Here is a 241090-nt window from a genome sequence, read left to right as displayed (position 1 = left end):
GGTAAAACCGAACATTTCATGAGCTCCTTAAGCCTTAGCAACAGATCCATTGCCTTCACACGAACACAACTGTTACTAACATGAACATTCAAGCTCTTTTAGCGATATCTATTGATATACAATAGCATATTATATACAGAACATAACATATATAGATACTTACCCAGGAAAGGGAGCTGCATCTCCAAAGGCGCCATTGTTCAGTCGTTCGTAGTTTGTAAATCTGCAAACACACACGCACAACCACAGACACAAAGTGTTAGAAAGTGTTTTGAATGTGTATTTGATCAATTGACATGGACTTAATAAGAAACGAAGATACAAACCTCACGTGTCAAGGGTCGAAGTGAAAAGAAAGATTCTAGTCAAGTCGCTCTTTATATAGCGCTCGTTGCCATGGCACCCACGCAACGCACGCAAAGTTCGTGTCTGTAGCGTCTATCTGGATTTTTAAGAAAAATGTGTAAAACATGATGAAGAGCCTCATAGCAATGTAGCTTGTTTTTATTGTATTTATTTTCATTTTATGTTTGAACCAATTCAAACAGTTAGACCTACCAGAACTGGCGAGGGAGCGATCAAAGAGGTCCCAGCATTGGCGTCAGATGCAGAGATCGTTTGTTTCCAGGCCCAGAATTTGGAGCGACGCCCCTGGTCCTGTCCATCATCCTGCTCCTAAAAGCTGTGTTGATGTTTCTTAGCCTGAATGTGGTGCAGATAGTAGTAACATCTCATGAATGGAAGGTCGGGGGTTTGCAGGTGCAGTGTCGTTGTGTCTTTTGGCAAGACACTTCACCCACACAGTGATGTATTAATGACAGTGTAGACTACCATGTCAAAGCTATCAAAACAATTTCTCATTAGTCCAGTGGTTACCAACCGTTTTGACTCACGTCTTGAGTTGTTCATTTATACTCTGTAAAAATGGGGGCACCCAAAGTGATCAACAAAACAAATGATATATTAGTGATTTGTGGAGTGTTTTGTTCAAAACAAAGCTAAAATACTCTCAGTTTGTGCAGATGCGCATATATAGCCACTCAAGTAAGAGGGGGCATTCTGCTTTGAAATATTTTGTCTTCATTAATAATAATGATATCAAAACATGTACAATAGGTAGATCCTCCAGCCAGGTGATGCTGACCATCAGCCTGGCTCCACATCTGGAGAGGAGTCCCCGGGCGCTGCCCTGCGGCTGCTACTGCTCCTTACAGGTTGTTCCAGCGGCGTTGGTAGGGTGGGTCAAATGTATAGGACAAATTTCATTGTGCAGTTTTTTATCATGACAAATAAAGCACCTTCACCTAAAACTAACCTTTACAAGCCAGTGGAGACAGCCTCCTCAAAGAGCTTCAGTCGGATCGTTTCCCTAAGCCTCCCCAAAATATGTGGATAGTTCTAAATTCTGTTTCTTTGTGTTGAGTTCTCTCCAAATAGAGTAAATACAGTTTCAAAGGTTGTGATTGGAGAGACATAAACCTCCTTAACAAATTTGAAAAGCCTCAGAGCTGAATGTGTGGTGTGTTCGCAGGCGTTCTTCTCCGGGACCCGCGGCCCTTCGCCCGTGTTCGGTCCGTTGGGTTCCATCTAGACTCCACATAGCCAGCCCAAAATTGTAGATGACTTTGTACTGTCTGAAAAAGCCCTAGTGTTAAGGAATCACTGAATTTGCCAAAAAAATTAAAAAAAGGATCTCGTCTAAATGACTCACAACTATTTGACCTGTTAGGGCCATCACACAAACTATTTTAAACTAGTCAATGAGAGAAATTTAACAGTGGTGCAGCTGAAGAAAAAAGAAAACTCCCCTGTCCCTCATTTGGGCAGCCTCTCTGCACTCACAACAAAGGTAAATTATTCAAACTTCCCAATACTTTCTAAATAAGCTGTGAATAAGAAAAGACAATACAAATCAACCATATTTACATCAGTTTATTTATCACTGCTCTAAGTGCTCCATGGCGCTGCACAGTCAGAAGGACACCGCTGCAGCACCGTCTCACCTCAGCTGGAGCTCCTCTATGTGGACTCTGTGCGCTCCAGTGACCTGCCACTTCCAACAAGCGAGGAACACAGCGGGTCGTCCCATGCTCAGAAGGTCAGGGGTTGGAATCCCGGCTCCTGCAGGTGCACACTGTCGTTGGGTCCTTGCCTCGGTACCTGCACACATTGGAGCATGAATGAGAGTGTAAAGGAGTGAGTGGTTCCTTGATGCAAAGCGCTATGTGCTGTAAGTTGAGACCATTTACCTTTTATAAAGAGCAGCGTCGTCCTGAGAAATCACAGGTCCCACGTCCCTCTGGAGCTGTGTGTGTGTGTGGTGTTGGGTCAGGACGCCCTCTGCTGGTGCGATGTTCACTCCCGGATGTGGACGGCTCCATGTTTCCTGCAAACAAACAAAACAAAAACACACACACCCTACCAAGGAAAACACACTTCTTTTTTCCCTTTAATTTTGTAGCTTTAGATGAAACAAACACTTTATTACTCTATTTTTATTAACAATAATAAGCCCTTTCTTGACACGTTTCACACCTTTTAAAACAGTTTATGTATTTTTGACAAACCAAAATCAAGTGCAAAGAGGCCAGTCACATCTTTTTATGACACAGTACATTAAAAAACAAGATAAACGGGGAAGGAGGGAGTGTCCCACAAACTGATGAGTTCATGGACAAACCCAAATCTCCGCATTACAGTTTATCACAGTCAGTGTCTCCAAAGACACACTTACCTTACAGTACAGCAGTCAGCCATTCACACATTCACTCTGTCCACCCACACATCCACACTGGAGGCAAGGCGGGCCAAGTGTCTTGCCCAAGGACACAATGACAGTGTGCACTGCCAGTATAAGAGATCGAACCACCAACCTTTGAGTTGGAGGTCAAACTCTACCAGCCGAGCCACTGCTACCCCATAACAACAACAGGAGAACCGGGATTGTCCGACCAGCGACTCGCTCGTCAACAAACCCAGACCTCCCGATCCAAACGTTCAGTTTAAAGTAAACACAGCCAATATAGACATCAAATGGAATATTTACACAAAACGCACAGTCAAGGAGTCGCACCGGCAACCTTCAGGCTATGGGGCGACTCTGTCTAACCCTCCTATGCCCAGAGTAGAACTAGTTAAGGCGCACGTCTATAACTATAGGAAAAGTACTAACACACTGAGTTAAAACCTTTGTCTTTTTCTCTTTAAGCACAAACAGCTACGACTAAGACAGAAAATTATAATGGACGAAATATTGGAAATATATAGTTTTTTAAACACACACACCTACCTTTACATTTAGAAAACTGGAAACACAGCTACAACAACAAGAAATATTTTTGTTGTCTTTTTGTTTTTAACACACACACGAATACCACTATTACTACTAAAAGAAAGATTTTTTTGTATTTTTTGTTTTTTAAACACACACACCTACCTTTACATTTAGAAAACTGGAAACACAGCTACAACAAGAAATATTTTTTTTTGTCTTTTTGCATTTAACACACACAGAAATACTACTATTACTACTAAAAGAAAGATTTTTTTTGTATTTTTGGTTTTTGAAGCACACACACCTACAGCTAAGTAAAGACTATATACAGGGTATAAGGCGGCGACGAGGAAGGTGGTAAAAGTCGCCGAAATGAAGTTTCCAGGTCCAGAGCTCGGAGGCTAAAACTTAGTCCATGTCCGGCTGTGGGTCCTGGAGCACGTGGGGGTAAATGGCAGGTGAAGTGATGTTTTCTCAGGCGGAAAGACGCGGGCGCTTGAAGTCGTTGTCCTCGTCTTCGTCATCTTCATCCCTGCTGCGCTTGGATCTGCCGAGGGGCAGGAAGTCCAGAGCAGGGCCTGAAGACACATCCAGGAGGGGACGGGAGGGTCCAGGGGGAGAGAGCTGACCGAGGTCCTGACTGGCTGGAGACGGGCTCTCTGCTCGCTGCTGTGGGGCAGGGACCTGGGGAAGACCCACCGGCTCCACAGCTTGAGCAGGAGGGGCCCGCCAGCCAGCCCAAAACTCTTCTGGAGGAAAGCGCTGGTCGTCCTCTTCACCTTCCTCTTCCTCCGAGAGACTGCTGTCGCCAGAGTCCGTGTCCTCCTCCTCTTCGCCAGAGTCCGCAGAGTCTTCCTCGTCTTCGCCAGAGTCTTCCTCGTCTTCCACCTCCTCCTCTTCATCAGAAGACAGTGAAAAAGACAAAGGAAAACCATTTACCTCAAACGGATTGATGTCCTGGTCGTCCTCCCACGGGTCGTCCAACGGAGCGTCCCACAGAAGGTCTGAAACACACAAACATGAGCATTACATTACAGGAACATGTCATAACTATTAACCAGTTCATATATATTCAATCCAATACAACAGATAGTATATAGGAATAAATAATAGATAACATAAAATCAAGTGAAAAGTGTAAAATAATAAATAATAAATATGAACATATTATTCCTGAATAAAGAAACGTTAAAACAATTACAATAAGTAAGTTAAATATTACCTCTATCTCTTTTGCGTAAGTTCCCAGGGCACCTGACGGTGCCATCTAAACCTAAAAATGCACAAGTGTCAATTGATGTAATATTGATCAGCTTTTTAAAAATTGCCAATGCATTTCTGTAACAAATCTGCCACTTTAGAATGTTGGGCTGGAAAGCTTACATAAAACATCCATGAATTTTGACGCCCAGAAACTAAACTTTCTTTGTTTTTCAACCAATTCCTTGATAATGTTTTACTGAGGACTCCTACTGATAAATGTAAGCCGTTTTTTTAGGTATTAACCAGGCATGAAAAGAAATCGGATGAAAGTTGCAAACTACCTGTCACATAAACTACTGCATCTACTTGGCCACTTTTGAGCAAAACAAGACGCCCCGAAACTAAACTTCCTTTGTTTTCCAACAAATTCCTTGATAATGTTTTACGTAGGACTCCTACTTATGAATTTAAGCCATTTTGATCAGGTTTTAACCATGCCCGAAAAAAAGTCATCGAGTTAAAGTTACCAACTAAGTAGTAGCTGTAAACTTGACTAGTTCATCATCTTGATCACTTTTGACCAAAACAAGACGTCCAAAAACTAAACTACCTTAGTTTTCCGACAAATTCCTCCATAGTGTTTAACTTAGGACCCTTACTAATAGATTTAAGCCATTTTGATCAGGTATTAACCAGGCAAAAAAAAGAAATCGTCGAGTGAAAGCTACTAACTACCTGTAAAACTCACCATTTCGCCTACTTGACTACTTTAGACCAGAACAAGACGCCCAGAAACTAAACTACCTTAGTTTTCCAAAAAATTCTTCGATAACATTTAGCTTAGGACTCCTACTGATACATTTAAGCCGTTTTTATCAGGTAAAAACCATGCCCGAAAAAGAAATCGTCGAGTGAAAGTTGCTAACTTGGTAAAACCGAACATTTCATGAGCTCCTTAAGCCTTAGCAACAGATCCATTGCCTTCACACGAACACAACTGTTACTAACATGAACATTCAAGCTCTTTTAGCGATATCTATTGATATACAATAGCATATTATATACAGAACATAACATATATAGATACTTACCCAGGAAAGGGAGCTGCATCTCCAAAGGCGCCATTGTTCAGTCGTTCGTAGTTTGTAAATCTGCAAACACACACACACAACCACAGACACAAAGTGTTAGAAAGTGTTTTCAATGTGTATTTGATCAATTGACATGGACTTAATAAGAAACGAAGATACAAACCTCACGTGTCAAGGGTCGAAGTGAAAAGAAAGATTCTAGTCAAGTCGCTCTTTATATAGCGCTCGTTGCCATGGCACCCACGCAACGCACGCAGAGTTCGTGTCTGTAGCGTCTATCTGGATTTTTAAGAAAAATGTGTAAAACATGATGAAGAGCCTCATAGCAATGTAGCTTGTTTTCATTGTATTTATTTTCATTTTATGTTTGAACCAATTCAAACAGTTAGACCTACCAGAACTGGCGAGGGAGCGATCAAAGAGGTCCCAGCATTGGCGTCAGATGCTGAGATCGTTTGTTTCCAGGCCCAGAATTTGGAGCGACGCCCCTGGTCCTGTCCATCATCCTGCTCCTAAAAGCTGTGTTGATGTTTCTTAGCCTGAATGTGGTGCAGATGGTAATAACATCTCATGAATGGAAGGTCGGGGGTTTGCAGGTGCAGTGTCGTTGTGTCTTTTGGCAAGACACTTCACCCACACAGTGATGTATTAATGACAGTGTAGACTACCATGTCAAAGCTATCAAAACAATTTCTCATTAGTCCAGTGGTTGCCAACCGTTTTGACTCACGTCTTGAGTTGTTCATTTATACTCTGTAAAAATGGGGGCACCCAAAGTGATCAACAAAACAAATGATATATTGGTGATTTGTGGAGTGTTGTGTTCAAAACAAAGCTAAAATACTCTCAGTTTGTGCAGATGCGCATATATAGCCACTCAAATAAGAGGGGGCATTCTGCTTTGAAATATTTTGTCTTCATTAATAATAATGATATCAAAACATGTACAATAGGTAGATCCTCCAGCCAGGTGATGCTGACCATCAGTCTGGCTCCACATCTGGAGAGGAGTCCCCGGGCGCTGCCCTGCGGCTGCTACTGCTCCTTACAGGTTGTTCCAGCGGCGTTGGTAGGGTGGGTCAAATGTATAGGACAAATTTCATTGTGCAGTTTTGTATCATGACAAATAAAGCACCTTAACCTAAAACTAACCTTTACAAGCCAGTGGAGACAGCCTCCTCAAAGAGCTTCAGTCGGATCGTTTCCTTAAGCCTCCCCAAAATATGTGGATAGTTCTAAATTCTATTTCTTTGTGTTGAGTTCTCTCCAAATAGAGTAAATACAGTTTCAAAGGTTGTGATTGGAGAGACATAAACCTCCTTAACAAATTTGAAAAGCCTCAGAGCTGAATGTGTGGTGTGTTCGCAGGCGTTCTTCTCCGGGACCCGCGGCCCTTCGCCCGTGTCCAGTCCGTTGGGTTCCATCTAGACTCCACATAGCCAGCCCAAAATTGTAGATGACTTTGTACTGTCTGAAAAAGCCCTAGTGTTAAGGAATCACTGAATTTGCCAAAAAAATTAAAAAAAGGATCTCGTCTAAATGACTCACAACTATTTGACCTGTTAGGGCCATCACACAAACTATTTTAAACTAGTCAATGAGAGAAATTTAACAGTGGTGCAGCTGAAGAAAAAAGAAAACTCCCCTGTCCCTCATTTGGGCAGCCTCTCTGCACTCACAACAAAGGTAAATTATTCAAACTTCCCAATACTTTCTAAATAAGCTGTGAATAAGAAAAGACAATACAAATCAACCATATTTACATCAGTTTATTTATCACTGCTCTAAGTGCTCCATGGCGCTGCACAGTCAGAAGGACACCGCTGCAGCACCGTCTCACCTCAGCTGGAGCTCCTCTATGTGGACTCTGTGCGCTCCAGTGACCTGCCACTTCCAACAAGCGAGGAACACAGCGGGTCGTCCCATGCTCAGAAGGTCAGGGGTTGGAATCCCGGCTCCTGCAGGTGCACACTGTCGTTGGGTCCTTGCCTCGGTACCTGCACACATTGGAGCATGAATGAGAGTGTAAAGGAGTGAGTGGTTCCTTGATGCAAAGCGCTATGTGCTGTAAGTTGAGACCATTTACCTTTTATAAAGAGCAGCGTCGTCCTGAGAAATCACAGGTCCCACGTCCCTCTGGAGCTGTGTGTGTGTGTGGTGTTGGGTCAGGACGCCCTCTGCTGGTGCGATGTTCACTCCCGGATGTGGACGGCTCCATGTTTCCTGCAAACAAACAAAACAAAAACACACACACCCTACCAAGGAAAACACACTTCTTTTTTCCCTTTAATTTTGTAGCTTTAGATGAAACAAACACTTTATTACTCTATTTTTATTAACAATAATAAGCCCTTTCTTGACACGTTTCACACCTTTTAAAACAGTTTATGTATTTTTGACAAACCAAAATCAAGTGCAAAGAGGCCAGTCACATCTTTTTATGACACAGTACATTAAAAAACAAGATAAACGGGGAAGGAGGGAGTGTCCCACAAACTGATGAGTTCATGGACAAACCCAAATCTCCGCATTACAGTTTATCACAGTCAGTGTCTCCAAAGACACACTTACCTTACAGTACAGCAGTCAGCCATTCACACATTCACTCTGTCCACCCACACATCCACACTGGAGGCAAGGCGGGCCAAGTGTCTTGCCCAAGGACACAATGACAGTGTGCACTGCCAGTATAAGAGATCGAACCACCAACCTTTGAGTTGGAGGTCAAACTCTACCAGCCGAGCCACTGCTACCCCATAATAACAACAGGAGAACCGGGATTGTCCGACCAGCGACTCGCTCGTCAACAAACCCAGACCTCCCGATCCAAACGTTCAGTTTAAAGTAAACACAGCCAATATAGACATCAAATGGAATATTTACACAAAACGCACAGTCAAGGAGTCGCACCGGCAACCTTCAGGCTATGGGGCGACTCTGTCTAACCCTCCTATGCCCAGAGTAGAACTAGTTAAGGCGCACCTCTATAACTGTAGGAAAAGTGCTAACACACTGAGTTAAAACCTTTGTCTTTTTCTCTTTAAGCACAAACAGCTACGACTAAGACGGAAAAGTGTAATGGACGAAATATTGGAAATATATAGTTTTTTAAACACACACACCTACCTTTACATTTAGAAAACTGGAAACACAGCTACAACAACAAGAAATATTTTTGTTGTCTTTTTGTTTTTAACACACACACGAATACCACTATTACTACTAAAAGAAAGATTTTTTTTGTATTTTTTGTTTTTTAAACACACACACCTACCTTTACATTTAGAAAACTGGAAACACAGCTACAACAAGAAATATTTTTTTTTGTCTTTTTGCATTTAACACACACAGAAATACTACTATTACTACTAAAAGAAAGATTTTTTTTGTATTTTTGGTTTTTGAAGCACACACACCTACAGCTAAGTAAAGACTATATACAGGGTATAAGGCGGCGACGAGGAAGGTGGTAAAAGTCGCCGAAATGAAGTTTCCAGGTCCAGAGCTCGGAGGCTAAAACTTAGTCCATGTCCGGCTGTGGGTCCTGGAGCACGTGGGGGTAAATGGCAGGTGAAGTGATGTTTTCTCAGGCGGAAAGACGCGGGCGCTTGAAGTCGTTGTCCTCGTCTTCGTCATCTTCATCCCTGCTGCGCTTGGATCTGCCGAGGGGCAGGAAGTCCAGAGCAGGGTCTGAAGACACATCCAGGAGGGGACGGGAGGGTCCAGGGGGAGAGAGCTGACCGAGGTCCTGACTGGCTGGAGACGGGCTCTCTGCTCGCTGCTGTGGGGCAGGGATCTGGGGAAGACCCACCGGCTCCACAGCTTGAGCAGGAGGGGCCCGCCAGCCAGCCCAAAACTCTTCTGGAGGAAAGCGCTGGTCGTCCTCTTCACCTTCCTCTTCCTCCGAGAGACTGCTGTCGCCAGAGTCCGTGTCCTCCTCCTCTTCGCCAGAGTCCGCAGAGTCTTCCTCCTCTTCGCCAGAGTCTTCCTCGTCTTCCACCTCCTCCTCTTCATCAGAAGACAGTGAAAAAGACAAAGGAAAACCATTTACCTCAAACGGATTGATGTCCTGGTCGTCCTCCCACGGGTCGTCCAACGGAGCGTCCCACAGAAGGTCTGAAACACACAAACATGAGCATTACATTACAGGAACATGTCATAACTATTAACCAGTTCATATATATTCAATCCAATACAACAGATAGTATATAGGAATAAATAATAGATAACATAAAATCAAGTGAAAAGTGTAAAATAATAAATAATAAATATGAACATATTATTCCTGAATAAAGAAACGTTAAAACAATTACAATAAGTAAGTTAAATATTACCTCTATCTCTTTTGCGTAAGTTCCCAGGGCACCTGACGGTGCCATCTAAACCTAAAAATGCACAAGTGTCAATTGATGTAATATTGATCAGCTTTTTAAAAATTGCCAATGCATTTCTGTAACAAATCTGCCACTTTAGAATGTTGGGCTGGAAAGCTTACATAAAACATCCATGAATTTTGACGCCCAGAAACTAAACTTTCTTTGTTTTTCAACCAATTCCTTGATAATGTTTTACTGAGGACTCCTACTGATAAATGTAAGCCGTTTTTTTAGGTATTAACCAGGCATGAAAAGAAATCGGATGAAAGTTGCAAACTACCTGTCACATAAACTACTGCATCTACTTGGCCACTTTTGAGCAAAACAAGACGCCCCGAAACTAAACTTCCTTTGTTTTCCAACAAATTCCTTGATAATGTTTTACGTAGGACTCCTACTTATGAATTTAAGCCATTTTGATCAGGTTTTAACCATGCCCGAAAAAAAGTCATCGAGTTAAAGTTACCAACTAAGTAGTAGCTGTAAACTTGACTAGTTCATCATCTTGATCACTTTTGACCAAAACAAGACGTCCAAAAACTAAACTACCTTAGTTTTCCGACAAATTCCTCCATAGTGTTTAACTTAGGACCCTTACTAATAGATTTAAGCCATTTTGATCAGGTATTAACCAGGCAAAAAAAAGAAATCGTCGAGTGAAAGCTACTAACTACCTGTAAAACTCACCATTTCGCCTACTTGACTACTTTAGACCAGAACAAGACGCCCAGAAACTAAACTACCTTAGTTTTCCAAAAAATTCTTCGATAACATTTAGCTTAGGACTCCTACTGATACATTTAAGCCGTTTTTATCAGGTAAAAACCATGCCCGAAAAAGAAATCGTCGAGTGAAAGTCGCTAACTTGGTAAAACCGAACATTTCATGAGCTCCTTAAGCCTTAGCAACAGATCCATTGCCTTCACACGAACACAACTGTTACTAACATGAACATTCAAGCTCTTTTAGCGATATCTATTGATATACAATAGCATATTATATACAGAACATAACATATATAGATACTTACCCAGGAAAGGGAGCTGCATCTCCAAAGGCGCCATTGTTCAGTCGTTCGTAGTTTGTAAATCTGCAAACACACACGCACAACCACAGACACAAAGTGTTAGAAAGTGTTTTGAATGTGTATTTGATCAATTGACATGGACTTAATAAGAAACGAAGATACAAACCTCACGTGTCAAGGGTCGAAGTGAAAAGAAAGATTCTAGTCAAGTCGCTCTTTATATAGCGCTCGTTGCCATGGCACCCACGCAACGCACGCAAAGTTCGTGTCTGTAGCGTCTATCTGGATTTTTAAGAAAAATGTGTAAAACATGATGAAGAGCCTCATAGCAATGTAGCTTGTTTTTATTGTATTTATTTTCATTTTATGTTTGAACCAATTCAAACAGTTAGACCTACCAGAACTGGCGAGGGAGCGATCAAAGAGGTCCCAGCATTGGCGTCAGATGCAGAGATCGTTTGTTTCCAGGCCCAGAATTTGGAGCGACGCCCCTGGTCCTGTCCATCATCCTGCTCCTAAAAGCTGTGTTGATGTTTCTTAGCCTGAATGTGGTGCAGATAGTAGTAACATCTCATGAATGGAAGGTCGGGGGTTTGCAGGTGCAGTGTCGTTGTGTCTTTTGGCAAGACACTTCACCCACACAGTGATGTATTAATGACAGTGTAGACTACCATGTCAAAGCTATCAAAACAATTTCTCATTAGTCCAGTGGTTACCAACCGTTTTGACTCACGTCTTGAGTTGTTCATTTATACTCTGTAAAAATGGGGGCACCCAAAGTGATCAACAAAACAAATGATATATTAGTGATTTGTGGAGTGTTTTGTTCAAAACAAAGCTAAAATACTCTCAGTTTGTGCAGATGCGCATATATAGCCACTCAAGTAAGAGGGGGCATTCTGCTTTGAAATATTTTGTCTTCATTAATAATAATGATATCAAAACATGTACAATAGGTAGATCCTCCAGCCAGGTGATGCTGACCATCAGCCTGGCTCCACATCTGGAGAGGAGTCCCCGGGCGCTGCCCTGCGGCTGCTACTGCTCCTTACAGGTTGTTCCAGCGGCGTTGGTAGGGTGGGTCAAATGTATAGGACAAATTTCATTGTGCAGTTTTTTATCATGACAAATAAAGCACCTTCACCTAAAACTAACCTTTACAAGCCAGTGGAGACAGCCTCCTCAAAGAGCTTCAGTCGGATCGTTTCCCTAAGCCTCCCCAAAATATGTGGATAGTTCTAAATTCTGTTTCTTTGTGTTGAGTTCTCTCCAAATAGAGTAAATACAGTTTCAAAGGTTGTGATTGGAGAGACATAAACCTCCTTAACAAATTTGAAAAGCCTCAGAGCTGAATGTGTGGTGTGTTCGCAGGCGTTCTTCTCCGGGACCCGCGGCCCTTCGCCCGTGTTCGGTCCGTTGGGTTCCATCTAGACTCCACATAGCCAGCCCAAAATTGTAGATGACTTTGTACTGTCTGAAAAAGCCCTAGTGTTAAGGAATCACTGAATTTGCCAAAAAAATTAAAAAAAGGATCTCGTCTAAATGACTCACAACTATTTGACCTGTTAGGGCCATCACACAAACTATTTTAAACTAGTCAATGAGAGAAATTTAACAGTGGTGCAGCTGAAGAAAAAAGAAAACTCCCCTGTCCCTCATTTGGGCAGCCTCTCTGCACTCACAACAAAGGTAAATTATTCAAACTTCCCAATACTTTCTAAATAAGCTGTGAATAAGAAAAGACAATACAAATCAACCATATTTACATCAGTTTATTTATCACTGCTCTAAGTGCTCCATGGCGCTGCACAGTCAGAAGGACACCGCTGCAGCATCGTCTCACCTCAGCTGGAGCTCCTCTATGTGGACTCTGTGCACTCCAGTGACCTGCCACTTCCAACAAGCGAGGAACACAGCGGGTCGTCCCATGCTCAGAAGGTCAGGGGTTGGAATCCCGGCTCCTGCAGGTGCACACTGTCGTTGGGTCCTTGCCTCGGTACCTGCACACATTGGAGCATGAATGAGAGTGTAAAGGAGTGAGTGGTTCCTTGATGCAAAGCGCTATGTGCTGTAAGTTGAGACCATTTACCTTTTATAAAGAGCAGCGTCGTCCTGAGAAATCACAGGTCCCACGTCCCTCTGGAGCTGTGTTGGTGTGGTGTTGGGTCAGGACGCCCTCTGCTGGTGCGATGTTCACTCCCGGATGTGGACGGCTCCATGTTTCCTGCAAACAAACAAAACAAAAACACACACACCCTACCAAGGAAAACACACTTCTTTTTTCCCTTTAATTTTGTAGCTTTAGATGAAACAAACACTTTATTACTCTATTTTTATTAACAATAATAAGCCCTTTCTTGACACGTTTCACACCTTTTAAAACAGTTTATGTATTTTTGACAAACCAAAATCAAGTGCAAAGAGGCCAGTCACATCTTTTTATGACACAGTACATTAAAAAACAAGATAAACGGGGAAGGAGGGAGTGTCCCACAAACTGATGAGTTCATGGACAAACCCAAATCTCCGCATTACAGTTTATCACAGTCAGTGTCTCCAAAGACACACTTACCTTACAGTACAGCAGTCAGCCATTCACACATTCACTCTGTCCACCCACACATCCACACTGGAGGCAAGGCGGGCCAAGTGTCTTGCCCAAGGACACAATGACAGTGTGCACTGCCAGTATAAGAGATCGAACCACCAACCTTTGAGTTGGAGGTCAAACTCTACCAGCCGAGCCACTGCTACCCCATAACAACAACAGGAGAACCGGGATTGTCCGACCAGCGACTCGCTCGTCAACAAACCCAGACCTCCCGATCCAAACGTTCAGTTTAAAGTAAACACAGCCAATATAGACATCAAATGGAATATTTACACAAAACGCACAGTCAAGGAGTCGCACCGGCAACCTTCAGGCTATGGGGCGACTCTGTCTAACCCTCCTATGCCCAGAGTAGAACTAGTTAAGGCGCACCTCTATAACTGTAGGAAAAGTGCTAACACACTGAGTTAAAACCTTTGTCTTTTTCTCTTTAAGCACAAACAGCTACGACTAAGACGGAAAAGTGTAATGGACGAAATATTGGAAATATATAGTTTTTTAAACACACACACCTACCTTTACATTTAGAAAACTGGAAACACAGCTACAACAACAAGAAATATTTTTGTTGTCTTTTTGTTTTTAACACACACACGAATACCACTATTACTACTAAAAGAAAGATTTTTTTGTATTTTTTGTTTTTTAAACACACACACCTACCTTTACATTTAGAAAACTGGAAACACAGCTACAACAAGAAATATTTTTTTTTGTCTTTTTGCATTTAACACACACAGAAATACTACTATTACTACTAAAAGAAAGATTTTTTTTGTATTTTTGGTTTTTGAAGCACACACACCTACAGCTAAGTAAAGACTATATACAGGGTATAAGGCGGCGACGAGGAAGGTGGTAAAAGTCGCCGAAATGAAGTTTCCAGGTCCAGAGCTCGGAGGCTAAAACTTAGTCCATGTCCGGCTGTGGGTCCTGGAGCACGTGGGGGTAAATGGCAGGTGAAGTGATGTTTTCTCAGGCGGAAAGACGCGGGCGCTTGAAGTCGTTGTCCTCGTCTTCGTCATCTTCATCCCTGCTGCGCTTGGATCTGCCGAGGGGCAGGAAGTCCAGAGCAGGGCCTGAAGACACATCCAGGAGGGGACGGGAGGGTCCAGGGGGAGAGAGCTGACCGAGGTCCTGACTGGCTGGAGACGGGCTCTCTGCTCGCTGCTGTGGGGCAGGGATCTGGGGAAGACCCACCGGCTCCACAGCTTGAGCAGGAGGGGCCCGCCAGCCAGCCCAAAACTCTTCTGGAGGAAAGCGCTGGTCGTCCTCTTCACCTTCCTCTTCCTCCGAGAGACTGCTGTCGCCAGAGTCCGTGTCCTCCTCCTCTTCGCCAGAGTCCGCAGAGTCTTCCTCCTCTTCGCCAGAGTCTTCCTCGTCTTCCACCTCCTCCTCTTCATCAGAAGACAGTGAAAAAGACAAAGGAAAACCATTTACCTCAAACGGATTGATGTCCTGGTCGTCCTCCCACGGGTCGTCCAACGGAGCGTCCCACAGAAGGTCTGAAACACACAAACATGAGCATTACATTACAGGAACATGTCATAACTATTAACCAGTTCATATATATTCAATCCAATACAACAGATAGTATATAGGAATAAATAATAGATAACATAAAATCAAGTGAAAAGTGTAAAATAATAAATAATAAATATGAACATATTATTCCTGAATAAAGAAACGTTAAAACAATTACAATAAGTAAGTTAAATATTACCTCTATCTCTTTTGCGTAAGTTCCCAGGGCACCTGACGGTGCCATCTAAACCTAAAAATGCACAAGTGTCAATTGATGTAATATTGATCAGCTTTTTAAAAATTGCCAATGCATTTCTGTAACAAATCTGCCACTTTAGAATGTTGGGCTGGAAAGCTTACATAAAACATCCATGAATTTTGACGCCCAGAAACTAAACTTTCTTTGTTTTTCAACCAATTCCTTGATTATGTTTTACTGAGGACTCCTACTGATAAATGTAAGCCGTTTTTTTAGGTATTAACCAGGCATGAAAAGAAATCGGATGAAAGTTGCAAACTACCTGTCACATAAACTACTGCATCTACTTGGCCACTTTTGAGCAAAACAAGACGCCCCGAAACTAAACTTCCTTTGTTTTCCAACAAATTCCTTGATAATGTTTTACGTAGGACTCCTACTTATGAATTTAAGCCATTTTGATCAGGTTTTAACCATGCCCGAAAAAAAGTCATCGAGTTAAAGTTACCAACTAAGTAGTAGCTGTAAACTTGACTAGTTCATCATCTTGATCACTTTTGACCAAAACAAGACGTCCAAAAACTAAACTACCTTAGTTTTCCGACAAATTCCTCCATAGTGTTTAACTTAGGACCCTTACTAATAGATTTAAGCCATTTTGATCAGGTATTAACCAGGCAAAAAAAAGAAATCGTCGAGTGAAAGCTACTAACTACCTGTAAAACTCACCATTTCGCCTACTTGACTACTTTAGACCAGAACAAGACGCCCAGAAACTAAACTACCTTAGTTTTCCAAAAAATTCTTCGATAACATTTAGCTTAGGACTCCTACTGATACATTTAAGCCGTTTTTATCAGGTAAAAACCATGCCCGAAAAAGAAATCGTCGAGTGAAAGTTGCTAACTTGGTAAAACCGAACATTTCATGAGCTCCTTAAGCCTTAGCAACAGATCCATTGCCTTCACACGAACACAACTGTTACTAACATGAACATTCAAGCTCTTTTAGCGATATCTATTGATATACAATAGCATATTATATACAGAACATAACATATATAGATACTTACCCAGGAAAGGGAGCTGCATCTCCAAAGGCGCCATTGTTCAGTCGTTCGTAGTTTGTAAATCTGCAAACACACACGCACAACCACAGACACAAAGTGTTAGAAAGTGTTTTGAATGTGTATTTGATCAATTGACATGGACTTAATAAGAAACGAAGATACAAACCTCACGTGTCAAGGGTCGAAGTGAAAAGAAAGATTCTAGTCAAGTCGCTCTTTATATAGCGCTCGTTGCCATGGCACCCACGCAACGCACGCAAAGTTCGTGTCTGTAGCGTCTATCTGGATTTTTAAGAAAAATGTGTAAAACATGATGAAGAGCCTCATAGCAATGTAGCTTGTTTTTATTGTATTTATTTTCATTTTATGTTTGAACCAATTCAAACAGTTAGACCTACCAGAACTGGCGAGGGAGCGATCAAAGAGGTCCCAGCATTGGCGTCAGATGCAGAGATCGTTTGTTTCCAGGCCCAGAATTTGGAGCGACGCCCCTGGTCCTGTCCATCATCCTGCTCCTAAAAGCTGTGTTGATGTTTCTTAGCCTGAATGTGGTGCAGATAGTAGTAACATCTCATGAATGGAAGGTCGGGGGTTTGCAGGTGCAGTGTCGTTGTGTCTTTTGGCAAGACACTTCACCCACACAGTGATGTATTAATGACAGTGTAGACTACCATGTCAAAGCTATCAAAACAATTTCTCATTAGTCCAGTGGTTACCAACCGTTTTGACTCACGTCTTGAGTTGTTCATTTATACTCTGTAAAAATGGGGGCACCCAAAGTGATCAACAAAACAAATGATATATTAGTGATTTGTGGAGTGTTTTGTTCAAAACAAAGCTAAAATACTCTCAGTTTGTGCAGATGCGCATATATAGCCACTCAAGTAAGAGGGGGCATTCTGCTTTGAAATATTTTGTCTTCATTAATAATAATGATATCAAAACATGTACAATAGGTAGATCCTCCAGCCAGGTGATGCTGACCATCAGCCTGGCTCCACATCTGGAGAGGAGTCCCCGGGCGCTGCCCTGCGGCTGCTACTGCTCCTTACAGGTTGTTCCAGCGGCGTTGGTAGGGTGGGTCAAATGTATAGGACAAATTTCATTGTGCAGTTTTTTATCATGACAAATAAAGCACCTTCACCTAAAACTAACCTTTACAAGCCAGTGGAGACAGCCTCCTCAAAGAGCTTCAGTCGGATCGTTTCCCTAAGCCTCCCCAAAATATGTGGATAGTTCTAAATTCTGTTTCTTTGTGTTGAGTTCTCTCCAAATAGAGTAAATACAGTTTCAAAGGTTGTGATTGGAGAGACATAAACCTCCTTAACAAATTTGAAAAGCCTCAGAGCTGAATGTGTGGTGTGTTCGCAGGCGTTCTTCTCCGGGACCCGCGGCCCTTCGCCCGTGTTCGGTCCGTTGGGTTCCATCTAGACTCCACATAGCCAGCCCAAAATTGTAGATGACTTTGTACTGTCTGAAAAAGCCCTAGTGTTAAGGAATCACTGAATTTGCCAAAAAAATTAAAAAAAGGATCTCGTCTAAATGACTCACAACTATTTGACCTGTTAGGGCCATCACACAAACTATTTTAAACTAGTCAATGAGAGAAATTTAACAGTGGTGCAGCTGAAGAAAAAAGAAAACTCCCCTGTCCCTCATTTGGGCAGCCTCTCTGCACTCACAACAAAGGTAAATTATTCAAACTTCCCAATACTTTCTAAATAAGCTGTGAATAAGAAAAGACAATACAAATCAACCATATTTACATCAGTTTATTTATCACTGCTCTAAGTGCTCCATGGCGCTGCACAGTCAGAAGGACACCGCTGCAGCACCGTCTCACCTCAGCTGGAGCTCCTCTATGTGGACTCTGTGCGCTCCAGTGACCTGCCACTTCCAACAAGCGAGGAACACAGCGGGTCGTCCCATGCTCAGAAGGTCAGGGGTTGGAATCCCGGCTCCTGCAGGTGCACACTGTCGTTGGGTCCTTGCCTCGGTACCTGCACACATTGGAGCATGAATGAGAGTGTAAAGGAGTGAGTGGTTCCTTGATGCAAAGCGCTATGTGCTGTAAGTTGAGACCATTTACCTTTTATAAAGAGCAGCGTCGTCCTGAGAAATCACAGGTCCCACGTCCCTCTGGAGCTGTGTTGGTGTGGTGTTGGGTCAGGACGCCCTCTGCTGGTGCGATGTTCACTCCCGGATGTGGACGGCTCCATGTTTCCTGCAAACAAACAAAACAAAAACACACACACCCTACCAAGGAAAACACACTTCTTTTTTCCCTTTAATTTTGTAGCTTTAGATGAAACAAACACTTTATTACTCTATTTTTATTAACAATAATAAGCCCTTTCTTGACACGTTTCACACCTTTTAAAACAGTTTATGTATTTTTGACAAACCAAAATCAAGTGCAAAGAGGCCAGTCACATCTTTTTATGACACAGTACATTAAAAAACAAGATAAACGGGGAAGGAGGGAGTGTCCCACAAACTGATGAGTTCATGGACAAACCCAAATCTCCGCATTACAGTTTATCACAGTCAGTGTCTCCAAAGACACACTTACCTTACAGTACAGCAGTCAGCCATTCACACATTCACTCTGTCCACCCACACATCCACACTGGAGGCAAGGCGGGCCAAGTGTCTTGCCCAAGGACACAATGACAGTGTGCACTGCCAGTATAAGAGATCGAACCACCAACCTTTGAGTTGGAGGTCAAACTCTACCAGCCGAGCCACTGCTACCCCATAACAACAACAGGAGAACCGGGATTGTCCGACCAGCGACTCGCTCGTCAACAAACCCAGACCTCCCGATCCAAACGTTCAGTTTAAAGTAAACACAGCCAATATAGACATCAAATGGAATATTTACACAAAACGCACAGTCAAGGAGTCGCACCGGCAACCTTCAGGCTATGGGGCGACTCTGTCTAACCCTCCTATGCCCAGAGTAGAACTAGTTAAGGCGCACGTCTATAACTATAGGAAAAGTACTAACACACTGAGTTAAAACCTTTGTCTTTTTCTCTTTAAGCACAAACAGCTACGACTAAGACAGAAAATTATAATGGACGAAATATTGGAAATATATAGTTTTTTAAACACACACACCTACCTTTACATTTAGAAAACTGGAAACACAGCTACAACAACAAGAAATATTTTTGTTGTCTTTTTGTTTTTAACACACACACGAATACCACTATTACTACTAAAAGAAAGATTTTTTTGTATTTTTTGTTTTTTAAACACACACACCTACCTTTACATTTAGAAAACTGGAAACACAGCTACAACAAGAAATATTTTTTTTTGTCTTTTTGCATTTAACACACACAGAAATACTACTATTACTACTAAAAGAAAGATTTTTTTTGTATTTTTGGTTTTTGAAGCACACACACCTACAGCTAAGTAAAGACTATATACAGGGTATAAGGCGGCGACGAGGAAGGTGGTAAAAGTCGCCGAAATGAAGTTTCCAGGTCCAGAGCTCGGAGGCTAAAACTTAGTCCATGTCCGGCTGTGGGTCCTGGAGCACGTGGGGGTAAATGGCAGGTGAAGTGATGTTTTCTCAGGCGGAAAGACGCGGGCGCTTGAAGTCGTTGTCCTCGTCTTCGTCATCTTCATCCCTGCTGCGCTTGGATCTGCCGAGGGGCAGGAAGTCCAGAGCAGGGCCTGAAGACACATCCAGGAGGGGACGGGAGGGTCCAGGGGGAGAGAGCTGACCGAGGTCCTGACTGGCTGGAGACGGGCTCTCTGCTCGCTGCTGTGGGGCAGGGACCTGGGGAAGACCCACCGGCTCCACAGCTTGAGCAGGAGGGGCCCGCCAGCCAGCCCAAAACTCTTCTGGAGGAAAGCGCTGGTCGTCCTCTTCACCTTCCTCTTCCTCCGAGAGACTGCTGTCGCCAGAGTCCGTGTCCTCCTCCTCTTCGCCAGAGTCCGCAGAGTCTTCCTCGTCTTCGCCAGAGTCTTCCTCGTCTTCCACCTCCTCCTCTTCATCAGAAGACAGTGAAAAAGACAAAGGAAAACCATTTACCTCAAACGGATTGATGTCCTGGTCGTCCTCCCACGGGTCGTCCAACGGAGCGTCCCACAGAAGGTCTGAAACACACAAACATGAGCATTACATTACAGGAACATGTCATAACTATTAACCAGTTCATATATATTCAATCCAATACAACAGATAGTATATAGGAATAAATAATAGATAACATAAAATCAAGTGAAAAGTGTAAAATAATAAATAATAAATATGAACATATTATTCCTGAATAAAGAAACGTTAAAACAATTACAATAAGTAAGTTAAATATTACCTCTATCTCTTTTGCGTAAGTTCCCAGGGCACCTGACGGTGCCATCTAAACCTAAAAATGCACAAGTGTCAATTGATGTAATATTGATCAGCTTTTTAAAAATTGCCAATGCATTTCTGTAACAAATCTGCCACTTTAGAATGTTGGGCTGGAAAGCTTACATAAAACATCCATGAATTTTGACGCCCAGAAACTAAACTTTCTTTGTTTTTCAACCAATTCCTTGATAATGTTTTACTGAGGACTCCTACTGATAAATGTAAGCCGTTTTTTTAGGTATTAACCAGGCATGAAAAGAAATCGGATGAAAGTTGCAAACTACCTGTCACATAAACTACTGCATCTACTTGGCCACTTTTGAGCAAAACAAGACGCCCCGAAACTAAACTTCCTTTGTTTTCCAACAAATTCCTTGATAATGTTTTACGTAGGACTCCTACTTATGAATTTAAGCCATTTTGATCAGGTTTTAACCATGCCCGAAAAAAAGTCATCGAGTTAAAGTTACCAACTAAGTAGTAGCTGTAAACTTGACTAGTTCATCATCTTGATCACTTTTGACCAAAACAAGACGTCCAAAAACTAAACTACCTTAGTTTTCCGACAAATTCCTCCATAGTGTTTAACTTAGGACCCTTACTAATAGATTTAAGCCATTTTGATCAGGTATTAACCAGGCAAAAAAAAGAAATCGTCGAGTGAAAGCTACTAACTACCTGTAAAACTCACCATTTCGCCTACTTGACTACTTTAGACCAGAACAAGACGCCCAGAAACTAAACTACCTTAGTTTTCCAAAAAATTCTTCGATAACATTTAGCTTAGGACTCCTACTGATACATTTAAGCCGTTTTTATCAGGTAAAAACCATGCCCGAAAAAGAAATCGTCGAGTGAAAGTTGCTAACTTGGTAAAACCGAACATTTCATGAGCTCCTTAAGCCTTAGCAACAGATCCATTGCCTTCACACGAACACAACTGTTACTAACATGAACATTCAAGCTCTTTTAGCGATATCTATTGATATACAATAGCATATTATATACAGAACATAACATATATAGATACTTACCCAGGAAAGGGAGCTGCATCTCCAAAGGCGCCATTGTTCAGTCGTTCGTAGTTTGTAAATCTGCAAACACACACACACAACCACAGACACAAAGTGTTAGAAAGTGTTTTCAATGTGTATTTGATCAATTGACATGGACTTAATAAGAAACGAAGATACAAACCTCACGTGTCAAGGGTCGAAGTGAAAAGAAAGATTCTAGTCAAGTCGCTCTTTATATAGCGCTCGTTGCCATGGCACCCACGCAACGCACGCAGAGTTCGTGTCTGTAGCGTCTATCTGGATTTTTAAGAAAAATGTGTAAAACATGATGAAGAGCCTCATAGCAATGTAGCTTGTTTTCATTGTATTTATTTTCATTTTATGTTTGAACCAATTCAAACAGTTAGACCTACCAGAACTGGCGAGGGAGCGATCAAAGAGGTCCCAGCATTGGCGTCAGATGCTGAGATCGTTTGTTTCCAGGCCCAGAATTTGGAGCGACGCCCCTGGTCCTGTCCATCATCCTGCTCCTAAAAGCTGTGTTGATGTTTCTTAGCCTGAATGTGGTGCAGATGGTAATAACATCTCATGAATGGAAGGTCGGGGGTTTGCAGGTGCAGTGTCGTTGTGTCTTTTGGCAAGACACTTCACCCACACAGTGATGTATTAATGACAGTGTAGACTACCATGTCAAAGCTATCAAAACAATTTCTCATTAGTCCAGTGGTTGCCAACCGTTTTGACTCACGTCTTGAGTTGTTCATTTATACTCTGTAAAAATGGGGGCACCCAAAGTGATCAACAAAACAAATGATATATTAGTGATTTGTGGAGTGTTGTGTTCAAAACAAAGCTAAAATACTCTCAGTTTGTGCAGATGCGCATATATAGCCACTCAAATAAGAGGGGGCATTCTGCTTTGAAATATTTTGTCTTCATTAATAATAATGATATCAAAACATGTACAATAGGTAGATCCTCCAGCCAGGTGATGCTGACCATCAGTCTGGCTCCACATCTGGAGAGGAGTCCCCGGGCGCTGCCCTGCGGCTGCTACTGCTCCTTACAGGTTGTTCCAGCGGCGTTGGTAGGGTGGGTCAAATGTATAGGACAAATTTCATTGTGCAGTTTTGTATCATGACAAATAAAGCACCTTAACCTAAAACTAACCTTTACAAGCCAGTGGAGACAGCCTCCTCAAAGAGCTTCAGTCGGATCGTTTCCTTAAGCCTCCCCAAAATATGTGGATAGTTCTAAATTCTATTTCTTTGTGTTGAGTTCTCTCCAAATAGAGTAAATACAGTTTCAAAGGTTGTGATTGGAGAGACATAAACCTCCTTAACAAATTTGAAAAGCCTCAGAGCTGAATGTGTGGTGTGTTCGCAGGCGTTCTTCTCCGGGACCCGCGGCCCTTCGCCCGTGTCCAGTCCGTTGGGTTCCATCTAGACTCCACATAGCCAGCCCAAAATTGTAGATGACTTTGTACTGTCTGAAAAAGCCCTAGTGTTAAGGAATCACTGAATTTGCCAAAAAAATTAAAAAAAGGATCTCGTCTAAATGACTCACAACTATTTGACCTGTTAGGGCCATCACACAAACTATTTTAAACTAGTCAATGAGAGAAATTTAACAGTGGTGCAGCTGAAGAAAAAAGAAAACTCCCCTGTCCCTCATTTGGGCAGCCTCTCTGCACTCACAACAAAGGTAAATTATTCAAACTTCCCAATACTTTCTAAATAAGCTGTGAATAAGAAAAGACAATACAAATCAACCATATTTACATCAGTTTATTTATCACTGCTCTAAGTGCTCCATGGCGCTGCACAGTCAGAAGGACACCGCTGCAGCACCGTCTCACCTCAGCTGGAGCTCCTCTATGTGGACTCTGTGCGCTCCAGTGACCTGCCACTTCCAACAAGCGAGGAACACAGCGGGTCGTCCCATGCTCAGAAGGTCAGGGGTTGGAATCCCGGCTCCTGCAGGTGCACACTGTCGTTGGGTCCTTGCCTCGGTACCTGCACACATTGGAGCATGAATGAGAGTGTAAAGGAGTGAGTGGTTCCTTGATGCAAAGCGCTATGTGCTGTAAGTTGAGACCATTTACCTTTTATAAAGAGCAGCGTCGTCCTGAGAAATCACAGGTCCCACGTCCCTCTGGAGCTGTGTGTGTGTGTGGTGTTGGGTCAGGACGCCCTCTGCTGGTGCGATGTTCACTCCCGGATGTGGACGGCTCCATGTTTCCTGCAAACAAACAAAACAAAAACACACACACCCTACCAAGGAAAACACACTTCTTTTTTCCCTTTAATTTTGTAGCTTTAGATGAAACAAACACTTTATTACTCTATTTTTATTAACAATAATAAGCCCTTTCTTGACACGTTTCACACCTTTTAAAACAGTTTATGTATTTTTGACAAACCAAAATCAAGTGCAAAGAGGCCAGTCACATCTTTTTATGACACAGTACATTAAAAAACAAGATAAACGGGGAAGGAGGGAGTGTCCCACAAACTGATGAGTTCATGGACAAACCCAAATCTCCGCATTACAGTTTATCACAGTCAGTGTCTCCAAAGACACACTTACCTTACAGTACAGCAGTCAGCCATTCACACATTCACTCTGTCCACCCACACATCCACACTGGAGGCAAGGCGGGCCAAGTGTCTTGCCCAAGGACACAATGACAGTGTGCACTGCCAGTATAAGAGATCGAACCACCAACCTTTGAGTTGGAGGTCAAACTCTACCAGCCGAGCCACTGCTACCCCATAACAACAACAGGAGAACCGGGATTGTCCGACCAGCGACTCGCTCGTCAACAAACCCAGACCTCCCGATCCAAACGTTCAGTTTAAAGTAAACACAGCCAATATAGACATCAAATGGAATATTTACACAAAACGCACAGTCAAGGAGTCGCACCGGCAACCTTCAGGCTATGGGGCGACTCTGTCTAACCCTCCTATGCCCAGAGTAGAACTAGTTAAGGCGCACCTCTATAACTGTAGGAAAAGTGCTAACACACTGAGTTAAAACCTTTGTCTTTTTCTCTTTAAGCACAAACAGCTACGACTAAGACGGAAAAGTGTAATGGACGAAATATTGGAAATATATAGTTTTTTAAACACACACACCTACCTTTACATTTAGAAAACTGGAAACACAGCTACAACAACAAGAAATATTTTTGTTGTCTTTTTGTTTTTAACACACACACGAATACCACTATTACTACTAAAAGAAAGATTTTTTTGTATTTTTTGTTTTTTAAACACACACACCTACCTTTACATTTAGAAAACTGGAAACACAGCTACAACAAGAAATATTTTTTTTTGTCTTTTTGCATTTAACACACACAGAAATACTACTATTACTACTAAAAGAAAGATTTTTTTTGTATTTTTGGTTTTTGAAGCACACACACCTACAGCTAAGTAAAGACTATATACAGGGTATAAGGCGGCGACGAGGAAGGTGGTAAAAGTCGCCGAAATGAAGTTTCCAGGTCCAGAGCTCGGAGGCTAAAACTTAGTCCATGTCCGGCTGTGGGTCCTGGAGCACGTGGGGGTAAATGGCAGGTGAAGTGATGTTTTCTCAGGCGGAAAGACGCGGGCGCTTGAAGTCGTTGTCCTCGTCTTCGTCATCTTTATCCCTGCTGCGCTTGGATCTGCCGAGGGGCAGGAAGTCCAGAGCAGGGCCTGAAGACACATCCAGGAGGGGACGGGAGGGTCCAGGGGGAGAGAGCTGACCGAGGTCCTGACTGGCTGGAGACGGGCTCTCTGCTCGCTGCTGTGGGGCAGGGATCTGGGGAAGACCCACCGGCTCCACAGCTTGAGCAGGAGGGGCCCGCCAGCCAGCCCAAAACTCTTCTGGAGGAAAGCGCTGGTCGTCCTCTTCACCTTCCTCTTCCTCCGAGAGACTGCTGTCGCCAGAGTCCGTGTCCTCCTCCTCTTCGCCAGAGTCCGCAGAGTCTTCCTCCTCTTCGCCAGAGTCTTCCTCGTCTTCCACCTCCTCCTCTTCATCAGAAGACAGTGAAAAAGACAAAGGAAAACCATTTACCTCAAACGGATTGATGTCCTGGTCGTCCTCCCACGGGTCGTCCAACGGAGCGTCCCACAGAAGGTCTGAAACACACAAACATGAGCATTACATTACAGGAACATGTCATAACTATTAACCAGTTCATATATATTCAATCCAATACAACAGATAGTATATAGGAATAAATAATAGATAACATAAAATCAAGTGAAAAGTGTAAAATAATAAATAATAAATATGAACATATTATTCCTGAATAAAGAAACGTTAAAACAATTACAATAAGTAAGTTAAATATTACCTCTATCTCTTTTGCGTAAGTTCCCAGGGCACCTGACGGTGCCATCTAAACCTAAAAATGCACAAGTGTCAATTGATGTAATATTGATCAGCTTTTTAAAAATTGCCAATGCATTTCTGTAACAAATCTGCCACTTTAGAATGTTGGGCTGGAAAGCTTACATAAAACATCCATGAATTTTGACGCCCAGAAACTAAACTTTCTTTGTTTTTCAACCAATTCCTTGATAATGTTTTACTGAGGACTCCTACTGATAAATGTAAGCCGTTTTTTTAGGTATTAACCAGGCATGAAAAGAAATCGGATGAAAGTTGCAAACTACCTGTCACATAAACTACTGCATCTACTTGGCCACTTTTGAGCAAAACAAGACGCCCCGAAACTAAACTTCCTTTGTTTTCCAACAAATTCCTTGATAATGTTTTACGTAGGACTCCTACTTATGAATTTAAGCCATTTTGATCAGGTTTTAACCATGCCCGAAAAAAAGTCATCGAGTTAAAGTTACCAACTAAGTAGTAGCTGTAAACTTGACTAGTTCATCATCTTGATCACTTTTGACCAAAACAAGACGTCCAAAAACTAAACTACCTTAGTTTTCCGACAAATTCCTCCATAGTGTTTAACTTAGGACCCTTACTAATAGATTTAAGCCATTTTGATCAGGTATTAACCAGGCAAAAAAAAGAAATCGTCGAGTGAAAGTTACTAACTACCTGTAAAACTCACCATTTCGCCTACTTGACTACTTTAGACCAGAACAAGACGCCCAGAAACTAAACTACCTTAGTTTTCCAAAAAATTCTTCGATAACATTTAGCTTAGGACTCCTACTGATACATTTAAGCCGTTTTTATCAGGTAAAAACCATGCCCGAAAAAGAAATCGTCGAGTGAAAGTTGCTAACTTGGTAAAACCGAACATTTCATGAGCTCCTTAAGCCTTAGCAACAGATCCATTGCCTTCACACGAACACAACTGTTACTAACATGAACATTCAAGCTCTTTTAGCGATATCTATTGATATACAATAGCATATTATATACAGAACATAACATATATAGATACTTACCCAGGAAAGGGAGCTGCATCTCCAAAGGCGCCATTGTTCAGTCGTTCGTAGTTTGTAAATCTGCAAACACACACACACAACCACAGACACAAAGTGTTAGAAAGTGTTTTCAATGTGTATTTGATCAATTGACATGGACTTAATAAGAAACGAAGATACAAACCTCACGTGTCAAGGGTCGAAGTGAAAAGAAAGATTCTAGTCAAGTCGCTCTTTATATAGCGCTCGTTGCCATGGCACCCACGCAACGCACGCAGAGTTCGTGTCTGTAGCGTCTATCTGGATTTTTAAGAAAAATGTGTAAAACATGATGAAGAGCCTCATAGCAATGTAGCTTGTTTTCATTGTATTTATTTTCATTTTATGTTTGAACCAATTCAAACAGTTAGACCTACCAGAACTGGCGAGGGAGCGATCAAAGAGGTCCCAGCATTGGCGTCAGATGCAGAGATCGTTTGTTTCCAGGCCCAGAATTTGGAGCGACGCCCCTGGTCCTGTCCATCATCCTGCTCCTAAAAGCTGTGTTGATGTTTCTTAGCCTGAATGTGGTGCAGATAGTAGTAACATCTCATGAATGGAAGGTCGGGGGTTTGCAGGTGCAGTGTCGTTGTGTCTTTTGGCAAGACACTTCACCCACACAGTGATGTATTAATGACAGTGTAGACTACCATGTCAAAGCTATCAAAACAATTTCTCATTAGTCCAGTGGTTACCAACCGTTTTGACTCACGTCTTGAGTTGTTCATTTATACTCTGTAAAAATGGGGGCACCCAAAGTGATCAACAAAACAAATGATATATTAGTGATTTGTGGAGTGTTTTGTTCAAAACAAAGCTAAAATACTCTCAGTTTGTGCAGATGCGCATATATAGCCACTCAAGTAAGAGGGGGCATTCTGCTTTGAAATATTTTGTCTTCATTAATAATAATGATATCAAAACATGTACAATAGGTAGATCCTCCAGCCAGGTGATGCTGACCATCAGCCTGGCTCCACATCTGGAGAGGAGTCCCCGGGCGCTGCCCTGCGGCTGCTACTGCTCCTTACAGGTTGTTCCAGCGGCGTTGGTAGGGTGGGTCAAATGTATAGGACAAATTTCATTGTGCAGTTTTTTATCATGACAAATAAAGCACCTTCACCTAAAACTAACCTTTACAAGCCAGTGGAGACAGCCTCCTCAAAGAGCTTCAGTCGGATCGTTTCCCTAAGCCTCCCCAAAATATGTGGATAGTTCTAAATTCTGTTTCTTTGTGTTGAGTTCTCTCCAAATAGAGTAAATACAGTTTCAAAGGTTGTGATTGGAGAGACATAAACCTCCTTAACAAATTTGAAAAGCCTCAGAGCTGAATGTGTGGTGTGTTCGCAGGCGTTCTTCTCCGGGACCCGCGGCCCTTCGCCCGTGTTCGGTCCGTTGGGTTCCATCTAGACTCCACATAGCCAGCCCAAAATTGTAGATGACTTTGTACTGTCTGAAAAAGCCCTAGTGTTAAGGAATCACTGAATTTGCCAAAAAAATTAAAAAAAGGATCTCGTCTAAATGACTCACAACTATTTGACCTGTTAGGGCCATCACACAAACTATTTTAAACTAGTCAATGAGAGAAATTTAACAGTGGTGCAGCTGAAGGAAAAAGAAAACTCCCCTGTCCCTCATTTGGGCAGCCTCTCTGCACTCACAACAAAGGTAAATTATTCAAACTTCCCAATACTTTCTAAATAAGCTGTGAATAAGAAAAGACAATACAAATCAACCATATTTACATCAGTTTATTTATCACTGCTCTAAGTGCTCCATGGCGCTGCACAGTCAGAAGGACACCGCTGCAGCACCGTCTCACCTCAGCTGGAGCTCCTCTATGTGGACTCTGTGCACTCCAGTGACCTGCCACTTCCAACAAGCGAGGAACACAGCGGGTCGTCCCACGATCAGAAGGTCAGGGGTTGGAATCCCGGCTCCTGCAGGTGCACACTGTCGTTGGGTCCTTGCCTCGGTACCTGCACACATTGGAGCATGAATGAGAGTGTAAAGGAGTGAGTGGTTCCTTGATGCAAAGCGCTATGTGCTGTAAGTTGAGACCATTTACCTTTTATAAAGAGCAGCGTCGTCCTGAGAAATCACAGGTCCCACGTCCCTCTGGAGCTGTGTTGGTGTGGTGTTGGGTCAGGACGCCCTCTGCTGGTGCGATGTTCACTCCCGGATGTGGACGGCTCCATGTTTCCTGCAAACAAACAAAACAAAAACACACACACCCTACCAAGGAAAACACACTTCTTTTTTCCCTTTAATTTTGTAGCTTTAGATGAAACAAACACTTTATTACTCTATTTTTATTAACAATAATAAGCCCTTTCTTGACACGTTTCACACCTTTTAAAACAGTTTATGTATTTTTGACAAACCAAAATCAAGTGCAAAGAGGCCAGTCACATCTTTTTATGACACAGTACATTAAAAAACAAGATAAACGGGGAAGGAGGGAGTGTCCCACAAACTGATGAGTTCATGGACAAACCCAAATCTCCGCATTACAGTTTATCACAGTCAGTGTCTCCAAAGACACACTTACCTTACAGTACAGCAGTCAGCCATTCACACATTCACTCTGTCCACCCACACATCCACACTGGAGGCAAGGCGGGCCAAGTGTCTTGCCCAAGGACACAATGACAGTGTGCACTGCCAGTATAAGAGATCGAACCACCAACCTTTGAGTTGGAGGTCAAACTCTACCAGCCGAGCCACTGCTACCCCATAACAACAACAGGAGAACCGGGATTGTCCGACCAGCGACTCGCTCGTCAACAAACCCAGACCTCCCGATCCAAACGTTCAGTTTAAAGTAAACACAGCCAATATAGACATCAAATGGAATATTTACACAAAACGCACAGTCAAGGAGTCGCACCGGCAACCTTCAGGCTATGGGGCGACTCTGTCTAACCCTCCTATGCCCAGAGTAGAACTAGTTAAGGCGCACCTCTATAACTGTAGGAAAAGTGCTAACACACTGAGTTAAAACCTTTGTCTTTTTCTCTTTAAGCACAAACAGCTACGACTAAGACGGAAAAGTGTAATGGACGAAATATTGGAAATATATAGTTTTTTAAACACACACACCTACCTTTACATTTAGAAAACTGGAAACACAGCTACAACAACAAGAAATATTTTTGTTGTCTTTTTGTTTTTAACACACACACGAATACCACTATTACTACTAAAAGAAAGATTTTTTTGTATTTTTTGTTTTTTAAACACACACACCTACCTTTACATTTAGAAAACTGGAAACACAGCTACAACAAGAAATATTTTTTTTTGTCTTTTTGCATTTAACACACACAGAAATACTACTATTACTACTAAAAGAAAGATTTTTTTTGTATTTTTGGTTTTTGAAGCACACACACCTACAGCTAAGTAAAGACTATATACAGGGTATAAGGCGGCGACGAGGAAGGTGGTAAAAGTCGCCGAAATGAAGTTTCCAGGTCCAGAGCTCGGAGGCTAAAACTTAGTCCATGTCCGGCTGTGGGTCCTGGAGCACGTGGGGGTAAATGGCAGGTGAAGTGATGTTTTCTCAGGCGGAAAGACGCGGGCGCTTGAAGTCGTTGTCCTCGTCTTCGTCATCTTTATCCCTGCTGCGCTTGGATCTGCCGAGGGGCAGGAAGTCCAGAGCAGGGCCTGAAGACACATCCAGGAGGGGACGGGAGGGTCCAGGGGGAGAGAGCTGACCGAGGTCCTGACTGGCTGGAGACGGGCTCTCTGCTCGCTGCTGTGGGGCAGGGATCTGGGGAAGACCCACCGGCTCCACAGCTTGAGCAGGAGGGGCCCGCCAGCCAGCCCAAAACTCTTCTGGAGGAAAGCGCTGGTCGTCCTCTTCACCTTCCTCTTCCTCCGAGAGACTGCTGTCGCCAGAGTCCGTGTCCTCCTCCTCTTCGCCAGAGTCCGCAGAGTCTTCCTCCTCTTCGCCAGAGTCTTCCTCGTCTTCCACCTCCTCCTCTTCATCAGAAGACAGTGAAAAAGACAAAGGAAAACCATTTACCTCAAACGGATTGATGTCCTGGTCGTCCTCCCACGGGTCGTCCAACGGAGCGTCCCACAGAAGGTCTGAAACACACAAACATGAGCATTACATTACAGGAACATGTCATAACTATTAACCAGTTCATATATATTCAATCCAATACAACAGATAGTATATAGGAATAAATAATAGATAACATAAAATCAAGTGAAAAGTGTAAAATAATAAATAATAAATATGAACATATTATTCCTGAATAAAGAAACGTTAAAACAATTACAATAAGTAAGTTAAATATTACCTCTATCTCTTTTGCGTAAGTTCCCAGGGCACCTGACGGTGCCATCTAAACCTAAAAATGCACAAGTGTCAATTGATGTAATATTGATCAGCTTTTTAAAAATTGCCAATGCATTTCTGTAACAAATCTGCCACTTTAGAATGTTGGGCTGGAAAGCTTACATAAAACATCCATGAATTTTGACGCCCAGAAACTAAACTTTCTTTGTTTTTCAACCAATTCCTTGATAATGTTTTACTGAGGACTCCTACTGATAAATGTAAGCCGTTTTTTTAGGTATTAACCAGGCATGAAAAGAAATCGGATGAAAGTTGCAAACTACCTGTCACATAAACTACTGCATCTACTTGGCCACTTTTGAGCAAAACAAGACGCCCCGAAACTAAACTTCCTTTGTTTTCCAACAAATTCCTTGATAATGTTTTACGTAGGACTCCTACTTATGAATTTAAGCCATTTTGATCAGGTTTTAACCATGCCCGAAAAAAAGTCATCGAGTTAAAGTTACCAACTAAGTAGTAGCTGTAAACTTGACTAGTTCATCATCTTGATCACTTTTGACCAAAACAAGACGTCCAAAAACTAAACTACCTTAGTTTTCCGACAAATTCCTCCATAGTGTTTAACTTAGGACCCTTACTAATAGATTTAAGCCATTTTGATCAGGTATTAACCAGGCAAAAAAAAGAAATCGTCGAGTGAAAGCTACTAACTACCTGTAAAACTCACCATTTCGCCTACTTGACTACTTTAGACCAGAACAAGACGCCCAGAAACTAAACTACCTTAGTTTTCCAAAAAATTCTTCGATAACATTTAGCTTAGGACTCCTACTGATACATTTAAGCCGTTTTTATCAGGTAAAAACCATGCCCGAAAAAGAAATCGTCGAGTGAAAGTTGCTAACTTGGTAAAACCGAACATTTCATGAGCTCCTTAAGCCTTAGCAACAGATCCATTGCCTTCACACGAACACAACTGTTACTAACATGAACATTCAAGCTCTTTTAGCGATATCTATTGATATACAATAGCATATTATATACAGAACATAACATATATAGATACTTACCCAGGAAAGGGAGCTGCATCTCCAAAGGCGCCATTGTTCAGTCGTTCGTAGTTTGTAAATCTGCAAACACACACGCACAACCACAGACACAAAGTGTTAGAAAGTGTTTTGAATGTGTATTTGATCAATTGACATGGACTTAATAAGAAACGAAGATACAAACCTCACGTGTCAAGGGTCGAAGTGAAAAGAAAGATTCTAGTCAAGTCGCTCTTTATATAGCGCTCGTTGCCATGGCACCCACGCAACGCACGCAAAGTTCGTGTCTGTAGCGTCTATCTGGATTTTTAAGAAAAATGTGTAAAACATGATGAAGAGCCTCATAGCAATGTAGCTTGTTTTTATTGTATTTATTTTCATTTTATGTTTGAACCAATTCAAACAGTTAGACCTACCAGAACTGGCGAGGGAGCGATCAAAGAGGTCCCAGCATTGGCGTCAGATGCAGAGATCGTTTGTTTCCAGGCCCAGAATTTGGAGCGACGCCCCTGGTCCTGTCCATCATCCTGCTCCTAAAAGCTGTGTTGATGTTTCTTAGCCTGAATGTGGTGCAGATAGTAGTAACATCTCATGAATGGAAGGTCGGGGGTTTGCAGGTGCAGTGTCGTTGTGTCTTTTGGCAAGACACTTCACCCACACAGTGATGTATTAATGACAGTGTAGACTACCATGTCAAAGCTATCAAAACAATTTCTCATTAGTCCAGTGGTTACCAACCGTTTTGACTCACGTCTTGAGTTGTTCATTTATACTCTGTAAAAATGGGGGCACCCAAAGTGATCAACAAAACAAATGATATATTAGTGATTTGTGGAGTGTTTTGTTCAAAACAAAGCTAAAATACTCTCAGTTTGTGCAGATGCGCATATATAGCCACTCAAGTAAGAGGGGGCATTCTGCTTTGAAATATTTTGTCTTCATTAATAATAATGATATCAAAACATGTACAATAGGTAGATCCTCCAGCCAGGTGATGCTGACCATCAGCCTGGCTCCACATCTGGAGAGGAGTCCCCGGGCGCTGCCCTGCGGCTGCTACTGCTCCTTACAGGTTGTTCCAGCGGCGTTGGTAGGGTGGGTCAAATGTATAGGACAAATTTCATTGTGCAGTTTTTTATCATGACAAATAAAGCACCTTCACCTAAAACTAACCTTTACAAGCCAGTGGAGACAGCCTCCTCAAAGAGCTTCAGTCGGATCGTTTCCCTAAGCCTCCCCAAAATATGTGGATAGTTCTAAATTCTGTTTCTTTGTGTTGAGTTCTCTCCAAATAGAGTAAATACAGTTTCAAAGGTTGTGATTGGAGAGACATAAACCTCCTTAACAAATTTGAAAAGCCTCAGAGCTGAATGTGTGGTGTGTTCGCAGGCGTTCTTCTCCGGGACCCGCGGCCCTTCGCCCGTGTTCGGTCCGTTGGGTTCCATCTAGACTCCACATAGCCAGCCCAAAATTGTAGATGACTTTGTACTGTCTGAAAAAGCCCTAGTGTTAAGGAATCACTGAATTTGCCAAAAAAATTAAAAAAAGGATCTCGTCTAAATGACTCACAACTATTTGACCTGTTAGGGCCATCACACAAACTATTTTAAACTAGTCAATGAGAGAAATTTAACAGTGGTGCAGCTGAAGGAAAAAGAAAACTCCCCTGTCCCTCATTTGGGCAGCCTCTCTGCACTCACAACAAAGGTAAATTATTCAAACTTCCCAATACTTTCTAAATAAGCTGTGAATAAGAAAAGACAATACAAATCAACCATATTTACATCAGTTTATTTATCACTGCTCTAAGTGCTCCATGGCGCTGCACAGTCAGAAGGACACCGCTGCAGCACCGTCTCACCTCAGCTGGAGCTCCTCTATGTGGACTCTGTGCGCTCCAGTGACCTGCCACTTCCAACAAGCGAGGAACACAGCGGGTCGTCCCATGCTCAGAAGGTCAGGGGTTGGAATCCCGGCTCCTGCAGGTGCACACTGTCGTTGGGTCCTTGCCTCGGTACCTGCACACATTGGAGCATGAATGAGAGTGTAAAGGAGTGAGTGGTTCCTTGATGCAAAGCGCTATGTGCTGTAAGTTGAGACCATTTACCTTTTATAAAGAGCAGCGTCGTCCTGAGAAATCACAGGTCCCACGTCCCTCTGGAGCTGTGTTGGTGTGGTGTTGGGTCAGGACGCCCTCTGCTGGTGCGATGTTCACTCCCGGATGTGGACGGCTCCATGTTTCCTGCAAACAAACAAAACAAAAACACACACACCCTACCAAGGAAAACACACTTCTTTTTTCCCTTTAATTTTGTAGCTTTAGATGAAACAAACACTTTATTACTCTATTTTTATTAACAATAATAAGCCCTTTCTTGACACGTTTCACACCTTTTAAAACAGTTTATGTATTTTTGACAAACCAAAATCAAGTGCAAAGAGGCCAGTCACATCTTTTTATGACACAGTACATTAAAAAACAAGATAAACGGGGAAGGAGGGAGTGTCCCACAAACTGATGAGTTCATGGACAAACCCAAATCTCCGCATTACAGTTTATCACAGTCAGTGTCTCCAAAGACACACTTACCTTACAGTACAGCAGTCAGCCATTCACACATTCACTCTGTCCACCCACACATCCACACTGGAGGCAAGGCGGGCCAAGTGTCTTGCCCAAGGACACAATGACAGTGTGCACTGCCAGTATAAGAGATCGAACCACCAACCTTTGAGTTGGAGGTCAAACTCTACCAGCCGAGCCACTGCTACCCCATAACAACAACAGGAGAACCGGGATTGTCCGACCAGCGACTCGCTCGTCAACAAACCCAGACCTCCCGATCCAAACGTTCAGTTTAAAGTAAACACAGCCAATATAGACATCAAATGGAATATTTACACAAAACGCACAGTCAAGGAGTCGCACCGGCAACCTTCAGGCTATGGGGCGACTCTGTCTAACCCTCCTATGCCCAGAGTAGAACTAGTTAAGGCGCACGTCTATAACTATAGGAAAAGTACTAACACACTGAGTTAAAACCTTTGTCTTTTTCTCTTTAAGCACAAACAGCTACGACTAAGACAGAAAATTATAATGGACGAAATATTGGAAATATATAGTTTTTTAAACACACACACCTACCTTTACATTTAGAAAACTGGAAACACAGCTACAACAACAAGAAATATTTTTGTTGTCTTTTTGTTTTTAACACACACACGAATACCACTATTACTACTAAAAGAAAGATTTTTTTGTATTTTTTGTTTTTTAAACACACACACCTACCTTTACATTTAGAAAACTGGAAACACAGCTACAACAAGAAATATTTTTTTTTGTCTTTTTGCATTTAACACACACAGAAATACTACTATTACTACTAAAAGAAAGATTTTTTTTGTATTTTTGGTTTTTGAAGCACACACACCTACAGCTAAGTAAAGACTATATACAGGGTATAAGGCGGCGACGAGGAAGGTGGTAAAAGTCGCCGAAATGAAGTTTCCAGGTCCAGAGCTCGGAGGCTAAAACTTAGTCCATGTCCGGCTGTGGGTCCTGGAGCACGTGGGGGTAAATGGCAGGTGAAGTGATGTTTTCTCAGGCGGAAAGACGCGGGCGCTTGAAGTCGTTGTCCTCGTCTTCGTCATCTTCATCCCTGCTGCGCTTGGATCTGCCGAGGGGCAGGAAGTCCAGAGCAGGGCCTGAAGACACATCCAGGAGGGGACGGGAGGGTCCAGGGGGAGAGAGCTGACCGAGGTCCTGACTGGCTGGAGACGGGCTCTCTGCTCGCTGCTGTGGGGCAGGGACCTGGGGAAGACCCACCGGCTCCACAGCTTGAGCAGGAGGGGCCCGCCAGCCAGCCCAAAACTCTTCTGGAGGAAAGCGCTGGTCGTCCTCTTCACCTTCCTCTTCCTCCGAGAGACTGCTGTCGCCAGAGTCCGTGTCCTCCTCCTCTTCGCCAGAGTCCGCAGAGTCTTCCTCGTCTTCGCCAGAGTCTTCCTCGTCTTCCACCTCCTCCTCTTCATCAGAAGACAGTGAAAAAGACAAAGGAAAACCATTTACCTCAAACGGATTGATGTCCTGGTCGTCCTCCCACGGGTCGTCCAACGGAGCGTCCCACAGAAGGTCTGAAACACACAAACATGAGCATTACATTACAGGAACATGTCATAACTATTAACCAGTTCATATATATTCAATCCAATACAACAGATAGTATATAGGAATAAATAATAGATAACATAAAATCAAGTGAAAAGTGTAAAATAATAAATAATAAATATGAACATATTATTCCTGAATAAAGAAACGTTAAAACAATTACAATAAGTAAGTTAAATATTACCTCTATCTCTTTTGCGTAAGTTCCCAGGGCACCTGACGGTGCCATCTAAACCTAAAAATGCACAAGTGTCAATTGATGTAATATTGATCAGCTTTTTAAAAATTGCCAATGCATTTCTGTAACAAATCTGCCACTTTAGAATGTTGGGCTGGAAAGCTTACATAAAACATCCATGAATTTTGACGCCCAGAAACTAAACTTTCTTTGTTTTTCAACCAATTCCTTGATAATGTTTTACTGAGGACTCCTACTGATAAATGTAAGCCGTTTTTTTAGGTATTAACCAGGCATGAAAAGAAATCGGATGAAAGTTGCAAACTACCTGTCACATAAACTACTGCATCTACTTGGCCACTTTTGAGCAAAACAAGACGCCCCGAAACTAAACTTCCTTTGTTTTCCAACAAATTCCTTGATAATGTTTTACGTAGGACTCCTACTTATGAATTTAAGCCATTTTGATCAGGTTTTAACCATGCCCGAAAAAAAGTCATCGAGTTAAAGTTACCAACTAAGTAGTAGCTGTAAACTTGACTAGTTCATCATCTTGATCACTTTTGACCAAAACAAGACGTCCAAAAACTAAACTACCTTAGTTTTCCGACAAATTCCTCCATAGTGTTTAACTTAGGACCCTTACTAATAGATTTAAGCCATTTTGATCAGGTATTAACCAGGCAAAAAAAAGAAATCGTCGAGTGAAAGCTACTAACTACCTGTAAAACTCACCATTTCGCCTACTTGACTACTTTAGACCAGAACAAGACGCCCAGAAACTAAACTACCTTAGTTTTCCAAAAAATTCTTCGATAACATTTAGCTTAGGACTCCTACTGATACATTTAAGCCGTTTTTATCAGGTAAAAACCATGCCCGAAAAAGAAATCGTCGAGTGAAAGTTGCTAACTTGGTAAAACCGAACATTTCATGAGCTCCTTAAGCCTTAGCAACAGATCCATTGCCTTCACACGAACACAACTGTTACTAACATGAACATTCAAGCTCTTTTAGCGATATCTATTGATATACAATAGCATATTATATACAGAACATAACATATATAGATACTTACCCAGGAAAGGGAGCTGCATCTCCAAAGGCGCCATTGTTCAGTCGTTCGTAGTTTGTAAATCTGCAAACACACACACACAACCACAGACACAAAGTGTTAGAAAGTGTTTTCAATGTGTATTTGATCAATTGACATGGACTTAATAAGAAACGAAGATACAAACCTCACGTGTCAAGGGTCGAAGTGAAAAGAAAGATTCTAGTCAAGTCGCTCTTTATATAGCGCTCGTTGCCATGGCACCCACGCAACGCACGCAGAGTTCGTGTCTGTAGCGTCTATCTGGATTTTTAAGAAAAATGTGTAAAACATGATGAAGAGCCTCATAGCAATGTAGCTTGTTTTCATTGTATTTATTTTCATTTTATGTTTGAACCAATTCAAACAGTTAGACCTACCAGAACTGGCGAGGGAGCGATCAAAGAGGTCCCAGCATTGGCGTCAGATGCTGAGATCGTTTGTTTCCAGGCCCAGAATTTGGAGCGACGCCCCTGGTCCTGTCCATCATCCTGCTCCTAAAAGCTGTGTTGATGTTTCTTAGCCTGAATGTGGTGCAGATGGTAATAACATCTCATGAATGGAAGGTCGGGGGTTTGCAGGTGCAGTGTCGTTGTGTCTTTTGGCAAGACACTTCACCCACACAGTGATGTATTAATGACAGTGTAGACTACCATGTCAAAGCTATCAAAACAATTTCTCATTAGTCCAGTGGTTGCCAACCGTTTTGACTCACGTCTTGAGTTGTTCATTTATACTCTGTAAAAATGGGGGCACCCAAAGTGATCAACAAAACAAATGATATATTGGTGATTTGTGGAGTGTTGTGTTCAAAACAAAGCTAAAATACTCTCAGTTTGTGCAGATGCGCATATATAGCCACTCAAATAAGAGGGGGCATTCTGCTTTGAAATATTTTGTCTTCATTAATAATAATGATATCAAAACATGTACAATAGGTAGATCCTCCAGCCAGGTGATGCTGACCATCAGTCTGGCTCCACATCTGGAGAGGAGTCCCCGGGCGCTGCCCTGCGGCTGCTACTGCTCCTTACAGGTTGTTCCAGCGGCGTTGGTAGGGTGGGTCAAATGTATAGGACAAATTTCATTGTGCAGTTTTGTATCATGACAAATAAAGCACCTTAACCTAAAACTAACCTTTACAAGCCAGTGGAGACAACCTCCTCAAAGAGCTTCAGTCGGATCGTTTCCTTAAGCCTCCCCAAAATATGTGGATAGTTCTAAATTCTATTTCTTTGTGTTGAGTTCTCTCCAAATAGAGTAAATACAGTTTCAAAGGTTGTGATTGGAGAGACATAAACCTCCTTAACAAATTTGAAAAGCCTCAGAGCTGAATGTGTGGTGTGTTCGCAGGCGTTCTTCTCCGGGACCCGCGGCCCTTCGCCCGTGTCCAGTCCGTTGGGTTCCATCTAGACTCCACATAGCCAGCCCAAAATTGTAGATGACTTTGTACTGTCTGAAAAAGCCCTAGTGTTAAGGAATCACTGAATTTGCCAAAAAAATTAAAAAAAGGATCTCGTCTAAATGACTCACAACTATTTGACCTGTTAGGGCCATCACACAAACTATTTTAAACTAGTCAATGAGAGAAATTTAACAGTGGTGCAGCTGAAGAAAAAAGAAAACTCCCCTGTCCCTCATTTGGGCAGCCTCTCTGCACTCACAACAAAGGTAAATTATTCAAACTTCCCAATACTTTCTAAATAAGCTGTGAATAAGAAAAGACAATACAAATCAACCATATTTACATCAGTTTATTTATCACTGCTCTAAGTGCTCCATGGCGCTGCACAGTCAGAAGGACACCGCTGCAGCACTGTCTCACCTCAGCTGGAGCTCCTCTATGTGGACTCTGTGCGCTCCAGTGACCTGCCACTTCCAACAAGCGAGGAACACAGCGGGTCGTCCCATGCTCAGAAGGTCAGGGGTTGGAATCCCGGCTCCTGCAGGTGCACACTGTCGTTGGGTCCTTGCCTCGGTACCTGCACACATTGGAGCATGAATGAGAGTGTAAAGGAGTGAGTGGTTCCTTGATGCAAAGCGCTATGTGCTGTAAGTTGAGACCATTTACCTTTTATAAAGAGCAGCGTCGTCCTGAGAAATCACAGGTCCCACGTCCCTCTGGAGCTGTGTTGGTGTGGTGTTGGGTCAGGACGCCCTCTGCTGGTGCGATGTTCACTCCCGGATGTGGACGGCTCCATGTTTCCTGCAAACAAACAAAACAAAAACACACACACCCTACCAAGGAAAACACACTTCTTTTTTCCCTTTAATTTTGTAGCTTTAGATGAAACAAACACTTTATTACTCTATTTTTATTAACAATAATAAGCCCTTTCTTGACACGTTTCACACCTTTTAAAACAGTTTATGTATTTTTGACAAACCAAAATCAAGTGCAAAGAGGCCAGTCACATCTTTTTATGACACAGTACATTAAAAAACAAGATAAACGGGGAAGGAGGGAGTGTCCCACAAACTGATGAGTTCATGGACAAACCCAAATCTCCGCATTACAGTTTATCACAGTCAGTGTCTCCAAAGACACACTTACCTTACAGTACAGCAGTCAGCCATTCACACATTCACTCTGTCCACCCACACATCCACACTGGAGGCAAGGCGGGCCAAGTGTCTTGCCCAAGGACACAATGACAGTGTGCACTGCCAGTATAAGAGATCGAACCACCAACCTTTGAGTTGGAGGTCAAACTCTACCAGCCGAGCCACTGCTACCCCATAACAACAACAGGAGAACCGGGATTGTCCGACCAGCGACTCGCTCGTCAACAAACCCAGACCTCCCGATCCAAACGTTCAGTTTAAAGTAAACACAGCCAATATAGACATCAAATGGAATATTTACACAAAACGCACAGTCAAGGAGTCGCACCGGCAACCTTCAGGCTATGGGGCGACTCTGTCTAACCCTCCTATGCCCAGAGTAGAACTAGTTAAGGCGCACGTCTATAACTATAGGAAAAGTACTAACACACTGAGTTAAAACCTTTGTCTTTTTCTCTTTAAGCACAAACAGCTACGACTAAGACAGAAAATTATAATGGACGAAATATTGGAAATATATAGTTTTTTAAACACACACACCTACCTTTACATTTAGAAAACTGGAAACACAGCTACAACAACAAGAAATATTTTTGTTGTCTTTTTGTTTTTAACACACACACGAATACCACTATTACTACTAAAAGAAAGATTTTTTTGTATTTTTTGTTTTTTAAACACACACACCTACCTTTACATTTAGAAAACTGGAAACACAGCTACAACAAGAAATATTTTTTTTTGTCTTTTTGCATTTAACACACACAGAAATACTACTATTACTACTAAAAGAAAGATTTTTTTTGTATTTTTGGTTTTTGAAGCACACACACCTACAGCTAAGTAAAGACTATATACAGGGTATAAGGCGGCGACGAGGAAGGTGGTAAAAGTCGCCGAAATGAAGTTTCCAGGTCCAGAGCTCGGAGGCTAAAACTTAGTCCATGTCCGGCTGTGGGTCCTGGAGCACGTGGGGGTAAATGGCAGGTGAAGTGATGTTTTCTCAGGCGGAAAGACGCGGGCGCTTGAAGTCGTTGTCCTCGTCTTCGTCATCTTCATCCCTGCTGCGCTTGGATCTGCCGAGGGGCAGGAAGTCCAGAGCAGGGCCTGAAGACACATCCAGGAGGGGACGGGAGGGTCCAGGGGGAGAGAGCTGACCGAGGTCCTGACTGGCTGGAGACGGGCTCTCTGCTCGCTGCTGTGGGGCAGGGACCTGGGGAAGACCCACCGGCTCCACAGCTTGAGCAGGAGGGGCCCGCCAGCCAGCCCAAAACTCTTCTGGAGGAAAGCGCTGGTCGTCCTCTTCACCTTCCTCTTCCTCCGAGAGACTGCTGTCGCCAGAGTCCGTGTCCTCCTCCTCTTCGCCAGAGTCCGCAGAGTCTTCCTCGTCTTCGCCAGAGTCTTCCTCGTCTTCCACCTCCTCCTCTTCATCAGAAGACAGTGAAAAAGACAAAGGAAAACCATTTACCTCAAACGGATTGATGTCCTGGTCGTCCTCCCACGGGTCGTCCAACGGAGCGTCCCACAGAAGGTCTGAAACACACAAACATGAGCATTACATTACAGGAACATGTCATAACTATTAACCAGTTCATATATATTCAATCCAATACAACAGATAGTATATAGGAATAAATAATAGATAACATAAAATCAAGTGAAAAGTGTAAAATAATAAATAATAAATATGAACATATTATTCCTGAATAAAGAAACGTTAAAACAATTACAATAAGTAAGTTAAATATTACCTCTATCTCTTTTGCGTAAGTTCCCAGGGCACCTGACGGTGCCATCTAAACCTAAAAATGCACAAGTGTCAATTGATGTAATATTGATCAGCTTTTTAAAAATTGCCAATGCATTTCTGTAACAAATCTGCCACTTTAGAATGTTGGGCTGGAAAGCTTACATAAAACATCCATGAATTTTGACGCCCAGAAACTAAACTTTCTTTGTTTTTCAACCAATTCCTTGATAATGTTTTACTGAGGACTCCTACTGATAAATGTAAGCCGTTTTTTTAGGTATTAACCAGGCATGAAAAGAAATCGGATGAAAGTTGCAAACTACCTGTCACATAAACTACTGCATCTACTTGGCCACTTTTGAGCAAAACAAGACGCCCCGAAACTAAACTTCCTTTGTTTTCCAACAAATTCCTTGATAATGTTTTACGTAGGACTCCTACTTATGAATTTAAGCCATTTTGATCAGGTTTTAACCATGCCCGAAAAAAAGTCATCGAGTTAAAGTTACCAACTAAGTAGTAGCTGTAAACTTGACTAGTTCATCATCTTGATCACTTTTGACCAAAACAAGACGTCCAAAAACTAAACTACCTTAGTTTTCCGACAAATTCCTCCATAGTGTTTAACTTAGGACCCTTACTAATAGATTTAAGCCATTTTGATCAGGTATTAACCAGGCAAAAAAAAGAAATCGTCGAGTGAAAGCTACTAACTACCTGTAAAACTCACCATTTCGCCTACTTGACTACTTTAGACCAGAACAAGACGCCCAGAAACTAAACTACCTTAGTTTTCCAAAAAATTCTTCGATAACATTTAGCTTAGGACTCCTACTGATACATTTAAGCCGTTTTTATCAGGTAAAAACCATGCCCGAAAAAGAAATCGTCGAGTGAAAGTTGCTAACTTGGTAAAACCGAACATTTCATGAGCTCCTTAAGCCTTAGCAACAGATCCATTGCCTTCACACGAACACAACTGTTACTAACATGAACATTCAAGCTCTTTTAGCGATATCTATTGATATACAATAGCATATTATATACAGAACATAACATATATAGATACTTACCCAGGAAAGGGAGCTGCATCTCCAAAGGCGCCATTGTTCAGTCGTTCGTAGTTTGTAAATCTGCAAACACACACACACAACCACAGACACAAAGTGTTAGAAAGTGTTTTCAATGTGTATTTGATCAATTGACATGGACTTAATAAGAAACGAAGATACAAACCTCACGTGTCAAGGGTCGAAGTGAAAAGAAAGATTCTAGTCAAGTCGCTCTTTATATAGCGCTCGTTGCCATGGCACCCACGCAACGCACGCAGAGTTCGTGTCTGTAGCGTCTATCTGGATTTTTAAGAAAAATGTGTAAAACATGATGAAGAGCCTCATAGCAATGTAGCTTGTTTTCATTGTATTTATTTTCATTTTATGTTTGAACCAATTCAAACAGTTAGACCTACCAGAACTGGCGAGGGAGCGATCAAAGAGGTCCCAGCATTGGCGTCAGATGCTGAGATCGTTTGTTTCCAGGCCCAGAATTTGGAGCGACGCCCCTGGTCCTGTCCATCATCCTGCTCCTAAAAGCTGTGTTGATGTTTCTTAGCCTGAATGTGGTGCAGATGGTAATAACATCTCATGAATGGAAGGTCGGGGGTTTGCAGGTGCAGTGTCGTTGTGTCTTTTGGCAAGACACTTCACCCACACAGTGATGTATTAATGACAGTGTAGACTACCATGTCAAAGCTATCAAAACAATTTCTCATTAGTCCAGTGGTTGCCAACCGTTTTGACTCACGTCTTGAGTTGTTCATTTATACTCTGTAAAAATGGGGGCACCCAAAGTGATCAACAAAACAAATGATATATTGGTGATTTGTGGAGTGTTGTGTTCAAAACAAAGCTAAAATACTCTCAGTTTGTGCAGATGCGCATATATAGCCACTCAAATAAGAGGGGGCATTCTGCTTTGAAATATTTTGTCTTCATTAATAATAATGATATCAAAACATGTACAATAGGTAGATCCTCCAGCCAGGTGATGCTGACCATCAGTCTGGCTCCACATCTGGAGAGGAGTCCCCGGGCGCTGCCCTGCGGCTGCTACTGCTCCTTACAGGTTGTTCCAGCGGCGTTGGTAGGGTGGGTCAAATGTATAGGACAAATTTCATTGTGCAGTTTTGTATCATGACAAATAAAGCACCTTAACCTAAAACTAACCTTTACAAGCCAGTGGAGACAACCTCCTCAAAGAGCTTCAGTCGGATCGTTTCCTTAAGCCTCCCCAAAATATGTGGATAGTTCTAAATTCTATTTCTTTGTGTTGAGTTCTCTCCAAATAGAGTAAATACAGTTTCAAAGGTTGTGATTGGAGAGACATAAACCTCCTTAACAAATTTGAAAAGCCTCAGAGCTGAATGTGTGGTGTGTTCGCAGGCGTTCTTCTCCGGGACCCGCGGCCCTTCGCCCGTGTCCAGTCCGTTGGGTTCCATCTAGACTCCACATAGCCAGCCCAAAATTGTAGATGACTTTGTACTGTCTGAAAAAGCCCTAGTGTTAAGGAATCACTGAATTTGCCAAAAAAATTAAAAAAAGGATCTCGTCTAAATGACTCACAACTATTTGACCTGTTAGGGCCATCACACAAACTATTTTAAACTAGTCAATGAGAGAAATTTAACAGTGGTGCAGCTGAAGAAAAAAGAAAACTCCCCTGTCCCTCATTTGGGCAGCCTCTCTGCACTCACAACAAAGGTAAATTATTCAAACTTCCCAATACTTTCTAAATAAGCTGTGAATAAGAAAAGACAATACAAATCAACCATATTTACATCAGTTTATTAATCACTGCTCTAAGTGCTCCATGGCGCTGCACAGTCAGAAGGACACCGCTGCAGCACCGTCTCACCTCAGCTGGAGCTCCTCTATGTGGACTCTGTGCGCTCCAGTGACCTGCCACTTCCAACAAGCGAGGAACACAGCGGGTCGTCCCATGCTCAGAAGGTCAGGGGTTGGAATCCCGGCTCCTGCAGGTGCACACTGTCGTTGGGTCCTTGCCTCGGTACCTGCACACATTGGAGCATGAATGAGAGTGTAAAGGAGTGAGTGGTTCCTTGATGCAAAGCGCTATGTGCTGTAAGTTGAGACCATTTACCTTTTATAAAGAGCAGCGTCGTCCTGAGAAATCACAGGTCCCACGTCCCTCTGGAGCTGTGTGTGTGTGTGGTGTTGGGTCAGGACGCCCTCTGCTGGTGCGATGTTCACTCCCGGATGTGGACGGCTCCATGTTTCCTGCAAACAAACAAAACAAAAACACACACACCCTACCAAGGAAAACACACTTCTTTTTTCCCTTTAATTTTGTAGCTTTAGATGAAACAAACACTTTATTACTCTATTTTTATTAACAATAATAAGCCCTTTCTTGACACGTTTCACACCTTTTAAAACAGTTTATGTATTTTTGACAAACCAAAATCAAGTGCAAAGAGGCCAGTCACATCTTTTTATGACACAGTACATTAAAAAACAAGATAAACGGGGAAGGAGGGAGTGTCCCACAAACTGATGAGTTCATGGACAAACCCAAATCTCCGCATTACAGTTTATCACAGTCAGTGTCTCCAAAGACACACTTACCTTACAGTACAGCAGTCAGCCATTCACACATTCACTCTGTCCACCCACACATCCACACTGGAGGCAAGGCGGGCCAAGTGTCTTGCCCAAGGACACAATGACAGTGTGCACTGCCAGTATAAGAGATCGAACCACCAACCTTTGAGTTGGAGGTCAAACTCTACCAGCCGAGCCACTGCTACCCCATAACAACAACAGGAGAACCGGGATTGTCCGACCAGCGACTCGCTCGTCAACAAACCCAGACCTCCCGATCCAAACGTTCAGTTTAAAGTAAACACAGCCAATATAGACATCAAATGGAATATTTACACAAAACGCACAGTCAAGGAGTCGCACCGGCAACCTTCAGGCTATGGGGCGACTCTGTCTAACCCTCCTATGCCCAGAGTAGAACTAGTTAAGGCGCACCTCTATAACTGTAGGAAAAGTGCTAACACACTGAGTTAAAACCTTTGTCTTTTTCTCTTTAAGCACAAACAGCTACGACTAAGACGGAAAAGTGTAATGGACGAAATATTGGAAATATATAGTTTTTTAAACACACACACCTACCTTTACATTTAGAAAACTGGAAACACAGCTACAACAACAAGAAATATTTTTGTTGTCTTTTTGTTTTTAACACACACACGAATACCACTATTACTACTAAAAGAAAGATTTTTTTGTATTTTTTGTTTTTTAAACACACACACCTACCTTTACATTTAGAAAACTGGAAACACAGCTACAACAAGAAATATTTTTTTTTGTCTTTTTGCATTTAACACACACAGAAATACTACTATTACTACTAAAAGAAAGATTTTTTTTGTATTTTTGGTTTTTGAAGCACACACACCTACAGCTAAGTAAAGACTATATACAGGGTATAAGGCGGCGACGAGGAAGGTGGTAAAAGTCGCCGAAATGAAGTTTCCAGGTCCAGAGCTCGGAGGCTAAAACTTAGTCCATGTCCGGCTGTGGGTCCTGGAGCACGTGGGGGTAAATGGCAGGTGAAGTGATGTTTTCTCAGGCGGAAAGACGCGGGCGCTTGAAGTCGTTGTCCTCGTCTTCGTCATCTTCATCCCTGCTGCGCTTGGATCTGCCGAGGGGCAGGAAGTCCAGAGCAGGGCCTGAAGACACATCCAGGAGGGGACGGGAGGGTCCAGGGGGAGAGAGCTGACCGAGGTCCTGACTGGCTGGAGACGGGCTCTCTGCTCGCTGCTGTGGGGCAGGGATCTGGGGAAGACCCACCGGCTCCACAGCTTGAGCAGGAGGGGCCCGCCAGCCAGCCCAAAACTCTTCTGGAGGAAAGCGCTGGTCGTCCTCTTCACCTTCCTCTTCCTCCGAGAGACTGCTGTCGCCAGAGTCCGTGTCCTCCTCCTCTTCGCCAGAGTCCGCAGAGTCTTCCTCCTCTTCGCCAGAGTCTTCCTCGTCTTCCACCTCCTCCTCTTCATCAGAAGACAGTGAAAAAGACAAAGGAAAACCATTTACCTCAAACGGATTGATGTCCTGGTCGTCCTCCCACGGGTCGTCCAACGGAGCGTCCCACAGAAGGTCTGAAACACACAAACATGAGCATTACATTACAGGAACATGTCATAACTATTAACCAGTTCATATATATTCAATCCAATACAACAGATAGTATATAGGAATAAATAATAGATAACATAAAATCAAGTGAAAAGTGTAAAATAATAAATAATAAATATGAACATATTATTCCTGAATAAAGAAACGTTAAAACAATTACAATAAGTAAGTTAAATATTACCTCTATCTCTTTTGCGTAAGTTCCCAGGGCACCTGACGGTGCCATCTAAACCTAAAAATGCACAAGTGTCAATTGATGTAATATTGATCAGCTTTTTAAAAATTGCCAATGCATTTCTGTAACAAATCTGCCACTTTAGAATGTTGGGCTGGAAAGCTTACATAAAACATCCATGAATTTTGACGCCCAGAAACTAAACTTTCTTTGTTTTTCAACCAATTCCTTGATAATGTTTTACTGAGGACTCCTACTGATAAATGTAAGCCGTTTTTTTAGGTATTAACCAGGCATGAAAAGAAATCGGATGAAAGTTGCAAACTACCTGTCACATAAACTACTGCATCTACTTGGCCACTTTTGAGCAAAACAAGACGCCCCGAAACTAAACTTCCTTTGTTTTCCAACAAATTCCTTGATAATGTTTTACGTAGGACTCCTACTTATGAATTTAAGCCATTTTGATCAGGTTTTAACCATGCCCGAAAAAAAGTCATCGAGTTAAAGTTACCAACTAAGTAGTAGCTGTAAACTTGACTAGTTCATCATCTTGATCACTTTTGACCAAAACAAGACGTCCAAAAACTAAACTACCTTAGTTTTCCGACAAATTCCTCCATAGTGTTTAACTTAGGACCCTTACTAATAGATTTAAGCCATTTTGATCAGGTATTAACCAGGCAAAAAAAAGAAATCGTCGAGTGAAAGCTACTAACTACCTGTAAAACTCACCATTTCGCCTACTTGACTACTTTAGACCAGAACAAGACGCCCAGAAACTAAACTACCTTAGTTTTCCAAAAAATTCTTCGATAACATTTAGCTTAGGACTCCTACTGATACATTTAAGCCGTTTTTATCAGGTAAAAACCATGCCCGAAAAAGAAATCGTCGAGTGAAAGTTGCTAACTTGGTAAAACCGAACATTTCATGAGCTCCTTAAGCCTTAGCAACAGATCCATTGCCTTCACACGAACACAACTGTTACTAACATGAACATTCAAGCTCTTTTAGCGATATCTATTGATATACAATAGCATATTATATACAGAACATAACATATATAGATACTTACCCAGGAAAGGGAGCTGCATCTCCAAAGGCGCCATTGTTCAGTCGTTCGTAGTTTGTAAATCTGCAAACACACACACACAACCACAGACACAAAGTGTTAGAAAGTGTTTTCAATGTGTATTTGATCAATTGACATGGACTTAATAAGAAACGAAGATACAAACCTCACGTGTCAAGGGTCGAAGTGAAAAGAAAGATTCTAGTCAAGTCGCTCTTTATATAGCGCTCGTTGCCATGGCACCCACGCAACGCACGCAGAGTTCGTGTCTGTAGCGTCTATCTGGATTTTTAAGAAAAATGTGTAAAACATGATGAAGAGCCTCATAGCAATGTAGCTTGTTTTCATTGTATTTATTTTCATTTTATGTTTGAACCAATTCAAACAGTTAGACCTACCAGAACTGGCGAGGGAGCGATCAAAGAGGTCCCAGCATTGGCGTCAGATGCTGAGATCGTTTGTTTCCAGGCCCAGAATTTGGAGCGACGCCCCTGGTCCTGTCCATCATCCTGCTCCTAAAAGCTGTGTTGATGTTTCTTAGCCTGAATGTGGTGCAGATGGTAATAACATCTCATGAATGGAAGGTCGGGGGTTTGCAGGTGCAGTGTCGTTGTGTCTTTTGGCAAGACACTTCACCCACACAGTGATGTATTAATGACAGTGTAGACTACCATGTCAAAGCTATCAAAACAATTTCTCATTAGTCCAGTGGTTGCCAACCGTTTTGACTCACGTCTTGAGTTGTTCATTTATACTCTGTAAAAATGGGGGCACCCAAAGTGATCAACAAAACAAATGATATATTAGTGATTTGTGGAGTGTTGTGTTCAAAACAAAGCTAAAATACTCTCAGTTTGTGCAGATGCGCATATATAGCCACTCAAATAAGAGGGGGCATTCTGCTTTGAAATATTTTGTCTTCATTAATAATAATGATATCAAAACATGTACAATAGGTAGATCCTCCAGCCAGGTGATGCTGACCATCAGTCTGGCTCCACATCTGGAGAGGAGTCCCCGGGCGCTGCCCTGCGGCTGCTACTGCTCCTTACAGGTTGTTCCAGCGGCGTTGGTAGGGTGGGTCAAATGTATAGGACAAATTTCATTGTGCAGTTTTGTATCATGACAAATAAAGCACCTTAACCTAAAACTAACCTTTACAAGCCAGTGGAGACAACCTCCTCAAAGAGCTTCAGTCGGATCGTTTCCTTAAGCCTCCCCAAAATATGTGGATAGTTCTAAATTCTATTTCTTTGTGTTGAGTTCTCTCCAAATAGAGTAAATACAGTTTCAAAGGTTGTGATTGGAGAGACATAAACCTCCTTAACAAATTTGAAAAGCCTCAGAGCTGAATGTGTGGTGTGTTCGCAGGCGTTCTTCTCCGGGACCCGCGGCCCTTCGCCCGTGTCCAGTCCGTTGGGTTCCATCTAGACTCCACATAGCCAGCCCAAAATTGTAGATGACTTTGTACTGTCTGAAAAAGCCCTAGTGTTAAGGAATCACTGAATTTGCCAAAAAAATTAAAAAAAGGATCTCGTCTAAATGACTCACAACTATTTGACCTGTTAGGGCCATCACACAAACTATTTTAAACTAGTCAATGAGAGAAATTTAACAGTGGTGCAGCTGAAGGAAAAAGAAAACTCCCCTGTCCCTCATTTGGGCAGCCTCTCTGCACTCACAACAAAGCTAAATTATTCAAACTTCCCAATACTTTCTAAATAAGCTGTGAATAAGAAAAGACAATACAAATCAACCATATTTACATCAGTTTATTTATCACTGCTCTAAGTGCTCCATGGCGCTGCACAGTCAGAAGGACACCGCTGCAGCACCGTCTCACCTCAGCTGGAGCTCCTCTATGTGGACTCTGTGCACTCCAGTGACCTGCCACTTCCAACAAGCGAGGAACACAGCGGGTCGTCCCATGCTCAGAAGGTCAGGGGTTGGAATCCCGGCTCCTGCAGGTGCACACTGTCGTTGGGTCCTTGCCTCGGTACCTGCACACATTGGAGCATGAATGAGAGTGTAAAGGAGTGAGTGGTTCCTTGATGCAAAGCGCTATGTGCTGTAAGTTGAGACCATTTACCTTTTATAAAGATCAGCGTCGTCCTGAGAAATCACAGGTCCCACGTCCCTCTGGAGCTGTGTGTGTGTGGTGTTGGGTCAGGACGCCCTCTGCTGGTGCGATGTTCACTCCCGGATGTGGACAGCTCCATGTTTCCTGCAAACAAACAAAACAAAAACACACACACCCTACCAAGGAAAACACACTTCTTTTTTCCCTTTAATATTGTAGCTTTAGATGAAACAAACACTTTATTACTCTATTTTTATTAACAATAATAAGCCCTTTCTCGACACGTTTCACACCTTTTAAAACAGTTCATGTATTTTTGACAAACCAAAATCAAGTGCAAAGAGGCCAGTCACATCTTTTTATGACACAGTACATTAAAAAACATTAAAAAACAAGATAAACGGGGAAGGAGGGAGTGTCCCACAAACTGATGAGTTTATGGACAAACCCAAATCTCCGCATTACAGTTTATCACAGTCAGTGTCTCCAAAGACACACTTACCTTACAGTACAGCAGTCAGCCATTCACACATTCACTCTGTCCACCCACACATCCACACTGGAGGCAAGGCGGGCCAAGTGTCTTGCCCAAGGACACAATGACAGTGTGCACTGCCAGTATGAGATTGAACCACCAACCTTTGAGTTGGAGGTCAAACTCTACCAGCCGAGCCACTGCTACCCCATAATAACAACAGGAGAACCGGGATTGTCCGACCAGCGACTCGCTCGTCAACAAACCCAGACCTCCCGATCCAAACGTTCAGTTTAAAGTAAACACAGCCAATATAGACATCAAATGGAATATTTACACAAAACGCACAGTCAAGGAGTCGCACCGGCAACCCTCAGGCTATGGGGCGACTCTGTCTAACCCTCCTATGCCCAGAGTAGAACTAGTTAAGGCGCACCTCTATAACTGTAGGAAAAGTGCTAACACACTGAGTTAAAACCTTTGTCTTTTTCTCTTTAAGCACAAACAGCTACGACTAAGACGGAAAAGTGTAATGGACGAAATATTGGAAATATATAGTTTTTTAAACACACACACCTACCTTTACATTATTTAGAAAACTGGAAACACAGCTACAACAAGAAATATTTTTTTTGTCTTTTTGTTTTTAACACACACACACAAATACCACTATTACTAGCAAAAGAAAGATTTTTTTGTCTTTTTGCATTTAACACACACAGAAATATTACTATTACTACTAAAAGAAATATTTTTTTGGTCTTTTTGCATTTAACACACACAGAAATATTACTATTACTAGCAAAAGAAAGATTTTTTTTGTATTTTTTGTTTTTTAAACACACACACCTACCTTTACATTTAGAAAACTGGAAACACAGCTACAACAAGAAATATTTTTTTGGTCTTTTTGCATTTAATACACACAGAAATACTACTATTACTACTAAAAGAAAGATTTTTTTTGTATTTTTGGTTTTTGAAGCACACACACCTACAGCTAAGTAAAGACTATATACAGGGTATAAGGCGGCGACGAGGAAGGTGGTAAAAGACGCCGAAATGAAGTTTCCAGGTCCAGAGCTCGGAGGCTAAAACTTAGTCCATGTCCGGCTGTGGGTCCTGGAGCACGTGGGGGTAAATGGCGGGTGAAGTGATGTTTTCTCAGGCGGAAAGACGCGGGCGCTTGAAGTCGTTGTCCTCGTCTTCGTCATCTTCATCCCTGCTGCGCTTGGATCTGCCGAGGGGCAGGAAGTCCAGAGCAGGGTCTGAAGACACATCCAGGAGGGGACGGGAGGGTCCAGGGGGAGAGAGCTGACCGAGGTCCTGACTGGCTGGAGACGGGCTCTCTGCTCGCTGCTGTGGGGCAGGGACCTGGGGAAGACCCACCGGCTCCACAGCTTGAGCAGGAGGGGCCCGCCAGCCAGCCCAAAACTCTTCTGGAGGAAAGCGCTGGTCGTCCTCTTCACCTTCCTCTTCCTCCGAGAGACTGCTGTCGCCAGAGTCCGTGTCCTCCTCCTCTTCGCCGGAGTCCGCAGAGTCTTCCTCGTCTTCGCCAGAGTCTTCCTCGTCTTCCTCCTCCTCCTCTTCATCAGAAGACACTGAAAAAGACAAAGGAAAACCATTTACCTCAAACGGATTGATGTCCTGGTCGTCCTCCCACGGGTCGTCCAACGGAGCGTCCCACAGAAGGTCTGAAACACACAAACATGAGCATTACATTACAGGAACATGTCATAACTATTAACCAGTTCATATATATATTCAATCCAATACAACAGATAGTATATAGGAATAAATAATAGATAACATAAAATCAAGTGAAAAGTGTAAAATAATAAATAATAAATATGAACATATTATTCCTGAATAAAGAAACGTTAAAACAATTACAATAAGTAAGTTAAATATTACCTCTATCTCTTTTGCGTAAGTTCCCAGGGCACCTGACGGTGCCATCTAAACCTAAAAATGCACAAGTGTCAATTGATGTAATATTGATCAGCTTTTTAAAAATTGCCAATGCATTTCTGTAACAAATCTGCCACTTTAGAATGTTGGGCTGGAAAGCTTACATAAAACATCCATGAATTTTGACGCCCAGAAACTAAACTTTCTTTGTTTTTCAACCAATTCCTTGATAATGTTTTACTGAGGACTCCTACTGATAAATGTAAGCCGTTTTTTTAGGTATTAACCAGGCATGAAAAGAAATCGGATGAAAGTTGCAAACTACCTGTCACATAAACTACTGCATCTACTTGGCCACTTTTGAGCAAAACAAGACGCCCCGAAACTAAACTTCCTTTGTTTTCCAACAAATTCCTTGATAATGTTTTACGTAAGACTCCTACTTATGAATTTAAGCCATTTTGATCAGGTTTTAACCATGCCCGAAAAAAAGTCATCGAGTTAAAGTTACCAACTAAGTAGTAGCTGTAAACTTGACTAGTTCATCATCTTGATCACTTTTGACCAAAACAAGACGTCCAAAAACTAAACTACCTTAGTTTTCCGACAAATTCCTCCATAGTGTTTAACTTAGGACCCTTACTAATAGATTTAAGCCATTTTGATCAGGTATTAACCAGGCAAAAAAAAGAAATCGTCGAGTGAAAGTTACTAACTACCTGTAAAACTCACCATTTCGCCAACTTGACTACTTTAGACCAGAACAAGACGCCCAGAAACTAAACTACCTTAGTTTTCCAAAAAATTCTTCGATAACATTTAGCTTAGGACTCCTACTGATACATTTAAGCCGTTTTTATCAGGTAAAAACCATGCCCGAAAAAGAAATCGTCGAGTGAAAGTTGCTAACTTGGTAAAACCGAACATTTCATGAGCTCCTTAAGCCTTAGCAACAGATCCATTGCCTTCACACGAACACAACTGTTACTAACATGAACATTCAAGCTCTTTTAGCGATATCTATTGATATACAATAGCATATTATATACAGAACATAACATATATAGATACTTACCCAGGAAAGGGAGCTGCATCTCCAAAGGCGCCATTGTTCAGTCGTTCGTAGTTTGTAAATCTGCAAACACACACGCACAACCACAGACACAAAGTGTTAGAAAGTGTTTTGAATGTGTATTTGATCAATTGACATGGACTTAATAAGAAACGAAGATACAAACCTCACGTGTCAAGGGTCGAAGTGAAAAGAAAGATTCTAGTCAAGTCGCTCTTTATATAGCGCTCGTTGCCATGGCACCCACGCAACGCACGCAAAGTTCGTGTCTGTAGCGTCTATCTGGATTTTTAAGAAAAATGTGTAAAACATGATGAAGAGCCTCATAGCAATGTAGCTTGTTTTAATTGTATTTATTTTCATTTTATGTTTGAACCAATTCAAACAGTTAGACCTACCAGAACTGGCGAGGGAGCGATCAAAGAGGTCCCAGCATTGGCGTCAGATGCTGAGATCGTTTGTTTCCAGGCCCAGAATTTGGAGCGACGCCCCTGGTCCTGTCCATCATCCTGCTCCTAAAAGCTGTGTTGATGTTTCTTAGCCTGAATGTGGTGCAGATGGTAATAACATCTCATGAATGGAAGGTCGGGGGTTTGCAGGTGCAGTGTCGTTGTGTCTTTTGGCAAGACACTTCACCCACACAGTGATGTATTAATGACAGTGTAGACTACCATGTCAAAGCTATCAAAACAATTTCTCATTAGTCCAGTGGTTACCAACCGTTTTGACTCACGTCTTGAGTTGTTCATTTATACTCTGTAAAAATGGGGGCACCCAAAGTGATCAACAAAACAAATGATATATTAGTGATTTGTGGAGTGTTGTGTTCAAAACAAAGCTAAAATACTCTCAGTTTGTGCAGATGCGCATATATAGCCACTCAAATAAGAGGGGGCATTCTGCTTTGAAATATTTTTTTCTTTATTAATAATAATGATATCAAAACATGTACAATAGGTAGATCCTCCAGCCAGGTGATGCTGACCATCAGTCTGGCTCCACATCTGGAGAGGAGTCCCCGGGCGCTGCCCTGCGGCTGCTACTGCTCCTTACAGGTTGTTCCAGCGGCGTTGGTAGGGTGGGTCAAATGTATAGGACAAATTTCATTGTGCAGTTTTGTATCATGACAAATAAAGCACCTTAACCTAAAACTAACCTTTACAAGCCAGTGGAGACAGCCTCCTCAAAGAGCTTCAGTCGGATCGTTTCCTTAAGCCTCCCCAAAATATGTGGATAGTTCTAAATTCTGTTTCTTTGTGTTGAGTTCTCTCCAAATAGAGTAAATACAGTTTCAAAGGTTGTGATTGGAGAGCCATAAACCTCCTTAACAAATTTGAAAAGCCTCAGAGCTGAATGTGTGGTGTGTTCGCAGGCGTTCTTCTCCGGGACCCGCGGCCCTTCGCCCGTGTCCAGTCCGTTTGGTTCCATCTAGACTCCTCAGAGCCAGCCCAAAATTGTAGATGACTTTGTACTGTCTGAAAAAGCCCTAGTGTTAAGGAATCACTGGATTTGCCAAAAACAAAAAAAGGATCTCGTCTAAATGACTCACAACTATTTGACCTGTTAGGGCCATCACACAAACTATTTTAAACTAGTCAATGAGAGAAATTTAACAGTGGTGCAGCTGAAGGAAAAAGAAAACTCCCCTGTCCCTCATTTGGGCAGCCTCTCTGCACTCACAACAAAGGTAAATTATTCAAACTTCCCAATACTTTCTAAATAAGCTGTGAATAAGAAAAGACAATACAAATCAACCATATTTACATCAGTTTATTTATCACTGCTCTAAGTGCTCCATGGCGCTGCACAGTCAGAAGGACACCGCTGCAGCACCGTCTCACCTCAGCTGGAGCTCCTCTATGTGGACTCTGTGCACTCCAGTGACCTGCCACTTCCAACAAGCGAGGAACACAGCGGGTCGTCCCATGCTCAGAAGGTCAGGGGTTGGAATCCCGGCTCCTGCAGGTGCACACTGTCGTTGGGTCCTTGCCTCGGTACCTGCACACATTGGAGCATGAATGAGAGTGTAAAGGAGTGAGTGGTTCCTTGATGCAAAGCGCTATGTGCTGTAAGTTGAGACCATTTACCTTTTATAAAGATCAGCGTCGTCCTGAGAAATCACAGGTCCCACGTCCCTCTGGAGCTGTGTGTGTGTGTGGTGTTGGGTCAGGACGCCCTCTGCTGGTGCGATGTTCACTCCCGGATGTGGACGGCTCCATGTTTCCTGCAAACAAACAAAACAAAAACACACACACCCTACCAAGGAAAACACACTTCTTTTTTCCCTTTAATATTGTAGCTTTAGATGAAACAAACACTTTATTACTCTATTTTTATTAACAATAATAAGCCCTTTCTCGACACGTTTCACACCTTTTAAAACAGTTCATGTATTTTTGACAAACCAAAATCAAGTGCAAAGAGGCCAGTCACATCTTTTTATGACACAGTACATTAAAAAACATTAAAAAACAAGATAAACGGGGAAGGAGGGAGTGTCCCACAAACTGATGAGTTTATGGACAAACCCAAATCTCCGCATTACAGTTTATCACAGTCAGTGTCTCCAAAGACACACTTACCTTACAGTACAGCAGTCAGCCATTCACACATTCACTCTGTCCACCCACACATCCACACTGGAGGCAAGGCGGGCCAAGTGTCTTGCCCAAGGACACAATGACAGTGTGCACTGCCAGTATGAGATTGAACCACCAACCTTTGAGTTGGAGGTCAAACTCTACCAGCCGAGCCACTGCTACCCCATAATAACAACAGGAGAACCGGGATTGTCCGACCAGCGACTCGCTCGTCAACAAACCCAGACCTCCCGATCCAAACGTTCAGTTTAAAGTAAACACAGCCAATATAGACATCAAATGGAATATTTACACAAAACGCACAGTCAAGGAGTCGCACCGGCAACCCTCAGGCTATGGGGCGACTCTGTCTAACCCTCCTATGCCCAGAGTAGAACTAGTTAAGGCGCACCTCTATAACTGTAGGAAAAGTGCTAACACACTGAGTTAAAACCTTTGTCTTTTTCTCTTTAAGCACAAACAGCTACGACTAAGACGGAAAAGTGTAATGGACGAAATATTGGAAATATATAGTTTTTTAAACACACACACCTACCTTTACATTATTTAGAAAACTGGAAACACAGCTACAACAAGAAATATTTTTTTTGTCTTTTTGTTTTTAACACACACACACAAATACCACTATTACTAGCAAAAGAAAGATTTTTTTGTCTTTTTGCATTTAACACACACAGAAATATTACTATTACTACTAAAAGAAATATTTTTTTGGTCTTTTTGCATTTAACACACACAGAAATATTACTATTACTAGCAAAAGAAAGATTTTTTTTGTATTTTTTGTTTTTTAAACACACACACCTACCTTTACATTTAGAAAACTGGAAACACAGCTACAACAAGAAATATTTTTTTGGTCTTTTTGCATTTAATACACACAGAAATACTACTATTACTACTAAAAGAAAGATTTTTTTTGAATTTTTGGTTTTTGAAGCACACACACCTACAGCTAAGTAAAGACTATATACAGGGTATAAGGCGGCGACGAGGAAGGTGGTAAAAGTCGCCGAAATGAAGTTTCCAGGTCCAGAGCTCGGAGGCTAAAACTTAGTCCATGTCCGGCTGTGGGTCCTGGAGCACGTGGGGGTAAATGGCGGGTGAAGTGATGTTTTCTCAGGCGGAAAGACGCGGGCGCTTGAAGTCGTTGTCCTCGTCTTCGTCATCTTCATCCCTGCTGCGCTTGGATCTGCCGAGGGGCAGGAAGTCCAGAGCAGGGTCTGAAGACACATCCAGGAGGGGACGGGAGGGTCCAGGGGGAGAGAGCTGACCGAGGTCCTGACTGGCTGGAGACGGGCTCTCTGCTCGCTGCTGTGGGGCAGGGATCTGGGGAAGACCCACCGGCTCCACAGCTTGAGCAGGAGGGGCCCGCCAGCCAGCCCAAAACTCTTCTGGAGGAAAGCGCTGGTCGTCCTCTTCACCTTCCTCTTCCTCCGAGAGACTGCTGTCGCCAGAGTCCGTGTCCTCCTCCTCTTCGCCGGAGTCCGCAGAGTCTTCCTCGTCTTCGCCAGAGTCTTCCTCGTCTTCCTCCTCCTCCTCTTCATCAGAAGACACTGAAAAAGACAAAGGAAAACCATTTACCTCAAACGGATTGATGTCCTGGTCGTCCTCCCACGGGTCGTCCAACGGAGCGTCCCACAGAAGGTCTGAAACACACAAACATGAGCATTACATTACAGGAACATGTCATAACTATTAACCAGTTCATATATATATTCAATCCAATACAACAGATAGTATATAGGAATAAATAATAGATAACATAAAATCAAGTGAAAAGTGTAAAATAATAAATAATAAATATGAACATATTATTCCTGAATAAAGAAACGTTAAAACAATTACAATAAGTAAGTTAAATATTACCTCTATCTCTTTTGCGTAAGTTCCCAGGGCACCTGACGGTGCCATCTAAACCTAAAAATGCACAAGTGTCAATTGATGTAATATTGATCAGCTTTTTAAAAATTGCCAATGCATTTCTGTAACAAATCTGCCACTTTAGAATGTTGGGCTGGAAAGCTTACATAAAACATCCATGAATTTTGACGCCCAGAAACTAAACTTTCTTTGTTTTTCAACCAATTCCTTGATAATGTTTTACTGAGGACTCCTACTGATAAATGTAAGCCGTTTTTTTAGGTATTAACCAGGCATGAAAAGAAATCGGATGAAAGTTGCAAACTACCTGTCACATAAACTACTGCATCTACTTGGCCACTTTTGAGCAAAACAAGACGCCCCGAAACTAAACTTCCTTTGTTTTCCAACAAATTCCTTGATAATGTTTTACGTAGGACTCCTACTTATGAATTTAAGCCATTTTGATCAGGTTTTAACCATGCCCGAAAAAAAGTCATCGAGTTAAAGTTACCAACTAAGTAGTAGCTGTAAACTTGACTAGTTCATCAACTTGATCACTTTTGACCAAAACAAGACGTCCAAAAACAAAACTACCTTAGTTTTCCGACAAATTCCTCCATAGTGTTTAACTTAGGACCCTTACTAATAGATTTAAGCCATTTTGATCAGGTATTAACCAGGCAAAAAAAAGAAATCGTCGAGTGAAAGTTACTAACTACCTGTAAAACTCACCATTTCGCCAACTTGACTACTTTAGACCAGAACAAGACGCCCAGAAACTAAACTACCTTAGTTTTCCAAAAAATTCTTCGATAACATTTAGCTTAGGACTCCTACTGATACATTTAAGCCGTTTTTATCAGGTAAAAACCATGCCCGAAAAAGAAATCGTCGAGTGAAAGTTGCTAACTTGGTAAAACCGAACATTTCATGAGCTCCTTAAGCCTTAGCAACAGATCCATTGCCTTCACACGAACACAACTGTTACTAACATGAACATTCAAGCTCTTTTAGCGATATCTATTGATATACAATAGCATATTATATACAGAACATAACATATATAGATACTTACCCAGGAAAGGGAGCTGCATCTCCAAAGGCGCCATTGTTCAGTCGTTCGTAGTTTGTAAATCTGCAAACACACACGCACAACCACAGACACAAAGTGTTAGAAAGTGTTTTGAATGTGTATTTGATCAATTGACATGGACTTAATAAGAAACGAAGATACAAACCTCACGTGTCAAGGGTCGAAGTGAAAAGAAAGATTCTAGTCAAGTCGCTCTTTATATAGCGCTCGTTGCCATGGCACCCACGCAACGCACGCAAAGTTCGTGTCTGTAGCGTCTATCTGGATTTTTAAGAAAAATGTGTAAAACATGATGAAGAGCCTCATAGCAATGTAGCTTGTTTTAATTGTATTTATTTTCATTTTATGTTTGAACCAATTCAAACAGTTAGACCTACCAGAACTGGCGAGGGAGCGATCAAAGAGGTCCCAGCATTGGCGTCAGATGCTGAGATCGTTTGTTTCCAGGCCCAGAATTTGGAGCGACGCCCCTGGTCCTGTCCATCATCCTGCTCCTAAAAGCTGTGTTGATGTTTCTTAGCCTGAATGTGGTGCAGATGGTAATAACATCTCATGAATGGAAGGTCGGGGGTTTGCAGGTGCAGTGTCGTTGTGTCTTTTGGCAAGACACTTCACCCACACAGTGATGTATTAATGACAGTGTAGACTACCATGTCAAAGCTATCAAAACAATTTCTCATTAGTCCAGTGGTTACCAACCGTTTTGACTCACGTCTTGAGTTGTTCATTTATACTCTGTAAAAATGGGGGCACCCAAAGTGATCAACAAAACAAATGATATATTAGTGATTTGTGGAGTGTTTTGTTCAAAACAAAGCTAAAATACTCTCAGTTTGTGCAGATGCGCATATATAGCCACTCAAATAAGAGGGGGCATTCTGCTTTGAAATATTTTGTCTTCATTAATAATAATGATATCAAAACATGTACAATAGGTAGATCCTCCAGCCAGGTGATGCTGACCATCAGCCTGGCTCCACATCTGGAGAGGAGTCCCCGGGCGCTGCCCTGCGGCTGCTACTGCTCCTTACAGGTTGTTCCAGCGGCGTTGGTAGGGTGGGTCAAATGTATAGGACAAATTTCATTGTGCAGTTTTTTATCATGACAAATAAAGCACCTTCACCTAAAACTAACCTTTACAAGCCAGTGGAGACAGCCTCCTCAAAGAGCTTCAGTCGGATCGTTTCCCTAAGCCTCCCCAAAATATGTGGATAGTTCTAAATTCTGTTTCTTTGTGTTGAGTTCTCTCCAAATAGAGTAAATACAGTTTCAAAGGTTGTGATTGGAGAGACATAAACCTCCTTAACAAATTTGAAAAGCCTCAGAGCTGAATGTGTGGTGTGTTCGCAGGCGTTCTTCTCCGGGACCCGCGGCCCTTCGCCCGTGTTCGGTCCGTTGGGTTCCATCTAGACTCCTCAGAGCCAGCCCAAAATTGTAGATGACTTTGTACTGTCTGAAAAAGCCCTAGTGTTAAGGAATCACTGAATTTGCCAAAAAAATTAAAAAAAGGATCTCGTCTAAATGACTCACAACTATTTGACCTGTTAGGGCCATCACACAAACTATTTTAAACTAGTCAATGAGAGAAATTTAACAGTGGTGCAGCTGAAGAAAAAAGAAAACTCCCCTGTCCCTCATTTGGGCAGCCTCTCTGCACTCACAACAAAGGTAAATTATTCAAACTTCCCAATACTTTCTAAATAAGCTGTGAATAAGAAAAGACAATACAAATCAACCATATTTACATCAGTTTATTTATCACTGCTCTAAGTGCTCCATGGCGCTGCACAGTCAGAAGGACACCGCTGCAGCACCGTCTCACCTCAGCTGGAGCTCCTCTATGTGGACTCTGTGCACTCCAGTGACCTGCCACTTCCAACAAGCGAGGAACACAGCGGGTCGTCCCATGCTCAGAAGGTCAGGGGTTGGAATCCCGGCTCCTGCAGGTGCACACTGTCGTTGGGTCCTTGCCTCGGTACCTGCACACATTGGAGCATGAATGAGAGTGTAAAGGAGTGAGTGGTTCCTTGATGCAAAGCGCTATGTGCTGTAAGTTGAGACCATTTACCTTTTATAAAGATCAGCGTCGTCCTGAGAAATCACAGGTCCCACGTCCCTCTGGAGCTGTGTGTGTGTGTGGTGTTGGGTCAGGACGCCCTCTGCTGGTGCGATGTTCACTCCCGGATGTGGACGGCTCCATGTTTCCTGCAAACACACAAAACAAAAACACACACACCCTACCAAGGAAAACACACTTCTTTTTTCCCTTTAATATTGTAGCTTTAGATGAAACAAACACTTTATTACTCTATTTTTATTAACAATAATAAGCCCTTTCTTGACACGTTTCACACCTTTTAAAACAGTTTATGTATTTTTGACAAACCAAAATCAAGTGCAAAGAGGCCAGTCACATCTTTTTATGACACAGTACATTAAAAAACAAGATAAACGGGGAAGGAGGGAGTGTCCCACAAACTGATGAGTTCATGGACAAACCCAAATCTCCGCATTACAGTTTATCACAGTCAGTGTCTCCAAAGACACACTTACCTTACAGTACAGCAGTCAGCCATTCACACATTCACTCTGTCCACCCACACATCCACACTGGAGGCAAGGCGGGCCAAGTGTCTTGCCCAAGGACACAATGACAGTGTGCACTGCCAGTATAAGAGATCGAACCACCAACCTTTGAGTTGGAGGTCAAACTCTACCAGCCGAGCCACTGCTACCCCATAATAACAACAGGAGAACCGGGATTGTCCGACCAGCGACTCGCTCGTCAACAAACCCAGACCTCCCGATCCAAACGTTCAGTTTAAAGTAAACACAGCCAATATAGACATCAAATGGAATATTTACACAAAACGCACAGTCAAGGAGTCGCACCGGCAACCCTCAGGCTATGGGGCGACTCTGTCTAACCCTCCTATGCCCAGAGTAGAACTAGTTAAGGCGCACCTCTATAACTGTAGGAAAAGTGCTAACACACTGAGTTAAAACCTTTGTCTTTTTCTCTTTAAGCACAAACAGCTACGACTAAGACAGAAAATTATAATGGACGAAATATTGGAAATATATAGTTTTTTAAACACACACACCTACCTTTACATTTAGAAAACTGGAAACACAGCTACAACAACAAGAAATATTTTTGTTGTCTTTTTGTTTTTAACACACACACGAATACCACTATTACTACTAAAAGAAAGATTTTTTTGTATTTTTTGTTTTTTAAACACACACACCTACCTTTACATTTAGAAAACTGGAAACACAGCTACAACAAGAAATATTTTTTTTTGTCTTTTTGCATTTAACACACACAGAAATACTACTATTACTACTAAAAGAAAGATTTTTTTTGTATTTTTGGTTTTTGAAGCACACACACCTACAGCTAAGTAAAGACTATATACAGGGTATAAGGCGGCGACGAGGAAGGTGGTAAAAGTCGCCGAAATGAAGTTTCCAGGTCCAGAGCTCGGAGGCTAAAACTTAGTCCATGTCCGGCTGTGGGTCCTGGAGCACGTGGGGGTAAATGGCAGGTGAAGTGATGTTTTCTCAGGCGGAAAGACGCGGGCGCTTGAAGTCGTTGTCCTCGTCTTCGTCATCTTCATCCCTGCTGCGCTTGGATCTGCCGAGGGGCAGGAAGTCCAGAGCAGGGCCTGAAGACACATCCAGGAGGGGACGGGAGGGTCCAGGGGGAGAGAGCTGACCGAGGTCCTGACTGGCTGGAGACGGGCTCTCTGCTCGCTGCTGTGGGGCAGGGATCTGGGGAAGACCCACCGGCTCCACAGCTTGAGCAGGAGGGGCCCGCCAGCCAGCCCAAAACTCTTCTGGAGGAAAGCGCTGGTCGTCCTCTTCACCTTCCTCTTCCTCCGAGAGACTGCTGTCGCCAGAGTCCGTGTCCTCCTCCTCTTCGCCAGAGTCCGCAGAGTCTTCCTCCTCTTCGCCAGAGTCTTCCTCGTCTTCCACCTCCTCCTCTTCATCAGAAGACAGTGAAAAAGACAAAGGAAAACCATTTACCTCAAACGGATTGATGTCCTGGTCGTCCTCCCACGGGTCGTCCAACGGAGCGTCCCACAGAAGGTCTGAAACACACAAACATGAGCATTACATTACAGGAACATGTCATAACTATTAACCAGTTCATATATATTCAATCCAATACAACAGATAGTATATAGGAATAAATAATAGATAACATAAAATCAAGTGAAAAGTGTAAAATAATAAATAATAAATATGAACATATTATTCCTGAATAAAGAAACGTTAAAACAATTACAATAAGTAAGTTAAATATTACCTCTATCTCTTTTGCGTAAGTTCCCAGGGCACCTGACGGTGCCATCTAAACCTAAAAATGCACAAGTGTCAATTGATGTAATATTGATCAGCTTTTTAAAAATTGCCAATGCATTTCTGTAACAAATCTGCCACTTTAGAATGTTGGGCTGGAAAGCTTACATAAAACATCCATGAATTTTGACGCCCAGAAACTAAACTTTCTTTGTTTTTCAACCAATTCCTTGATAATGTTTTACTGAGGACTCCTACTGATAAATGTAAGCCGTTTTTTTAGGTATTAACCAGGCATGAAAAGAAATCGGATGAAAGTTGCAAACTACCTGTCACATAAACTACTGCATCTACTTGGCCACTTTTGAGCAAAACAAGACGCCCCGAAACTAAACTTCCTTTGTTTTCCAACAAATTCCTTGATAATGTTTTACGTAGGACTCCTACTTATGAATTTAAGCCATTTTGATCAGGTTTTAACCATGCCCGAAAAAAAGTCATCGAGTTAAAGTTACCAACTAAGTAGTAGCTGTAAACTTGACTAGTTCATCATCTTGATCACTTTTGACCAAAACAAGACGTCCAAAAACTAAACTACCTTAGTTTTCCGACAAATTCCTCCATAGTGTTTAACTTAGGACCCTTACTAATAGATTTAAGCCATTTTGATCAGGTATTAACCAGGCAAAAAAAAGAAATCGTCGAGTGAAAGTTACTAACTACCTGTAAAACTCACCATTTCGCCAACTTGACTACTTTAGACCAGAACAAGACGCCCAGAAACTAAACTACCTTAGTTTTCCAAAAAATTCTTCGATAACATTTAGCTTAGGACTCCTACTGATACATTTAAGCCGTTTTTATCAGGTAAAAACCATGCCCGAAAAAGAAATCGTCGAGTGAAAGTTGCTAACTTGGTAAAACCGAACATTTCATGAGCTCCTTAAGCCTTAGCAACAGATCCATTGCCTTCACACGAACACAACTGTTACTAACATGAACATTCAAGCTCTTTTAGCGATATCTATTGATATACAATAGCATATTATATACAGAACATAACATATATAGATACTTACCCAGGAAAGGGAGCTGCATCTCCAAAGGCGCCATTGTTCAGTCGTTCGTAGTTTGTAAATCTGCAAACACACACGCACAACCACAGACACAAAGTGTTAGAAAGTGTTTTGAATGTGTATTTGATCAATTGACATGGACTTAATAAGAAACGAAGATACAAACCTCACGTGTCAAGGGTCGAAGTGAAAAGAAAGATTCTAGTCAAGTCGCTCTTTATATAGCGCTCGTTGCCATGGCACCCACGCAACGCACGCAAAGTTCGTGTCTGTAGCGTCTATCTGGATTTTTAAGAAAAATGTGTAAAACATGATGAAGAGCCTCATAGCAATGTAGCTTCTTTTTATTGTATTTATTAATTATTTTGTTGTGTTCAAAACAAAGCTAAAATACTCTCAGTTGCAGATGCGCCTATAGCTACTGAAGTAAGGGGGCATGCTGCTTTGAAGTATTTTGTCTTCATTAATAATGATGATATCAAAACATGTACAATAGGTATATCCTCCAGCCAGGTGATGCTGACCATCAGCCTGGCTCCACATATGTCGGATTGTTTCATTAAACCTCCCAATATATGTGCATATTCTAAATTCTATTTCTTTGTGTTGAGTTCCCCTCATATAGCTACAGTAAATACACTTTCAAAGGTGATGACTGAAAACCATAAACCTCCTTAACACAATTGGAAAGCCTCCGAGCTGAATGTGTGGTGTGTCCACAGGCCCCAAATTACAGATGATTGACTGCTATCTGAAGAAGATCCAGTGTTTGAGAATCACTGGACCTGCAAAAAGAAAGGATCTCATCTCCATGACTCACAACTATTTGACATGTTAAGAGGTTAAAAAGAATGAATCCCATTGCTTTTTGTCTTGGACAGGCATTACGAGTTGCAAAGATGTCTCTCACTCATCGATGCGCTCGGTGCTCCGCTGCAATGCCTCGCTCTCGTACCACATGGTTCCTCTGCGTGGTGTTGGTATGTTGTGAAGGCTGGAGTCACATCTGCAGTCCACAGTCTTTTAGTCTGATAAATAAGACATAATTATATAAAAATGTCGCAGCTACAAACGAGGTTTTTCACAGAAGACAAAAGGTGAGGGGCTTTTTTCTCCCCAAAGCTAAACCAAGGGTGAAACATACGTGTTATGCTAGCTCCGATTGCTAACCAAAATGTGTTCTTTTTCTTGTTGAGTCTAGCATTCAGGCATATGATTCTAATACGTACAGATCCTGTTTGTTATAGTTAATTAGTCATAATAACGATTTTTCATATTCATTCATATTTTACAGATATGTCGTCGATGATGTACCCTTCTCCATACCAGCTGGATCTGAAATACAAGACCTCAGCAATGTCATCAACAAGTTACTGGAGGCAAAAAATGGTAGGCTCTATGCAGGATTGCACTTTTATGTATGTTAACATTACTTGTGCTGTCATGTGTGATTATATATATGTAGCATTTACTTGTGTTTACATACTATGGCAAGAAATGAATAATTATGAATTATAATGGTGAATAATGTCATCTGTTATACTTGTCACAGCATCTCACAAGAAGGTGGATTTCGACTTCTTGGTTAAGGGACTGTTTTTACGAACATCGCTGTCCACCCACATGGAAACGGAGGGGATATCTACAGTAAGGATTTACCCTGTCGTTGAACTATCTTAAGCATTAATGCAATGCAGCCTCAATGTACTTACATGTGTGCATCATACAGGAAGACGTGGTTGAGATCGAGTATGTGGAGAAAATCACAGCCCCTGAGCCGGAGGAGTGTATGATGCACGACGACTGGATCAGCTCCGTACAAGCCGATACAGAATGGTAACATTTGCAGCTATATGATGTGTGGGATTATGATCACACCTGCTCATAGTTACTGTAACCTATAATTTTCACAGGATTCTTACTGGGTCTTACGACAAGACGGCCAGAATCTGGTCTGTGGAGGGAAAAGCTGTGTTAACAGTAGCCGGGCATACAGATGTGGTCAAAGATGTAGCCTGGGTCAAAAGAGGTAAGGTTGACCGAACACTGTAAGAGTCATGGATTGTTATTCATCATATGTCTCAAATCACATTTTCTTTTGGTAGAAAATCTGACCTCTTTGCTCCTCACGGCCTCTTTGGACCACACTGTTATTCTGTGGGAGTGGAATTCTGAGAAGAACAAAGTCAAAGCCAGACACTGCTGTCGAGGGCACACAGGGAGCGTAGATACAGTTGCCACAGACCCCACCGGTACCAAGGTAGGGACAATTAACTATTTACTGTACATTTCTTATGTTCATCTAGCTTTCCATGTTGAAGCTGTTTTGCTTTTTCTATGCAGTTCTGCAGTGGTTCATGGGACAAAATGTTAAAGATCTGGTCAGCAGGTATAATAGATCTTCTAATTGACATAGGAAGGAAAGTCATTTATAAATTGTTAACACTTTTTCCCCCCTTACCTTTTAGTACCAACAGATGAGGCAGATGAGATTGAAGAACCAGCAGACAGACCGCGAAAGAAACAGAAGACCCAACAGCTGGGTTTGACTAGAGTAGGTTCTGAGGACCACTTGAAAAAAAACATATACATTAGTAATTGGCTTATATTCCTTTTTGAAATTCTCTAGACGCCCATCATGACGTTATCCGGACACAATGAAGCGGTGTCGTCTGCCCTGTGGATCGATAGCGATGAAGTTTGCACAGCATCCTGGGACCACACAATTCGCATTTGGGATGTTGAGTCGGGCATTATGAAGACGACGCTCGTAAATCAAACCACTGCCATTATTATTTTTAAATGATCAAATGCAGTTAGTAATTAAAATGTGTGTGTGTTTTTTTTCCAGACTGGTAGTAAAGTTTTTAACAGTATTTCATATTCACCTCTGTGTCGACGGTTGGCTTCAGGCAGCACTGACAGACACATAAGACTCTGGGACCCTCGAACTAAAGGTACTGGTTGATTTTCTTTATTTGTGTGAATGACGAGGATAAACACAAGCACCGCTCATATAAGATTTTTTTTTAGCTTCAGTGGTTGAGTGATCATCTTGTATCCAGAAGTTCGGTGGTTCTATCAAAGCTCAGACCGACACATACTTGTAGTTCAATTTTAAATATGGTGTGTGAATGAGTGATTGTTTCTAATCAAATTGTGATTAAGTCTAGTGTGTCTCAAGTATCGGCATGTTGCTTTTTAATCATCAGGAATACAGCAAAACCACTGGTAGTACTGGCTTTTATTATGGAGTAGTGTTCAGACTTGAAGAAATTAAACTAGAACTGTTTTGTTAAATGGTAGTGGATTGTTCTTGAGAGCATTCATTGTTGTTAGAGGCTGATGGCCAGACATGACAGTCAGAGGAAGGCCAGTGAAGTGATTATATGAATTTCGTAAGAGAAATGTGGTTGCAGCAGATAGATGGCAACTGATCGGCTGTAGTGAATCATCCCCCAAGTAAAAGAGTTGAAAGTAAAGCATGACCTGGAGCTCCAGAGTGGGCTAAACAATTTACTTCACTGCCCAGATTCCTCAGTGTTTTCCTTCCTTCCTTCCCCTGCAGACGGTGCCCTGGTGCTGCTCAACCTGACCTCCCACACGGGCTGGGTCACCGCTGTGAAATGGGCGCCCACAAACGAGCACCAGCTGGTCTCCGGTTCCCTTGACAACCTGGTCAAACTGTGGGACACTAGAAGGTATGTGGACAGTTCCATTAAAGAGACATTTATTTCCTCTGGGACCACCCCCGCCGACATTTGGAGTACACCGTCGCAGTTTCTTTTCTAAACCAGTAGCGTAGAAATTAACTCCTGTAATGAAGACAATTTTTCATGTGTTTCAATGTGTGTCTGTTGCAGTTGTAAAGCCCCTTTGTATGACCTGGCAGCCCACGAGGACAAAGTCTTCTGTGCTGACTGGACAGAGGGCGGGGTAAGAAAATCCAACAGGACCCAATCATATGAAGGTCAAAAACCATCGCTAATCAACAATATTGCCTCTTATTTCTGTTGCAGCTTATGTTGAGCGGAGGCGCGGATAACAAGTTGTACTCCTACAAATACTCTCCCTGTCAGACCGATGCAGGGGCGTAGAAGTGCGATGATTGCATCTAATCACATTATTCACCACCATGCATACTGTATGATATAATGTACCTATAGAGATTGTCCATGTTTTCTGTGACCCAGATAAAATAACATTAAATGTATTTCCAAAAGTACCGTTATACCCACATGAGTTTTTAATAAAAGAGAGTGAATTGGGGATATTTTGTGGAGTAATTAGAATGGAGCTTTTTGTTTTACTGTTATAATATATCTATTATACAACTTTAGGCATTTCTTTCTTACAGACATACTTCCTTGTGCTTTTAGTCTACAATACAAATCTGTCATCTCTTTGTTTTCATTTCAAACTGGTTTCAGCTCAGCAAAGGGGAAAGATGAGGTATCACTCTGCATATTCTTTACGTTATATTTATTTGGCACATCATATTATAGCAACAAACACCAAGCACTATCTCCAAACCGGTGTCACCGTGTGCTTTTAATAAGTAAAAAAACCCCACAGAGAAATATGAGACGATGTCAATAAAGATGGCGCTTCTGTTCCTAAAGACGATCTTCGTTCCGTGCGCACAACAGCGACCCCCCGCGGCCACGGCGCCACAGTTCTTTAGCATATCCTGTTTCTGTGACTCAGAAGATGATGGCTATCGGCAGAGGAGGCTAGCAGCATAGATGCTCTGACAGCTGGACACAATCTAACACAAGGTAAAGGGCACATCTCCCCGTCAAACGCGTATCTTTGTCAAAGATGTGGACTCGCTGAACTGACCTGTCGTTCACTTTAATGATGACGAGACTCGACGCTGGTGCGGTCACAGGAGAGACAGCTACGTGCTAAAACACTGCTAGCTTCTTGAATGCGTTTATAAGTCCCCGTTCCTTGCAATTTTCCTCATCTTTGCTCCATTTCAGTCAAGGAGTTTTATGAATCGCCACCCTGTACTTTTCGTATCTCTTTGCGTTTACGGATCCTGTTATTTCTTGTGTTTTTATTGAACACCTGCCCTGTTCCTGCTGACTCCCCAGGGCTGCCTCCTTTAAGCAGGTGTCTGACTCTTGCTCTCCCCGTATTAGATCAGCATTAGCCGCAAAGTGTTCTGTCCTGGCAAGTGGTGTCAAGCGCTTATAACTTGCTTATAACTAACCAGCTGCTGTGTAACTTTGGCCTCATGGGGAAAAAATCATGGTGAAAATAAAGCATTTCAATGTGTCTTATTGCACTATGCCTCACTCATACACACAGCTTTAAAGGCCCTATGGCTACCAGATCTTTTATTTATTACAAACAATAAAAGAGGAAATCACTAGACTCAAATGTTAGTTGTGCTTCAAACCCATTCATACATTTCCTAACATAGGTGGCTTCCCAATTCTTCACAGGGAAGACTTGATGGGCACTTTTCAGGGTCACTTTGACAGGAATGCTTGAAAACTAGCCTGCCAGTTCATGAAATTGATCCAAATGATTCACAATTAGATGCACAGTGTTTCCCCCGCTGAGAGTGTTTCTTTATTAGTTCTGACATGTACCTTCATCGATGTTTTGCAGAAAGATCTTCACATCCAATACAGACAATGGACGGGTATGTATGTTTATTTCTGACACAAATGACCTAAACCTAAATTGCAATCATTTTTTGCCATCCTCTTGTAACATGACCTCCGCAGGTTTGTCGGGGACTTGCTGGAGGACAGCTCTGTCATGGCTCGGATGCAAAAGAAATTTTGGAAAACAAAGCAAGTGCTTATTAAAGCTACTGGAAAGAAAGAGGATGAATATGTGGTGGCATCAGACGCCGACTTGGACGCCAAACTTGAGGTAAAAGCTCATCTGGGCAGGATGCATGTTTACTTTTTCACTAGTAGAAATCCTTTAATGAATAAGGACATGTGTATTATTGTTGTCTTTGGATCTTAGATGCAATACAGTACAATACTTCTGTAATTGGATGATTCTACAAAATTCAGGCTGAGTTAAGGTTAGGTTTGAAAATGTATTATAAAGTTACTTAATCAACATCAAGACAACAACAACAGAAATTAAAATAGCTTTCGGCGTCTGCCACATTATATGATCTATTAGTTCAGGAGGCACAGTGTGTCTTTGTTGATTTCGGGCAAACAAGAAAGGAGCCGTTTGGATTGGCTGGGACCTGGCATTTAGAAGTGACAGGACGTCTCCAGAGACTGGGAGGTGGTAGTATTTCACTGTAACTGTGAGTCCATTGTTGACATAGGAACAAGATTCCTCTGTCCCGGTGCTACTCTGCCTCATAGATTTGCCAGCACACCATAGGTTGGCTAGAAAAAGTGTTTAGCTATGATATTATATGCATCCAGTTTTACAAAAGCAGATAGGGCACATTTCCATAATTTTCATTTAGAGTTTGGGCACTAAGCGCTGATTAGATTTGCTTCTATTGCAGCGCCGCCTCGTTTTTTCTAATCTGATTGTGCTCAGTGTTATCACAGCCAGGCCTCGGAGCACGGCTTTTTATATTGGCTTTCTTGCTCAGTGACTTTTATATGTGCCTACGATGCCAATCATGCTAGCAGTAAACAATCGTGGCTAGGTTTGCACCCGCAGTTATAAAGGTGTCGTGTTCTCCTGTCCCGCTCCATTGATTTGGATGTTTACCACCACTGGCCGCCGTGTTTCTCGTGACATATTGCCGTGAGTCAGCGCCGGAGTGATGCAGATGAATTGGATGCAGCCGCGCGCCTCATTTAACCATATTAAAAGTCCGGTCTCGCCGTGACCCGGGCATTAGCGCAGATCCGTCAGAGCGGCCGTCGCCTCGCTCTGACAGGTGCTTCACTGTTGCTGCGGCGGACGTACCCGAGGCAGAAACTGTTTATTCTGCTGTTAATAAGTAACACGCTAAAGTTGCCACCACCCAAACTTTTAATATTCTAAAGACAACATGTGCCAGGGCGGTGAATATTCAAACCTCCTTCAGCCATACCAAAACTCCACAATGCAATACATGGTTGGTTTCCGACACACACAGCTTGTTTTATCTAAGCCAAAACATTCTTCATCATTTACTGCAGATTCATTACTGGGGAAATACATAGTTGCAATAAACTTCTTGATGTCTGCAGTTCTTCCGCTCTGTTCAGTCGACATGCACGGAGCTGCTGAAGGTAATCGAGAGGTACCAGCAGAGGATTACGAGTAAGTCACACTCTATGCCCTTCAGATATTCAAGCTGCTATTATTAATTGTGTGTTAATGTTTGTGTTATAGGATTATCGCAAGAGGAGAATGAGCTTGGGCTGTTTCTACATTTCCAGGGTGAACATGATAAAACAAAAGCTGGCAATATGATGAACGCCACTAGCAAAGCCTTGTGCACCTCCGCTAAACAAAGGTGACTACGTTGTAAAATAGTAAATCCTTATTTTCGTATTTTCGTTTGTATTAAGTCCCCTCTTTTTTAGGATGGCTCTGTGCGCACCGCTGCATCGTTTGCACCAGGAAGTGGAGACGTTTAGGAGGAGAGCCATTCAGGACAGTTTAATCACCGTCACTCGGATGGAGAAGGCGCGGACGGAGTACAGAGGAGCGCTGCTGTGGATGAAGGACGTCTCACAAGAGCTGGACCCGGACACTTACAAACAGATGGAGAAGTTTCGCAAAGTACGTAGAAATTATTTACATTTTGCATTGTTTTTTAGGATTAGTATAGAAATAAGTATCTGTGGCTGTTTTTTTGACCAGGTCCAGTCCCAGGTGAGAGGCACCAAAACCCAATTTGAAAAGCTGAAGAACGACGTCTGTCAGAAAGTGGACATGCTCGGAGCCAGCCGCTGCAACATGCTTTCTCACTCCCTTTGCACATATCAGGTCTTCCAGTCGTTCTCCTGTCATATAATGATAAAGTACAAGCAAGGAAAGGAGACTTACGTTGTGTTTTACCCCTCTGTGTCAGACTACCCTACTCCAGTTCTGGGAGAGGACCGCTCACGCCATGTCAAAGATCCAACAAGCCTTTCATGGACATGTAGCTTACCAGTTCACAACACTGAAGGTAGAATAATATGTGTTCTACGGGATTTTCAAATTAGGATATACTGGATGGATGCTAATATCTTGTACTTTTAGGACCTGAGAGACCCTCTAGACCAGTTAATGGATACCCCAGAGGACAAGAAAGAAGAGGCCCTACAGAGAAACACAGACAGGTAAAACTATAAGCATGTTCTGTAACTTCTCTGAACGCTCTCTGAAGTAATAGAGTGTGCTAAAAAAGCTTCATCCCGAGCAGCCTCTTCCCACTCTACTTTCATTACTTTTCCCCCTTCATCCTTCTGTTTCTCTGCTTGCATTTTTGCACACAATCACCTCAGCTATGTCCGCATCAAATATGAGGCCATAAGCATGCCCGTGTTCACCCACAAGTAAGTCATTGTAGCAGAGTAGGTTGTAGCTAGTCTTGCACACGAGCTACAAATGTAGGAATGCCGTTATGTATTTTTTACTTAAAGTATCCATAATCGCTTTTCTTCCGTCACAGCTTGGTGTCTTTGGATGACCTGAAGGCATCTGGAAGTCCCTCAGACACAGGTATGTACAATATAGTTCCCTTTACTTTGTGTTGTAGAGTAATTCCTGATACAAACTCTTAAAGGTCGTTCTCTTTTCAGACCGCACCCCCAGCATGGACGGACTCAGCCTGTTCAGCGACAGTGGTAAGCCAGTGTGACCGCCACAGCCCTGTCTTTGTAGGATTCTCATTTTGGTTGATCCGTGTTAGCTCCGGCGCCGCTCCATCCCGTCGCCCCTGCTCCGCCTCAACACACCGTTAGCGGCCCGTCGGCAAACCCAGGCGACGATGACCTTATGTTAATGGCCTGTGACGAAGCGCCGCCTCCTCCTCAGCCACTTGTAGACATCCCCGTGCTGCCCGCCCCCCAGCAGGGACTCCCACACCAGCTGTGGGGGTTTGAGGCGCTCCAGTCCAGCCAATCGCAACAGCCCGCCACCGGTAAACCAGGCTGGATCTGTGTGCTGCTTGTCTAACCCTCCTTTCGAGCACACTAACAACTAAAAAGTGGTCTTATCTTTTTTTTAACAAAGCTTCTATCTGAGCACCATTCACTTCTTTCGCTCACTGCTTTTGTATTGCGGTAAACGTCTACAACCTTCTTTCTCCCATGAGCTACTTAGGGGAAACAAAAAGGACAGAGAGCTGCTCATGTTCGTCCCAGAGAGTTGGTCGCTAAGATATTTCAACAAAGAAGGAAAATGAATTGAGTTTCTGCCTGCTTACTTTCTATATTTGGAAGTTTCACCAAGACCGTTCTCTAATTTGGCTCATGTACAAAAGACCTTTGTGAGGCTTCTGGGAAAGGGCTGGCTTTCAAGCTGCAGGTGGGAGACCCCTGCAATCAGGTGTCTGGCACAATGCGGTCTATTTCTGCTCTCGCTAATTGCACCGATTCCCTCTCACTCGATTTGGGTAATGGATTGTGCGTCACCTTCTCTGCTTGAATTATGAATGCCGTATCTGCTGTAGGCCTGGCACGAGATGACGAAGACGGGGACAAAGGCGACATGGCGTTCCTCAAAGACCTCCTCAGCCCTGGCCCTGGTTCTTCTGAAGAGTTCGCCAAAGAGTGGCAGGATGCGTTTGGTGTTTTTGAGAGCCCCAGCGCCCCCGCTTCTGAAACAGTGGCTTCAGGTGTTGTCAGTGGTGCCAGCGGTGCAGCCTCTGTAGCAGCAGCAGCAGCAGCAGGAGCAGGAGCACCCCGGCCTCCCTCCAATCCACCCAGCCCCACAGGCTTCCTGCCCTCACAGCTCCTCGACCACAGCCTCAGCTCCACAGGTCGGTTCGATGCCCTCTGCTGGTAGAATGTACTTACTGCTGCTTTCTAGTTCTCATGTTTGTTTGTTTTCTGTCAAAGGCTGGTCAACTCCTCCTATGTTCAAAGCTCCGCCAATGCAGCCGCCTTCTGGTCAATCTGCTCAATCTGCTCAGCCCACACAGAAAGCAGCCAAGACTGGTAACTAAATATAACAGAATTACACTTTTTAATCTTTTATCTCTGTAAAAACTGAAAATCTATTTGCAGGTGGCCCAGGAGCATCCAAAGACATGTCCGCTTGGTTCAACTTGTTTGCGGACTTGGACCCTCTCTCCAACCCAGACGCCATTGGCCGTTCTGCAGACGAGCTGCTCAATGCCTAAATTAAAACATCCCTCTTTCTTCTTTTTTTTGTTTTTGCAAATGACTGTTAATTCTGCACCCAGCTACTAAGTCATACGCACACAGGGTTGTGCAGAGCTAGTGTTTTTTTTGGAGAGTGCCGTGTGCGTGTTTGGGGATTTTACTCCTGTTCGCGTTGTCGAGGCGTGTCGTTTTGCTATGTACACAGTTATTTTTCAAAGGGAAGGTATTATATGTCCCTAATATTATGAAGTAAGATTTACATATTGTATATATGTACTAAGTTGTATTTGCCTAAGCTGCTGCGACAACTCTAAATAATGTGATGTCCTACTGAGCCCATCCACAGTCTATTCTCATCTCATTCATGGGGAGCTCATCATTTTAGCTTCCGCGGCTAGTACCTTTGTTAGCTATAAATAGAGCACACCTACTGTCCCGTCCCATCTGTTTTTTTTATATCATGAGGAATTAACTGCTAAGTAGGACGCCGATCTTTGGTCAAGCTCTGCAAAACACTATTTAAATATAAGTATTTATTTCCCTTTTTGCAAGATGTTGTTTTATTTTCAATTCATCCACATGAAATTGAAACATATTACTCTCAAACCTGTGGCGGAAATTGAATGAAAATCTCATATGTGCACAGTATAAGATTTGAGCGAAAGGAGGGGGGTCAGTGTCCTTGAAGGGGCATTCATTATCTCTCAGCTGTGATGTGTCACTTTGTGGGAAAAGGAACAGGTTATTTCTGAAGACACTACTGCAATGACATTTGTGAATGTTACACACCTTTTCACAGTTGTTGTTTTGTATATCAAATATGCATATTGACTTCTCTAAATGTCAAAACATTTACATGCATTTTGTTTTGGGGTTTTGGAGAGGGAAACGGTTGGGGTAAAGGGAAATATCACGCTTTAACTGTTGTGCATTGCTTTATATTGTTCAGTCACTTTTGATTTAGACACTGACAAGAATGTATGTAGGAACCGGAAATGTATGACGGCCCATAACTTGATAACTATGCCTGAGTTTAAATGTAATTAGCCACTTGTTGGGCCTTAACATGATTAGTTATCAGGTCATTATGATGTTGATGTAACTGTTTCTTGGCGTACTACAGGAGGGGGTGCTATATTGTACATTAATATAGTTTTACTGCTAAGTCCCATGATGGGTTGTAGCTGTGGTGCTCCCCAAACACTTGTACTATCTGTCCTGGGCACCAAAATTGCCCCGACAGCAACTATATAGAAATGATGACATTATCGGCCATCAACACATTGACGGTTCCTGCTGTGTACAAAATGAATCAGACGCTTTATTTAATTCAACTATGCCTTTTTATTTCATTTAAGGGATTAGACATGAAATCTTGGCAGTTCTGTTTCCAATAAACTGGACAAGCAAACAACTGTTACGTGTTAGGAGCCTCATTCCAAAATCATCCAAAATACTGCAAATTTACAAAATCAGTAGTTTTTCCATGATTGTTTTTCAGCCAGTGGACCTCGTAAAAGGACAAAGGAAACAAACAAACAAAAATGCTTGTTGAAACTGAAGACATCCACAAATCTCTCCACTTCTCTGCTACGATTTGAAACTTCCACTTGGTCGGCTACAGAGAAAGCAGCTGCAGGTTTTTTTGTTTTTTGTTTGGAGAATAGTGTTAGAAGTGTGTTAGTAACCTACCACTACGACCTGAGATGGACAATGTCATCTGGATTAGTCTTTAAAACTCTTCCCCCAGTTACGCTCCTCCGGCCTCATAAATAAATACGATATTATTCTTCATTATAAACACATGTAAGGTATTTCACAGTACTCAGCGGAGGAGGGTATATAGTACAATTGTTGACTCATTCCGTTTTACATATCTACGGCAGCCAGTAATACAAACACAGTGTGCCTCCATATTTACAATCCCAGGGGCTTTTCCCAACCCACCTCAGCAGGCGCGGTCCAGGAGCAACGGCATATACAAGAGGGCGGGGCGGAGCGTGAGGAGGTCATCACCCAATCACAATGAGGTCATAAACTCAAGTTACTTTGATCTGGAATACTGCCATTTTACATGACTTTATTTAGAAATGTATTTTTCTCTTCATAATTTCATAAACTTAAGAGTGACATTGTCTATATTCTTATATAGGAAGTTTTAGTTTTGCATTTTTTACATTAGATTGTGTCTGTGTCGTACCCCTTAGATCTCTAGTTGCTAATGTTGCAATCCAGGATCATACAATATCTTCTTCAGGGGGTACTTTACTTAATTAGAGACTCTATCTATAGAATGCATTTAAGTTATGGGCTTCTCTGGCAGGAGGTTTTACACCAGGCTTAGACAGTTTAAGTTAAAGCCAAACCGCGCAACATTTCACCAAAAGAAATCAAATAGAATACAAGCTTTTCTTTTAATGCAGATATCATGATCGGTGAAAAACGCCTAAGAAGAAGAAGACCAAACAAACTTTGCTGTGAGTGGCCACCTCTCCTCAGACCTCACTTGGAGCGGGATGTCTCCTGCTCTTCTCCATAAAGGCACCCTAAAATGAGATCTGAAGAGGTTATCCTTTGCACAGGATAATCCAAAATGTTACGCAGTGTGCCTTTAAAGCTGTACTAAGTAACTTGTTTACTTTAATAAATCCTTTCCATAGTCCCTCTGGGGGTAATACAAGTGTTATTGGGATGATTGGGGGGTCTTTTATCTCCCCCTGGTGTCTCTGGCCAGAAAACCACAATTGCAGCTTTCCTGCACCGGGTTGGAGTCACAGGCTAACGGGCAAGGCTAACTGCGAGCTAGCGCCACTTAAACAGTATCTACAGCCAAGTTTGAGTGAAAAAAAATGATCTCCATTGTGTAAGTGGATGTATAATATCCATCTCTCCCTTTATCTTTTCTGTCAGTGTAGTATTTACTCTCACGGACAATTAATGAGTTAAAAATCGCAACATGGGGGGCTCTAGGGGCATGGGTTACATAGTACTGCTTTAAGTCTAGGCCTGGTGGTACTTGGAAGGTCAATTATTCTATGAGGTGGTACTTTGTGTGGTAGCTACTGATATTTGTAAACATTTATTCAATAGTGTCATTTTCAGAAATATACTTCCACTTAACTCCATTTAAGATCAGTGCTCTGACTAAAACGCTATTAGATAAAACACTGCATGTGCTTTTAAAACACAGCTGATTCTCTGGACAAAACATTGCAATATAGCTATTAGTGGCTAATCCCACTTTTTGAGAGATTCCCATTTGGTCGACCTCTCCATACTCACGTCCCGGCGAGCCATAGGGAGGCAGGTTTTTCCAAGCATTATCATTCTACGACAACAACAAGCTGAGCAACACATTAGGAACAAGAGCATTTAAGCTGCGAAGGGAAAGCAATAAAAAGAGCGAAAGATGGAAAGAGGAAAAGAGAAGTGGGGGCAGTGACAGAAAGGGACTTAAGGTGTTGTAGCGGAGGGGCTGAGCAGACACAGGTTGAACAAGCTGCACTTATCTTAGCCCTGGCCTGTTCCCCATAATAGATACGCAGTAGTGAGAGGGGAGGGGGCGCTTCACTGCTACCAGCGTGAGAAAAGGCAACGATTGTCCACTTCACAATCCGAGACTGCGAGCGGTTTGTAAAGTATAAAACAAGTTTGGATTTGGTTCACAGATGCTCTAACGGGTTGTTTAACAGTATCATTTCAGCGCATCCCCTCGAGTCTGCGTATCTACGGCCGACAGAGCGCTGGGATCAAGGTAGAGAAGCGATCCCAGCGCTTTGTTTAGGGAAACGGATCGGTCCAAAGTGTCAGGCACATTTTAACATCTCCTTTTGTGACCCTTCAAGTTTTGCTACGAAAATACATTTGGCAGCACCAAAATTCACCTCCATCGTCAATTGTTTGGTCGCCAAAGGAAACCGGCTGTGTGTGTTTTTTTTTTTCTTAATGGAAGGCATATTTCATTACAAGAGAAATAACTACAGATAGAAAAAGAGACATGTCCGTGAAAAGGCGCTATGGTATAATACAACAAACTAAAAGTCAGTCCTCCCCCCCTTTTCTCCTAAGAAACAGGAACATAACCAGCACTAAAGGTCAAAGAAAGCGATGAAAGGTGAACTGCAAACGGTCGGCCGCGCAGGAGCGGGCTTCTGAGGAGAGGCAGTGGGAAGCGCTTCAACAAGAGAAGGACATCAGAGAGAGCTGAGCTGGCATGCTGCTGCTGAAGGCATTGTTTTGGAGCAGAGGGGTTTTGTCAAACGTTTGAAAAAAAAAAAAGAAGATCTCAGAAGCTTTCGGGCTCCTCCAGCAGACAGGGCTGAGTGGACAGAGGCACCAGGGACGGGGACAGACTGCGCAGGCCCACCCCGGGACGAAAGCTCAGCTCGGGGGCGGGCAGTAAGGGCTTCAGGATGCTGACCAGGCAGAAGGCAGAGCCGCTGTTGGGGATGAAGTTCACCTTGTTCCGGTCGGGACACAGGAAGGGTGGGATCTCCTGCAGGGGCTTGGGTCTGGAGGCACGAAGACAAAACATGATCAGAGCTGTTTACATTATCCGTGATAGAGAATGACACTGGTTTACTTACATGTTCTCCTCACAGGCTTTGACCTTCTCACAGCCCTCTGGAGGTTCTCTCTTGAAGGTGTAGCTGTTGTTGGGCCGAGGCGACGCGGCGTATTTGGGAAGAGGGGAGCAAGGGCCAAGCTCTGAAAGACGAGGTTCCAAAAGAAGAACGTTAGCAACACATGGGATTTAACCTTATAGTCACCTTACCTGACATTTACTTTTATATATATATAGTTTTGGGGTTTGGAATCGGACAGGCGCGTGTGCTGTACCTTTGTCCTCGTACGGGCTGCCTCCGCTCGTGTCGTTGAGAACAGTGAGGTAGGAGGGAGAAATGGAGTCCGGGCGGCTGCTGCAGTTGCTGTGGTTCCCGCTCAGGCCGCCTCCCGAAGGAGTCTGAGTGTCGATGCTCCGCGTGCTGCTGCTGCGCTGGGGGGCCACGGGAGGGGGAGCGCGGTGCCCATCTGGAACGTCCTGAGGCTGGGGTCATAAAAAAAACACGGTGACTCTGATAATCTCTTCACTGAGCGATCCGTGAAGATGGAAATTGATCAAACTCACAACAATGACCTCCTCCTTCTCAGGGGTGTCCCGGATGATGATGCGCTCGATCTCCTGGTTGAGCCCCTCCACGCTGTTGCGGAAACGCGGTGCTGAGGACTTGGCGATGGGGATGGGTATCAGGATGGTTTTGGGCATAGGTGACTGCAAAATAATGACACACAGTATGCAACAAGTTTAATTATCATTTTATACATTATAGATTGTTATATAGATTTGCTTGTTTCAAAGGTTTTCAAAATAATCAACTCTCTGCCTCTGTTACAAGTAAAATAAAAAATACATGGACTTGATTAAAAGTACAGCACAATCTGCAGCCCTTTTTGTATAACAGGGCTGAATGGTTAGGCCAGTGGTACTGTATTTCCCTTTGTGTCACGGCTGAGAAAAGCAGGACAGCTGCTCCAGCAGATGCCACGGGAGCAGGTGTCAGGGGACCCGACTCTTGCTCTGTAGTGAACACAGTACGGTCTAAAGCCATCTGAAGCCTTATAATTACCGAGAGACAAGCCCGTGACAGCTTCAAACAGCGACAGAAGGAAAGTGGAGCACCCTCAGTATTCCTAGAGCTAACCTACTTCAGTCTGAAAGTAAAAGTACAAGAGCCTCACCTGCGATTGGATGATAGTGTGGCTGCCATTGAAAGGGGACTTTCGCTCTTTATCTCTCCGATGGCGGCTGCTGCGTTTGCTGCGCTGGAGCTGCTGACGCAACTTAGCAATCTGAAAGACAGGACCAAAACGTCACATCCACTGTGGATCAATGAAGACAGGTGAGAGACAGGAGTGAGACAGGAGAGACACAGGGGAGAGACAGCAGAGAGAGAGCACACTGACCTCCTTGAGCTGGTCGGTGCTCCCACAGGAGGCCGAGCGTTTGTGAGAGCCCCTCCTCCTCTCATCTGCCCAGGCCCTGGGGGTCTGCAGCACAAAGACGCACACACATCAGATATGTACAGTAAATCAATAAATTAATACATAATAACAACACATGACCAATGTATTTCAAATCCTAGTATACCATTGTGCCGAAATGTCCAAATAAATACTAATAAATAAATACATGACATTTGTTAAAAGTAGCTTGTTTTGTGGGTGACTGCTGTAGCACTGATGAGGCAGCAGGAGCATCAGAACATGACTCCTCACCTACACTGACTGATGCAACTGTCTGAAACTGCTCCTGACCTCTTTGCATTAATCACTATTTTATACCTCACACCCTAAACAAGCACTGGATTGGCAAACAAAACATTTCGATCACAAACTTGGGCTTAACAAGTACTAAGACTGACCTGCGTGGCTTTGTCCCGCATGTAGGGAACGTGCTGATGCTGGCTGTCGTCCTGAGGCCAGGGACCGGTCAGGTGAGCGCCAGCGGTCGCGCCCTGTGTGGGCCACAGCTGGACGCGATGGCAAGAGACCAACAGGAGAATGGGGAGGCAGGAGGAGGGGCAGGGCTGCGAGGAATCCACGGTGCGAGGCAGCAGACCAGACTGCAGGAGCTGTGTGCACTAAGGCCACTGATATCCACTGAGAAGAACAGGAAGAGGATGTAAACAACAACATGTCAACAAATCAGCCGGGCCCACAGCTGGTGCAGGGATTAGCCCCGTGCTGTCTGTCTAGGTTTGGGAGCACTTCCAGATTGATCCTAATCTGCGCTGTCCTGCTCAGAGCGGACATGGCCCCCTCTCTAAGGCTCTATGGGCCATGCCTGGGTAATAGAATAAAGAGCTTAGACAGGACCAGTGTGGGGGCACTGCGGGCATGTGCCCGCTGCCCGACTGACCCTGATTCTAAGCACTAAGTGAATGCATGTTTAACCAGCGCTGTGCGTCTCACTGCATCAGCACATTTCCTCCAATGTTTATTTCATGAGATCGGAGCCGTAAGTGCATGAATGAGGAGCATGGGGAAGGTGCCCTAGAAACACAGCTGTTGATACAACTATGAATGTTGTATGAAAGAAATGAATGTCAATAGAGTTTTTGGATTGTTTGTTTGTTTGTTTTACAAAACTGCAATTGCTGACCCAATGTTTTGCATCCTTGTTTTATTAATGCACAGAATAATATTCTTTTAAAGTAACAATCTTTCCCCTCCCAAACAACACCTGATGTGTCTGGGATGGAGGATTCTCCACAAATGACTAATGGACTTGAGCAATCTTAATTAGGCTGCATGAATTATCCTTGTCCTGACAACAGCCAAACAGACACAAACACAGGACTGTGCAGGGACTCGTCTCACAGACCCACAGGCTAAAATTGGCATGGGGGCTTGACCACATCACTGTTGCTAGGGAACGGCCCGACTGACAGATCTCCATTAACACAGCGGTAGCATTTGTATAGAAGCATGAGGAAGTGAGTAGCCTGGTGGTGGTGCACTGTCTTATTTATTTTGATTTATTTCATCCCGAGCTGTACAACCAGCAGTAGGTTTGGGAGTCAGTCAGCAGCCCATGAGCTCATAAAAACACTGTACACCAGGTAGCTATTGGAATGCAATGTACAAATATAATTTTAGGCAATATGATGATCTCATATGGACAGGTGATTGGCTAGCTTTGAAATCTAGTGCCATAATAAATATATATATAATTAAATCCTATATTTTTATGTTTTTTATCTTATTACAGAACATGATTATATAGGTTCCTGAAGAAATAGCCCTATAAATTACATACAGTGCACTACAATATCAACAAATATGATGATCTGAAATGCCTTAGTAACACATCTCCACACGTACAGCTGCACTGGGCTATAAAACGATGGCCACATGTGTGTTTACTAGAGAGAAAAACAAAATATTATTCTATTTTATCACTGATCTCAACGAACTGCAGGCCTGGTCAAACACAGGCAATTTGCATTTTCATAACAAAGAGAGAAACGTTTGTCCAGACAGAGCATTTCACATGCAAATGATGGAGACATTGATTTATGGAAAACACGCTTACCTACAGAGACGCACGGCGGGCGCAGAGCGATCAGCGGGGCATAAAGCTTGTTTTGGATGAGGGTTAAAAAAAAAATATACAAGCAAATGCAAGCTACAGGTGAGATAGATCTCTTTAAAATAAATAAGAAGGCATAAATAAGTGTCGGTACAGTAGGTGTCGAAATGGGCGTATCTGTGTTGCAGCCAGTCTCCTCCTCGCTGTCGTGGATGGATGTTTTTCTCTCCCGGCTGATGCGGCACGACGGCGGAAAAAAAAGCTATTAAACGCGTCCAGGTCCAGGCGGGAGGCGTAGAAAAAGAACGGAAATGCAACATATACTTGTGCGTTTGCGTTTGCGGCGAGGGGAAAGACGAGAAAAGAGACGAGACAGACAGAAAATAGAGGAGATAGGCAGCAGAGGGCGGAGATGATGCTGGTTAGCCTTGTGGTTGACGCGACAGAGAGGACCACGGTCAAGCGGCGCGGCGGTGCGGCGCGCGCGGCGGAAGTGAGCGGCAAAATAAGAGAGCGCAACGTTGTGACGGTTGATGAATGAGGAAACACGGGGCAAATGAATAGATACAAAAAAAGAAAAGGCAATTTAAAGCCACTTTTGATTACAGTGCCTGTTTACAAGAGAGTGGGCGCAAATGACTGTCAAATAATGTCAACCTCATGAGCATTATCTGTGTCGGTTAAAATACAGGCTCGTTGGATACGTAATAAGAAACAATATCGCATCTATAGGTCACCAATAGATCGACCTGACATTGGCTGAAGTAATGACACGCCTATAATGCGCAAACCCTCTCCCCAAATGTATAAATAACAGCGCAAAATGTAATTATTTTCAATCACAGCGATCTCGAATCAGGAAATGTGTCTACTTCCGGTGTTGAGAGCCGTACCTGCACGCAGCTTGACGCACCGGAGACTGGCGGTGACGTATCGGCCCGTCGCTGGCGCTCGTGCTGATGCTGCAGTTGCTAGGGCGCGTGGAGCAGATGGCAGAGACAGGTATAAACAAGAGCGGAGGAGAAATGTCGCCCCCTACCGTCGGCCTCACACACCGGGACGAGATTTTTGAGTCTTTTTTTTTTTTTTTTTTTGGTCAGGGTGAACGGGTTTAAAACCTGCGTGATGATGAGGTGCAACAAATTAAACCTTCCTCCACACACATAACATCGACTGATTTTAATGATTTAGCGCAATAAATGCTTAGAGATTAATGATAACATTTACAGTATATTTAGGAATTACTATAATATGGATATTTAATGAACATTCTTGACTTGATGTAAATTATGGTGAAGGTTCTCTACATATATAACACCCATTATATATGTCACCCTTTCACTCTCATTCATGCACCAATGTACGCAGACACTTCATGCAGGGTGGGTGAAGTGTCTTGCCCAAGGACACGATGACAGTGGGCACCTTCAGGAGCTGAGATTCAAACCCCGGACCGTCCGATCATGAGACGACCCACTCTACCAGCAGCGCCACCGTCCCCCCAATTACCCTTTTGTAGCCATTTCCAAGAAACAGACTTTATGGATAAACATTGAGTCTTTCAGTTACTTCAAAAGCTAACACTCCCAAGAGCATATTGATCTAAAGGAAAGCAGTCAATGAAGCTACGGGGCATTGATTGAAACTCCAGTTCTGTAAAATAACCTAAAAGAAACATCAATAAGTGAAATCAATTCAAAGTCCAAAGGCCCTATAGCTCTACATACCCCAAAAGAGCGCATAGCATACCACACCACAAACAAGGCCAACTCCAGGGCGCATTATTTAATACATTTATTGAGATTTCTTTTTATATTTGACTCAAAAATGTTTACAGAAACTGTACCGAACAGGACGCATAGCAATGGAAAAGCCATGTCCATTGAATGCATAACCAAACTTCATAAAAATGATGCAAATAATTATACAATACACATACATAAGGTGTTTTTTTTATCATACAAATTACAAAACAAAAACATATGCCCTGAAGCCGCGCTGAGAACACAGAAGGGGGGGGGATACAGTGATGTTTTAGCACGCCTGTACAGCGCTATGGGCCCAGGCGGTTCTCACAAACGCTCACACATAAAAACATCACTCAGAAAGGAAAGAAATGATGATCCAGCGTGCTTCAGACGGGTTTGGTTTACCTTCAGGGAGCGAGTCTTGTTTAGTGTTCCTTCGTCACACAAAGTCTACAGTGAGGTCAGGTGAGAGCGCAACAGCAAGGTAAACGCGGGGCGGTTTTAACAGATCCCTCCATAGATTACATACTGGTGATTGTAGTGGAGTAGTTGTGCAAGTAGAAAAGACTGAGGAATAAGGGAAATCAACTTGGATTTAGGGGTGAGTTTTTGTACTTTTCAAAATAAAAGTCCAGGGGGGATTGTCGATCTCCGTCTCCTCGTGATTTAGGGATTAGTGTTACATGTGGATTGTTTACATTATGATTGTGGCTATTCATTAAGTGCAACAAAGATTTAACAAACATGAACATAAGGAAGGGATAAAACAACATAAAAAGCACCTAAAAGCTACATCCTATTGCACAATTAAAAGTATGGTACAAAAATGGATACATAGACAACATGAGATTGCATACAAATTAAGGAAATAGAAAATTAAAATGGTTTGTTCTGTCTTTTAAGACCATGAGTTCTTTTACAGAGCGTGTACAGCAAAAACAACAGGAAAGTGAACGCTCCAAAAGTGTTGATTGTTTGTCAGCGCCTTTGTAAGTTTAGAGACCACTCGTCGTGGTCGCGACAGACAGGTCTTTTTAAAAAAAACAAAAAAACACTGATTTTCTTGTTCAAAGTGCACGTACGGAAAAGGAAATCCACTCAAAATAATGCTATGCTTATGATTGGAACAGATAAGGTGATGGGAACAATTAACAAAAAAGGGGTCGGTAGACGCACAGAAACAACAGAAGCAGATGAGAATGCTGCATAGCTGGATTCCATTAAAGCAATGCCATCGTCAGAAAGACACACAGGAGCGACAGACCGGAGAACTGTACACCATACACCATACATGACCCAAACGCTCTGGTGCTTTTCAGTCCTGTCGGGGGTCCGCAGTCACACGTGGGTGTCGCTGCCCCCCCCTCGCAGATAGAGAGCCGAACTGGACTTGGGCCGGTTCTCCCTGTGCCCCGGCCCGTGGCTGGAGCCGTTGTTATTGACCTCAGGCTCGCGCGTGTCAGTGGGGATGACCCACGTAGTCGGCCGCCACTTTTTCACTGAATAAGGCGTTTTGACGCGCTTCTTGATTTTATCTCCTGAACCCAGGGCCCCATCTGGCTGAACCAGGCCCTCCCCTGGGGATAAGGAAGGACACTGGTCAGTATCTAAAGTGGCACATCACAAACCAGTGGGCATGCAACAGACTAGAAAAATATCTTTGTAGTGTAAATTTGTAATCCTCATGCATTACGTGTATGGAGAGTGCCTGAATGTGTCTTTGTACACAGTCTGTCGTGGTGAGCTTATAAGAAGGATTTAAAAATCACCTAGAGAGGCCAGGTCCATGGTAGTGAAGGACAAGTCCAGGGAGTTGGGTCTCTCAGGCCGGCGCGTTCGTGGCTGTCTGAGTAGAGCCTCTCCTCTCATGGTGACTGGAGCGTCCCCCTGAGGGAGTGTGCTTCCCAGGCCCAGTCCGGAGCTCTCTCCTGGGGCTCCTGTGCTTTCTCTGCCTGGTCCTTCTGTGTTGTTGACCTCCTCTTCTGTATCGCTCTCCCCCTCGTTCTCTCCGTTGCCCTGGCCGTGGCCTGTATTACTGTTGTTGTTGTTAGTGTTGGGTCGGGCCGAGCGCAGTGCGGAGGGGTCCAGCTGCTCCCTCTCTCTGCTCAGGAGGGGCTCGTGTTCGTCTGGACTGGCAGTGATGACCCCCAGACTGAGGCGACTGTCATCAGACCTCAGAACCGCGGGGCCGCTCTGGCTGAAGCCGGTAGAGCCCGTGCTGATGGTGGAGATGCCGTTGGTGTGGCCGTTTACAGCTCCGTTCAGGACAGGCACATTGTTTGTGCCATTGCCCCGATGGGTCTCAGCTGTGTTAACGGGGACCACTCCAATGTTCATCTTTGTGTTCTCCACCTGCCGCAGGTTGGACTTACCCGAGCGGCCAAATTTAAACCTTAATGAGGAGGAAGACTCCTTCTTAGCGGGCTTGTTGCGCAGTGGCAAACTGGATGGCCTCTTGGGCAGGTTTTGCTGCTTGGGCAGGGGGAAGATGGTACTGGGGATAGGGGCTGAAGGCTCAGAGGGGCCAGACGCCTCACTGGCCATCTTTATAAGAGGATACAGGAGACTTGAGCTGCCAGGGCTCAGAGGGTCTGGAGAGCAGAACTGTTTCTGGGAGTGCTCCATCAGGTTCTCATCAGAGCTCTCTTTGAGGTTCTTGTCCACCTCTTTGGGGTCCAGCTTGGTGGTCTCCAAGTCCTCCTGGGTCAGGTGCAGACACACCGGGACAGTGGCTGCTGGTGTAAGCCCCTCAGACTCAGAGATTATGGTAGTGGTCGTGGTAGAGGGACTACCTCTCATCCCTGCCCCACCGGTGGTGCTGCCCTCTGGGCTGGGCAGGCGAGCGTTGGCCTGTTGCTGTCTCTCCTGGTTGATGGAGTTTCTGTTCCTCTCGCCTGTCCCAGTCACTGCTCTGCCACTCACTGAGTTTGTGCTGTCAGCCTGTGTGTTCTTGGGCACTCCCTCGTGCTCCTCTATGTAGGTGGCGGGATGGTCTGTGTACTGTCCAGACTTTGGTGTCATGCGGTTTCTGAAAAAAACAAAGTTGAATAAACTTGACTGTTGCACATCTATATATACCGCCAGCTTTTACTGCCTGCTCATACCTCTCATTGTGCAATGTGGTGGACATAGGGTTGAGTGTGGGGCTGACAGATTTGGAGCGGTCCCAGATGAGGAGCAGCTCAGCCAGTCGCTCTTCTGCACACTGTGCAGTGAGCCGGGCCTCTGCATCTTGGTCCCAACAGTCCTCCATCGTCTCTTTGAGAGAGCGAACCGCCTGAAAGAGACACATTAGATATCCATTTTGTGAGAGAGTGAGAGAGGTATTATTATAGAGGTACATGATGCCCTAATGGTGTGGTGCTTTTCACTACATTCATATATTCTGCACATACAAGACATACAAGACCTACCAAACTGTTCTCTTTCCAGGCTTCTGGGAATTTGGGCCGCTGCTTCTCCCTGGACACAAGGACCTGCATGTCCTCAAACGTCGGGTGGTTCCCTGCCTCCGCCTGGAAGGCCATCTGGTACTCTGGCACTGACTCTCCTGAGCACCAACATGATAAAATGTGTTTAGAATAGCTCCTCTTTGGCAGAAATGCAGAGTGGACTATTGAATGCACAGAGTAATTTTCCACTGCAATAAACATCCCAGCAATTGCTCATTCGGGCTGTACAATAGGCGAGCGATTATGCGGTTTGCTCACCAGGGAAAAGATCTGTACATCTCATGAAAGTCTCCCAGTAGACCAGTCCGAGAGCGTACATATCCACTTGCTTGAGCGCCGACTCGCAGTCTCTCAAATTCACTGCTCCTTCCAGCACTTCTGGGGCCATGTAGCGGATTGTACCCACCTACGACACACACCGGAGACGGCATCGCATTAGAATCAATCCGAAACGAGGACAAATCATTCCAAGGCAGTCACTCACTTCACTAATGGCAGCGTTTTCCTCCTCTCCATGACGCGCCGGCCTGTTTCCCGTCAACTTCATCGACAAGCCGAAATCGATGATGACACACGTGCCGTCTGTTTTGACAAGAATATTGCGGCTGTTCAGGTCCCTGTGGGAGACTGCCGGCTTGTACAAGTCTGGAAAAGACGGCAAAATGAGTGAGACTTAACTGGGCTAAATCGCGCCTCCATCATTAAATATTTAAAACCCTTCCTCACTCCCCAAATATTCTGCGGATATGAGGATACAATGTACAAGTGTTATTTGCTAATGAAAACAAATCCATCCATAAAGCCTTCCCTCATTACTTTTTTGTTCAGTAAACCAAGTTGCAATGTCAACAGACAGCTAAAGCCCCTAATCTGATCATCAACAATGGGATTAGGACGGTGCTTGGTCGTCTGTGCGAGGTGCTTTACTACCACATTCCAGCAGAGGGCGCACTGAACTGTCACTTTTTGACAGTATACAAGGGCTGGCTGTAAATAACTATTTTTTTTTACAAGATGACAGGGGAGGAGTTTGATGAACAGGGGTCATTTCCTAAAAGTATCTCTTGCCCAAACACTAATCTAAGTCATATCCCCTGCCTTAACTAGAGTGTCAGTGGAAACCTCCTCTACCTTCATGTAAAAAGAAGAAGAAGGAAAAAAAAAAAAGCGGACTGGCTCCAGTCTGTGTGTACAATTGTTGTGTGGGAGTGGAGGAGGAGGGGGGGTGACGAATGCTTGGAGACTGTGGCGTTGGCTGCCCCACACAACACCAACTCTTTCTATGTTTTTTTTTTTTCCCCCTCCCTCTCGTCTCCCTGTGTGTCGTCGCCTGCTCTACTGATCACTGTAGCTCCTCATTCTCTTTTTTTTTCCTCTTTTGTGAGCTTTGCTTTTGTCACACGCTTGCACAAACAGAATAACTAGCGGTCTCCACTTTCCCAGTCTCTCCAAGTGCACTTTGTCTATTTGATGTTTGGCTGTTAAAAAAAGGGGCCGAATGCCTAGCCGGGGCTTTGCGATGTGGAAGGGGGGAAAAAAAGAAAGTAACAGTCAGCGCTGCCTTTAAAGAATGGATTTATTGAGCCATGGGATATTCACTTGTCATATGAATCCTTATCTCGCGCTCTCTCCCCTCCATTTGTCTCTCGCGCTGAGGCCACAGGCTTGGGGCTAGTCTATAAATACTCTTGGCTGGAGGTGCGTGCTGTGTGTTTGTATGTGTAAGGAACGCGGGGATGCAAAGCGCTCCAAGCCAAACAAGACGCACGTGGAGCGGCGCTGTTGGGGTCTTAAAGGCGCATTAGGCAACATTTTCTTTCCTCAATTCCGCTTCCCCACAACAGACCCCCAGCTAAAGCTACACAGATCAATTCCACAGATTTATCAAACTAAGATTAATTTAAAGTGAACTCTGCTTGCTCTCAGCGCAGTAGTATTGAGTTTTGCAGTAGTCTTGGAGTAATGCAACTGATGTGACACGTGTCCTCTGCCTCACCTCCTTTGAAGAGCTCCGTGTGCAGGTAGGCCAGGCCGCGGGTGACGGAGTGGGCCAGGCGACAACTCCCGACCCAATCGTTGGTGTGGGCGCTCAGGTAGTGACTCAGAGAGCCCTGGGAAAGAAAGATGGCGGACGGAGGAGTTGACAGGGGGCGAGAGGGGATGAAAGCGGAGAGTGCAGGGGGGGGGGGAAACACAGGAAATCAAAATCCGGCATCGCTTTCCACAACTGACAGCTGAGAGGAGCGAGAGACGGCGAAATCGCTGACTCCGGGATTGTCACTTCAAACGCGAGTCAACAAACAGTAAGTGATGGCATGCGCGGCCCTCAACACAAGCATTATCCTTCAAAGGGCATGAGCTGAATGGGGTGTGAATGTCCTCCCCGTGGAACTAGGCCTTGGCTGAACTCGAGTTAGGGCTGCCCAAACTTGAGAAAAATATGTAAATGTTATAAATTGGTGTGATAAGTTTGCTAACCAGCAGCATAAGTAGATGAGAGAGCCTGCAGCCACACACAAGTTGGAGGAAAAAAAATAACAAATTGAATTCTGAAAAGGTCATAGCTGAGTGGCAGTGAAATATTCTTCAATCGTTTCTGTTTAATCGTAATTCCAAAAATGACACGAGGAGATGGAAAACAGACTTCTTTAGAAATGCTATAGGTCTATACATTCACCTATTCACATTGTATGAAAGAATCTAGATTTACAGGAGGTTGACTTCTTAGATTTTATAGTCATGCATTCCTCTGGCATTACTTTAATCAGAATCAGCCAAAAGTCGAGTATTTCCTTTGATGGCACTTTCCTCACATAAAGCCGCCACTCTATGCTTTAGACTTTCTGCTGATTGCTCCATATAAAAAGGTCAGTCAGCGCCGTGGAATTATTCACTAGAAATTATCGATAATCACTACATTCCCCCCTAATTATCTCCGACAGCATCGACCATCCATTTCTGCTCTGGCACTGATGGCTAGTAATAAAATGAAACATCCACATGGCAACATTTAATTTTTCTCTCTCCCAAATCGATCACCGGCGACCCGCGCATCCGTCGCATAATAAGATTAAACTGCGTCTGTTTAGTTTTTAAGTAAATTACGATATCATTAGGAGAAATGTCCCTGCTGTCCTCACTTGCACTGTGCGTTGCCATTACAATGATGGGGCAGAACGCGGGACGGGCTCTGCTGATTGGTCGATGGATGGTCAGCTGATTATCCAATTAGCACAGATGCTCTAAAACGAAAAGCACTTTGGAGGTTTTTTTTTTGCCATAATGAATCAGGCCGGATGCAGCTAGCACATCAAACAGATGGATGAAATGCTGCAATTTTTCACTCTCAAATTGTCCACCGCTGCTTGTTTTAAAAAAATACTCACGTGTGGGTAGTAGTCCATCACGAGCAGGTACTCGGTGCGCCCCTCCGGTCCCGTCCGCTCGTCGGCCGCCACGAACCGCGCGATGTTCTCGTGCTCCAGCAACGGCAGCCGGTAGATGGAGCACTCGTTGAGGAAGTTTTGCCGATTGGCCGCTGTGAAGACTTTGACAGCTACCGGCCGTTCGTCTAAGGAACCGCAGTACACCGTCCCGTACCGGCCGCGCCCAATCAGCTGAAACAAGAAAGAGAAACGTTATGTATGAAAGATTCAGTTCTTGTAGCACACACTACATCGAGCTCTTAACACTGGCTCTCATCAGAACTAGCGTAGCCACATTGTATTAAAACTCTTGTTGGATCCGGTTTAGTCCCGATTTCCTTTTGATTTGAGCTTGGTGGAAGGTCAAATATTTTCTTAGACGTTCATTGATGTGAAAGTTATAAATTGGAGTTTTACCAGATTTAACATGACATTACTTCTGCAGGCTTTGCGATTTGCTCACTGCAGAATTTTAATCTTGGCGCCAAAGAATGGACTTTAATGGAAAAGGGCTGGGAGAACAAGCAGTACTAGTTCAGCACGCGCAAAAACAACTCTCTCAATTAGGCCGAGGAACGCCGTGTGCCACTGGGGGCAAAATAACTCGCTTTTGGGATATTATTTGTAAAGATTCAACTCGTGGATATAGGTTTTCTTAGTTCACCGTAGCAATCCACGCTCTCATTAGTTTCCATTGTTTAGTCTGTAAAAAGAAGCTGCCTCTGTGAAAAAACATGTGCGTGCGTTCGATAAGGCACAAGGACAATGTTCTGAATTCAACTCCTGCCTGAAAAGATATCAGAGCGTACGCAGAGGTAGGTAGGAGTTGGAAGAAATGTTTTAGCAAGCCGTGGTTTTTTTTTTCTTTTCGTACCTGATCATTATGTTCGCACTGATCTGCTCTCTGTCTGGCTCGTCGAAAAGCGAGGTGTGGAGTGGGTTTCTGAGTCTCTACCCTTCGAGAAATGATACCTGCCATTTTAGATGCTTCTTCAATTTCCATTTTGTGACAGAACTACATGAAAGGGCTGCACGATTTCTAATTTCTACTAATTAATCAATAAGTTTCAATTTTAATGCGATTGTGATTAATTGTACAGCTCTTCAATATTTTTGAAAAGAGGAGGATTCGGATTGGGCTCAGTTTTATGACGCTATTTTTATAACGTCAATCACAGCTGTGTCCTTTGTCTGCCACACAACAGCCTTGTAAAATGCAGTTTGTATGGGACAGAAGTAGATTAGATAAAACACACTTTTATATTAATTCTGTAGCATTGTTAAACTGTCTTTGTTGCCTTGAATGAGCATATTCTAAGCATGGGTATTCTGTCAGCCGTGTGGATAAATACTGCTCAGATCTCATCGACTTGCTATCATGATTTGAGCTCTCCCACATCCGTATCCACTTTTATATCAGTGTAAGCAGACTCCTATTTTTGCAGCAGGAGTTGTCACTTAATCTGTGCCGTTGTGATCGGATGATAAGTCACATTGAGACAACAAATGTAAGTGTACACCTTGATGTATTTTGGGCAGGATATTTTTCATCAGTGCCTTTGCTCTCTCCTCTCAGTGTGCCTGCAGTCTCCTTCCTGTGGGTTTAAACACTCACTGCATGTGCAGCTGCAGCGGCCGCTACAACACTCCATGTCTGAATCAATGATACATGCTTTTATCCTCCAAAACAGCCGCTTTAAAGCCAAAGGATTTGGGGAGTAGAGGACGAGCGAGTCGTGCTGTTGAAGGGGATTTACTTTGTTAACGCCTTAATGCTGTGACCGTATGTTGAAACCTGGGCATTTATGGCTTTCAGTTTTCAGAACACAAGCTGAAGTGAGATTTTATCAGTGATGTTAGTAAAAGCCAGAGTCTTTTAGCTGCCATAAAATAATTTGGGGTAACTGCTGCATAGCTCCCAGTGGCCTCATTGACTTCGACTGACAGAGTTACTCAGTGCTGAGAGCTGGCAGGCCGCAGCCCTGCGCTCAGTGCTTTGGCTCTTGTCTGGGCCACCGGCTGATTCCAGAACAGATGCTTCTTTAGCCACGCTATAATAACTATAACACTGTTGTCCACTGTTGCACAGGCAGCACAGTGACTGACCTCCAGCAGCTTGAGATTGTCCAGGTCCAGGGAGCTCTCTGAACCGGCAGCCTCCATCATGTTCAGATTGTGCAGGCCCTGCTTCCCGTCTCCTGTTTACACAGAGAAAATTACACAAGGCATTTAATCCATGCAGCGGCAAATGAATTCATTTGTGAAACACCGAATTACCAAAAACATGAACAGAATAAGAATGACATGGGACTCACTGCGCATCATGCGGTAGCCAAAGTAGGCTGCTACAGCAACCACCGCCATCACTGAGACTGTTGCCAGGGCGATAATTATTGTCTCTTCATAGCGCAGGGCGCGAGTGGCTACAGGGGGACACATCAAAACACAAGTGCAAATCAGAGTTTGACCTTTAAAGTGAAAGATCAAGTGATCCAAAGAATCCAAGAGTTAATCTGAGAGCAGGTGCAACAGGCAGATCCACCAACTGTGTGTGTGTGTGTGTGTGTGTATGAGTGTGTGCACGCGCTCCGGAGCAGGGCTGAATATTGTGTTGGGTCATTGATTAAAGCCTCTCATGGAGTGAACAGGCGTAATAAAGAGAGTGGAGTAATGAGTCTAGAGCACTGTAGGGCACTGTAGCTCCAACAGACCCATCAAACGCCACTGAAATATCAACTCACTGAATCTACCACAAACACATACATTATTTTTCCTTTTGGTCTAAGAAAGCACAGCAGTAATTGCTTTAACTGCCTTTCACAGTCAATATCCCAGTGTGGGTAAAGCCTGCTTGTTTATGGACAATCAGGCATGTGGCAGAGCACACAGAGAAAGAGGAGGAAAAAAAGTCATCAATTAAGCCAAACAAGCATGAAGCATGGTCAACAGACTGGAAAGCCGTGTAGGAGAGGAGCTGAGTGTGTGGGAAGTGAATGGGAGAGAAAGTATGTAAAAATAAAAGGCGTGGAGTCGTGGACAGAGGATGGAGATAACAGCAGTTAGCTACAGCTGCTGCAGCTTCAGCTGTCACTATGTAGTGATTAATGAAAGTGTGCATTAAATCCACCTAGTCCAACACAAACTCAGGCCTCGTGCTCCAAAAGTCTGCATTGAGCAGAAAAACAATCCATAGCCAACACTGAGCTGCTGCGAGACACCGGCTTTATCTATTATTGATGCCTCTGAAGCCTAAAGGCAGCGCTGACTGACGTACTAACATGAGCACGTATGAGTGCACGCACACTGTGCACATATACCACTATGCCACAGGCCCATGAGTGTATAATGAAGAGGACGCGCAGGAAGCGCTCTGACACACCCAAACAACTAAAACATGATCCCTTTCTACAGCAAACAACACTGCATTTGTAACATACTCAGACGATCGCTTTACAGTCGGTGTTGTCACCACTTTACTTGGCACAGGATCAGTCAAAACGCAACTATTTCCGACTCCCATTAGCTCCTGAGTGATGTGTCCAGACACGTCAGAAAACACAGCAACAACATGACAAACTTCAGTGTAAGCTGATCTCACTGATCTACCTTGTTCACGTCACTTCATAGTTCCCTTTGCTGCCCTGACAGTCTGTGTGTACAAGGGGCCGCGCTCAGACAGACTGATAGAGCAGACGCCTTGTAATCCGCGGAATGCAGAGCGACGGCGTTAGAGTGTGTGTGTGTGTGTGTGTGTGTGTGTGTGTGTATGTGGAGGGAGAAGTGGATTTCATTCACAGCGAAACCCTGAGAGAAACAATCAACAATACGTCTGCAAGCTTTATTCCACAAAAGAAACATAATGTACCTATACACGTAATGAGCTCGATTCGCTATCAGCTTTATTAATTCCATTTGCCTCTGAGCAAAAGCAAAGATGCTGAAAACTACCAGCTTATCTATGAAAACGCAGACTGTCACATCTCTGCAATTTCACAGATGTGAAAGGTTCACTATGAGCACCGATCGACGGGCCTTTGCTGTGGCAGAATGAGGCGGAGGAAAGCAGAAAGTTGCTACAGTCGGTGGAGGTTTCAGATCATATCGAACATCCTTTCATGACTTCCAGTTGCGAGCTTCGCCTTTCCGATCTGTGTGGGCCAGCGCCATTGTCCTTGCGTGCATTTTTCCGTCCCAGTCCCACCGCAGAGGAGGAAATGTCCGTTTACTTTATACTTTAACATGTTTAAAAAACGACATTGGGTGTAACCGTCTTCCACGCAAGCGCTGGCGTAATAGTTTATGCTAATCTCGACGGCTGTTTTAAGTGCTGTGCTTTGCTGCGATGAGCGTCTGCCTCACGGTGGTGGATCAGGTGGGGGCTGAAGCAGGTGGTCTGCGCACACAGCTCTAATCACGTTCTATAAATGAGCACATGATCTCAAATCATAGGTCTATTTGTGAATACAGGCTACTTTCTCTGCTGCGAAATGGGAAGCAGAAGCCATCTGAATTAAAAGCTTCGAAACACCACGTAACACAGCTGTGGGTGCAATATATAGGCCTGGCCAATTAGAAATGGAGGTGAACACGGTATGGTCAGACATGTTGCTAATCAACACTGCATATTGATCACTCGAGGAGAAAATGACTTTACAGCTAACAATCTAAGATGTATTATGCACACCTTTTTGAAGGGAGAAAATTGCAAGGTTTGACCACATGTATTGATTAGGACTTAAAGTAAAGCTGAGAGATTGTGAGGGATGGCATGAGAAAACACTAAAGACAAATGTACTAATGATTACTTGCTCACAAAGATTGATTAAACCCTGCAGATATTTCACCACAGCTGCTTTTGTATCAATAAATGAACACTACACCTTCTCTGGGTCTTTTGTGAAACCTCCGGCTTAATTTAAAAAGTTAGAACTGTATAATGTGGTACTGCAGTAAGTGAACTTGTAGAATAGCTTCATCATTTTGCATATATCCCTCTTTAAAGCAGTCTGCCCTTACTTATTGGTTGTGCGGTGGTGGGGCTGGGCAGTGGGAAGTCCTCTGTGAAGTTGACGTTGCACATGTCACTGCCGCAGCAGCAGAAGTGGTAGGTTCCATTTTGGATCTGAGGGGGGAGATTTGTAACCACGCAGCGGTCCTCGCGGCACTCCTGGCGGTCACCCAGGTAGGGCCAACAACCTGGAAGAGAAAACGCCATGGTTATGGTGATTGCCAGTTAACTAAGATTTGGCTCTGTCCCATTATGGTCATATTTACTGGCTGTTTCATGTAGATCGTCTGTACTTACACCATTAGTCCCATAGAACAAGCTTTAAAATGTAAAGATCTTAGTGGGATTGAGGGCCAGTAGTTTCTCCTAATCAGACAAATACAACTGGATAATGCAATTTAGGGTCAGACTATTGCTGTATGTAGAGTTTAATCAGATTAAGTTGGACTAAGCACTCTGACCGTGCTTCAGAGCCAGACACTGGCACGGACTAAGACAATCAAAGAGAAAACAAGGAAAACCAGTATTTGAGGCTATCGTCACACATCGGTCAAGACGGGCTTCGGCATGGAGCTCCTTTTGGGGAAGATTGATGAGTTTGGCACATTTTAACATGACCAACACTTAACTAAATTGACGTTTTCATTCTTTGAAATCATAAGCCCAAATTGTTATTGTGCTTATGATTTGATTGTGATAATATCCTTTATAAGAGCAAATGACTGAACTGAAAAAAGTGATGGTGCAGTGTGACCTCGTGCGTGTAAACACAGCAAACGCACGCTCCAGACAGGGCGCCACGTGTGGCGGTCACACTTGTTTGTACCTTGCTTGACCGGCCGCACTTCGCCCGGGGGGCTCTTCTCCCACAGGCCGAAGCAGTGGCTGCCCTTGGCACAGCGGATGGTGGTGTTCTCTGGGGAGACCCGCCCTTCGCCTCCCGCCACGCGCTCCACCTCCCACTGCTGCTGCTGGTCCGTGAAGGCACATTCTCTCTCCTCACCCTGGGCGGCTGCAACACAACGGCACACGGAATCATGGATTATCAAGATGTATGTCGGTTATCGCAGTAGCAGTTTTCAGCACATTAGTGTCATGGTTATGAAAGAAGCAGCACGGGGCCTTAAAACTGCAAGGCTGTTAGGAACGAAACTGCTTATAAAAGAAAATTCAAGTCATTTTCATCGAAGACCTTGTGAGAAAAGAAAACCTCCCAGTGTCTAAGTTTCATGTACTAAACACTGCATAACCCTGTGCATAAGAGACATTTTGTGCAGCATTACTACAATATGAATATGGGCTTTGACACGGAGAAGCTCTGCAAACTCATGTGGACGTACCGACAGCTCTTGTCAGAAGAAAACGGAGACAGATTGTTCGTACAGCTGAAAAATAACTGCCCTCAAGGTCTCGCTAACGCCTTTCACAATCCACAGCTCAGCACAAAACACCTGCCTGTAGGAGTCGAGTGCATAAACATACACACACCGTGGACTTTGCCGCACCAAATACAGATTAAAAACATAAATAAAACCGGCAGAAAATGAAATGTCAGAATCTCCGGCCGTTCCTGCGCAATTTATTTCAAGCCCGTGGGCAGAGCCGAGGTCCCTGTGAGAAGACTACTGAATATTTGGTTGTCACATAAATATACTGGCTGAGGGGGGGGTAGGATAGGAAAAGGGGGCTCATGTCAAACACACTGTGGCCAAAACGGACAGTGTGCCTGGGAGAGTCATGCTGATCTGCAGCAAAGCCACCACAAACATCTACCGCCGGTGTCTGAGCTTGTTTGTGTACATACTGGAGGAAGATCGCAGATAAGGGAAAAAACACGATGTGCCAGTTTTGTTTTCGCTGCTCGCCCCTTACTCCCCCCCTTATTTTTTCTATTTCCATCTAGGGCTGCACGAATTTGGGAAGCATCGTGTTTAGATTTGCGTTTTTGCAAGGCGGGCATTTCAGAACATGTTTACAAAGTGAGCTGGTTGTTGCATTTGTGATTTGCTAATTGTGACCATAGAAATTGCAATTAATCCTCCCCCATGCTGAAGTTAAAGCAGGGGTGAGCTATACTGTGGCCTGCCTGAGGTCGAGCTAACCCGTGTGGGCAGCAGGTGACGCGCTGGTAGAGCTCTGGTGGTCAGGCGGTCAGGCAGCGGGCCAACTCTCCCTCCTCTGATGAAGCCGTCGCGGGATACTCCGGCCGCAACCTCTCGGACCTCTGCTGCCTCCGGTTTCGGTGGGACCGACGCTGCCTACAGGGAGGCCGTGTCTCTTCGCGGTGCACCAGAGAGCGATGCGGAATAAGGGTTAAGTGCGAGGAGGGACGCAGCGCTTGATGCATCTCGATGAGGCCGGATGCGCTGGTTGAGGGTTAGAGGTTCAACTCCCAGCTTAAGGCCGACTTTAAACTTCAGAGCGCGCACATTGCATTAACAAGCGCTGGGTTAAAGTGGTCACCCAATTATACGCACACGAGGAATAATGATGCAGACAAGCGCTTTTTGATGCGAGAGCTGAAAATACAAGACCATATATTCACATGGCCGCTTAATGGTGGACAGTCTGGTAGTTATGCATTTCAGATAGTTTAAGGTATAAGAAAGATATTATTTCTGAATTCCCTTTACCATAATCAATACCCAGCACAAGCTTCCTGTTGACAATGTTGCAACGCTGACCACATTAAAGTCGACATATCATGCAAAATTGACGTTTTAAGCTTTAAAGAACTAAGTAAGTTGTATAAATCCTTTTCGTAGTCCCTCTGGGGGTAATACAAGTGTTAATGGGATGATTGTGGGGTCTTTCATCTCCCCCTGGTGTCTCTGTCCAGAAAATAACTAAAATCACAAAGAAGAAGCAAACAGGCTAACGGGCAAAGCTAACTGCGGGCTAGCGCCACTTTAGCAGTATTTACAGCCAAGTTTCAGTGAAAAAAATGATCTCCATTGTGTGATTGAGTTGTGGCACAATGTGCAATATCCCTCTCTCCCTTTGTCTTGTCTGTCAGCGTAGTATTTACTCTCACAAAAAAAAAACGCAACATGTTACGACACTTGCAGTGGCGCTCATGGCCTCTAGGGGCACGAGTTACTTAGTTCTGCTTTAAACCATATTATGACATTGTTCTGGAGTTAGATTTCACTACATTCACGTTTTGAGTCATCCTCGGGGATAGCTGCTAATTACACTGTTTCTTCTTCTACAGTGTCAACACTTCACTTCCTGGATAAAACTGAAATGTCCACTTTAAATTACACTATAATCTACTACATCATTGTTCTATCTATACATCTCCACCAAGGCTTTCGTGACACAAGGCAGCAGAATACAAATGTCTGTGAAGAACAATACTTACGACTTACAATAACACAAGCTCTTAACTTGAACTTATAATAAAAAATGACACACCAAATCCATAACCAAAGCACTATAGCATGCGTTACAAGAACACTTCAACAAAGGTCAATATGCATGTTTTGTAAGTACAATTATAGATATGACAGTATATGATTTATTGTTTTTATTTATGCAGCAATTTTTGGCTATATAAAATGAACATTGATATATTAGTGCTCTATGGGTGTATTTTTTTGTGTTGCATAGAAAACTGATGACTCAATGCTTTCATTTTAAGTTCTTTTTTCTACTAATGTTACAAAAGGTTAAGGTTCTTTAAGGTTCAATCTGCTCCTGTATCATTTTTTTTCTATAAAATAACTTTCCTCTCGCGGGTGGACTTTTTAATGAGCATCTCAGGAAAGGTCACTAATAAGCCAAGGAACTAATGGCTTTCGAGAGCTTTTAATACAGTGAATGGAATCCATTTAAATATTAAGCGAGCTTCAGCCTAATATTTGCTTAAAGGTTTTCGTATTATAGCAATCTTTATTACAGTAGCTTTGGGTGAGCGCTGGTTTCTTAATCTTAATCACCTATAGTAACCAGCGTACAAAGGTTCATCATTCAAAACGAGTGTAATTCCACATTTTTCCTTTTCACAATAATCTTTTGTATCAGCAACAACCCCTGGCTTCTTTACTCAAGCACGACCCGTTTTTAATTTGCATTTTTACTATTGAGAACAAGGTCAAAGAGCTGAAAGACATTTAGAGAGAAAGAAAAAACTAATTAGTGTTTTCACCTTTTTCACCTGTTTTTTTTTTAAAGTTCTTTACAACAGCCCTTTAAAAAAAAAAAACAAGGACAGACTTAATGGGCGAGACATGAAGATTGTTTCTAATTAATGTTATGGGAGAGGCGAAAGTCGAGACATGGAGGAAAAAAAAAAGTGGAAGAATAGAACAATAGAAGGAAGTACGAATCCAGCGTCAACACCCAGAGACTTTTACACAAACACAGTGACCGTTGCTGCTACGTGTGGCACGCACGATCACTGCAAGACTTTTTCTATCTTTTCCGCACGCGCAAGACATTAAATATTAATCTCTGAACCATCCGAGGCGGCGAAACCCAAAACTTCACTACACCGCTAGTTCTGAATTTCATCTCGTCGTCCAATCTTCATTCACAATAATAAAATCGATCTCTTCTTCTTCTTTTTTTTTTTCATGCGGTATGGCAGTGCCCAGAGCGTCCCGCGTAGGCTATTAAATGTAAGGTATCACGTATCCTGATAATGCGTGCCTCGAGGAGCAGTCGGAACTCCCATCCACCACTTTGTCTCAGTATCACCCAGGGGCGCGCCGTCCTGCCAGGAAAATGCCCCCCCACCACCACCGCGAGCTCAAACGCAGCCCCCGTGACTGGCTGTCTGACTTAAATAACATTATGACACACGGACGGGCGCATTTAAATGGTCTCATTGTGCCTTGAGTGAGATAAAGGCGTATTCTTTTAAATCATTTCCTCCAGGCTTCAGATTGATAGATTGGGTTAAAAGCCTATACTGCACAAAATCCGATAATGTTATATTCATCATACATTTGTGCACGTTTCAATGATCCTGACCTGCATATTTAATCCATACTCTGTAGATATTCACAATGCCCAGGAAGCAGTCGTAGTTCTTAGTTTCGTTTTGCGATGCTTCCCTTTTCTAGATGGCAACAGGGGCAAGGTTACGCCCTCTGCTGGCATTTTATATAACTACATAACAACTGCAGTCGTAAGGGTAATTTTCCAGACACGTAATACAAAACAAAATACCACAGTTTAGAGTTCAAACAGCAGCAAGTCAAATTTACTGTGTTGTTTTTTGAGCCATTTTAGAACCCAAATACAGCATACATAAATGACTTCTTATGATTTGCAAATGTTCGCTTTAGCAAAGGAAAATGTCTTTTAATGCTTTTAAAGGCCCCACAGTGAAGGTGTCATTTTAAAAGCCGGAATCCTGAAAGGATCGTTTAATAGTCAAAGCGTTTGGGAGCACTTTTGAAGCCTGCTGCTGCCTTGGTTTGCATAGACTTTGCTTGACTGAGGTTGGCTCCTGCACTCCCGTCCTGTCTTTTCTTCCCTTTTGGTTGGCTGCCAATCTTTTCTGTTTGATCGGCGATTGGCCGTGGCCACTCCTTGTCCCCGGTTCTGCTCTGTGGACTTCTCTATGTGGGATCTTGGCCGCATCTCGCCGCAGTATTGGATTGTGGGTCAGGGGCATAACAGGCGAGGCAAGGCCATTGGAGTGAGCGAGAGGCTATAGTCATATCAAAAGCTTTTTCGGAGCACTTTGCTCGCTGTTGATTGGATGATGCCAGGCACTGCTGAGTGTTTACCCATGGCCCAGTTATTCGCTAATCTCTCCCCTCCCTTCCCCCAATTGGCCTTCGGTGCACCCTCCATCCCGCCCCCACCAGACTAACTAACTACTACCCCTCTGCCTTTAGCTAAAAAACAACAGCGATCTAATCTGCGCTCTTGCTCTCTCCCTTCTCTGCTCGTCAAGGCCCGTGGAAGAGATGCAACACGAGGCGCAGCGCTCTTCTCCTTGATTAAAAGTCACACACAACTGACCCGATCCACCGTTTCCGAATCAACATTCCTGATTTGAGACAAGAATGGGCAGGAGGGGTGTGGTGTTTGTTATTGAGACAAATAGCTCAACATTCGGTGACGGAATATTACCATCGCAAAAAAGCCGCAACAATGACTAGCAGAATCACTAAGGTCTCCCACCTATTTACAGATTTACACCTTTATTTAACACATGGTGAAACACGGTAACCCAAAAATGTGCGAACATTCAGTTTTCTAAAATCGTTTTTTGAATTGTTATTTCAACACAATTTGCTCATTTCATTTACTTTTAATTATTGCAATTTTCTCTTGTTATGCAGCCTTCATTTGAACATCATGTACTTCAGCACTAAATGCTCTAGTAGAAAATGTATTCACAAACTCAGGCCAGTTTCGCAATGAATATTGAATCCAAATGTGGCTAAAAACTATTCAACATCCACACCGTTTGATCTCTGACCTATTACTGACATTTACTGAAAATGCCACTGACATCCTCTCATTATGACATTTTCTGTAATCTCGCTAAAAGACCATCAAGCAAACTGAAGGTCTAACCACTTGCTTATCTAAAATGGGCATGGGGCCTCATGCTGTGCCCCATGTCCTTGGTATGTCTTGAACGAAGTGCGGCGCTTGCTCCCGGCGAGCCCTAATCGCACATGTTGGACGCGTGTTGCTGAGGCAGGATGCTTCGGATTCGGGCCGATTTGCTGACACCCCCAATTTTGCTAGTCCCTATACTGGAGTTTAAAGATGTCAGACGGGGCGAGTGGGCTTTAATCTCCCCCATCTGTTGCCCCGGGACGAGAACTTGCCCCTCAATCACCCCTCGCTCCCCCCCCCTCCCCCCCGTCCAACAACACCAGCAGCACGGCAGTCTGTGTCTGTCTGGGTCTGGTACAGTTATGCTAATCCCAGGATTTAGACTGCCCCAAAGCTCACAGGCCGCCATTATTGACCACCATGCATTTACGGGCAAATCCAGCCCCCCCCCTGACCCACACCCCTGCCCCCCTCGCTGCAGACTATAACTTAACTTTCTCAAATTTGCAATGAAAACACAGATGACGGGTGTGTGCAAGGGGGGGTTCGCCATAATCTCAGATTATATATGAACAAGCAAAAGTTGGATGTAGGAGCCCACGAGCGTGTTAGAACAGCATTAATGCCCCCAGCACATATGTTTTCATTACTGTGACAACTGCAGCCAATGCGATTTCAACTTGATAGCAATTTTCACAATCCAACTTCCAAATTACAATAAAATAATATTCATTAGTGAATGAATGAGCACACTAGAAAGCCTGCGATGTTTATCATTAGCAGTGAATTTCATTATCCTAATATAACAGGAATTACAAATGCAGTTAGCCCAAAATTATAATGGAGTTTAAACTTGTTCCCACTGTCATAAAACTGTCGGGAGGCTCTACGTCAAAACAAAATACAGTTATGAGCTCCTAATGGGCGTGTAATTACACAGTTTAAAATCAACACTCATATAATTTGCTACAGCAGTGTTTCCCTCATTAATTATCACCACTATGGCAGCCCAGCATGGCCAAATCTTTACACCAAACAAAAGTAAAAATGATGCTTCAACTTTTTGGCGCTATGTAGAGTGGCCAACTAAAGCAACGTTTCGACTATTTGTTCTCTCTCTATCTATGTCAACTGTCTGATTCATGAGGAAAAATGGCTCCCAAACCCAAATGTTCATCTACTGGGCGGCATTTTTTAGCGCGCTCTGGCCCATATTGTCTGTGCCGGCCAAGGAGAACGCCGGGCGCTAATCACAGCCTGTCACTCCAAGTTACTGTCTCAAGGATGCACCTTTTGTTTCCTAAAAACATCCACTAATTTCTCTTTTTTGCCAAATCAGAGCGACGGCCCGAACACTGTGCTATTGTGCGCCTGCTTTCCACCTCTGCTACGACTCTGGTGCAGGGAGACAGGCATTGATTTTACTCTTCTTTTTTTATATATTTAATAGAGTATCAGACTGGTTGTGTTGCACAGAACCTCCACCCCTTCGGTTCGTCCTGGTTTCCATTGGCCCTTTGTGAGCCGCAGTCGGGTGTAATCTTCTCGCTACATTAAAGGTGCAACCTAAGTGCAAAAATTTGATAGATCGGAGAGAGCTTTTCAATGGGAATCCTCGTGAAAGTGCATTCCTCGCAGATGGCTGGGATTCATATAGTACGCATCATCGCATTACCTCTTCTTTTTTCTTGCAGAGTAGCTTTGGAAAGAAAGCCAAGATGAAGCCATTTACTACGCTGCTCCCATTTATAGTAGAAAGGTTTGCTTGAAAATGCACATTCAGCAGCGTGTGGAGAAGTCCTTATGTGATGGTTTGAGGTTGTAAGGAGCTTCGAGACCTGTGAAATAGCTTTACCTTTATCGCGGACTTCTAACTTAAAGATATGTTCTTAGTCTTTCCACATGAAACGCTCCAGGTATTACTTTCAAAAATGTAATGGCTGTTCGATTAGAGTACAGCTCATGGCACGCTGCTCAGTCTGAATCATCCTCATCACTGCCATTGAAACCCCATCAGTTGCCAAGGCTGACTGTACCTACACCCGAGCGGCAAAGCGCCCAATCAGTAACGCGGAGCAAATGACTTCACTCACGGTCTGAGGCGCGTTTGTGACCAGGAGAGGCGACAGCTCCAGGAGTCCCCGGGCAGACCGAAGGGGGGCGGGAGAGCGAGAGAGAGAGAGCGACGGCTGGGTCAGGAGGACGCGGAGGGGGCCTGTCAAACATTTCACTGTGGAGCCCGCGGGACGTAGATTTAAGATTTGGACACGTTGCAAACGCCTTTTTCATGCTGCGCTGCAACACTCGGGCTTTATTCCTCCTTCCATGGCGAATTTTAAGGCAACCCAAGACACGAGTTAACACTAAAGCTGAAGTTTTTATAACCCGGACCTTTCCACAGAACAGGCCCTCCGCTTCCATTATAAGAACTATTGTTTATGGACAGTGCCACTACCAACAGCATTTCAGTGGCTTTGGTTTAACATCCACAACATAATCCTACAACTCTCAGGACAACCTTGGCTCACTCTTTTGTTGATTCAGACCCAACAGTGAGCTTTTATACGATACCCTAGTAATTTCATAGACTAAAATATTTTATGAAGGGTGAACCTTGAATTAAAACACATAAACTGCACAAAAATTATATGTCTTTTTCTATTTGGGTTTCTGCTATGTGACTTCTTCCTGTTGTGGATGGGAGTACATGATTCTTAGTACATTTTTCTTTTTGTTTTCCAAGTATTTTGGCATTTACAGTAAAGTATGAAGAGGGATGAAGAGTTGTGTAATATCCGCTTGGCTACAAACTAGCCTAGAGGGTGAACTCATCCCAAGTCGTAGGACGCGCACGTGTCTTCAAAGCGTAAGTAGCTTAGTGCCATTTAATTGTTGCTTAAAAGAACCTCGCAGAGTAAAAAAGTCTGGAGATTCTGGTTCTAAATACCATTAGTAGAATTCTTACCAGCTCTTCAAAATGTCCATTAACAAACATAACAAAACTGGCTCTTCTTCATATTCTATACTTTTACACCTGGTACTCTACGTTTACACCTGGTTTACACCTGGCACTCTACGTCCACACAGCTGAACCACCTGTAGTCTTTCATAGCATCAGCAGCCTTAAGCGATATTTGGGAGCACTTGTTCTCCAGATTTTTGAACAGCAGGCAGAAACACCCACGTGCGATTAGTCATTGGGGACACAGGAAGGAAGGACTGAATGAGTGGAGCCCTGACAGGTTAAAAACGCACTGCGCTCTCATGGAAGGAAACGAACAGCGATCTGAATAGAGAAATACATTTCTGGAACAATAGGGCGAATCAGGAAGAGTGACGCCTTGACAAAGAATTTCAGCGTGAGAGAAATTAGTAGTAGTGAGGTATAATCAATTCAAAGTCAGCTTGTAAAATGGGCTGCACTGGCAATGTGATTTCATTTGATATTTCGGCATTGCTTAACTAATACTACAAGCACATTTGATTCGATTGCAAATAATTGTGCAGCAGCGTCTTTGTAACTTGTGAATAATAGATGAGCAAAGGCAGGCGTGCTCTGAAGGCATCTCAAACTTGTTAAATTTGGTTTCAAATGCTAATCATTTGCATAAAAATTCCACCGTATGCTCTTTCCATCTGCATCACCAGAAGCCCCGTAGCCAGAAATGGATCCCTCTACTTTTCATTCATGAACAGTTCAGCAGGAGAGCAGAGAGAGCGCTTTATCTCCTGTCTCCTTACAGTCATTATGCCAACTACTTCTGACTGCTGCCCTAATTAATTCTCCACTGTGCAGCGATTTGCCTTTATTGGCTGTTTACATGGCGCACACGCATATAAGGATCTATTAATCGCCCTTGTACTGATTATTGGACCAGAGTGTCAGCTGCCTACCTGTCACCGAAGCCCCTCAGAGCTTCTCTTGGGGAGGCTCTGATTTCTATGTCAAATTTCATAAAGGTGAGTGTATAAGCATAATCATATTGAAGTAATGAGCGAGCGTTCACATACTGCCGCTGTGTAATAGACTGGATCCAGAGAAGAGTTTTACATTTTGCTGAATAGGACAATTTGTGCTTCCTTAAAAAAAAGAAAGAAAAAAAGAGTGTTTAAATCTTGCCACATTATCCCCTGACAGCTTTTATGCCTCTACAGAGACTTTACGAAAATAGCCGAGTTGTCTTTGTATTTTGATGATCTAAATTTAAACACAGCCACCTTACAAGCTTTGAAAAAAAGGAGCACAACATTATCCCATGATCCGGGGGAGAGAAAATGTGCATGTCACAATACAAAAAAACGGAAGAAAAAAAAAAAAGGAAAAGAAAAAATCACCACAATGCAGATCATTTTGCAGACTTGTAGCGCTGGATGCTTTACAAATGTCCAACAATGTGTTACATTCAAGGCTTTCAGATAAAGTACAGCATGGGAAGAAAGCACAGCAGAGGAGAAGAAAAAAAAAACACAGCCACAAAAATAATACATCATTTAACAGGCTGTTTACAAGAGGCATTCACACCCATCCCGCGCAACAACAGCGGAGGAGCAGACTGCCTATTTTCCAGCGCTGTGCCGGCACCACCACTTAAATTACCCATCTTGTAAAATACCTTCCCCGACTGTCTCTTCCCACACATTCCTCCTTCCCCCTTGCAGTGTTTCTCCCCTCTCCTCCTGCTCCCATCTCAGCTGCAGCTCAGCCAAGCCACTATCTTATCACGCTCAAGGTTTCACAGAAGCCTGGCTACCGCCCAGAAAGTCTTGAAACAGGGGGCACAACTTGGCAGGAGGAGGACTGCGGTGTAGTTTTTGGCAGTGTTTTTTCCCAAGCCTTTGTACACAGGAATGATTAAAATGGAGCTCGGGGTGTGTGTTTGGTCCGCAGACAGGAGGAGAGGAGAGGTATCTGTTGAAGGTTTAGTCATCCTCTGTGAACTATGCATGCAAGCACACCAGAAATAAGCAGGGTAGACGAGATTTTTTTGATAAACTGGCGGATGGGTTGGCTGCACACAAATAAAAAGAGGATTTCTAAAGTGTTAAAACAGCACACTCTTTCCCTAGAAACATCATCACCCCCCCAGGCAAAAGCATGAAAGTGGATTAAGCATTCTCAATACGCACTGCCTCCTAAAGGAAATCATAAAATATTCAAAAACATGCGTCTGCTTTATTAAAAAATCCATTGATTAAATGTAATGAGCACTTACCAGCCACGGAAGTCAGGAGGATGGTCAGGCAGATCCCAAATTTGGCGAGAGACTTCATGGTGATGCGGCCCAGAGCCATGACAGTGTGCATTGACATTGCCCTCGCAGTCTGTGATAAAAGTCCTGATTCACTTGTGGTCCGATACTTTAGCAGCAACTGTGTGATTTCTTTTTTTTCTGGCTCCCCTTTTTTTTTTCCTCTTCACGTCAGCTCAACAACTTGAACTGAGGTTTCGGACATGGAACAACTCATCGAAGAGGGGAGAAAAAAAAAAAGATAGGAAAATATTGTTCTAAAAAGGCTTGGGTGCTGAGGTATATAGATTTTTTCGACTATGCGCAGAAGAAAGTTGAGTTAGTTCCCCGAAAGATAACAGCATTGGAAAAGGAAATGCGCAAAGCGGCTAACTCTGCTGGCGTATGTGCCATCTAAAACTAGCCCAGAAACACCGTCCATTTCTGCTAGCCGACATGCTAACTGCCCTCTCAACTGACTGTCTGGCACTAGAAAACTTAGGCAAAGAGGCTATTAAAGGCAAAATCAGTGCTTCTAGCCCCGCGAATCTAACAAGACAACATATCAACGGGATTACCGATTAAAATAGTATTTGTATTAAAAATAAAAACAGGGAATTTTGCATAAAAAGGTTTGCCAACTGACTTGGTTGAGATGGCTAGTTTACAAGCTGATCCCTATCGAAGCTAATCTCTGTTAGCATAATAGCTAGCCAGAGTTCTCCGAGTCCCATTTCTTCACGATGTTTTGCACGGGGGGAAAAATCCCTCAGAAGGCGCCAGTGGAGAGCATCTCCCGTCCGAAACGAGCAGTACAGTCCGGTGTGTGTGGAGGGGATGGGGGTCTCCGGGTCGGCTCTTCCCCCCGGGCGGTCGGGCAGCAGCGCTTCACGTTGACGGTGGCTCGGAGCTCCTCTCTCTGGGCAGACAGACAGACAGGCTGGGCGGCTGGGAACGCCTCGTTTGCAGGCTTGTCTGGACCGCTCGTCTCCGGTATCAGGTTGCTGTGGGCTGGTGTTGGGGGTGGAGGACTGTGCTGCGCGGGTGGAGAGTGCCACAGCGCCGCCAGGCCGCAGACTGTGGGTATAACACCGTCAAAACATGCGGATGCGTTTGTGCCTCTTGTTCAACGTGCAAAAAAAAAAAAGTTTATCTGCATGTACTTAAAATAATATGTGTATAAGCAATTTTATGTGTGTTAATATGAATTACACAAAAAAAATACATCACATAATTATTCTAAAAGGCATAAACTAATTCCAACCTCACTGCAGTGTGATTTTAACTAAAAAAAAAGTGGGTGTGTTTTTTTACTGCTACTAATAATAATAATAATAATGCATCGGTTTTATATAGCGCTTTTCTGGACACTTAAAGACGCTTTACATTGCACTATTCATTCACTCACTCCATACTTGGTGGTGGTAAGCTACTATAGTAGCCAAAGCTGCCATGGGGTAGACTGAAGGAAACGTGGCAACCAGTCTGCGCCATCGGCCCCTCCGACCACCACCAACCACTCACTCACATTACATTCGCCAGGCTTCCTGGTGTTACCAAACGGTCTCCCATCCTAGTACCGACCAGTCCCTTCCCTGCTTAGGGCACAGCAAATGTAGCCAGTTAAACTGAACTCTTTAATTTAAACTAATTAAGTTTAATGCCACCAGAGGGCAATGTTGAACTTGTGTTGAATAACTTTGAAAATACTTACTCTTATGAACTTATTACCATTGCATCATCATCATCGTCATCATCATCATTATAGTCGTCACTATTACTATTATTATTAGCCTATTATCATTACATTATTATTATTACATTATTATTATTATTATTATTATTATATTGTCATTATTATCATTATTATTATTTGAAGAAACTGGTCACAATATAATGCTAACATCAGATTATCATCTCACTGTCGTTGATAAACTAATCCATCATCTCTGACTGTTTCCAAAAAAATCTGGGTGGATCATGGCCCTTCTTGCTGCGCCGCTACCAGGCCGAGCCAAGGGGGCGTTGCAGACCGCGCGGCAGTGTTGTGTGGCCGGGACCTCCGCTGCTCTTCTGTCAGCCAGGACAGGGCGAGGAGCAAGGAGGGATGTCGTTTTCCCCAAGCTGGTCTCGGTCATCTTTGGGAGCTTTTCTTGCCTTCAGACGTGACGGTGCGCGTATAAAGTTTGCCGAAGGGTAAAGACCGGATAAAAATAGCCGCGGACCTTTTACTGCAATATTTTTGCAGCTTTTGGACAGCTCCTCTTTCGTCTCTCTCCTTCCCTCCTAGGTATTTCTTTTTGGTGCGATGAATGGTGGGCTACGCTATGGCTTCTGTTGCTCCACCTGAGGCGAGGAAGTTTACCCGGGGGCTCAACAAACCTGGGACCGCTGCAGAGCTGAGACAGAGCGTTTCGGAGGCTGTCAGGACATCTGTGTTGGTGGTAAGTGAAGAAAGGAAATTTAAAACCTATAATGCTTTGAGGCTTTCTCCTCTTGCACTCCCCTGCGTCTCATTGTAGGAGCACAGGGATCAGCAGAGGTCAGGGTTCAAGGCCATTCTATAAAAAGTAGTACCTATTGTGCCTTTAAGCTTATTATAACTTCATACTATAATTCCAATTGTTTTCTTTGTTGTGGGATTTTGGCTCACAGGGGCTATCCATTGCAACAACTTTCTCAAAGCAGGTTGCTGGGTAACTGTAACATACACCTCCATCACTAAAGAGACCACAATGACAACACGCACACTTTTTGTGCATCCTGTCATGGGATCCCACTGGTCCACCTTGAAACTAAATAGCTGACACAGAAAACAGCTGAGTAGCTAATGAGGGGCAAAGGGAATAGACTGTCATTTTGATTTCTATGCTTTGTGAATGCATTTGTTATTATGCTCTTATTATCTTATTGATATAGGATAGCAAATATGCTTCTTCTTACTCCAAATTGTGTCCAGTCCTTAGTCTTGGTTAGAAATGTATTAGTCATGCTTTGTAATTGTTTTACATTGCAGCTTCTTATTATATTACTATTTAAAACTTATTGAGTCCTGGGCTTAGTTCTAACGGCTCATGCAAAGCTGTTTTTTGAGGTACTTTCTGTGGTGCTTTGTGTAAAATTCATTGAGAAGTTTGCTGTTGTCTTTACTGACAAAACCTATATCCGGCAGTTGTGTCTTGTTGCATGAGGATGATCAATATATCATTTTTTCTGCAACTAATGGCTTTTGCTGTCAATTACAGCCGCTGTCTCTCTATTATTGTACATGGTCCCATTGTGGTCGCTAATCAGGTTATCTATTGAGAAAAAGACTTGCTGTTTAATCATAGATAATTACTTGACAAAGAAGGAGGCATTGTTTATGTAACTACATAAACATACAATCATTATTCCTCCTTTCCCTACTTCTGTTTAAGTGGATCCTTGTTGATTTAATATCTCCGCTTTCTCCCGTGTGAACTCCGCCTGGCTACAATTTGATGGGGTCATGCCAGGAGCGCAGCCACCAGGTGACTTTCACAGTAAATTGATTTCATGTCAAATTAGCAGGAAAGCGCACTGAAACTTTCCAATCAACTTTGAACCTTGCTACAGATCACAAGGTGGACATCTGTGACCCATTATTTCTATCTCAGGAGCACCAAAAAAACATGTCTGCCATCGGCCGCATCTATTCTTGTCTGGCTATGTCGCAGCTGTTTCAAGTGGCCATTTGCTTTCGACATGGACTGTCACACTATTGTGGTCAATGCAAATATAACAAGTCCCTAGACCAAACAAACTCCAGGAAGAGTTTGAAACGTGGCTTTTGAAGATCTGCATGTTCCGGCTCAGGCAAAATTCAATCCATTATTCAGCCGCAATCTTCATCACAATTATGTCAATTAGGCAGGAGCAGGCTATGAATTCAGTCCAGGGCCACAGCGCATGGAGTTGCATAATGCCAGTCAGATCGGATCTCCACACAGTGTTTAATAATGGATGAGATGATGGTAGGTGTCCTGGCTATTTTTAAACGTGCCCTCTTTCTCCTCTCTGTCACAACGTGCGCCCAGGAGACTATCAATTATGAGCGCGAGTGGATTTAAAATGACTCGGAGAGCTGTTATTCAGGACCTTAGTAAACAAAGTGTAGGCGCTGTGGCCCTGGTCATTCCGATAATGACTTCCAACTGTGGGGAAACTGCTGAGCTTGATACAACAATTGGCTGCTCCACCTTCTTGCCTGCTGCTGTGCTACTACCACACTTGAATCATTCTTTTCAATAACAATGCACTTTGACGTCTTCAGCATTCATAACACTGTTTGTTTTTACATTTTTCTGAGAGCAGACTAATAGACAGTGGGGGATTTGGTTGTATCAGAGCGTAAAAGCATTGATAATCTTCAGCTTTGCACTATCACTGACCCATATGTGTGTGTGATGATACAGGACTTTTGGATGGGACGCCCAGCGCTGGCTTTGTGGTCGCGAATTCCTGCCTCCGTTGACAGACAGACAGACGGACGAGCCTGGGACTTTTTTTTCCTAGCCGCACCGTTTACACCTCTGTATTTAGGCTGCTTCATTCTCCGCAGCATCACAAAGGCATAAACACGACCCGGCCAGGCTTTTTGGATACAGCATGGCATGCCTCTGTCTTGCAAGACCCGACAGGGCAGCTAGAAGTACAAAATTCCTCCCACATGACATAGGTTTGACAACTTTCCACCAAATGTTGCAACCAGCGCTGTCATTGCTTCTCATTGCTTTTCATAACCCACAGGCTGTTTAAATGTTTGTGTATTCCGTACGCATATACCACTTTTTTGATTGGATACTGGTGTCTTTTTCTGCTCCATGGCCTGCGGTGGTGATTTATGCAAGCACGTAATAGGCGTTTCAGCTTGTTGCAACATCTGCACTGTGGTCTTTCGAAGTTGTTTACAGTAGGGAATGGCGCGATGAGTGCGTTGCATTTTGAGTTCAACAAATCATGAAATCATATTATGTAGAAACAGCATGGGAACTCGGTTGCCTAATCAGATAGAGCTACAACGCTGCAGCCTCCATTAGTTGCAGTTGTGTGATTAACAAAGCTGTGCCTATTTCAATCAAAGCCCATCTGCAATAAATTGAGCAGTGACCAGAAAAAATTTCCTTTGACCCAGTTGCTGCAATTGCACATCCAGCTCTGGCGGCATGTGCAAAAATAGCCATTACGTTTCAGTGTGGAAACAATATGCTCCAACCTTCTTCTCCTTTGGCCACCTTCAAGTCCTTCCATTGCAAAGCTCTGGCTTGAGACACTTGAGATAAAGCAAGTTAAACTTAAGTTGATTCTGGAAGTGCTGGAAAGCTGCTTCTTTAAGTCCAATAAGTTGCCAGATTACCTGAAGGCCTTTCGTATGACCCCATCTACACTAATCACACTTTTGAAATGAAGGTTTAGATGCTATTACTTGTATCAGCTAGTCCAGATTTGCCCAGGACGTTGAGCTCTACCTATTTCAATTCTTTCCATTCAACTTTAAGTGCCGTTATAAAACCTTGCCCCATTTTCCTCCCTCCATTCGCCAATACATGTGTTTCTTTCATTCTCATGCTGCAAGTGAGCGCTCTTTAAAATCTATTACAAAAGATGAGGTAAGAATTGTCGTCTGCAATTTTCCAGTGAGTCATCAGGCCCCAGTATTGTTGCAGTGGCAGATGTGGCCTGTTGGAGGCAGCCACAGCTTTGCTATTCACAGAAAGAGGTCCACGGTCCATGCCCCATTCATAATACATTTTACTCTGCAGCTTCCCAATTCTGTTCACTTTGGCGTGTATTGGAAACTGGATTAGGTGTGATCTTTTGATGACTATCCTGTGAGATATAGATCTGCATTTTTATTAGTCGAGATTTATTTCACTTTTACAATCAGCATGTTATTAGCGCCTATGTTTTTTGCTAATTCATATCTTGGATTTTGTATTCACCATTACCTGTGTGTAGTTGCCAGGAAACTAGCTTTTTTTTCCTTTCATACTTAATTTATTCTCATCAAAAAGTGAGCATTTTGGAGGAATCCGCCTGCAATGTTGTAAGCAAGTCTACACTTCTCTTGCATAAATGTAGACAGTTGCAGGATGATGTTTTTCTGACTCATTTTGCAGCATCACCGAGTTAAAAGTAGGTGAGTGTGTCAACCTGTGATGAAATATTTACATCATTTTTTTGCATTTGAGCTGAATCCGAGGAGCTTGCTTGTTAGGTCCCTTTTTCCCCCCTTCTTCAGTGACGCATTCGCACCTTTCGAAGAGCACCTTGTCTGCGGATATGTGGGTGACTTTGCTGCTAACAGGCTGCTTTTTTATACTGTTGACAAAGCAAAGGCTGGAGCCGGAGCAATGACTAAGCGGCTGAGCAAGGAAGTAGCAAAGGAGAGAGAGAGAGAGGAGAGGAGAGAAAGGCACTGGCACAGAGTGAGGAGGGTAGGAGTCAAGGAGGGTGAAGCCAGCGACGAGCATCCTTATCATACGGCTGCGGAGTTGACGCCCTGCTCTGAATGAAGCAGCTTATTCCCCCCTCGGACTTCACTCTCTAAATTGGCTTTGGGATTCCGCATTAGATTCCACACATGGCTGGACAATCATTATGAGAGAAAGCCGGGGATTTTTGTTTTTTTTCCCTCCTACATGGGACTTGACTTGGACGGGCTGGGATTGAGGACCACTGCCGGAGAGGTAACATGGGGTGCACCACGAGTGTAGTTGTTGTGGAGTCGCTGCGCTCCATCCTCCAGAGGAACTGTGTCTACATCAAGGGGGCGGTGGATCCTGGAGATTGGGAGGAAGAGGAGGAGACTACAAGCGCACGGGGGTCTCAACTCTGGCTGCCCAGCGCTGCCCCTTTGGTAAACCCGATACATTTTCATACAGCTGATCTTTGATTCATTCTACTCGAGTGAATGAGGCTGAAAAGTCAGATGGTATGCTTTAAAGTGACACTGCGTAATATCCAAGTTGCATGTTGCTTGGCCATCTAAACTGGGGTAAAACTTAAAACATTAACTAAATAAAGCATTAAGAAGAGGACATGATGCATTTAAACCTCATATTTAGCTACTGCTAGTCAAATCAAAGCATCGATATCTCAATGGAGACGAGTTGGTGATGACCCGCTCCCAGCAAAGCAATAAAAACACACTTAATGAAATATATGTTATTGTATTTTATTCTATTGGGTGAAATGTTGCGCACTGTGGCTTTAAAGCGACGTATGGGAAAACTGGTAAATGTAAACAGTCAGTTTCATGGAAAGCCTTTAAGATTTAAAGATACTGCACATTAAACATGAGCTCGCATCAGCAGAATTTTGAACAGTAGTGGAATAATATTTCCTCGCCTGCTCCCAAAACCCTCCCTTTCACTTCCCTGCTGTTTTCCTCAAGGATTTATCCACTGCCACCGCCACATTAAGCTACTTTCCCGCAACTTTGTCCCATTAGCCCGTAACCCGCCTTGTGTTAAATCAAAGCCGTTTAATGGACAATCAATACCGAAGGGGTTAAGTAGGATTCCAAGTCAAGGACACGATAAAGCATTCTGTCCATTCATGTTGTCGCTTCCTTAGAGCTAGTAATCGGATTCTTAGCAGGCTTTTCATAAACAAAACATCTCTCTATTACCGTTGTTGTTGTTGTTGTTGTTGTATTAGGAGGAAGCTATTTATAGATCGGAAAAGCCGCAAAATTGAATTCAAGAATGATGTTGTTTACTTCATGCTTGTGTGAAAGTGCTTTGAGTCGATCGTGCTATTTTATAACCTATGGAATGTTTTTGTGCATACTCCCCTCAACCTCTGCTAGAAAGTACAACTCTGTTCTTCAAAAAAGGGAACGGCACGCTCAGCACAGCATAATACAGCCCCTATAAGTAATGAAGTCATGCTATTGCCTCCACTGTCTTATGGATTAATCCGTTGTGGGACGTTTTGGTCTTCGGGCCTCCGTCTTGCTCTCAGCGCCTCCTGAAACTCTGACATCATCCCCCGAATCTTGGAACTCCCCTCTCAAATATCGCCTCTAACTTATCCCATGTGTGCCCGGCGTACCTGCAGCTATTTCACGTCGACCACGACCCTTTGAAATTCAGGGGGATTTTATTTATTAGGCATCTGTTCTGCAGGCTCGCATTGCCTTGCCCTGTGGTTTCGGTTAATGGGATAACTTTGCATGGATCACTGATAAAAGGGGAAGGGTCCGGGCCATTTCTAGGAACACCTTCCAACTCCCTCCCGTTGCCATGGTGGCCACCCAAACATCACGTCAGCAGGCCCCTGATTATGCAATCCTCCTATGAATATGTGCCTATATGTTATGCCTCTAGAGAAGGGAGTGCGCTTTTCCTAATGGCTTCAAGCTGCGACATTCGGACACCGTGCCTCTCACTCACTTTTCATATTTTCTACGTCAAGCTCCTACGCAGATGGTCTTGTAAACTCATTTCCACTCCCCCGTTTTTTTTTTTTTTTTGCAAGCTCACACAAGCGGCTGGAGCTGGCACAGTCCCAGCGGGGGAACCAGGAAGCAGGGTAATGGTGGTGGCGGTGGCGGAGGTGGGCGTGGGGACAGTCCCGAGACGCATGAATGAAGCGAGATGAGCTCAGAGCGGAGTACGGCCCGTGACAAGAGGCTGATTATCACGCTGGGATGGTGACGCTGTCTCTGAGGCCCCCACACGACCAACTTGTGAATACAGAATGAAAGCAGGGCTGATACCCATCAAATTTTAAAAGGTGCAATCCTGATACCTGATTTCCATAGTGGTCGAGTTGAAGATTTTACCATTTTACAATTAAAGAAAAAGTCTTGGATACTCTTATGGTTTGGCTCGAAGTCTGGGGCACAGATATTCGAAGAAGTGCTGTTGTAATGTATTGAATATTTTTTAGGCTTGTCCAAGTTTTGAGACACTCTCCATAGTAAAAGCTGTTCCACCTCGTCCATCCACCTTTTTCTGACCTATTTCCTGTACTTTTAATATTGGATTTTTCTGAATGGCACGCTTCTCTCATTCTCTTTGAAGCCCTTACAGCTAAAACAAGTTATGCAGATTATGCAGCGCTCCTCTCACATCAGAAGAGCCTGCCCGTCGACAGCTAAAACTCACACAGGGCAGGGCACACTCTCGCGCCGCATTTGTGTTGCACTTTGTTCGGAGAGATGGCACTGGAACTCGGAGAGGCTTTGAAGTCTGCTCTTTGACATGTCATCCAGCATAACGCTTTTTTTTGCATATGTGGAGATAATTTGATGCATATTTATTTCTGTTTTTGGGTTTGACTGTTAGGGGATAAACATGCATTTGGATGCATTTTGTTTCTTTCTGTTCAAAATGCCATCATTTTGACTGCGATGGAAAACAGCTGAGCCACGGCGCCTTTGTCTTTGAGATTAAAGCCCAGTGTCTCCCCAAAGAGAGAGGGTCTGGGAGAAGAGACCACGGCTGGAGAAGCAAATTCGCAATTATAATGGTCACCATTGGCAGTCTACAAACATGTCATATGCAGGCAACAATATTGTGTCTCCATGGAGGTCTATAATGTATAAAACATGCTAATCCTGTTGTATAGACTTCTACAAACATGTTCTTGAATTTTTGTGATTGGCGTACTAGTGGAGCAGTTCATATTTCAATAATTTCTCAAATGTTAATGGCCATCACATGTTCAGAAAGTACATTGAGTCTTGAATGAAAAACAAATTCGCCAATCTAATCGTAAGACTTGTCACAAAACCTTTCAGCCCTAGTGAAAGCTCTTGTGTCGGGTAAAGCTGAAGGAAGAAAGTATGTGTAAGACCCGGATAAGGGGAAGTGTGTTGTAACAGACCCCGCTGAGGGAGCCCGCTGCTTCGGATACAGCCTGGGAACACTTCAAAGAACAGGCGAGTTTTATCAATGGACATCAAGGACAGTTTTGACCTCTTGGCTTTACTTTCACACAAACTTGGCAGGTTCACAAAACAGATTGATCTGAAATAGTTCTTCTTGACACAGCATGAGATTCATGAGGCTTCTGTTGAAATGTATTGTTTATTGTAGGGATGTTACAATAAGCGTTTCATTGATACTAATATGAATAGATTACTACTTATAATATGGTAATAGAATGGAAATATCATGGTGACTGCAGGGATAATGGGAAATAATGGATTATGCAGCTGTGTCCATAGTATTACCAAGAAAATACTGTGTTTCCTGGTAGTTTGTAGTTTATTGGTTCAGGGTTTGGATGAATCATGTTATATTATAAAATCAAGTAGAATGAGATTTGTGTGTTCGTTACCATGAATTACCATGATGTAATTACCATGTTATTACACTTTTAGACTTCATGCTATTTCCTATTCCGGTGTTTTTAAGTAAAGTGCTTCTTAGAATATGACCTAAATGAATGCACTTATTTATTTCAGAAAGAGTTGCATTTGTCAACAACCATGTTCTCTGAGGTAAACATTGTGGTAATGTCATATGGTGAGGTTTGAATATTTATACTTCCCTGTAGTGTACAGCTTTATCATCTTCATCAGCATTTTGAACAGAAGCATTGGCACTTTTATAAAGTTTGGACACCCATGTTGTTAGTTTTTCTATGGGAATGGTCCACACAGCGCGGCTCAGCTGAGCTGCTGTAACAGTGGGAGGGGCCGTACACTTGTGATGAGAGAGGGCTGAGCCATTGTGATTGAAGACAGAGGGGATCTCTGTGGATGTTGGAAAACTAACTCACGCTTCACGCTCGGCACAGACAACTTTGTGTCATGCCTTTTCACTGAGGACATCACCTTTTATTGGCAGTAAAGCAGCAGCAGCAGTGCTGTGCTACGATGCAGGGCCGAGCTGGGAAAGCCCCTAAGAGGGAGATGGTCATAGAGTCTCCACAGCAGTACAGGAGTTTGGCTGAGATAGAGGCTGAAGCTGAGGCAGCATCACAAGCAGCTGTGGTAAGTTGGGGATTTTCATTTGTAATTCATTTCACACTTGTATACCATTTGTCTTGATTCGAAAGTGCATGCCTTGGGAGATTCTTGCTTTTACAAAAATAAATCTTCTTCACCTTAGCAACTTTTTATCTGTTTTGTCTTTCATGGGCAGCTTTGAAGCTCTGTGTCTTTTTTCCGGCAGAACGGAAAAGGGAAATAGCAGCTTGAGGGTCCAGCTCTCCTGAGGTTTGAATGTTGATCTTTTTTTAGGAAATGGAGCACTTGTGGCTTGTTTTGTCATTAGCTGTTCCTGTGCAAGGAGCCAGGCTAATTGCTTTGGAGGATTCACTTTGAAGATATAACATTACATTCAGATTTTTGGTTGTAGTATATTCTTTGTGGGCTTTTCCTTGAAAATTCACAGCTGTGTGTTGTTTTCCTCTGTCTCAATGGCAAAAGTCCAGTGTGAAATCGGGCCGGGTGCTTTCTGCTTATCAGATGATCTTCACATTCAAAAGGGAAATACTGGCTGGATATTTTCATTCAACTGTCATGAGATTTGGATAATTTTGGGCTAACATTTGTAGAGCAAGGGTTTGTAATTGCCGTAAAATAGCAGTGTTGTTATTGAGCGTCGGCCAAAGAGAACTGTCTGTCAGGATTAAGACCTGCATTTTGGATTCATCAGCACCTTTTTGCATAAGACACCCGTATATTGTGTTAGCCTGTGTACTTATAGGCCAAAGGAAACCTATTCTTTTCTGTGGAATGTACAGCAGCAGTGCCAGTCGGGATCATGACCTAAGCTCCTCCCTATCTGTAACATAGCAGTGTTTACAAAGTTCCCGTTATCATCGAACGTGGATTCACTGCTACTATAAATGTATCCAAACTCATTGTCGAAGGAATCAAATGTTTGTATTTTGTCATCTAAGCTTGTGACATGCTGCTGCCCTCAATGGCGCCCTCAGCATGTTGTCTCCAAACCACAATCATTTGACTTAGCACCACTTCGGCTTGTGTTGCCCACTATTGTTTGCCCGGACAATTCCACTCTGTTGTCCAGACTGTTAACGCTTGAGACTTTGCGAGCTTTGGTTTCAAGACCTAGCGATTACCACTCATTGTGTTCACTTCGACTTGTTGTTTAGGTGAAGCCCAAGATCATCGAGCCCCTGGACTATGAAAACGTGCTGCTCCAGAGGAAGACACAGATCATCAGTGATGTTCTACGGGACATGCTGCAGTTCCCACACGATGACTTTGAGGCAAGTATTAGAAATCTATTATGTACTTCTTTGTATCAATAATGCCAAATCTCCTCGCTTTATTTTGCAACCCCTACATAATAACCTGCTGTATGTTTTTTCCTGTCTCCTTGTACGACATTGCGACGAGTCCTTGCTCTGTTTGCTGTCAGTGTCCCATCACTATTGTTATGCTATCCAACACCTGCTACACATTCTTCTTTTTTAGGAAAAACAACACCCCGTTTTGTCTCAAGTTGAAATATTCCTGGAAGTTGAGAAATGTTTTGAGCATGACTATAAGACGGGGTGAGGCTTGTTTGAGATAGAAAGCTAATTTTAGTGATGGGCAGGTTTTGTTATTAGCTTGACACTGTATCATTTTCCTATATTTTAAGTGATAAAGCGTAACATTAAGGTGTAGAAAAGCCTGAATAGAGAATGTTATAGAACCCCCAAGCAGCTTCTGATGTTGAGATAGACTTGAATCATCCTTGCACATAATTTAAGTCAGCTCTCTTTTAAGTAGAGTACTATTTGTTTTCTTCGAAGTTCAAAGTCTGTGCTAACGTTACATCAGCACCGAGCTAAGATCTCCCCATCTCTCCATTTCTCCTCCCGCGACAAAGAACGCTTAACGTCTGGCGTCCCAAAAACGCAAGCGGAGAAAGTCGTCCTTTTTAGAAAGTGGTGGGAAATCTTTCCGTTTCCTCCTGCAATGATGAGGAGTGGTTTTCATTACAAGTCTGTCTACAGAGCACACAGCTATTAGTAACTGCTCCATGCTCGGTGCGCTCCCCGGCCCAGTGTGTCCATCTGTCTGAGCGGCCATATGGTTCACATCAGAGGAGAGAGCGAGGAGGGAGGGGGGGGGAATGGCAGCCAGACATGGGTGTAGCGTTAGCACGTGCCTGCACAGAATCACACCAGTAATCACCGGGACAGGCCAAATCTGAAAGGAAATCTAAAGAGACAAAGCTCGGATTGAAGTGAAGTTATTCGAGAGCTATTATGTTCATTAGCTAAATCACAGAGTAGCCAAGGAGGGAGTGGGAGGTTGTGTGGAAGGGCAGCCAGTGTGAAAAACGATGTCAAATGACCTCAGAAGATGACTAGAGCACTTGACTGGGCCTGCTTTTCAATCTCAAATTATTTAGCACATTTTATCAACTCAAACACTATACTACACTATTTAGTTCCAGCCGTCAGATTAAAAAGATAAAAGCATGTTTGTTTGTAAAAGGCATGGTTTACAAAGGCACTTCCATCTTCTTTACTCTGTGGGGAAAAGGTAATTTGAAAATGTTAGGTCTGAATTAATGGCTGTGAAAGTGATTTAGTTAATTGCCAGCCTGCAGTTTTAAGTGGCAGTTAATATATGGTTGTGCGCTTTTGTCAAAATGGTCTACTATGTTTGACAGACAGCGAATGGCTCGGAAGAAAAAGGTTTCTGTTTGGAGGCGCGAATACACAATATGTTTCTTACTTCCATCATCGTTTAAGGCAGTAAATCATCAATACTGGTGATTTGTCAAACTCTCCAGCCTCTTGACCTACATAGACATAATACAAGACTTAATAAATGATTTTTGCCTGGGCTCCTGACACGTCTGCGATAGCTATTGCCTCTGTAAAACGAACAAATGAGCGCAGTGGATCAATCGCCAGTGAGGGAATGCAAGCTTTTTTTTTTTCTTTTTTTTTTGGCAAAAGTAGGTCACCGTGATGCCAGTGTTTCCAGCTCATCCTTGTGGGGCGAGGAGAAAAGCAGAAATGGGAGCACTGGTGGCTTTGGAAGGCCAGTGACATGAAAGAGTCGCCAAGCTCCACTGACTTGACACCCTTAGGCGGCTTTTGCTCTATGGGCGCATATTCTCAACTCGGGCTTTCAGGGCAGTGAAGAGTTAAATATAGTGCAAAAGAGATTCCTCAATGCCTTCTATTTGTTTGGCTTTGTGTCATCTTGAACAATTGGCAGTATGTTCCTTCCCATCTGCTCGAAAGCTAAATATTATGCATTACTCTATTCACAACTAAGCAGCATTTATATTTTTACACTTTCAACACCAAAAAAAACGAAAAAATGTTTTAACCATCATGTTAAAACGTAGTGGCTCTTTTTTCATAGTTTGTCTGGTGGTGCGACTTATATATCAAAACATATAATTTGTTATGTTGGTTATTTTCACACTGACAGCTCTAGGCTTATGTACCAGTATCTGCTACTCATTTTTTTTTAAACGGTAATCGATCAGCAGAAAGAAAATGTGGAGTGAGCGAAAAACTTGTGAGGGACTGGCGTAAAGCGGAGGTTGCTTTTACTGCAATGAAGAAAACAAAAAATCGCGGGCTAAAAGCTATATGGCTACAGCTAGAGACAAGAGTTCACAAATGAGAGCTTGAACAACGTGCTGCCGGGAGAGGCTTGTCAACGGTGCAGTTACGCCTCCATGCCCAGGTAGTTGCCAAGGCTGGTGCGACTTATACTCCGGAGTGACTAATAGTCCGGGAAAATACGGTAGGTCTGACGAAAACAAGCCTAAAGTTGGGTTGAATCAGGTCCGAACCATTACTTAAGGTCTAGGACTAAACCATCAATAGAATAGTTTTTAACAGGTAAGAGATTAAGCGAGGACACCCAGAGGACCAGATTGAGAAAGAAATGATGCATTTATCTGTATCAAAAGCAAGCAAAAGAAATATTTGATGAGGGAGCAACAGTACATGTTTCAAAGGTCAATTTAGCAGAATATAACTGACCATTCCCCTGATCCTTCATTGTAACTCCACCCCAATGGCAGGCGATCAATGCACTTTTTTAGCAACCGCAAGAGCCCGGCAAAACAAACATGAAACATTTGCACAAACAGACTGACTTTATCGTGCTCTTCCCTCTTGTTTTCCCTGTCTCCCCTCAGATATGCACCCTCAGGCGCCAGGGCCGGACCGTCTTCGCCACGGTGCCAGAGTCCGCCGAGAAAGAAGCTCAGTCACTGTTTGTGCAGGAGGTAAAAAAACAAAAAAAACAGCCGCGGCTACCTGGACGTACGCCCGCTTTGTCCATTCTCTCTGTCTCACTAAACCCCTATTATCCCCGGCCTACAGGTGTTTTAAAAGGCGGCTAAAATGTATCAGATAGAGCGGCCTCCCGTTATAATAATACAGTTACATCACAGGACTAATGCTTGTATTTATTGATTGTACTGCGTGAAAGGTTACACAGAAAGGCTTTACATTCCAAGCGATAAGGGAAACAGCTTTTCACTTGGAGATTTGATAAACGCCGGCCTCTGCGTGAACCTGAATTTCCGCGCAGATGTAGCAAATTCATTCATCTACGCCATTGTTATTTTGGACAGCTATCCCGGGTGGGGTCTGTCAAAGCGGGATAGGGTATTGTCCCCCGTAGCTGACGCCAGCCATTACATCATACCTCCATCTGTAGCAGCTGGGGCCCCGGTACAGCTGGGAGCATTCGGTTTTTGCGTCGAAACATTTTTTACTCTCACATCTGTATTCATTTCAAAACACATATTAGGATTGAAGAAAATGGGTGTAAGGGTTCCTCTCTCCCTTTGCAGTGCATCAAAACCTACAAGTCGGACTGGCACGTGGTCAATTACAAGTACGAGGAGTATTCCGGGGACTTCCGCCAACTCCAAAAGTGAGTACTTGTTTGGGTGTGCCCTGGGTATTATTATTTTTTGAAGTACTACCAGGTGCTCATTTCTGCCATCTTTGCCTTGACATGTTAAGTCTGGGCAGAAAGCGTTATTGCAGAGGAGGAGAGCTTCAAAGTCTTTCGCGCCAAAACAAGGGAGCAACATACACTAAACATTTGTAGAGCAGGCAAAACCTTATTATGTGGGTTCAAAGCTTCTTCATGCAAACAGTGATTATGAACCAACTGGACCTGCAAGCGATTATCCAAATTCTTGTGACTTAAATAACTTGCTTTGTCATATGCAGCGGCACACGCTTAATCGCAATCAACGCTGAATCACAATTTTCATGGTTCACCAAAACTGCTACTATTAAGGTCATATCAAAACAAAACATCCAGTCTCTGATCTTATTATGCTCTCTCACTCTGTTTGAGTTTCTTGTACTGTACTGTGCACCATGAACGTTGGAATTCATAATAAGATACTGTGTAGCCCAGGTGCCTTTCTTTTTCTCTTGGATTTTTTTCTCTTTGTGCTACGTAAAGCTATGTTTTCCAACTGGAAAATCATGCTCCGAAAGCTCACCACACTGAGGACATGTAAATTAGTATGAAAATATGTCCGTGGTTTATCAAATGAACTGGGAAAGGTTTTGAATAGGGTTTCTGTACATGATATTTACTACAGTATATTGTGAAAACGTCTTTAGAATAATAATGAACTCTGGTTACTTACAGCCATAGAACTTACTCGATATTTCAGTTTTTGTCTTTTTTTTCCCAACGTCAACCCCGAGACACAACCTTTGTTTACTCCCAAATGAATGTGTTAGCTTGAACTCTAGAAACAAGGAAACTCTAACAATAGTTCGACTTCCTATGTTGTTCTACCAAGGATATGCAGCACTATTTCGGTCCCTCTGTTGATTGAGCTCATTAAAACATCGGGAAAAGCCCCACAATGCATCGCGTCCCTATGTCCTTGGACAAACCCCTTTTGATTACAGCCGAGAATGCGCTTTTACAGATGTTACTCGTCATGTTTAAGGTTAGCGTAGCTTTAGCCTTGGCCTTGGACTCTGTTTATGGTAGCAGTCCCTCAGAGCAAGCCGGGTCATGTAAAGGTCAAAGCTCAGGCGAAGTGTCTGGGGAGTGGGACGCGCTCGGGAGCAGCTGCGGCGCGCTGGCTTCGTCCTGAAAAAACTAGAAGAGCTTGTGAAAACAAATCGACGGGAGGCAGTTTATATTCCAAAGCATAAATCATCTTTGTTTATGCAGTCACAACTCAAAAACCTCTCAATCCGCGCCGTCTGATCAACGTTTATTTTCTTTCAGTAAGGTGCCGAGGCCCGAACAACTCGCGCCCCACGTTTTTGAAGTCGACGAAGATGTTGAAAAAGACGAGGTAAGACAGAAACACTTTACACAAATTTGTATTTTATTACTAAAATAGTTTTTTTTTAAAAGCATCTCATGCCTCCCTCCTCTCAGTACAGCTGCTTTTTTTTCTCCTTTGTGGTTCCTGTGCTCCACATTGTTTTACTGGATGCTTTTATTTTGTTCTTGCCATGTTTTTGTGGAGATCGGTGGATTTTACTGCAAGGAGTCCATAATAGTCCTGAAGTAAACAAACAGCTAGCTTATGAGCTAAAGACACTTGAGGCCAACATATTTCTTCTTTTGAAACACTGAAGGAGCACAGAGAGCCTCCCACAGCTGCAACATAGTGGAGGCGTCACAAGAGGCGCTACAGGAAACAGAGAAGGGACAAATGAGGAGGTACCCAGGCAAGACTCAAGGCTAAGCCACACAAGCCCCCTGTCCCGACTATTGTTCTGGCTAATGGATGTTCACTGGAGAATAAAACAGATAAACTGCTAAGCTCTTCCCAGAAAATGGTGAAGATTTTGAAAGATGGTGAAAAACTTTTGAGCTGCGCAGGAGGAAGAGGAAGGAGGAGGTGGAGGAGCTGACCAGTGCAGGAGACCACGCTCTGAAACAGGGACAAACCCAGGAAGTGGTGCACCGTTTCAGTGGATCAGAGGAGCACTGAAGGCACAATTTCGTGTACAATGACAAATATAGCACTTCCTTACTTATACTGTGGCTTTTCAAGTTAATTCTAAGCATAATATTGATGCTGTTACACATTTTTTTGTTCAAACAAAACCAACCGATTGTGAGACTTTTTGTTACATTTTGCCCTTGGTTAGAGACAGGATTGTTCACATCGACTCCACAAAAGGAACACTGAAACGAGATTATAGAGAAAATTCATCCTCCTAATTATTTTATCTCACAACATTGCAATTACCTCCCATTTTATCCCACAAGGAACCTTTGCCTAATTTCATGTTCTGTTCTCCAACGGCTTTTCTGAGACGTTTATGTCCTGAAATTAGCCGCATTGTAAGAGCGCATCCCTTCTACATAATCACCAGCTCGGGGCATTGATTCAACCGAGAGCCTGCGACCTTTAATGGACAGATTGTTGTTGCTGAGAATCCCCCGAGATTTTGAAAGTGGATCTAATGAAGTAAATTCCTCTCGGGACTCGGTGAGCTGTCATTGCGGATCTGTCCTCCCACTAGCCTTAAAAGCTGCTATATTTTAAAACAAGCTTGTCCACTGTCCTCACCTTTCACGCACGTTTTTACCATTAGGCTGAAGAATGTCGTCTTGTGTAATTAATGTTGGCCTGTTCGCTCCCCTTTGTGCAGGACACGGCCTCCCTCGGATCCCAGAAAGGAGGAGTCTCCAAACACGGCTGGCTGTACAAAGGCAACATGAACAGCGCAATCAGTGTTACTATGCGGGTGGGTTTGCTCACTTTTCATATCGAAAGCTGAAATCGCACACCCATACTGTTAATTCCTTTGCTGAATGATTTTAACTAATGTTCATCCCCTCCCAAACCCCATATGGAAAAGTGGCACCGACTTTGATTGCGCCTCAGAGCTTTCCCATGCCCTGTTATGGTATTTTTAGTGGGAAAGAGGCCGTTGGGGATGTTTACATTGTCCGTTTCCACCCTGCAGTCTTTTAAGAGGAGGTACTTCCATCTGGCTCAGCTGGGAGACGGCTCTTACAACCTCAACTTCTATAAAGATGAAAACACGTCCAAGGAGCCCAAAGGAACCATCTTCCTGGACTCTTGTATGGGGGTTGTCCAGGTAAAATACCGTGCCCGCTGTGGCAACAGATGTTTTCAAGCATTTTCAGGTTGATTCAGACAAAGAAATGGGCTGCGCTTGACTTTGCAGCATAGTAATAAAGCTGTAAGTGGATAAGAATATCAATATAACTAGGGATAATGGAGATTATTTTTGGCCAAAAAAATTAACATTGTTTCCAAATTATTAACAAGAAAACAACCTGTTTTCCCATGTGATCACAATGATTACCATATTTTTACACTTTCAACACGAGTTCCAAGCTCCAGTGCTGGAAAATAAAGTGCTATCAAAAAGATATAAAAAGTACAAACAGTTGAGACTTTGGGTTAACCTCTCAACCCACGCCTTCACGAAGTGCGTTTTCTCCGGTTCAGCTTTACCCAAATCTATAAAGTTACAGCCTATAGGCCTCTGTAATGTCTCTTTTGAAAGCTAAGACCTACAAAACTAATCTGAACAGATCTTTTTCTTCCTTTTTTTAAACATTTTTTTTACTTTGCTTTTTTTGTTGTGTTTTGGCCACATTTTTGTTACTTTTTCTTCACATTTTTCGTCACTTTTTTGTCTATTTTCTTCACATTTTTGACACTTTTTTCCAAGAGACTTTTAGATTTGATGTTAACATGTTAGAGGGTGTAAAAGAATAAAAGATCCGCACAACTTAGTAGCTCCCAAGCTTTTTTAATGCTCACCGAGTAGTGTGACGTTTCGGGCCTTAGCCCTTCTTCAGACGGCCCGAAACGTCACACTACTCGGTGAGCATTAAAAAAGCTTGGGAGCTACTAACTTGTGCGGATCTTTTATTCTTTTACAATTCCTCATTCCTTGATCCTGCACACTTACTCAGACCTGTGGATGTGCGTGCCTTTACCCACAACATGTTAGAGGTTAACATGGACACTAACTTGATCTGGTCATTTTGAAGGCCATGATTTTACATCCTATTTAAGTTGTTACACTGAAAAGTTACTCCCCACTCAGCCAATAAGCCATGAACATATGTATAGTAGTCCTGTACTTGCAGCAATAGCAACATTTACTAACAGCGACGAAAGTAAATTGATGTCATTCCGATTTGTGTTTTAGAAATGTAAAAGTTGTTGTGGCAATTTCTACTTTAGTAAAACAATGGATATTTTTATATGGTCTTGTAGAACAGCAAAGTCCGCCGCTTTGCCTTTGAGCTGAAGATGCAGGACAAAAGCACATTCCTTCTGGCCGCCGACAGCGAGGGAGAAATGGAGGAGTGGATCGGCACGCTTAACAAAATCCTCCACAGCAGCTTCGAGCAGGCCATGCAGGAGAAGAGAAACGGAGACATCCACGACGGTAAGGCCTTCTCTCATTTACATGCACATCGATTCCGTTTCCATCTTACCGCGCCGCTTTCGAATAAATTTTTTCAAGGATGTTTCTCGGCGAGCATCTTCAATAAACAACTTTGCAAAGAAGCTGCTGTAGCGAACGGATATAATTGAATCGGCTAACATCGGTCTTGATCCCTTCAGCAGACGAAGAGCACGGGAAAGCAGACATCTCGTCCGGAAGTTTTCAGGACAGCTTTCAGGTGATCTGTTTTGTGCATTTTAACGTGACATGTCCAGGGAAATATATGTTACCACACAGCGGGACACATGGATTAGCTGTTTAGACCCTCGGCCTGCAGAAGTGCTGGGTATTCTTTACTGTGTATGGAGCGGAATACCTAAACAGCTGTATGCCCTCCAAAACAAGTGCATGTGCTTTCCCCCGTGGAGCACCTGGTAAAGTGTGTTCAGGCTTCGTGAGCAGAGGAAAGCAAAGTCGGATACTGCATAAAGTTACTGGGGGTTTGATTGCCTGGTACTAGTGCTTAACTGCAAAACTCTATTGATTTAACAACAATATTGGCACGCTACATTTTTCTAAAGAGGTGGGTGGTCTTGGCCTTTAGGAAGATGAAAGTAGTTTGGTTGTAGTGAAAGAGGATATGCTTTGCAGGCATGAGAGAAAAGCAGAAAAACGAGGTGTTTTTGTTAGGTTGAGGCAGATGATTCATTGTGACCACCCTTTAAGTGCGCAGTAAAAGGAAAGAGTATCTAACGAAGACCACTAACTTAGTCTCGTGACATTTTCACAGACTGCCCGGGATATTGAGTCCAAAATGAAAAGCGAAGCTCGGCTAAAGCTGTTCACGCTGGATCCCGACACACAGGTAATGAACTCATGGGAGTTCACAGATGCTGTGTGAAATCTCCCTTCTTGCGTCATTGTTTTTCCTAAAAAAAAGCCCCTCTTCATTTCAGAAACTGGACATCTCTGGGATCGAGCCAGACATACGGCAGTTTGAGGAAAAGTTCGGGAAGAGAGTGCTGGTCAGCTGCCACGACCTCTCGTTCAACCTGCAGGGCTGCGTGTCGGAGAACGAGGAGGGGCCCACCACCAATGTGCGTTATTAAACCTACAAACACAAGCTATGTGGATCACAGTTCAGATGGCACATTTGGCTGGCCCCTGGTGCTATTAGCAAAACCACTGACTGCCATGGCGACCGGGCCCGGCATTAGCACCCATCTGAAGCTGGTTTCCTGCTGTCAATCTCTCTCTACCACACATAATGGCTAATGGAAATACATTGGGAAGATGAATTACATACATGACAACTTAATGGAAATGCTTTAGAGAAGATCAATATCTATTTATCTAATTGTTTCTCTCCCTCTCTCTAAGGTGGAGCCGTTCTACGTGGTGCTGTCCCTATTTGACGTCCAGAACAGCAGAAAGATCTCGGCGGACTTCCACGTGGATTTGAACCACCCTTTGGTCCGACAGATGACCGGCTCGGGCAGCGGGCAGGATATTCACATCATCAACGGGAGCGCAGACCCTCGCTCCCTCCCCGAGGCTGCCCTCCAGTATCCCAAACAGGGCGTGTTCTCCGTCACCTGTCCACACCCGGAGATCTTTCTCGTTGCGAGGGTAGAGAAGGTCTTACAAGGAGGTATTACCCACTGCACGGAACCGTACATGAAGAGCTCCGATTCGACAAAGGTGTACAGATTATGCCATTGCAACTTATAGGAGAATTAGCATTTTCTAATAATGTTACATATTTTGTAGATTGCACAAAAAGTGTTGAAAAATGCCAAGACAGCCTGCAGCAGACTGGGGCAGTATAGGATGCCTTTCGCATGGGCTGCAAGGTAAGGCTTCATCAAATTGTGCACAAATATACGAAATTATCTCCATTATTATGTCACATTTTTATCACTCTACACAAACTACAGGCCTGTTTTCAAAGATGCATCAGGAACTTTGGACAAAAGCGCCCGGTTTTCTGCTCTCTACCGACAGGACAGCAGCAAGTTGTCAGACGACGACATGTTCAAACTACTCACAGACTTCAGAAAGTAGGCAGCTTCTCCTCTTTTCTTCAACTCAGCTTTTAAAAGTCACTCATGGGATAACGATCACTTTTACTACTCTTTCTCCAGACCAGAGAAAATGGCCAAACTCCCCGTGCTTTTAGGAAACTTAGACGTGACAATCGACAGCGTTGCCCCAGATGTGACAAGTAAAGCGTTTGTATTCAATGCTTCACCTCTCAATGAACCGTTTTCACTCACCTCCTCTGCGTGGGCTGCTTTCAGATTGCGTTACCTCCTCGTACATCCCCGTGAGGAACTTCGAGGGGAACGGACCCGGCAGCGCTTTGCTCGAAGTGGAAGAGTTCGTCCCGTGCATCGCCAAATGTTCCCAGCCCTTCACCATCTACAAAAACCACCTTTACGTTTACCCGAAACATCTCAAATATGACGGGCAGAAGTCATTTGCCAAGGTATTACTTTGTGCATTACGCTCCACTTAGCCTTAAAATCTCATCTCACAGTCGACTAAGTATTATAATCTTTGTATTGGCATGCATTCTGCTGGTTTTGTTGTGTTGGGGAATATGGCAACTGGCAGCTTAAGCAAGAGAGCAGATATTATCCTTAGGCAAAGCGTCTGATTAATGCATTAATTCCAACTCAACCCGATTTTCCCTTCTGTCTATGACCTCCTTTATTCCAAATTGGAGCTGGCAAACTTTGAAGCATTTTCCTACTTTCTTATTGAAACTAATGGCGATCTGGAATGGACAACGTCTCTGAGATAGAAATACCGTGTGGCAGCGAACTGCTCCAGGGCCAAGAGAGATGTGCTGGAAAAAGAAAGTCTCCTGCATATTTATCGTGATCTGTCCTTGCCATTTTGCCCTCCTGTCCAGGCGAGGAACATCGCAGTGAGCATCGAATTCAAGGACTCCGATGAGGACGAATCGCAGCCGCTAAAGGTGAATCTGCGTAATGCGGCGTGACATTTAATTCCCGTACAAAGAAATGTCAAAATGGAGCAAAATCGAATGAGTGTCTTCTGCTTGTAGTGCATTTATGGCCGGCCGGGAGGTCCGCTTTTTACGAAACAGGCCTATGCTGCCGTGCTGCACCACCAACAGAACCCCGAGTTTTACGATGAGGTAATTAAAGGCTGTTTACGAAGCGTGCGGTCCAAGTGGTTTGGTTTACGAAAGACGCTGCAATCACAATGTAACCCGAGTTGCCTTAAAGGGTGGGCACAAGTACAAGTTTGTGGGCGCACCAGGCTTCCAGGATTCAGTCATTTTGCTTTAACCTCTTAACCCCCACCAGAACCGAGCACATTTTCTCCTGTCTGGCTTTAAAGGGACTAGATGCAAGTTAGCCATTTTATACTCACTACTGCCACCTCAGGTCATATGTGTAACTGCAGCTTCTATATTAAGCTTGTGCATGACGGCAATTCGGACTGAATTAACATCTTTTTGAGTGACAGTGCAGGATTTTAGAGGCAGTTGTGGTGAACAGGTCTGGGCTCATTCTACACAGGACATTGTTGAAACATGTAGGGGGAGAAAAATACTTAATTTTAACATTTTTAAACTCCGTATAGTCCCTTTATTCAAATCTAAAAGCTTTGTGAGAAGCGTCACAAAAAAAAGGGACAAAATCTAGAGTAAAACGCAACAAACAAGTGATGAAAAAGTGGTGAAAGTGAAAAAAAAGAAGTGTCAAAAAATCTACAAAAAAAGTTTTTAAAAATAACCAAAAATATTTTTTAAAAATCAGCAAAAAAAGTTTCAAAAAATCAACAAAAAAGTTTTTAAAAATCAATATAAAAAGTAAAAAAAGAAATCGACAAAAGAGAGACAAAAACTCAACACAAAAAGCAGAAAAAATTAGATTAAAAAGAACATGAAAAAAGTTTAGATGGGTTTTGTTGATCTTACCCTTATCTATCTCACCTACAGGCTGTAAGTTCCAGTCCAGAACCTTTAATATTTGGGTAAAACTGGAAATGTGCTCGGTCAAGGCTAATGGGGAAGCAATATATGTTTAACGCTGCACACATTTATCAAACATAACCACTTTTCTTTTCCTAATATTTCCTAGCCTTTATTCCCATCTGTGAAAGGAGCATCATTTTTTGTTTGAACAAACCTTTAACTGTGTTTGGAAAAATCTACCTGAGGATATTTTTCTCCCCCACTTTTTTTCTCTTACAGATAAAGATCGAGCTTCCCACGCAGCTCCACGAGAAGCACCACCTCCTCTTCACCTTTTATCATGTGAGCTGTGACAGTAACAGCAAGAAGAAAGACCTGATCGAGACCCCAGGTGAAACAGGCGACGGTGCTGATTTACATACTCCTGCAATTTTTGCCTTACGCTTAACTCTGCCTCGCCCACAGTGGGATCTGCCTGGCTGCCTCTGCTCAGAGATGGCAGAGTGATAATGAATGAGCAGCACTTGCCTGTTGCTGCCAATGCGCCTGCCGGGTACCTCGGCTCCCAGGACGGCGTCTCCAAGGTATAGAAATGTGATGGCTTTTGTTCTTTCTCTCTCTCGACTAAGCCCCAATTTGAGGTAGATCTTATTAGCTGGGATTGGATTAGGAAATCAAACAAGCTTTCTCAACAAATGCCAAACAAATTAGATCAGTATTAGAATGTAATCCCTAAAAACATTACCTGCAGCTTTACCATTCCCCATCGATAGACAATCTTCAGTACAGAAGCCGAGTTACACACTGGTGATATGATTTATCTCACACCACCCCTGTTTTTTTAGCACTCGGGCTCAGAGATCAAGTGGGTTGATGGCGGGAAGCCTTTGTTCAAAGTCTCAACTCATCTGGTCTCTACAGTGTATACTCAGGTATTGCTGCTCATTATTCACACACAAAGAGTCACATTTAAATATGATTAAGACGTTTAGAGACATTTCTCCGCAGGATCAGCATTTGCACAACTTCTTTCACCACTGTCAGAAGATGAACGTATCGGAGCAGGCTTTAGAGGGAGAGCTGATCAAGTATCTCAAGGTAATGTTCGTTGTATGATTTCTCTACTATTATGTGCGACATCATGAGAGGTTTAACCATTTAAAAAGAGAGAATATTCTGTTTAAAGTTCAATTTATAGCATCTGTTAACCCCCATCTGAACCGAGCACATTTTCTCCAGTTTGGCGTTATCTAAATCAAAAAGCTTCTTGGGAAAAAAGTGTCAAAATAGCGGCAAAAGCGACAAGAATTCAAAAATGCCGCCAGCATGAAAAAGCAATAAAAAAGAACGTCAAAAAAGTGTTGACGACATCGCAATAATGCAAAGAAAAAGATCCTTTTAGATCAGTTTTGTTGCTCTTATCTTCCTATAGCTCATAGGCCTGTGTCAGCTCTCCAGTCAAGAAGCTTTTAGATTTGGGTGATGCCGAACTGGAGAACATGCCCTCATTTAAGAAGTGGGTGTTAAACCAATCAATAATCCAAATCTCAATCTATCCTAAAGAGTCTTCATGCTATGGAGGGCCACGTCATGGTCAACTTCCTCCCCATTATTATCAACCAGTTGTTTTGTGTGCTGACCAGAGCAACGCACGAAGACGTGGCCGTTAACGTGACGAGGTGGGTATTATTTACAAAAACCTTCATGTAGCGATGCCGACTTTGCCGTCTTTTATCATCACTTATAGATTCACATTTCCTGCCTCTGCTGTGCTCTTCGTTAGTCTTTGAAGCATTGCCGACAGAGTATAAAAGATGTGACACAGTATGGAAGGAGTACATTTTGCCACCCCCTGCTTCCACCTGCTGTCTCCTTTTGCTTTCATGTTTTGGGAAATGTATTTATTTACTTACAAAACAACAGCTCTAATATTTCTACAAGTTGCTGTAGGTATAAATACAGGGATGAGACTACTTCCTGAACCCGCTGTATCCTCCTCGCAGGGTGATGGTGCACGTTGTGGCTCAGTGCCATGAAGAGGGACTGGAGCACTATCTCCGATCCTACGTCAAGGTACATTTCTGTGTTAAATGATACAAGTTTGTTTTAAAATCTTTGCCATTTTCCTTTTTTACTTTCTCCTTCCACAGTTTGTGCTAAAACCCGAGCCATATTCCGGTTTAAATGTGAAAACGGTTCACGAGGAGTTGGCTAAAGCGATGACGGCCATCCTGAAGCCCTCCACGGACTTTCTGACCAGCAACAAGCTGTTAAAGGTAGAACTCATGGATTTGTTTTCGATGTGTTCCTCGCTCTAAATCACGTTGCGTTTCAGTACTCCTGGTATTTCTTCGAGGCGTTGGTCAAGTCGATGGCTCATTATCTCATCGAAAGTGGAAAAGTGAAGGTAAATGTTTTGTGTCCTTCAGCTAATGCATATTGAATTAACCCCTTTAAACATTTGTCTCTTTAATCTAATTCAGCTCTCCAGGAACCAGCGTTTCTCCGCCTCCTTCTATCACGCTGTGGAGACTCTGGTCAACATGCTGATGCCTCACATCACGCAGAAGTACAAGGACAACCTGGATGCGGCGCGCAATGCTAATCACAGCCTGGCAGTTTTCATTAAAGTTTGTTTGCTTTGTTATGCTCATGTTTATGTAAATGGCATCGAGTAAAAGTAATTATTCCGTTTTGTTCTTTTTTTCCTCAGCGCTGCTTCACCTTCATGGACAGAGGCTTTGTCTTTAAACAAATCAACAATTACATAAACTGCTTTGTACCTGGAGACCCAAAGGTTTCACAGTTTTTTCTACTTTTCTTCTTTTTACTCTTGTTTTAGAGTGAGATACAAATGGACATAATATCTAAATTGCTTTTTTTTTTCTTACAGACATTGTATGAATTTAAGTTTGAGTTCCTGCGTGTCGTCTGCAATCATGAGCACTACGTCCCTCTCAATCTGCCCATGCCCTTTGGAAAGGGGAGGATACAAAGGTTCCAGGGTAAAATTAAAGACCTTCAGCATCATTTAGTCTCCTGCATCATCTTCCTGCCGCTCCCACATGTAACTCATCTGCCTCTGCTTCATGTAACTCAATATTGTTCCCCAGATCTACAACTGGATTACTCCTTGACTGATGACTTCTGCCGAAACCACTTCCTGGTTGGCCTGCTGCTGAGGGAGGTGGGCGGGGCTCTTCAGGAGTACAGAGACGTCCGACAGATCTCCATCCAGGTGCTCAAGGGCCTGATGATCAAGCATACTTTCGATGACCGCTACATTGCAAAAGTAAATCCAATGCCATTCATCAAAATTATATTGTTATGTGTTAAAGTGCAAACATGTGGTACATCATAATATTGCTTTGCTTCACTAGAGCCATCAGGCCAGACTGGCCACCCTATACCTCCCTATGTTTGGGCTTCTTCAGGAAAATGTCCACAGGCTGGACATGAAGGACTTGGCTCCGTTCAGCAACCACAGTGTAAGCCTGACACCTAGTGGCCCAGTACTAAACAACACATATTGAGATTTTAGGGATTTGTTGAAAGTCGACTTCTTTATTGTTTCACTAGAATTCCAGGGACGACTCTTTGGTGCCAAATGCTCTGGTGACGCCTCACAAACCGGGCAGCTGTATAGAAAACGCACTGCACAAAGACGTATTTGGCGTCATCTCTGGAACAGGTTCTTACTCTGTTAAAGCCTAGTTCCCTGATAACACTGAAGACCAGCAGATTTTTAGTTTACCTTGTGCTGTTCTTGTGCAGCGTCTCCCCACAGCTCCACTCCTAATGTCAGCTCAGTCAACCATGCAGACTCCAGAGGCTCGCTGGTGTCCACTGACTCTGGGAACAGCCTGTTGGACAAAAGCAGTGACAGAACCAACTCCCTGGAAAAGGTTTATGCTCTTCTAATTCACACACACGTGATTGTTTATAGAATATTTTATTCTGTTTCACAAATAGCTTTTTGTGCATCACCGCAGCGCTCCCACACTACCGCTCCTTGCATGTTAACTCAACAAAAAGAGAAATTTCGGAGGCACTCGGTTCCGGTGCATCCTGTCGGCGCAGAGAACCCCGCGCCAAACCGTGCGGCTAAACGCATCACTATGGACTTCTCTCTGCTTTCTGTGCCACTGTTTGACCCAGTGCAGGACAATGACAGTGTCCTGGATAAGCCAGGGCTGAACGGCCAAGCTAACCCATCTCTACAAGTACTTACGGCCGAGCTGACCTCTTTTACTGTGTGCTAGAAATTGTGCAATGTCCCACAAAAAACTCTTCTAAGTTTTGATTGGGTTTGGTCCTTGCGGGCATCTGTACAATACTCTCAAAATCTCTCCTTTCAGTTGTCCCACATGCGGGAGTGCGTTGAGTTCTGCTCGTAAATATAACATTTTAAATCTCCTGACTGATCTTGCTCTCTCAAAGCTGCACTGTGCTGCTGCCTTCTCTGCTCAACACTTGACACTTTACATCTGTGGAGCCTGAATCCTCCAGTGTGTCTTGTATTTTTCAATGGCTAACTTCTTACTCTTGCCTCAGAACCAGTGTGCGTTGGCCCTGGGCAGCACCTTGCTCCGCTGCGATAAACTGGACAGAGATGAGATCAGAAACCTGCTCATGTGCTTCCTACATATACTCAAGAGCATGTCAGAGGGTAGGTCCACCTCCTCTTTAACAAGCCATATTCCAACTGTCTTTCTTTTTTTCCTAACAAGGTTTTAATATGTGACTTTCAGAGGCGCTTTTTTCATACTGGAACAAAGCAGCGCCTTCAGATCTAATGGACTTCTTCACATTGTTAGAGTAAGTTTCACAGACTTGGGTATTCAAATGCTTAGGGAACTTCTATAGAAAATCATTTGTTTTCTTTTTGCAGAGTGTGCCTTCACCAGTTCAGATACATGGGCAAGAGATTCATCGCCAGGTAACAGTATTACACATAAACCACATTTGAAAGCAGCCTTTTAACCCAATTTTGCGAATGAATAAAGCACACACTCACATTAAAATGATTTGTTATATTTGCTAACCCTTTTTCTTTATTATTAATGCTTCTGGCAAGTGTAATGTCACTAATGCCCCAGTCCCTGGCTCTCTCTCTCGCATGGGTAAGATGAAGCAGGCTGCATAACGATGTCTTGGCTTTTATATCTTTATCTATTATTTACCCAGCACAATTCTCTGTTGGTTTTGGAGAGTTTGGGATTGTGATCTGTCTTATTGTTGTCTCTCATAGGAGCCAGGACGGGCCCGGCCTCATGACACCAGATAAGAAGTCTTTAACTCTGCCTGTATCTCGGAACAGGGCGGGGCTCCTGCACGCACGTTTACAGCAGCTGGGGACGCCCGAGAGCGCACACACCTTCAACAACAGTAAGTATCTTGACAGGGGATAGATAAAGACTGCAGATTAACTTAACACTTGAGGTTCTGTTATTTTGCTCATCTGATTTACATACTGCACATTGAATACTGAAAACTGCATCAGAACTTTCTCAGGAGTTCAAAAGCACACTGTTCCTCCTGCTACACGCCTTAACTAATAACTAATACCCAGAACACACTGCTGCTCTAGTCCTGACTTTGCCAAAGTTCAAGTTCAAGCAGAAAACAATTATTTGCAGCTGTGCATATAACACTGAAAGTATTTTGCTTTTAAAGCAGTGCAAAGTAACTTGTTTACTTTCATGAATCCTTTTCGTTGTACCTCTGGGGGCAATACAAGTGTTAATGGGATGATTGGGGGGTCTTCCATCTCCCCCTGGTGTCTCTGGCCAGAAAACCACAATTGCAACATCGCTGCCTCCGGGGATGCACACTAATGGAATCTCAAAGAAGGCTAACGGGCAAAGCTAACTGCGGGCTAGCTTTAAACAAGCCAAATTTGTATAAAACAATTATCTCCATTGTGTAATTGGATGTACAATATGCCTCTCTTCCTTTGTCTTTTCTGTGAGCTTAGTATTTATTCTCACGGACAATTATTGAGTAAAAAAAACATGCCCCCTCTAGGGGCATGACTTACTTAGTACTGCTTTAATTTAGGTAATAAATGATTATATTAACAAGTTATTTTATCTGCGTACTTGTAATTGTTTGTACCTGTAATGCACTTTGAATTGCCTAATGTATGAATCATGCTCTACAAATAAACTTGCCCAACAGCTATTGTTTTTTATTAACAATTTCTAAAACAGTTCACGCCAGTTTATGCGCCCTCTACTGGCAGCAGTGATGTTTTGCAGTCATATTTGTCAGGCCTGAATAACTCTAACCTGTTTATCATACATATTTTTACTGGACCTTCAGATCACTTTAAAGTTTGTTTTTAAGCTAATCTATTATTTGTTTTTTTTAATATAAATTAATCCTCTCCCTCTTCCTGTTGTTGTTGTTGGTAAAGTAAGTGAAGTAGTCATTAGCATTATCGATATAATAAACCCAGCCCTGATAAAGCGTTTCAGTAAATCTCATATTTATAGCCTCAATAAAGGCTTATCTCTGAATGACCTTTTGTATGTGATGTGCAGTGTATTCTCACGCCGAAGCCGACGTGAGCAGCCAGTGTCTGCTGGAGGCCAATGTGTCCACTGAGGTCTGTCTGACTGTGCTCGACACGCTCAGCATCTTCATCATGGGCTTCAAGGTAACAGATACAGAAGGGAAATCAATGAAGTCTAACATGCACATTTGGTCATGAACACATTACTGGGGGAGGGCAATGCAGCGATTTTGGAGAGATTGTTGATGCACACATACTATCTGTTTTCCCAACCTACTCCTCCTATTGGGCTCTGAGTGAATGACAGACAGATTTAACCTATCACTGTGAGGCGTGAAGGTCACTAAGGCAGTCTATATTGGCCAAGTGTGGATGAATTGTAATGAAATCAAAAGACCTTAGTTTGTTTGCTATATCACCCACCCCTGTATATTCCCACTGTGTCCCCCAGACACAGCTGACCTCTGACCTCGGGCACAACCCTCTCATGAAGAAGGTGTTCCAGGTGCATCTGTGTTTTCTGCAAATCGCACAGTCTGAGACGGCCCTCAAGCACGTCTTCACCTCCCTCAGGACCTTCATCTACAAGGTAATCCAGCCCCTCGAATTCAAATCGTTGTGTCGGCGTGGGAGCCTTTCCTCACTGTGCGCCCTTTCAGTTTCCCTGCACGTTCTTTGACGGCCGCGCGGACATGTGCGCCTCGCTGTGCTACGAGATCCTCAAGTGCTGCAACTCCAAGCTCAGCAGCATTCGCAGCGACGCGGCCCATCTGCTCTACTTCCTCATGAAGAGCAACTTCGACTACACGGGCCGCAAGTCTTTTGTGCGGACACACCTGCAGGTAATAGAGATACCAAAAAAGCATCTAGTGTTCTGCAAAGAACTCTAAATGCAGGATCTTTGACGTAAATTTATTTGTTTAAGGTGGTTATTGCAGTGAGCCAGCTGATTGCGGATGTGATTGGGATCGGCGGCACCCGCTTCCAGCAGTCTCTGTCCATTATTAACAACTGCGCCAACAGTGACAAGAACATCAAGGTGACTATCGTGTGAATATGCTTGAAAACAGCGGGTTCTGAAAGCGACTAAACCCATATGAATTGCCTTGTGTAGCACACGGCGTTCCCCTCGGACGTGAAGGACCTGATGAAGCGCATTCGCACGGTGCTGATGGCCACGGAGCAGATGAAGGAGCACGAGAACGACCCGGAGATGCTGGTGGATCTGCAGTACAGTCTGGCCAAGTCCTACACCAGCACCCCGGAACTCCGCAAGACCTGGCTGGACAGCATGGCCCGCATCCACCACAAGAACGGGGATCTGTCCGAGGTACTGCAAACGCATCGCTCTCGCTCCACTCTATTCAAAATACAGGATATCCTCAATACATTTTCTCTCTCTCTCTTTCTCCAGGCAGCGATGTGTTACGTGCACGTGGCTGCTCTGGTGGCTGAATACTTGTGGAGAAAAGGTGACTGGGCAAATCTGTTTCATCTCTTTAACGGCCCTGTTTTTGAATTGCTGCACACTTTGCTCACTTTTAATGTCCTTCCTGTTTCAGAAGCCATGTCATAAGTCACCAGTTCAAAGTTAATGTGGTAGAAAGTAGTTATCTGACCATTAGTGATTTCAAAACATACATCGTGGCTAGTTCTGTATTAGTTGTAGGCAATAAACACAGTACAGAGTGTCACATTGCCATCTCGGCACTGGTCCAAAGGTCTTTCGTTCATGACTGTATTAAAAACAAGGCATTACGAGATAAGATTTTCACGTTTCTTCACCTTTTCAGCTGGAAGGTGAACTCTGTTAGTGAGCAAATGTACAACGGGCAAAGCGAGTTCAAGCATTATGCAAGCAGAAGCGGGATTAATGTACTTTTCTCTCCTAGGCATGTTCAGACAGGGCTGCACAGCGTTCCGCGTCATCACCCCCAACATTGACGAGGAGGCGGCCATGATGGAGGACGTTGGGATGCAGGACGTTCACTTCAATGAGGTACCGTCCTACTTTTCAATGTCACTGCTTTCAGATAGCTTTCTTGCTATCTGTTTAATTCATCGGTGAGGAAGTCAATGATCTACTGACAGTGTCCACTTTATCACTCAGCACCTGTGCTCTTATCAGCGGGCGATTAATTGCTGAATTCGCAAATTACCGTATACAGACTTTGATTCCACATCCAGTATTTAATTATCCCTCTTCCTTATGGTAATAACATAAAAAAAAAGGAAATTTCAGCTTTTCTGTCCAACTTTCCTCCTAAAATTGGCACTTCTTGTAGAATTGTGACTAATAGTTGCCACTGCTAAAGCAATTGGGTGTTTAGTTACTTAACATTCTTGCTCATGTGCACTTAAGCTGTGACATAAAAGCCTGACATAAAACTGAAAGCGATGGCCACAAAATGCATGTTTTTTACGAGATCGTCAACAGCTGCGGACTTCACTTTTTCCTTCCACCTCCCATCTGTTTTACGAGGTGAAGATGACAGGCCCATTTCCGACTTTGTACGCGTGCCTGTCCTTTTTTTTTCTTCTTTTTATAAGGACACCGTGCTCCCTTCAAGCCCCACCAGACAAATAGCGCATGAAAAATGATGAACTGTCCGTGTGCTTGTGTGTGTAGGAGGTGCTGATGGAGCTGCTGGAGGAGTGCGGGGACGGCCTTTGGAAAGCAGAGCGCTACGAACTGATCGCAGATGTCTACCGGCTCATAATCCCCATCTATGAGCAGCGCCGGGACTTTGAGGTTGTCCATCAAAACAAGAAAAGCTATTAAACTCCAAAATCAGCAGGTTTTCAGGGTCAAAACTTCTGCTTTACAGAAACTGACACATCTGTATGACACACTCCATCGTGCCTACACCAAGGTCATAGAGGTGATGCACACTGGGAAAAGGCTCCTGGGCACATACTTCAGAGTGGCCTTCTTTGGACAGGTACGGGCTGTGTCTGTGTAATCCCTCCAGCGGTCCAACTGTGTATTGTATCTTAACAAGTTCTTTTTATGTCCTCTTTGCTTCCTAAGGCCGCGGTAAGTGCACAAAGATGTTCTCTATTGGGCACATACGTTGCATTGTGTAGTATCTTGTACTTTCTGCATGTTGCTTGAAGTAGTTTGCAGGATTAGCCACAGTAGATAAAGTCAAGGCTTAAAAGGCTATTGCCCCTTGCCCTGGATCAACTGTTTCACCTCTGGGATCCTCTCTTGTAATGATTGTACTCCAACCACATGGTCTCTGTTTACCTTTCCTCAGACACACAAAGTAGTGCCAGGTTTTGATTATATTACGCATAGCATTAGAGAACTCATTTCAAAACACAACATGCAGAAAAGGCTAACGTTTGTTTGTCCACTGCCACGTTTCTCCAGGGATTCTTCGAAGATGAAGACGGGAAGGAGTACATCTACAAAGAGCCAAAGTTCACCCCACTTTCGGAGATTTCCCAGAGGCTCCTGAAGCTCTACTCGGACAAGTTTGGCCAAGAGAATGTCAAGATTATACAAGACTCTGGCAAGGTGTGCGCGCAATAGCTAACATGTCTTTGCAGTCCAGGTTGTCAAACATTCACTGCACTTGTTGGTTCATTGGTTATTCATTATGAAGATTATAAACTTCAAATCAGTTACTTCAATCGATAATAGAGATTCTAGTTTCTTATTAAACACATTATAATATGAACTTAGATTACATACTATGGTGTTGATGTTGTGATTTTCTTTCCAGGTGAACCCGAAGGATCTCGATTTGAAGTACGCTTACATCCAGGTCACCCACGTCACGCCTTATCTGGATGACAAGGAGCTGGAGGACAGAAAGACCGATTTCGAGAAAAGCCACAACATCCGCAGGTTCGTTTTCGAGACGCCTTTCACCGTGTCGGGGAAGAAGCAGGGCGGGGTGGACGAGCAGTGCAAACGGAGGACCATCCTCACAAGTAAGATTTACACCAATTTAAAGTGCATATGACAAGTTTGATTGGATAATTAGATGAGGCTGTCTCCTGGGTCATGCTTATGCTCTGGAATTGATTCGATAAGCTCCTGATCTTTTGTCTTTTCAGCCACGCACTGCTTCCCGTACGTAAAGAAGCGCATAGCAGTCATGTACCAGCACCAGACTGACCTGAGCCCCATCGAGGTGGCCATAGACGAGATGAGCGCCAAGGTGGCTGAGCTGCGGCTGCTCTGTTCGGCCTCCGAGGTCGACATGATCAGGCTTCAGCTCAAGCTACAAGGCAGCATCAGTGTGCAGGTAAAGGCTTGAACTGCTTTATGTGTACCTTTTAGATGACAACACATTTCACTGCGGTGTATTTTCATATTTGTTCTTAGGTAAACGCTGGACCCCTCGCTTACGCCAGAGCCTTTTTAGACGACAGCAGTGCCAAGAAATATCCCGACAATAAAGTCAAGCAGCTAAAGGAAGTGTTCAGGTATAGACATTCGGTGCTAGCTTTTATAAATATACAAGTATGTGTAGTATTTATTGTGCTAATGCTATTCCGTTCGCGTGCCCCCCTCGCAGGCAGTTTGTAGACGCCTGCGGCCAAGCGCTAGGAGTGAACGAGCGGCTAATCAAAGAGGATCAGCAGGAGTATCACGACGAGATGAAGGCCAACTACAGAGACCTGACGCGGGAACTGTCCAACATTATGCACGAACAGGTAAGGAAATCAACACGGTGGGCATTCGCAATCGATCGTCTCGAGAAAAAAGATGCTGAATGACTAACCAGACTAACAAACCCTGTCTTCTGATGTTTTTGTGCTGGCCTATGCAGATCGGAGGGTAAATCCATTTAATTTCATCTACTAGTATATGTTTTCTTATGATTACAACTGAATAGAATATGTACTGTTCAGCCTATTCACATTATCATTTCAAAGCTATGCTCTTCTGTAAGCATTTTTCTAACTAAAGCTACTTCACTTCACACATTTCTTGCTTTCCTTGTACATTTCTACCTCCCCAATACTTCACAAGGACGAGTTGATACACAACAATTAGGTACACAACTGTAGGGTGTAAACTCCAGTCTAGATTAGTGTAAAACTAGTTCATATATAGTCACAAAGGCAAGGCAAATTGAATAAAATTATCACCTATATGACCTAGCAAAAAGCATACAAATAACTTTTTTTTTTTTTTTTTTAATCTTTCCTCAGATTTTCCCAGTAGACGATGGTGCCAGAAATGCCCTGTCTGACTCTATGGGAATCTTCAATGCTATCAGTGGCACCCCAACAAGTGCCAGCCCACACGGCTCCACCACCATCCTCTGATATCCGGTCGCCGTCCTGTGATTGGGCTCATCATCTGCCAATCCAATCATTTATGACATTTTTATGAACTCCTGGCCCTTTCCTACAGCTGGAAGAGAAGACAATTGTTTCCTATGGAGACCTTTATGAGAAATGGACCGGAATTTCTCCCCTTTTATCCTGTTCATTTTTATCCTGACACAAGCAGTGACTAAGCAAAACAAGCTGTGGTTTATCTAAATGATCCTGACTTCCCTGTCCTTGACATGTACACAAACAAAAGCATTTTGTAGCATTACGTCTTTTAATGTAAATACATACTATTTTTTACCTTTAGATACTTTGAGTAACTCCCAGCTCTGCTCCTGCATTTCGTTTTGTGCAGTGGATTTTTTTGGTATATCAAATGAACTAATGACTATTTTTAAGCCAATGGGTGTTTTTTTTTTTTTTTAATGCCAAGCAAATGACGTGTTAATCTATTTTCCGTTACCAAAAAAAAGTGTGCAATATTTTTGTTTATTGTTACCTAGTGCGTACCTGTCTATCTACCTACTGCTCTTGCCAAAGACGTCAAAGAATAGACTGTGCAATGCAAAGCTAGAAGATCGCAATCTATTATCTGTCCATAGACTTTTAGCAAATGTTCTGAAAATTGGCTGTAAGTAAGGCAATGACTTTTAAATAAAGAAAACATACCATACAATCACAGTCTGGAAAGTAATCTATATCTGTAAGATGAGCAGAAGTCATAAAGTCCTTACAGTGGGTGTTGCTGTGTTGTGGGACTGTACGGCCTGAGAGGGGACCTGCACACAGGGAGGTGCTGACAGATGCAGGGGAGTGGGCGTTCCTCTGGAGGTTACTTATGAACCATCTCTGCTCTCTGCTCGCTCTTCGTGTGGATAATTGTGGACAGTGGTCAATAATTGCACTGTCGGCTTTCATCTGGATACAGTGGGGAAATAGGAGTTGGCGCAATCATGGCAGGTAAGATCTAATATATTTGCTAATGTTTTATATGTAGTGTAAGAGCATTTTATAGTCTGATGTTTTTGCTTTGTTTCTTTGCTTTTGCAGAGAGGGGGAAAAGTAAAAGTGTAAGTTCAGTTATTTCTTCAATGTTTTTAGATAATAACAGCCATGTTCAAAGTTGTGTGCTTGTTGTAGATAACTGTCTGTGGATACCCACTGAGTATCTTCTTCATTGTGGTCAATGAATTCTGTGAGCGCTTCTCCTACTATGGCATGAGAGGTGAGTGTTTAAACTGTCGGTCTGACTCTGAGCCCCTCTTTGCGCTTCAAGTACCATTTTCATCATCTTTCTACAGCCGTGCTGGTGCTGTATTTTAAGTACTTTCTCAAATGGGATGATGACTTTGCAACAACTATCTACCACACATTCGTGGCTCTGTGCTACTTAACACCAATCCTTGGAGCGATCATTGCTGACTCCTGGCTGGGCAAATTCAAGTATGTTTGAAGTGTTAATATCATTTTAAATGATCTTCTCACTCTTTTAACCCAACACTTTTATTTCCTGCAAAGGACTATTGTTTACCTGTCAATAGTCTACACTCTTGGGCAGATTATTTTGGCTGTGAGTGCCATTCATGACATCACAGATGCGAACAGAGATGGGGTTCCCGACAACATGACCCTTCATATGTGAGTTCAACTTCCTACTTTCCATAAAAATACAACTAAATTAAAAGTCATTTAAAACGCTGACTCTCCCCTCAGTGCTCTGTCGATGGTGGGGCTGGTTCTCATTGCTTTGGGAACAGGAGGCATTAAACCTTGTGTGGCAGCTTTCGGTGGAGACCAGTTCACTGATGAGCAGGTAAGAACCCAGAGGAACGTGAAGACAGAGAGGCCTGCACTGATAGAGATATCAGCTGCAGCACGTCAGCACTCCTGCGATTATCATTTTTATTGACCTGCGCGCAGACCTGTGTTTCTGAGATGTTATCACAGTCCAAGGCCAGGGGCGAAGTCTGTCTTTACTAATGAAGTGTGATGTTGTATAAGGCCTCTGTAAATTCTATGTAAAGGTCTCACAAGTAACACAGATGTAAAATATGCACCCAACAGGAAAAGCAGAGGAGTACCTTCTTCTCCATCTTCTACCTGTCCATCAACGCGGGCAGCCTGCTGTCCACCATCATCACCCCCATCCTCAGAGGTGAGGCCACAGATCCCTCATAGAGCATGGAGCAGGAAGCACAAACTGACTCTTGTCTTTGTTTTTCCTGCAGCTACGGAGTGTGGAATTCACACTAAACAGCAATGCTACTCGCTGGCCTTTGGTGTCCCGGCCGCTCTCATGGTGGTCGCCTTAAGTAAGTTAAAAACAATCTGACTCTTCTGTGCGATTTTAATAATATCTCATTGTGACTGTGCATTATCAAGCCATAAGGGGGAAATTCCTACTGGTTTAATGCTTATTTATCGCAATATTTTGTCTTTGTGTTCAGTTGTGTTCATTATCGGAAGTGGCATGTACACCAAGACAGCACCTCAAGGCAATATCCTGGTCAAAGTCTGCAAGTGTGTTGGTGTAAGTGCTCCCAATAATTACTCCTGACTCGTGATAAAAGCATCCAAATGGGTATCTGTAAAAGTCAACAGAGAAAAGTTAACAGAAATCATGTGTTTGTTATACATACAGTTTGCCATCAAGAACCGCTTCAGGCACAGGAAGCCTGAATATCCCAAGAGGGAGCACTGGATGGACTGGGCTGATGAGAAGTATGATGTAAGTGCAGGTTTCATGCTTTTTTATGACTTAATGGGACAATAAATACTGTATTAATCATAGTTTCATACTAGCTTACAAACATCTGTTTCGTTGTGTTGTAGAAACTTTTGATCGCGCAAGTGAAAATGGTGCTCAAAGTGCTGTTCCTTTACATCCCTCTCCCGATGTTCTGGGCTCTCTTCGACCAGCAGGTAATCTAAAAAACACAGTTGCTCATACTTTGAGGATTGGAGACCCTTGTGCTGCTAATATAGGGTAAAAATACAGCATTTACAGCTTTCCTCAATAAAATGTGTCATCAACAGGGCTCACGATGGACACTTCAAGCCACCACCATGAACGGAGACTTTGTAAGTGTATTATTCATTTGAAATACCAACCACAATAAAGGGCTTTTAACATTCCCTCATTTGTCTTCCACAGGGAATCCTTGTTGTGCAGCCCGACCAGATGCAGGTAAGACTAAAAACATTGATATTATTACATTATATTATCATATTTTGGTCACACTTTATCTTATTCTACCCCCTCCTCCCTCCATCAGACTGTCAACCCCATCCTGATCCTGGTTTTGGTGCCCATCATGGACAGCATCGTGTACCCACTGATCACTAAATGCAATCTCAACTTCAGGTATCCCTTCCTTCCAGATGATAATTGTCTCTCCTGTGCAGCGTGATTCGACAGAGCTTGTGTGTGTGTATTTCGCAGCCCGTTGAAGAGGATGACCGTGGGCATGTTCTTCGCCGCTCTGGCTTTCGTCGCTGCCGCGCTCGTCCAGCTACAGATTGACGTGAGTGCCCCCCAAAAATACCCAAGCGTTGGCAAAACTGTATTGATCTGATAATGTATCTGCTCTCTCTCCTCTGATAGAACTCACTCCCCACGTTCCCAACGGGTGTTCAGTCCCAGGCGAAGTTTATCAATATGATGAACACAACGGTGCAGGGCAGTGCGGGGGACTTTAATCTGACCCTTGAGCCTTATAAGGTCAGTTACTGGCTGCATGAACCTAAACCCAAAGTTATGATTGTGTTGCAATCTCACATAAGCCTTGTCTTCCAGGCCTCTCCAGAATACCTGACGTTCACCGAGTCATTCACTCTGACCCTGGGGACGACGAAACATCCAATCAGTTTAGCTGAGGGAACCCGCAATACTATGGTCATTGTCTCAAAGAGTGCTGAACCTATTCAGGTAAACAAACTCATTTTGGAAGCACTTTGCTTTGATGGAAATAGCATGACACTTCAAACTGTAATAATACACGTAACTGTAATAATTAACCTAATTACGCAATAGTTACTCAAGAAAACAGGACACATGCCAGTCATTCCACTTTAATTCGCAGTAATATGAATAACACCTGACACCGACGCAGTTTATTACCAGGAAACATAGTGTCATTGCAGTAGTAATATGGAAACAGGGCAGCAAACACAATATCCTTTGCTATCCCCACCTACCTTGCTTATTCCCTACTATTACAATGTGATTACTGTGCTATAAAGTACCTGTTACCAATAACTTTGATCTATTTATTATCATCTACAGTTCAATGACATCACAGCCAAACCAGATGAAGGCAAAAATGCTATCAGGTTGAAAATCATACCTTGTAACTCACATTTGTGCACATTGCCAAAATAGCAGAACTGTTATCTTGACTTTTCTCGTAGATTTTTCAATGGATTTGGCTCCTCTCTAAACATCTCAAGCGGTGAGCTGAAATATGGAGACATCGTGGCCAACAACATGTCAGAATACCACAATGTAATATCGGGAAAGTAAGGCCGTGACTCTGCTTTATTGCCAAACGAATATGTCGAAACTGTTCTAAAGTGATTTCCCAATGATTTTCAGAGTTAAGTTTACAATCTTAGATGAAGCGACTCTGCGGGTGTGTGACTATGAGCAGACGCTGGAGTTCGGGAGCTCCTACACCTTGCTCATCCCCTCATCTTTTACATTCGAGCAGCAAACTGTAACTATCTTCTAGATTTGCTATAAGCTATATCTACTTATAGATACTGAGAATGACACGCTTTTGTTTTTCTTATTTCTGTAGTGCAAGGGGATTGTGCCAATCATGGACATCGCCCCAAACAGCATCCACATGGCTTGGCTCATCCCCCAGTACTTCCTCATCACCTTTGGAGAGGTGGTCTTCTCGGTCACTGGTTTAGAGTTCTCTTATTCACAGGTAAGTGAACTATTTTCAGTATAGCTTGAATTTTTTCCTTTTACAAACACGCCCGTCTCATAGGCTCCCAGCAACATGAAGTCGGTGCTGCAGGCGGGCTGGCTGCTCACGGTCGCTGTCGGCAACATCATCGTGCTCATCGTGGCTGAGGCGGCGACACTTGATGATCAGGTGGGTGGGACAGTTCGATTACAAGGATTTTCATTATTAGATGTGACAAACAAAAGCTAATCCAATTTCCTGTCCTTTAGTGGGCCGAGTACCTCCTCTTTGCCTCACTGCTGGTGTTGGTGTGCATCATATTCGCCTTCATGGCTTACTTCTACACCTACATGGACCCGGCCAAAATAGAGGCCCAGTTTTCTCAGCCAGAGGATGAGAAGAGGAGGAAAAGTCTGGAGATGGTGAAAAGGGCCTCCGTGGAAAGCCACAATGAAAAGAGAAGACACTCAGACGACAGCACTGACAAAGAGAACCCCTATCAGACCAAAATGTAGAGGGAACTGTGTCTGAATCTGGACTGTGAAGTGCTGTGAGTGGGTGACTCAGTGGGTTGTGATGGGTGAAGAAGGGCTCAAGGGCTTTTGATATCAGTGTTAGCTCCGTAAATCGATGTGATTTCAGTTGTGAAGAGCTTTGAGCTCATTGTAATAATTACATTTTAGTAGTTTTCCTTTAATGTCATTTTTGTTTGAATGTGTTATGTAAAATATATATTGTAAAATATTTTCAGTTTTATATATTATACCAGGTTTCCACTCTTGAAGGGATGATACTCTGACAGTGCACTTTGGTCAAAGGTCGTCTATCAAAGTTTGCCATAAATATAAATGTATCTCACCAATAAACACCAGCACAGATGTTCATGGACCACTGACATGTTGCACTTAATAAACTCTGCCATGGTTCTGATCAGTGGAAGAATAATTGTCTCAAACATACACTACTAGATGGTTTTTGATGAACAGTAGTGGAGTACAGGAGAGATGTAGGTTTTAGTTAGCATTAGATCTTTATTTCTCATGTCACTTTGAAAGCTTACAAGGAGCTTACATTAAACTTGGGAATTCTCAGATGACACAAGCAAAGATTATATACAGTACTATAAACTGTCAGCTATAATAAAGGAGACCAAATGTACACATTTCGTCGTCATTTCCGTAGCATATGTTTTCTGTAAGGTATAGATACTTTTGCCAGAGGCAGGTGCCCATATCCATAAAGCATTCCATATTTCCATACTTACTCTTTGCAGTTATAAAAATATCAGATATTTCTTTCAATCCCTGTGTTGACAAGTGCGTCTTGAAGCAACTCCTCAACATTATTGCTGCATTAGCACAGTAGTAAATTCTGGAACTTTTAAGTAAACATATATAGCAAAACATGGCTATTAGCAACTTTTTCATTTGTTTTTCCTATTACAGATTTTTAAATACTTAACACACTTTCAAAGTGCAAAAAACTGATCTGAAATTAGAAAAAAGGTGCAAATCATACTACAAACAAATGGTGAAAGCATAAAGAGGACATGGCACTTCTAGCTCAGTGTGGAAGTGAGAAAAGAAATGACTGGATAGGAATTTAAAATGGCATCTGAACTTGGCATGGCGTTTCGCCCCGACATCAACACAAACGGATCTCCTGGATGGTTATGGTCCTTGCCCCATTTTCTCAACTCCATTACTTTCTATATAACGCGAAGTATAAATTACAAGCAAGGTAATCTTTCACTATCACTTTCAGTCAGCGACACGGGCCTTTAATGTCCCAGGCTGTTTTCATCACGGTTTGATCTAATGATCATTTAACATGTCAATCATATATGCTTTCATTTCAGAATCACTGCTGATCTCTTCTGACGACACCTAAACAACTGAAAAAACAAAAAACAAACAGCACAGTCTCCCACTCCCTACACAACAGAACGTCATCTACTCCTAAACAGTTAGTCATAGCTCAGCAGGTGACTGAAATGGTAGATTTGTTCTTCAAACCAATGAAATACTGAACGGAAATTCACAGAAAAGACATGTAAAACTAAAACGTGTTATGAAAAATAAATGCCAAAACAAAGGTGTGACGATCCAAAAAGTCAAGGCATTTTCTGTTTCTTTCTGTTGGAGTTTTTAAAATTTTAAATATCTACTTTTTAAACATGATCAGTATCTACAAAATGCGCAAATGACCATTTTGTACACAGTGATTCATTTTCCCCCCGCAGAAAAGACACTACTAGTCATCATGTACAGGTACAGCATGGCGACCCCTCCTCTCCACATAAAGCACTTTACCTGAGGTTTTCATTTATGCTGCAGTTTGTTTTTTTTGCCTCAAGGGGGAGTCGGAGCACACACTCTCGAGCACACTCGCACCCACCCCGTCATGCTTTCTGTGAGGCTATGGGGATGACGCCTGCATTCAGTGGAGGAGTGGAGTGTTGTTTGATTTGAGATAGAGAGATTTATCAGCTCTTTGTTGAGAAAATCTAGGCGCTGTTCGTCTTCAGTGTGCGGCTCGGGCATTTACAAAGTCTGACTGCCCTATAAGCGTCCCATCCGATGCATGAAGCCAAGTGGCCAAACTGTGCCACCTCCTAAAAAACTACAAGAAGCTCCTCGAGAGGTCCTCAGTGCCTCGCTTAGAATCTGGAGATAAGTTGTTGTTTTTTACTTTTTACAAGCTTGGTTGACCCTCCCCTCTCTCAAAAAGCAGGTGGGGTCACGTGTGTTCAGCTGGTTTTTCGATGACCCCTGATGGCGAGCGTGGCCGCTGCGGGGAGGGTGGCGCTTGGGGAACAAGAGAAGCTGGTCTGGAGCAGAGCTGAGCGGTCACTAGGTAGAAGAAGAAGACGTCCTGCTAGTCGAATAACTGCAAGACAAAGAAACATTCAGGAAATATTGTTTGTGGAGCTAAAGAGGCCATACTTTCTGCTTTTATAGAGCATATTAGCCTTCGTATGTCACATTTCTTAACCAAATAAATACAAATAAGTCATGGAAAAAGATAGAAAAAAGTAAAAAAAAAAACACAAAGCCCTAACTTATGATGTCAGCAGGTGTTGACGCTCTTTACCTCTGAAGTCGGTGGACCATGTGTGCCACGAGTGAGTCCGAGATGCCAGGAAAGGACTCCTCTGCCAGCAGGATGGCCTCCCGCAGCTCATCCAGGACCATGGGGTTACCGTTCACCTGCTCCTGCCGCGCTTTCAGCTGCGCACAGAGGAGGTGTTAGCGAACAGGCAGATCTCTCGTATAACAGTAGGGAGCATCGGCACATAAACAAGCCAAGAAGCTTTCCATGGTGCACTTAATAGGTACTAGGTCAAGTCATACTATTAATTTGAGCGAGCATGGTCGGGAATTTTATCAAGACACAGCTACCTACACATTGGCGGTTGCAAAATTAACCACAAACCATTTCCTTAAGCGCTCTATTGAACATAGCTCATTTCATATTTAGATGCTATTACCTCAGCTAACGCAGGAGAGATGACTGTGGTCAGGCTCTGTGAATAAGGCCTCTTTGGAATGTCTTTTGTCTGTGAGAGAAGAGAGGGAGGATTATTAGATTTAGCTCGAGGGGGAAATTTACACATTTACATGGTAATTTCCTTGTCCCACATTACGCCTCTGTATACTTTCTCAAGCACCGCCATGTTCTCCTACCTTGTCCGTTGCTCCTGACTGCCCTTCGCCATTTTGCAGCTTCTTGGGGTCCTTCTCTCTGATGGTGAAGATCCAATCATCGCTGCCGAAATCGTTCCCACCCGATGCCTGGCCGTCGTGCTCCCTGCTTAGACGGACACAAAACAGCCACTTAAGATGAAAGTCATGTTCTTAGCTTATGTGCAGAATAAACCAGGAGAGAAGGGGCTGGCATCATTTCCCAACTCCTGCCAGAGGTATGTATTTGATAAAGAGAGCTGTAGAATGCAGTACTTACGAATCAGATTCATCCGAGCTGGAATCGTTGGCGCGGGCCTGCTCTGCCTTCCACCTCTTGTACTTGTCCACCAGCTCGATCAAGTACGAGGTCTTTTTCGCGTGACGGACAATCAGCTTATGCTTCAGCAGCTCTTTGGCAGTTGGTCTCTGTGGAGCACATAGGGAAAGGTAAGAAGGAAAAAAAGAAGAAATCCCAATTCAATGATATCACTGTCAAGAAACACTCACAAAACTGGGCTCTTTGTTGAGACAAGCCTCGACAAACTCCTTGAGCGGTTTGCTGTAGTTGCCCTCCAGCGTGGGCGGGTTGTTCTTTGGAATAAGGAATAAAACCTTCATGGGGTGAAGTTCGGAGTGCGGAGGTTCGCCTTTCGCCAGCTCAATGGCCGTGATGCCCAAAGACCAGATGTCAGCCTGCAATGCACAAAACACACAGGAACTCATTAAAGCAACAAATGATGGAATTTACAAACAAACTGCACTTTTATTAAGTTTCGCGAACAGTATCAAATCGACTGCTGTCAGCGCCGCTACCTTTGAGTCGTAGGCAGACTGCTTGATAACCTCCGGTGCCATCCAGAACGGCGTGCCGACAAAAGTGTTACGCTTAATCTGCGTGTCGGTGAGCTGCCCCGCCACGCCGAAGTCTGCCAGCTTCACCTCTCCATGCTCAGACAGAAGCACGTTGGCAGCTGTGGAAACAAAAGAACGCCGCAAAATCAATATGGCTGCCTCCCAGACAACGCACTACCTCTCAAACTACTCCCCGTTCTGTCAAAGTCGTTTATCTACATGGGCAATTTATCGCAAAACCTCTTAGTAAGCCGACACCCAAATGAATGAAAGCGTAAGTGGTAATCAATAGCATTAAGGTGGTATTTCAGATTTCGTAGTCGCCAAATAAAACATTTGTGAGGGAAGCCTCCTACCTTTGATATCCCTGTGGATCTTCTTCTCCGAGTGCAAATACTCCAGGCCCTTCAGAATCTCTCTCAAGATGGTTGCAATCTGAGTCTCATCCAGGCAGCCGGGCTCCATCTGAGTAATAAACAAAGAAAATCATGCATACAAGCTAGGTAGGGAACAGTGCTCTGTTTTTAAAAGAATAATTACAATTCCAATACACTGCCTACCCACAATAAAGGATTGTGGTGGAACTTACCAAATCTAATGCTGAGCCTCCACCTAAATATTCCATGATGATCCATAGTTTTGTGTCCTGTGCAGAAAGGAGAGAGAGTAACTATTTTGACACAGAAAAAAATAGCTGCTTCGTGAACTTCTCTTTTATCAGTAGCGCGCATCACCTTTAGGTACGAGCCGTAGTACTTGGTGATGAATGGGCTGTCGCACTGGCTCAGCACAGTGATTTCCTGCTGGATGTCTTCAATCTCATCTTCAGCTTCTTCTAGGTCTATGATTTTGATGGCCACGACCTTCTGCGTGCGATTGTCGATGCCTTTGAATACTTCGCCAAATGAGCCCTTGCCAATGCGCTCCAGCTTGGTAAACAGCTCCTCTGGGTCTACTTTAGAGTTCTGATGGAGACAGAATAAAGTGAAGGTGAAGTTAAAACGAGGAAAGAGCTGCAAGAGCGGGAGTAAATGAGGAACAGCAGCAGCGGCGGCGGCCTGTTACAAGACATGACAGTTCAATCATTTCAACATCATTGTAAAAGGAAGCATCTCCAGACAATAATGCATTCCTGTTGTTGTGTTGGTTGTGAACATAAACCACAGGATCAGTCCATTTGTAATCAGAAATATAATTCATCTAGAAAGGATGAAATCTGACACACGCACACACACCCACCCATATCAGAACCTCTATAAACAAGAAGCACATTCAATACAATGGCACAGTAAACACTTAGCATAGCAAAGACAAGCACTGCCAATATAAAAAGTACTACTAGTCAGAGATGTAGAGTAGATTATATTTAAATAAGTGCATATTGTAGAGTCTGGAAACATAATTCATCAATTTACATTTAGGAAATGTACATTTCCATTCTCTATTGATGTCACCAACACAATTCCAATGAGAGCAGTCCAAAACACAGAAGTACATGGTGGGCATGAGCAGTGAAATGTGTGCACATGACTCTTTATCCCCACGGTGATGATGAAGCCCCTGTTAATAAAATATCTGCATTTGTAAAAATGAACTAATTACTTGAACCCTCTCTTGCAGCTGTAGTTATCAATAACATGAATAACTGAGCAGTGAGTCAGGTGTGAAGTGCTGTAAGCCCTCACAGCGAGCATCTCCATGATGTACACCTTGTTCTAGTGCAGTGACAGAGGGATCAGAGCTCACCTGCATCCCGGGCAGGTGGCCCTGCACTGGAGAGTGGGCCATGGCGATGCTCCTCGCGTCTCACCGCAGGGCTCGAGCTTCGGTTCGAACGGTGAACAGTGTTTTTTGGCGACACAAAATAACTTGGAAATCCAGGTTAATGGTGCGATGTAGTCGCTTCAAGTAAGTTGCGAAGAAATGCACTCCCAGGTCCTCCGATCGACGCCCCCGGGGCTCTGTCAAAATACTTCAAGGAGCCCTGAACAGCTGACCAAGCTCATAGCTGTTTGCTGTGGCTAATTCGGAGAAATCCGCAATGTGTTAGCTTGCTAACAGACGAGGTAACCATTAACTAACGCTAGGTTAACTTCAATTTCCCACTCAAAAGAGCGATGCTTCTCCAATTAAACCCGCGTGTACGTCATGGGGTGCAACGACAGCCTTATATATGTAATCAGTCCTGCTGTCACTTTGTAAAACGTTTACACTCCCAACAGTGTTGTCAGCTAGCTAACATGGTTAGCTCGTTAGCTAGCCACCAGAGACGACCTGACAAATGCTCTGTCAGCGGGCTGGCTCTGAGCACAGTCTGTCGGCATAACGCGAATGTCCGCAGCAGAATCAGGCTCCGGTGAACTCTGTCCCGACTCGTATCTCTGCAGTAACTTGTCTTCGCAAACTCTACAAGTCACACATCGGTTGCTCGCCTCTGTTTTTGTTTCCTCCCTCACTTTCGTCCCGTACTCTCGGCCATCTTGTCGGGGCTGTGACGCCTGGCTGGGCGGACCCGGATCTGGATCAACAACATCCCAACATCTCGCGGGACAGGTGTCCGGCAGGTGAAGTTCACTCACTTCTTATTTTAACCTTCATTCAACATCGAAGCTTCTCCGGGACAAAATACGTTTAATTAAAACATGTTAAACCAGTAGAACACATGCAAATATGAGCATTTAGTAGACTTTGATTCATGTTTACTTTCACCCTGGTCTAAACATTCGACCAAACTGTGTAAAGGAGCTGTATCGGTAAAAAAAATAAAAAAATAAAAATACGTCGCCCATGTGGAGGCTGCCGATATTAACCTATCAACACACACCACTGATACCACTCTGTATCATTTGTGTGTGTTGATATGCTAATATTGGCACCCTCCACAATGGCGACGTAATGTTTTTTATTTGTTTTTGTTTTGTTTTTTGACCGATTGGGTTTGGTTTAGTTTAGTTTAATTGGAGTGGGCTGAGGCAAGAAGCTTATGAGCGGTGAATAAGCTGGAAAAAACAACAACAACAACAACAATGCACATTTCAACTGTAACGAAAATCTTAGCAATTTAGATACATTTCGTTTTTATTTGATTTTGTTTGGCTACTTGGACTAATTAACGCTCCAGCAGAGGAGCCCCTGACGGTTTGATAATGTTCAATGCAGTGTCCTGCATTACTCAGCAGAGGGCGCTAGTGCACAAATTAATACAGCGTCCTCCTGGGCGCTGGTGAGAGGGTGTAGCGTGCGTGCTATCTTTTTAGGTTACTTTTTGCCCTTTCGTGGTTTGTGGTGCTTCAACATTATCCGAGAGTGACACGTAGAATAAGTTTAGTTTTTCTGCTATAAATTGCATTGAAAGCCTCGTGCCCAAGCTAATGAAAACAAATAGCTACCGCTTCGAAATTAGCATAATGACAGAAAGTGGTGCGTATTTTCTATATGGCCCGTCAATTTAGTAGGTCTACTTGAACTAAATGTCTGGTATAGCTGTATACTAAACCTATGTAAATGTATTAGGCTGTATCTATTGTTAACTTGAGGCCTCCATTTAAACAATGTTCTTGATTCGTGCGGTGTGTCAGTGACTGTACACTGGCATCTCGACATGCGCCTCATCCTTGCAGCAGCCGCTCTATCGCGTGTAGTGGGAAGCGCTGCCTCCCTCCTCCACGCGTAAATTATGTAGGGCAGGACAGGGATGCTTTGCTACATCCATTTGACAAAACCCGGCCGGTCAGCTCAAGGAATAGACGCCACTTAAAGCCTCGTTTTGTTTTTGACCAACCATTGATAAGGTTTGCGCATCACGACCTGCCTATTTTTAAAATTGAAGTGAACAAAAGATGGACCTCACGGACCAAGGAGCTCAAATGGAGCCGCTGTTGCCAACGGTAAGGGATCCGTCCACCTTGTCGTGTAAAACGTGAGCCACGATTCACAGGTTAGGCGGATCGTCTATCACGACCAGTGTGAGGGATCTGAGCTACTCAAACGGCGTCAATTCAGTTCACCATTTAATTATAGGACTGTTCCTGTTTTCAATAAGCCTATTATCATCAGTATCACCAATTGTCTCACCAGTCATTCATCCAAACGGCGTTCCTGGCGCAAGCTATTTTGTCATATAGTGACAAATTCTTGAAGCTGGAATTGACTTACAGACGTCTACGCCTTCACATAAGGGTGAAGAGGAACTGGTTATTGAAATCCATCTTGGGCCTATAACATTTGTCTATATAGGCCTGTAATATTCTTTTTAAATCATTTTCTGAAAGATGCTTGTTGCTTTAAAGTACAGTTTCTTCACTGAGCCACTGAGCAGGCATCATGTTAGCTACAGAGGATATCAGAGCCTTTTTCATATTTTTTTCATATTGTACACAAAATCTCTATCATCAAACTTAATATGCATTCAGGTGTACATGCTCAGTCCTGTTAAGAATTGTGCATCTGCTAGTGAGTCAGTGCACAGAAACAGGTGAAAACAGGCCCTCCTAAATGTTCTGCGGTCATCCTTTCCTCATTAGCATTCAGGTGAGACTGTGAGGGAGGGAAAGGAGAAAGTCCCCCCCAGTTCAGTCAAAAGCACCGAGAGGATGTAATCGTGCCCAGCCATGATTGCTCTATAGGCAAATCAATATTGTGGCTGTTTGTGCTATTTGTGGAGTGTTGAATGAGGACTGGAATCATACTAATGTGGGCTGGAGCCTGGTCTCTGCCTGCAGTGTCAATGCAGTAGAGTTGCTTCCTTGTCATTGTAACTCAATGCTGTTAGCCTCATCCCTCCACCTACGCAGCAAACGAATGTGTTGTCATGGTTTCACCCTGAAGTGTATGGGTATGTGAACATGGTGTAGCTAAACTGTTAATATTTTTTATGCGCCGCTTCACTCTTCCCAAGGTCACGTAGGAGTGAATGTCACATTGACATGTCCTCAAAACAAACCACATACACTGTCACTGCCTGATGCCTGTGGAAAACTTGCTTGTGTCTCTTTATTTAGGTGATATTTGATTGCCCTAATGTTCTTTCTCACCTAGGAACAAAGTTCACAAGAAAGTAAAGATGTGGTAAGTGCATTTTTTCCTCTATTTTACAGTGCTTCTCTAACTTTTCACACCCTGTTGCACCTATGAAAATGAGCTCTGAGTATCATCCTACCTAGACCCAACTTATAATAGGATTATACCAGGTTTGAACTAAAAGCAAATTCAGCTAATTCAGAGACTTTAGACTTAGTGGAAGCATCACTGGTACCCGTATCACAGTTTGAGAACCAAAGGCCTGTTGCATCAAACACATTGTTTTGATGCATGTCTTCTTGATGTCGTCCTGGTGAAATGTGCAGTATAATGTGAGCTGTGAACCAAATGGAGACCAGTAACAATGAACAACATACACTTTACAGAGTAAAGCTACAAGAACGACAGCCAAAATGTGATAAGATAATGAAAACGAACGTTTGTAGCATTGTTTAAAGAAACAATGTGATTTTAGGATAGCCATCATCATCATCATAATCATCATCATCATTTACCAGTGAAACCGTAACTTTCATAACACTCTCTTATAGAATAGATTTTCCCTCCATGTTGCTACCATTGTTATTACTGTAAATAAATTATTGGATACTAATTGATCGAGTTTAGTTTGGACTGACCGTCCTGGTATAGCTTCTTATCAGACGATCTTCATAATGCCTTGCTACAGTAGTTAGTCTGGCAGCCTGTATCCACTGATTGGTCGGGTTGAGAAGGACAGTGAGAGCAGATGGTGATCTGCTGGAGTTTCCGGCTTGTTCTTTTGAGCATAGTGTTCTTGGACCAGTCTGATATGTCTGTGCATCTCAGTGATCTGACCGACTGTGTAAAACGGACAGGCAGGAACCACCGCGAGGAGGGATGTGCTCATTTCAGCTTTTAATTATAGCCAAGGGAGTGGAGTGAAGGAATGAGGACACAAGAGAGTTTGAGGTGCTTACGACTGTACCAAGTAGATAAAAACAAACAACACAACATGGTCTCTGTTTTATTGTTTGCCTTGTCCTTGTCCTTTACTGTCAGTGTTTTGTCAGAGTAAATACATTTCCTGCCGGTCCGTTACCCTGCTTGTGAATTATCCTCACAACTTTATTGTAAATTGTTGCTTCTTCACACAGGTTTATCCTCGAACATTGCATCTTGCTCATAGTAATTGCTGACAGTGCTCTACAGTCAGGATGCTTGTGCGCTCCAGGTATGCAGGCACTCGCATGCGCAAACACACTCTAGGATGCACCTCAGTAGATCTGAGGACTGCACCAGCCCTGCTCATTGCCTGCTCCACTTAAGGTGTAGGATCATAACAGTGATCCTAACGCGTACAGACCCTTAGGATGGTGTACTTTGGCTGGCTCTGGTCACTGCCTTCTCTTAGATAACAAAGCTACAGCGCTGGTTGCTGGAGGCTCAGCAGAACAGAAGTGTGCACAGCCAGCGTCAGTGATGTCAGAGCGCTAATCTCTCTGGGGGGATTGGTGGATGGACGCTTGTCAGAAACATTTGATGCTCCCCTGGATGAAAGGCGTTGGACTGAGACAGGACAGAACTGCGTGCTTTTGCTGGTTTGTTAATGAGGCTTTGGGAGCTGCCATATTCCAGCATGGGAAGCTCAGCTAAAGAGCACAGCTGAGGAGTGGAGGGTATAAACCGGCATACTCTCCCTCCTTGTTTTTCCTGACTCACAGCCTCGCAGGAGCTCCTCTGAGCCCTCAGTGGGCTAGGGTTCTGAGCCTTAGGCTCTCATCTTACTTTGGCTGTGAGCACAAGGGGAGATAGCGGGCACCCAGCCCCACATTAGCCAGACTATGTTTAAAGTGGACCACAGCACAGGATTTGTTTGTCAGGTGGGTGATCTTTTTCTACAATTTACTAATGTGCTTTTATTGACAAGATTATTGTTCAATTTTACATGTGTTATGAAATATTTTCCTCTAATGCATGTGCAGATAATGAGATGCGGGAAGCGGCAGAGCAAGCTAGTGCTGATGTGCACGCGAAAGGTCCCATAGAGCAGGGCTGACAGATGGGACTGTCATTTTGGGGCAATAGAGAAGCTTATAGCTGCTGTCCATCCGTCTGATCCCTAAGGCATGGAAGTGTGGACAATACTCATCACTTTTGTTTAATTTGTGTTAAGCTGTTCTGAAAAACTGCTTTGAGTAAACTCTACAGCAAATAGTTCATGTTTAAGATGCAGTTGTAGTGAAGTTCCCTGTCATTAGTGGTGTCTGTTACTTTATAACTTCTATTGCTTTAGTCTGACTCTCTGTCTTGGTGCTGTCTTTGTTGGTAATACAGTCAGTAATCATCTGCACTCATCTGTCCTGGGATGAAAACCATGACAACCAAAAGTGTGAGCCAATCAGAAAGCTTGTACAACCTCTAGTGGTCCATTTCCCCCTTTTTGGCTACATGCTATGTTAGCCTTTTACGGATTCTCTGGAAAGCAAAATAAAGTAATAATAAGGTATAAATCGATTGAATTAAAGCAAACACAGCAGAGGATGATCCGGTATATGGATGCTTAAATATAGCAGATTAGGAAAGTGAATTATTATTTTTTTGTCTGTTCTATTGCAGACCTCAGGTATGTCCTCCACATTAGTGTAGTCTTCCTGATGCAGTCCAGGGCTCTGGAGATTTCAATGTAGAACAGAGAAACCAGGTCACAGGCTGAGGCTGGCCCACAGTGCGATGTGATCAAGCACACCAATTGTCTGCCTTATTTGTTGTTGTAGAAAAGAGAGATAGTAATTTAGAAAGTTTGCTGAAAATGATTTTTGTTGAATGATATTTGATACAAAACCACACATTATAAACACTGTAAATATGCATGATCCTTTTATATTAAATGCGGATGAACTGACATACAGTTGTAGTATGTGGAAGTCTGGTTGAATGCGTTTGCTTTGTGTGATCTGCATGTCCACACTCTGACTGTGCTGTCACTTCCATTCCATGTCAGTTCTGGAGTTTTCACACACAACTTCCACTTTCTCGCAAGAGTTAAATTCAGGACACATCAGCGTCAAGCACTAGACTAATATATCGATGTAAGTCCATATACTGGAGATGTTCTCAAAAGCCACTGCCTGGTCTCGTTGTTAACATTTTACCGTGGGTTTTCATTCATGCTGGGTGTGCATTGTCAAACATGAAACTCATTCGGAGGAGTGCGGTGGACATGGTTTGTGGTTTACACGTGTGAGGATCAGGTGTTAAGGGAGCTTTGGATAAGTCAGTTGGAGTTTGTTCCCAGAGTGTCATTTTACTGATTGAAAAATTGTGTTTGTATACCTCTGTCATGGAACCAACTGCAAGTAAAGAGTCTGTTCTCAGTCAAACGTCATAACATACAGACCATAGAAAACGGTCTGCTTCTTTCATCCTTCCTCAGTAGAATCACATCATCTTAGCTTCAGTATTATAACTAATTTGAAAAAAAAGACAAATTAACTCTTTTAACGTATTAAACAGACCTGGTTGAACAATCCAAAGAAAAGCATATGTTTAACCATCATGTTTATAAGCAGATTTGAACACTGTGAGTCACCCTCTGCTCATGGCCACTGTAACATGCAGTGAATACAAAGGAGATGTGGCTGCATGTGTACCTTCCTGGTGAAGGTCATTGTGCTACTGTATGTCATCAGAAGCTCCCCTGGCTCTAGGATTTGTTTCTCTGCTCACTTGGCTGTTCATTCGTCCACACTGTGTTATCCTCTCTGGCCTCTTTTACACGTGTGTACCATCACAGTGTGATAGTGCTACAAAAGCAACAGTAGAAGCAATGCTAAATGCTGCACAGGAGACTTACAGGAAGTCAGAAATCATGAATGTTTTGCTTTCTTATCACCTAGTGTGTAGGTTTTCATCATGTCTGCCCCTCCTCCCCCTCCTCCAACCATCTCCCCTGGAGTGTGGTCACGTGTTCATGCTCAAGTTCCCAGTAGCTTTCAGCACCAACAGAAAGACGGCTCCTTTAATTTGGTCCACCATGCTGCTGGTGTTCCATCACTGATCCCATGGCCAGAGACAAGGCTTTATCCCGCCATAAAGGCAGCAGATTAATCTCAAACCAGATTGGCGACTCCCGCAGCAGATCTGGGGTCAGCATCAGGAGGTAGAGAAACTAGGCTAAAAATAGACCAGGAACCTGCAGGCAGGAGATTCTCACTCATCTGTCACACTTTGCAGATAAAGCTTTGTTTAGGACAGAGAGAGATGGAGAGAGCATTAGTCCAGTGTATTACATAATTTTGAGCTACATACAGTTAATAGATAGATAGTTAAAGCCTCTAATGTCAGTGTATTGCTTGATTTGTTTTCTGACTTTGGAGAAAATGACTGTTGCCAAATTGTGATTTTAATGCTGCATAATGTTGCCCTTGTTTGACATGAGTAGACAGTCCTTTGAGGATTGTCCCGGTAATGCCGTTTACTTTGTCAAAACATGTTTGTTTGTTTTGTTTGTTTGGGCTTATATTTGGCACACAGATATATTTGGCAAATACCAGCTGTTGTACTCTCATTTTTAGTTGTTTTGTTTTGATTCTGAATCTGTATTTAAAACTGCAGTGTGACAGAGGTTGCATGTCTCCTCTGTGAGTGAGTGCTCTCATGTTTATGTTGAGCGACTCTAAGCCTGATGTATCAAGGCTCAGCATCTGTCCGCTGCACCACTTGATGCTTAGGATTGTGCCTCACATGCTGCTCCATGTGTGAGCCCAGCGTTGCCGTGGGAGACAGTGGCATTTTATTATGTGACGTGGCTTAATACAGTTATTGAGTGAGAATTCAGCAAATGATATAATTACTAATGATATATTATAAACTACATGATTCAAATGTTTTCACCAGTATTTTGGTATAGAAGATGCTCTACCATTTGTCTTCACAAACAATAGAAATAGGATGAATATCCAGTATAGTATGTTCCCATTAAAGATGCAAGAGCATGCTATGTATCAGTTGAATGGCCTCTCGGTGGGTTTTCAAGGTCAGTGCTATTTTTAGTCATGAATAATAAGAAAAGCACTATGTAACAGCATCCATTAGAAAGAACTTCCAGATCGCCTTGTACTCAGACACTCTCCAAGACATGATTGGAGCTGCACCAGCAATAAAAACCTCATGCAGTCAACTAGTCCGGGCTGCTTTTTGTGGCCTTAGGTGTGCGTTCGCTTTACCTTGCATTTGATTACACTGTTTAATGATGTTTCACTTTGAAAAGCACTAAACAAATAAACAATGATTACTTACCATTGAACATGACTCACGCTGGGTCATGTGAGGCTCACCCCAAAATGGCATTGGCCTGCCATTGTTGCTATAGTTACAGTCAGAGCAAATTAGCTTTATACAAGGGTTTCCTCCCTCGGGGGAGTGCTCACTTACATAATAACTTTGAGTGAATAAAGTAAATTTTCAAAAGAGCATGTGACATGTCTCAAGTGTGTGAACTAACGGCTGGTTGCTTGTGTTTTAGAGAACCGATGAGGAGGCAGTGGTGGACCGTGGGGGCACCCGGTCCATGCTCACCACCAACTTTGAAAAAGAAGAACTAGAAGGTAAAGTGATCATTGTGGCATTAGTACTAGTGTTTAATATTCAAAGGAAAGGATAAGACTTCAAAGAGACGTTCGTCTTTGAGCTCGAGTCGACACTTGTCAGTGCACCTGTCCACATTACAACAGCAGAGTGTGGTTCTGATGGAGATCACAGTCCTTCAAAGAACAGGGGCCTTTGATTTGTGAGCGTCTGTTTGTGTCAGAATGTAATTCAGGACTGAAATACTCTTTGTGATCCAAGAGCATCTGGATTTTCATGATTGTAAACTTGTCTGTGGATTACATTATTTGTCATGATCATGAAATGACCCCCAGAGCAAGGTCACAAGCCTGACTGCATCATTGTCATATCATGTGTTTCAGATGTTTACAGCAGCTGCTCTTGGATTAGTCCCAAAGAGAACAAATGTTGTATTCCCTTTTAGAGATAAGGCCTATTTGCTTCTAGAGTCACTTGTACTAGTTCATGTTCAGTTTAATAGGGTGCACCAGAGCAATGTTCTTGATTGCCACGAAGCTGTTTATATGCAAGTTCCCAAGTTAACTCATAATAAATGAGAAATATTACATGACAGTGTTAACTGTTTCCATATTTCTACACATTACATATAGCCTAGAGCTGCTATACTGTATGTTAGGAGTTTCATATGTGCTGGCTGTACAGTGTTGAGCGTGAGAATAAAGTAGTGCTCAGTCTGAAGGTGACTGCGTTTCTCTGGCAGTCTGCTTTATATTTTGTTGCCAAGCAACCGAGAGGAGAATAGCCCACAAAGATGTCACTCTGTGTCCTGACACTGTGAGGAGAGGTGCCTCTTCTCAAGGACCTCCTCCTCCTCAGGTGATACGCTGTAATGACCAGCTCTGTGGCAGCCGCACTGCACTGCTTTCTTCATTTTTATCCAAGCATACATCTTAATCTTTGTTTTCTCATGGATACATGTGTGTGTGACTACAGTAATGGAAATTTTGCATTAGGGTGACTATTTTAACAAAGGTCTTTCATATTAGCAGCAGATAAACATCTAAAAGCTACATATGAGAATTTGTTAAAGAAATCAAAATGATGTGTGGAAAAATGAAGTGACTGCATCAGTACAGAACATGCTTACATGATTTACTGTGGATGCTGTGTCAGTATGGTCAGCAGCGTCACACACCATCGGTTAAACTCAAATGCTGAGTGACTAAAAGCCCACGACGTGGCAGCAGTGAAAAGTCTGTGACATCAGCAGCAGCTCGGGCCTGGAGCAGAATGACTATTTTTGTTAAAGTGCATCTGACAGGTTTTAATACTTTTGAAAATATGACTTATTTCGATGGATAACATCTGCTGAAAGTAATTATTATAATTTTCCATTGCGAAAAGTTCCATAACAGTTTGACTCACTCATTTGCCATTGACATAACATGGTTGGCACAGCAACAGTTCTTTAGTATCTCTGTTACTTCCTTTCAGTGTCCAATAAGGAAGTGAAACTATAAACATCACAAAAATGGTCAAACAAAGGAAGGTGGGTAATTATTTTTGTGCAAAATTGTGTCTAATGTGTCATATGCACTTTAAGTTCTACATTAGTTTTAACTGATCAACTTTAGAGAAAGAACACATTACCCCCTATGCTCTTCTTCTGGCTTTCTTTACTGAAAACACACTGCACAGCATGTTAGGCAAAGTCCAGCCAGCTTGGTCACATTACCATGGCCTCTTTTCTTGTCTCATTTATAATTTACACAATGCTAAGAGTTGTCTGCTCTGGATGAATGCACCTACAGCAGTACAGGTACTGTCACTTACCCCTCACTACAAATGTATTTTGACAGAGCAGACAAATTCGTGTTATCGGAGCCTCCTCGTGACCGCTCTCCAGAGGACACTCTCTGCTGACCAAAGACCAGTGGAAGATGCTTATTTGATATTCATATTTTTCCAATGAAACCATTAAATAGATGAAGTTATTTGGATCTTCTTGCTGGACACATTGGTGCTCTACCTGATCACCATTCCCTTGTTTAAGTTTGATCATATAATTTAGCTCAATAGAATGAGGCTGGAGCAGGCTAAGTGGTCACTGTATGAGGTGAAAGTCAACTGTTATTATCTTCATACTGCCCCTGTGGGCTGCCACCGCTTTGGGTGCCTAATGTTGGTGGAAAAGCGTTATATAAGTAACATGCTGCAGGAATCTATTTTAAAATGCATTTGAGAATATATTTATTCTTCTGATCTTCTGTCTCTGTTCTCTGTGATTTCCAGGCCACCGCACGCTCTATATCGGGGTTCATGTTCCTCTGGGGAGAAGGTCGCACAGACGTCATCGTCACCACGGCCACAGACACAGAAAGCGGTCCAAGGAACGAGACTCAACAGCTGAAGATGGCCGAGAATCTCCTTCACACAGTAAGCTACCAGTTGACAGAAAAACATGGTGGGCTAGTTCGGGGAATAAGAACCTGCCTTTGATCACTTGCAGCAGACACTCCAGCTCAAAGGGTGCAGTTTTTGTTGGGGACAGAGGATGGCGATGAGGAGCACATGCCCCATGCTCTGTTCACAGAGCTGGATGAAATCTGCCTTAAAGATGGTGAAGACGCAGAGTGGAAAGAGACAGCAAGGTACAAACAAATGTGTAAACGGGGACCTTTTTATATGCATTATGGTTTGAAAGTATCCATACACTCATGTCATTTTATAGTCCAAACTTCAATTCAACCTTTTCAGGTGATCGATAACTGAGTTGGTTTTGTACAGGTGGCTTAAGTTTGAGGAGGACGTTGAAGATGGCGGTGAGCGCTGGAGTAAACCGTACGTCGCCACGCTCTCTCTGCACTCTCTGTTCGAGCTCCGCAGCTGCATCATGAACGGCATAGTTCTGCTGGACATGAGGGCAAATTCACTGGAAGAGATCGCAGGTAAAATCCCAATACCTCTGACTTCACCGATTTGACAGAACACACGCGATATTACAAAACTAACACGAATGGGTCCTGCGTTATTTTCTCCTCAGACATGGTTCTTGATCAGCATGAAGCGTCCGGTCCTGTTGGAGAAGATGCCAGAAGAAGAATTCGTGATGCCCTTCTTAAACAGCACCACCACCAAAACCATAAGAAACTGGCCAACCGCATCCCTATCGTGCGCTCTTTTGCAGATATCGGCAAAAAGCAGTCAGAACCGCACTCCATGGACAAGAATGGTGAGCAAGCGTATCCTACGTACACCTGCTGCTATTTCCATTGTTTTGTTGCCAGGATTACATGTGTTTCATCATCTTCGTGAGTGTACTTTTCATTTTCCCCTATTGTCCATGTCTTTCTGTGTGTGTTTGTGACTCACCAGCAAATGGTCTGGTTACTAACACCATAAAAAAGCCTGAAACAACATTCTCTGATTTCACTTCACCCACAAAGACCTATAAATGTCTTGCATTGCCACAGTGTATGTGCTGTCCATCATGTTCATCCACCCCCCCTTCATCCTGGGTGTCCTCTGCCCACATGGCCCAATGGGCACATGTCCCATGGGGAGTCTGGGATTAAATGACTAAGTTTCCCTCTGGCTATCGTCTTATCACACAAGCAGTAAGCACAGGCGAAACAGGCACCACTGTTGAGGAGTAAATGTGTGACACAGAGAGGGGAGTTTAAAGTATGCTTGTAATGTAAATATAATAAATAATACTCTATCAGAACTCATTCATTGGATAATGCTCCACCTGTAGCTCCTGTTGTTTTAAGAGAAACAACTGTGATTGCTAATACCCACTGCCATATAACAAGATTTGTCACACCAGCATAGAAAGCATAGAAATTAAATCCTAACAATGCCATTTATTGTATTTTACCTGTTTGTTTTTATCCCTGCATTTCTTAGCTCATAAATCAAATATTAGCTTTAAAGATGTCAAAATTCAGCCTTCATGAAAGTGGTCTCTGAAAAGGTAAAGTCAGTCGTCTTTGTGATTATTTTGTCACTTGAAACTAAAGTCTCCTGTACTGTATCCTGTTCTTCTGAGATTGTAGCATTAGTCCACATTCGCTGGCGTTAGACCACCATCCTCGTGTGGGAACAGCAGTGCTGACCCTCTGACCCTCTGTGAAACGCACTCTGTTGACTTTCCTCTCTGCCCCACAGGCCAAACTGTCTCACCCCAGAGCCAGCCCGCCAACACCGACGGCAAGCAGGACGTCAGCCGAGAAAACAGCGCGGTGGACTTCAGCAAGGTGAGCCCCCGCTGCTCCTCTGTTGATCCATGAGCACTGATACCCGGACACATAACTGCAGAAGTGTATTTAACCAAGATCTGCTTACGGTTTAAGTGGTCACCATGAGCCGCACTCACCGGGGTTCTATTAGTTGTCCTATACGTCATGAGATCTTTTTTCTCACGTGTTGCAGATTGACCTGCACTTCATGAAGAAGATCCCTCCTGGAGCAGAGGCGTCTAACGTGCTTGTAGGAGAGCTGGAGTTCTTGGACCACCCGGTCGTGGCCTTTGTGCGCCTGTCCCCTGCCGTGCTGCTTAATGGCCTTGCCGAAGTCCCAATCACAACCAGGTCAGACATAGTAGCTATTGCTGGGTTTCTGATACAGAAATCGTCACATTGTGGATTATGAAAACAAACAAACACTTTGAACCCAACTGTCCTAATTTATTTGACAGATTTCTGTTCATTCTGATGGGTCCTCTGGGGAAAGGGCCTCAGTATCATGAAATAGGCAGATCTATCGCTACGCTCATGACTGATGAGGTGAGACCTGTGTAAAGATAAAACCATTTCACTTTTCTTTTGTTTCTCCCAAGGAAGTCTGCACCAGTGTTGTATTAAAAGCAAGAATTACTTATTTATACTCCTAACAAATTTACTGTATGCCTAAGTATACCCCTCTAAAAGCTTAAAAGGTTTTCTTTCTTTAGAAGCCTGTGTTGTTGATTGAATGCATTTAGACAAATTCAAAATATTTTGCTTCGCTGTACATTTATTAGCACAGTTTGGCACTACAACAGCTTTTTTTTTTGTAGCACTTAATATTTAGCATTGGATAGATACCAGTTTAGCTGAGATTTCTGATCCGCACAACAAACATCTCTCCATCTCTCTGCGACAGATTTTCCATGATGTCGCATACAAAGCCAAAGATAGGAGTGACTTGATAGCGGGCATTGATGAATTCCTGGACCAAGTGACAGTGTTGCCTCCAGGAGAATGGGATCCGTCTATCAGAATAGAGCCTCCTAAAAATGTCCCCTCTCAGGTAAACACATAACAACTGTTTGTAGCTCTGTTTTCAGCATTTGTGCTAAAGAACATTCTAAATTTTACCATCTGGGCCGGCACATTTGTAAAGTTGAATGCGAGCCGATTATACAGACCATATACAACAACTGCAGACCCATGCCTTTGCTCTCAACCACAAAATGTGCTTTTTTTTAAAGAACAATAATAATAACTAGAAATGCAATGGCTGCGCCATTGCGATTGACTGCGGAAATGCGGGAAGCGAATGCAGAAATTGCATAAACTCTTCAAATTGCATAATCAAATTTGCATAAAGTGGTAAAATGCATAAAATGTCATGTTGCATAAACTGTATAAACTGCATAAAGTGGTAAAATGCATGAATGGGTTAATTTGCATAAATTATGTAAATTGCATAAACGCTTTAAAATGCATAAATCCTAAATGGCATAAACTCTTAAGTTGCATAAACTGGTTACTTTGCATAAATTATTAATGTTGCATAAACTTTTATATTCCATAATCTGGTCAAACTGTTGAAATGGCCTCAGTGCTTGATTGGCAGAAGCACAAATGGCTGAAAGTCCTGGAGTCTCCCCATTGGCTGGATTCCCCCCATACACACCAATGCAAAAATTTCAAACTCCCGTATAAAAAAACTGGAAATCTGCAGAAGGACAATTTTTTCTCAAAACCCACAAGTTGCAGAAGCTGAACCTGCACAAAGTGCAGAAATTGCAGAAAATGCAGAAAAAAGTGCAGAAAAGCATGGATTTGCGGCAGCCCCATTATAAGTCAATGGGAAAAATCTCCAACATTTTGGCCGATTGCGGAAAAACCGTAAGTTGCAGAAGTCCCAAAAGTAATAGCACCCTTCTCCTCAACATGCGGAACATTTTGATGCATAACTTGCATAAATTGCACAAAGCATGAAGGTGCTGAAAGCTGGAGAAAATTGGGAAAAAGATGGAAGAGGAATAATAATAAAGAACATGAAAACCAATAATTGACTGCGGAAGAAAAAAAAAGCTCTCTGAAGTTCAGTGTAACCTATGACCTTTCCTCCTTGCAGGAAAAGCGTAAGATCCCCCCTGTGCCCAACGGTGTGACGGATCTGGGAGAGTCCGAGGAGCACGGAGGTCACGGTGGGCCGGAGCTGGAGCGCACAGGGAGGTGAGTGTTCCAGAGCCACACTTTGTGATTTGTACTCTCAGTCCCCACAATCCAGTGCACAGCATAAATATCCTATAGTAACTTTTTCAATCCCCACATACTCAAAGGTCTTTTATGTTGAGGAATGAATTATTGAAGCATGCAGATTGTATGTTGTATTATTTAGCAATACAGTTTCATACTAATGCAAACTGCTGTTAATATTTCAACATCAAACTGCTCTGGCATCTACAATCTGTGCTGCCCTTCTATTCAAATACGCATTATACAAAAGACTAAGGAATGCCTGCTTCTATTACATGAAGCTGAGGTTTGATGTCACATCCTGTGTTTAACAGCAGAGCAGTGACGGATGTGATACCGTGAGCTGCGGTATGCGGCAGTGCAACCTCGTCTCCCTGAGAAGATTGGCCACAAGCCCAGCCTTAGCCATCAATCCGACTGAAAATCCCACAACATCCCACCCCTTGTTGCCATAGTAACCACCTCCAGACTGTTCCTTGCGCTCTACAGTAGAGTGTGCTCGCTCTCTGAGAGCTGTCCAAAGATAGAGGCATGAGTCGACAAATTGACTCACACTCGATAAAAACACACATGGCCCTGCGTGTGCTGTTTCAATATTTAGCCATGACAGATTCAGAACAATAAATATTGTCCCGTTTTAGGGCGTAGATTGCATCCACTTGACATTATAGCAATATTAAGACGTGGATTAACACTGAGCGTGAGGACAGGCCACTATTCTATGGACAAATGTGTCTTAAAATGTCAAAATGTAAATGTTTTGGCCTTTCTATGTAATTACTTGACCTTTTCATATGAAACAAAAACTGACGCAAAGTTTAACGTCTTCTCTGTCAGCACATATAAAGCGTCTTCCCTTTGTTTGAAATTATGTGAAACTTCCAATTGACATGTTAATAATCCACTTAATCATGTCTCAGGTTTTGTGGTGGTTTGGTCATGGACATCAAGAGAAAGCTTCCGCACTACATTTCTGACTACACAGACGCCCTCAGCCTGCAATGTCTGGCCTCGTTCCTCTTCCTATACTGCGCGTGCATGTCCCCTGTCATCACCTTTGGCGGCCTGTTAGGAGAGGCCACAGAGGGGCGTGTGGTAAGACCTAACGCTGCATAATCCTTGTATTTGTAACTAAAGTAAGACTGATGGGAGTGAAAGCTGTATATTTAACAGAGGACAGCGGTCTAATAATGAAGTCTGTGAATGCTGAAGCAGGGATCAATGTAATTTGATTGAATCTAAGTGGAAATCCTCATGTACTTGACTGTAGAGCTAACAATGTTAAGGAGACGTTACTGAATGATTTCCTGTGTTTTCAGAGTGCCATAGAGTCCCTGTTTGGAGCGTCCATGACTGGGATCGCCTATTCGTTATTTGCCGGTCAGCCCCTTACCATTCTAGGCAGCACGGGGCCGGTCCTTGTTTTCGAAAAGATCCTCTTCAAGTTCTGCAAGTACGGCGTCATCAGCACAAAGCAACACAGAGCGACAGGGGATGAAGCTTATCACTGTCATTTGTTTTTCCCAGGGAGTACGGCCTGTCCTACCTCTCCCTCAGAGCTTGCATTGGCCTGTGGACCGCCTTCTTTTGTCTGCTTCTGGTGGCCACTGATGCGAGCTCCCTTGTCTGCTACATAACACGCTTCACTGAGGAAGCCTTTGCTGCTCTGATTTGTATTATCTTTATCTATGAGGCGCTGGAGAAGCTGGTCCACCTGGGAGTGCACTATCCCATCAATAAAAACAACAACCTGCAGAAACTCACCATGTACTCGTAAGTCAAAAAAAGTCTACATCTTCTGACATCTCATCCTCATGCAACTTCTTTTTAAGGTGTAGTTTCAGACTGCTAATGTTTTATTAATGCTGTCTGTCAAAAGAAGGAAAATCTCATTTATGTCAGCTAATAATAACGTTTTCTATTGCAGGTGTGCCTGTGTGGAGCCCAGTCACCCGAGTAATGAGACTTTGCGGTTCTGGGAGGAGAGCAACATCACGTCCTCTGAGGTCAACTGGACCTCTCTGGAAGTTGCGGTAGGGAGTTCATTATGCTCATGACAAGAAGGAAAGGGCAGACTGCTTTGAGCGTTTTTTTCTTTAGCCTGGCTCTGTCAAAAGCACCGTCTGATCCCAAAGCACAATAAGAGCTAAAAATATCCCACTGTTGCTAAATACTAGAACTGAGTACACTATATAGTAGCTCATCCACATCCCTTATCATACCAAATCCTTATTTTAGTTTAGATTTTCTGAAGTACTTTCTTTTAGTTCAGAAGCGTTGTCATCCCTGTATACTAACTGTATAGCGTTTGTCTCGATCACATTTTGCTGTGTCAAGATGCTCCATGGTCGGGGAGGGGATTACAAATGTGGGCAGGCTTTACAGGATTTAGCAGATTCAGCTGGAGGATCCAGTGTGGAAAGTGGATTCTGTTATGGCACACACTTCAATGTGCCGATGACACCACTCCTACATACAATAGTATCTAAATACGAGCAAGTTGAAATAGTGTTGATGCTTTTAGTTTTCCACATAAAAGATTGTAAAGGGATCCTTTTTTTCCGCTTCTTTCCATACCTCAGGAATGTGAGAAGTTACATGGGCACTTTGTCGGTGCTGCCTGTGGTGCACATGGACCTTACATCCCTGATGTGCTCTTCTGGTGTGTCATCCTTTTCTTTTCAACCGTGTCCATGTCCGCTTTCCTCAAAGAGTTTAAGACCAGCCGCTGGTTCCCCACCAAGGTACGCTCTTGTTTTAGACTATAACATCAATGTTCTTCTTTAATTTAAGCTTCACAGCTCATTGGTTTCTCATTTTCATGAGATGAAATGGCTTTGACTGCAGTGACTGTGTCCTTTTAGAATATACTGCCACCTGCTGGTTTCAGAAAACAGATAAACGTCACATTGTGTGTCTATTCTGTCTGTACAAATACAGTGCGTTATCTTTGAAATGACACTAATGAGCTTAACTATGATGTATTCATGTGCAGTACACTGTTGCCACCTTGTGGGTGTTGTTGATAACACACCTCTTCTTTTGCAGGTTCGCTCTATTATCAGTGACTTTGCCGTCTTCATCACAATCCTCACCATGGTTTTAGTAGATTATGCTTTAGGAATTCCATCACCCAAGCTTCAAGTACCCAGCAAGTTCAAAGTAAGTCTGCAACACTGCGCTTAAGACTTAAGGCTTTACTGCTATAATGTCAGCTTCTCTTCTCCCCCAGCCCACTCGGGACGACCGCGGCTGGCTCATTAACCCAGTGGGGCCTAATCCCTGGTGGACCACCATCATCACCTTCATCCCTGCTCTGCTCTGCACCATCCTCATCTTCATGGACCAGCAGATCACCGCCGTCATCATCAACAGGAAGGAGCACAAGCTCAAGGTAACGTGTATTTGATCTGATCTGTTCAAACGTTCAAAATAGTTATTTTTTATTGCTTCAATCATCTACTTGTAACCCTAAACCCTGTTCTTTGTGTGGTTTTGCAGAAAGGCTGTGGCTACCACCTGGACCTGTTCGTGGTGGGCGTCATGCTGGGGGTGTGCTCTGTGATGGGGCTGCCGTGGTTCGTAGCCGCCACGGTGCTGTCTATCTCTCACGTCAACAGTTTGAAGCTGGAGTCTGAGTGCTCTGCTCCAGGGGAACAGCCCAAGTTTCTGGGAATCAGGGAGCAGCGATTCACCGGACTCATGATCTTCACACTGATGGGCTGCTCCGTCTTTATGACCTCTGTCCTCAAGGTACGCACTGGGAAACACTGCGGACAGACCACTGAAAAACTCACATTTATTCACCACACTTGTCTTTGTATTTCCAGTTTATCCCAATGCCTGTGCTGTACGGCGTGTTTCTGTACATGGGGGCATCTTCACTCCGGGGCATCCAGGTGATTCATCCCTCTTCCAGATTATAATCTCAAACTGATCTGAAATAACCTTGCGCGGTCTGTGTCCAGTTCTTCGACCGACTGAAGCTATTTGGGATGCCCGCCAAGCACCAGCCTGACTTCATCTACCTGCGCCACGTGCCATTACGCAAAGTGCACCTGTTCACCATCGTCCAACTGAGCTGCCTGGTCCTGCTGTGGGTTATCAAGACCTCCAGAGCCGCCATCGTCTTTCCCATGATGGTAAACCACACGAGTGTGACATGGTTGTCTGTTAGCAAGCGGGATGGAGCTTCACGTGTGCTTCCTTGTGTTAGGTTTTGGCTCTTGTGTTCATACGGAAGCTGCTGGACTTTGCTTTCACCAAGAGAGAGCTGAGCTGGTTGGATGACTTAATACCAGAGTGGAAGAAGAAGAAACTGGAGGATGCAGAACAAGAAGTAAATTACCTTTCGCATCAAACACATTTCACTTCATGCAGTTTTTTTTAAATTAAGTAGCATTCTAATATCAAAATTTCAATGTGTTTAATGTTAGGAAGAGCACAGCATTATTGCAGAGGAGGGTATTGTCCAGGTGCCACTAGAATGTCACTACAAGTAAGTCTTAAGTCGTTTTTTTTTTTGCTGTTTTGAGTTCTCTCAGCCAGCAGTCTGACTGTGACGCTCCTTGTGCCTCTAGGACTGAGCCCACCAGCGATCCTTCCACTGTGAACATTACAGATGAAATGTCCAAAGGATCTTTCGGAAACGTGTGGAAGACGAGCGTGAACCCAGAGACGACCACGAAGGAGAAGGAGCCAGTAACGAAAAGGTGCGCCTCTTAATTCATTAGACGCAGACGTACTATACATACATGTGTGCCACAATGCTTAACATAAAGGTACTGCACTCAATTTGTTCTAGTACTAGTTAAGTTTATTCTATTTGTAATGTCCTTTAATGTTCCGGAGAGTTCTGAAGTGTGTCTATTGTCAAAATGCTGTGGAGGATTTGCTTTTAATGTTGCATTTCCAGGAACATGAGAGCTGCTCTTTAATGTTTAGTTGATCTTAAAGCATTTGTGCCCTCCCTGGCGTCCCGCAGAGTAGACTAACATCTCCTGCCTGATTCTCTCATTCCACTCCACCCTCCAGCTCCCCTTCCTAACCTCTCAGCAGCTCACAGTCCAGAGGTGAGTCCATCCTGTTTCCCATCGGCACGAAACTGTCTGGGGTTAGCTGGGAGACTGTTGCATGAAGTAGTGTGATGATGCGAGACGATGAGACTTGATTTAAACGCTGCTTGTTCTGAAGGGGTTGCGTTCACGTGCCATTGTTATTATTAATCTTTTAAACTGATGTATTGTAAATATTTGAATCCGGTTATATGGCACTCACTCCCATTGAGTCAAATTCTATAACGTGAACCCAGCCTTTTCAGTGAGAGTCAAAAGATGCGCATGTTAAAAGACAGAAACGCTCTCCTGTTATTGTCCAATCACTGCATGCTCGGTTGCCATGATTGACATACGTTTTCCAGTGTGCTGGTGTTAAGTGATTTTCTGTTTTCGTTCCCGGTGCAGTTCCAGTGGAGGCGGGAAGCGCCACAAGCGGCGGAGACATAACAAGAGCTTGGACCGGGAGACGAGTTTGTGAGGAGGGGGTGGTGCCACTGTGCTGTCATTTCGATTTGGGAGTTAAAAAAAAGAAAAAAAAAGAAATACCGTGCCACTCGAATCACCTTCGTACTGTGCTACACTGTGTATCGTCATGTCTGTGTGCCGCTTGTGTACTTGCGTCATATTTGTTAGAAGCAGTATTACGTACATGACAAAAAGGAGCGTAGTCGTTTCTATTTAACTCCATCAGCAGCAGAGAGAAGCCAATGTAAGCTCAGAGCTGCTGCAGCGATGGGCCAAGTCTCTCAAACAACCAATAATTTTACACTTTATTTGTATTTGTATGTTTTCTATATTTATATTATAACTCCTGCCACAGAGAACCACAAAAGAGTGGGTTTCGCACGCACTATTTGACCTTTTGCACCTCACACTAGTAACTTTAAGCAGATATTTGCCAATACAGTTTCACTGATGAACCCTATAGCCAAAATTGTTCAAACTTTTGGATGTCTTTATATATTCTGTATATTTCAATGTTCTTTTTGTGATAGTGAGAGCTCATATCATTCCAGTATTTCCCACCGCTCCAAGTGTCTGTTCCCCCGCGACGTTTTCAAGGGGGATGATAGCAATCCCGATCCAGCATGGCAGCATAGTATGGGTACTACGCGGAGTATCTCTAGCTAAATCGGCCTTGGCTCTTTTTTCTTTTCTTTTTTTTTTTTTTTCTAAAGTCTTGTAGGTGGCCGTCAAAAAGCTCTGTGTTTTCTGCTTGATACTCGTTCTTCACCCCGTCAGTTCCATCTTTGGACTTGAACTATCCTTTCCCGAAAACCCCCAGTGTGTAAAGCATCTGAACCAGTTGTTTTTAATTCGACCTGCACAAGACGTCTCTGCGGGAAAACGGTTACTTCTATAGATGCAATAATACTCTTTTCCTGGGAAGGGGCGACATGTAATAACCGGTGAAGAGTCTAAACAATGTATAATAGTATATTTTATTCAATGTAAAATGGTACTAATATATTACTAACTGTCCGTGTCGGGAAGTTTTTTTGTTATAAATGTTCTCTTTTCCATTGTCTAATCAATAGCTTTTAGGGTCAAAAATATCTATATCAATTTTTGGGCCACTTCTGTGTGGATTTTTTTGCCTTAAAATGATTAGTGCAAGCTGTAGATTTCTGTTGAATACGTTACAATTCCTGTATAGAAATTTATCGGTTCAAGACCTGTTGTTTAAATGTTTTTTTGAGCGAGTGAGAGGCTGAGCGCATCAATAAAGACTGATGACCAATAATGTGCCATGTTTGTTATTGATTACGACCCGACAGATGTGGATTTTTTGGTCCGATACCGATATGAAGGGTGGTTGGCATGGCCGATAGCCGATATATTGCCTGATATTTTAAGTAATTTTATTTGGCATTTGTTTGTTTTTTATCTTTAGAATAGCCTATAGTTAAACATTTAGTATTATATTAACAGTTTAACTCATAGAAGTATATCTAAAAGAGGTCGACCGATGTGGGTCGATACCGATTTTTAGGGGATTTTGATTGGCCGATGCCGTTTTGCACCACTTTTTTTTACTTTTTGGCTGGTCTATAGTCCTGTTTGAAGCTTCTAAACGTGTCAGTGTTGAACTGTAACAGCAGGGGGCGCTGTATATTCATGTTTATTATGCACTTCAGAGGGAGCTAGTTTGAAAGACAAAAATCTGTAGATTCCAAAACTGAAAAACAGTAAATCTCCGATAAAAAGCTGATATCGGCTATCGGCCAATATCGAAAATACCCCAATATCGGCCTGGCCCTATTATTGATACTACAAGAATAAGCGATAGGAACTTACCGATTTCAGGGGCTTCTGTGCTCAAACTAAGGGGTTAATTGAGTCTCACCTCAACTTTCCAAAACCTTCATATGAAAGGATAATTGCTCCAGTGTGACGAATATAGCCATACACAAGAAATGAGTGGAAAACATATTTAATGCAGAGAAAATAATAAGGAAACTATGTCTTTCAACTAGGTTTTCCTGAGTGTTTTAGTCCCTGTTTAAGTGCATAGAAAATAACTTAAAATCGGTAGAAAACATTCATTTTGGTGCAACATACACATAATGGAAGAGTTTCAGTGTCTTTGCTTTGAAAGTGCAAAGCTGTATGGCTTTATTCCGAGTGTATGGCTTTTGCATTGAGGGTGGCTTCAGCTCGTCTCATTGGTCCTCTTGGCTCTTCTTGCTGCAAAAACAAAACCGTGCCATTAGTTTGAACTTGTGTGCTTCGATTGTTCGGGCATTACCTCTCGCCTTCAGGCTTGGATGTCATGACCCACAGCAAATACTCCTTGGCTGCCATGGAGTCCAGCACCTTGTTGACGTCGCTGGTGAAGCTGCCGTCCACGTGCCTCCTGCTGAGCGCGCTGCCCCCTTCAGCTCTATGTGTACACAGCCACAAAGTCAACATGATGGGCCCCTGAGCTGGCTGCGCCCGCCGCTACACATCCCACCTGTACAGCGCGCCATTCGTCTCGTCTCATTGCACTTCTCTGGAAATGTTTTGGATTTGCAGTTTGTGATTCGTGTGGAATGATTAGAAAAGGCAATCAGAGAATAGTTTTGAAGATTTATTTCATTGGAGGCAACAATATGAAGACAATAGGCAGAAAAGGAAAAGTTGCACACACAAAAAAAGAAGCAGGAGATCCCCCCTCCGAATCACAGTCTCTCTGGTCACGGGCCGGTGATTAGTGAAGATTGTTTTAAAGGGAAGAGAGGCAGCCTACTCTCTTCGGATCTGTCCCGACTTGAGCCTGGCCACAAAGTCCTTGATGGCCTGCTCCTTGAGGTAGGAGCTGATGTCACTGGTGAATGTGCCATCCGCGTGTCGCTTCTCTGCAAGACTGAAGCCACAATAGTCCATTACAAAAGTGAATGTGGACGAAGACATTGGTTTCAAGAAGAATTTCCCATCTAAAATCTCCAAAGGCATTTGCTTTCTTTAACATTTTTACCAATAATGATGAAATATGAATAATTTAAAGATGTCCGAAAACCCTCTGAACCCCCTGTACTGTTAGTGACATGTACAGTATGTGTGTGGACGCACTTACCCGCTGCGTTTGTTGTTCATGAGCCACCTGACAAAGTCCTGGGCCTTCCTGTCCTCCAGGTATTTGCTGTAATCGTTGGAGAATGTCCCCTCTGAATGTCTCTTCATGTCAGACACCCCCCTGGGCTCCTCCGCCAAACTCTCCTCTGCTTCGAAACTGCAGGGGCAGCACAGTGTATGAGCATTTACAGCAAACACATTTATAAGGTTAAGTGTTCCCCAAGGTTCTGTTTTTGTCCCGTCCTAGTTCAGTATAAAAAGACTTAAAGGAAGCTAGAAATTATGTTCAAGAAGTCTTAGATGCAAGTTACATTTTGTACTGCGTGGTTCAGTGTTGCAACCAAAGAGCTTTCTAAATAAATAAGAACAACCCGCTCTTAAAAACCAAAATGGGGAAACGGCGGTGGTAGTAGCTCAGTTGGTGGACCGTTTGTTTAGGTCAGTGGATTAATCCCGGTTTCCCAACATCCTATGTCCTCGGGCAAGACACTTACCCCAGCTTACCTCCACTGTCTGTACGAATGTGGAAAGCACTAAACAAATGTGACCATTTAGTGCGGATGATGGGAGTGAGTAGTGTGGTTCTCGGCAGAACGCAGGCGGCTGGTGGGGCAGTGCTGTTACAGGAAGTTTTACTCACGACAAACTTATCAAAATTCTTTTCTCTTTGCACAAATTGTGTCTTTTTCTGCCTTTTTGTGTTGCAACAGACTATATTTAGGCATGCTCGATATGAAATTTGTACCTCATGGAGACGTCTGGTTCTTGAAGAGCCACTTGCCAACTTCTCTGGACTAAACACAAGGTTAGAAGGATTCCACTGAGGAGATGGCTGATTTTCATGGTGTCCTGCTCCAGAGACATCCATGAATGCGCAGTAACAGATTAAAAGTGTGAAATCAGTATAATGTTACTTACTTGTTAGTGGGAGACGACAGTGGATCCTCTGCTTGACGCTGGTGTCTTGTTTCTAGTCATTCGTAGTTTATGCCGACTCTTAAATAGTGCGGGAAGAGGGGGGGAGTGCGCCCGCTCAGGTAGGCCGGTCCCACCTGCCACCTCTCAGGTCATTAGGCACGGCCCAGTGCACCCCGGGCCTAAAGTGAAGGTGGTGATCAGGCGTGATGGCCGCTGTAACTGAGGTGTTAAAGACATCAAACAGCAGCTCATCCTGTCAAATACAGGACTCGGAAGACGCTCCAGTGGCTACTGTCCTATCTGCACTGAGTCACACTGTGCACACTACCTGTTCAGCTGAAAAAGTGGGAAAAACACCCAGTTGTCGCTGTTTTACAAGGCTCAATAAAGATCGATCATTTTGCACGTATGCTTTTGAACTGGCCTCCCATGAGCTTTATTCTGTAAGAAAGTAACTGATGATTGTTAAGTATGGACCAAAGACAGGACAGGGGTCAAATCTTGGATTACACATCACAGTTAAATGCACTTTATTGGAAGGTTTTGTGGGGCCCTGTACCTAAACAGCCCTACAGCCCTGCCCCTAGAGAGTGAGAGGAATGACAGAGAGCATTAAAGTTATGTTGCATTATCGTAAATTTTATTATTCAACAGTTACCAGTGAAAAAAATCCCGAATGTAATGAAACAGAATAAATTAGGTATTCCAGGGCACGGTTTACACAGCAGTACATGGATGTATTTCCACAGCATCAATAAATAATTAAGTTACTAGACCATATTTAAGAACGGTCCCACAATCATAGGTCATTTAGATAGATAGACAGACAGACAGACAGACAGACAGACAGACAGACAGACAGACAGACAGACAGACAGACAGACAGACAGACAGACAGACAGACAGACAGACAGACAGACAGACAGACAGACAGACAGACAGACAGACAGACAGACAGACAGACAGACAGATAGATAGATAGATAGATAGATAGATAGATAGATAGATAGATAGATAGATAGATAGATAGATAGATAGATAGATAGATAGATAGATAGATAGATAGATCGATCTTTCTGTCACCTTCCCGAAGGTGACATAAAAGGCTCAAAACATGCACACACGCTTCCATAAACCATTCCAGTTAAATAATAAAGGCAATAAAATAAAGGGATGGGATTTGATAAGAGAGGTTTTGCCGCCGGAACAAGTTTGACATCTTATCAAAAGTGGTTCTATGCAAAGCACCTGAGTAGGAAGTTGCTCAGGTGATTGTAAAGGTGCGGGTTGGCCAACCCGGCGATATTGTGGTCTTTATTGGTGTACCACTAAAAAGGGGAGAAGAAAAAAAAAACGATGTGTGAAAGGCCTGATTTGAGTTTTGAAGCATTGGCGCAAACTAAATGATTTTCCATCTGACTCACCATGGAATCAAAGTCCACCTCCTCCTGCACCAAGGCCTCAGAAATCGCCGCCGATTGCTGGAAGTGCACATTGTCTATAAAGAAGGTGACATGAGTTAGTTTTCAGGAGAACGAATTAATAAAACACACTGAGTTGGCTCACCGTCTGCTGTCCCATGAACAATGAGGTACTGAACTTTGCGGAAGTTTTTCATTCTTTCCCTGGTTGTGACTATTGAGTTCTATAAAGCAAATACATTAACATAAAATAAATGTATTTTTTTTTATTTCACACTGAAAATGTTTAATAGATATTTACATCATAGGCCTCTTGATTCATAGAAGGAGGATTCATATAGCGCTCGGTGTAGATTGAATCTGAAAAAAGGAAATAATAGATAAAATAACACGGTATAAATGCATTACTATTTTAAAATGGCAAAACATAATCCAAGAAGCTGGGTTGTCTTAACCGGATGCTTCAATCCAAAGCATGAAGCTCCAGGAACTTTTGAACAATTGACTGTGGTTTAAAGTCAAGGGCAATGCATTCATTTTCTTGTAGAATAGTACATGTTTGCCACCTTAGGTCAATATTGTCAGCACTGCAGTTTGTGCAGCACATACAGCACATTTTCATTAATCACTAACAGGGCTGGGCATCGATTTGGATTTCCTAAATCCTTTTGATTGGATTAACTTCATTCGATTGGATTCAATTTGATTGATTTTCGATAGAGTTAAGGATGTCATGCAGCACCAATTTTACTTGGATGTGGAAGACATTCTCAGAAGAACTAATGCTGCAAATAGTAGAAACTAACTCTTGGTGCATTAGTACAAATATGAACATTTACATTAAGAATCGAACTCAATGCAGATACATTAATCATGTACTATTTTTTGTTAGCATGATCTGACCAAAACAAAAATGCGAGAAGTCACATGGAATTATTATGGGAAAAAAAGAATTGATATTGGGCTATTCAAAGGAAAATCAATTCAAATCGATTAACAAATTCATTAAACCCCGCCCTAATCACCAATTCACTTTGCATTCTGACAAATCAGTACACGGCCATGTCAAAAAACGTGATGTGCGGTTGGTATCGTGAGACAGAAACAGGTTGAAGCAGCAACTATCTCCAACTATCTCCAACAAAGCCAAAGGAAAAGAAAAAAAATGCTTTTATTTCATGTTTTGTTATATAGAGTAAAATCAAAATTTCATTAAGTGTTTATGTCATATGTGGGGAGATGAAAGGTAATATTTATGAAACATAGACAATTTACCTTCCAGTCCTTTCTTCACTTATATAGGTTATAAAAAATAAATGACTCAAACTAATGCTTACCATAGTACATCCAATTGGAGACAGGAGCCACAGCCATTCCACATTTAAAAACACCGCTGCCCGACCCCAGCACCCTCGAAGTGACGAACCCACCATAAGACTGCAATACAATTCTATGTGTCGTCTTTTTGTGACAGTACATCATGTTTTTCAGTTTTTGTTTTCCTTTGCTTTACTTACCCAGCCCCAAATAGCCACTCTGTCCTTATCAATGAAGCCCCATCTGATGAATTCCCTAGAACGCAAGGGCATTGTGGGATAATTAGCCTCTACTTCCGGCCTCCCGCGGAAACAACACCAGTCCAGTTTGAAGCGAGAGATATTTCCTGGAAATACTGAATCTGTTTTCTTTCCTTACTTGGTCGCTGTTATCTGATCTTCCACCTCATCGGTTCCAAGGCGTTTATACAGTTTATGCATTATCTCGTCGCCTTGGTAACAGCTTCCTCTCCCGTCGAAATTGGCAACAATAATTTTTTCGGTGCTGGCCAAGTAGGTGGACCAGCTTAAACTGTAGGTGTAGTCGACTCTCTGGCTGCATGGCCCCGCGTACCTACACACAGCACATTGTTCATTCATAAATATTTACATTTCATTGTCTGTAAAATGATTGGTCCGCAATGGGTAGCTTTTGCACAGGCTTAATACACTCCATTATAATATACTCTTTATCTTACACGTCGATGAGAAGTGGGTACTTCTTTGACTCGCTGAAGTCTGGAGGTAACGTCATTTTGTACCACAGGTCTGTTGGAAAAAGCAATAACTTTACGCTTTCAAAATACAACTAATAATTTCAACACTTTGTACTCGAAGTCACTTACCATATCCATCAATTCTAATCGTGCCTAGTTTTATTTTGGGCATCTGGATCTCGGAAATATGCTTTGCAAAGACTTCGTTGTTCTCCAGAGAAAGCTCTAGAGAATGAAAACACTTCATGAGAAACTTCCATAGCCTTCCACTTTGGAATAAATCCGCACTTACTAAGTCCTTCTTTACTCATTAGATAATCACGTGGAATGCCAGGTCCTGCAGTTCAATAAAAGCAATAATTTCATCTCTGAAAACAAATAATTAAACATTGAGGAGAAAAGACTAACCGGTGCAGCTCGACATGTAGAAGGAGGCCTTGGTGCTGAAGGACGCGGAGTTATACAAGCATTCTTTTTTAGGGTCACACGTAAGACACACTGTTTGTTTGTCATTTCCGCTCCAACTGGGGGGAAACGAAAGGAGTATATAATCAAAGTTTTCGGAAAATGTAATGGCAAGTTGAACATACGTGTAGCGGTAGACGTTCCTTCCTCCGGGCAGGCCGTGAAACTCATTACTGACAAAGTATCTGTGGGTAGAGGGCAATGTGGTGAGCAAGTTCATGAACAAAAGCATACTTCTGACACTTACACGCTGTCTTCAGTCACCAACAAAATGTCGATCACTTCCCATTTTCCAGAGGTGATTGGCTCCACAATATCCTGACCAAGTGGACAGATTGTAAGAGCAAAACATTTCACTTTGGATCATTTACGCTGAGAGAAGAGACATTAAACTTGGAGACAGTGTTTGTATCATGTGGATCTGCTCAACCTCCTCAGTGTTATTCTACCATGTTACCTGAATGCATAGTATTGACTGTTGTGTTAGCTTGTGTACAGCTCACCCCTTTAACGTGGTGGAGGTGCTTGTACTTTTGCTTGTCGCTCAAGATCCGGTAGTAGCTTCTCTTGTCGGCAGAAAACACCGGCGCTGAAGGAGCAAACTAAAAACAGCACATATAATGTAAAAGCAGGGATTTCCCATTTGAAATGAAGAAACAGAGGCATACTGTACCCGTCCAACCCAGCCCGTGGAACTGGTAATCTCCAGATGCTAAAGGAAACCAAATATGCAAATTAATATGATTGACTACCTTGTTATAGTTCTTTAAATCTATTTTTATTACAATATGTGCATGTTGCTTGTTAGAAAAATGGGTATACTAATGATTGCCTATATTCCTTGCCTTCATACAGATATTTTAATCCATATCTGAAGAATGGCAGGCTGCTCTGACCCTGAAGATTGGACGGGCTTGCCATCCCGTCACCATGAATACATCTATCAACCCCCGACCTTGCCCCACATAGATGATTTCTGTAATGCTGACTGCCCCCTCTTGTGTTCCAGCTCTTTGTATAAACTCGCTCGACATGTCAACTGTAAAACGGTTCCCTTGATCGAAAAATTAAATCACCTGCTGAAGGATTTGTTCATCATTTTAGTACCCTTTTCTGTTGAAAATTACTTGAAACACTACAATTACTACAGCCACGTTCCTGAACTGTGGCAGGAAGTAGTTTCTTTCCATAATTAGTGTACCTACTATAATTTTTTCCTACACCTATTACGTGTAGATTTGTCTGGCTTTTACAGGCAAAATTAGCTTGGTGTCAATTACTTTGTTATTTGATCTGTGATAATAAGATTATAGACGCCTTATCTATTTTCTGTAAAGGGTAATTTATCCCCCAAAGGCCTGTCATACTTATTAGCCCTCCAAATGAACACAATTAACATCAAACACGTTCATATACTGACTTACTGAGCCTCCCCTTCCTCTTTTGCACAGAAGTACAGCTGGCCATTTGATTTGTGTGGACCGTAAAGTACATAAATCTCAGGTCAATTTAACAACTGCAGCTTTTGCAGAAATCCATCATCCTCCGATGCGCTCATCACGCGCCCTTACCTCCGAATGCCCCCAGCCGGTTCCATTGAAGCTGTAAATCTGCAGGATGAGGGCGTTTTGGACTCTCTTCAGCCACTGGACAGCTATACGGTCATCCGTGGCCCATGTGACTGTGGCAAGGTAATGCTCACTAAAGACAGCAAGAGAACGAGTAATAGACGAGTATTGTTTTAAAAGGGGGAAACACACCTGAGGACTTTTGGATACCTGGCGCCGTAAGCAGGCGGGACGACAACCTCACTGATATTGGTGACATTATCGGCCTCTGCTACAAAGAGCTTCACAGTCGGGTTGGCGGCGCCTGCCTGAAGAACCAACATTGAACAGGATTTAATCATTTCACGAGTCAGTGATACTCAGACAAGGCAGTTTATCTTACTTTTGGATAAGGGACGGACACAATGGTGGGATACTGCTCATTCCCGAACCACGGGTACTCAATGTGAGGGACCTGCGAGACGTTCATCTGGACACAGGCCACAAACTTCCCTCCAGGAGACCACCACAGGCCCCGAGCGGATGAAAACATCTCCTCTGCAGAAGAAAATAGCTTTGATGCCAGATCCCCTTGCTTATCAAACTCTAATCATTTATACATAGGCTTGGGGGCAGCATTACTCCAGCTTGCGTAACTCCTTGCAAGAGAGAATAAATGGTATGAATGATGCCAAAAATGGTGTTTCATGTTTCTTTGGTTGAGTTTGTATTGATTGCCATGGGGTCGATCCAACAGTTGTCCCAAGCCCAACTAAAACCACTACTTTAACCATCTCCACAATGGCCTTTAGTGAGTACAGGAACTCTTAAACCAATATTAGTCATGTTAGTCAGCTGAGCAAATGTTATGAATCCGGTTTTACTTGTAATTGTTTTTTCTAGACCTTGCCAAAGGCAGTTCATTCCTGTTTGGGCTTGTATAAATAGTCAATGGTTTGAGGTTGTATAAATAGTAAATGGACTCCCCGAGGTTATTTGTTTAGAAATGCTCATCTTAGTGTTAACAAGATAAGATAAGATAAGACAAGATAAGATAATAAAGCCTCAGTTTTCACTCTCTTTCACTGTCTTACCCTCATAGGACCAATCAGGGATGCCGTTAAAAATCTCATTCACTTTCCCAGTGTGGGTGACCCTTTCTGAATCCAGCTCGGGGCTGGTCTTTACATACACGTCATTGTTCCACACATAGGCCTGTGAATTACAACAAAACACACATTATTTGTCTTGCCTGTGAATGGTGAAACCCATTTCAAATCTTTCACTTATTTGCTCTGAAAAAACATACCAATTTGTGGCCCACAGGAGACCAGTCAAAGAACTGGACTTTCTGAAGACTGGATAAGAATACCCTGGAAAGGAAAGATGTAGAAAGTCAAAAGAAAGATATGTAAATATAAAGCAATCATAAGTTTATGTTGGTTTGGAAGGGAGGCACTAACTTTTTTTCAACATCGTATAAAGAATACGACGCAAAGAATGAGTGTCTCCACAGCTAAAAAGGACAAAACAATAATTTGAAATTGAAAAATGTGATTTGGTGATTTTGAGCAGGGCGTACCTTGGTATAGTTGCTCAAAAAGGCCACATATTTGTGATCTGCAGACAGCAGGTAATCATAGGCCTCCACTTTAGCCTGTGCCAAAAAGAATGCAGTCATGTGTTAAGATTTCCTCCACAGACGTTGGTGTAAAGTGCTTTGGAATATCTCACAAATGTCTCCTTGCTTAAAAAGAGCGTCTGTGTTAGAGTCGTGACGTCAAGGAGATGGACTGAGCCCTCGTAAGTGTGGAGATATTGGTCATCTACAGGTGACAGAACAAAGTATTTACACTACAAATGTGGCTTGGTTACAAAAGATAAGAGAGTGAATTCCATCGTGTGTAATGACTAAAGGGGGTGTTTCTGTTCACGGCAGACCTGAGATCCACCGCAGGTTGTAGGACTTGGTTCGGAGAGTGCTGTTGTAGACATCCATCAAAGAGAAAACCCTCTGCTCCTGACCTTCTGCGTCTTTGGGTTTGTCTTTGAAGAGAGACAGACAAATTGTGCAGTGAGAACCTGACCATCATAGCCATAAAGCACGGAGATAAAGCGCTCATCACGACAAGTGGAAGATTTTACGTCACTGCAATTAAACGAGCACGTCACAGTACATAAAACTCACAGAAGATAATAACTGTATTGAAACTTTCCATCCTGACGTAAACACGTGGAAGTAAACCACAGCTAAAAAGTCCATAAGCGTTCAGCCGTGCGTAATGACGCATGCCGCGCGCACGAACTAATATGATGATCATGTAATAATAAGGGCTCACCTTTAAAAAAGACGGCTCTGGGCAAGGCGATTAAGGTGACAGCTATTGTCACGCCAAAGAGTCCGAGCAGGATTTTACCGATGGGAACCTGAAAGTTAACACGTTACCAAAGTGAGTCCCAGTCCCAGTTTACGCATTCATGTAAGTGTCAATATGAAGCATGCACAACGAACCATGTTGCCTGTCCCTGCAGGTAGTGAGGCGTGAATCCCATACGCGTCCAATGGACGACACTAAAGTTATGCCACTCAGGGCTTTCTGGTTAAATATGATCTCGGCTCAAGTTTCAAAAGTGGTAATAAGCATAAAGAGTGCGGTTGAGCTCCAAAGCTTTAAAGAAGTGTGTGGTTCCCCAAACTGCTCTGCGCTCGAGCTGCTCCCAGTGGCTCCAGCCGCTCATTCACCACAGGCTCTGAGCCAAGGGCTGCATGCACTTTGAAGTGACTGATGGCTGTTTATTTAGTTAAAAAACTTAAAGACTTTGTCACTCAGTAACACGTGGTTAATGCAAATTACGTTATATAGACTTAACTGGTGTTTTAACTGTGTAGTCAGTGCTGTAAGCTTAAAATGAAGGCAGTCGCTGGAGGGCTGCTGTCCTGTGACATCACATTCCCAAACATGAACATGGACAACTTACAACGTGTTTATAGAAAAAAAAACATTTACAATCTGTTAAAAATATATAGGTCTGTACAAATGTAATATAGGTTTTATATAGATTATATTTATTTATTTATTCGTGTTTTTTTTTTTACAGGGATAGTGCAAGAAAACACTGGCTACTCGTTGGCCGATGTGATAATAAGGCACCTAGTCTTAGGCTAATTAGCAGCTCCCGTCCCCGTTTAGGCTTTTCTACGAGTTTTTAAAAGGATAAAAAGATTACATTCAGTAAAAAACATCAAAAAAAATACAACAATAAAAAGAAATACGAGAGACATATCTGACCTCTTCACATCCCAAGTTCATCCATGCAGGTCAGTGGTCACCCTTACCTTTGTTCTTTAGCCACGGCTTCAGCTTCTGGGATCATTTTGATTTGATTTATTTGATCAATTATTTACATTATTTACATTATTATATTTACATTCATGTCACATGAAGCCAAAGAAAAATAATAACTCAAAGGGAGTAGGCCGAAGCAAGAAATCTTATATGTGCCTACCCCATACATAAGATCCTTTCATGCGTCTCAGGATTATTTGTAATCGAGAATACAGTAGAAATGTAAGATGAACATTTTTGAAGCGCATGTGTACAGCAGCAGGCAGAATTTCACATGCTTATTCACTGCAATGTAATAAAAAACTCTTTTAGCACAAAATATTAAAAAAGCAGCATATGGAATTTGTTCTGCAATAGTTTGGAGAAGATGATGACTTCAGTCTATCTGGTCACTGTCGGCCTGCTTGTTCACACACACATGTTAAGTGGCAGGCGATCACACTGCATGCTAAAAGCCTGTTAAAAGCTGGACAAATACAGCCCCCACTCTTTATGGCGAATAGACGTGATATTGCGCACTCGTCCCCCCGCTCCGGACATCCTCAGCAAACAATAGACAGTGGCCATCTTCCCTAATGCAGGATGGGTGTTTGAAGAGACTCAGATTCCATTTTTAGCCATTGCCAGTGTCACGTTTTAAGGGAAACGTCATCATCATGATCTCTAAAATCTATTTTATTAGCTGTGCAATAGTTTTGCATCCATGTTGAGTGTCACCATGTATCAGTTATAATGGCAAATGAAGCAGAATGGTATGGGATTGTTTATGCTATAGGGAATGCTGGGTATTTGAGTATCCTCAGCTGGCACCACTTCCTCTTAGCTCTCACTCTTGTTTATTCATGATCATAAACAAAGATCATGGCCCAGTTTCATGGCTTAATGCTGGTGTTAGCCGCACTGTGCTCTCACATGGTGTGTTGGCATACTTTTTTTTTTTTTTACATTGTCTGTAAGGCAACACATGCAGAAATACTTAGTCAGAGAGTGGCACACAAATCAATCAATGTAGTATGGGGAAATGAGTAGCTTGTCAAAAATTATGATTCATATAATGGGCATAGAGTGCATAAATAAATACATTTGAACTGAAAATACAATGGTTGTGGTAAAAAAAAAAATACATAGGAGTACAATATCTTATGCAACCAACAATATCTTTGTCTCCATGCTTCTTTTGTCTTACTATGTATAAAACATAGAACAACCTCTATAAACATATTCTGAAATGCATCTTCAAACAAAAAGAATATTAGTATAATCTAGCAGATCATTATGGCGCTCAATCTTGAACAAGTTTATATAGAGCTAAGTTACTGAGCATTGAAAATAAAATTCTGCTTCCCTGAGGGTTAGATCTTTTTCACATTTCAGACTAGAAATAGTATGAAATAAGATATAGGTTATGTATGAGGTGAACTATAAAGAAATGTGGCTCCTCTTTAGCCAGTAGGTTATAGTTATTGGTGAACTTGCATTATAGTTTACTGACTGGAATAAAAAAAATAAAAAAAATGAATGAAACAAAAATGCAGACTTTCCTGGCTGCGGAATGGGTGTAAATAGCACCATCTAGAGGTAGAAAAGAGGTAATGCAAGAGAATGCACACTCGGCTAAATGTGTTTTTCCCGATGACATTAAGCGACATGAAAAATATAATCGGCAACAATTGCACACGTTTCCGCGGTTGTCAAACATAGAAATATATACAAAGTCAAAGAATAAAATACATTTGAACGCATGAGTGACGTTCTGTACTGTAGCGAATAAGGGGCGGGTCTATCCTGGCGTCGGCCTCTCATTGGCCACCTTCGCTGTCACTCTTGTCATTTCCGACAGCAGCTCGGATGTGATGTAGCAACTGCTCGGACTTATCGGAAGTTGCAACTGTGGGAGACAAGCTTCGCTGTCAAGCAAAATACCACTGATATACCTCAACTTTGACTGTTATTAGTGCTTTTCTAATGGCTTATCCGGGATACGGCGGGGTAAGTGTCATTATGTGGATTATTTAAGGCTTCTCGCTTCTTACGCCGAACCGAACCTCAGTCAAAGATCATTTGCATTTGTCAAAATCTATCATAAGTAAGTAGTTGTCTGTAAGTTATTCTCTGATTAAGTTTAACATTTGTACGAATCTTATAGATGGGGATGAATACTTTTAAATCAAAGCTTGTGAGTCAGTCTGATTAAATGCTATATAATTTCTGGGGGCTTACTGCTTCCGGGAATTACTCTTTAGTGGAAAAAATACAGAGCAGGCACTAACTTGTGGGGACAAGTTGAAATTCGATTGGTCGTTTTGTGAAAGTGATTCAAATATGTCAAAAAAGTATGTCAAAAAGCCAAAATATCACAGTAGAGTACAGGTCACCCTAAACTCCACTATTATCTATTTTAAGACTATCAATTCAAAAGCAGAGGCACTTTATCAGAAGAGTGAGTGACCTAAATATGAATAATATAGCTTACCTTAACTTCATAACATAACTGAAGCCTGTACCACCTGGTTGTTCTGTTTGGCATTAACACAGAGGGAGCTTGTGTGAGATTTGTGTAAAAATATTCCATTTGTATTTAATACAACATTGTAACAGAAGTGATCTGTCTCTTCTCTTCAGTATGGAGCCCAAATGCCAGGGATGCCTCCTCAGGGGATGCCTGGGGGTCCGATGGGTGGCCATCCGATGGGGGGTCCAATGGGTGGGCACATGGGAGGCCCCATGCCTGGGCAGATGCCTGGGCAGATGCCTGGGCAGATGCCTGGGCAGATGGGTGTGCCGATGGGAGGGGCACCTCAAGGGGGATATGCCCCGTACGGCGGAGGGTTTCCAGGTTATGGCGCTCCAGCTGGCAATGACCCCATGTGGGGGTATTTCACTTCTATTGCGGGACAGGTAACACGCACTTGTGTGGTCTATTTGTTTTTTGAAAGAGTGCTTTATACATTCATTATTAACTTCTCGTGTGCACAGGATGGAGAGGTGGATGCTGAGGAGCTGCAAAGGTGTCTGACTCAAGCCAATTTCACTGGAAGCTACTCTCGTAAGTGAAACTCCATTCTCATAAATTATAAACCGAGACAACAGTCAAACATACTGTTGTTTCTTACAGCCTTCAGCTTGGAGACCTGTCGGATCATGATCGCCATGCTCGATGTATCCTTTGGTATCTACTGGCCTCGAACAATAATATATATATACAATACAATAATAATGACTCAGTGCGCTGCACTAGGTGTGGTCAACTGGGCTTGTCCAGCTGCCTTCTCAGTGACATGCTGCTTCCATGACGCAGTTGTCATAGTCATGTGTTGTATGACATGAAGTATTTGCACCTTAACCCAAATGTCATCAGAGGGACTTCACAGGCAAAATGGGCTTCAATGAGTTCAAGGAGCTGATGGTGGCCATGAACGGCTGGAAGCAGAATTTCATGATGTTCGACAGAGACCGCAGTGGGACTGTGGAGCCACACGAGTTGTCCCAGGCCATTACCACAATGGGTGAGGTGGAAAAAAACTGTACACTGAGAAACGCACCATTTACTATGTAATAATACTGCTAGACTAAACCTTATGAACCATTTCTATACTACACTTAACCTAGAGCATAGCATTCTTTTAAAACATCATTATCTGTGATGGTTCATTTGTCTCTGATCTGATTATTGTTCTAAGGCCCATTAACCGTGTTGTCCCATTTGTACAGGGTACCGCCTCACCCCACAGGCTCTGAACGCCGTTGTCAAGCGCTACAGCAAAAATGGAAGGATCTTTTTTGACGACTACGTTTCTTGTTGTGTGAAACTCCGCTCTCTTACAGGTACAACACCGTGTGCCGATAGTTCACTGAGCACGGTGTAGCACACACATGGCTCAAATGTGGACGTTACAAACAGCTCTTTAGCTTTTCTGCATCTGCTGGGGGAATTGTTGAAGTGGTAAATATTTTATTGTTGTTAATTTTGCAGACAACTTCAAGCAGAGGGACCAAATGCATCGGGGAGCAGTCACCTTCCAGTACGATGATGTAAGCTCATTAATTACTGTGGGGTCACAAAGTATTCGTCATACCTTTTATTCCTGTTATCATGTTGAAGTCTGACACTGATTATTTGTATTCCTATAATGTACTAATACAAGGTTATCAGTGTAGAACTTTTACCAATAGAAAATGTTTAGAATTAACTGATTCAAATGTATCAAAAAACTTTCTGAACTCAGTAATATTTTTGGCCACAACGTATCCTTGTTTACAGTATGTAAATGTGTATTGAACCAGTCAAATACCTGCCTCTCCAATGAAATGACTTTCTACCTTTGTGTTTCCGTTTGACAGTTTATCCTGTGTACAATGGCCATCTAAGCCCCGCGGAGTCCTGCGCCATAAGGTCAAGCCATGGCTAATGAAGCAGTCGGGACGGTCTGTGGACTGCTGACTCACAAAAATGCAAAGGGAGGCCAGTATTTCTGACTGAGAATATTTAGAGCTTGCGGCACTGCTATGATTTTAATACAAACTTTATACTTTATATGTATCGCAGTGAGGGGAATGCCACGACTTTTTCCGATTGTACGGATATAACCGGTGAATAAGTGAAAATTCGATAAAGGGGAACAATCTCAAGTAATCCAGCAAAATCTACTCAAAATCTTATGTATGTGTGTGATGATCAAAGTGAAACTGCTGTTAGTGAAAGATGCTCTGATTTCCAGTACATGGCCTGTGCCAATGGAGTCTCTATATGTGGCCAAAGTGCACTCCAACAGTTCTATACAGTATATATAAATATATATATTCAAACTAACAAAGCGTTATATCGATAGCACTCTTTACAGTAACTTTAGCTTTATGGAAATGTAAGAAAGATCTATATTATTGTGTGCCTTTTCCACTTGCATTTGTTGAATATGTGCCTAACAGATATTAGCTCCATGTATAATAAGACAATGTGACCATGTATAGTCTGGGTAAATGCATGAATTGAATACAGTTTTTTGCACAAGTACCTTTTGTTATTCTTAATAAACACAGTGCCAGTACGCATTCGCTTTATTATTCTATACAATTGTGTATTCAGTCTACACAATATATTAGATTTCTTTAAATATAGTTTGGAACAAAAACATTCAAATTAGCTGTTAAGTGTTGCATTGTATAAAATACAGTGGCAAACATTTAAAAAATGCATAAAAACAATTGTGAACAGCACTAGATTTAAAAAGTGACATATTATCCAGTACAGCAAGTTATCTAATCTTTGTGCAAAAGATTGCAATTTTCATGAAAGTTCAGTAGACAGCTCTCCAGGCGCTGGATGTGTTGGGTTGAACTGAAGCGACTTGCTCTACATCAGTGCTTGAAAATCAAAGATATGTTCAACTTCTGAAAGGAAACACCCCACAATGTGCTGGATACAGATTCCACGACAGTTTGCCACTTTGAATTCCCAGGCTTTGGAAAAGAAAGACCTTGATATAATATGACATGAACAGTTTAATGCCCCGCGCTCTTACTGTATGTGCCAGTGATCGTTAAGACGACGGGCACATATCATTCTGAACTAAAACACGCCATTAAAACTGAGAGCTCACTGTGGGAAACCGCGGCTGAAGCCCAATCTGATACAATGGTAGCGACGTAATTCAAAGGCAAGAGTCAATGCAACACCAGCAGGAAGCCTTCTGTCTCTGAAGTCTTGCTACATTAAGAGGCTATGATTTGCATTCATTATCGTCCATCACCGACTCATCAGCCCACACCATTCGAAACGTCAGGGGTTTGGAAAACACTTAAACCAAGTACATTATAAAAATAATGGCAAACAAAATGTTCTGTTTTAGAAAAATAGGTTAAACCTTTAGTGTCTCTGGTGAGTGTGCTATACCTACGTTTCAAAACACACAATTCAGACTTCTTATACTCGAGTCAGTGCAGTCTCCATGCAGTATGCGCTCATGTTTCCATGTTTGTAGGTATAAAATGTAAAGAGCTTTTCGTCTCATGCAGGTTAATCGCGAAAGGTTGAAATAACTTCAGGAATTTACATTGTCGAAGGTGGAAAGCATTGGATGTATTGAGAAACTATCGGGTTTATAAAGGCTAGAGCAGGCTAATTCAGCTAAGGCTAGCGAAGGCGGCCCGGCACACAAACCTTTTTGGTGATATAAGGATGGTTTCACTCATGGGCTGCTATCTATAGGAAGATAATGGAAGACTTATAGCATGCGTTATACAAGGACAGTGTAAGCAAAAGCACAAAAGACTCTTGGTCCGGTCAGTCGGAAATGCCCTTATGTTGTACATGTGATTGTGGAGTTTCCTTTACTGGCCCAGGGTCCATACATTTAGGGACACATGGGTAGGCAGTGTAAACGGCAGACACGAGCTTTAGGACAGGAACGTGGGACGGTGGCATATAGTGACTCTTATAAATGAATTGTTTGGGGTGTCTTAGACATGTGCAGTGTTCCTTCATATTTTATCTCCCATGCCCACATTATTGCTGCCACATCCAGGTACAGTGTAATATTGTGGGCTATCATCAGAGTGATTCTATTCATAAAAGGTGGCATTACGGTGTGAAGTAGGCACGCTAAATGTACAGACAGCTCTCCTCGCGATAAGTACTTAAAGGAGCGGAGTGAGGAAATGTCAGAGAGTGTTTCAAGTAGCTTTGTCCCTGTGCTGGACGGACCTGTTGGCTACAATAGACTGTAAGCATGCGGAGAACACAGCGGATGGCCCGTGTGAGAGGAACATGCACCCCAGGGGAGAGGGTCGGAGGGGACACATGCATATCTCTTAGAACAAGCACATGGGCCGCCCCGTGTTGCTGGCAGTGTCCTATTTGGTCTATGTACAAGAGAAGATGACTTTACATGTGTTGTTAATAATATAGTTTATAAATAGTAGCTCTGTATAAATGGACTGTACATCTAAACCAGCCAAGGGGTGTGGGCAAGGACTTTCCAAAAGGTCTGGAAGAAAAGTCTACAGTTAGTTTCCTTTGCATATTCAGTCTCTTTCTTAGACCCTGAGTCGTGCGAGAGAGAAGAGCTTCAGTCTACGGTTGGGGCAGGCCGGGGTCGGACAGCGGTCTGTGGAGTCCCAACGTCCCTGAGCTGCTGGGGACATCGGGCAGCGAGGCCTGTCGCCTGGACGGAAGCTCTGCTGTCTGAGAGTCTACAGTGTCCTGTACAGCGTCCTTTGTAGTGTCCACGTGGTTATGTCTGTGTCTCTGCTCCGTGTCCGAGGCACTCTCCAACAGTCCAGCTAAGTCCCCGTGTGGCGGAGGCTCCGGGACCGCAGAGGGTTCTTTGGATTTGCACTGGGAGTTTTCTGGGCTCTGTGGAGGTGAAGGCAGTCACACGTCAGGTTTAAATGCACAATGCAGTGATTGCTATACAGAATATTAGGTTACAGAATATCCATATAAAAACAAGTGACTGAGATTTGCAGTTTTTAGTAGAAAGCCTGAAACCAAATATATCACTACTCCTCTGAAAAAGGGACTCTTAACCTCAGTGTGACGTTCCTGGTTAAGTAAAAGTCAAATAATGCGTAATGTGGTGAGTGTGTGTGACCTGCGGCTGAGGCGGTGCAGGGCCCAGGGACAGTTCAGCCTGTAGAGACAGGGGCTGCACTCGGATGGCCGACTTGTAGTCAGGGCTGGACGTGACCGTGCTGTAAGCCGGAGGTCCCGCCGCACTCTGCCTCTGAAGCAACTGCAGGATGGCCTGGATATCCGCCGTCATCTGAGACTCCAGTCTGAAATGCGAAACAAGCTTAGTCACAAACACAACGTACTCGCTAAATCTGAATATTGAGTCGGTTTTCTAAGCAGTAAGCACAATTTCAAGTTTGATTGCAATACTCAAAGCAAACACAAGGGGGACCTCAAACACACATATTAGAAAGCGTTAAATGCACTTGTTTTCTTTTCTTTACAATGACTTTTGCAAATTACCCCCATTGGTAGCGCAAACCCAAGTATATGAGCAGTAACACCGTAGTCTTGTTCACTGTGCATCAGCCATTTTGTCATGGTGCAAAGCGACAGAAAGAGACCGGGTGAGAGGGGAGAAAGAGGGGAAGCCTGTCTGGTGTTGTGCCAGGAGGTACTCCTTTAAGCGGAGGCTGATATACACTTAAGCTCAGGTCTGTGTGGCTGAAATCAAGTGGAGCAGGATCAAAGTCAGAGGTAATGACATGATACAGCACCATGTTGTCTCCTCATCTTCACAAAAACATCCTCTTCCTAAAGTGAGCTGAAGCAACTCCTTCCTGACCACATCAATCCTACGTACTGACACTTTGTGATGCGACTCATGGAGGTGGCGGTGGGCTATAAATAGCAGCTGCTGCCTCCTTCTGTATTTGCACCAGGCGACACCACACTCATATCCACGTGTGACTTTACACTGCTCAAGGAGTGCTCCAATACGCTCAGTGGCTACAGTGAAATGAGCTGAATCAGTGGACCAAGGAAAATACAGGCCTATTATAGCTCAGACCAGCATCACAAGTGTCTCCTCACCCAAAGGTCAAAACGTCCATTTTAGATCAGATTGTGTGAAGCTACTGGAGTGGAGAAATAATGGCCCACAATTGAGCACACTCCGAAATGTTATGTGTCCAGAAACCAGTTTGCCACAAGACAAAGATGAGTTCTGTTCTTGTTTTTACATGCACTCTGCGCTCAGACCTGTTGAGGTGCTGCTGCAGTAGGTCCAGCCGTTGCTCCACCTCTCCGTAGGTGAGTTCTGACTCGCTGTCCTCCCCGGCTGCAGCATCCTGACAGGGGGCGGGCTCCTCCACTGTCTCACTGCGAGGCTGGTGTACCCAGTCATCCGCATCCAGCTCTGAACACACACACAAATGATTCAAGACAAAGCCTTAGGGAGAGCAGCTCTTGTGCTATCCTTCATCATTTAGCCCCAACACAGTGCAATGAGCCTGTAGTCACCTGAATGCAAAACTCTATTTATCTGATGATTTTAGCGGACTGTGGTTTGTTAAAAGCCAGAGATCATTCAAAATGAAATCAACATTTCCTGTATGGTATCTTCAAACCATTTATAAAGATCAATATCACTTTGCCTTGTCTCTGTAGGAATCTTCGTATGAGAGCATATGAGTAATAAATGAACACACTGAAACAGTCTCTATATGTCATACTGAGGGCAGTTTTAGGGGGATCCCTCAGTCAGGATCAGCCCTGGGCTCTGAGCTGTGTTCAAAATAAAACATTTCACTGGGATTTGAGACAGCACTACAGTGTTTCTCTGTCAAAGCGGGTCAGACCACAACACAAAAACTAGTGAGTTTACTCGACATGTAACTGCCCTGACAGGAGAATGAAGAATCATATTCCCAAATGCAGCTGGTTGTACGGAGGCCTTTACTTCACACTGTTTTAGCTGTTCTTGGAGGGTTTATTTTTCATGCTCAACAGAAGCAGCTTGTGTTGCCATGATGCCTGCCACTTTCATTTTCAACAATAGTTGGCAGATTCTACAGCAGGGCATTATGAACAGACATGTATGGGTCTTGAACAGATGGTTTGAGTGAGCAGACATCAGAACCTGATCTGTTTACTGTAAATCCCTCATTTGGTCATGACCTCCCATTGAAAGGGTGACCCCAGCCGCTGCGTATAATCCTCTTACATTATTACTGTGTGCATCCCTATTACACATAAGCCTTGTTAAAAGGTGTGACTTTGCTCTTGGGGCGCAGGGCTCACTGGGGTCTGGGAGCTTTGACAGTTATAAACTAAAGGTAATGCATGAGTTTGTGCTGTAGGTCTGTGTTGTTTCACCTTTGTAGGCCTGGCTCGGGGCGGTGCCTCCAGCTGCCTCAGCTGCAGAGCTCAGGTCCAGACCCAGAGGATGGTCTCGGACCACAGGGTACCCCAACACCCCAGAACACAGCGGCCTCTGCTCCTCCTCTTCCTCCTCCTCTTCCTCCTCTCCCTCCTCCGCAGACTCCCTCCTGTCCTCCACTGACGAGCCGTACATGCGCCGCTGCTGCCGACTGCCGCAGTATGTGGCCACTGGCACCTTGTTGTGGGAGCCTGTGGGACACAGGGGAGGGCTGATCAGCCTGCACTCTTCCTATGGGATGTGGGGCAGCCTCATTATTGTTGACAACAGGTAGCCAGTGTTTGGCTTCAGGGTGAACTGAGGACACACCGTGTCAGAGACATAATGCATTTAACCATGGCTGTCATGATAATCAACTATGGCATCAATGCGGTGTTGTATACGCCACAGCTACACTTGTAGAGAGAGGTGGTGTCAGCTGCAGAGTGCAGATAGAGTGCGAGGTACATCCTCTGTTCTTCTCCTGTTATATTGGGAAATGTGCTCGCAGACCCTGTAACCATGGTGACCAATTAGATTTGCCTAAATCGAAGCCAAACTGCTGAGTACCGCTGTGCAGTGGCGCTACATCCCCGTCCCAAGGCTCCCGGCTGTTAGAAGTCAAATTACAAAGGCTCCCACGGTGCGCAGTGCTCTCGTCCAAACGGCTTATTCTGTCATTTCCACAGCTACAGGCTGAGGCCATGCAGCGCGAAGTTTATCTGCGCAGCCACTGATCTTTACCCAGCGCGCAGGTGTGAGGGCTGCTAACATGAAGCACTACTTTAGAAAGGTGGAATAAATCCTGCGGTAGGACTGGTTTTAAGAGCTCAGCATCAAACATCTTCACTATCCTCAACCTTTAGGTCCAGATATAAATACATTACCCTTTAAAATGCATGCATAAAAATGGGTTTAGATCTGACCTGTAGAAAACTTTCTCCTGTAGGAGACTCTCCGGCGACACCTGATTTCATCTGTGCTGGAGCTGTTACGTTTTGTGTGAGTCTGAAAATGAGGGAGAGAAAAATCATTGCCACAGATCTCAAGCAGATAAAACAACCAACTCTGAGTGGACTGATCAAAAATGAGCTCATTTGTCACGTATACAGTATAACGAACCACTTCACACACATCCCTACTTTCTGATTCTCTACTTTCCATAAACCAAATCAAAGACAAAAGAGCTGCCTTTTTCCCTTTTCATGGAGAAACACATCGTGCCTGGTGCTCACATGCCGCCACAGGCCCTGCCCATATGTCCAGTGCACAGATGAAGTGACGGCTGTCCTTCAGCTGGTCACATCCAAACTGCTCTTTGTGCTTGACATAACCAGCTTTTACTGGAGTCTTCCGGCAAAAGGCAGCACAATGCTTAATTTGTCTTTGCTTTGACGCATGAAAAACGTAAGCATGAAAGTGAATGGGGGTCGAAATATCAGGAAATAACAATTACTTTTGAGTTTTCGTCTCGAAGATCAAAAGTCAGCTCCAGATTGGTGAAGAAGTGGTCAGCAAACTCCGGGTACATGTCCAGCACCTCCACGACCTCCTCCCTCTGGATGGTGTGGAGGTCGCAGTAGCTCAGAGCGCGCACGTCGGCACACGACTTCCCAGGTTTGGCAAACAGGTGGATCATCTCTCCAAAAATGTCGTTCTTACCTAAAAGATAGAATATATTTGCTTTACTTTTATTTAGAGCTGGTGTCCATGTCCATTTTTTGGCAAATTCTATCATAGACTCATGACCTGTCCTCCACCACATCATGGCGTCACATGAAAGCAACCTAGTCAGAGTATTCCAGGACAGTCACTAAAAATAAAAAGTAGCCTCCGCAAGGATTCTACTGTGGCCACGACTCGAGGAGGACACGCGGCTGGACAGTGAGTAGTACAGTATACAGTGACCTATTAAGATGCAGGCCATCCGGCAGGAAGTGTAAAAAGACCCAGAGGACACCCCTGTCGTCGAAAAAACACCGGACTTACACACCGCTGCTCACACGGAAGTCACACAGTTCACAGCAGTCTGAGTTCAGTCACAAATGACCTACAACGACGGCCACAGGGGTTGGCATGCTCATTTTGGCGTGATGGGTCCAATGCCAGCCACAGCATGCGACGAGAGATGTGCTAAAGGAAACATGTACACTAGGAGCTTGACCATACTGTGCTTTATGTAATCCTGCATATTCAGTGTCACCTTCTCCACACTCCATCTGCATACAGCCGCCATCTATTGTTTTTAGTATAACTTAATGGCTTCACTCCTTTCTCTGGTACGGTGCCAAAAAGTACACACACATACGGTAGAACAATTATCACTGAGCAGTGGCCACCAGATATCGTGATGGTACTAGAATGCATATTTTTTTGTATGCCATAAATAAAGGCACATTTCAAGATATTTGCTGCCCCATCTCAACAAAACTGTGGGTGGAAACGCAAACATAAACAAATGAGTGATAGTGATAAGAAATATCAGCGTGATACCAGTGGGTTATAAAAAATAAAGCATTAAAAAGAGAACCTATGTTCTTAAACCTCATTTATGGCTATCAGTAGTCAAAGCAAAGTAGCAACATCTCCATGGAGACGAGCTGGTGATGTCCTACGTCACATGTCTCCCATCAAGTCAGGTCTCAGGAGATGTGAGCCCACTGACAGTAAAACTGCATGTTTGAAGAGGTATTTATACAACTATAAAGAAATAAATGATTGTATTTTATTCCATTTATTAGATAAAATATTACTCAGATCATTAGCACTTTTCATGTTTCTTTTCCGAGTTATAGTGCCCCTCCTGCTTTTTGAAAGCAGCTTAGCCCGGAACCTTGTCTCCTATTAGCTGAACATCTCCTCTGCTCCTCTCAGCCAGCCTTTTATGTCAAGCATGACTGTGAGGCCACAGTGATCACAATGATATTTGAAGTTACTTATTACAACTCACCCTGTGGGGATCTCAGCCGCCACCCCAGCCATGACAAAGCACAACACAGGAGTCTTCATTTAGCAGGCCCACCCGCGTCTGCTCTAACCAGGCTTCAATGACAGCACTCTCCGCCTGCCTCTCTCAGAGTGTTTGAAGAGCTTTTAACCAGAAACACGGCTTTGTAGAAAGAGCTATGGTAGGAAGAGCTTCCTTTACTTTACCATAAGGCTTTAAAGAGAGTAATGATTTGAAAATTTCAAACTTCAACATAAAAGTGGGTATTAATACTTCCAGAGGTCTTTGTTTTACAAAACAGTGTTCGAGTAAAATAACAAAAGATTCTACATTACCCGTTATGATACTCACCCAATATGGCAACTACCACGTCTTCCTTGAGGATCTCGATGGAGCCGCGGGACACAAAGTAGAGTGCAGTGAGCACGTCTCCAGAGTGGACGAGAGTGTCTCCGGGCGGGGCATGGGTGGTCTTGAACCTCATGGCCAGAGCACGCAGGCAGCCCTTGGACGCTCCGCGGAAGGCCTTACAGCCCTGCAGCAGGGTCTGGTTCAGGTGGAGGCAGATGTCAGCCTGAAGGCACTCAGGGAAACCCTTCAGGACCTGGAGACATGCGCACAATGAGTGACAGAGTCCTCATGTCCCGTGCAAGTGCTCAGATGTGTGAGGGTCGGCAAAGTGCTCAAGATGCAGGTCAGATTTTCGGCCAAACTTGTGAAACCATTGCCATTGTTCTTTCCTTCATCTCAAAACCTTCTGTAGCAGAATTGGTCTGCGAAGTCTGAACAAAACTACAAGTCACTGCTTCTGACGCTTTAGCAAATTTACAGTAAAAAAGACACAACGTGTAAGAAACGGGACAGCACAGTCAAACATGGTGCAAACTGTAGGAGATACCTACTTTTATGTTGCCATTATTTTTTATTTCTTTTGTCACAGCTTGTACATCAAACATCAATAGTAAAGACTGGATAAGAACTTACCCTTTTGAGACAAATACAATGACCACTGACAAAACTAGAGCTCCGCAGACTGCAGATAAGGACATTTTTTATATTTGACAAAATAACACACACTGGGATTAAGGAGAGGGGCTCAGGAGACACACAGGACACTTGAAACAAGCAAACACATTCTGCATTTCCACCAAAATCGACAGCAGAAATGCAGCGTGAACTGGATCTGGCTCTGACAGGCTCTTTGTTTCTCAGAACAAAAACTGATCAGGAGATTTGGAAAGGAAAGACTGAACAACATTTGGCAAGCACAGGTGCCGTCGCTAAGGCTGCAGCCAAGCCTCCCACAGTGGGAGGGAAACCTGGCAGTGGCCGCACGGCTGCCCACTCGCACAGGCAGATTCACTGTGGATATGGGCTTGTGCTTAAGTACACTCATTTCATGCAAAAAGGCCCAGAGGCAGAGCACACACCGGTCTATCAGTCATACAACTGTGGCCTGTAGGGGATCTTCACTCATGCACCAGAAGGGTAACTCATTCATAATGTGGCTCCACTGGAAGCACTGGCATCATGATTCAGTGTGATGTGTGATACCACTGGGACACTGGGGGAAACATGCCCTTCACTCTCATGCAAACTGAAATATGGTTGTCTTTGGGAGTTCAGTAAAGCTACTGCATTCCACTACCCAAATAAAACAATTAAATGAGGCTCTGACATTTACAGTGAACTGAGAACACATGTACCTCCTGCTCTTACCAGAGTGGCGGTCATTCCATTGGACATGAGGCAGACATGGAAAAGACAAACTCATATAAGTACCATGAACATTATCAGGATGAGAGGAGCCAGCAATGACGATGGCTTTGACTTTAACTCTGGCAAAGTATAATCATATTAAACATTATACTGTGCCTATGATGTAGCAATAGAGGAGCTTCAGGTTGATGTGGTAAGAGCAGATTAGGAGACAAGATCATCAGAAATCAAAAGCAGAAATGAAATAACATTAAGCTCACAGATTGACAAAAGAGGAAAATCGCCAGCACACTTTTACAGAAGAAAGCCCTTGTGTTTCAAACAGCCGGGCACACACACCATGTTCATGTCGATGCCGTTGGTGTAGGTCCAGGCGTGTTGGAAGTATTCCTCCAGCCGCTGCCTGAGGGGGTTGGGGATCTGGTGGAAGCGAATGAACTCTTTGACCCGCAGCATCTGGAGGTGATACCGGGCCGTCCCGGAGTACAACCTCTGGATGATGGCCGACACGTTCCCAAAGATGCTGGCGTACATTAAGGCTAGAAAAGAAGACGTGAGTGGAGGCCGTTTGTCAAGGGCTGGGTGCAGTTAGGTCTTTTTGGTGCTAATAGTGAAATGAAAACATGGTTAAAGCCACTCCGCGTAACATTTTACCCCCATGCATACAATAAAATACAAGCATTTATTTATCTTTATGTTTATTCTTGAACAATGCCTAAAAAAGGGGCTCACCTCTCCTAAGACCTGACTCTGACCTGAACTTTACTGAGAGCAGAGACGTTGAATAAAGGCAGCCAAATATGAGATTTAAATAGACTAGGTCCTCATCCAATACCATTCTTTGATAGCTGCTGCAAAAACAGCATTTTCTGTGTTGAGCTGTTCGTTACAGTGTGTTTTGTATCGCTGGGAACCGCATGATAATAAATGTTATGCAGTGTGTCTTTATGTTCAAAGCTTCGTTTCGAGAGAGAGAGGATGGAAATTGAGTCCCTTTTAAATCCAAATATACTGGGGTGAAATATGTATTGATCTTACAATGGATCGTCAATTGAAGTCATATTTTATTGTCATGTTACAGATCAATTATCAATTATATCTATTGATAAACTCTTGGATAAACATTTAACAAGGATGACTTTTCTACACTAATTACCCTTTGGTATATGACAGGCTTTAGGTTACATTAATATAAACAACTCACATGAAGATCAGTTATTTCTTAAACAAAAATATAAATACTGGACTTCTGCAGTGGTCAATTTTATTTTATTAGGCTTTTTTTTTTAGGTATTTCTTATCATAGTTTCTGACCCAGCCTTGCTTAATTTTTGTTAGCATAGGCATGCTCCTGCTAGCTTGAGCATGCTATTGATTTTTGCAGGTATTTGATAATAATGTCAAACACATCTTTATCACTATCTTACACAAGTGTTCGTTTAAAAAAATGCAATAAATAAAACAGATAGAACAAAAATATTCAGTAGTGTAACTTCCTCATGCTCCATGCGAGCTACCATAAGCCCCTCCTACTCCCCACTTAATACCCCCTCTTTAATATCTTTCCCTTCACAAACACACAGCATCGGCCGACATTTGTCACGCCGAATATGATCAAACCACAAACTTGCCCTTGAATTTGGCTTAAATAAATGAGGAGTGAAATGGTGTGATTCATCAGTGTCTGTCACTCACATCCGATGAGCATGACACAGATGGAGAAGATCTTTTCCGAGTTGGTGTTGGGGGAGACGTTCCCGAAGCCCACGCTGGTCAGACTGCTGAAGGTGAAATACAGCGCCGTGACGTACTTGTCTTTGATGGACGGGCCCGAGCTGGGGTCACTGTAGTTGTATCTTTTCCCTTCACAAACACACAGCATCGATCAGCTACACTGATAGGTTTCGCCCTTCAGGATTCTGTAAAGGCAAACACTTTACCTATTGACACGCCCAAGTTGTCTAACCAGCCGATTTTATGCTCCAGGTAAGGCTTCTCCACGTTGCCGATGGCGTACCAGATGCAGGCTAACCAGTGGGCGATGAGGGCGAAAATGCACATGAGCAGCATGAGGACAGCGGCGCCGTACTCCGAATATCGGTCCAATTTGCGGGCCACACGAACCAGCCGCAGGAGCCGTGCCGTCTTTAGCAAACCGATCAGAGTGGTCGTCTGGGGAATGACAAAAGTTTGCACAACAGCGTTAAAATGGTTGACTATAACAGTATATTTTTGTCATAGTTTCCACAATGAAATAAGCAAACAAGTATTAAATCAAATCTCATTAACTGCCTAAATTTCTTTTCACTTTTTGTGTGTGGTTAGTGGGAACCTGGGGGTCACAATGTAAACCAGGGGTAGGAAGGGCTTTTACATTATATATGATCTAGTGGGATGTTCTGCCAGGAAATGCCTGAAGTTTTTTAGTACTAGACAGGTATTTGATCTCATATTTGCATAATAATATTTCTCAAAATCATATTGGGGCCGGATTGGGGCCTGACGTTGCCTCGCCGTGATGATAACCATGTCAGTTTACTCTTACTGTAAAGAATGAAAATCAAAAGAAAAAAATGACTAGAGCCAAAAAATAATAAAAATACAGACAGCATCTCTGGGATTGCCATTTGAAGAAAAATCAAAACTTTCTCTAATTATTCAAAAACTAATTTAACAAATGCTGAATTATGAATATAGTTTCTACTAAATAAAAATACAAAGACATGGAGAGGAGCAAAGTGGTTCAACAGCCCATAAATACATAAATAGCATTATCGTGCTAATGCTAACGCGAGCTAGCGCAAGCTACAACTGCCGTTTGTTCGCTTCTTCTGAACAATCTGCTGTGAATAAACATCTATATGGACCCGAGGACTTCGACTTTATTTGTATGTGATAAATAAGTTAATATTTCATCAGAAAATGGCTAAAAAGAGTGAAAAATTTTGTTTTCCCAAAAGCTTCTGTTTTCCCCCTCGACGAGGCCACGCCCCCTTATATGATGCTATGCCGTCTGTATCTATTTGCTAAAAAGAAAAAAAGAAAGTAAAAGGTCATCTATATGAACACTTTCCAATACACAATATACAATAGGAGGTTGTTGAGGGTCAGTGTTATGAGGAGAGCCCACAAAGATTTTTCCCTTGGTAGTGTATATAGCTCTAAGTGCTTTAACCACAGGCCAATGGGTCATCCTACTTGTGTAAACATCTTTCAAGGTCCGAGCATCCTTCAACGTCAAAACAACTCCAGTGACTCAGTGCTGTAGCTACCGATGATAAAAGCCCTCTTAGGAGCCGCTATAGTGAATCGCTTTAGAGTGAAAGAGGAGGCCGACTGATTCATTTGTTGGCCGTTGCTTTAGTATTTTTGAGAAACAGCCAGTGACAAAAACAGCAGATGAACCAAATATCCTCAACCGCTTTGTGAAAGACTGAAGCACCGAAAAGGACAAGGCAGCTCCCATGCAAATTCTGTTTCCATAGAGCGTGCTTTATTGTTCCATGTAGGAAAAACCGAGGTTAGACAGCCCCAATACACAGCCATGTCTGATTTATTAGCTTTGCACAATTTGTAAACACAATAAGTTGAGTTGGAGAATGCTAATAGGTCTTTCCACTCCCTATTGTGTGAGACAATTACCCCTGATATCCTCGGGGAAATCATTACTCGCCGCCTCCTTTGGTAAAATTGCCTACTGCATGTGCTCGCTCACGACGTTCGAGTAGGTGCGGCGAACGTAAACACAGCCAAGCTAACGAGATTTGAGCGGAGACGGATTTGTAAAGCGTCCGTCACGGTGAAGAAGTGCACTGCTGCGTCTCCTGATGGGTCCATTAAAAAGCCTCCGTGTTCCCCCCATTCCCGCTTCTAAATAGCCGTCATCCTTCTATTCAGAGCACCTGGTTCGGTCTCCCTTCCTTTTCCCCCTCCACAAGCGCCCACAAAGGAATCATGAATAACACAGACATAAATTAGCCCCAAATTATCCAATCATCATAGCATTGACACCTTTCCACCAAGACCGCTGTTGTGACTATTTGGATTTTGATTAGATTAGCGATTTATTTGTGCATCAGTTCACTGTACACATTTGTGATATGATCTGTGAAACTAATTCAAGAATTTTGCTGCCATAGTAACAAAGGTTTTTGTCGGAGTCTGTCGTTTAAAGGGATATTTCAGGATTTTTGACATAGGGCCTCATTTCCTAGTTATCCAGAGTGCTGCTGATTTCTGGAGATATATATTTTTTGTAATTCAAACAGTTCTTATATTTGAAGAGCTACGTGGCGATAGGCTAGTGCAAGGCTAGCGTATTTCAATGGTATCAGCTAGCATGCATTAAAAACAGTCTGACCCGCTCCACAGTGCACCTGAGGCAAATCACAACACCAGACTAAGTAATTTTTGGAATATAACTGACCTGCATCACATGAATGATCGCATTTTGAGGGACTATTTTCTGGCAGATCACTCCGCCGCTGCGTAGCTTATTTTAGATGCAAAATGGTTAAAATTATTCTATCGACACAGACATTTATACTGTATGGTTAGTCTGGCGTTATAAGTGATTTGCCTCAGGTGCACTGTGGAGCGGGTCAGACTGTTTTTAATGCAGGCTAGCTGATACCATAGAAATGCACTAGCCTAGCGCCACGAAACTCTTCAAACATAAGAACTGTATGAATTACAAAAAAAATATCTCCAGAAATCAGCAACACTCTGAATAACTAGGAAATGAGGCCCAATGTCAAAAATCCTGAAATATCCCTTTAAACCCCGTAGATGTTTGGCATAGGAAAAGAAAGCTACTTCCAGTTGTTTTTCGAGTCGGCATGTCAAACATACTAAAAATGAACGGTCCAGGTTCGTCACGAGTTCACACTGCTTTCGGGCAAAACTGTATGCAATTACTACCACACCGCGGTTTCAAAATAAACTGCTGAGCTACAATTCGCACCAACTTCTCCCGCATATTTCGAGCAGGGGCTGGAGTGAGATTGAGGAGGCTGTTTGTTACAATGAAGCAGGTTCCTCGTCTTTGTGTCGCGAGCGCTGCCAACAGAGCAGTCTCGACAACAGGCAAAGTCATGTGCAATTTCCACACCAACTAATCACGCTGTATTTGAATTCCATGGGAGAGGAGTTTGAATAAATCTGCTTCCATTTGCATCGGCGTGTTGGATTACACAGCAGGAGTGATCGTTCATAGGATACTGTCATACGTATGTTTTACTTTTTTTTTTGTGCCTTATTGTTTAGCCCTGCCTGTGAACAGACACACAATGGAAGCAAAAATAAGTTCCCCCTAATTAACTCATCTTGTCTTACCTGCCACACTTCGAGATGCCATCAGCGCAAAAACTAAACATATTGTGGAGGATGGTTTCCAGGCAACAAAGGTGCACAGGATGATGGTCTAAAAATAGTGTCTGTCTCTGTACTTTGTGTTAAAAATAAGCATTCAGAGACAGGAGCTCAAAGTGGCTGCTATTTTGGGATCCACAGCTGTAATTGGGGGGAGCTAAAGATAGGAGCATTTTTTTTTCTTTTTTGACACGCCGTAGTTTGGACACGAGCTGTAACGGAATACAAATCCTGTCAGGGCAGCAGTCATCTGGCGCCCGTGACGAGGGCGAGCGTTGTACCGAAGCATCGCTCAACTGTCCAACCCGCCCCGTGCGCCTGCCACTCAGCGCCCGCCCGCCCGCAGCCACCCAGCCACTCGACAGCGCACGCCTAATAGTAAATAATGACCGGGACACTGGCGCTACGAGGTCCCATGCCCAGTGCAAGGGTCCCTCTGAAAAGCTGGGAGGACGAATTTGTCTTTGAACATTTTGCTGATGTTTCGTCTTCGCTCAAATGAACTATGGTGAAATTGTTCCCCCACAACAGCCTTAAAAGCAGTGGCATTAATTGGTCACACCGGCACGATTGTTGTTAGTGGAAAACACTTCAAGCCCCATAATCACAAACAATAATTAAGGAAAACATGTTTGGATTTTCAGCTCATTCAATACACAAGATACACTCTCAAAAATTGCACTTCCTAAACTGCTCCCTCGCTTTTGGTGATCTTTGTGTTGCTTTCTCAATCGTTCAGTTTTGTGTACACACCGTGAACAGTCTAAGTTACAGGCAAAACGGCTGGCGAGGCGGAGACCTTTTGGAGCGGTTTGAATAGCCTCGGGCCGTTGAGTCTAGCTCTGATGAAGAGAGATCAAGGCAGAGCAGATGTGACAGTCAGACGTCAGATTGGCTTAGTTCATGAATCAAGGAAAACAGCTCGCAAACATGACTGCTGGAGGCTGAGGCGCAAACTGCAGCGATGCAATTTTTATATCAACAAATCTTCTGTTCTACCTGTCTTCACAGCGGCAAGGGGTCATTAAGTCAGGAGTCAGAAAAGCAAGTTGCAGAAAGGGTCGGGCTAGCACAAACACCTTCTGTGAAAGTTACATTGAGTGTGTTGAATCTCTGCAATATAGGATGTGCACATGCAGATATCACAGTAAAACAGCTTACCTCGTCTGATCCGGACCCAAAGATGAGCAGATCGAACGGTATGGCAGCCACCATGTCTATAAGGAACCAGCCTTTGAAATAGTGGATTGCGATCTTGCCCGGGTGACTGACCACCTCCTCGTTGTTGTTGACGTAAGTGGTCCTGAAGTTTATGAGGATGTCCACGATGAACATGATGTCCACCATCAGGTCCACCACGTTGAGCGGCGAGCAGGAGTAGCCGCACTCGCGCCGCTTCTGCTCCTCGATGTCGTTGAGGAGGAACGCGGCCGAGTACGGGGTGAAGATGGCGGTGTAGATGACCAGCAGCAGGATGAGCCAGTCCCACACGGCTTTGAACGGGCTGTAGTGGAGGATGGTCCATCTGTGGATACGCGGGGTTTGGAGTTTGTACTCGGGCAGCACGTCTGCGCCAAGAGAGAGGACCTGCAGGACACATTACATTCATTCACCATCAGCTTATGCTCTTAGATAATCTCTCGGGGTCTCTATAGATTTGTCATTACATTGATTCAAATGCAACCACTCCATATCTGTTCATTATGTGACCTTGACTAACAGCCTCTTACAGCGTAACCTTTAAAACAAATATCTGGAAAGTTGTAACATGACTCAGGCAGTACTTAATCCGAATGGACGACCGGAAGGAAATATTTTGAGAGAGCGGCGCTTATAGTTTCATGGCATTGTTTTGCACCGTGATGTCTTCCTGGAAGGCTGAATGTCACTATCATTACCTCCGTTATTGCAATTCCCATATATACCTGAATAGCTCTTAACATCGATATCCCCGCGTCATGCTCCATTTGGGAAAAGCATCTCAAAGAGTTGGGGGGTAATTATAGGCTCGGGCGCTCAGGATGCTGATACTCATCCCGACGTCTCGATGGTCAGGAGTTTCTTCACGGCCCATAGAACAAATTCTTGTGATTACTGCGGCTCGTGGAGGAAATGCAAAGAAGTGGGGCGGCTTGTGCAAGGGCGGACGTGCTATTAGCGACAACAAAGGAAACACTCGGCGAGTCCCATCTCAACTCCCGTCGCCTCCGTCACCCTACAATTGCGAAAAGATGTACCACGTGTTAATAATTGAGAGGGTTATCAGAAACACGCCCCTACGCGGCGCTCAGGGTCAAAACGCTTTCACCCTCTGATATGGAATAACCTTTGAAATCGATCACAAAGCAAAGGACAGAGGCGGAGGATCTCGTTTATTATTCATCGAGCCGCCAAACTGAGGTCGCGAAAGCCTGTTTCGGCAAAGTGATTATGTAGTTGGGTTGCACATACTGACACTGCATGTGTGCATCCCTCCTTTAATGAAGTCATTTGTTTTGATGTCTTGATACATGACTCACCCGGTGTGCCTTTAGGGTTTAGTCATGGGAAATCAAACACGTGTACAGGTTGTTCGCCCGCGAGAAAAGCCAGAGAATTGTCCGCTGGCTGAGTGGCACTTGTAGATCAACGTGTTGCCGCCGATCTCTCTCATGTTAAATAAAAGATTGCAAATCAATTATTTAATCTACCTACTGTAGCTACGAAATGCAAATGAAATCTCGAGCGGGATAATGGCGGCTCGCCCCCCTGCGTCTGGCTCCAATCCAGAACCGTCTCGAATCAGGAGAAAAGGCCAAAGTCTTGCATTTAATTCTGCTTTGTCTGAGTAGAATAGTGAAGCGTGGATTCGTGTCTGTGCAAATTATGCAGATTTGTACATCGTCTCAGGCTCAATAGTGCAGCCGGCTGATACACCAGTCTAATCTGCGTGCGTGTGTGCCTTTCTTTCTCGTGATTGGCCTCCTGGTCCCAGTCTCCATCTGCCTGCGGTGCTGTGCGGTTGCCAAGGCCGGCAGAGAGTGCGCGTGTGTGTTGCGGCCCCTTGATCGAGGCTTCAATTGAACGCAGAGGGGGCCCGGAGAAAGACTCAAGACATCTGCTGTGGCTTTGTGTCCCACGATGTCAGGTGTCTGGGGCGCGAGCTTTTCACAACACACTGCAAGAGCCGCGGAAAATGACGAGACCCGGCCTGGAAGCATGTACGCGACTGTGGATTCAGCGCGTTTGATGGAAGATTTGTTTACACAGACAAGAGAGGTGCGCGCTTTGAATTTAGTCCACAAAGGCTGAAGGCTCATTAAGCTAACCAGACTTTTGTTCGCTTTCAACCGTGCGTTTTGTTGTTTCCCCCTCATGCAAGACCTCGTCGGAGTTGTGTTTTGTTTGTTTCAGTCATGAATGTTTGAGCAATCCTGTCTATTCAGTCCGCCTCCCACCTGCTCCGCGTTTTTTGAAAGTCCAGACTGCTTCACCAGGCTTTTGCTGAGCATTTACACACACAATTTGCCTCAACTACAAAACATATCTGATGTTTTTGAGCCCGTATTCTAATGACATCTCTCCTCTCTGTTTAGGAAGGAAAAAGCCAAAGCATTTTGTACACTTCACATTAAAATAAAACAAAACATTTCACGGAATGGAGCAATAACTACATCACTTGTGGTGCTGTTTCTCCACATAAATAACCCACAATGCTGCATGTGCCTCCCATTCTCCCTCCTCTTTGACTTTGCGACAGGGTCAATTTCAGTAACCTCTCTCCATTACACCATTAAGGGGGAAATGCAAACGCGAGACCTAATAGTTGTTTGGGGCCGCTCTTGTCCATCCCAGGAGGGAAGTAGGGGGGGGACACGTTCACTTACAGTCAGCTCTCGGCCTGATCGGGAAAGGTGAGAATACCCTCTATCACTGTCGGTAACTCTAGAAATCTGGACTCCGTCTGGCAGCCGTAAGAGAATCCCGCTACCTCGTTTTACGTGTCCGACCCTTGAGCTTGGAGCTAATCAGCGAGGGCAGGGCTGCTTTGACACATGCCCCTTAGTACTGGATCTTTAATGCCTTACCTGTGTCACCTTGTCCGTGACGTTGTGCGTGCGGTCTTTGACTTTCGGCGCGATGATGGTTTTCTCCGAGGACGGCGGGGACGGGCACTTCTTCTCGTTGTTGGCCTCGGAGAAGTTCAAGGTGATGAGCGGGATCTTGTTGATGGTGCTGTACTTGTTGAGATTGGAGTCGGAGGTGGAGCCCAGTAGACTCGACTTGATCTGGCTAAGCGGGCCTGGAAAAAGGCACAGCCGGGGGTTATTTTTAGTCGTAGATGCGCATGGGAAAGGCAGGCCGGGTTGTGTTTGATTGCTGTGGGATGAGTGGTGAGCATGGGGTGGCCCCTTAGGTTCAGGAGTGAGTTCAACCACGATACAACACCGAGGTACTGAAATACAAACTCCACAGCCTCGGACTGACCCGTCTAGGGTGAACAGGCTTTTCAAAGATTCTCATTAAAACGCAATGAGGAACACTGTTGGTGAAAGAAAACAACGATCTAGCACACAATCAAAGAAAGCAACTGCACACACCAAGTCAAACCATCGACGTGTCAAAAGTGATCAATGTCCCCGGCCCCTAACTTCCTGTGAACACGCTATAAAAACAATACAGAGAAATACTACAGCGGTACACACTGATATGTGGCCCATGGAAGTGATTCAGAGTGAAAGATTTGCTGGCTCAGCTCTGTGAACCAGCAGAGGAAGCTGCTGTTGTTTTCCCCATTTTCACAAAGTACAGTGATTGAGAGTCAAGGACAAACAGACAGACGTTTGAGGATGAGGGATTGCATGCGCAGCTTTATACATGCCGTAGTTGTTGCAGTTGTAAATCTATACATTTATAAGATAAAAAAAAAAAAAAGGAAATAAAAGTTGAAAAAATATGGGAAAAGCAGAAGCCATACCCCCAGCCATCCAGGAGCGAGACACTACAGCGGTGTAGGAGAGAGCAGAAATAGGGAGTAAAGGGAGGGCTGTTTGCAGGGACAGGGCATAAACAACATAACTTAAAACAACACAGTGCAGCTTTGGCATCTCTGGGAAAAAAAACATCATAGGATTGCTCTATGACTGTGTTGTGGATGTGTCAATATGTGTCAAATTGATGTTTTCGAGAAGCAGCTTGTTGTTTGTGAAAGGCATGCACCATAAACAAAGTCAACTCATTATAGAAGCAATCGGCGAGGACTCCCTCTCGAAACAGCTTCGGGTTGACTAAAACATGTCATTTGGGAGCGGGAGGTTTGAGGAGAACAGAGGTTAAGACAGTGGGAGGTATCATCTTGTAAAGCCTCATTGATTTACTTCAATGAGTGAAGGCAGTCGAGAGATTGAATGTTGAGCTTCATGCAAGCGCGTGCAGAGGTCAGTATGGCACTCGCTGAGAGCTCCCCTGGGCGACTGCAGAGGGATCAGCAGGTTGTGTGCGCCCAGACTCAGCCTGAGTCATTTAGAGCAGTGCCAGTCTTCAGAGGAGCAGACCATTACAAACACACTGTCAGTCCAGGCATTTGCATTCAGACCGGAGTCGTGGGAGAACATCATGCAACAAGCAGGATTTCTACGCTACATCTATTTTCCAATAAACGTGCCAGATTGTAAAAGCTGGGGATGCAGAAGGCTAGCATTACCTTTGATATTGCGACCATTGTCTGCAATTGCAGCAATTCAGCGTTGGAGAAGAGAGAGAGAAGGGGTGTAGGTGAGAGGAGAATTTCTATGATGACAAATGGGGCCTGGCATTAAACCCCCGCTGCTGTCCCCATGCACAATTCATTACTGTGAAGTAGACATATTACACTGTCAGCCTCTGGGAGCATCTGAATGAAAATGGGAGGGGGCACTCATAAGACGACTGGCCTGCAGAAAATCGGGACGGTCCTGGCGACATCTCCCCTCAACAAAATGAGGGCCAAGAGGCTAATGAGCCATTTAGACTGTGGGGAGATCGATAGCTCCGAATACAGACAGTGACTGCTCATTACACTGATTAAGAGACTGACAAGTCCCTTCTAGCACCTCATAACTTCACACTGAGGGACTTGGCCAATTACAGTAAATATGTAAAAATATTTCCCACATGTAACATATCTAAACTGAATGATTGGTTCAAATAAAGACAAAAATAAGCTACTTATACCTTCACTGGCGTGTCTGTCCCTGAACACCATTTTGGGGGTGTTGGAGCCAAAGCCCTCGATGTCGTGTACTGAGGAGGCCCGGCGCAGGCTGCAGAGGCTTTCTCTGGACGCAGTAGGAGTGAGACCTGGGATGGAGGGAGCGGCTGTCAGGGTGTCGTCCTGACTATTGGCCTGAGTGGGAGCCTCCTGTTCGGGGTAGATACGGTCCCAGGGGCTCTTGGGTGAGGAGTGGTCCAAAGGACCAGAGACCGGAGTGGAGCAGTGGGAGGGAGCGATGAGGGCGCGGGTGTCGTTGGCGTAGGACGGACTGCAGCTCTCTCGTGTGGTGGGCAGCTGGTAATCGCGAGTGACCACTGAACCATCACTGTGCTGAGGGGAGTCCACCATCACAGCGTCAGGATCCTCCTGGGGTAAGGACTGTTTACTGATCCCAAGGAGAGGCAACGCCGGCAACCGGAAGCGGAAAAACCTACCTTTACCTGAAAAGTCAGAAATGAATTGAGAAAGACATGAAAAATAATGGAATAAATATAAAGAAAGAAGCTCAATAAAACATTGGATGTGGGCTACAGTAACGCAGAACATTTGTCGACTTCAGAAATAGCTACAGCTCATTGTGACCTTGTTTATGGAGTGTATTCGATGCTGTGTTGTAACAGATATAGTTGCAGTACTTAAAATCAAGGCAAATACTGTATCTTAGTTGTTTGCCAACAGTGATGAAAAGCCTGCCAATGCTGCTTCTGTAAAAAGAGCCATGTAGATCAAAACAAATGCTCGTTCTGCCTCCGGCGCTAGTTCAAACTTCAATTTCCTTCAATTATTCATGAAGGAGGACAGTCCCTGACAACACTGTCTAATAACAGGGTCTGGAGCCCTTACACTTCTATAGGCACATAAGTAGGATTATAATGAATGATCATCTCAATATGCAGTTTAGAAAACATGTCTACAGGCCTATACTGGAATAGGACCATTTATGTCAACTTCAAGTACCAAGTCATTTACACATAGAGAGTAAAGCAAGTTAAAACCTTCAGAATGATGTATATCTTGTTTTCTAGAAAGCCACAAATCCTGAATAATAAAGGCATATTCAGCTAAATGATTGTGGAGGCATTCTGTACATTTCTTCAAGTCTCTAAAGTCCAGTGTATTTGACAGCTCTATTCATGTGTATAACAGCAGCACAGCGACAGCTGCGACTGGACACAAAAGGAGGTAAAATTGAATTAATTCTCAGTCTCAGTGGGGACAAAACATGCATTTTTATCTCACTGGCTGCTTGTTTTATGCAGAGGAGAGTGGCGTCGAGAGACAGAAACTCTTTTTAAACACAATGCACCGGTCACTGCTGTTTAAATCCTGGCTCCTGCTGACAATGCCAGACATTATAATTTAATTGGTCATTTACAGCAGGATCGGGAGGCTTTCACAGCAGAACATTAGCAGTTTGACTGTTCAAATGACATTTTATCATAGAAATGAATGAAGCATTCCCAGACTCGGGCCTAATCACTGCCTAGGGATAAACATATACGCAGCAAATCCTTTCATTAGCCCATAATTCAGTGGCGCTGCACAGTGTGGGCACAGAACTCATCAGTCTACATAGTTTTAATTGTAATGTTTAAAAGCTGAAACAATGCAGGATACTGTGAACACTCACAGAGCTGATAGTGTGCAGTGTCTACCTGAACAGCCCTCTCACTCTTCTCTGCTCAAACTGAGCCTCACCCAAGCAGCGGCCGCACACTGGCCCTGGTTGCTATGATACCAGATAATAATATTTGCATTGAATATTAATTGGGCCCTCAGATCCCGGGCGTTGTGAAGGGAAATGTCTTTTTTGTGATGTGGAACAGGATCAGATTTGTGCAGGGGTAAAACTAGTCCTTTGGTAAATGCGAGGCCACGACATGATGTGGCCTTTTACTTCTGCCTCGATACAGCGAATGTGTGGAGCGCCTCATTTGCATGGAGTGTGCTTTACCTTAAGGACTGTTTACCTGAGCTCCCACTGCTCCTATTACTCAGCCGCTCCTGAGAATACAGAAAACCGGCTACACTTTGCTCTCCTCTCACCAAGGCCGGTAAACACTAGTTAAACACTTGATGATGGTCTTTCATTAAATAGCTGCTAACAACGTGGCTGTCTACAAGTTGGTTCAGAGCAGCTGGTGCTTGTGCAGATTAACAACGTGTCGCTTCCAATTAGCACTTTGATATTGTAACCCTTTCCCGATTAAGTTCACCAAGTTCATTTAGTTTCTCTGACTCGTTTTGCATTCTATGTCAAGAAAACATTCACACATTTGAGTTGTACTTTTTCCCAATTAAAACACGTGTCCCCTAGAGCAGTGTGACCCTTTGACTTTTCATCTGTAGTTGAATTAACTCTCTGAACCACCGTTGTTTGTTGCAGGGGAACTTAAACACCTATTATTACATACTACATACTACTAATAGATACATAAATGAAACTTTTCCTGCAATTCTGTAAATAAAACTAACTAAATTGAATTAGCCACACTGTGCAACATTCTGCTAAGACTTCACGTTCCCCTTTTGGTCCCCATATATCACTGTTTGGGAACCACTGGTCTGCAATGTCCTTAACTGCCTTCCGTGAGCATGAATCATCAGATAGACAATTGATGAACAGATACTTCAAGCCTGACAGCACTTTCAACAGCCTATATATAATGAAGCTATTGATCATCAACAAAAGCTTTTCTCGTACATATTCAACACTTTCTGAAACATTAGCACATTATATGAGACCACGCTGGTAGGTCTTTGTTTAGGGGCTATAGAGACCATAGCGCTGGAAAAGAGGAGTAATAAATAACCAGCTGTAATAAAAGTTTTACAGAGACCTTGTTTATATATTCATAGAAGGCCACTCCATCTGAAGGCTTTTTGACAACTCTGAAATAAATGTAAAGGTGAAAGAAACAGCTCTTCTACACACCGTCCATAGAGGTTGTTCAATAAACTCCACGCACTCCGCCTACAGAGCAGGGGGTCTCATCCAATTACAGTGATCTTAAGGTGACCCCTGCTCCTTGGGCTGCTGTTTTATATGTCACACATGGCGAGAGGACTTAAGCCTGTGGCTGTGGACCGCATTGTTACACACCGTTAACAGCCGGCGACACCGACCCTCCACCACGCTACGCTAGTTCATCATCATCGCACTGCAGCATCCCAGAGATAATTGGGACAGACCTTTGGAGTTTGTGCTGAAGTGACCAATCAGTATCTGTAAAAAGCCAGTGTCAATTCGCCAAAAAAGCTGTCGAGCTGCCAAGGACTACACTATACAGTTCCCCTTTTATTGTTTCTGGTTTATTATCTAGAAAGCTGATAATAGAAGAGTTTGAATTCACTGTCAATGCTAAAATGCTACACTGATTGAAAAAAAAAATATATATATATATATATATGAGAAAGTGACCCTATAGATCTGTAGTCAATAAACTCTGTGTATAACTTCATAACAACCCAAGAAGTCACTTCCTGTTTCAATCCAGCACGGCAAAATAAAAGCACCATCTTATTCATTAGTTCAACTTTCTTTCAGCCTAACTCAGACAAAACACTTAGAATGTGTGTATTTAATTATATTTGTGTAATGTTGCAAGTACCTGCTGAACTAATCAATGAGACGAGCTGTGTGCTTTTATTTTGGCGTGCTGGATCGAAACAGGAAGTCACTTCTTGGGCGGCGTTGTTGTGATTTGAAGTTATGAGTCAATTCAGCTGATTGGTCATAATTTAGAAAAGTGCACATCTTTCTAAAAAGGCATTAGTGTTAGAATTTCAAAGACACAAAAACAAAAAATGTAAGCCCTGTCAGCGAAAAAGAACCTGCACCCTATTTCTTTTTTACTAGTACTGAAAGAAGTCAGTTGTAAAGAAGTGCAATGCTAGAAATGTATTCGAAATGCTGGGAATGGGTTTGGACACAACAGTTTCGCTCCCTCTTTCATTATTGCAAACCAATAAAAATCAGGTATTGGACACCAGCAGGGTGCTGAGGCAAGAGTTAAAAATAAATGTACGTGTTCTGCTGAGGCAGGACAGGCAGCACAATGGGAGGCTTGTTATAAGGGAAAAGGCGCACGCCGCAGATTGGGGCTGGCCACAAATTGATGCGGAAAAGGTTACAAGTAAAAGGTCATGAGTGGGTTCATTATAATCCCGGCCTTTCTTCCCCTTGACTCCCGGTCATGTCTGGTGACTTCTGGCGTCCCGCTGAATAGGTTGCTCTGACGCCGCAACTTTGGAAAGAGCCCATTGATTATTATTGGAGTACATGGATAATGGTAGAAATTGGTGGAATTAGCTTTTTAACAATTTTTCCTGATTTGGGGATAATACAGAGCCCAAAGGATATCTTCATCAATTAAAGCTACACCGCATAGAATTTTATCCAAAAAATCAAACTGAAATACAAGCATTTACTTTATGACAGATATTTTCATCATTGAAAAATACCTCATAAATGCAGAAACAAACAAGTGTTTTTGCTGTGAGCAGCTCACCTCTCCTTAGACATCACACTAACTTTACCGGGAGTGGGTACGTCTCTAGCTCGTCTCCATGGAGATGTGACTAAAGTCAGCAGAATTGGAGATTCAAATAGGTTAAGTTCTCATACAAATCCATTCTTTGATTACCCACTGCAGTAATGTCCCGAACTGGTCATTAGGAGCATGTTTTTTACTGATGGCAACAGTATACCCCAAAATGTTACGCGGTGTTTCTTTAAAATTACTGGAGCAGCTCAAAAATGTGTTCATCATGGCACCATCGATTTGCTAGAGTGCCAATAGCTGAAAATGAAAGCTCGTTCTCACTGTTTTATAACTCGTGATTCCCACTACTGCCAGCAGAGGACACTCCAGGCCCATTCCAATTCCTGAATAGCCCAGCCTCCCTGTCCTTGCTGTCTTTTCTTCACATATACAATAATTCACCAGATTTTATAAGCCAAAACTATGCATGTGTAGTACATTTCAACAGTTCTATAGGCCCCCACCCTCCATCTAAGATAGTAGTAGTAGTGTAGCGTGCAGTACTCACGGTCGGCTTTGGTTGGGGAAGTGTGGTTGAGTTTTTCCAGCGAGTCACTGCTTCCCTCCTCCAGGATGTAGTCAAAGTTGAGGATAAACATCATGACCACGCCCTCTTCGTTCTTCACCGGGATGATGTGAGTGGCACACAGGAACTTTGAACCTGTCACACAAATTTGAACAGTGCTCACAAAAGCGGCCCATAAAGCCTCGATGTTTCGAGCTTAATGGACTCGGAGCATTAACTTCTGCCATCAGTCTTAAAGCCCTTACATCACGAGGCCCAGCAATGTAAAGGCAATGCCGTCTAATTGAAAAGCAGAAGCACTTTGACCAGAGCACGGCCCGACCCGCTCAATTAACACTATTTGACATTCAAATTTCCTTTTTTTTCCAGATAAAGCTGTGTGCGCAGAAAGGACTGGCAGGGAAATGGGGGTGAAAAGGGCAAAGGTTCAGAGAGAGAAATCCTCTGGAGACGGTTTTACTGCTGATGGCGTGCCCTGTGGCTGCACTTTGAATGTACAGTTTATTAAAGGTAGTCTGTAGCATGCACACAGACTGATTTAACATGGCACTGCAGAACGGAGGCTGCTGGGTCGGCTCAACTTGTCCTGCAATTAGGTTTACTGCTTTACTATACTACTACTATTTTAGCTATAGAATATGGCAATCCAAAGCAACTCTGTCAGCATTCGAATCGGACAACTGGCTGTAGGTGATTTGAAAAAACGTGTGTAGCTACAAGTCCAACCAGTGGCTTTTGTGCTACTTTTTGCGAGTGGCTCAGTGGCATAGTGGCTGGTGCTCTTTTATCTGGTTGAGCTTGTTTCCAGAATCTGGTGGGGATTCCCTTAGGTGCTCTAGTTTCCTCACCAAACCGAAACATGCATACAAATACCTCCGTAATATGGTCCTGAGAAAACAAATTAAAATGTTGAAAATAAACTCAGAAATTGTAAAAGACCCTGGGTTGCACGTCAATATTTTCCCGCTGCAGTCTTTTGCTGAATGAAATACCCATGAATGGGATTTGAGCTGAGCCAGATCAAACATATAAATTAGACTGTATGGGAATAATGAACTTGCATATCTCCAGAAGACCCTATGCCTCTAGTTAGGCCTCAAGTCTCGCTGTCACCAAAGCTATTTATAGTTGGCCCAGCAGGCAGCCAGCTTTTTTTGGAAAAGAGGCAGAGACTGAGACACGCCGCTGCTCTAAACGTATGTGCATGCCTCTCTTGTGCCTTCTCACGCACACATAATTGGAGATTTTCCTCTTCTTATCTGGCCGCATTGTGCGTTTGGTTATATAGGAATGCAATTGTGCAGAGTGAGGCGCGCAGTTATTGGACTGGGCTTTGATGTATGTACGGTGGGGAGCCCTGGTTCCGCTGGGCTAAGCAGTACGTTGCCCTATTAGTACATCAGTGTCACAAGGAGTGGATGAAGTCATTCGTTTTAGTCACACCCAGTCGCACTATTCAAAACAATGCGCACCAATTTACGGCACCTTCCGATATCGAGGAAGCGTTCGGAGTCCCTTTGAAGAGAAAGGCATCGAGGATATAGTGGACACACACTTTGAAGAGCGGTAAACGGTAGTAAATACTATACAGAGCGGGCTTGTTACTATGGAGATGAAAGCTTCAAAGTAAAGCACTGCCAACTTGGACATCACAGAAAATTCGGTTTCCTGTTAAAACACAAGAAGTTTCCGACGAGGAGTGGGATTATCTTGACTCCCCAAGACATCTGCTGCTATGGACACACTGAGATAATGTGTGAAAGTGATTTTTTTTTTTTAAACTTGGAAACAATTTTAATTTTATAAGACGGGCTTAAATTGGATGAAAAAGCAGAGCAGTTCCTAATAGCAAATGTAACACGTACATGCTACAGAGAGAGCTCTCGAGGCCTGGAGGGATGCTAGCAAAACTTTGGATCTTAAATGTGTGTGTTTGTGTGTGCGCAGACTAAAAATAAGCCGCTTGGAATCCATAGGCATTTATTATTCATAGGAGCTAAGTATTATGTTCTAGAAAGCATAATGGCGGGACTTGTTTGGAATGAGAAGCCCGTGTGTGAAGCCTCGGGCAAATTAAAGATGACGAATTTAAAAGATTTTTGCTTGTTGCTTCTTTAACCTATCTCTGTCCTGAGGTATGAGGTAGCCATGTGCAGGCTCAAAACCTCTTTCATGCAAATTTATGCATTTGAATTCAAAGGAGAGGAGCCTGTCAGAGTGAACAAGTGCACTAAACAGCCTCCTCTCCGGGGAAATATCGTGGGTCGTTGCTATAAACTGTACATCCGGAATAAAGAAGGCATGCCTGTAAATAAATGTCCACACGCACAAGAGGCAGTGACAGCGCGTATTATCCACTTAAAGGCGTTAGTCTCCGAAAAATGCACAGGAGGTGTCGGAGATGTCTGCTTACGCTGTGACAAAGCGCGCCCGATAAGAGGCTCTTGTAGCACTTGTGTATGCATGTTCAAAAGCACCAGTCCATGTGAGCACAGTACAGCCACTCTTCTAATGTATTTGCATTTCCCACCCCATTTACTTCACATTTTTGTGTTTTAGAACTACTTTGCTCGACTGCGTAGAGAATGGCGATATTCCCGACGTGCTCATTTGATTTTTTTTTTCCATTACCCAGAGACGCACAGCGGAGAGCGCGTGATGAAGCACCGCACAATGGAGCCATTTTCAAACCAATCCACTGAGACCACTTGCTTTCCATGTTGCACTCCTCCTCTCCTGTTTTCCTCTCATCCATCATTTTTTAGAAGCGATTTCTCATGATAACAAATTGTTTGGCATTGTTCACTTTCTGTTGGTTAAGACCATATGCCACGGTTTGTGCTGAAAAAAATTAATATTTTGCTGACGGGATAAAAAAGTAATTCGCAAAGACGACAACTATTTCTGGATTGTGTTGTATTCAAACTATGTGGAAAAGAACAGAAATGGAAACAAGGTCCAAGCTCTTTGTGCCATTTGAATTTCATTTCTTCTCTTTCTATCAAGAGGAGGATTATTAACCATACAATTTCAACAGTCCTTTGTGCATTTGCTAAAACACTTACAGATTGACTAAAGCTTTTACACATATGCTGGTTTAGATGTACGACAGAGACATCCAGATTACTCGTGTGCATAGACAGAAATGAAAAACAAAAAACAAGAACCTAATCAAAGTTTGTTTTGCGAAATAAACTTCAGTACTTGGACTTGTCTCTCCTGCCTTCTGCTTTCCGGCCCGCGAGGAGAGCGAGGCCTGGCAGTGTGCAGGGTTTGCCGCCTGACGTGTTGAAGAGGACATATCAAACAGACGTGGCGCTGCCGATGATGCAAATCCTGCCTGTCCTGTGTGTCTGCACCGGGACAGCAAGATTAATCGCAATCAAAACAATTACAACATCTCAAAAGGCGGACGCTTGATTGATTTTTTTCCCCCCCAATCGTCCCCCTGAGTCCGTCCTCCACAAACATGGCTAACATTTGGCCATTTGTCAGGTATCCGCGCACACAGTGGCACAGACAGACTGCCTCGCATGCGAAAACGCAGGAGTTCACACGTAGCCCGCCGGCCGCATTAATTAGCGCTATGTTCTCTGTCCAAATAAATGTAATACGCAGCGATGGAAGGGGGGGGGGGGGGTTGGGGGGACCGCCAAACACGAGCGGCGCTGTAATGTGAGCGAGCAGATCTTTGAGCGGCCCAATCTCTTGACCTGAATATTCATGGAGAGAGCAGAGGAGAGCACCATCTGAACTTGATACACACAGTTCCATCTGCAGCTCTGAGGAGGAGAAGAGGAAAAAAAAAAAATGACAGCATGACTCAGCAGCTTTCTCCTGCCTGAACGCCAATCGTGGATGGATGGACTGAAACAGAACAAGAAATACAATCTGTCCTGTATAGGGCTTATCCTCTGAGGACGCAGAGGTGGAGGACAGGGCTGCAGATGGAGGTTTAAGCTATTCAAGGGGGCCTGTCTATGCTGAATAGACTATGGAGCTATTGAGCATGTTATGTTATGTCCTCATCCAAAACAAACATGGAGATATGGAAAGCAAAGTCAGGTAAATCGACAAGGGAGTAGGAGTAGGAGTTTTCCCACAAGATTCCTCTCTGATTAAAGCAGAACTGTGTAACTGTTTTACCATAATAAATCCTGTCCTAAAGTGTTAATGGAATGATTGGGGGGTCTTTCATCTCCCCCTGCTGTCTCTGAACAGAAAACCACAAACGCAGCTTTCCCTGCACCGACCCGGAGGCGCAATACACCCTAATGGAATCGCGAAGAAGCAGCTAAGAGGCTAACGGCCAAAGCTAACTGTGGGCTGGCACCACTTTAACAGTATTTACAGCCAAAGCTTGAATGATAAAAATGATCTTCATTGTGTAATTGGATGTACAACATCCCTCTCTCAGTTCGTCTTTTCTGTCAGTGACGTATTTACTCTCACGGACAATTAATGAGTAAAAAAATGCAACATGCTACGACACCTGCAGTGGCGCTTAAGGCCTCTAGGGGCAACAGTTACTTACTTCTGCTCACAACAGGGAATACCAAGGCTCAGTTTAAGAGGCCTCAATAAGTAATGGTAAGATTGTTTTTAGATACGTCTGTCTATCAAGCACCTAAATCCACATCCACTAAAGGCAATCCATCACAGAGCCCGCTGTGAGCGACTGCTTGTGTTACTGTCGTATGTCAAAGTCAGCCTCGGCCCTAAGCCTTAGTGGGTACGGGGGCCTTATCGATTGAAACATTTTCCACTCGCCTTTATTTCCTCACCGACGTGCCAGAGCCCACCTGGATTAATAGGGCTACCTGGTAATCTGCTGCTACACAGATGGTGCGGCAGGACGACAGCGCAGCGTGCACGAGCGGAAAATGTCAAATCACAGCGCGCCATGCTCTTTATTGTTTTCAGACTGTAGTGTCTCAAGCGCCGTCCGGGAAAGTGATTAGTTTTACCACAAAATGAGAAAAAGATTAAAATGCAAAGAAGTCCGATGGGGATTTGGCTCATTGTGCCTGACTGGCCTCAAAATGAATAAGAATACAGTCTCAGATGAACACTGCTTGATGAGTAGGCAGAAGCATCCAGCTGCTCATCTTCAGCCGCCTACCTCCTTTATTCCTCCAAGTCTGACACTGAAAATGTTAGGGCTACGCTATATATGCATTTTTTTTCTTTCTACAAAACTGGATGTAGGTTATTCGTCCTTGAGGCTCGCACCCAAAGCTCGGTTGGAGTTTGTGACAAAGTTCATCCTGTGTTTCGCTGATGCGACTCAGACCAACTGTTCCCACAGAGCTGTGCGGTCACAGAGCAGGGCCGTCCAAATACATGCATGACACATACAAACACATGCATACATGCACTTTTGTCCCGGTGCAGCTTCCATCTGGCTCTGCTCAGGAAGATTATGGTTACTACGACACTACAACAATTATTATACTGTGGAAGATATATTAATATTCAAATAAATGTACAGTGGTTCTCTTTTTTTTTTTTTTTTTTTACAATACAACGTAAAGGGGCTAGATGCAAGTTGGCCATTTTATACTCACTACTGCCACCTCAGGTCATACTTGTAACTGCACCTTCTATATTAAGCTCGTGCATGACGGCAATTCGGATCCGAAGCAACAACTTTTGGAGTGACAGTGCAGAATTTTAGAGGCAGTTGTGGTGAACAGGTCTGGGTTCATACTACACCTTAGGACATGGTTGGAACATGTAGCAGGAAAATACTTGATTTTAACATTTTTAAACTCTGTATAGTCCCTTTAACATGTACAGGACAAAAACAACACAAAACACAACACATTTTATACTGAAGACTGGTAGGGGAAAAACATGTTTCTCAGAACAAATTTCCATGCTTTCATGGGTCCTGAAAAAATGTCTCTGTAAAGACCAAACAACTCTGTGTGAAATGGTACAATAGGAATTCCTCTGCACAAATAAAGTATTAAAGTTTTGCCCAAAGAAATAGTCTCTACTCTAATAGCCTTTTTTACAAGCAGCGGACACACTTTGAAAGTGTCCTATGTGGCTCAGTGATCACCAGACTTGACTATTACAATGCACTTTGTTGTGGGGTTAGTGAAAAGGCACTATCTACTGCAATTTGTTTCTATATTCTTGTTTTCTTTTGGTTGTTTGACATAATGTTTTAGTGTTTTATGACGTATTTAAACCACCTATCAAGTCCTAGTACCTAAAAATGTAAACAGTACAGGTCTAACTAGTCGAAATGTCTCCACAGAAGTGATCTATCAAAAACAGTAAGAAAGAAAACAAGACCATAGCCTATGCTTTTCAGTTGTAACTTGTATCAGGGAACAATCAGAAAAGAAAGAAAAAAAAAAGAAAAAGCCATCCCAAGACACTGCTGTACACCAAACAGAAAAGTTGTCAAATCTAGCCATCAAATCGCAGCAAATCAATGACAAACGGCGATTGGAATACAGCGAGAGACAGATGGATAACTTTGAACCAATCTTCCACTTCAATTCACCACGGTCCAGCAGCTGTTATATCATCACGAGGCTCACTTCAAAAACCGCTGGGATCCCTGCGATGTTAACACAAGCACATTTTACACAGTTGGAGGGCGGCTAAATTATTGAACATGACAATCGCTGCTTGTTACTGCGCGCTGTGAGGAGTTCTGGTTTCAAGAAGCTGGAAATTTCATTAGATTCTATTTCCACTATCAATAATTAAGACAATACAGAGACGTTGGGGCAGGCTGTAGGTGCGCGAGCTCGGGCTCTTGCTCGCAGCGTTTAGCATCCGCTGACCCGGGCGCTGACAGGGGCTCTGGGATGGGGCCGTGTGGGAATCCTGGAGGGCCTCATTTGGAGCAGCCGCTGCCATCTCCGCTGCGGTGTCAATCCGTTTAAATAGCAGCTCCTGTGTGTGTGAGTATGTGTGGGGCGCTGACACTGATGTGAGCTGAGCCACTGGCAGCGGGGTGGCTGTTGGCTGGTGCTGGGCTGCTCCTGTGCCACAAAGCCATCTCTCTGTTTCTCTCTCTCACCTCTTAATCTTACTCTTTATCTCTAAGTCTCCCCCTCTCTTCCCCTCCGCCAGCGCGTCCTCGCCTCGCTAATTTGTCATCAAATCCACTCCGGCGGGCCGTGACCCCCGTCAGGTGATTCGCTCAATCACTGTCAGAACTTGAACTTACATCATGAGGTGAGTCTTTCGCGGATGGCTACAGTCTGGCCCGGTGCCTCAGACAGCTCTGTGTATTCAAAAACAGCTTGACCTTTCCTGGAGACGACTTCATTTTATTTTCCCGGGGTAACAAGATCCCCGGGGCTTCCCCTGTTGACATATAGGCGCATTTACGCGTCGCCTAACGTCATTACCGACCCTTTTTATTCAAGCGCCGCTGCAATACCTTAAGCTATGGTTATTATATCAGCGGCGTCTCGCTCTGGGAGACTGTAACACAACGGAAAGGTCAATTCAAATCGCTTCATCACGCACTTGTCAATCGCTGTCTGGTGCGAGGAACAGCACATACACTGTGTTCAGAACGTTTTCAGACCTTTTTTTAAATTAACACAGCAGTCTATATTAAAAATCATGTGTCGCTTCAATTGGTAAGAAATCTGGATGGATCTACCTTGCTATAAAAAGTCCAAATAGCATTGTAAAAGTTTGAGTTTTCAAAGTCAGACCGTTCCCTTGCTCTCACTCTTTAACCAATGATAAAGGTTTAGGCCAGTTATATAAACACTGTTCATTGCCCTTGATACAAAAAGGCGAGCTGCGTAGTTACTTCAAAGCTCACTGTGCATGCTACAAAGTCTGCAGGTTCCTTTTTGTCACGCCGCACGCCGATAGAAAAAGAAGTCTTAGCTGCAGCGAAAGTGGAGATTTGTTAAAAGTGTAAAATTGATAACGCCATCTTTCTGCCTGTTCCTGGCTGCCAAAGAGCCCACTGGAGTGGCTTAACGGATGGGGCCGGTGGGTGCCGAGGAGTAATACAGTGCTTCCTCTTAAGAGTGCGGAGGCAGACGATGTTTCAGGACCAGACAACTGGGCAAAAGCGATCGGCGAGGAGAGGAACAATAAGGACACGGCCACTCAGCTCAGCAACTTGATGATTAGAGTAAAATGGCTGTAGAATCATTAATAATCATATGAAACAACGGACAGAGGAGGGCAAGTATCTCGGGGTCATGAATAGGGGTGGGATCCTCTGGGTACCGCACGATTTGATGCGATACATGGCTGACGGTAATGATTATACGCTGATACTGCGATAATCTTCCTGAAAGTCAGTCTTGGATGGATGGACTGAAACAGATCGAGAAATACAATCTGTACTCTTCGGGCTTATCCTCTGAGGACACAGAGGTGGAGGACAGGGCTGCAGAAGGTTTAAGCTATTTAAGGGGGCCTGTATATGCTGAATAGACTACGAAGCGATTGAGCATGTTATGTTATGTCCTTGTCCAAAACAAACTTAGAACTGTGGAAAGCAAAGTCAGGTAAAGCAAACCGCTGACAAGGGAGGAGGAGTTTTCCACAAGATTCCTCTCTGATTAAAGCAGAACTTCGTACTGTTTTACCTTAATAAATCCTTTACGTAGTCCCTCTGAGGATAATACAAGTGTAAATGGGATGATTGGGGTCTTTCTGACTTGGGTCTATAGATCTGTCAGTGACTCCATTTACATTTAAATAAACAAGAAACCACAGTCCTATTTAAAAAGGAATAGAATAGACAGTGTTTGACCCAAGTGCTTAAAACTGTAGTGCTGCCCCCTGCTGTTCTGACTGAATTCTTAATCATCGTTCCTCTATTGACTGTGAAAATAGTAGAGCAGCCTCATTAATATGCATGCCGTCGCTCATTAATATGCATGACATCATCAAAAGTATTGATATCGGAATAACAAGTATCGTATCGTATCATCCTGCAAAAATATCGCGATACATCGGAAAATCGATATATTGTCACACTCCTAGTCCTGAGTGAGGGAAGGATTGAGCCAGGCCAGAGAGTTGCGTAGCCTAATGATACAAAACATAAACTACAAAACTAAAGAGAGAATAAATCCCTGATGTCCACCACCGCAGCTTTCACTTTCCCGATTTAAATATTCAAACCACGCGAGGTCAGAACAAGCTAACACGCTTTCAATGCAAACGCAGTGTTTTTACTGTAGCGCAGCCTAAAATCCTGTGTTTTTGCGCCGCGCCCAGATGTAAGGTCAACGGGAAACATCCTATGCAATCCATTCGGGGCAACAAAGCCGCGCATTGCAGATATATAACAGAATTAATCGGTCTGTAGCGCCGGACACCATGCGGGCTCTCTCCAAAAGGTTATCCGCGAGATCATGGCGGGTGATGGAAGGCGCGGCGGACCCAGTCAAAGCACAAGCTGTGACGGGCTAAATATACGAGCGGCGCATCTTTGGGAGAGTTGGCACGACGCACCGACTCTTTTGGTGTGCACGAGAGGCTAATATCATAGTTGATTTTGATAGCTGCAGTTGAGATCTTTTTAAAATTAGTCTGGGAGGAGCACGCTGGGATTGATCTAATTTCACACTGCGCCCGAACTGGAAACAATCACGTCGACAAACAGCAACACGAAAACTCAATACAAACGTAATAAACGGTCCATTAAATTGGCAAATGACACAAGAGAAGTGATGGGAGGATATGAGGCAGAGCGGCGACAACATCTGTGACATGTAGTCCGCGAGCTCGAGAGCAATAGTCTGTTTATCTGATGGCGGGCTCTGCAAATAACAGCGCAACTCATGATCAGAATGATAAACACAATTGGTTTCTCTGCTCCGCGTGGATACCCGGCATTCACCCAGGCCGAGAGCAGCACGCAGATCTTATTGCTTTTTTGAACGTTTAGGAAAAGGATGTAATGAATCTACCATGACCGGGAGCATGTGAAAAGCTTTGATAGTAAACAATCCAGTGACTTAAGGCAGTCCCTACAGTGCTAAAGGACTCGCTTCCATTTCGACTGCTGAGCTCTGCCCGCCGTTTACTAGTTGGGGCCCCCCTCACCTAGTTGTGCGGGAGAGAGCGGTTTGAGTCATCAGTTTGAGACAGGCGCCGGAGCTGTGGGGACACCTCTGCAGCATATAAACGACCTTGCCACACACACCGAGCTCCTGCCATGACCAATCCTCTCACAGCGCCGCCGCATAGGATTAGATGCAGCAAACACTGCATTCATTTTCATATCGCTTTATTGCGGAAACAACGGCTTTGGAAACAAGACTACAAATGCAATGGGATTTATTTATTTTACTTTTATCCAACCAGGCAAATTGGGGCTAGCTGGAGGATTTAGCGCATTTTGCATCGGAGGACATGCAAACTCCGAATGGAAGGACACCTTGTCTGTGAACCGTAAACCTTGGGCTTTTTTGCTATGAGGGAAAAGCACAAACTGCCCTCCACTGTGCCATACATCTCTCTTCACAGTATGAACCAAATGACGGAAACCAGCCACTGACTGTAGACAATCATGGCGTAAAATATGAATGGCCGTCCATTCACAGCCGTGCTCCCTGGAGGTGTAATCTATGAATGGGAAAGCGGGGATGATGCGAACCAAACTCTCAGCGTCTTGGCATCACTGCGGCTTTTAAAAGGTTCTTAATGAGTTTGGTCAGGAGGAGAGAATTGGACGCTTGTGGTCCAGCTGGCAGGGGGATGAGCGGTATCACCCTTTCTCCAGTGCACACATCATCCTAAGGTGTAGCTGATGAGCCTGTTGGGGTGTGAGCCTCTGAGTAAGTCCAGGATGAGGAAGGGGATCCCTGAGTGAAGCAGGCAGGGGGAGATGCCGTGAAACGTTTATTGTGTTTTTGTGGTAATAGTGTGTCATCATGGCAGCAAAGTGTGTGGGCTTTATCCTGTACATCTTTTTCACTGCCGGGCTGCTAAATGCTAAGGCCCGTGAAATGGAATTTATTAGGCTAAGCCGGGGTCAAACAGCTGTATTTGGTGGATATTGGAAATCATAACAGGCTGTTCATCACGCTGTGACTGCTGGCTTTGGAGATAGGCGCAGCAGCTTCTGTCGCTTTCCATTGGAGAGTATTTCAATCATTTCATTAGGCCCGAAGACATCAAAACGACCCATAGATTCAGTACCATTAGTAGATCATCCTTGGATTTAAAAACTGCGCTTTGTCTTTTATCTCTATTTCGATTCCAGTCGTATCTTTTTAATGGGTTATGGGCCAATATTCTTCTAAACTGACATTTATGAGGCTTTTAACCAAGTTCTCGTGTTGTTCTCTCAAGAAAAAACACACCTGAAGTTGTATTGTGTTCACATTCACGCAGGTTTGAAAAATCCTGTGTATTCAGCTTGTCTCCTTTTTAACAGCTCAAGGTGGTGCTCCTCTATGTTTTCATAATCTGCACACACTCAACAGACGCATTTGGTTCTCAAGTTGCTTCCACCATTTATTCATTTTTTCTTGTTTTTCATGTTTTAATGCTCTATTGCAGGGGTGGGCAAACTAAGGCCTTGCCCTTCACTCTGGCCCACAAAAGATGATAAAGTACAACATGCATTATCCAAAAGGGGGGAAAGACACCTATGTTAAAAAAAATAAAGACAACACAAACTGCAGCTACTTTGTTGCTTTTCAAAATGTGTTTGGGCAATTACAGTCTATTTGACAATTTGAGAAACTTGACTCTAGCCCTGGTCTGACGCTCTTGGCAAGTTCAAAAGCTCAATGTGGCCCCTGCATCAGTACAGCTCCATCTTACAAAATATATAAAATAATGGTTAGCTGCACCACCAGGCTTCACAGTAAGAAGATTCAGTAAGAAGATCCCCAGCCGGATGGGGATCCGGCTATGTGAAGTTTGCATACCTCTCCTCCATATACAATAGGCCATGATGAATGATGTCTGTGAATGTGTGAATGAATGGTGGTGGTCGGAGAGTGTGTTGGTGCAGATGTGTGCAGCTGTGTTGCTGTCAGTCTACCCCAGAGAAAACTGTGGCGATACAAACTAACTTAGTGGGTGGAGTGATGGAAGAAAAGAAGAGTTCATTATACAGATATCTCCATTTTGAATTTCTTAAAAAAAACTTTTGGACATTTTTTGCTGTACTGAAACTAATGACACTAAAGATGGATGGATTTGATTCATTAATTCAAATTTAGATCAATTAAATGATGTTCTTACCTGAGCTTAGACGAGTTGATGCGTACCTGTCTTTGTGCGAGCGCTTAGTCACGCAAAACGACCAAAGTTGTTGTTAGCATTTGGCCTCTCCCAATGTATTCCTATAGCTCCAAACTGGGGTGAAGTTGGAAGCTACCACGCTCTTCCACGGGTACGCACAAAGACCAAACAGGTACGCATCAACTCGTTTAAGCTCAGGTAAGAACATATCTCAGTATGGAAAAACTGTGGCCTGTTCCTTTAAAACTACTTCTATACAAAGGCAAAATTACAAGCACAGACTTGCCTGTTTTTGCAAATGAACTCTTCCTGACCCCGTGTGAAGTGATTTGGGAAACTTTAAACTTGTGTTATGTGAAAGGGCTATACAAATAAGCTTCCATTTCATTCCAATACTGAGATGTCCAAAAGTCTGAGTAAAGCATCTTAAAGCTGCTTGCAGAAATTACGATCTCTCTTTTTAAATGAATGGCCCAAACCCGAAGACTGGAATAAAGCCGGTTGCCTACGGAATGGGTTATTGATCCCAATGACCTTGTTATAAATTAAGTGCAAGCTTTGGAGAGTTACGACACACGCAGGTGAAGATGGAAAAGGAGGGAGTCATTTATCTGCCTAAAGATGTGCTCACTGTTTTTCATGTGCGGCGCTGCGGGTCATTTTTAACATTAAAATATAGCCTGTGGTGGACATATTTCATTAAGTCTGAAGTGTCATTCATCATTAAGGACGTTTCTGACTGAACGTTATTTGCGGAGTCATGATTTCTATTTTTTCACCCAGAGGAAGCTATATTTACTTCACAACCAATGTAGTGATGGCAACATATTTAACAGCCTTGGCCACACGTTTTGGTTGAGAAGTAGTTATTAAGCAGTTGGATTTGTAGTTTTATGGTTGACATACGTTCAACCATGTGACTTTATTTATATATATCTAAAGCGTAATTACACAGTTCTCTCACTGTACTCAATCAAGACTGTGCACGTTTCCACTTTTGCTGTTTCTTGCTGGGGTCCTCTGAGGATGGATTGTGACTGGGTGCCAGTTGTCTGTCCTGCGCCAGCCTTAAGCCCCGCAGCTCATCTGCCAAGACGAATCTTGAGAGCCGGAATGACAGATCGCGGTCCTTTCATCAGTTGCCAGGACAACCCTATAGTAATGCATGGGGGCTTTTCAAAGGGATGTGATAGGCAGACGTATCGGCGTGCATCACAACAACGGCAAGGGGATAAAATAGGCGGCATGGGTCCTTAGCATCTCCTAAAACCACGCTAGTTTATAATGCAAACCGCCGCGAGACGAACTACTAATGTGCTTCCCCTGTAAATGACCAATCAGTAAATGCCTCCTCCCCTCTCCGGGGCCCCCTCCGTGGCCATTCGGGGGAACCGGTTACAAATGAGATCCACTGCGAGGTAGAGGAAATCGAAGCCTTTTGCAACACCACATATCAGTCCGAGTCGGGCCAAGATTGAGGGAGAGTCTCTTCCCTCATTACGCGAGCCTTCCTTTCAGGCTCATGAGAAGCGATGAGAGCGGGCCGGACAAGCACATTCAAGAGTCACAGCCCATTTACCGCACATGCCTCCCCCCCCCCCCTTCATTCCAAGCTTTCTTCCTTCACCGGGCGACTCTGAAAGGATGGCGTTTGGAAGGGACACGATTTTATGCCCGTCAGCTGAAAGTAATACTAAGGATCTGCAGGTCGCTCGAGAGGTATTGTCCTTGTCCTGCATCGAGAGCTGCCCATAATGAAACCGATATCAAGAGGCTGGATGGCATTCAAGAGGGTGCTTCCGAATCTGAGGCCATCTGATATTTAGCAGCAGCAGCGCCTGGCTATTCTCTTCCTGGACAAGCTTATTTACTAATGTGTGCCTCCTCTCACCGGACTGATAGATAAGCGCCTGTTTGAAAGGCAGAGAGCAAATCCTGTCAATGACACGGGCCCCATCCTTCAGTGGTTGAGTCTGAACGCTCATTCCGCTGAGATGCGAAAGCCCGCGCGATGGTGATTTTGGAAAGATCTGACGCAGTACCAGAATGCTGCATAATACAGTATGTTGTGAATAAACAGAGGGGGATGTGGACACTGTCTGAACAAACTCACACTGAGCACAGGGGCAAAGCATATCCACACTAACAACTGAAAAGTTGTTTACAATGCCATTAGTAGCGGTATATTCACATTGACAGTGAGCAATGTAGAGATTTTCGAGATGTGGCTTAATCACAAGAGCAGCGCAGTGGAAAGAAGAAGAAATACGTTTGTGAGAATTGTCGAAGCACGATCTGTTTATCTAAATATAGCCTGACATTTTCCTCAGCTATTTGTCGTTAGAAAATTGCTTCTTATTACAGTTCTTTGAAAAGGCTGCTATGTATTATATTATGGACATACTTCTTACATTCTTCACAATACTCTTGCTTTTTGGATTTTACTGCAAAGGACTCTCTAGATTATTACAATGAATTTTTCTCTGCGCGAATAAGACAATCCACAAAAGCCGTCCATCTTTTCTCTCCAGTTGAAATGAGAGTCCCCTGAGAGTGATTTCAATACAAATGTCCATCTTTATTATACTCTGTCTGATGTCTATTTTAATACCAGAGCCTCGCACTGATTTATCCGTTTATAGCGCCCAGGACTTTGATAGCACTTTGATGGGACACTCAGCCTGATATGTTTGTGCAGCTAAAGGATTCAAACACAGAAGCCAATGTTTAGTTCAATATTACTGAGCCATACGCTAGATAACATCCTGCATTTCCTTTTCTTTTTGAGTTAAATTCTCTGTATGTGCGTTTTAATGTGAACTGACAATAAAGAACAAAACTACAGAATCTCATCCAATCAAAGAGCGAGAATAATATGAGGCATTTCTTTTCCAAAGCAAAAATAGAAACTACTGACAACAAGGCAGCAGAAAATAGCAAGTGCCTCACTCCTACATTAAAAAGTGTTGAGTGACTAAGAGACAAAGAACATAAGTAGGTTAATTACAAAAACACTATGTTTATTTGCAGGAAAGTATTTGTTCTTATGGTTTTGGAATTATTACTAAGTATGAATCATTGCTGAAAAGTTGAAAAGAGTTTTTTACTGTGACAAAAGTGACATAGTAAGAGGGAGAATCGGTGTGGGTTGTACTTTGGTTGCACTGCGACAGTTTTGGAAGGTTTAACTCTTATGTCACATCCCATTTTGAAGTGAAATGATAAAACAGGTCATTTTAATCTTAAATATGATTGTAACTGATGTGTGCTTAAACATGACGGGGAAGAAGTGCCTTGAGGAGTCTGCGTTTAGACAGTCCTATCTGTCAGAACAATAACGCTGAACAAAGCAAAATGACAGCGTTACTGTGAGTGATAAACGCGGCTCAAAAGGCGTAAAGGTCTAATATGGAAATGCTGACGAGGCCGAGACCAAAGTGGAGCGTTCAGAGAAATTAATGGGCTTTAATGACTGTCTCTGGTACTGTTGAGGTCATATACAGTCTGTGCTCTATAAAGCACAAAGGCCATGTCTGTGACGGCACAAATCATAAAGCATTAAGAACGTGTCAGAGATTGTGCTGACGAACAGCCTCTCCTTCACGCAGCGGAAAGGACAGCGGCCAATGTGGTTATGTAGACCCTGGGTCACAGTATTAAACTGGAGAAGATTGGCTCACGCAAACCCCAGAGGCCCACCACAAGAGGAGCAATCAGCCTGCTGCAATGACATTTCTCCTCCACTGCCAATACAAACTATAGTTAAGGAAGGTGCTGTGAGCTCAGCAAATCAGTGCACACTGTACAGAACTACAGCTTCAAGGATTACAGTCGGATATTAGTTTTTCACTTTAGTAAACAATTTTCAAAATGTTGTGTTTGTTTGGATTTGTTGAAAAAGTGTTAGCAAGAGCACAAGATATCATGTGTATTAGTGCTGTAAATGAATTCTGAACCGGATTGCTTACTAAACTGCACATGATCAGGACTGCCTGGTGGGCTAAAACAGTTGTCTGACCTTCCCTGGAGATGCACAGGTCCAGTAAGAGGAAACACTGGGGTAATTAGAGGCACACAGAATGGGATGGTAATGAGGCGTTTTCCCCTGCTGCAGGGTCCGGCAGACAGAAGCCCTCAGCTCTTTTTATCCCAGTCTCGTGGGCTGGCAGAGGGAGGGCGCAGGGCCGCATTGATTTCCCCTTTCCAATGCACCGTTTGAAGATCAATGTAACATGAAGGTATTTGTGTCCTCATTAATGCTGTTTGCTCAGCAGATCGATGTAGACTGAACCCCCAGCTTTAGCTGACGGAGAGCACCGGCCGAGAGGTGTAAGACCTGCTCCGGGACACCGGCCCGGCTGCTGCTGCTTAATGACTTGATTCACCCGCAGAGTAATGTATGCAAAATTACAGCACATCCTCAAGGAGCACATGCTACACTTGCTCGGAGAATGGTGGGGTTAATTAGCCTAACAAACATTCCCATATGGCCTAACATTAGAGGTGAACCACAGAACCCAAACACACATCAGAGCAAGGTGAGTGAGAGGCGCATCACTGTTTTTACAGCCAAGCGCCGCGGGTCACAAGCTGAGACCCACCAATCAAAAATAAGCTGACACGTCCTCTGTGACTGCTCCCTAAAGCGTTTTCCTTAGCTTTATCTCCTCCGCTCAACCTCTGACCTCCAATGTCCATTGCTCCAAGTATACCATCATTTCAGAGTGCTCTGTAAACCATCTTCAGTTCAACATAATCTATGTCACCTTCCTCCCACTGGGCCAGCTCACCTGCTCAAAGGAATACCACTGTGCCCAAGCTCCAAGAGGAAACTACAGTCAACAAAGGCTGTGTAGTCAAGTGTTCCTGTACCAACCTTTTTATACTTTCAATATGTACAATTATACAAAGCAGACAAAACTTTGACCAAGTACAATCAAAGAGCTAAAAATGGGCTCAACACATCTGCTGATGCCTTGCACACACGGCAGTGGAATGCCTCATTACAGTAAAATGGCATAAATTCATCTGAAACATCAGACGTCCCGAAGCAGAATGTGTGAGACGGGAGCCAAGAGTGGAAAGTCTGCCGTCAGAACCCTGTCAGTCACTTCACTGTGATTATTAATTTATTTCCATACGCGCCTGTTCTAAAAATACCTTCTGCTTCCGTCATATTCACTTATACATGTGCATATGAGTTCTTCATGGACTTTCCATATCATGCGAGTAAGCATTATCCTATGAGTCCATGCTGTGTGTCATTGTGGGAGGTCAATGTTTAAACTCTGAGTGAACCGACATTGGGTTCAGCTGCTTTAAACTTTCACTCGGGAGCTCACCATGTAGCTCTCCAAACCAATACCTGTCACAGCTTCATGAACTATAAAGGCTGTACTCATGAGCAGCACCAGTGTAATGCAGTGGTGACTATGCAGTGTATGAACCCAGCTCTAAAAATGTCTCGGAGTGACATTTGCACACAACAAACAGATGCTAGCAGAGCGTTGTATTTTGGAAATGATGAGTGCAGACACAGGAGGCAGCTAAATGTAGTAGCATACACCTGTCTCCACAGAAACCTACAGGGAAGTGAGCTACATCCTCCAGAGTGGCTTATCCAGCGCAGCCTAATGAACATCTTTACAGTCGCTGTCTCTGCAATTCAGAGTGGACTTCAGCAGAGGAAACCTTACAGCTGTTGTTCTCCCCCGTAGGCCATCAGCGAGTGCACTCATTCATGTGCTGCTCCTAAACTTTGACTGGGCAGACATGCAACTAAAAACGGCCACTGTCTGCCTCCAAGCTGCCTACACGAGCAGCTGATTAGCAGAACACAAGTGCCTTCGGTATTACCTATAGTTCATATAGAGCGACGCATGTTATGCCAAGAGGTGATGAAGCAGCACTCACCATCTTTTCGGTGGTAGGTGATCTCCACCTTGCGCTCCTCTGAGCCCAGCAGGGCCTGGGCCACCTGGGCCACAGAGTGTCGGCTGGTGAACTCGCCATGGAGGAAGTCACACGTGCAGGGTTTCTGCATCACATCAGGCCGCGAGAAGCCTGTCATCTCACAGAAGGCATCATTACAGTAGATAATAGCGCAGTTCTGCACCCGGGCATTGGCTATGATGAATTTTTTATCTGTAACACAGAAAAGGTGATATTGGTGGAGGGAATGGTCATTTTTTTCAACCTAATAAAAACATTTGCTTTAGTAAAGGTTTTGTATCAGCTAAACCTAATTACATTACATACATATTCAGTGCTAAACAAGGCACACATCAAACAGAAAGTAAACTGCTGATGTGGGCACTTATATGATCATCGCAATAACAGTGCAGATTTGCATTTGAAATATTATGAATGTATCAAAAATAAGTCCATTATTTTGAGAGACATAATAAATCTAATCAGTGACATACGTTAATAAAAGGTATAACCTGCATCATAAATTGAGAAACATGAACGTGTTTATTGCTTTTTATGGTAGAATTTATCAGTATAAATCAAGCATATGTAATAAGTAGGCTGTCACAATACTGCAAAACAAACTGCTTGTCTACGAGCCTAATGAACTTATTCTGGCTTAGGCAGCTGTTAGCAGTGAAATCATATAACACCATGCTATTCAAGCCAATTAGATGGCATTTGGATTGTTTTGGTGAATGCTCTGAGCACAAGAAGAACGCAGTCCTTCTTAATACACCAACACAGCACAGGACACCTGGGAGGGATACTCACTTTGTCCCTCAAATTTCCGAATAATTACTCCCAGAAATGTGTTTTGTGGCGCAACATGACCCCTCCGGACAGGCATGGTTTCACCAAAATGAAGATGACAGCAATTCTTTGGCTGTTGAAGTGAGCCAGTTTCCCCAAAATGCCGTCCGTCAAGTTGTTGCTACCAAAGCCAGAGGGGCTCCCCGTTTTCTTTGTCACCAATCAGTCATCCTCGTAAGAAAGAAAGAAAAAAGGCAGTACTCCTTATGCTTTCCTCCTTATTCTTTCAACTCCGCCGCGTTCCCGGCTGCGCGCATCGCCGTGGCTCCCCTGCGCTCCTCGCCGAACACAAGCTGGAAAGAAAGGAATCGGTAGAGCGCAGTTCCACCAACATCTCACCGCCGCTCCTCGAAAGCTCTGTGCGCTTTTGTGTCGGCGCTGCCCGTGCGCGCGTCTCAGCGTGGGGGTCTATTGTTGTGAAGGGAAGACTGATGGTCTCCGAGGCCAATGGCTGAGAGGCTGACAAACTGGAGAGGCGCACCGCCACAGACTGAAGGGAGAAACCCACATGGATGCGTGCGTAGACGTAGACAAAGCGGCAGCCGGAGAGATAGTAGAGCTGGTTGGTACTCTATGTTATGCACGCGTTACATTACACCAGTCAGTGTTTGGCAAGGGTGATTTATAGCCAGTTCCTTCCACTTGACAGAAAGGAACTCATCAAATTCAACGATAAGCCACGATAAAACTAGCCTACCTTTTCAGTATGCGTATATAGCGCGAGGCTAAGTTCGCTTTGCATAGACGACGCAGGTGCAAAACACTTTCTCTAGTATGTTTTATTTAGTTCTACACTTCTTATGGGAAAACTGTTTAATTTGAAGCCAATTCAACGCTCTTCTGTCAAAAATATGTATTATTAACACTTCCCGTGCCAGAGAGGTTATTCTGTGTCAGGAGCTGG

The 241090-nt window shown here is 43.4% G+C and overlaps 12 protein-coding genes across 26 annotated transcripts; 6 read left to right on the top strand and 6 right to left on the bottom strand.

The window, feature by feature from the left end:
* The first annotated feature begins 66215 nt into the window (after positions 1–66215).
* On the top strand, positions 66216–69549 carry wdr12 (WD repeat domain 12). Its single transcript, XM_079581915.1, has 13 exons — positions 66216–66374; positions 66572–66666; positions 66830–66924; positions 67007–67113; positions 67191–67306; positions 67383–67537; positions 67621–67666; positions 67746–67831; positions 67907–68047; positions 68129–68234; positions 68846–68978; positions 69141–69213; positions 69297–69549. Exons 1-13 carry the CDS (start codon positions 66334–66336, stop codon positions 69372–69374), a joined length of 1272 nt encoding a protein of 423 aa, XP_079438041.1. The 5' UTR covers positions 66216–66333; the 3' UTR covers positions 69375–69549.
* Positions 69550–69938: 389 nt separating this feature from the next.
* On the top strand, positions 69939–76651 carry ical1 (islet cell autoantigen 1-like). 2 transcript variants are annotated; one of them, XM_079581424.1, is made up of 15 exons: positions 69939–70055; positions 70900–70933; positions 71019–71169; positions 72456–72528; positions 72601–72724; positions 72795–72993; positions 73075–73200; positions 73286–73384; positions 73459–73538; positions 73871–73920; positions 74001–74045; positions 74111–74341; positions 74873–75181; positions 75261–75359; positions 75429–76651. In XM_079581424.1, the coding sequence occupies exons 2-15, from the start codon at positions 70926–70928 to the stop codon at positions 75542–75544; spliced, it is 1710 nt and encodes a 569-aa protein (XP_079437550.1). In that variant the 5' UTR covers positions 69939–70055; positions 70900–70925; the 3' UTR covers positions 75545–76651. The 2 variants fall into 2 exon arrangements, with proteins under 2 accessions (XP_079437550.1, XP_079437551.1); XM_079581425.1 differs by lacking the exon at positions 74111–74341.
* A 1843-nt stretch (positions 76652–78494) lies between these two features.
* fam117ba (family with sequence similarity 117 member Ba) lies at positions 78495–84071 on the bottom strand. Its single transcript, XM_079582101.1, has 8 exons — positions 83623–84071; positions 81950–82187; positions 81492–81575; positions 81267–81377; positions 80656–80799; positions 80367–80574; positions 80114–80234; positions 78495–80038 (listed from the first exon to the last, which is right to left on the bottom strand). Exons 2-8 carry the CDS (start codon positions 81968–81970, stop codon positions 79813–79815), a joined length of 915 nt encoding a protein of 304 aa, XP_079438227.1. The 5' UTR covers positions 81971–82187; positions 83623–84071; the 3' UTR covers positions 78495–79812.
* A 1715-nt stretch (positions 84072–85786) lies between these two features.
* Positions 85787–109158, bottom strand: LOC306982081 (bone morphogenetic protein receptor type-2-like). The gene is made up of 13 exons (XM_079581861.1): positions 108994–109158; positions 98079–98264; positions 97261–97440; positions 94560–94667; positions 94351–94442; positions 92206–92436; positions 90816–90930; positions 89304–89464; positions 89078–89225; positions 88781–88917; positions 88472–88644; positions 87137–88395; positions 85787–86944 (listed from the first exon to the last, which is right to left on the bottom strand). Exons 1-13 carry the CDS (start codon positions 109088–109090, stop codon positions 86706–86708), a joined length of 3126 nt encoding a protein of 1041 aa, XP_079437987.1. The 5' UTR covers positions 109091–109158; the 3' UTR covers positions 85787–86705.
* A 1891-nt stretch (positions 109159–111049) lies between these two features.
* Positions 111050–145805, top strand: dock9b (dedicator of cytokinesis 9b). Of its 9 annotated transcripts, none has more exons than XM_079581386.1 (52): positions 111052–111452; positions 121111–121227; positions 124125–124214; positions 124788–124870; positions 126206–126275; positions 127591–127686; positions 127909–128043; positions 129201–129375; positions 129558–129613; positions 130166–130240; positions 130332–130472; positions 130756–131076; positions 131146–131228; positions 131313–131435; positions 131520–131599; positions 131676–131863; positions 132293–132358; positions 132449–132541; positions 133607–133718; positions 133793–133911; positions 134173–134259; positions 134336–134425; positions 134891–135006; positions 135331–135400; positions 135478–135603; positions 135663–135734; positions 135811–135957; positions 136041–136124; positions 136221–136332; positions 136441–136619; positions 136708–136815; positions 136907–137018; positions 137102–137232; positions 137882–137996; positions 138079–138145; positions 138219–138266; positions 138579–138715; positions 139873–139988; positions 140296–140433; positions 140504–140686; positions 140770–140883; positions 140959–141174; positions 141259–141316; positions 141737–141843; positions 142474–142596; positions 142673–142786; positions 143221–143367; positions 143576–143786; positions 143913–144103; positions 144184–144284; positions 144377–144515; positions 145017–145805. In XM_079581386.1, the coding sequence occupies exons 1-52, from the start codon at positions 111321–111323 to the stop codon at positions 145131–145133; spliced, it is 6231 nt and encodes a 2076-aa protein (XP_079437512.1). In that variant the 5' UTR covers positions 111052–111320; the 3' UTR covers positions 145134–145805. The 9 variants fall into 9 exon arrangements, with proteins under 9 accessions (XP_079437508.1, XP_079437512.1, XP_079437511.1 ...); XM_079581385.1 differs by having other exon boundaries at positions 129555–129613; XM_079581384.1 differs by lacking the exon at positions 111052–111452 and adding an exon at positions 115285–115888.
* A 52-nt stretch (positions 145806–145857) lies between these two features.
* Positions 145858–151009, top strand: LOC306982243 (solute carrier family 15 member 1-like). Its single transcript, XM_079582098.1, has 23 exons — positions 145858–146102; positions 146193–146212; positions 146283–146367; positions 146444–146585; positions 146661–146780; positions 146856–146955; positions 147207–147297; positions 147371–147454; positions 147590–147672; positions 147784–147870; positions 147975–148064; positions 148179–148223; positions 148297–148329; positions 148418–148506; positions 148585–148666; positions 148747–148863; positions 148939–149070; positions 149428–149474; positions 149553–149660; positions 149737–149857; positions 149942–150076; positions 150140–150247; positions 150328–151009. The coding sequence occupies exons 1-23, from the start codon at positions 146096–146098 to the stop codon at positions 150571–150573; spliced, it is 2172 nt and encodes a 723-aa protein (XP_079438224.1). The 5' UTR covers positions 145858–146095; the 3' UTR covers positions 150574–151009.
* An 838-nt stretch (positions 151010–151847) lies between these two features.
* Positions 151848–157107, bottom strand: stk24b (serine/threonine kinase 24b). 2 transcript variants are annotated; one of them, XM_079582099.1, is made up of 11 exons: positions 156343–157107; positions 155331–155561; positions 155186–155242; positions 154953–155061; positions 154558–154715; positions 154252–154437; positions 154022–154170; positions 153745–153871; positions 153549–153617; positions 153152–153288; positions 151848–152947 (listed from the first exon to the last, which is right to left on the bottom strand). In XM_079582099.1, exons 1-11 carry the CDS (start codon positions 156382–156384, stop codon positions 152911–152913), a joined length of 1302 nt encoding a protein of 433 aa, XP_079438225.1. In that variant the 5' UTR covers positions 156385–157107; the 3' UTR covers positions 151848–152910. The 2 variants fall into 2 exon arrangements, with proteins under 2 accessions (XP_079438225.1, XP_079438226.1); XM_079582100.1 differs by having other exon boundaries at positions 151850–152947; positions 153745–153868; positions 156343–157106.
* A 1077-nt stretch (positions 157108–158184) lies between these two features.
* Positions 158185–178410, top strand: LOC306982159 (sodium-driven chloride bicarbonate exchanger-like). Of its 2 annotated transcripts, XM_079581965.1 has the most exons (27): positions 158186–158483; positions 159634–159663; positions 165122–165203; positions 167458–167601; positions 167675–167816; positions 167953–168113; positions 168209–168397; positions 169336–169424; positions 169600–169757; positions 169865–169952; positions 170311–170457; positions 171514–171614; positions 172559–172733; positions 172958–173091; positions 173166–173411; positions 173566–173671; positions 174221–174382; positions 174687–174800; positions 174871–175032; positions 175140–175391; positions 175469–175537; positions 175607–175780; positions 175855–175977; positions 176075–176136; positions 176219–176350; positions 176673–176710; positions 177101–178408. In XM_079581965.1, the coding sequence occupies exons 1-26, from the start codon at positions 158436–158438 to the stop codon at positions 176683–176685; spliced, it is 3303 nt and encodes a 1100-aa protein (XP_079438091.1). In that variant the 5' UTR covers positions 158186–158435; the 3' UTR covers positions 176686–176710; positions 177101–178408. The 2 variants fall into 2 exon arrangements, with proteins under 2 accessions (XP_079438092.1, XP_079438091.1); XM_079581966.1 differs by lacking the exon at positions 176673–176710 and having other exon boundaries at positions 158185–158483; positions 177107–178410.
* Positions 178411–179440: 1030 nt separating this feature from the next.
* Positions 179441–181298, bottom strand: LOC306981860 (glucagon-1-like; the record flags this gene model as incomplete). The annotated part of the gene is made up of 4 exons (XM_079581585.1): positions 180999–181298; positions 180255–180410; positions 179928–180044; positions 179441–179579 (listed from the first exon to the last, which is right to left on the bottom strand). Exons 1-4 carry the CDS (start codon positions 181115–181117, stop codon positions 179441–179443), a joined length of 531 nt encoding a protein of 176 aa, XP_079437711.1. The 5' UTR covers positions 181118–181298.
* Positions 181299–182250: 952 nt separating this feature from the next.
* Positions 182251–189274, bottom strand: LOC306981980 (dipeptidyl peptidase 4-like). Its single transcript, XM_079581721.1, has 26 exons — positions 189149–189274; positions 188976–189063; positions 188578–188682; positions 188371–188462; positions 188219–188293; positions 188100–188152; positions 187946–188009; positions 187731–187851; positions 187040–187194; positions 186868–186965; positions 186661–186790; positions 185763–185801; positions 185593–185691; positions 185337–185407; positions 185215–185274; positions 185033–185148; positions 184917–184961; positions 184754–184849; positions 184607–184676; positions 184288–184482; positions 184110–184164; positions 183930–184029; positions 182894–182952; positions 182738–182816; positions 182596–182669; positions 182251–182499 (listed from the first exon to the last, which is right to left on the bottom strand). Exons 1-26 carry the CDS (start codon positions 189149–189151, stop codon positions 182407–182409), a joined length of 2235 nt encoding a protein of 744 aa, XP_079437847.1. The 5' UTR covers positions 189152–189274; the 3' UTR covers positions 182251–182406.
* Positions 189275–191828: 2554 nt separating this feature from the next.
* On the top strand, positions 191829–195028 carry LOC306981892 (sorcin-like). The gene is made up of 8 exons (XM_079581629.1): positions 191829–191972; positions 192606–192881; positions 192960–193029; positions 193099–193142; positions 193342–193489; positions 193695–193808; positions 193957–194015; positions 194325–195028. Exons 1-8 carry the CDS (start codon positions 191949–191951, stop codon positions 194349–194351), a joined length of 762 nt encoding a protein of 253 aa, XP_079437755.1. The 5' UTR covers positions 191829–191948; the 3' UTR covers positions 194352–195028.
* Positions 195029–195147: 119 nt separating this feature from the next.
* On the bottom strand, positions 195148–240770 carry LOC306981888 (voltage-gated inwardly rectifying potassium channel KCNH7-like). Of its 4 annotated transcripts, none has more exons than XM_079581621.1 (18): positions 240148–240770; positions 239317–239547; positions 221173–221325; positions 216081–216560; positions 215572–215592; positions 214846–214869; positions 213956–214170; positions 211050–211475; positions 206459–206690; positions 206214–206381; positions 204858–205057; positions 203151–203403; positions 201309–201514; positions 200779–200860; positions 199810–200064; positions 198694–198850; positions 197573–197756; positions 195148–197334 (listed from the first exon to the last, which is right to left on the bottom strand). In XM_079581621.1, the coding sequence occupies exons 1-18, from the start codon at positions 240221–240223 to the stop codon at positions 197053–197055; spliced, it is 3645 nt and encodes a 1214-aa protein (XP_079437747.1). In that variant the 5' UTR covers positions 240224–240770; the 3' UTR covers positions 195148–197052. The 4 variants fall into 4 exon arrangements, with proteins under 4 accessions (XP_079437747.1, XP_079437750.1, XP_079437748.1 ...); XM_079581622.1 differs by having other exon boundaries at positions 195149–197334; positions 203151–203394; XM_079581623.1 differs by lacking the exon at positions 214846–214869 and having other exon boundaries at positions 195149–197334; positions 240148–240769.
* Between the last annotated feature and the right edge of the window lie 320 nt (positions 240771–241090).

The sequence above is a fragment of the Gobius niger genome, assembly GCF_951799975.1.
Source record: "Gobius niger genome assembly, chromosome: 23".
Taxonomy (NCBI): Eukaryota; Metazoa; Chordata; class Actinopteri; order Gobiiformes; family Gobiidae; genus Gobius; species Gobius niger.
This window is presented reverse-complemented; position numbering and strand designations above follow the sequence as displayed.

Coding starts and splice junctions, on each gene's coding strand:
- LOC306982243 (XM_079582098.1), top strand. Junction 148,224..148,296: donor CCACCATGAACGGAGACTTT/GTAAGTGTATTA, acceptor TGTCTTCCACAG/GGAATCCTTGTTGTGCAGCC. Junction 148,667..148,746: donor TCGTCCAGCTACAGATTGAC/GTGAGTGCCCCC, acceptor CTCCTCTGATAG/AACTCACTCCCCACGTTCCC.
- LOC306982159 (XM_079581966.1), top strand. CDS start 158,436: ATGGACCTCACGGACCAAGGAGCTCAAATGGAGCCGCTGTTGCCAACG. Junction 158,484..159,633: donor TGGAGCCGCTGTTGCCAACG/GTAAGGGATCCG, acceptor TTTCTCACCTAG/GAACAAAGTTCACAAGAAAG. Junction 167,817..167,952: donor GAGTGGAAAGAGACAGCAAG/GTACAAACAAAT, acceptor GGTTTTGTACAG/GTGGCTTAAGTTTGAGGAGG.
- stk24b (XM_079582099.1), bottom strand. CDS start 156,384: ATGGCCCACTCTCCAGTGCAGGGCCACCTGCCCGGGATGCAG. Junction 155,562..156,342: donor GCCACCTGCCCGGGATGCAG/GTGAGCTCTGAT, acceptor TGTCTCCATCAG/AACTCTAAAGTAGACCCAGA. Junction 153,872..154,021: donor AGCTCGGATGAATCTGATTC/GTAAGTACTGCA, acceptor TGTCCGTCTAAG/CAGGGAGCACGACGGCCAGG.
- LOC306982081 (XM_079581861.1), bottom strand. CDS start 109,090: ATGTCAATGCACACTGTCATGGCTCTGGGCCGCATCACCATGAAGTCT. Junction 98,265..108,993: donor CCTCCTGACTTCCGTGGCTG/GTAAGTGCTCAT, acceptor GTTGTGTTGCAG/CCGCCCAGGGTGAGGAGAGA. Junction 94,668..97,260: donor CACCACCGCACAACCAATAA/GTAAGGGCAGAC, acceptor GTCCCCCTGTAG/CCACTCGCGCCCTGCGCTAT.
- fam117ba (XM_079582101.1), bottom strand. CDS start 81,970: ATGCGGGACAAAGCCACGCAG. Junction 81,576..81,949: donor TGCGGGACAAAGCCACGCAG/GTCAGTCTTAGT, acceptor TTTGTGCTGCAG/ACCCCCAGGGCCTGGGCAGA. Junction 80,039..80,113: donor AAAGCCTGTGAGGAGAACAT/GTAAGTAAACCA, acceptor TCGTGCCTCCAG/ACCCAAGCCCCTGCAGGAGA.
- LOC306981892 (XM_079581629.1), top strand. CDS start 191,949: ATGGCTTATCCGGGATACGGCGGG. Junction 193,030..193,098: donor TTTCACTGGAAGCTACTCTC/GTAAGTGAAACT, acceptor TGTTTCTTACAG/CCTTCAGCTTGGAGACCTGT. Junction 194,016..194,324: donor TCACCTTCCAGTACGATGAT/GTAAGCTCATTA, acceptor TCCGTTTGACAG/TTTATCCTGTGTACAATGGC.
- dock9b (XM_079581380.1), top strand. CDS start 115,724: ATGGGGTGCACCACGAGTGTAGTTGTTGTGGAGTCGCTGCGCTCCATC. Junction 133,719..133,792: donor AGACCTGATCGAGACCCCAG/GTGAAACAGGCG, acceptor CCTCGCCCACAG/TGGGATCTGCCTGGCTGCCT. Junction 141,844..142,473: donor AGGACGTTCACTTCAATGAG/GTACCGTCCTAC, acceptor TTGTGTGTGTAG/GAGGTGCTGATGGAGCTGCT.
- ical1 (XM_079581424.1), top strand. Junction 72,994..73,074: donor AGATGGAGAAGTTTCGCAAA/GTACGTAGAAAT, acceptor TTTTTTGACCAG/GTCCAGTCCCAGGTGAGAGG. Junction 73,921..74,000: donor TGGAAGTCCCTCAGACACAG/GTATGTACAATA, acceptor TTCTCTTTTCAG/ACCGCACCCCCAGCATGGAC.
- wdr12 (XM_079581915.1), top strand. CDS start 66,334: ATGTCGCAGCTACAAACGAGGTTTTTCACAGAAGACAAAAG. Junction 67,667..67,745: donor GTTAAAGATCTGGTCAGCAG/GTATAATAGATC, acceptor CTTACCTTTTAG/TACCAACAGATGAGGCAGAT. Junction 68,979..69,140: donor AAACTGTGGGACACTAGAAG/GTATGTGGACAG, acceptor TGTCTGTTGCAG/TTGTAAAGCCCCTTTGTATG.
- LOC306981980 (XM_079581721.1), bottom strand. Junction 188,294..188,370: donor TTTTAAGCAAGGAGACATTT/GTGAGATATTCC, acceptor TTTTTGGCACAG/GCTAAAGTGGAGGCCTATGA. Junction 184,483..184,606: donor TACCCACTTCTCATCGACGT/GTAAGATAAAGA, acceptor TGCTGTGTGTAG/GTACGCGGGGCCATGCAGCC.
- LOC306981888 (XM_079581621.1), bottom strand. CDS start 240,223: ATGCCTGTCCGGAGGGGTCATGTTGCGCCACAAAACACATTTCTGGGA. Junction 214,870..215,571: donor CAATGGTCGCAATATCAAAG/GTAATGCTAGCC, acceptor ACACCGCTGTAG/TGTCTCGCTCCTGGATGGCT. Junction 206,382..206,458: donor CAACTTGGGCGTGTCAATAG/GTAAAGTGTTTG, acceptor GTGTTTGTGAAG/GGAAAAGATACAACTACAGT.